The sequence below is a fragment of the Hypanus sabinus genome, chromosome 8, assembly GCF_030144855.1.
Source record: "Hypanus sabinus isolate sHypSab1 chromosome 8, sHypSab1.hap1, whole genome shotgun sequence".
Classification (NCBI taxonomy): domain Eukaryota; kingdom Metazoa; phylum Chordata; class Chondrichthyes; order Myliobatiformes; family Dasyatidae; genus Hypanus; species Hypanus sabinus.
The window spans coordinates 138,591,790-138,800,851 of NC_082713.1; the positions used below are offsets into that span (position 1 = coordinate 138,591,790).

Genomic DNA, 209,062 nt, shown 5'->3' on the forward strand with positions numbered 1-209,062 from the left:
ATTGATCCCATCAGGCTCTGAGGATTTATTCATCTTAATTTTTTTTAAAGTGTTCCTCCCTAATATTGATATACCCTAGAGCAGGGATGGCAAAGATGGTACTTGCAAAGATTTTGTTGGCAGATCCCTCAATTCTTTAAACTCCAGGCATAATTAAAAGATAATACAATGATTATCTTTACTGCCCAATGAAGCAGCAGATGGTTGAATCCAGACAATGAGACTCAAACTCTGGAATTTCATAGAAGCATAGAAAACCTACACCACAATACAGGCCCTTCGGTCCACAAAGCTGTGCCAAACATGTCCTTACCTGAGAAATTACCTAGGGCTGTAACCTCTGACAGCCCTCCACACTCCACAACACCTCCAACCTTTGTGTCATCAGCAAATTTACTAACCCATCCCTCCACTCTTTCATCCAGATCATTTATAAAAATCATGAGGAGTAAGGGTCCCAGAACAGATCCCTGAGGCACACCATTGCTGACTGACCTTCATGCAGAATATGACCTGTTTACAACCATTCTTTGCCTTCTGTGGGCAAGCCAGTTCTGGATCCACAAAACAATGTCCCCTTGGATTCCATAACTCCTTACTTTATTTTTTATTGAAGTTTATCATCAAATATTTCCATATGATGCATTTCAGATACTGTACATATATATCATATATTTGTCACAAATCTCCACTTCATAATTATCTGAGGTATACACTTATAGAAAGGAGAGGAGAGGGACTCCTTACTTTCTCAATAAGACTTGCACAGGGTACCTTGTCAAATGCCTTGCTGAAATCCATATACACTATGGATTTACCCTCATCAATGTGTTAAATCACATCCTCAAAAAATTCAATCAGGCTCGTAAGGCATAACCTGCCTTTCACAAAGCTGTGCTGACTATTCCTAATCATATTATGCCTCCAAATGTTCATAAATCCTGCCTCTCAGGATCTCCATCAACTTACCAACCACTGAAGTAAGACTCACTGGTCTTTACTATCTCTACTCCCTTTCTTGAATAATGGAACAACATCTGCAACCTTCCAATCCCCTGGTTCCTCTCCCGTCCCCATTGATGATGCAAAGCTCATCACCAGATGCTCAGAAATCTCCTCCCTCACCTCCAACAGTGGCCTGGGGTACATCTCATCCGGTCCCAGTGACTTACCAATTTGATGCTTTCCAAAAGCTCCTGCACATCCTCTTTCTTAATATCCTCTTAACATTCCTGAAACTTTTTTTCTAAAAAATCTTGCAATGGCATTATTAACAGTATTTTCATTGACATAATCATGTGAGTTATTTTCAGTGGTGAACTTGGTCAAGTCCAAGTATAGTAGACTTACGGATAAAGATAGTACTTTGTGCAAAGCTCTCAAAAAAAAACCCATGGAGGTGTAGTGGTTAGCATAATAGCATTACGGAGTTGGCGACCTGGGTTAAATCCCCCTTGTTGTTTGTAAGGAGTTTGTATGTCCTCCCCATCACCATATGGGTTTCCTCCTACAGTCCAAAGATGTACTAGTTGGTAGGTTAATTGGGGTTTGCTGGCCAGTGAGACTTGTTGGGCTGGAAGGGCCTATTTCATACTCTATTGCTAAATAAATAAACCAAATGCAAAACAACATCACAGAAACAGGCCCTTTGACCCATCTAGTCTGTGCAGAACTATTATTTCACTTAGTCCCATCCATCGGGCACACTGGCCATAGCCCTCCATATCCCTCCCATCTGAGTACTTATCCAAATTTCTCTTGAATGTAGGTTCAGTTTCAACAGTTGAAACTGGCAGCTCATTCCACACTCACAACACCCTCTGCATAAATAATTTCCCTTCATGTTCCCCTTAAATGTTTCACCCTTAATCCATGACCTCTAGTTCTAGACTCACCCAATCTTGGGTAAATGTAAGCAAGCTCTTTCCATAAAAACACAGAAAACCTACAGCACAATACAGACCCTTCAGCCCACAATGTTGTGCCGAACATGTACCTATTTTAGAAATTACCTAGCGTTACCCATAGCCCTCTATTTTTCTGAGCTCTATGTACCTGTCCAGGAGTCTCTTAAGAGACCCTATCATATCCGACTCCACCACCATTGTCAGCAGCCCATTCCATGCACTCACTACTCTCTGCATAAAAACAGCCTTGACATCTCTGTACCTACTTCCAAGCACCTTAAAACTATGCCCTCTTGTGTTAGTCATTTCAGCCCTGGGAAAAAAGCCTCTCACTATCCACACAATGAATGCCTCTCGCATTTTAAACACCTCTATCAGGTCATCTCTCCAAGGAAAAAAGGCTGAGTTCACGCAAACTATTCTCATAAGGAATGCTCCCCAATCCAGGCAACATCCCTGTAAATTTCCTCAGCATCCTTTCTATGGTTTCCACATCCTTCCTGTAGTGAGGTGAGCACAGTACCCCAAATGGGATCTGACTGGGGTCCTACATAGCTGCAGCATTACCTCTCGGAATTATCCCACAGTTGATGAAGGCCGATACACTGTATGCCTTCTTAACCAGAGTCAACCTGCACAGCAGCTTTGAGTGTCCTATGGACTCAGACCCCAAAATCCCTCTGATCCTCCACACAGCCAAGTATCTTACCATTAATACTATATTCTGCCATCATATTCGACCTATCAAAATGAATCGCTTCACACTTATCTGAGTTAAACTCCATCTGCCACTTCTCAGCCAGTTTTGTATCCTAACAATGTCCTGCTGTAACCTCTGACAGTACAATTATCCACAACACCCCCAAAATTTGTGCCATCAGCAAATCATCCTTCCACTTCCTCATCCGGGTCATTTACAAAAATCATGAGCAGAAGGGGTCCCAGAACAGATCCCTGAGGCACACCACTGGTCACCGAACTCCGTGCAGAAAATGACCCATCTACCGATTCTTTGCCTTTTGTAGGCAAGCCAATTCTGGATCCACAAACCAAGGTCCCCACGGATCTCATGCCTCCTTACTTTCTCAATAAGCCTTGCATGGGGTACCTTATCGAATGCCTTGCTGTAACCGCTGACAGCCCTCCACACTATCCACAACACATCCAACCATTCTGTCATCAGCAAACTTACCAACCCATCCCTCCACTTCCTCATCCAGGTCATTTATAAAAATCACAAAGAGTAAGGGTCCCCAGAACAGATCCCTGAGGCACCCCACTGGTGACAGACCTCCATGCAAAATATGACCCCTCGACAACTATGCTTTGCCTTCTGTGGGCAAGCCAGTTCTGGATCTACAAAGCAATGTCCCCTTGGATCCCATGCCTCCTTACTTTCTCAATAAGCCTTGCATGGGATGCTTATCAAATGCCTTGCTGAAATCCATATACACTACATCTACTGCTCTTCCTTTCTTTCTTTTTAAATCTATTTATTAATTTTAAACAAACATAAATGAAACATGAATACAGAGAGCTTGAGAGTATATAATTAATAGGTTAAGGTATAAATACAAATAGATGATAATCCATATATAATAACCTCCCAAACTCATAGTAATTACGAAAAATTGAGTAAATAAGAACCCCCCCCCCAAAAAAAAGACCTAACCAACATGGGCCATTGCATTATGTCAAATATACACAGTAGCGTCAATAACTCCGCACCTCCATCCAAATAATTAAGGATAATAAAAGAAAGATTTAGGAAAAGTCAGTTTAGCTCATGTGAAAATGTTGAATAAATGGTCTGTCTCCAAGTTTCTTCAAATCTACTGCTGTTCCTTCAACAATATGTTTAGTCATGTCCTCAAAAAATTCAATCAGGCTCGTAAGGCACAACCTGCCCTTGACAAAGCCATGCTGACTATTCCTCATCATATTGTACCTCTCCAGATGTTCATAAATCGTATCTCTCGGGCTCTCTTCCATCAACTTACCAACCACTGAAGTGAGACTCACTGGTCTATAATCTCCTGGGCTATCTGTACTCCCTTTCATGAATAAGAGAACAACATTTGCAATCCTCTGGAACCTCTCTCGTCCCCATTGATGATGTAAAGATTATTGCCAGAGGCTCAACAGTCTCCTCCCTCACCTCCCACAGTAGCCTGGGGTGCATCTCGTCTGGTCCCAGAGACTTATCCAACTTGATGCTTTTCAAAAGCTCCAGTAAATCCCCTTTCTTAATGTTTATATACTCAATTTTCAGTCCGCTGCAAGTCATCCCTACAAATACCAAGATCCTTTTCTGCAGTGAATACGGAAGCAAAGTAGTCATTAAGTATCTCTGCTATCTCCTCTGGTTCCACACACACTTTCCCACTGTCACACTTGATTGGTCCTATTCTCTCACGTCTTATCCTCTTGCTCATCACATACTTGTAGAATGACTTGGGGTTTTCCTTAATTCTGCCTGTTTCTCATGGCCCTTTCTGGCTCTCCTAATTTCATTCTTAAGCTCCTTCCTGCTAGCTTTATAATCTTCTAGATCTCTATCACTACCTAGTTTTTTGAACCTTTTCTTTTTGACTGGATTTTCAACAGCCTTTGTACATCTTGGTTCCTGTACCTTACCATCCTTTCCCTGTCTTACTGGAGGATACCTATGCAGGACGCCACGCAAATATCCTCTGAAAATTTGCCATTTCTCTGTGAACATCTGTTCCCAATTTATGCTTCCAAGTTCCTGCCTGATAGCTTCATATTTCTCCTTACTCCAATTAAACACTTTCCTAACTTGTCTGTTCCTATCCCTCTCCAATGCTATGGTAAAGGAAATAGAATTGTGATCACTATCTCCAAAATGCTGTCCCACTGAGAGACCTGACACCTGAACAGATGAAGTACAGCCTCTCCTTTTGTAGGCTTATCTACTTACTGTGTCAGGAAACCTTACTGAACACACCTAACAAACTCCATCCCATCTAAACCCCTCACTCTAGGAAGACGTCAATCAATATTTGGGAAATTAAAATCTCCCACCACAACAACCCTGTTATTATTAATCCTTTCCAGAATCCATCTCCCTGTCTGCTCCTCAATATCCCTGTTACTATTGGGTGGTCTATAAAAAACACCCAGTAGATTTATTGATCCCTTCCTGTTCCTAACTTTCACCCACACAGATTCCATAGATAACCCCTCTATGACTTCCTCCTTTTCTGCAGCCGTGACACTATCTCTGATCAGCAGTGCCACTCCCCCCCCCACCTCTTTTTGCCTCCCTCCCCGTACTTTCTGAAACATCTAAAGCCCAGCACAGAAACCATTCCTGCCCCTGAGCCATCCAAGTATCTGTAATGGTCACAGCATCATAGCTCTAAGTACTGATCCACACTCTAAGGTCATCTGCTTTGTTCATGATGCTTCTTGCATTAAAATAGACACATCTCAAACTGTCAGTCTGAGCGTACTCCTCTATCACCTGCCTATCCTCTCTCACAGTTTCCAAGCTTTCTCTATTTGTGAGCCAACAGCTCCTTCCTCTGTCTCTTCAGTTCAGTACCCCCCCCCCCCAGCAATTCTAGTTTAAACTCTCCCCTATAGCCTTAGCAAACCTCCTCCACCTCACTGTCTTCCTATATTCACTATCGCATGGCACAGGCAGTAATCCCAAGATTACTACCTGTGAGGTCCTGCTTCTCAACTTACTTCCTAACTCCCTGTAGTCTGTTTTCAGGACCTCCTCCCTTTTCCTACCTATGTAGTTTGTATCAATATGTACCACGACCTCTGGCTGTTCACCTTCCCACTTCAAGATATCGTGGATGCTATCAGAAACATCTCAGACCTTGGCGGCAACCCATCCAAATTTCTTTCCTGTATCCACAGAATTGCCTGTCTGATCCCCTAACTACAGAGTCCCCTAATATTGCTGCCTTCTTCCTTTCCCTACCCTTCTGAGCCACAGGGCCAGACTGTGCCAGAGCCATGGCCACTGTTGCTTCCCCCAGGTAGGCCTTCACCTCCCCCCCCCAACAGTACTTATTGTTAAGGGAGCAGTTACAGGGGTAACTCTCTAGTATCCTCTCCTGACTGTTACCCACTTATCTGTTCGTCAACACCCCGGTGTGAGTACTTGCCTTTAGCTCCTCTCTATCACCTCCTCACTTCCCCGGACCAGACGAAGGTCATTGAGCTGCAGCTCAAAGCACCTGGCACAGATGTAGCCTTCCAGGAGGCTAGGGGTCTCCCAGACTTCCCACATCTGACACCCAGTACAGCACACAGGCCTCACAGACATATTTCCTGTTTCTATTCTTCACAGTTAACCTACCTTGCTTTGACCCGTTATTGCCAAAGTCCAGTTGAGCCAAAACCCTCCTACTCCGTCTACCTCTACTCTGTCACCCGCTCTATAAAGCTGTCTTCTTTTTAAACTCTTCCTGCCGGTCTAACTTGTTGACATCCACGCACCTGCACAGTCATTCCTTTAATACCCTCAGTATACCCCTATACCACTCATCATTTTGCATAACTCTGTCATAACTCCTCTCATTCTCCTATGTTCTAGGGAATAAAGTCCTAACCTATTCAACCTCTCCCTATAATTTGGGTCCTCAAGTCCTAGCAAGCAGAATATAAAATGATTATCATTGAGACTTCTGTTGCTGCAGTAACAATGAGAATAAGATGTTTATTTTCCTTTCCTTGATCTTTTAAGTACACACCAAATCTTGCAATTTCATGTTCATGTTCTTTGTTGCATGAGGCACAATAACAATGCTAATTAGAAATGTTACTTTTCAGCTTTCTGAAAGATTAATAACTTTTGAACAGGTTTTGTAAAATGTTTCATTTACTTGTATTGTTTTCCTATTAATAAATGTAAGTAAATAATAGAACTCATCCCTTTTCCCTTAAGTCCATAATTGATGTTACTAATTCATTAATCAATGACAATCTCTGCTCAAAATTTCATGCTGCATGGGAATATTTTTTAAAGGTTATTGCCAATTTGGGCACACTCTCAAGAAGCAGATTTGCCCTACAACATCAATGGTCACCTCCGTGATCTCATGTTTACCTTGAATATTAATATGAAGAATTAAGGACCTTGCCCATTTTCTCTGGCTCCAGGCATAAATTTCCTTTCCTTATCTATCCCCTTGCTTTGCATATACATTTAAAATGTCTTGGGATTCTCCTTAATCCCATTTACCAAGTCTATTTAATGGGCCTTGTAATCCTCACTAATTCCTCATTTAAGATTCCTGCTTTCCTCGTATTTCTCAAATCTTGGCTATATTCAGCTTATTCAGTTTCCTTTTTCCTTGTGACTAAATGTACGAAACTGCTTGGCGATCAGGATTCCCAAACCTTAGCTTTACTCATCTTTAATTTTTGCAGGAATATGCTAGTCATAAACTTCAGTCATTTGGCTGAAGGATTCTGTATCATATGTGAATTTACTTCTAAGTAGCTGCTCCCTACACCAATTTAGCACCTGACAACCAGTCTGAACCTTATCCATACATATCTAAAACTGATGGAAATATGATCACTATTCTCAAAATACTCAGTGACTTAAACATTTTAGAATGTGAAAATACATTTTATTACTATGCCAGCTACCTCATTTGACCCAACTTACCCTTGGCCACTCTATGATCATGCAATTGTATTGGAAGTAAACCATTGGCTAGCAAAATCCAGCTCCTCCAAGTATGCTGAAACATAAAAAAGATAGCAAAATAACTGCAGAGGGCTGCTGCCAATCCAGAATTCAAAATATGTGGTCTAATACTTATAACCAATACACATGATCAAATGCCACTTGTTTTGCAATAGTGCAATTAGCATTCACTATTTTGCAGACATGGGTAATGAACTCTTAGAATCATCCCTGAGCTACAAGTCTGCTTGCTACTCCATCCAACATTAGGAGAAGAGTACTGTTCAACTAGCATTAGGATTTTAAAAGAGTAGTCCTCATCAAATCTGGATTTGATATCAGCAGATGTTGACTTTCACTGAACAATTGCTTAAATCTCTAAGTGTTTGTGCATTTACTTCCACAGTTGTTCCACAGAAAACTAGCCTAGTAGTCCAGTCATCATTAGAGTCCACAAGGAGTTTCTTTGCAAAAGTTAAATCATAACTTACAATGCACAACCCCATGCAGTAGGAATAATTTTAAACCTCATGTTTCATCAAGGAGTAAACCCTTGATTCAATGGTAGCAATTATGTCTCTCAGTCAAAAAGTGCAAGTTTGATTCACATTGCAGAAGTCCCATTAAGCAAAGATGGTATATTTGGTTCTGGTTGGGTGTAGAGCAGCCAATTAGGTATGACAAAACTTTCCATGCACTTGCTTAACCAAGCAACTGGTACAATATGGTAACAATTATAAGAGCATCCAACCTGCAAACAATTTCTGTTTCACAAGTCTCTCAGGAAAGAACATAAATATCATTAAGATATAAACTTAATTTACACACGATGGCACACTAGCATTACAGGTAGCCTAGCAATCTCAAAGCTCCAGCTACTGTGTTTAATTGTGACCTTCTACTACTGACTGAGTGGAAATTGTATATTCTCCGTGATTAGTTTCCTCCCACATCCCACAACCGTGCTGGTTGTCAGGTTACAAACAAGCAAAAATCTGCAGATACTGGAAATCCAAGCTACACACACAAAATGCTGGAGGAACTCAGCAAGCCAGGCAGCATCTATGGAAAAAAGTAGACAGCTGACATTTTGGGCCAAGACCCTTCATCAGAAATATTATGTGTCCTGACGAAGGGTCTTGGCCCATAACATCAACTCTTTTCCAAAGATGCTGCCTGGCCTGCTGAGTTCTTCCAGCATTTTGGGTTAATTGGCTACTCTCTGGGAGGGTGGGGGGGGGGTGTTGATAGAAGTAAAGGTTCGAAGGCACATGAGAGAATAGGTTACAGGAAACTAAATGGGGAGAATGGGATTGCTGAGAGCTGGCTTAGACTCAATGGGCTGAATATGCTATAATGTGTGGAAATATAAACAACAAAATTAACTTGGGCATCTTTACATAAGAGACAAAAACTACACATCAGACGGCTTTGAAATTAAATAATTTTATTAAAGTGAATGACATGCTAAGAAAGACAAAATTCAGACTTTAAGCTAAATTATAATAATGGGATATGGCAATTCTAGAATTCAAGCAATTAGTATTAACGATTCCCAATCAGAATACAAGTGAAATCCTGGGATTAGGTTGCTCTTTTCTAGACTTGAAATACCAAGCTTCCCCCCTGCATAAGGATGTTATAATCTAAACTTGTGTTCAAACATAGTCCTGGAGTGGCATTGCAATTTTAGAGGCATTTTCCTTCTGTTAACTTTCAGCCAAGGTATAGGATTATGTCCTCAAACATTATCAAAATACAATGATATCATTTTTTTCTGTGAGTATTGTGAGTGCAGAATGATTGTTGTATTTTCCTAACATCCATAACTGCACTTTGGTAATTTACGGACTTGACAAGTGTACGCAAATGCAGACTGCTCTTACTCTGTTATTTTTTGTTATCAGTTTTGAATGACGATCCAAGAAAGGAACTCTTGATTGGGAAAATGAGATTGCAGCATGTGCAAAATAAGTCCAGAAGGAAGTGTAGAAGTTGGTGATCGGGAATAGATCAAAATATCAAGCAAAATATCAGAGAATGAGCAATAGCAAACAAGTAATACATGGAGGAGAGAATATTGAGGCTGGGGAGAGACAGGGGGAAGTACTACCAACAGAGAAAAGAAAAACAATTAAAAAGGGGACAGTTTGAATTCTATTGTACAATGATGATCAGGATCTTGAGCTAACAAGTGTCCTACCTTGGTCATTTAACTTGAGAATGGCCCAGGAATACCTGTATAATAAACATGAAATTTTTGGTGATAGACCAGAAGAAATAATCATGGGGGGGGGGGGGGGGGGGAATGGGGAGAGAATCAGCACCAATGTCAACAAACAGCATATTATTCATTTGAATGATTTTTTCTATTACATGAAGCATTTATAAATACATGGATGTTGCAATAGGAAATGTAGTTTATTTACAAATCTGTCATCTGAACACTTTCTGCATCTGGCGGTAGGCTTTTTAAAAAATGTTTTTTTAAATGTTTTTTTTTATTGCTGCGGCACCATATCTTATAACAAAATGCTCACAAATCCATTTGACATATTTGTACTTTTACCTTCCACGTACCATGGGCAGAGCCACATAAATATCAAAGTAGCAGAACAGTATAATACTTATTAATTTTCTTACAAATATCTAACAGTGTATTAATTCGATAGTAATTACTGAAATCTATATTTTGAAAACTTTTTGCTTTAACTAAACCGCCCATCCAGTGATTAGTGTGCAACCATATTGTACTTTCTAAGAGAGGAAAAAGTAAAGCACAACAACCACCTAAATCTTCCATGCAAACAAGCAATAGGCATAATTTTCATAACTGGACTGCCTTTTTGGATTGAATTAGAACAGATCAAAACAAACAAAAATAGCAAACAAAACCACAATTTAAAAATTGCTTGGCTCAACCCGATTATTAGAGAGGGTGCCAGGAAGAGTTGTATTTTCCTTAATTGTATAATATAGAGGATTGAGAGGAGGCTGGTGTTAGAAATCAGCATAAAACTAAAATGGAATGGAATGCAGTATGTTGCCAGCTTAGTACTTCTAGTACCATGAACTACAAGAATAAAACTCATCCAACAAATGTTTTAAGAAACTCAAAGTGAAAATGGAAATAAATAAAAAGACTAATTGTACAATGATGCAACAGTGTTTAATTTTTTTTAAGTGTTTGAAACATCTTTTATACAAACAATTGTAACAATTCTCAATTCCACTTTAATCTGCTTAATTTCGTTCTGGCAAGTTAACGTTCTAAAATTAAGAGTAGTCATTCTACTCTATTTTGTGTCTAGATAAATTAACCCAATCACCCATTCCAGTGAAAAGCTATCAAAAATTCTACCATATATTTCTAAGTGTATTTACAATATACAATGATTTGATATCAAGTAAAAATCGAAAGATAGTAGAGGTGATTTGGCTGTGCTTTTTCCCCTTTTTTAAAATTCTGCCTTTAAAGGCACTCTGCATGATTGTTGGCTAAGGGATTGAAAAAGGCCCATGGAGAAGGGAAACAAAAATCAACAAATATATCTACAACACAAATGAAATACAGTTTATTATTTTGTATCTCTTAAAATAATTCTGTTGTCCATATATAATATCTGCATAAGTTGTGGATTACTTAATCAAGTAAATCACTTATCCATGAAGCAAAATCAAATTGTATATTATGAAATAGTTGTTTGTTATGGAAGGGTAAAACAGAATAATGAACGATGGATACAAATTAGTCCTTCCAGTGTATTTCTCTACAGTCTTTTTGTTTAGCAACATAATAGAAAGCATGAATTAAAATAATATTTCAATGATATTCTTGACCATTTTTCAGTATATATGAATATGTAATGAAATATTAAAGTAACTGCAAAATAAATTTGTTACTTAAGGCTCTTATATGTATGGCACCTAAGGATAGTTAGTGCAAGATTATTCCACTGCTGTGGTAACAGATCACGCATTCAATACACTACAACACATTTGGAATGCTGTCAAAATCTTTGCACTGAACGCAATGTGCTTTTTGAGAAGCCTGAGTGTTTTTTTTTGTGCATGCTTGCACCATGTTATAAAATTCATGCAACAGAATCCCTTTTTTTCTACTTTATATCTATATATCTGTAATTGATTTATCTTAGCAAATCTTCATTAAGGAACATTATACTAAAAATTAGAAGACTTCAGAAACCTTAACTACACTTAATCATTACAGTTATCCACTCAACCACACTCTTTGATAATTTAGAATCCAGTCATATTATTTATGCATCAGATTCCTGCACATATTTAAAAAAAAATCACAAATCTGTTTTTCCACCCAGTTCCTCCATAATAAACTTCTACTTAAAAATAAAAACTATGCAGCCAAACTAATAAAATTAAAGTGGCACTTGCTAGACAGCTACTGTCAAATCACAACTGTTTGGAATACAATTACATTTACTGTTCCTTTAAAGTTTTCCTTGAAATTATCATAAAAAGAAATAGTAAGTTTTTGTTTTAAAAAGTACAACTCCGCATTAGCATTGGGGCTGAAACCAACCATGCACTTTGATCATCTGTTTTGGCTAGCCTCTACCTGAGAAATGTTTCAGATTTCTAAAACAAGAGGGCATGGCCCTCCATGCAGAAGATATGCAGATTTTTAAGAAGTGAGCAAGTTGAATAATTTTTGGCATTTCCACTCGTGGTCAGATATCCCAAAAAGAGAGGATTTTTAAAAAACACTAACCTACAGACACTAATTTGTTTATATCGTTGCCGTTTCCATTTCACTGTGAAAATAATGAAGTTTTATTATTTATAGTTTAGTAAGATTTCTATCTACCTACTGAGATTAATCTAGATCTAGAGATTCTCAGACTAATGGAAAGAAATTCATGTGTGACTCCCGTTTAAAACATGCCAAAAAGAAATGCGTAATTTCCAAGTGTCAATTTAATTGGGCCAGAATAATTCTACATGGGGCTAATTTGTCCTACAACCACATGTTATTTTGCCTTCATTTGGGACAACATGAAGCTTTCCATAAGTAGAGATAGCACACCAAACATTTTATTTTCAAGTTCCATACAGAGCATTAAAGGAGTCAGCAGAGGAAGTTACTTGTAAAAGTTTCTTCCGTTATAGATACCTAACATTTGTACGTTTAAATGTGTACACCTTTTGTGCAATACTACAATAAATAGAAAGTGGATTCAGAAAAATCAGGATATGCAAAATAAATGTTGTGTGATTGATTAGATATGCTTTGAAGCCACATATTGTGAAAGTGAACACATCTCTTTTTCTTAAGTGTGGGATGTAGTTACCTAATAGAAAATGGTTTCATAAAGCATGTACAAGCAGATTTCACAATTCAGTTTTAATTTTGTTTTAAAAAAGAACTACATTGGCAGAATTAAGATTAATTCACTTTGATGCACACTATCCACTGGACAGTCTTTTTGAACTAAACTAGCAGGCCAAGACTTCTTCATCAACCACCACCCACCATCCCACCTTCAAAAAAATGATTCAACTGTTTAATATTTTATAACTGAACAATTTGTTTTTCTCTTTAGTCATCAAAAAACATTTAACCTGAAACATTTACATTGCAAGCCACATCAAAATGCTTATTGGCATTACACCAATAGCATTTTGTGGTTTTCTTTTTGTTTACCAGTAAAAGAATATAAAATCTTGTTCATTGAAGTGTTGACTGTAATAAAATAGATTTGCATTGTACTGCACAGTTTTTCCCGGAATTGTGAAAATGGTTGAAGGGACCATGCACTGCCAGAGCAGGCCTAAAGCTTCCCACGCCAAAATGCAGCGGCCTCCCAAGGTGCAGACCCCTATTTTTAAATATCAGGAAGACTAGCTAGCGAATCAAGCTGTCTAAATTAGTTAATGCTCTTGGAGTGTTACTTATTTATTAAAAGAACAAGAGGTCTACAAAATGTGGTAAACCTTTTTATAATTTATGATACTTGACTCCAGCATCAACATTTTCAGTGCCAATTATCTGTTGCAAGTCTGAGGCAGTTACATGTACCAAGAAGCAGATATTCACCCTCCTTCCCCAACACCCCTCAACTTTATCACTATCCCAGGGTTTCTTTAAATTGTCACTTTTCTGTGATACAAATACAGTACTGGAGGAGGAAAACATTTTTGGCATTATTTTTAAATATAAATCTGGCAAACAAATACAGTACTTAAACAAAAAAGCAAAGAAAGAAGACATAGCGTTCCTAAAATACCCACTATACTTTTTCCAAGATTAGTCTGCACAAAAGTGTCAATAGTAAGATAAGTTGCAAAATAAGTTTTGCAGTTGTACCCTTTAAATACTTGATAAAACATGTTTCATAGGCATCAGCAGGAAAATACTGTACTTATTGTCCCATTTTAAATACTAACCTCATACTTTATTTTATATGTTTCTTACCTATATTAATACTGAAAAAATTAAACTTTGTTTGAATGCTCTGAAGACCCATACATACACAATAAAACCGTTTTTTGCGCGTCACCTGAATAAATATGTCAGACATTGTCTTAACCGAGTATTTGCATGTTTGAACTTAGTTACAGTAATGTACAGTCCTAAAAAGATCCCCATTTCACTGGAAAATGCATTATATGTTACAGCTCTGTTGTGGTAATTGTCAGTCTACTGCAGTGCATTCCAATGCTTATGGATTTGTTTCCTTCCCTCTCCCATGAGGCAAACTAGTGTTCAAAACACCTGTTGTGGAGAAGTGAAAAAATGTTTCTTCTTTTTTTAAAATCAGCCATTTTCTGGTTTCAGAATCTAAGTTAAGGCCAACATAAAAAAATAAAAAAATTAAAATCTCTTTAGCTTTCAAAGTAGTGGCTTAAAGGATTGCAATCACAGTACAAACTACCTGCATGGTGCATTTTTGCTCCATCATTGTCTGCATAGTGTACTGCACTGATCAGTTATCATACCCCTCAGTTTCTGCACATAAAAATGTGTAAATATTCCCAAACAATAATTAAATCTGAATTTGCCCAGTTCTTTTAGTTCTTTCCTTGTGACTGCTGCTTCAAGGGGGCTGGAGGGGTCCCTGCTGCAGCTGAAGGCTTGATCCATGGGAGGGAAACCAGTGGGGATGCTCGAGAGGTGGCTGTGGTTGTCATCATTGTAACCTGGATCACTTGTTCACTCTGCATCAGTCTAATCAGAGTTTTCACGCGTTCCAAGGAGGCCCGAGTTCCTTTCTGTTTAGCTATGAGACTGGTTTTCAACTCCAGGCATTTCTGTTAAATAAAAATTAGACAACTTAAGTTCTTCAGCTGGCATGTCTGAGTCACTGATAGTGAACTGTATAGACCCTGAACAAATTTCTGCTTGAATCTGTATTCTCGCCTATATATTTTAATCTACAGAATTAGACTGTTCAATCCATTTTATCTAATGAAGTGACTTCTCAAAATACAGTCACAAACCCACATTCAGAACTGAGTTATTCTTCTGAAAACTCATCCAGTTTCATTTTAAGTCAAATTGTGGTCTTTGTCTGAATAGCTACCTCCTGGTAAAACATGCCCAGTCCTTCATTGTAAATAATATTATTTTAACACTACCCTTCATTTCTCCAGTGGTGTTCCTGAGTTTAGGCCTTCCCAACTTGCCAAATGGCAGAACCGATTTGTCAATACTTGACTCACTCACAACACTCAGAATTAAAACATTCCAAGTCTTTCCAAAATTATAAGGCATTTTGGGCATTGTTGATAACATATTTTCTATTTCCATTCTACAGCTTTAATATTTTTCTTATAACAAATAATTGCACCCACCATTGCAATTACAAACATCTTGCGTACATTACTTTGCTGATTTTGCATTTTGCCCAATACCCCCACCAAATTAAAACTCAAGTCCAATTTCATTTAGAATGCTAAACTTTTGCTGACAGTATAAAATAAATTTGTGACAGATAAGTATTTTTAAAAATCATTTTGCAGAATCAACAGATCTATGGACAGGAGTGTATGATGCCATGATATAATGTAAACTCCACACCATGTAATGTTTTATTATGCACTAATACTATTTAAACATACTTTCAATCAGTATTAAAACCCTCAAATCAATACTCATATTGTTACTTTCTATTACATATTACACATTTTGAAAACAGAAATAGGTTTACAAAATACAGTAAATGGGAATCTGAAATAAAAACAGAACTGTTGGAAATAGGGGGTTATTTCAAGGGAGATGTGAGGGGCAAGTTGGTTCTTGTTTTAAAACAGAGTGTGGTGAGTGCCTGGAGTGCACAGCTTGGGGTGGTGGAGGACGCAGAAACCGACCTTTAAGAGATGCTTAGATAGGCATATAAATATGAGAAAAATGGAAAGATATGGGCATTGTGGAGTCAGAAGAGATTAATTAGCCATTTGATTATTAATTTAATTGGTTCAGTACAATATTATGGGCTGAAGGGTCTGTGCTGTACTCTTCTATGTAAAACTTGGCAAGAGAGGCAGCATTACTATAGAACTCCACCTGAACTCTGTCACTTTCGCCACAGCTGCTGTCTAAAGTGCATTTTGTGTTTTTATTTCTGTATTTTACAAATATTGTTTCAATTTTATGAAACGTTAAGTTCATACTTAAAATTTTTGCCATATTTGGAATTATTTAGGCAGCACAGCCAACATTTTTTTTTAAGTTGTTACCTGTCACAGCAGCTCATTCCTTTGGAACACAAACTGGGCACAATATATTTGCAATGAGAATAGAATATTAAAAGAACACCATCGCTTTTTTAAAAGAACATTAATGTTATTTTACTCAGCATCTCATCTAGAACCATAGTTAAATGAAAATTCAGCTCATGCATGTGATTCAGCCCTGTTGTGTTAATTTTTCAAAGTTTGCCATCCATGAATTATAAAAACGTTTTAAGTTGATTACTGTTATAAAAAATCATATGCAATATCTCAAAGGTTAGCCTGAACTTCCAACCAGATTTAGTCAACTATAAGCATGATGCTAATGTCTTTCTAGTTATGTACAAAAACAAAGTGTGTATGGGGATGCCAGTTGTACTTTCTTTTTACTAGAAGTCAGTGAAGTAAAAAAATACAGCTGGCATGCCATAATAAAAATACACACTTACTTTAAGTAGTAACCATTAAGAGTTTTATGCACATAAATGGAAAGGGAATAAAGGTTCATACTGCACTTTAGTCATTTGACCACAACCAGTAAATTGTAAGCAATCTCACCGTGACAGCATTACTGAGCAATCTGTCCTTCTCCTCCAGCTGTTCATGTTCACACTTTAACTCAGTACCTCGCTTTAACAGTTTCCTTTTCTCTTCCTCTTTCACTGTTGAAATAACAATAATTTTTAAATAATATTAATTTCTCAACTAATCAGGTTAACACCCATGTATATTTTAGAGCAGGCACATGCAATTACTAAAGCATTTACTTTAGCGCAGTTTTATCTGTAGTTGCAGACAGAAATTCATAGAACAATCAGATGAAAGTCTTATAAAGTAGACTTATTCTTAATGATTTATATTTTCATCAGTAGAATTATTTTATCTTTGATCATGTCAAATTCAGACACTGAAGAATCAATAATATTTTATTTGCATCAAAAAGCAATGAACAAAAATTATTGAAGTATTATATAGTTATCCACATATTTCTATTAACATTTGCAAATGTTTGATTAAAAATGAATACTGAAAGATTTATCCAAGCTTCACCGTAAGATGAAGCCAACCTGAATAAAATCAGTAGAGTTAATTAAGCCAACATGTTATGATTTCAGTTATTTATATTAATTAAACTCCATTATACCTCCAAGTTCATAATCTTCTCTAGGCAGCTTCATATTGCATATTTTTAGAGATTTTAAAGCAGATTTGCCTTCTTTTTAAACGATCTTACCTTTTTGTAAATCAGCATCATGAGACATTGGATTTAGTAATCCAAGTAAAATGAAGTGTCATAGATATTTCCCAATATTAAATTACAATAACAGATTATGAAGCCTGACACAGCTTAGCTTGATTAGCTTATTTTTTGAAATGATAATGTTAAAAAGAAACAGTAGGAGATAAACAATGGCTGAAAATCCAGCCACTGATCAATTTTTTCTGCAAAGTGCTTCTGCAAGTTTGTGAAGCTCTATCCTCATAAATTTCTTTCACCCTCACCATTTCACCCATGATTCCTCTGATTACTATAATGTTCTCATTCATAATACAGCCAGGTTACTTAGATGTGAAACTTTGTAATTGTGAAAATATTCCTCATAGCTCTGCATATGCTACCAAGACCGTCCTTTGCAAGGCTTTAGAAAACTCATTACACATTTCAACATTCTGACAGAGGAATGACAGCATTAGGTTCCACATATATAGTAAGTTAATTCTGAACTTTCCGATCTCCCCAAATCGGCAAACTACAACATCCAGTTCTGACTGAACAGAAATTTTGTCTCATTAAATTTTTGTCCTTTCTACAAATTCATTTTTTTAGCTTCAACTTCATCCCTCTCTGAATCTCTTTCTGAATTTGACATCCTTGATGTCACATTGATTTTACCCACTTCTTATGTAATAGCACCCACCTTTAATCCTGTCTCAGACTATCTACCACTAAAAAAACTGTGTCCTTGTCACTTGTATGAAGATTCTCAAGAGCTGTCTTCTTTTAAAAACCATTGTAAATTTCTAGCCAACTGAAACTATCTGTCTTAAATCACAAGAGCCCTCTCTTTGCCAATCTAAGATAACACCTGGTTAAGCAAAACTGAGACATAAAAATTTTCATTGTCTCTTTCAATTCTCTTTAATCTTAAGTCAAATCCTGCAACCTTTTCACATTTAGGTGTTTGCATTCCTGTATCTCCAAACTTTTCCACATTCATGAAGATAATTATTTCAAGACTGGTAGCTGGGCAGTTCGTGGCTGTATTTGCCATTTTGACTCCATGCCACTGCGTGGTTCAACATTATGACGCAGTTTGGTTGAAAGGTGGAGTTTTATTTAATGCCTAAAGTTTAAAAGGTCACTGCCAGAAGTTTCTATATAATACTGCCAGTTAAAAATCAGTGGAGAGTGAAGATCGGAGTTCAGGAGCTAAAAGATTGAGGAAAGTCGATTTCAACGGTGTAACAGGTTCAACCGTGTTTGATCCTCATTTGGAAGGAATTAGTTGGCTGTGCCCATGTTAACCCCTGCAAATAATAGTAAAAAGCATTGGGTACAGTTTTGTAAAGGAAAGGTCAGTACCATTAAGCCGTTTCATTTTCATCTTCGTAAATTCTCCGGGGAAAGTATAGTTGACTGGGAACCGCAACAACACGAAGTGAAAGAGAATTTAAATCGTCTAAAAAGTCTCTCCTTTAATGGACTGTAAGCATTTTGAACTTTTGCAGTACTACTTGGAAGAACTGTTTTTGCAACATCGCTTTAAGAACTGTTTTCGCTTTATCCCTTTAAGAACTGTTTAAGCTGCCGCACAGCAGCTGATTTCTGGTTGCATTAGTCGTTTGTTTACTTTTTGGGGGGTTTGTTTTTCAGTGTTTAATAAATGTTTTATTTGTTATAAAAAATAAAATTAAAAAAACAAAGACTGGTAGCTGTGCCTTAAACCGGAAAGGCTCTTCTTTAACCAAGCTTTTGGCCTATGACCCCATGTCAGATTTGGATGAACAACACTCATGTTTTCCTAAACTAAAGGCTCTACGTTAACAGGAGTTGTTGCTGTTTTAAGCCTATTGTTATGGATTGGTATCTTAAAGAAATGCATGGAAGCTTTTCCAATTAAAAATGGCATAACCATAAGAGTTAACAATCAACAATTTGAGTTCAACTTCCACTTACAAACTGAATATGCTTCCTGTAAAGATGATGTAAATATCAGTAAGATCTTGAATTTGAACCTGCATTTGATCTTTCTACTTGCTAGAGTTAACCATTTTAGGTGTCAACATACCTGCTTTATGTGCAAGATAGGAATGGACAATAGCCAGAGTCCCAGGCCATGATACATTATCTTCTTTCTTTAATACCTGTATAGACCAAGAAGGTATTTACCAGTGAAAAGAATTCACATTTCACCAATCTCTCTTTAACAGTTGTCCTAGGATCACTGATTGAATGAATAAACTTATTCAGTTAGGCCTACACTGTAATAATTATATGTGTTTAGATAAAAGAAAAATGACTTAAAATGACATGGCACATTTTAAAAATCAGTCTAAAACATTACAGACACAGTTAAGCACTGATTCTATCATTTCCATTATGTTCAATGTCAGGACATACGAAGAAGAACCTTAGAGGACATTCACAAAATGAACCATTGTTATGAGGCCTTGATTCTTTCAATTTCTATTGTAGTACCGTTACAAAGAGCGAAAATCAACATCAGATTTATGAAGTTTTTTTTAATTGATTTGGAACACAGATTTCTTGGAATGGTTTTGTCCATATTAGCCAGTTTTAAACAAGATTTATTAATAAGAGAGATCTTTCACTTTCATCTTAAAGTTTAAGTATTAGTGGCAGATTATATTGTGTTTGCTTACCTGTAACGACTGCTGAGACCCAAAGTCAGGAGATAGAACAAAGTCAGAACACAAATTCCAAATCACAGCTATTTAAACAGTTTACCCAAGAACATTTAAGACATTAGGAACAATGACCAGTGAAAGTCAGTAAGGATTTTTACTCCTCATGTACGTGAAGGATGTAAGAAATAAAGTCAATTCAATTCAAGTCAGCCTGATATTGGTTGTCAGCCAACTAATAGGCATTGGTTATTTTGGCTCACCATAACATCTCCCTCGAAGCTGAATACCTGTAGGATTTGAGCAGAGGGGTGACTTAGATTCGACAGCTGGTGATCAGCCCTTCTTCATGGTCGTAAGCTGTCACAATCTTATCACAATGTTACTTGCAGCTGTGCTGGCATTCAGGTTGGTTTGGTTGGGGTAAATTGAACCCTTCCAAGTGGAAATGAAGGTCCAGCTCTGTGTTTGATAATCTGCCTAACAAACCTGTTGGGTATTCTGGAACATGTGTCCGCAACTGGTGGACGTGATGACACCAAGAATGTCTGTATACTACAACTTCATAGAGTATTTTCTCCATTTGTTTGACAATCTGACCTGGTATCCAGGGGATCTTTTCCATTGTAATACTGTCTGCATCGTCAGGTGCCTGAAGTCCGCAAATAAAAATCAGATATTTGAACTATGACTCAGTTGTTATCCAGTTTGAATTTTTCACACTTGTGACTGACAACACCAACATACGAGGAAGTTATTAGCCTCACGTTTAATGAATTTTAGGTAATGGTAGTGAACACTGAAAAGAGATAACTGATCTCCAAAAATGATTGTTAACTGTTGGACAGTTTTGTCAAACAATAGGTCATGCTGGTTCTTAGGCTGGAGGAAGTTGAAATAATGCTCACATTCAAGCAGTATTGAATACTTGGAGCAAAGTGCGTGTCTTCCACGAGTCATCTTTACTGACAAACTCGAACGAAGAAGATATCTTCGTAACATTTGAACCAAAGTTCAAACACAACTCCCAAAGCAGCATCAAACTGGAAGCTGGTAATGACTCACAGGTACTCTGTTCAGTGTTTGACAATGAGTTGTTGGACTCACTGATAACCTGCTCGTCAAGGTTTCGATTAACTTCAGCTGGACCACCTCAGATTGCGCTTGCTGCTGATAGAGAATTACGCACAAGTCTCTTGCTGAAATTGCCATGTTGATGTAATACAGTACCTGGTCACCAATTTGTTGTGTTCACTTGCCTGTTCTGCTGATGAGACCCAAAGCCAGAACTCAAAATAACCTTTATTCAAGTAAAACCACACAGCTGCAAAAACCTGAAAGTACCCCAAAGAACAACTATTTAAAGTTTACCCAAGAAAATTCAAGACGTTGTTAGGAATAACAACTAACCAATGAAAGTCAGCTTGGGGTTGGTTGTTAGCTGACCAATAGGTGTTGGTTGTTTTCGCTAACTGTAACAGACTGTACTTTAGAAGAAATCGAGCCATTACCTAAATGGACGTTTTGTGTCAGGTCAGATATGGCAGCTTGTTTAGTGATTTTGCAACAGTTCATACTTCAGCGGCTGGAACTGGAGCATAAATGCCGCTCATATAAATTTCTCTTTCCAAATGAGATTTGTCAGATGGCCTGCAATGTATGAAGTGATGAAAGAGTAGGCAAAGACACCTTTCCGTTAACCTCCTCTTTCCTCTCATACTTTATCATTATGCGAAAGCCAAAACACTTCTTTCAACAAGGTAATAATTCATCTGAACTATTCCACTTAACTTTCCATTCTAATGAGTACACTTGTCTGGATTTGTGGAACTGCAACAATTACAATAGACAATAGGTGCAGAAGTAGACCATTCGGCCCTTTGAGCCTGCACCACCATTTTGAGATCATGGCTGATCAACTACTATCAATACCCGGTTCCTGCCTTGTCCCCATATCCGTTGATTCCCCTATCCATAAGATACCTATCTAGCTCCTTCTTGAAAGCATCCAGAAAATTGGCCTCCACTACCTTCCGAGGCAGTGCATTCCAGACCCCCATAACTCTCTGGGAGAAGAAGTTTTTCCTTAAATCTGTCCTAAATGACCTACCCCTTATTCTCAAACCATGCCCTCTGGTACTGGACTCTCCCAGCATCTGGAACATATTTCCTGCCTCTATCTTGTCCAGTCCCTTAATAATCTTATATGTTTCAATCAGATCCCCTCTCAATTTCCTTAATTCCAGCGTGTACAAGCCCAGTCTCTCTAACCTCTCTGCATAAGACAGTCCAGACATCCCAGGAATTAACCACGTGAATCTACGCTGCACTTCCTCTACAGCCAGGATGTCCTTCCTTAACCCTGGAGACCAAAACTGTACACAATACTCCAGGTGTGGTCTCACCAGGGCTCTGTACAAATGCAAGAGGATTTCCTTGCTCTTGTACTCAATTCCCTTTGTAATAAAGGCCAGCATTCCATTAGCCTTCTTCACTGCCTGCTGCACTTGCTCATTCACCTTCAGTGACTGATAAACAAGGACTCCTAGATCTCTTTGTATTTCTCCCTTACCTAACTCTACACTGTTCAGATAATAACCTGCCTTCCTGTTCTTACTCCCAAAGTGGATAACCTCACACTTATTCACATTAAACGCCATCTGCCAAGTATCTGTCCACTCACCCAGCCTATCCAAGTCACCCTGAATTCTCCTAACATCCTCATCACGTCACCCTGCCACCCAGCTTAGTATCATCAGCAAATTTGCTGATGTTATTTTCAATGCCTTCATCCAAATCGTTGACGTAAGTTGCTAACAGCTGCGGTCCCAATACCAAGCCCTGTGGCACCCCACTAGTCACCACCTGCCATTCCTAGAAACACCCATTCACCGCTACCCTTTGCTTTCTATCTGCCAACCAGTTTTCTATCCGTCAATGTCTTCCCCCCGATGCCCTGAGCTTTGATTTTACCCACCAATCTCCTACGTGGGACCTTATCAAAAGCCTTCTGAAAATCGAGGTACACTACATCCACTGTATCTCCCCCGTCTAACTTCCTGGTTAGATTCTCGAAAAACTCCAACAGATTAGTCAAGCATGATTTACCCTTGGTAAATCCATGCTGGCTCGGCCCAATCCTATCACTGCTACCTAGATATGCCACTATTTCATCCTTAATAATGGACTCTAGCATCTTCCCCACCACCGATGTCAGGCTGACAGTTCTATAGTTCTCTGTTTTCTCCTTCCCTCCTTTCTTAAAAAGTGGGATAACATTAGCCATTCTCCAATCCTCAGGAACTGATCCTGAATCTAAGGAACATTGGAAAATGATTACCAATGCATCCGCAATTTCCAGGGCCACCTCCTTTAGTACCCTAGGATGCAGACCATCTGGACCTGGGGATTTGTCAGCCTTCAGTCCCATCAGTCTTCTTATCACCGTTTCCTTCCTAAAGTCAATTTGTTTCATTTCCTCTGTTACCCTGTCCTTGGCCCATCCATACATCTGGGAGATTGCTTGTGTCTTCCTTAGTGAAAACAGATCTAAAGTACTCATTAATTTCTTCTGCCATTTCTCTGTTTCCCATAACAATTTCACCCAATTCATTCTTCAAGGGCCCAACATTGTTCTTAACTATCTTCTTTCTCTTCACATACCTAAAAAAGCTTTTGCTATCTTCCTTTATATTCCTGGCTAGCTTGCGTTCGTACCTCATTTTTTCTCCCCGTATTGTCTTTTTAGTTAAGTTCTGTTGTTCCTTAAAAACTTCCCAATCATCCGTCCTCCCACTCACCTTAGCTCTGTCATACTTCCTTTTTTTTAAATGCTATGCAATCTCTGACTTCCTTTGTCAACCACTGTGGCCCCTTTCCCCCCTTTGAATCCTTCCTTCTCTGGGGGATGAACTGATTTTGCACTTTGTGCATTATTCCCAAGAAATCCTGCCATTGCTGTTCCACCGTCTTTTCTGCTAGGCTATCCATCCAGTCAACTTTGGCCAGCTCCTCCCTCATGGCTCCATAGTTTCCCCTGTTCAACTGCAACACTGACACCTCTGAGCTGCCCTTATCCTTCTCAAATTGCAGATAAAAACTTATCATATTATGATCACTACCTCCTAATGGCTCCTTTACTGCAAGATTGCTTATCAAAATCCTGTTCATTACATAACACTAAATCCAGAAAAGTCTTGTCCCTGGTCGGCTCTCGTACACGCTGTTCCAAGAATGCATCCTTTGATAAATCTTCCTACCATCCAAGTCAATGCACCCCACTTGATTAGAACTCTATTAACAACTATAAGCATTCCTTTCTTCCACCACTAATGCAGTGCCTATAGGGTGCACCATCTACAAAATGCACTGTAGTTACTTACCTAGGTTACTCTAACAGCACCTCCTAAACTAGACCTCTACTACCAAAGGGGACAAAGGGCTTTCAATTCAAGGGAAAGTTCCTCTCCAAGTCACGATTCATCCCGACTTCGAATTATCTCTCTGCTTCTTCATCACCTCTGCATTAAAATTCTGTAATGAACCATGAACCTTCTCCAGAGGTACAACAGTAGTAGTTGGCCAGCAACACCAAGATATCAAACAATGAGAAAAAATGTATTATGATTTTGCCTAAATGGAAAGTATTTATAACTGAGACAATATCCCTAAATCGGGAAAATAAGTCTTGTCAGTCATCACAAAAATAGGTCCAAGACAGATGATGACATTCCAGTTAAGATGTCAGTCACCATAAATTAATTCCTAGACTACGTACATCTGCTTTCCTGAGACTAATAGTGGCTTTATTTTGCTTACAAAGTGTTTCAAATATATTAATGCAATCAAATTTGCTGAATGATATAGTATCAGTACCTTTTCTTGACATCTGGGGCAGACCCATACTCCCTTGGGAATTGTCTTAAGGGGAGGTTCCAAGCATTCCAGATGATAAACACGAGAACAAGTGTCACACAAAAGAAGTTGACCACTACGTTTGCACACTGTACAATAATCTTCATGAATGTCATCCTGCAATATGAAGCCAAGGAAAATCCAGATTAGTTTAAGCAAACTGTAACAAATATCACAAGTGGTATTGACCAAAGTTGTTTTAAATACCTTGAAGAAAGACATGCAAAATTTAAATCCCTCCATATTGTTAAACAACTCTTACCCCTGTGATCCTACTTCAACTACCCTTAATTTCATCATATTGACTACATATCTACAGTGTATTCAACTTAAGTATCAATTTAAGAATTGTTTTCTGGTTAATACAATTGGTTGAACTTAATTTGAACTAAAATTGGTGCATTAGTAGCTTTGCAATTTAACTAAAGTGCACAGTATAAACAAAAACTGCAACCAATTAGATAATCTTCCCTTTTTTTTCCCCACTATACACAGACCAATGACTATTATCATTACTCCTTCCAGGTTCTGCCAGCCCAGCAGGACTACAGAATATTTTCATCAGATGGATTGCAGCTTAGCATTGCCACCGTCTCAAGTGTGATCAAGTTTGGATGAAAAGTGCTGGACTTGCCAGATATCCACATAGATCAAATGATTTAAAAAAAGACTACAGTTTTCCCTCATTCTTTACCAAGTTGCACAGCTGAGGAACACTGGATAGGGTTCCTGGTTTATTTATAATTGAGACAATATCCCATTTTATTATTATGGTTATTATTTGGATCTGCCAGTGGCCACATATTTCAATTCCACGTCCTATTCCCATCCTGATACGTCTATCCATGGCCCCCTCTATTGTTAAGATGAAGCCACACTCAGGTTGGAGGAACAACACCTTATATACCTCCAACCTGATGGCATGAACATTGAATTCTCTAACTTCCGTTAATGCGCTCCTCCCCTTCTTGCCCCACCCCTGACAATATTTAGTTCTTGTTTTTTTCTCTCTCTCTGCCTGTTCTCCATCTCCCTCTGGTGCTCCCCACTCCCCTTTTCTTTCTCCCATCCCATGATCCTTTCCCTTCTCCAGCTCTGTATCACTTTCGCCAATCACCTTTCCAGCTTTTAGCTTCATCTCACCCCCTCCGGTCTTCCATCATTTCGCATTTCCCCCTCCCCCCCACTACTTTCAAATCTCTTATTATCTTTCTTTTCAGTTAGTCCTGACGAAGGGTCTCGGCCCGAAACGTCAACAGTGCTTCTTCTTATAGATGCTGCCTGGCCTGGTGTGTTCCATCAGCATGTTGTGTGTGTTGTTTGAATATTCAGCATCTTCAGATTTCCTCGTGTTATTATTATGGTTCCTGTTTATTTTTGCTTGTGTCGTATATTCTGGTAGATGTCACTTTATAATAAATTGGCTATTATAGATCAAGGTCATAGCACAATGGAATAAATGAGGACATTCATCTCCTGCCAATGCCAATTCTCTGCCAAAACCACCCCAAACTAATTTGGCTTCTTTGGTCTCTCCAAAGTTGTATCTATCCCAATGTATGTTTTTTTTTAAAGGGGTAATTTCTCTCCTAATTTTTCTTTCCGTTCTCCCAGATTCTCTGACCCAACCACATACATTCTGGCAATTCCACCTTCCATTACTTGGATTTCTATTGATTTTTTTTCTTCAAGCAAGATTCCCCTTCACCAAGATTGATAAAAAAAAACATCAAACACAGCTCTGTTTCTGGTTTCAGCTCTTCTGCTCTACAACAATGGTTCCAGTGACTTGACAAAGTGAAATTCCTCAGTGCACAAAGACCTTGCAAGTTCAGTACCCTGAAAGCAGTGATACATTTGGGGAAGATAATGAAGTATGTGTTTAGTTTGCCCACCTTCATAGGCAGGTGGTATAGGGTAAATGAGTTGAGACATCACATTACAGCTGAACAAGGCATTGGTTACATCACATTTGGAATATTATGCACAGTTCTAGAAACTGTACCAGAGAAGGGATACGTGAGGCTAGAAAAAATGCAAAAGAGATACACCAGACTGTTGCCAAAAATAAAGGTTTTTAGTTACAAGGCTAAAAAATGAATAGCCTAGGGTTTGTTGGATCTGATTGTTTAATTCTTAGATTTTTTTTAAAGACTGTTTAAGAGTTATTTTCTTTGCAGCTTAACAATCAACTATCTGCTTGAACTTTTAAGTAGTTTTTGTTTGCATGCAGCAGTTTAATATGCTTCCTAGTGGCCACAGTATGCCTATGCAGTTGTTCTGTATGTTCCCTAGTGGTTACACTACTATGATTCTGGAAACTTTATCGGATGCTGCATTATTTGAATAAGGGCTTTCTAATTGGCTGACTCTTATCTATGAATTTGAATGGATTTTTTTTTAACCTAATGGAGTATAAAAATATCTGAACACAAGGCAGTACTATTTTAGACTCTTTATCTTATGGCCTTTGCTCTGCCTTCTGCTCCCACTGGATCTATCAGGCTGAGATATTCATCAGGAGTTATTAGCAGATTTTCTCTTGTTTGTGATTCAGCTATCACCGTGCATTTCAATTTTTCCTTTGTTCTATCAACACTGAATAAAATGACCGTGAAGCAACAAGTCTATGCCTCTTTTTTGACTTCTGAAAGAAACTTGTATTGAAACAACAGAAACCAGCAAATGGTGTAGTCGGCGAGCATGGTTGTGAAGTTTAAGGACTTGGAACAGTCACAGACAAAATGGAATTTGCAGTATGCAACAGAAGGAATAAGAACTTCCTCTGTTCCAATTTGTCTGAGTTCTCACTAACTTAGTTCTGGCTTCAATACAGTTGTGCTACTATTTTGAAAAAACAGATCAGTAAAAAAGAAACACAGCCCTTGTCTCCGAGATAGCAACATCATCTGAGCTTCAAAGAATTATAGTATGGACATCACATAAACTCTGCAACAGCCCCTAGAGACTCAAATGAGGATGACAGTGATGAAACAGTAAGATTGACAGCTATGCCACAGCTTGCTCTAATAAAAACGCAGAAAGACATGCGGGACTGAAGATGAAACCATTGCTGATCAATGTATTAACAAGCCAGTGACAGTCCCATCAACCATTGCTCAAGCATTCAACAATCTGCTGAAAGGCAGCAAGTACTCAAACAATCTCATGACTCTTAAGGAAGAACAACTAAGAGTGTTTCAAACTTTAAATGTGTATCGTGTACTGCACCTGCAGCCTGATACAGGTAGACCATTTATCCTATATTACCCACTCACTGCAATTTGCCTATCACAACAGGTCTATGGCAGATGCAATCACAAACACTCTTCACATGGCCCTAGATCACCTGGACAATAAAAACACCTATGTCAGGATGCTGTTCTTTGACTATAGCTCAGCATTTAACACCATCATTCTTATAGTCCTGATCAAAAAGCTACAGAACCTAGGTCTCTGCACCTCCCTCTGCAATTGGATCCTCTATTTCCTTACCAGGAGACCATAATATATGCAGATTGGTATTAATAACTCCTCCTTGCTGACCATCAACCCTGGCTCACCTCAGGGATGTGTACTTAGCCCACTGTTCTGCTCTACTCTATCCCCTTGACTGTGTGGCTTGGCATAGATCAAATGCCATCTATAAATTTGTTGACGATATAACCATTATTGGCAGAATCTCAGATGGAGACAAGAGAGTGAACAGGAGCAAGATATAACAGCTTGTTGAGTGGTATTGCAGTAACAACCATATACTCAATAACAGTGAGACCAAAGATTGTGGACTTCAGAAAGCATAGGATGAGGGAATCACAAACCAATCCTCATATAGGGATCAGAAGTGGAGAGAGAGGGCAATTTCAAGTCTCTGAGGATCGAACTTGGTCCGAACATTCGATGCAGCTATAAAGATGGCAGGGACAGAGGAGATTACGTTTGTCACCCAAGCCACTAAAAAACTTCTACAGATGTACCGTGGACAGCATTCTGACAGACTGCATCACCATCTTGTATGGGGGGGGGGGGGGGTGGTTTACTGCACAGGATCGAAAGAAGCGACAGAAAGTTGTAAAATTAGTCAGCACCATCTTGGGTACTAAGCCTCCACAGTATCAACAACATCATCTGCAAGTGTTGTCTCAAAAAGGCAGCGTTCATCATTAACAACCCCTATCACTCAGGACATGCTGTCTTCTCACTGTTACCATCAGGCTTCTGTACCTCCTTCTCGAAGGCACACACTCAGTGATTCTGGAACAGCTTCTTCCCTCCTGCCATTTAATTCCTAAATGGACAATGAACCCAATAAAACTGCCTCACTTTTATTATTTGTTTTTGCACTGTTTTTAATTTAATATGCATATATACTTACTGTAATTGATTTACTATTTATTTTTCCTATATTATCATGTATTTCATTATACTGCTGCTGTTAAGTTAAAAAATTTGATGACATATGCTGGAAACATTAAACCTGATTCTGGTATGTCAATGACAAACACACAATCCCAGTCTTAACTCAAGAACATGGAGACTGACAGCATCATCTGTGTTATTACTCTACCAAAGATTTGATTCTGTACACTGACGGCTCCTGAACTATTTGAGAGGAATTCAAATAGCTGGATGGACCATTGTTTCTGGTATGCAAAAGTGTGAAACCACTTTTCAAGCTCGCATCTTCTTCATCTGTTCTTCAGAGCCCAGACTCGAACAAATAGTTCCTTGTCCAGGTGGATGCCTCAGGAGAAGGTATTGGGGTAGTGCTGCCCCAAAGAGAACTTGGATAAGAATGACTTGCCCTTTACTTGAGCTGAAAACTCCTCCCAAGGGAAAACATCATTGAAAAGGAGCATCTGGCCATTAAGTGGGCCCTTGACAGCCTCTGGTACTACCTCCTTGGCAGGGAGTTTGACCTTTACACAGACCTCAGAGCACTAACATGGTTTCAGACAATGAAGTACTGTAATGCCAGAGTGACACGGTGGTACCTGGAGCTCCAAACCTTCAAATTCTATGTCCACCATAAAGCAGGTAAAGGAAATAGAAACACAGAAAACCTACAACACAATACAGGCCCTTCGGCACACAAATTGTGCCGAACATGTCCCTACCTTAGAAATTACTAGGCTTACCCATAGCCCTCTATTTTTCTAAGCTCCATGTACCTATCCAAAAGTCTCTTAAAAGACCCTATCGTATCCGCCTTCACCATTGTTGCTGGCAGCCCATTCCACTCACTCACCACTCTGAGTAAAAAAACTTACCCCTGACATCTCCTCTGTACCTACTCCCCAGCACCTTAAACCTGTGTCCTCTTGTGGCAACCATTTCAGCCCTGGGAAAAAGCTTCTGGCTATCCACACGATCAATGCCTCTCATCACCTTAAACACAAATGTTACTGGAGACTGCCAGTCTTGGCTGCTGAGTATCATTGCTGCAGGAGTGCAAGGTGGTAACGTGACGGACAACATTCGGTAAACATGTTCCTTACACACATCCAAACATGCCTAATCATTCTGCTGTTGTTGCACTGAGTGTACGCACTTCAATGTCTTCCCCCAAAGCATTCTCATAATGGGTCCTAAACTGAGCTGATGTGCTCCAGTTGGCTTTATGGCACTGTTCTCACCAAACACAGCAGAATATTTCATTTCTTTAGTAATGGGGATAGGTAAATGTGTATATGTTGTTTGTAAACTGTAGTTAAGGTAGATTCTTCTGTTTATTTTGTAACGTGATTGTGATTGTAAATTCTAATTCGTATGTAATCTAAGTTAACTTTGTGTTTAATTAAAGATAATATGGCCTGTTGCCTAATAAACAGAGCTCATCGCTCGAGGGGAGAAAGATCGGGCTGCAAGTAGTTCACAATGGGCAAAGCATGGAGCTGTTAATGTGCTTTCTGGTAGATATCTTTTTATAAATATGGCAATTTTCTTTTCACTATTTTCACTAATTTTTTGTAAGTCTGATTTTTGATGTACCTTATAAACACCCTTGCACTAAAGTGCTACGTGACTCCACCCATTTTTCCTTTAGTCATAACACACATATATAACTGACAGATTCTGCTATTGGTAGTGGAATTTAAAGTTCAGTGCACAAGATTTACAAACATTTAAAAGATTCATGACATGCCAGAAAACAAATAGTGGAGTAGTGGAAAAGCTACCACAATTAAGTGCTCTTGCCCTATCTGGTCCATTTTTACACTTACAATTGGACTACATTTCTTTGCCAAAGGGTCAAGGATACTCGTATGTACTGGTAATAGTGGAAAGGTTTTCAAGATGGGTGGAAACTATTCCTGTAAGGAAAGCCACTGCTACAAACACAGCAAAAACTGATCAAGAACTAAATTCCACTGGAAGCATTTGACAGAAATTTTGTTGACTGATGAACATTGAAAGGTATTTTCATTGTCTACATCACCCACAGTCATCAGGTTAAGTCAAATGAATGAATGGAATCAAACAATGACAAAGTATCATGGTGAAGGTGTACCATGGCCTACAGCTCTGCCAATGGTCTTGTGTGGCATCAGAGCAACCCCGAAGAAAACTACACCGAGTCCATTCGAGGTGGTGACAGGGCATCCTATGTCAATGCTGGAAGCCCTCAATCTCAGAGGCGCTGATATATACATTATGGCAGACAAGTTAGTTAATAATTGTGTGCAAATAACCCTTGCTGCCCAGTCTGCTTCCTGGGGGTTCTGCCACTAGGAGTGATCCAACAGAATGAGGACACACCCTGATTCCTGGCACATGGGTCCAGATTAAGAAACTGGATAAGGAACCACTGGGAGCTTATCAAGTGCTGTTTAGTATCAACTCAGCGGTGAAGGTAGAAGGTAAAAGCACTGCAAGTGAGCTAGAGTGGTGCCTGACGACAAGTGCTGTGGTTAACATTCTAGTAACCTCTTGACCCAATGCCTACACTACTGGACTACAGAGAGCAAATCACAAATCAGCCAAAAGACTTCAAGCAAGCTGACAACTACTAGACATTATGAAGTTCATTCTAATACCATTTATTGTTGTTATATTTTTGCCAACATTCCCTACTTACAATGTGCCAGTTGAGATGTCTCAATTTATATTTGTATCACATGAATTTGCTGATGCTGTTAATGTCTCCAGCTGTTGAGTATCTCAATATATACCACACATGTCAAAATAACCAGTCAGTCCTAGGCATTCCTGCAGATCCAGAACAAACATGCATCCTCTTCATTAAACATTCCAGCAACAGCAATGTTGACACTATGCCTGATTCACTATCCTCAAGTGAAAAATAAATCTACAATGATTATGCCCCCCACATAATGTCATAAGCTGGATCAAATATGTAAATATAATCAGCATAATTAAGGAAATCATATCATATCTGACTATTCCTATATTCATGACAAAGCTATTAAATATTTTCATGTGCTCACTATAAAAGCGATTTTTGCTTGCGTTCAAAAAGTACCGATCCAGTAGGGCATAGTTCAGTAGTTCATAAAATTATACTTTACATTGTCCGAAATGTAATGACTGGAATTTTCATTGATGATATCCATCAGAAAAATATTACAATTCAACAAACCCATTGTCAAGTAAGAAGAAATGGTCTAAGTTCATGGAACAATAAGCAGTTTATGTGCAGAAATGGAGCCTGGAGCCGACAACTCTCTTGCATATAATTGGTTAAGGTCTTGTAATTTATGGTATGTTTTCTCTGCCATGAGGTAGGCAGACAGACTGACAGACACATACACACACAGCCCTTAACTTTACCTCTCGAGCCAAGAAGTAAAACAAGGCATTTCAGAACGACATCATTTTGCATCAATTTTATTCCCATTTTATGGTGTTGCAAGGAGTATACGAGAGATTACAAATGTTACTGCAGCCTTAGAAAGGGTAAGCAATGACACTGCTGATACCTTGGGAAAAATAACAACAGAAATGGTTCCCATGTGTAAGATGGTTCTTCAGTATCATAAGGCATTAGATCCTCTCTGAGCAGTTAAGAGGAGAATATGTGCAGTTACAGGCAAGGAGTATTGTACTGACATACCTGATGAGTCTGAAGACATAACTAATTTGCCTGATCATTTCTGTAAATAAGCAGTTTAAATACATCAATCTGATGGAATTTCTTTGACCAGATCCACTTAAGTCTTGAAAGCCAGGATTACTCAATAGTGCGAGTAATGTTATTCATACTAATACCTCTCATTGTAATTTCTATTTTTTAATTGTTTAAGAGCGAACAATATTACAATAGTTTAAACGCCCATAAGTGTGCTTACTAATCTGCCTAAGAATGACATATTGCTATGAAAACTGAAGAATATATCCTTCGATATTTCCTAACTTAGGTAGTTTTTGATTATTTTATAGTTCCTTAGATACCACAAGATCTTCCTGCCTCTTAACTTTCAGAAGTTATGATTCTAAATGTGCAATTTTGAATCAAAGGGGTGATTATTACATACAACTGTTTAATTCTTAGATTATTTTTAGACTTTGTTTTTTGCAGCTCAACAATTAACTATCTGCTTGTATGTTTAGTTATTACATTGAAGTAACAGTTTAATGTTTCCTAGTGGCTACAGTATAATCATATAACCATATAACAATCACAGCACGGAAACAGGCCATCTCGGCCCTCCTAGTCCGTGCCGAACTCTTAATCTCACCTAGTCCTACCTACCCACACTCAGCCCATAACCCTCCACTCCTTTCCTGTCCATATACCTATCCAATTTTACCTTAAATGACACAACTGAACTGGCCTCTACTACTTCTACAGGAAGCTCATTCCACACAGCTATCACTCTCTGAGTAAAGAAATACCCCCACGTGTTTCCCTTAAACTTCTGCCCCCTAACTCAAATCATGTCCTCTCCTTTGAATCTCCCCTAATCTCAATGGAAACAGCCTATTCACGTCAACTCTATCTATCCCTCTCAAAATTTTAAATACCTCGATCAAATCCCCCCTCAACCTTCTACGCTCCAATGAATAGAGACCTAACTTGTTCAACCTTTCTCTGTAACTTGTGCTGAAACCCAGGTAACATCCTAGTAAATCGTCTCTGCACTCTCTCTAATTTATTGATATCTTTCCTATAATTCGGTGACCAGAACTGCACACAATATTCTAAATTTGGCCTTACCAATGCCTTGTACAATTTTAACATTACATTCCAACTTCTGTACTCAATGCTTTGACTATATAAAGGCCAGGGTTCCAAAAGCCTTCTTCACCACCCTATCTACATAAGACTCCACCTTCAGGGAACTATGTACTGTTATTCCTAGATCTCTCTGTTCCTCTGCATTCCTCAATGCCCTACCATTTACCCTGTATGTTCTATTTGGATTATTCCTGCCAAAATGTAGAACCTCACACTTCTCAGCATTAAACTCCATCTGCCAACATTCAGCCCATTCTTCTAACCAGCATAAATCTCCCTGCAAGCTTTGAAAACCCACCTCATTATCCACAACACCTCTTACCTTAGTATCATCGGCATCCTTACTAATCCAATTTACCACCCCATCATCCAGATCATTTATGTATATTACAAACATTGGGCCTAAAACAGATCCCTAAGGCACCCCACTAGTCACCGGCCTCCATCCCGATAAACAATTATCCACCACTACTCTCTGGCATCTCCCATCTAGCCACTGTTGAATCCATTTTATTACTCCAGCATTAATACCTAACAACTGAACCCTCTTAACTAACCTTCCATGTGGAACTTTGTCAAAGGCTTTGCTGAAGTCCATATAGACTACATCCACTGCCTTACCCTCGTCAACATTCCTCGTAACTTCTTCAAAAAATTCAATGAGGTTTGTCAAACATGACCTTCCACTCACAAATCCATGCTGGCTACTCCTAATCAGATCCCATCTATCCAGATAATTATTAATACTATCTCTAAGAATACTTTCCATTAATTTACCCACCACTGATGTCAAACTGACAGGTCTATAATTGCTAGGCTTACTTCTAGTACCCTTTTTAAACAATGGAACCAGATGAGCAATACGCCAATCCTCCGGCACAATCCCCGTTTCTAATGACATCTGAAAGATCTCCGTCAGAGCTCCTGCTATTTCTACACAAACTTCCCTCAAGGTCCTGGGGAATATCCTGTCAGGACCTGGAGATTTATCCACTTTTAAATTTCTTAAAAGCGCCAGTACTTCCACCTCTTTAATTGTCATAGGTTCCATAACTTCCTTACTTGTTTCCCACACCTTACACAATTCAATATCCTTCTCCTTAGTGAATACCAAAGAGAAGAAATCGTTCAAAATCTCTCCCATCTCCCTCGGCTCCACACATAGCTGACCACTCTGATTCTCTAAGGGGTCAATTTTATCCCTCACTATCCTCTTGCTTTTAATATAACTGTAGAAACCTTTCGGATTTACTTTCACCTTATTTGCCAAACCAACCTCGTATCTTCTTTTAGCTTTTCTAATCTCTTTCTTAAGATTCCTCTTAAATTCTTTATATTCCTCGAGCAATTCCTTTACTCCATATACTGCCTATATCTATTGTAGACATCCCTCTTTTTCCGAACCAAATTTCTAATATCCCTTGAAAACCATGGTGCTTTCAAACCTTTAACCTTTCCTTTCAACCTAACAGGAACATAAAGATTCTGTACCCTCATAATTTCACCCTTAAATGACCTCCATTTCTCTATTACATCCTTCCCATAAAACAACTTGACCCAATCCACTCTCTCTAAATCCCTTCGCATCTCCTCAAAGTTAACCTTTCTCTAATCAAAAATCTCAACTCTAGGTCCTGTCCTGTCCTTCTCCATAATTATATTGAAGCTAATGCTATTGTGATCACTGGACCCGAAGTGCTCCCCAACACATACATCTGTCAGCTGACCTATCGCACTCCCTAACAGGAGATCCAACACTGCCCCATCTCTAGTCGGTACTTCTATGTATTGTTGAAAAAAACTATCCTGCACACATTTCACAAACTCTAAACCATCCAGCCCTTTTACAGAATGAGCTTCCCAGTCTACGTGTGGAAAATTAAAATCTCCCACAATCATCACCTTGTATATACTACAAATATCTGCTATCTCCTTACACATTTGCTCTTCCAACTCACTCTCCCCATTAGGTGGCCTATAATACACTCCTATCAGTGTTACTACACCCTTCCCATTCCTCAATTCCACCCAAATAGCCTCCCTAGAGGAGCACTCTGATCTATCCTTCCAAAGCACTGCCATAAGATTTTCTCGGACAAGCAATGCAACACCTCCTCCTCTGGCCCCTCCTACTCTATCACACCTGAAGCAACTAAATCCAGGAATATTTAGTTGCCAGTCACACCCTTCCTGCAACCATGTTTCACTAATAGCTACAACATCATAATTCCAGGTATCAATCCACACTTTAAGCTCATCCACCTTTCTTACAATGCTCCTAGCATTAAAATAGATACATTTAAGATACTCTCCACCCCCTCCTCTCTTTTCATCCCTAACAATGCATTCAAATTTATTATCCTTTTCTTTCTTCTCCCCTACATCTTCGGGCTGAGCGCATCCCTCCTCCATCACCTGCCTTTCCTCCCTCACACACTGTCTATTTACTTGCTCTACTGGTGAACTAACCTCCTCTCCCATGGTTTCCTCAAATTGATTCCCGCCACCCCCCCCCCCCCCAATCTTACTAGTTTAAAGTCTGCCCTGTAGCCCTAGCAAACCTCCCTGCTAGGATATTGGTCCCCCCAGGATTCAAGTGTAACCCGTCCTTCTTGAACAGGTCACGCCTGCCCCAGAAGAGGTCCCAATGATCCAGAAACTTGAATCCCTGCCCCCTGCTCCAATCCCACAGCCACGCATTCATCCTCCACCTAATTCTATTCCTACTCTCACTGTCGCATGGCACAGGCAGTAATCCCAAGATTACTACCTTTGCGGACCTTCTTCTTAACTGCCTTCCTAACTCCCTATACTCTCGTTTCAGGACCTCTTCCCCTTTCCTACCTATGTTATTGGTATGTATATGCACTTGTTTGTTCAGAGTGTTCCCAAGTGGTTACACTGGTATGATTTTGGAAATCATACCAGTGCTGCATTACTTGAATAAAGGCTTTCTAATTGGCTGATTCTTATCTACAAACATGAATGGAATTTTTGGCAGTGCCATCTTAACCTCTGGTCTGCCTTCTGCTACTATCTTCCATTTCTGTTTCTACCAGTTTCAATGTTTTTTCAACTGTTCTATCAACTTAATAGAATGATTGTGAATCAACAAGCTTATTGCCTCTTTCCTGACAACTGAATAAACCTTGGATTAAAACTTCAGAATCCAACAGATTGTTCACACTGTAGTGCAGGAAGCCGAGGACTGCCTTGCAGAAATCTATAAAATGATGAGGAACATAAACAGGAGAGAAATTCACAGTATTTTTCTAATGGTAAAGAAGGTTGTTATAGCTTGGGGTGGTAGTGGGGATAAGCTCGCACTACCTATTAAATGCTCCCAGTGGCATGAGTCTCAAATATCCTCTGACAACCATGTGCAGCTCCTGGCCTTCATGTCCAGTGGAACTGTTTCTACTACAAGAAAGGGGGCAAAAAAAAGCTAATGGCTCCTTAAACCAGTTACTTCGGGCAAATAGAGCTCATCAGCTGTAGTTGGCAGCTCATCGAGAAGAAAATCTCAGATCTCAAACCTCTGCTGCCTTGCAGCTATACCCACTCATAGGAAGGCTTCACAAGTAAATCCTGAGGAAATATTTGGAGCTTAAGTCCCTAAAGGCAGCCCTACATTGAGTTCAACACTGACTGGCAACTCCTGCAAGCCCACTGGTGGGAAATTAAATTGGCCTCTTCCTTCCCCTTGGATTCATCAGCTGCATGGAGAGCTGTTACATGGGTAACAGCTTGTTCTCCATATTGCACTGCCCTGGCTTGTGTATCACATAGACAGCTGGGATGTAACATCCATGGTCGACTCCGACCAACAGAGGGCCTCAAATAAGACTAAAACTGGAGGACATGGGTTCAAAGTTGAAAGGGACATATTTAAGGGCAACTTTTTCCATACAGAGAGTGGTGGTTTTATGAAACAAGTGGCTTGAGGATAATGGTAGAAACATGTTACTGCAGCATTTAAAAAGCTACATGGACATGAAAGGAAAAGAATATGGGCCAAATGCATGAAAATAGGATTAGCATAATATTCATCTCAATCAGCATGGATAAACCAGGCTAACCAGCATTTTATGCTGTATGTCTCTACGATGCTATTTAGTGGATGATCCCAAGTCATCACTGACATTTCCCTGACAATGCCAGTATTTAATATGATTTCTCTCTGCAGCACCCTGATTAATTTTACATCACCGCCCAAGTTTATCTTATAGCAACCTCTCATGTCAGTGTAGGAGATGTAATACCTCCTCTTTAGCTTCTTTTCTACTGCCAAGAATCCCTTTCAGGTGAAATACTCATTTGCTCGTGTCTAATCTAATTTATGGTATATGCTACTCAACGTGCAATTTCCTGTAAACTAGGAAAACTGGATAATTTTGGATTATTGCTTAAAAGTAGTATTTACCACTTCTATTAAGTGAGCAAGCATGACCCTAAGATTGCCGTTTAGTGCCATTTTATTTTTCTTTCATAATTATTGCTTTCCTGTCATTAACTCCATACAATGTGAACGAACTATAGGTTGTCTTTCAATTAAACACTTTAACACCTTCCATCCTCCATGATTCTGACCACAATTTACATACCACCAAAAGCTGACGTTAAGCAGGTACTCAATATCTTGAGTGTATCGACTGGCAGATGAGAAACGACCTACCCCAATACTCTTCAAATCATTGCCAGGGACTTCAATTGAGCTTGCTTGAAGAAATCCCTGTCCAGTTATTATGAACATATCACCTGCAGCACAAGGTACTCTAATTAGGAATACTTACTGTTTCATCCTAGACCACACTTCGAGAAATCTGACCATCTGTGTGTCTTCTTTCTACCTGCATACAAGCAAAGACTAAAGAGCAAGACTCCAGGGATAAGAACGACAAAGAGGTGGTTGAGGGAAGCAGAGGAATGGTTACATTGGACTGGACTTTGTTCAAGGACTCAGAAGATGTGAATGGCTCCCACAAAATCATTCAGTCTTCCACAACCAAAAGCCCTGGATGAACCAAGAGATCTCCTGCAATTTGCTGCAGGCTGGATCAGTGGTATCGAAATCAGGCGATCAAGTAAAATACAAGAGGTCCAGGTACAACACCCAGAAATCCATTTCACATACAAAGTGGCAATTCCAGACCAAACTTGAATCACTGAAAGATACTGAATAGCTGGGGCAGGGCACCAAGCAACATAGGAGACAACAAGGTTTTGCTTCCAGAAACCTTTTAATGTCTTTTAAGCTCACTTTGCTCATTGAAATGTGAAGGCATCTTCTTGAATTCCCATAGCCAATGACACCCCTGTAATTTCAGTCTGTGTGAGCTGTGTGAGCATCCTTCAGGAGGGTGACCCCATGGAGAGCATCCAGCCCAGATAGAGTACCCAGCCGAGTACTAAAGACTTGTGCTGATCGACTGGCTGGAGTGTTCACTGATACCATTAAACTTTCGCTTTGCAGTCTGAAGTACCCAATTGCTTCAATCAGACTTCAATTTTACTGGTGCCTGAGAAGAGTGTGGCATCCTACCTCGATGGCTATCATTCACTGTGATGAGGAGCTTTGAGAAGTGGGTGATGAAACATATCAACTCATGCCTAAGGAGCGACTTGGATCCACTCCAATTTGCCTTTTGTCACAACAGGTCCACAGCCGATGTCATCTCATTGGCTCTTCACTCAACCCTGGAATATCTGGATAGTGAAGATGCTTACATCAGGATGCTCTTCATTGACTACAGCTCAGCATTCAGAACTATCAACCTCTCAAAACTAATCAATATGATCCAAGACTAAGGCTTCAATACTTTCTTATGCACTAGGTCCTTGATTTCCTCAATTGCACACCCCAGACATTTCAGATTGGCAACATCTCCACATTCACCATTAGCACAGGAGCACTGCAAGGCTGTGTGCCTAGCCCCCTGCTCTAGAAGCTTTATACTTACGATTGCAAGGCTAAGCACAGCTTAAATGCCATAATTAAGTTTACCGACAACACCACAGTCACTTGCCAAATCAAAGGTTGTGACGAATCAGCATATTGGAGACAGGTTGAAACTCTGGCAGAGTGAAGCCATTACAATCACCTCTCACTCAATGTCAGCAAGACCAAGGAGCTGATTATTGACTTCAGGAGGAGGAAACCAGAGGTCCATGAGCCAGTCCACATCGGGGGATCAGAGGTAGAGGTAATCCAGAACTAAACCTTGTTATCATTTCAGAGTATTATCCTGGGTCCAGCACAAAAGTGTCATTATGAAGAAAGCACGGCAGTGCCTTGACTTTCTCTGAAATTTGTGTAGACTTGGCATGTCATTTAAAACCTTGACAAACTTTGATAGATGTGTGGTGGCGAGTATACTGATTGGCTGCATCATGACATAGTATGGAAACACCAATGCCTTTGAATGAAAAAGCCTACAAAAAAAAGTAGTGGATACAGCCCAATCCATCATGGGTAAAGCAGTCCCCCACCACTGGGCACATTTACATGGACTGCAATCGTAGTAAAGCAGTACCCATTATCAGAGACTCCCACCATCCAGGCCATGCTCTCATCTCACTGCTGCTACCAGGAAGGAGGTACAGCAGCCTCTGGACCCACACCACCACGTTCAGGAACAGTTATTACCTCTCAGCCATCAGGCTCTTGAACCAGAGGGGATATTTCACTTGCCCAAATTACTAAACTGTTCCCACAACCTTTCAGAGACTCTTCATCTCACATTCTTGATATCTGTTGCTTATTTATTATTATTTTTCTTATTTTTCTTTGTTTCTTTGTATTTACTATGAATGCCTGCAAGAGAATGAATCTCAGCATTGTAAATGGTGACATATGCACTTTGATAATAAATTTACTTTGAACATTTGAATTTAACTTTGAGTTCCTCTGACAGAAACCATCTTTTGCAAGAGATGCTAAACTGAAACCCTATGTGCTTTCATAAGTGGACATAAAATATCCTGTAACACCTTTTTGAATAGAAAGGTAGTTATTGTCATCAGCCAGACTAGCCCAATAATTAGTCCTTAATCAACAAAAATAGAATGATCAGAATCATATCAATGTGCTGGAAGTTTGCTGCAGGTAAATTAACTTCTATGTTTTGTACATTATGACACTGACTAACTTTGGGAAAAGTACTTCTGTTTGACAATTATTTGATACAACCCGAAGCCATGAAAGACACTACATCATTCAAGTCTTTTCCCTTGTAAGTTTTGATTCCCAGTGTGTTTTCTATCATCACCCTTTTCATGATTCAGTCACACCTACCTTCAATGCTATCAGAGACTAACTCTTGTTTTTCCTTTGTATTGCAACTTTTGTATGTTTTGAAATGTTTGTAATATTTTACAGCTCTAAAACTGCTACATTGCCAGATGCATTTAAAAAGAAATCTGGGAATCAAAACCTGGTACTACGTAATATTCATGCATTTCACTGGAACTGGAAGCTCAATTGAATAATGCTCATTCGCTGGTATTATCTTGAAGATACTATAATAAATAAGTCTATATATGCATCCACTGAATTTTCCAGCTATAAAGTCTTTGCGAACTATACACCAAACCAGAATCTGGTCATGAACTGGTAACTAGCAACAAATTATTAATTTTAGATGCAAGTCAAATTAAACTGCATTAGTTTAATATTAACTCCATAAGAAAACAACGTATAAATAAATAAACATTTTCCAGTATCAGAACTAGATTGGATTCTCCACAATTATAAAATATGATGCATAATAGAAATTATTTAAAATATTCTAATGAATAACTTACTTTGTAGTAAACAGTTTTTTAGTGAACAGTTTGGACAAACTGAGTTTAGGGAGGGAAAAAAGCCCTTGATACTATTCAAAATATTCACTTCCAATCACGAAGTAGGTACAGGTTTTGGTTTAATCACAGCAATGCAGATACTTCTCATCTGTATTCACCTGCAAATTAAGTGGAACCTTTTGAGAGCATGTGCCCAAATTAGGGATAATCTTCTAATTTGCCATGGTAATTTTCAGCAGAGGTCATCACTTATTAATGCATTAATTGCAATATTTATGGACTTTTATTTAAGGGGAAAAAAGGATGAATCCTGTTGCTTATTAACAAGTATTTATTGTTTTACTATTACTAAAAGTATAGCAGAGACAGATTTAAATAAAGGAACCATTTTAGTAAACCGGTTCAAAATTAATATTTTTTTGATTCTATCATTTCTACATAGTACTGTTATTGTATCCATTTACTATCCAAATATTGATGTCACCAGGTCTGCAAGGATTTCAAAACATACCACCTAATGTCACATTCTTGCAACCATCCAGCTGGGACTTAGCTGATGTGCGAACTTTTTTGTGAAAATATCTCACTGCTCTCTAGTTGTAAAACATCATTTTCTGTTTTATTTAGCAGCAAGTTACTATGTGTACCTTTTATGGGTGGGGTTTAAAGAACTGAGTGGCAGCACTGCATGGTGCATACCAACAAATTTCTTTGTGTTTTAGATTGGGCATGTGTGCCATAGGTTCGCGATGCCTCACCTGGGAGAAGAACCTGGGAATAGAGTTGGGACTGGAAATTGCAACTTCACTAGACAGGAACAATAGTTGGTAGGTAATTTTTCTGGAAAATCCTCATTGTCAGAACAGATGAGGTAGATAAAGAGGAACTGGTTGAAGGGAGTAGCAATCTTTCAAGAGTCAAAAGTGTACTTAACAGTATTATGTGCAGTTTGGATTGCCACACTATAGAAAGGATGTAATTGTACTAGAGACAGTGCTGAGGAAATTTATTGCATTATTGTCTGGATTGGAGGTTACCTAACAATAAGAAGAGATTTGATCGGCTAGGCTTGTTTTCTCTAGAGTGAAGGCGGATTAGACATGACTAGATAGAGATTACTCAAGATTATAGGAGACTTAAATAGGATGAATAGTCAGAATCTTTTTTGAATGAGTAGAGGTATCAAAAACAAGAGAACATAGATATGAGGTGAGACAAAGGAGATTTTAAAGAGATTTGAGGGGCGAAGTTTTCTTTATAATAAAACAGAGTGATTGATATCCAAAATTAACTGGTAGAGGAGATAGGCTACAACCATTAAATTTAAGTAACTTTTAGAAAGGCACAGAATAATCTAATGCAGACAAGCCAGTTAGTTGGATAAGCAAAATGATCAGCATTGATGCAGTTGGATGAGGTTCCATGACAATTCCCAGATTAAAAAGCCTACACAGCTTCTTCAAAATTATTAAACTAAATATTGCTGGAACTCAATGCTGTCAATTATAATACACCACTGCAAGTTTTACATCTTCATACTCACACTTCAAAATATGCTCTTCAAAAATTATATGGTTCTCTAATAACTTACTGCTCCATTTATGTAGCTGCAATCTCACTAGGACATTGCCCCAAACAGATCGCATCACTGTCATAAGTGTTAAAAGCAACAATTTTTCTTAATAAAAATGCAGCCACCTTTAGATAAGTTGAAAGGATTAGTCCTGTACTTCATACATTGGACATAATAAATATCTCTTGGATTTGAACATCAAGAGATTCAAATAGAGAAAAACCACAGAATGGAGAGAACATACCTTCCAACAAAGTTCCTCATTGGCTTGCGTGTCAAGGAAAGAGGTAAAACATATTAGAAAGAGCTGGTTTAAAGAATATAAACCAGATCAGTAGTATGGAATTAGAGATCAGACTAAGTAACAGAAAAAAAGCATAAGAAATGGGATTACAACCGCACAATTGGGTCTTCTTTAAGCCTTTTTCACTATTCAACAGGAGCATCATTTCCTGTCCCTTGATTTATCTAGAACTAAAAATATTCCAATTTCAGTTATAGCTCCAATCAATGAAAATTCCAAAGATTCATCATTCACTGACTGAAGAAATTTCTTCTCATTTCAGTACCAAATGATCTATTCATTATTTTGAGAATATGTCTTCTAGCTCTATACTCTCAAGCCTGAGAAAACTTCATCTCCATTTCTTCCAGCTCAGACTTACAGAGCATATATTTTTTTGTGAGAGGGGAAAGATTTAAGAGGAATTTGATGGGCATTCTTTTTAAATACACACAAGGTAGTGTCCAAGTGGAATCAGCTGCCAGAGGAAGAGGTTGAGGCAGGTACAATAACAACATTTAAGATAGCTGGACAAGTATGTGGATTGGAAAGGCTTAGAACAGGGTCGGCAAACTTTTTGCCTCTGTGGGCCGGTTCACATATTAATGAAGGGACAGTGGGCCAGATAAATGCCATAAAAATCTTGAAATATGGGAGTTATCCATTTAAATGCATCTAATTTGCCTCAAATTAATGAATAACGCATGCTAGAAAATCATTTGTGTTTAAGGTTGCCCACCCCTGGCTTAGAAGATCATGGGCCAAATACTGGCAAATAATACTAGATTCGATGAGCATCTTGGTTGGAATGGAACATGTATAAATTCCACAATTAATTTTGTACATTTTTTAAACTCTTCTAGACTCTCGAAGAGTTTAACATCTAGAACATATAGGTCTAGTGTGTCTGTCGCAATACACAAAATGCTGGAGGTCAGGCAGCATCTAAAGAAGGAAAATGAACAGTTGATGTTTTTGGTTGAGGCCCTTCATTAGGTTTGGAAGGAAGGAGGCAGAAGCTGGAATAAAAAAGTATGGGGAGGGAGAGGAGGACAAGCTGGCAGAAATTAAGTGAGCTCAGGTGATGGGGGATGAAAGGAAATGATCTGAGAAGTTAGGAGATGATAGGTGGAAGTGGCCAAGGGAGACATCATCAGAGACAGATTATCTTCCAACATCTTTTACAAACCCTTTAACACCCACTATTATCTTGACGAGAACTTCCTTTCATAATGACATTTGCAAGAATGCTGTTCCCTCCTCTCAGTTCCTCTGACTGTATTACATCTATCCTCAGGAAGAGGCTTTCCATTTCAGGACATCTGAGATGTCAACGTTTTTAAGAGAACAAGGCTTTCCTTCCACTATTATCAATGTGCCATCACCCATATCACCCTATCCCCACCACCTGACATAATAGGGATAAGGTTCCCTTCATCCTCTCCTACCACCCCACAAGTCTCCACATCCAACACATTATTTTCTGCAACTTCCACCATCCCCAATAGGAGCTCACCAACAATCACATCTTCCACCCCACCCCCAGACTTTCCCACAAGGATCACTTTCTCCATAACCCCTTTGTTCATCCCCACTGATCTCCCTCCCTGAACTTATCCCTGTAACAACGCTATACCTGCCCCCACACCTCCTCCCTTACCACCATTCAGGGCTCTAAACAGTTCTTCCAAATGAGGCAGTATTTCATTTGAGAGTCCATCAGTGTTAATTATCGCAAGCAGTGCTTCCAGTGCAGGCTCCTCTACAATTGGTGAGACCTGACATAGATTGAGCAACCTGCTCCATCTGCCTCAACAGCCAGGAACTTCCAGTGGTCACCCATTTCAATTCCACTTCCCATTCCCACATTGACATGTTATCTATGGCCACTTCTACTGCCACCATCAAGCCAGATACAAGTTGGAGAAACATTTGTCTTGGTAATCTCCAAATTACAATTAGTCTCCAATTTCCAGTTACCACTCCCCTCTGTTTTCCCTTATTATGGTGACCCTTGTACCTCATCTTTTCCCCCTCTCACCTCTGATTACCCACTTCCTTCCCTTTATTCCATAGTCTACTGTCCTTCCTCATCAGATTCCTTCTTTAGGCCTTTGCCTCTTCCAAGCAACACATAGTTTCCTTTTAGCCCCCACCCCTAGCTACCTACCTATCCCATATAACCTGGGCTCAATTACTTCCTGCCTGCTTGTACTCCTCACTCTCACTTTTTACTCTGGTTACATTCCCCCTTCTTTTCCAGTCCTGATGAAAGGGCCTTAGCCCAAAACATCATCTTTTCCACTGTCTCATTTCCAATATCTCTCTCTTTTTCTGATACCACTTCCACCCTTGTGCATATACCTGATATTTTCACTATGACTGGGCAAATGTGGGAATGATGCTTCCTCTGGCTTAGAAATCCCGAACAGGAGGGGAGGGGGTTGGAGGGCTCACATTTTCAAAATATGGACTAATCCATTTAGAAGCAAAGTGCAAAATAGGGCCAAATTTCTTCTGGTGAATCTTTGCTGCAGTTCCTCTACCACAAATATACATTCTTTGTAAATTGGGTCCTGTCATATCCTTATAGAACTGTAGTAACTTTTCTTGTGCTCAGATCCTCCAGCAATAAAGGCCAACACTAAAGGCCATTTGCCTTCCTATTGTACCTGCATGTCGGCTTTCAGGGACACATCAGCTCGGTTTGAACATCAACACTTTGTAATCTCTCATCATTTTCAAAATACTCAACTGCCATTATTTTCTACGATCAGTGATTGAAGCCACCTTGAACAACCAAATCAAAAAAAATCAGATCTATGGTACAGGATACCACAGATTAAATCAAAACAAAATAAATAATAGAGATACAGTGCCGAACAGGCCCTTCTGGCCCAACATACCACACCACCCAGCAACCCACTTATTTAATACTAGCCTAATCACAGGACAATTTACAATGACCAATTAATCTACTAACCTATTAATGACTTCGTAGGCCAGGAAAGACAGAAGAAAGAAGTTGAAACTTGTTTACTTGATATTAGAAGATAACATGCAACTAGATTATTGCCTGGTGACACACCACTTTCAATCAATTAAATTTCCCTAACTCACTGATTTAAATGTTTATCAAAGTAGATGAAAAAAAATCAATATAGAAATGTGTCAAAAACTAGGTAAGTTTTCTCTTAAAAATTCTGCTTTGACTTTTATTAAATCAGCACATGTTGGTTACCTAACAACTTTTCACAGGTACTTTTTTGTTAATATTGCATCAAAATACCATACAAATAGGGCGGATAAACACAACTGATGCCAAATGTCAATATACAGTCTGAACATTCTCTGTTGTCATGAAAACATTGGATGGAATGTGCAACAAGTGAACACTGGAAGGACTAATCACCCATGTCATGCCAATATCTTACATACTACTATTATGCCGCTAGTGGGTAGGAACTGGAATTCATTATCAGGAAAAGTAAGATGGTGAAGGAAGATTCAATCAAATTCAAAGGAAAGTGAGCACCTGAAATTTAAAAACATTTTCAAGAAGTAGAAAGGATTGGATTTTTCATGGATAGAATACGTACTTGGCGTAAAAGGGCTCCTATCGTGATGTAGCCTGTGATTCTTTGTAAAATATACCACCCAAAATTCAAATGAATGGTTTAAGCCAGGACATTGAGAGTTGCCATTGAACTGGGGAAGAATCAATAGGCACATGGGAAAGTTCAAAAGTGACCCACAACTAAAATTTAAAAGACATCACCACATATGGGTAAAAATAAAAATTGGGAAATCCTCTGAAAATATGCATCAAATTATAAATATAAGAACAAATATAAAATAACACACAGGTTAACCTATAACGGCTTGTCTTTGCCCAAATTACAGAATTCAGAAAACACAAATGGGCATGCCTACCTTGTAACATATTTAAACTAACATGTATAACATGCTGGAGGAACTCGGGAGGTCAGGTAGCATCTGTGGAAATGAGAGGTCAACGTTTTGGCCCGACACCTTTCGTCAGGACTGAAGAGGGAGAGGGCAGGGGCCCTATAAAGAAGGTGGGGAGAGGGTGGGAAGGAGAAGGCCGATAGGTGCCAGTTGAGAGATCAATAAGAGGAAAGATCAAGGGGTGGGGGAGGGGATAAGCAGGAAAGATGAAGAAGGGATGTAAGGGGAAAGCACTATGTGTAGTAGAAGGCGGCAGAATCATGAGAGAGGTGATAGGGAGCTGGACGAGGAGGCAGAGTGAAACTGGGATGGAGGAAGGGAGAGGGAGGGAATTACCGGAAGTTGGAGAATTCAATATTCATGCCAAGGGGCTGGAGACTACCCAGACAGTATATGAGGTGTTGCTCCTCCAATCTGAGTTTGGCCTCATCACTGCAATAGAGGAGGCCATGTATGGTCATATCTGAATGGGAATGTGTTGAAGTGGGTTGTCTGTTGCGGCGGACGGAGCAGAGGTGCTCGACAAAGTGATCCCCCAATCTGCGCTGGGTCTCGACGATGTAGAGGAGGCCACATCGGGAGCACAGGATGCAATAGGTGACCCCAACAGATTCACAAGTCAAGTGTTGCCTCACCTGGAACGAATGCTTTGGGCCCTGAATGGTGGTAAGAGAGGAGGTGTAGGTGTAGGGAGGTTTAGCAACACCTCATATACTGTCTGGGTAGTCTTCCGCCCTTGTCATGAACTCTGAATTCTCCAACTTCTGATAATGCCCTCCCTCTCTCTTCCCTCATCCCAGTTTCACTCTGCTTCCTCCTCCAGCTGCCTATCACCTCTCTCATGATTCTGCCTTCTTCTACTACCCATAGTGCTTTCCCCTTACATTTCTTCTTCACCTTTCCTGCCTATCCCCTCCCCCACCTCTTGATCTTTCCTCTTACTGGTCTCTCAACTGGCACCTACCAGCCTTTTCCTTCCCACCCTCTCCCCACCTTCTTTACAGGGTCCCTTGCCCTCTCCCTCTTCAGTCCTGACAAAGGGTCTCGGCCCAAAATGTTGACTGCTCGTTTCCACGGATGCTGCCCGACCTGCTGCGTTCCTCCAACATGTTGTACTTGTTGCTTTGACCACAGCATCTGCAGTGTACTTTTGTGTTTAACATATTTAAACTGTTAGGATAAATTATCAATTAATAGCTATAGTACAGTAATGAAACTGAATGTTATCCCAGCTTTCTTTCTCCCCTTTTTCTCTTTCCTTTTCCTTACCACCAAAATGATCAGCAAGCTGGGGTTTGAAAGATTTTAGAATTCAAGAGAAAACTTAGAGATTGATACAGAAAAGGAAACAAAAGTTGCATGATAAAACAAAGAACAAATAAGAGAACAGGAAAATTTAATGTTGGCCCTTATAAATTGTATGGGACAAATTATATTGGGAATCATGGAAAGGATAGTGAAATTATACAAATATTCAAAGTCCATCATTATAGAAGGCACAAAGAGCTTCAAGGCGTTTGAAATGAGGAGCTGAAATAAACTAGCACTAATTTTAAAATAAGTACAGTCATAGAGTAATTAGTGCGACTGAAACCTGCTTAATCCTGAAGATCTAATGATCTATATACCAAGTTTTTGAAGGTGGTGGGTATGGACAAAATGGATATACAACTTGTCATCAGTCAAAATTCAAAAGTCCTAGTTACCAAAGAATGGAAGGTATATTAAAAACTAGAGACCTTACAACCTGCTATCAGTGGTTGAGAAAAGGCTAGAATTCATTCATTAGTAACAGGGCACTTGGTGATTAATGACAAGGTGCAAAGGTAACATGGATTTATGAAAAAAAATCTTAATTTACAAAGCTGTTATATTCTTTTGAATTGTCACAAATAGTAGATGTATATTTAGAATTCTAAAGGGCTTCAATTCTGCAGGTTAAGATATTATTAAAAATAATAAGAGCACAAGACTAGGAATAAAATAGTATCATGGACTGATGATTGGATAACGCAGAAAACAGTAGAAATAAATGGGTTATTATGGATTGACGGCTGTGATGAATGGGGTGCTTAAAGGTGTGGCAGTGTTCATGGTGTGTATGATGGGCTATGTAAATTATATTTAAGTTTACTGATGATACAAAGTTGGGTAGCATTATGGACTGACAGGAATAGAGACAGGCTAAAGTAGTGGACAAGGACATGTTATGATGTGACAGAGAATAATTTGTAGGGTTTCAGTGAAGTGAGAGGGGGAAATAGAACTGATAGGATTTCTCTGCAAGAAGCTCTTGCACAGACCTATTGGGTTGGTTATGATGTACAAAAGAAACATAATATGGGATGTCATTCACTTTATTAAAAATAAAATAACATGCTATTTTGTTTAAATAGTGAAAGGTGAAACTAGAATATGAATACAGGTGTCCCCCGCTTTACACCACTTCACTTTTACAAAAGACCTACATTAGTAACCCGTCTTCACATTACAAAGAGGATTTTCACTTTTATGAAGATTTTTCTCATGCAAATTAATGGTTCTTCATTACATCATTTCGGCTTAAGAAAGGTTTCATAGGAACGTTCTACCTTTGTAAAGGGGGGAACACCTGTATGCAAGTATACAAAAAAAAAATGTACGTAGATGAATTCAGAAGACAAACAAATACAAAACGGCCCCAGCAAGACTACATGTGGAATATTGTGAGCAGTTCTGGTCTCCCATATACTTTTATAAAGGGAATCTTACAAAGATTTTCCTGATTCATTTTGAAGTTGGTGAATTTGATCCCTTTGGAGTGATTGAGTATTCTGTGCCTATCTCCCAAGCTTCAAAGAGTAAGTGGTAATCTTATTAAAGTATGGCTTGGAGGGGATAGGTGCCCGTAACATCTAATATGTTTCTTAATACTAGAGTTGCCAGAATCAGGAGTTACAACCCAAAAAAAATTAGTCTGGCTGTCTGGGACTGAAATGAGAAGAAACCTCATCAACCAGAAAGTAGAGAATCTTCGGAAGGCTGTGGAAATTCAGTCACTCACTACATTCAAGACTGAGATTAATAGGTTTGTGGTTATTGAGGAAGCAAGAGTATATGGAATTACAGGTTGGAAATGATGTTGAGGTAAAATGTCCGCCATGATCTTAATGAATGGTAGAAAATTCACTAGGAATCACTAGGAGACTCTTGTTTATATTACATTTTTGTTGTTTTTTCCATAAACTAATCTAACCAAGAAAGTGTTATCAGAATGTCATAACAGCAACTCATAGTGAATAACCTCAAACTCAAAAAGAGATGAAATGTGGTGTAAGTTGGAAACCCTCAAAGCCTGCAACATGCCTTTCTGAATTTGTATAAATTTATCGTTAGGCTCATATTAATTTTCATCCTGGCCAAAATATTTAAACACGTCAATAAAGGGATGAGAAGCACAACATGCTCAGCTAAAAAAAAAGATATTTTGTGCCAAGAGCACTTTCCCAGTCACAACCCACTGCAAAGTATTGGACATACCAGCTAGCAATAGAAACAGGTCAGCTTGTTTTCCTGCTGCCCACTTACATTGTAGGAATTATATGGGATATCTGAACCAATGAAGAGGGAATATAGAGAGATGCTGCATGGAAATAAATTGTTTGCTTCACTGAAAATATCTCAATGAATGGGAAGTTAAAATTTAGGGGAAACTATCTGGTTAACAAATGGTAAATTTAATGGCATTAATTCAAACATAATGTATTTTGAAAATGCATTTTTAAAATCAGGTAATTACTGACAGACAAGCACCAGAAAAAGACCAGACGAGCTGCCAATCTTAAAAACTATTATAGCTTGGTGATATTCTTCAAAGATGGCAAACTGCCAATACAAGACAAACCTTAGTAAACTAACTAAAATTATTTCAAAAAGGTGACTGAAGTAGCAGACAGGTGTTTTAGTGACATGAACAGCTTAGGAGCTTTAAAAAAGTTAGGCAAACAAAAGGAAAGAAGAGACACAAAAATTAAACAAATCAGGATTAGTTGAAAAAAATAATGAAGGTGTTTATACAGCATAAATATTGGCATGGGTCAATGAATTGAATGAGCTTGCTTTATGCTAAATTACAAACCCCATTTCCAGAAAAGCTGGGATATTTTCCAAAATGCAATAAAAACAAAAATCTGTGATATGTTAATTCACGTGAAACTTTATTTAACTGACAAAAGTACAAAGAAAAGATTTTCAATAGTTTTACTGATCAACTTAATTGTATTTTGTAAATATACACAAATTTAGAATTTGATGGCTGCAACACACTCAACAAAAGTTGGGACAGAGGCATGCTTACCATTGTGTTACATCACCTTTCCTTTTAATAACACTTTTTAATCGTTTCGGAACTGAGGATACTAATTGTAGTAGATTTGCAATTGGAAATTTTGTCCATTCTTGCTTGATATAAGACTTCAGCTGCTCAACAGTCCGTGGTCTCCATTGTCTGATTCTCCTCTTCATGATGCACCATACATTTTCAATAGGAAATAGATCAGGACTGGCAGCAGGCCAGTCAAGCACATGCACTCTGTGTCTACAAAACCATGCTGTTGTAGCCCGTGCAGAATGTAGTCTAGCAATGTCCTGCTGAAATAAGCATGGACATCCCAGGAAGAGACTTCGCCTTGATGGCAACATATGTCTCTCTAAAATCTTAATATACGCCTCATAGTCAATAGTACCTTCACATACATGCAACTCACCCATGCCGTGGGCACTGATGCAACCCCATACCATCACAGATGCTGGCTTTTGTACCTTTCGCTGATAACAATCAGGATGGTCGTTTTCATCTTTGGCACAGAGACCTCGATGCCCGTTTTTTCCGAAAACTAGCTGAAATGTGGACTCATCTGACCACAGCACACGGTTCCAGTCTTTTGGTCCATCTGAGATAAGCTCGGACCCAGAGAACTCACCGGCTTTTCTGCATAGAGTTGACGTATGGCTTCCTCCTTGCGTAATACAGTTTCCAGTTGCATTTCTGGATGCAGCGACGGACTGTGTTAATTGACAATGGTTTTCCGAAGTACTCCCGAGCCCAGCTGGCTATAATTGTCACAGTAGCATGACAGTTTCTTAGGCAGTGCCGCCTGAGGGCTTGAAGATCACACGCATTCAACAGTGGTTTCCAACCTTGCACTTTACGCACTGAGATGTCTCTGAATTCTCTGAATCTTTCCACAATATTATGTACTGTAGATGTTGAAAGACCTAAATTCTCTGCAATCTTGTACTGGGAAATGTTCCTTTTGAACTGACTAACAATTCTCTCACGAATTTTGGCACAAAGCTGTGAGCCATGACCCATCCTTGCTTGCAAAGACTGAGCCTTTGATGGACGCTACTTTTATACCCAGTCATGATACCTCACCTGCTACCAATTAGCCTGCTTAATGTGGAGTCTTCCAAACCGGTGTTACTTGAATATTCTGTGCACTTTTCAATCTTACTTTAACTCTGTCCCAACTTTTGTTGAGTGTGTTGTAGCCATCAAATTCTAAATTTGTGTATATTTACAAAATACAATTAAGTTGGTCAGTAAAACTATTGAAAATCTTTTCTTTCTACTTTTGTCAGTGAAATAAAGGTTCATGTGAATTAACATACCACAGATTTTTGTTTTTATTGCACTTTGGAAAATATCCCAACTTTTCTGGAAATGCGGTTTGCAGTAAGGAGAGTCTAATCACAAACAAGAGAAAATCTGCAGATGCTAGAAATCTGAGCCACACGTACAAAATGTTGGAGGAACTCAGCAGGCCAGGCAGCATCTATGGGAAAAAGCACAGTTGACATTTCAGGTGGGGTGGGGGGGGAGAGCGGGGAAGATGGGAGACAGAAACACCGAGCAATAGCTGAAACTTGGGAGGGGGAAGAATGAAGCAAAGAGCTAGGAAGTTGATTGGTGAAAGAAACAAAAGGCCATGGAAGAAAGGAGGAAAATGGTGGTGGGGGGAGCACCAGGGGGAGATGATGGGTGGGTAAAGAGATAACATAAGAGGTGGAAAGGGGGATGGGAAATGGTGAAGGGATGGGGGGGTGGAGGCATTACTGGAAGTTTGAGAAATCAATGTTCATGTCATCAGGTTGGAGGCTACCCAAACACAATATAAGTATTGTTCCTCCAACCTATCTGTGCTTTATCACGACAGTGGAGGATGCCATGGATGGACATATCGGAATGGGATGGAAATGGAAAGTGGAATTAAAATGGGTGGCCACTGAGAAATCCCACTTGTTCTGGCAGATGAACCGTAGATTCTCGGCAAAGCGGTCTCCCAATCTACGTTGGGTCCCACCGATATACAGGAGGCGACACCGGGAGCACCAAACACAGTATATGACCACAACAGACTCACAGGTGAAGTATCACCTCATCTGGAAGGACTGTTTGGGGCCCTGAATCATAGTGAGGGAGATCAGTGGGGAGGGATAAATGGACAAGGGAGTCACGTAGGGAGTTATCCCTAAGGAGTGGGGGGGTGGGGGGGGGGAGAGAGAGATGTGTTTGTTGGTGGGATCCTGCTGGAGGTGGCTGAAGTTTTGCAGAATTATGTGCTGGTCGTGGAGGCTGGTGGGATGGTAGATATGGACAAAAGGAGCCCTATTCCTGGTAGGGTGGGGGGAGGATGGGATGAGAGCAGATGTGTGTGAAATGGAAGAGATACAGTTGAGGGCAGCATTGATGGTCAAGGAAGGGAAGCCCCTTTCTTTGAAAAAGGGGGTTATCTCCTTCATTCTAGAATGAAAAGCCTCATCCTGAGAGCAGATGCAGCAGAGATGGAGGAATTGACAGAAGGGGGTGGTGTTTTTACAAATAGCAGGGTGGGACAAGATATAGTCCAAGTAACTGTGAGAGTATATTGGTTTATAATAGACATTGGTGGATAAGCTATCTCCAGAAATAGAGACAGTGAGATCGAGAAATGGAAGTGTCAGAAATAGACCAGGTGAACTTGAGGGCAGGGTGAAAGTTGGATGAAATCGAGTTCATCACAGGTGCAGGAAGCAGACCAACACATTCAATGTAACGTAGGAAAAGTGCCGGATGGTCACTAGTGCAGGCTTAGAACACAGACTGTTCCACGTAGTCGACAAACAGTCAGGCATAGCTAGGACCCATGCAAGTGCCCATGGCTACCCTTTTTGTATGAAGGAAATGAGAGGAGCTAAAGGAGAAATTAATTAGAGTGAGGACAAGTTCCACTAGGCGGAGGAGAGTGGGAACTGGTTGGGTCTGGTGTCCAGAAAGAAACGGAGAGCTTTGAGGCCTTCCTGGTGGAGGATGGAGGTGTGCAGGGAATGGAAATCCACGGTAAAAATAAGATGGGGGCCAGAGAACCCGAAATCCTTGAAAAGATCAAGAGTTTGTGATGTATCACAGATGTAGGTAGGAAGGAATGGAACCATAGTAAAAATAAGATGATGGGGGCCAGAGAGATTCTAATTCCTTGTATCTTCATCATTATTTTTTAACTGCTTTTCCAAAATTAAAAACTGAAAGTGCCTGAGAAAATCAGGATTTCAGACAGCATTTGAAATATTACTGAAAGGTCATTGACCATAAAACAAGACATAAGAGCAGAATTAGGCCACTCAGCCCCACGAGTCTGCTCAGCCATTTGATTATGTCTGAGAGGGAAAACAAATCTCCTGCCTTTTCCCCGTAACCTTTGATGCCCATACTAATCAAGAATCTAGCAACCTCTGTTTTAAAGATACCTGTTAATTGAAAAATTAAAAAAAGACTTGGCCCGTACATTCATTTGTGACAATGAATTACAAAGATTCGCTACCCTCTGGCTAGAGAAATTTCTCATCAGCTTTTCTAATGGAACATCATTTTTCACCTGAAATGGTAACAACTTTTCTCTTCAGAGATATGCCTGACTTGCTCACTGTCTTTGTTATTTCAGATTTCCAAAACTTCAAGACTATTGTTTAATTTTTCAATGACAATAATACTTGCTGTTTACCAAGGAATGTTGTTGCTATAAATACTACCTCAGTATGAATGCGTAACATTGGATAGGTTAAACAAGAGGAAAACAAAGGTGAAACATTTTTTGAACTGGATAGATTGCCAAACCCAAAATTGTCATGAACAGATGCATCCCAAACAGGTAAACTGATTGGATGATGTTATGTGGGTTTATCCTTGATGTTGGCTTATCCACTACTTGCTGTAGATCCAGCTTGGCAGTGGTGTCCTTCAGGATTCCGCCAGCTTAGTCAACATTGCTGCTATGAAGCCACTCTCAATAAGGAATACTGAACTTCCTCACTTGAGAACTTTGTGCTCTTACTTCTTCCAGGTGACATTCAATATGAAAGAACACCCAATCTATATATTTAGTCCACAGCCATTTGGTAAGCTGGAGGAGGTTAGATCTAATGTCATGACCAAATGCGCAAGATTTCAAGAGCTAACTCCTTGCTGTCTATTTACCACTGTGCTGCCACTGCAGTAAAAGTGTTTCTTCAGAACTGAGACAGTAAGATTTTTTTTAAACTCAAACAACTCTAAATCTTTGAAATTATCTATCACAGAAGGCCATGGATGCACAGTTAGTTATTAAGGGCATTTAATACTGATACTGACTTCTGCCGAGGGGAGGGGGGGGGTGATGTTCTTGTTGTCGTTTGTGCCATTTTTTTTGCGCATGAGGGTTTGTTTTCTTTGAATGGGCTTCATGGTTTTCGTGGCTATCTGTAGAGAAGACAAATCTCAGAGTTGTATACTTCATACGTACTTTGATAATAAATGTACTTTGAACTTTGACTTCACTCAGGACTGTGGTTCGGCCGAGGGAAAGTGCAACATCAACATCTACTTCTTACACATAGATTCTCAAACTGTGAAGGCATGATACCATGCCACTCTATTAATCTACATGCTATTGATTATTTTAAGGCAGATCAATAAAGCTAGCATCATACAGTTAAAATATAATTCCCATCTCAACACTCTAATATTCTGCTATTACATCATAGATACAATGACACAGGAGGCATTCAGCTTTTTGGGTCCATAGTATATCCCAGGCTATTGACTCCCACCGATGCTCATCAACTCCCTATTTGATTCCTGTAGCTATTAACCTAAAATAAGAGCAATTCGCAATTGTCAATTAACATTAGAATATGCTTTTGTGATGTGGGAGGAAACCAGAACATTCAAAGGAGGCCCACATAGTTAAAAAGAGAACATGCAAACTCCACATAGACTGCACTGAATGCAAGGATTGAATCCTGGTCCTTGGAGCTCCGTGGCAGTAACTGCAGTGCCATATATGCAAACATGTTTTGACACAAGTTAATATCTTAAACTGAAAGTAGCAAGTCTTTATTAAATGCTTGCCTAAAAATGGAATCTCGGTTGAATTCCCTGCAGCTTTTATTCACACTTCCCATTATATTATCATCTGCATTACATGAAACTATAAAATGAAAGGATTGGATGAACTTAGAAATACATACCTCTTGTTGAAATATACAAAGAACCATTTAGATAGCTTGTTGCAATTCGTTTACGCTGGGGGGAATATTAACCAAGAAAGACCATTAAGTCAATACCTTTTTAAAAAATAGACATTAGCTTTTGTAATAAAAACATCTGTATTTGTGTGCTGCATTGTGACAAATATTTTAAAGTGCCTTTATGCTGGCAAAGGTAATGACCATTTAGTGTTAGATGCTTGTCTGTCACGGATAATTAAATACTTTTACAGTGATACATAAAAGCATTAATATATTAAAAGCTAATCCAATCATACATTTTTATGTAACAAAATCATGCCAATATTATAGCCTGCAATCCCATGAATTCCATGAGATTAGATGAGGTGCAAAACTTTGAGATCATTTCTGAAAAAACACTTTTTCAAAAAATCTAGAGGCCTTAAAAGGCAAAAGAATAAAAATCTGGACAGCATAACTGCAGCAGCTGTACATCAAACAGAAAATTGTGTCAATGAATTTGAAGACTATGTGGTAGGGACAAAGGATAATTGCTTAGTTTTTTCATTAACTTGAAAGAAAAATTAGTTACCTACTTGTCAACAGGGGTAGATTTATCTAAATATTGAAGTATCCATGTTGCATCTCCAAATAAATAAATAAATGCAAAAAGAATTCTGCATTTTGTTCATCTGAAAGGACTTAGTTAATCCAGAAACTCATATCTTATCATATATCTCATATTTATCATTTATCTCATACTTTAGTCCTTTACATTTAAATGTCTTTGATTTTCTGTTTGTCTTCCACTTTTTCAATCTTTCATTCTACTTTAATTCAGGTCAGTGGTGAAAGCCATTGTCTAACCTATATTCCTATCCAACCTTATCTAGCAATAAGTTTTCTTTTTTTCATTGTTGATAGGTTGAGAGTTATTGCTTACAGAGATTATCGTGGTATGTAATATTTACTACGGAAAGTGGCAAGATAGATTTTTTTTTAAAGGAAAAGTTGGAAAGATACTTGAAATATACTGAGATGCAATACAGTAAGAGAGCAAGGTGGCAACATAATTTTTGGATATTATAGCAAAAAATGCAGAGTGAAAGACTTCCTTCTGTGATTTAAACAGAGTAAATGAGGGGTCAGAATGGCATATAAAATACTGAAAATTATTATTCAGCACTATAAGCTCTTTTTATGTCTACTGGAATTATTTGTTTTTCCCTGCTACAAAGAACTGAGTGTCATTCAAATAGTTCATTATACATTAAGAATGACAAAAATGCTTAATATTCTCTGCCTACAGAGAACATGGATATAATTCCATTTCTCACTCTGCTTGTTGATTGTTCCCAGTCTGCCCTACTCTATAAACCACATCTTCCTGATATCAAAACATTACATATAGATTAACTGCAATCAAGCTCAATGCATAATACACTAATCATTGGGTGTATCATTCTGAATAATTAAATACAACTATTCCGTCCCTAACAGAACAACTGCTTACAGAAATGCGATGTTAAGATTAGAGCAGTAAATAGTAGTTTTATGATTTTTTTTGGGGAGGGAAATCAAATTAAATGACCCAAACAATCACAGGATAACTCAAAAAGTTGGTCCCAACCACTATTACAATAGCTACTCCATTTTTAAACTGAATCCTCAGGTTAACATGTAAAATAGTAATCATGGTAGCATTTTACAGGAAACAAGATTAACCTGCAACCTCTAATAATTGTACCTATTTTACATTTCAAGCTTTAGGATCGCAAAGAAGAATTAACTTCCAAGTACATCTTTACACAGGAGCACTGTGCCCACATTTGACCATCAACCCTCAACTGATTCAGAGATGTATCATACTACCCAAATATCCAAATAACATTTACCTCTGGTTCAAACAATCCGCTGTATGTTGGATTGGCTGTGCTTCTTCTCTTTCTTTCTTGGCGCCTGCTTTGGATTTCTGTAACCATGACAGCATTTCCATTATTAGCAAGTATTTTGCTTTAAAATAAAACTGAATGAAGTGGTTGCTCTAAATGCCACATTCACACTTTTAGACAGTATTTATTAAGGCTATCTACAGCACCAAAGTATTTTAATGTCACAATCAGTAATCAATTCACAATAACTATAATATACATTACAGTAACCATAAAATGATGCAGTGAATAATATGCTTCATGTCAAAAAGCACATTATGTGAACAGACTGGATCTCCAGAAGAAAGCATAATTCATTTTATTTATAGCTGTTATATATTTAAAAAAAAGAACATCTGTAATCAGGACAGCAGAATAACTTGGAGAAGAAAATATATTTGTAACTGGGAATAATGTAATAAAATAACTAATAGCCCCAATTATATCTGATGTACACCTACGCTACTATAAAGATTTGTTAGAAAAGCACTTGCACAATAAGCAAGATGTTTGGTTTAAATAATAAATTGAGAAGAGTATGCAGTTTACAGATAATTTTCAAGTTGAGCACTGAAAGCTCAACACAATTCCCAAAGGACAAATAAAAAGTTAATAGATTCGTATCCGCAATTTTTTTTCCTCAAAAGCCAGTGAAGAAATTATTTAGAGATATAAACATTTGACTTTACCCTGGTAGTGCCCAGTCACATGGGTAATTATCATCTGTTCTAATTAGTTCACGATTTAGGCCAAAGTGATTTGCAATCTGTCCAATTATAAAACTATAGAACCTGACAGCTCAGTGGTGAGCTATCCAGCATGGTATGTTGATGCGAACTCTTTGAAAGAGCTAAACAATTGATCTTACACATCCCTAGCCTTTTCTAAATAACTGTATATTAGTTGCTTTTTACAAATACAGTGGATTCCAGTTAATTGAGTCATCGGTTAATTGGGACAGCTAACGATTTTGAACAACTCTTAAAGAATAAAAACTGACCAAGAAAACAGCCAGGAATCTCTCTGTTTATTTGGGACACCATGTCCCTTAATTGGCAAAGGAAATGGTCAGTCATGTGTATGGCTGTTAGACATTACACCATGCTTCGAGTTGCATTAGTTACAAGTTTGTGTTACGTTATCCATTGGGCTGACAGGCAGATTCTAAAAGCAGTGATTTCTGATTAATTTTTTTTTATATTTTGAAAATTTGACTTTAAAAAAAAATTGAGACCATTGCCAAGATGCCAGAAAAATACTTGACATCAGCTATAAAATTACCCTACTGGACAAAATTAAAAGCAATCCACCCAAACACCATTGCCAGCTGGCAAAGGTAACTGGAGTGCAGAAATCTATAATTGCATGCTTGATACATCAGCAGGGTAAAAAGTAGGCATTCATTACTTGTTGCCAGACAGGAAATATCCCAAAAATCAAAAGTGTGAAGGTAAGGATCCAGATGTTGAAGAGACCTCAATCAATGATTTGCTATTGTATCTGTACAAGGTGTGCATATCAGCGGACCAACGTCAATAAACAAGTCACCACATGAAATACAAGAAAGCACATGGCAAGAAAGGTAGTGCTGATGCTGTAAGCGCAGAAACATGGAAATCTTAAAAACTTCCTAACTTCCTTCAAAATTCTTGTGCAGATGATATCAATGCCGATGAAACAGGCCTTTTATTAAAAAATCACACCCAGCTGAACAGTCTTACAAACACATAACACTGTCAAATACAAAGAAAGCAATGGATCACATAACTGTTGTGTTGTTCAAGTAAGTCAGAAACTACTGATAAAAATAAATTGTTGGTTTTTGGGAAACATGTTAAACCTTGATGCTTTAAGGGGCTAGGAATGGATAATTTATCAATCACATACTATGCTAATAAGAATGCACAGATGATTTCTTAAATTTTAAAATGGCTAATGAATTGGGACAGGGAGTTACAGCAGAAATCAAGCAAAGTTGTCATGCTTGGTGACAATTTTGCAGCACACCGTAATGTAGAATATTTGAGAAACTTGCAGTTGGAATTTCTGCCTGCCGTACATCTTATCGCCCTATATCATTATTAAATGTAGATTCTAAGATTCTTACAAAAATTTTAGCCACTAGATTAGAAAAGGTACTACCACAGATTATTTCAGAAGATCAAACTGGTTTCATTAAGAATCGGTATTCTTTTTTTAATGTTAGAAAATTGATTAATATAATTTATACTTCATCACCCACAGTCCCAGAATGTGTTATCTCATTAGATGCTGAAAAAGCCTTTGATAGAGTTGAATGGACATATTTATTTAATGCATTGAGAAATTTTAATTTTAGTCCTAATTTTATATCATGGATTAAACTAATATACTATAAACCTGTTGCTTCTGTTCTTACAAATAATTATAGATCCTCCTTTTTTCAATTATCTCGTGGTACGAGACAAGGTTGTCCTTTAAGTCCTTTATTATTTAATATTGCGTTAGAACCTTTAGCCATTGCTATTCGTGAATCTCCTAATATTTTTGGTATTACCCGTAATGAGAAATTATATAAATTATCACTTTATGCTGATGATTTGCTGTTACATATTTCTGATCTTGATAGATCTATTCCCACTATTTTATCCTTGTTGGCTCAATTTGGTAGTTTTTCTGGTTATAAATTAAACTTAGATAAGAGTGAATTATTCCCTTTAAACGCACAAACTTTATTGAATGACAGGATTCCATTTAAAGTTGTTACTGATAATTTTACCTATTTGGGTATAAAAATTACCAAGAAATATAAAGATTTATTTAGACTGAATTTTTTACCTATGCTTCTTCAAATACAACGTCTTACTACAAGATGGTCTCCCTTATTCTTATCATTAGTTGGTCGGATTAATGCTATTAAAATGATGATTTTACCGAAATTTTTATATTTATTTCAAGCCTTACCAATTTTTATTCCTAAATCCTTTTTTGACAACATTGATTCAAAAATTTCCTCATTTGTGTGGCAAAACAAAAACCCCAGGTTAAGTAAAAGGCAATTACAAAAATCTAAAAAAGATGGTGGTTTAGCTTTGCCTAACTTTAGATTTTATTATTGGGCGAATAATATTCGTAACCTAACGTATTGGAAATTAGATTTGGACTCATTATTGTGTCCGCAGTGGGTAAATTTGGAATGCAATGAAGTAAAGGGATATTCTTTATTTTCTGTTCTTGGTTCTTCTCTTCCTGCTCATTTAGTTAAATTTAATAAACTGATATCTAATCCTGTTATTAAACACACATTACGAATTTGGTTTCAATTTCGGAAATTTTTTACTTTGAAAAACTTTGTGCTTGATAGCCCTATTTTATTTAATTTTTTCTTTAAACCTTCCTTGACAGATCAAGCCTTTAGCATTTGGAAAAGGAAAGGTATAAAATGTTTTCGTGACCTTTTTTTTGAAGGTACTTTGATGTCTTTTGACCAACTTTCCAATAAATTTAAATTACCTAAATCTAATTTCTTCAGATATTTACAAATCAGAAATTTTTTACATAAAGTTTTACCATCTTTTCCCAACTCAACTTCAACAGATTTCTCAGATTTGATTTTTACCTTAAATCCTTGTCAGAAGGGATTAGTTGCTTTTATTTACAACATGATTATGAAGATACAACCAGAGATGTCTGATAGAATTAAACAACAATGGGAAAAAGAACTTCGATACAATATACCACCTGATAAATGGGAAAAAATTTTACAAATGGTTAATTCTTCTTCTATATGTGCTAAACATGCTTTAATACAATTTAAAATTGTACATAGAGCTTATATGTCTAAAGATAAACTTGCTCGATTTTATTCTCATATTAACCCTCAATGTGATAGATGTCATTCAGAAGTGGCTTCACTGACCCATATGTTTTGGTCATGTCCCACTTTACATAACTATTGGAAGGACATATTCGTTACTATTTCCTCAATTTGGAACATCGATTTACAACCTAACTTTATTACTGCAATCTTTGGTATACCAAATGAGGATGGTAATCAGTTTTCTCCTTCAATCAGACGAATGATTGCTTTTGTAACATTAATGGCCAGAAGGTCTATATTACAAAATTGGAAAGAAGTAAACCCTCCTACCACATCTCAGTGGCTTTTTCAAACTATTTCTTATCTGAGTTTGGAAAAAATTAGAAGCACTATTTTTGACTCGTCAATTAAATTTGAAGAAACTTGGGGACCGTTCATCCGACATTTTCATATGAATTAATTTGGCCTTTCCCAGACCTTCTCTCTGTTTATTCTTGTTCAGGTATGGAGTTCCGGAGTTCTTTGACACTATTATATACTTATAAACTGTTATTATTGCCCATGTTAGTTTTAGTTAAGTGTTTGTTTCATATATATATTTTCTTTCACACATTTCGAAATTTTTTCTTTTTCTTTTGATGATTAGTTTTGTTTTTTTTTCATATATAATTATATAGACTTGATTGATTAATGTACTTTTTTGTTGTTGATGTTTAATAGGATATCATTATCCTATTATTAATGTAATCTTAAGTCTATTGTATTCATAACCTAGTCATTATTATGTTATGTTTTTTTTTATATTTATATGAAACTCAATAAAAAGATTGAAAAAGAAAGAAAGGAATTTCTGCCTGCCAATACAAGATTCTTGGTGCAACCAATGGATATGGGAATCATAACAAACTTAAAAACATTGCATTGCAGAAAGTTGGAAGCAATTGAGGAAAGTCTACAGATACCTTTTTTAACAGCCAAGGAAGTGTGTGAAAGAGTTGCCTTTTACAGGCACTACAGTTTGTCAGTGATAGTTGGCGAGAATTAAGCTGCAAGACAATTCAGAACTGTTTTGCTCACTGCGGTTTCAAGCATTCAGGTTTTGAGATGCCAGAAATGAAAATAAAATGATTTCACTCCTTCAACAAGAACTATGAAAAATATTAAAGTATCGTCAAGTCTTCACCTTTTATTGTCATTTCGATTATAACTGCTGGTACAGTACACAGTAAAAATGAGATGTTTTTCAGAACTATGGTGCTACATGAAACAGTACAAAAACTACACTGAACTACGTAAAAACACAGAAAAAAAAAACAAACTACACTAGACTACAGACCTACCCAGGACTGCATAAAGTGCACAAAACAGTACAGGCATTACAATAAATAATAAACAAGACAATAGGCACAGTAGAGGGCAGTAAGTTGGTGTCAGTCCAGGCTCTGGGTACTGAGGAGTCTGCTGGCTTGGGGGAAGAAACTGTTACATAGTCTGGTCGTGACAGCCCGGATACTTCAGTGCCTTTTCCCAGATGGCAGGAGGGAGAAGAGTTTGTATGAGGGGTGCGTGGGGTCCTTCATAATGCTGTTTGCTTCGCAGATGCAGCATGTAGTGTAAGTGTCCGTAATAGCGGGAATTATATTAAATGTTGCAATGAAAATAAAAAGTTGGGGGATGCAATCATCGAAAGCAATGTGTCAAAACACCAAGGTGGGGAATACGATGGTGAGGAAAGTGATGAGAATGACAAAATTGAACCTAAGCTAGTGATTACACAAGATGCCAGGAAATTTATTGTTGGATTACAACACTACTTCATCCAGGAAGGCAATGAAGGCAGTCCATTATCTACATTAGGTATCTGCTCTTATTTTGTTCATTTACAGTCAATCAAATAAACAAGGCAAATGTATTTCTCCATCAATAACTATTAGAAATTAATACACAAGTTTATAGTACTATAGCAATATTGGTAGTGTTCTAATTGGTTCTGTATTTCATTTAAATACATAACTTGTTACTCAGTTCAATGGCAGTTTGTATGTTTTATACTTCTTACATTATTTCTATGAAACTTTAGCTAAACAGAGTAGCTACTTAATTGGGCCAAAACGTGCTGGTCCTAATGTGTCCAAATTAAGCTGAATCCACTGTACATGCTTCATTATTTTTTGAAAGCTCCTCTGAGATCTGATCTCAAGAAGCATACTCAGATCTTAACATCTTAAAATTTACTTCCACTTCATTTGTCACAAGAAACAACTTTCATCCTATGGATCTTACAAAACGTCATAATCTTAAATAACTTTGTTAAAAATTCATTGTCTCTACTTTAAGAGCAAGGTAAACTTCACTAAATTCTCTATATAATTTATGTCCTTCGACCTGACCATCACCCCAGTCAACCCACTCATAACTTTCATTCATTAAATTCTTCTTAAATAGTGTCAAGAATGATGCTTTACATTCTAGTTGAGACCAAATAACAGAACTGTAAAATTCAGCGCATTTTTTTTTGGTAGCCATTTTCACTATTATAAAACCAAATATTTCATACAATGTTTCCCAACTACCTAATCAACTGTAAAGATCAGTGAATACCCTTAGCCCTTATACCCCTGACTCTTGCATGCCCCTGCAAGCAGTAGCATTTGGATTACATTATCTCCCAATATTCTTTATTACTCCCTACATGAATTGAAATGAATTGAATTGACTTTATTACTTATATCCTTCATAGACATGGAGTAAAACTTTTTATGTTACACCTCTGCCTAAATGAGCAATTTATAGTAATTTATAATAAATATTATGTACAACAGGATAGTCAATATAACAAAGAAATACAGTTGCACTTGCATGAATTAAGCAGCCTGATGGCCTGGTGGAAGAAGCTGTCCCAAAGCCTGTTGGCCCTGGCTTTTATGCTGCGATACCATTTCCCAAATGGTAGCAGCCGGAACAGTTTGAGGTTGGGGTGACACAGGTCCCCAATGAATCTTCCAGCCCTTTTTACACACCTGTCTTTGTAAACGTCCTGAATAATGGGAAGTTCACACCTACAGATGAGCTGGGCTGTCCATACCACTCCCTGCAGAGACCTGCGATTGAGTGAAGTACAGCTCCCATACCAGGTGGTGATGCAGCCAGTCAGGATGCTCTCAATTGTGTCCCTGTAGAAAGTTCTTAGGATCTGGGGGCCTGTACCAAACTTCTTCAAATGTCTGAGGTGAAAGAGGCACTGTTGCGCCTTTTTCACTACACAGCTGGTATGTACATACCACGTGAGATCCTCGGTGGTGTTTACGACAAGGAACTCAAAGCTGTTCACCCTCTCAACCCCAGATCCATTGATGTCAATAGGGGCTAGCCTCTCATCATTCCTCCTGTAATCCACAACCAGCAACTTTGTTTTTGCTACATTGAGGGAGAGGTTGGGCCCCTTTTGCTTACAGTATAATCCACCAATTATTGCAACCACACAGATCTTTCTCATTGTGTAACAACCTTTTGTGTGGTGCCTTATCTATCAAAAATAGACATATTCAATTCTTGTTGGTATGTCCTTATCTGTTATTAGTTATTTAGCCTACTGTCCAAGAACTATTCTCAATGTCCTATGAATTGAAATTAATCCTCCTTCACAATTTGTCCAGTCATGCACTATCATCGTGTCTTTACTCTCTGTGGGCAGTAAAGCATCTGGGCAGACCCTGGCGAGATTATTTTCTTAAATACTTTTCCTGAAGCTCTGAAGAAACAGTTAATGTTTTCTAAACTATGCCATTGCATGAAGACTACATTTTCTGCCTGCCTCTTCAACCTTCTGATTCAGATATGTAGTATCTTTTATACTGACACCAGAGGGGGAAAAACTTCACTAATGACATATCAGCATTTGACTATAATTCTCTGTACTCTGTACACTTCTCTGAAGTGTACCGGGGTTCACAAATGACACAGACGACACAGGCAAACCCACATGCCCAGGCAATTCATTCTAAAAATTATTTTATTCGAGTTTCTCGACTATTCAGCAAACATTAATACCACCAGAAAAACTGACAACTTACAAAAACAATTTGTCGACTTAACTAGAAAAATAACAAAGCAATACATTAATAATTAATGGCGCGCCTGTTTCACTTAACATGAAAGCAAATATCAAAAAAAGATGGAATTTTGAAAAAAAGATCAAAATGATCACTTGAAAATTTAACTTATTCTGTCCTTTTTTTAAAAATGCCAGGAATTCTGCCTCCTCTAGTTTAAATGTGTTCATACTATGTTTTTTAATTCACTCTTAAAATGCCCTCTGACGTCCATTATTTGCCAATCTTTACTCAAAAAGAACACTGCTTCAAGAATTTCATATTCAACTTACCTTCCAAGTGCTCAGTAGTAACCAGGCCAAGGGATACCATAAAGGCAAGTTTCTGCAAATTTAAGAGTACATGTTACAGGCATTATGAAGCCAGTATTACTTAGTGAAATACAATTCTAAACAAACATAAGAACGTAAGAATCCTTCTTCTGCAAGAGAACTCAAACTTTCTCTGTTATTCTTAAAGCTCAAGGCTTATTAAATTTTAATTTTAATTCCAAATTACTCTGACTTTCATATCTTTTGTCTGCTATATCCTTCCGATGAAGCCCAAGACAAACTCAAGGAACAGCATCTCAGCTCCCACTTCAGCAGCTTCAAGACTGAATTCAGCAATGTCAGAACAACTGCATTTTCTGTCATGCCAGAATGCCCAATAGTGATGAAAATGATGGCCTTAAGTTTTGTTCTTGGTCCATAGATGCTGCTCATTTTGTGGTATTTCCAGCAGCTGCTATGTTGAGCCTTTCCATTTCTAATGCATTTCTCTAGCTTTGTTCATCTATTAACTATCAACTTCTGGAAGAACGGGTCATTCAGACAACAATAGCACCCACCCATCACAAACATTGCCTTTGTTCTCTCCACCTTGTTAAGTTTTGTAACTTCAAAACATTAAACTAATTTAAAGGAAGATATGGGAGTCCAAAATGCGAGTCGTACTTTGTGTTTTGCTTGAAGCGAGCCACACTCACTAATAGCGTGGTAGCGTGATGATTTATGCAATTCACATATTTCTACATATAACCCGTAATAAACAATTTAAATCAAGAATGCCTAATCAACCAATATATTTATGAAATTATTCAAGTACTATTAAAGTATTAAATACACTCCTCCCTGCTTAGCTACAAACTCCAACTCAATAGAGAATGCATCTCAACTGTTTCCACAATATACTATATAATACAATGACTATATATAGACACTCACAGCATAATAAATTTTAAATTGTTCCACTTAGCCCTAAAGATTTAATCACTGTAGAGGATTTCTTACTCTTGTGGGATATTGTCTTTCCTGACAAGGGGAAATCACTGTTTGGCAGATGAGATTTGTGGCTGTGAAACCATCTCAGGTTGGTTGGTTGTAGTTGACTTTGAGACTGTAGGAAGTAGTTCTCACAGCTCTGGACACCTTTCTTCACCTTTTCTCTGTGAATCTACTTTGATCCTTGCTTCTCTCCCAGTTCTGGATTCTTTCTTGCTTGTTCCCATTCTTCTTCTTCTTCTTTCTAGGATGTCTATCTTGATCTTGGGAAGGTGCATTTAGTTCACTGGAGTATTCCCTTATTAATCTTTCTATTGCTCCTTCTATGATCCGATCTCCCTTTTTTCTTCAAACTCGACTATTCCTAGCTGTACTTCAACAGGTCAATAGCCATCTCACGTTCATTTTTAAAACTGTCTTGCCGCCACTTTTATGTTTTGGAACTTCAAAACATTAAACTAATTCAAAGAAAGACAAGGGAGTCCAAAATACGAGTCTAACCATCATGTTTTTCTTAACACGCCTATCATGTAGTACCATCAGAATGTATGCAATTCACATATTTATACATATAACACATAATGAATTATTTAAATGATCAAGAATGCTTAATCAACCAATATTCAGCACGATTTTTCTATGTGTTCCCTCAACTCAACAGATCAAAAGTGTACCCAGCAAAACCTTGAGAATTTTCAATGACACAGTTTCCACTTATTTCTGCAATATAAAATTCAACAGAATCTTGACTTGTGAAGAAATAGCTCCTATGGATTTCAGCAAGGCATGTGATAAGGTTCCCTATGCAAGGCTCATTCAGAAAGTAATGATGTATGGAAACCAAGGGGACCTTGCTTTGTGGATCCAGAATTCCCCACGGATGACAAAATGTGGTTGTGGAAGATTCTTTTCTGCGTGGAGGACGGTGACAAGTGGTGTTCTGCAGGGATCTGTTCTGGGACCCCTCCTCTTTGTGATTTTTATAAATGACCTGGATGAAGAAGTACAAGGGTGGGTTAGTAAGTTTGCTGATGATACAAAAGTTAGGGGTGTTGTGGATAGTCAGGGCTGTCAGAGGTTACAGTGGGACATCGATAGGATGCAAAATTTTGGCTGAGAAGTGGCAGATGGAGTTCAACCCAGATAAGTGTGAGATGGTTAATTTTGATAGGTCAAATATGATGGCAGAATATAGTATTAATGGTAAGACTCTTGGCAGTGTGGAGCATCAGAGAGATCTTGGGGACCAAGGCCATAGGACACTCAAAGCTGCTGCGTAGGTTGACTGTGTGGTGAAGAAGGCATATGGTGTGTTAGCCTTCATCATCTGTGGAATTGAGTTCAAGAGCCACGAGGTAATGTTACAGGTATACAAGAACTTAGTTAGAGCCCACTTGGAGTACTATGTTTAGTTCTGGTTACCTCATGTGGAAGGATGTGGATACGATAGAGAGTGTTGTTTGGATTGGAGAGTATGCCTTATGAGAATAGGTTGAGTGAACGTGGCCTTTTCTCCTTGGAGTGAGGGAGGATGAGAGGTAACCTGATAGAGGTGTATAAGATGATGAGAGGCATAGTTGGTGTGGATTGCCAGAGGCTTTTTCCCAGGGCTGAAATGGCTAACATGAAGGGGCATAGTTTTAAAGTAATTGGAAATAGGTACAAGGGGGTTGACAGAGGTAAGTCTTTCACACAGAGAGTGGTGGGTGCATGGAATGCACTGCCAGCAAAGGTGGTAGAAGCGGATACAATAGGGTTTTTAAAGAAAGATAGGTACATGGAGCTTAGAAAAATAGAGCGCTATGCACTAGGGAAATTCTAGGCAGTTTCTAGAGTAGGTTACATGGTCAGAACAACATTATAGGCCGAAGGGCCTGTAATGTGCTGCAGATTTCTATGCTTCTATGTTTTCTACCTCCTTCAATCAGGCAACCTCTTATTCTTAAACTGTATATCTGAGTTCCAGATTTTCCCAAAAAAGGGCAAACATTCTCTCAGTATTTGCATTAAGCTTATTGAAGGTAATACAAATTTCAATTGTTTCTCATTGCTTCTTTGGTTTCTCATTGCTAATGTATATAGGCTCTACCTGTCCTCATAAGCCAACCTCGCTCTCTCAGGTATAAACCTAATTTTCATTAAGTTTTCCCAATGCCCCACACAGTAAATTCATTACCTTTTCCATTTTGTTTATAATAAAAGCAAACATTCCACTTGCCTTCTAAATTAACTGTGGTACTGTCATGGTAACTCCCTACATTTCATGTACAAAGCCACAGAAAGCTGAGACCAAGGTTTGTACTATGCCATCTTTAGTCTCCCTTTAAATAACACTGCTTTTTATTCCTCCTCCTTCTTCAAATTGATAAAATCACATTTCCACAATTTAGATTCTGTCAAATTTCTGTCTGATGACTTCGCTCATTTATTTGTTTTTGTTAAGTTCTGTGCATTCTCCCGCAGCTTGCATTCTCACCTACTTTAGTATGAACAACAAAAATGGTCACAGTACTGTCAGCCTTCATCTAACATAGACAGCAAATGACTAAGCACTTTTGGCACCCCACTAAATATAGGTTGTCAACTTAAAAGTAATCCACCTACACTGATTACATTCTGTTAGTTAGAAAATCCTCAATGCATGCCAATACTAACCACCATTACCACAAGGTCTTACTTCGTGAACATCCTGTTACACAACACCTAACCAAATACCTTCAGAAAAGTCAAATACAGTGGATTCCTGTTAATTTGGCCATTGGTTAATCAGGGCAGCCACTTTTTTGGGACAACTGTTAAAGAACAAAAACTAATCCAGAAAATAGCAAGAATTCCTTTTGTTTAATTGTGGCAGGAAACTGTTGCCAAACAGCTTCTAACTGGTGTCAATCATATGCACTTGAGTAGCCATTAAACACTACATGGTTCTTCAAGCAAAAAGTTTTTAAAATATGTCAGTTGCATGTGTTTGTATTCCAAAAAAGCAGTGATTTTTGACACTGATAGTTGACAAGAAATAAGCATTAAGACAATTCAGAGTTGTTTTGCTCAATGCTATTTCAAGCATTCGGGTTTCAAAATACCAAAAAATCACTGGGAGTGAAAATGAAACTATTTCACTACTTCAAGTTTGGAACCACGAAGAATTTGAAAGCATCAATCATCTTGAAAGTAACCATGAAAATGAAAATTTGGAAGATGCAATCATCAAAAACATTGTACGAAGGTAGTCTATTACCTGCACTTGGTGTCTGTGCTGATTTTGTTCATTTACAGTCAAAAATAAATGTGATCTAGATGAATTCCTTAGTTGATAGTATTAGGAACTAATATAGTTTTATTTATTGGACTAGTATTGGTAGTGTTCTCATTTATACAATATTTCATTTAAATACATACTCAGTTTGACTATTTTATACCTTTTTCCACAAAACCAATTAATTGGGGTAGCTGCATAATTGGGTCAAAGTGTACTGGTCCCAATGTGACCCAATTAACTGGAATCCACTATATAGAACTACTTCCATTTTCCCTTTTCATAATCTTTTCCTCTTGCATTTGACCTCGTAATTTAACAACTTATCTTTATCCAGATTAAAATCTATTCACCATTTCTCTTCACAAATTTTGAACTGATTTGTATCCTCCTGTACAATTTGAGGACCTTTCTCACTGTCCCCTATGTCTAATTTCACCTTTCCAATATGGTTACCATCTCCTATTTACCGATGACTCAGTTTTTGACATGCTGGTTTCTTCTACATCAAGTGCCAGCTTTGAGAAATTATTTTTTTCCCACATCATTTGTATGTACAGTAGGTTTCTGACGCAAAACCGCACAGCGCCAATAAAAATTATACTGAGCTAATTGTGTCTAAAAATCTCCTTTAAAAATTTTTGACCAAGAAACACATGGGTTACACTGTAAACACAGGATACCATTCACAAAATCTTAATAGATGCAGTTTTTTGTATATGGAGCTTCTTTCCAGGAAACTAGACAGTGCTCTTAGAATTAATAGCAAGCCTCTCACAGAAATGGCAAAATATTTGGAATGTTCCATTTTCATTTCCAAGAGCTTTAATTATCTTGTTTTGCATTTGATGCTCATGGTGTGGTCTGTTCTACATTGGGTAGAAAAAATGACGATTTTGTTGAACAACTTTGTTCAGTTCACAAAGGTAATCACCAAGGACTTCCGGTAAGATGGCGATTGCTTAGCTGCTCCAAACTTTTGTTCCGTTATTTTCGCTTTCTTTGCACTAAATGTCTCCATTTTTTAAACCTTAGTTAGGAACTTTATTTGGTCTCTTTCACTTGCCTGCGAACACATCTACCTTACAATGTCTAACAAGAGTTCTAAATCCGGGAGAAAGGAAGTTTCGGCTCTGCCGACTGAGACCCTTGCTGCACTGGAACAACACCGAGACGATATTTTAAAGGAATTTAGAACTGCTTTCAACCAGCTGGACGCCAAACTGGATTGGATCAACGCTAGAGTGGACGAACATGCCGAACACTTATCTCGCATCAATTCGACTTCTGAAGATTTAAAAAGTCGTGTCCGGTACTTGGAGACACTCCGTTCCAGCCCAGAAGAAAAGTATAACAAACTCTTTTCCAAAATAGTGGATCTTGAAAACCGGAGCAGGCGTTGCAATCTACGAATCCTTGGTTTGTCAGAGGCCACCGAACAGGGATCCCCCGTGAAGTTCTTCTCCGAGTTCCTTTGTGAGATATTCAGGAAAGATTTGCTTCCGAATCCGCCTGAGCTCGAAAGGGCACACAGGGTCTACGTCCCCCCCACAATTCTGGGCTCCTGCCCGCAACCGGTAATTTTGTGCTTTCATCAATACCAGGTAAAACACCATCTGATTATGGAGGCACACCGCAGAGGTACTTTTGCTTTTCAAAATACAGTCATTCGCTTTGTGGAGGATTTCGCCCCCCAGGTTTTAAAGATGCGTGCTGAGTTTAAAGGTGTAATGAAAGTGCTTTTTGATCGTGGTTTTAGACCCTCTCTTCGCAATTCTGCCGATTTATGAATCACGCTTAATACTGGAAAATATAAGTGGCTTAAGTCAGTGAAGGAGGCTGAGGAATTTGTTGGAAGTCTTCCGGCTATCCAGCCATCTTCGGAACCCGATCAGACCTCCTAAAATGGTGGATAAGTAGCTCTCGTAGTAAAATTACTTTTTCCGGACTCAGACCTTACTCGAATCACTCAGACATTATTTATTGAAACTCTAAGGGCTGTTGACAATCTTTCCCTGGATCTGGTGTGTCTTTTTTTTAAATAGACATTCTGTGCTTAATGTTTCCCTGTGGATGTTTAAATGGTACTTGTGTAATCTATTTTATTGTATAACTTTATCTATAGTGTTCTACAATTGACTCTAACTTGTTTTGGAGGTTTGAAGTCTTTATTGAAGGCCTCCCTGTTGGTTGATTCACAGTTTAACTGCTGATTATTTTTTATCTATTTATCTATCTATTTATTTATTTATTTTCACCTTTTTTTTATTTTTGATTTTTTTTTCTTCTCTGTAAAGGGTTGATAAGTACTCTCCTTGAATCTACAATTTTCTCCTTCCTTTTTTTTCCCTTTCTCTTCCTCTAACCTTCTATAATTTTTCACGGGTAGGTTAGTTTTGGTTTTCTTCTGATTTTCTCAATACTGTACTAAGTTTTATATTTCTGCAGAAGATGTTCCAATTTGTAGTTATGTTTTCTAGTGCATAAACTAGTTACCATTTGCTATAGTATTTATATGGAACTGTTGTTAATGACACAGATCTGGAAGTTATATTTGGGTTAATTTTTTTGGTAGAGCTAGCTGCTTTTTTTGGTAGCCATCTAGTTTTGGGTTGCGTGGGTGGGGTGGATTTTCCAGTTCTAACATCACTCACTGTATTTATTGTTTTCCTTTATTGCTCAGGACATGTTTATGTTTTGATTTTACGAATCTATGTTTACATTTCTGCTCCCAGACTGTTATTGTATTGCTTGACTTTTTATATGCCTGCTGCCTTTTATGCATTAGTAATTGATGATGGCTAGTGCACTTAAATTCGTGAGCTGGAATGTAAAGGGATTGAATCACCCTGTTAAAAGGAGGAAGGTATTCTCACATATTAAACAACTCAAAGCTGACATTGCTTTCCTTCAAGAAACTCATATTCATTGTTTTGATAACTCCCGGCTTTTGTCAAAGTGGGCGGGTCAGCATTTTCATTCATCCTTTGCCGCTAAAGCTAGGGGGGGGGTCTCCATCCTTATTAACTCAAATATTCCTTTTGAACTCCATAATAAAATATCTGATACAAATGGCCATTTTATTATTGTTTCTGGTAAACTATATAACACTAAAGTTGTACTAGCAAACCTGTATGCCCCCAACTTTGATTATGTTAACTTTTTTGAACGGTTTTTTTCCTCACTACCAGACTTAAACTCATACTCTCTTATACTGGGTGGTGACTTCAACTGTTGGTTAGATCCTAATTTGGATCGATCGTCCTCTGTTACCAGATCACCTACTAAATCTACCTTAGCTATCCAGTCGTTTCTCTCTAATTTTGGTATCTCTGATATATGGCGTTTCCTTCATCCTACTGAGAGAGATTATTCTTTTTTTTCACATGTTCACCATACCTTCACTAGAATTGACTATTTCTTACTTGATAACCAACTTATTCCATTTGCCTACTCTTGTGACTATCAGGGTATACTGATTTCTGACCATGCCCCAATTACTCTCTCTTTAAACTTTCCTGGTCTCCCTCAGAGGAATAAACACTGGCGGTTTGATTCGACTTTATTATCGGTTGATGATTTTCTAAAATTTATTAAGGATCAGATAACCTTTTATTTTAACACTAATACATCACCTGAAGTGTCATCCCAGATTGTCTGGGATGCCATGAAAGCATATCGGAGGGGTCAAATAATCTCTTACACAGCAAATCTCAACAGAAGGTCCTGTGAAGATCGATTAGACCTCATTAACCAGATTAAAGAATTGGATCAACTGTATGCTCAAACTAAGAACCCTGAACTATACAAGAAGCGTGTAGAACTCCAAACTAAATTTAATCTTCTGTCTACTCAACCTGTCGAATGCCAACTTCTCGAAAGCAAGAGTCGCTTTTACATTCATGGTGATAAGTCTGGTAAATTTCTAGCCAATCAGCTGAGGCGTTCCAAAGCCAAACAACATATTACAAAGATCTGGAAGGAGAACAGAGACTTTACATCAGATCATTTAGAAATTAATGACATATTTAAAAATTTTTATTCTCGGCTTTATTCCTCTGAATCTTTGAATGACAATATCTCTATTGATCAATTTTTAAATAATCTGAATATTCCTTCACTTTCATCTGATTTTAAAGCCAAACTTAATGTGCCTATATCATCAGAAGAAATATCTTTTGCAATTTCTGCACTGTCCTCAGGGAAATCTCCTGGACCTGATGGGTTCCCTGTAGAATTTTATAAATCATTCTCTTCACTTCTTTTTCCTCAGTTACTCTCAGTATTATCTGACTCATTTAATTATGGCAAATTGCTACCATCTTTTAATGAGGCATCTATTATATTTCTATTAAAAAAGGGTAAAGACCCAACAGAGTGTTCCTCGTATAGGCCAATTTCTTTGCTCAATGTTGGTGTAAAGATCTTGGCTAAAGTTTTGGCTTATAGATTAGAAACCATTATTCCCTCTATTATTTCTGATGACTAATCAGGTTTTATTAAAAACTGTCTCCCTTTTTTTAAACATTCAGCGTTTATTTAATATTTTATATTCACCTCCAACTGGGATTCCTGAATGTGTTATTTCCCTCGATGCGGAGAAAGCATTTGATCGTATAGAGTGGAACTACCTTTTTGCAGTCTTAGAAAAATCTGACCTCAGTCAAAGTTTCATCTCTTGGATCAAATTGCTGTACTTGTGTCCTACTGCCTCTGTTTTAACTAATTTTCAGAAATCCCAGGTATTTAATCTCAAATGTGGCACCCGTCAGGGATGCCCCTTAAGTCCCTTTCTCTTTGATTTGGCTATAGAATCTTTGGCAATAGCATTTCGAAATTGTCCTGAGTTGACTGGGATTTGGAGAGGGTGTGTTGAGCATAAAGTTTCTCTTTATGCTGATGACTTATTACTCTTTCTCTCAAATCCATCTACATCCTTACCTCCAATGTTTTCACTTCTTGACCAGTTTAGCCAGATCTCAGGCTATAAACTTAATTTACATAAGAGCGAACTTTTCCCAATTAATAAAGAAGCACAAGAATTAACGTTTCCTGATCTCCCTTTTAAAGCAGTCCATAATCAATTTACTTACCTTGGGATTACAGTCACAAGGAAGTTTAAAGATCTCTTTCGTGAAAACTTTGCCAATCTTTCATATACTATAAAACAGAGTCTGGTACAATGGTCACCTCTATCTATGTCTTTGGTAGGTCGTATTAATGTTGTTAAAATGTATGTTCTCCCTAAATTTTTATACTTATTTCAATCTATCCCAATTTTTATTCCTAAATCTTTTTTTGATTCCTTAGACTCTATTATTTTGTCATATCTGTGGAAGAATAAGCACTCTAGAATTAATAAAATCCATCTCCAAAAACCTAAAAAAGAGGGTGGCATGGCTTTACCTAACTTTCGTTTATATTATTGGGCAGCCAATATACGTTGTGCTACCTTTTGGTCTTTCTTCCATGGCCAACCCGAGTGCCCTAATTGGGTGGCAATGGAGTTGAGCTCCACTAAAGAATTATTTATCTCTGCACTTCTTGGCTCTGCACTCCCTAATAGTTTGTCCACATTAATAGCTAATCCTCTTGTTAGACACACTTTGCGTATCTGGGCTCAGTTTAGGAAATGCTATGGCTTCCATGGTTTTTCCGTTTCCAGCCCTGTCGTACATAATCACCTTTTTTTTTACCTACTACATATGATTCAGCATTCCATGTTTGGTATAGGAAGGGCATTAGACATTTTCAAGATTTTTTCATTGATAATCGCTTCGCTTCTTTTCAACAGCTCTCTGTTAAGTTCAATCTGCCCAATGCTCATTTTTTAGATATCTCCAAATTAGACACTTTATTGCTCCTTTAATTCCTAACTTTCCTGAAATGCCTGCGAAAAATGCTATGGACTTATTTCTTTCCATTAATCCACTAGGCAAAGGTTTAATATCAATTACTCGAGATAAATTAACAGCCTTACGATGGGCCCCTGTGGATAAAATTAAAATGGCATGGGAGCAGGATTTAAATACTTCCTTATCTGATGAGAGTTGGGACTCGCTTCTCAAATCGGTTAACTCAACCTCTCTTTGTGCTCGCCATTGCCATTTACAGTTTAAGATTGTTTATAGAGGCCATATATCTAAATATAAACTATCTCGATTCTACCCTAACATTAGTCCGCTTTGTGATAAATGCAAGAGGGACGAGGCTTCTCTCATTCATATGTACTGGTTCTGTCCTAGCTTGGAGAAATTTTGGAAAGATGTCTTCACTACAATATCGTATATTCTGAATCACCACCTAGAACCAAACCCTCTAATTGCTTTGTTCGGTTTCTGGGGCGAGACAGATTTACGTCTGAGTCCGACCAAATGCCGAATATTATCCTTTGCCTCTCTCCTAGCTAGACGCTTGATCCTCCTTAGATGGAGAGATGTTGCCCAGCCCACTCATGCTCAATGGCTTAACGACATTATGGCCTGCTTGGACCTCGAAAAAATTCATTATTCAGTTCTTAATTCGGATTTAAAGTTCCGTAAGGTCTGGGGACCTTTTATCGAGTACTTTCATAACCTTCCTCTTGACTAGGGTTCTCCCCCCTCCCCCCGCGGTCCCTTGCTTTCAGCTCCTTTTTTTTGGTAGTAGGCATTATTGCATTATTATCCTCTGTTGCTAAGTGTATTCACAGTCTGGGAGTTTGATTGTCCTGATTTATATTCTCTATATTGTGTTGTGGTTGGTCTGGAGTTTTTTTTTTGTGTTGTGGGGCTTGGGGAGGATACTAAGTTTACTTGTTTTCAATTTAGGTGCTTTTTTTAAATTATCTTTCTTTGTATCATATTGTCATTGTATGCTTAATTTTGCACTGCATTAATGTTCCTCATTTTGATCTGGGTTTTTTTTTAATTTGTAGTTATGGAGAAAATGTATTAAAAAAAAACTAATAAAAAGGGTAATCACCAAACTGTCAACAATTCTCCATGCCACTCTGACCTGTGTCTTTGGTTTCTTGTAATGTTCCAACAAAGCTCAATGTAAGCTTGAAGTGCAGAATATCACCTGCCCACTGGACACATTACCTGACTTCAGGAATCAAAATTTAATTCATTTTCAAGTATTTAGCTATTCCAAAGTTTCTCTTTTTATGATGCTCTCTGACTTAATGATTTTCATTTTCATTTTAAGTTTCGAGCAGTTGCACTACTTTGCTTTTCAGCTTTTAAGCAGGCTCCATAAGCATAGACTTCCACCAACACAAATACATTTGTGGCAAGTATATTTGAATAATCCATTAATATATACAAAAAAGACATAATTTGGACAAATTAGCCTTAGTTATTCTGAAACAATGTCTTGACTAGCACAGGAAGAGAGTTGGGCTGGTTTCTGGCTATAGTAGATATAGGTCATACAGAAATCTCAAATTATAACCAATATGGTCTGCCAATGGTTTGATAAGGGGTATGGAATTTTTTTAGGTTTCATAGTTTTCCCCACAAGACATCAGTGAAAAATACAGGCTAGGAAGTACTCACTTGGTCCATTTTAAGACAATACAATTAGTTTGATTTCCCTATCCTCTCTTCTCTTCTCAGCCTTGCAAGCTTTTCCACATAAGGACTTATCAAATTGCCTATTAAAACTCATTTGATCTGCTTCCATTATCTTTTCAAGCAGTCTATTCCACTTACTCATTACTTAAAATATTTTAGTTACCTTGCATCTGGTATTTCTGGAAAAAAATGAGGCCATCTCTTGGACACAGGAATGTCCTTGTTTAAGTTATCAAGGATCTTTTAAGATTCTGAATATCTATTTAACTTGACCACCATGATAACAACCCCTTTTTCTCTAGTCATTCCACGTAATCCAAGTATGGGAAATCTATTAGTAGACTCTAAGATACTAATATATTACTAAAATACCCTGACTGGAAACAATCCTCAAGCTCAAGCAAGTGTTTTCATTAAGTTTCACAATATGAGCTACTATAAACGAATGTCAGAGATTTTTTTTTTTGAGTTGCTTTAAAGTCTTCTTGCCAATCACCTGAAAAGCTTTTTCCTCCCCAAATCCACTCAGTGGTCACTTTATTAGGTACACCTATACACCTGTTCATTCATGCAAATATCTAATCAACCCATCCTGTAAGGGCAACTCAATGCCAAAACGCATGCAGATAATGTCAAGAAGTTCTGTTGTTCAGAATAACCATCAGAATGGGAAAGTGTGACCTAAGTGACTTTGACCGTAAAATGATTGTTGTTGCCAGAGGTTTGAATATCTCAGACACTGCTGACCTTCTTCGATTTTCATGCACAACTGTGTCTATAGAATATAGAGAATGGTGCAAAAATACCCAAAAAAAGTGAGCAGCAGTTCTGTGGATGAAAACGCCTTGCTAATGAGAGAAGTCAGAGGAGAGTGGCGGTACTGATTCATTATGACAGGAAGGTGACAGTAACTCAAATAACCACACCTTTCAACAGTGGTGTGCAGAAGAGCATCCGAATGCACAGCTGGTCAAACTTTGAAATAGATAGGCTACAACAGCAGAAGACCACATGAGGTTGCAATCCTGTGGAAACTAGTGTACATCCCAAGGTCCTTCTGTTCCTTCAAACTCCACGACTCACTCTTCAAAACTGTTATCATTTATCAACTTTATCTCCCCAAATCTCCCACAACCTGAATCAAAAAGTGCTAAATTTAATATAATCACAAACATACTTATTCACTTTTTTGATCATTGCTGTACAATGTCTGATCTTCTTGTGGCTGTTCCATTGTTTATTGTTTGTTTATCACATTTTGATTTCATATTAACTACAAGCTTTCAAATTATGCCCAAGGCCAGATTTTTTTATATATACATTAAGCCTAAAATCACCCTTTAGGAGAAACCAATGCATACTTGTCTCATACCTGAAAATCAACAGTTTACATTTAATCTGATGGTTATATGGAGGACAATTTTGTATTCGCAACCATGTTAATGGCATGGACAATTTTGGTAAGTTTTATTATGTGGCTCTGTGTCAAATGACTTTTCAAAGTCTAAATATCACATCTTTTGGCGTACCCTCAGCAATTCTCCACATTACATAATTTAATAACTTTACTAAGTTGGTAGAACACAATTTGCTTTTAATAAATCTGCAAAATACTGGTTTTCAGTTAATGATAATTAATTTTGCTCAGGACAATGCTACAAAAAGAATTCCAGTTAATGACATACAAATAACTGGTCTACAGTTACTATGTTTATCCTTCTCTCTTTTGAACAGGGGTTCTTTGAACCCCTCATTTGAATTGAATTAGCATTTTAATTCCTCCAGTCTTCTTGAAACACTTTCATATCTCATTACCAGAAGGTGGGTAGAGCTTGGGCCTTTAGATTGGTCCATGATCCTACTTTACAGTGATACTAATCTTTTATGTATGTCATTTCTTAAAAAAAAAACTCTGCTGTATCCTCCACGGTTGTTACATTACCTCGGGATTTTCTTCTCTCTTTGATTTTGCAGAAAGATGGCCCTGTGGTTGTTCTACTGAAGTTTTTCTTTTCTCTGTCAAGTGTTCTGTTTGTGTCTGGCTTTGAGGTTGAATGATTAATACCTAAAAAAAAAATGAATGACAATTTTTAAAAACTTACACAACACCATACTGTTAATAAGGAAGAAGTCACAAAAATGGCATCTGATGGTGGGGTGGGGGGGGGGGAGGGAGGAGTGGTGAAGGGAGAGTCACAGAATCACAGCATGAAAATAAGCCCTTCAGCAGAACTCATTCATGCCTATTGAAATACCCAACTTGCCCCTCAGACTTCCATCACATATATTTTCTCCCACCTGAAATTACACCCTTCAGAATCCCCAATTCATGGAAAAAGACAGATCAGATTAAATTCGCTTTATTTGATTATCTTTATTTGTCACATATAATCAATACAGTGAAATGCATGACTTGAGTCAGGGATGTAGTGGGGTAGTCCACAAGTGTTACCATGCTTCCAGCACCAACATCCTGTAACATGCCCACAACTTACTAATCCCAACTCATATGTCTTTGGCATGTGGGAGGAAACCAGAGAATCCGGAGAAAACCCACTGGTCATGGGGAGAACTTACAGAGCCCTTACAGACAGTAGTGGGAACTGAATCTGATCTTACAGCTGCCACTGTAAAGTGTTGCACTAACCACTACACTACAGTACTGCCAACACTATCTACCTACTATCTAACTTATCTATTGACTATCTAACCTATCTAATGTGTCTCACATAATTGTACAAATCTCTATGAGATTATCCCCTAGCTTTTTACGCTCCAATAAGAGCAATTCCAGTCTAACCAATCTCTCTGTAATCAATTCAAAATCCAACATCCAGGTGAATCACGTCTGCATTCTCTGCAGTGCTACCATGTCCTTCCTAAAGTGGAGTGACCAGAATTGAACACCATATTCCAAGTGTGGCTTAACCAATGTGTTGTATAGCTACAACATCATGATGAACTAACTTGTATATTCAATATCCCTGTCGCTGAAGGCAACTTAAAAGCCTTCTTCACAACCCTATTCAAGTGTGTCGTCATTCATAGTGAGCTATGAACTTCTACCTCAAGGTCTCTCTGTATATCACTGCTTCCAAAGTCCCTGTCATCTACTGTGAATGTCCAGCATTAATGAGACAACTCAAATTGCAATGCCTCACACCTGTCTCAAATAAATTCAATTTGTCACTGCTGTATCAGATTCCCATTTTCCACATTCTCTTTGAACTCTCCTGATTCACTAGAAAAAAGGTAAATTAAAATTGTGTGGTAGAATAACTGGAATATCATCCAAAAAAAAAACACCTGGACAACACAAACACCTACATCAGGATGCTGTTCCTCGACTATAGCTCAGCATTTAATACCATCATACCCACAATCCTGGTTGAGAAGTTGCAGAACCTGGGCCTCTGTACCTCCCTTTGCAATTGGATCCTCCACTTCCTATCTGGAAGACCACAATCTGTGCGGATTGGTGATAAGATATCATCCTCGCTGATGATCAAAACTGGCGCACTTCAGGGATGTGTGCTTAGCCCACTGCTCTACTCTCCATATACACATGACTGTGTGGCTAGGCATAGCTCAAATACCATCTTTAAATATACCGACGATACAACCATTGTTGGTAGAATCTCAGGTGGTGACGAGAGGGTGTACAGGAGTGAGATATGCCACCTAGTGGAGTCCTGCCACAGCAACAACCTGGCACTCAGTGTCAGAAGATGAAAGAACCGATTGTGGACTTCAGGAAGGGCAAGACCAAGGAAGACATACCAATTCTCATAGAGGAAGTGAGCAGCTTCAAGTTCCTGGGTGTCAAGATTTCTGAAGATCTAACCTGATCTCAACATATTGATGTAGTTATAAAGAAAGCAAGACAGTGGCTATAACTTTATTAGGAGTTTGAAGAGATTTGGCATGTCAACAAATACACTCAAAAACTTCTATAGTTGTACTGTGGAGAGCATTCTGTCAGGCTGCATCACTCTGGTATGGGGGGTGAGTGGAGCTACTGCACAGGACCAAAAGAAGCTGCAGAGGGTTGTAAATCTAGTCAACTCCATCTTGGGCACTAGCCTACAAAGTACCCAGGACATCTTTAGGGAGTGGTGACTCAGATAGGCAGCTTCCATTATTAAGGACATCCAGCACCCAGGGCAGGCCCTTTCCTCACTGTTACCATCAGGTAGGAGATACAGAAGTCTGAAGGAACACAATCAGTGATTCAGGAACAGTTTCTTCCCCTCTGCCATCCGATTCCTAAATGGACATTGAATCTTTGGACACTATCATGTTTTTTTAAAAAACTATACAGTATTTCTGTTTTTGTATGTTTTTAATCTACTCAATATAACACAATTGATTTACTTATTTATTATTTTTATTTTATTTATTATTTTGTTTTCTCTGCTAGATTATGTATTGCATTGAACTGCTGCTGTTAAGTTAACAAATTTCACATCACATGCTGGTGATAATAAACCTGATTCTGATAAGTCCAGGAATTCTGCAAGTTCAGCAATCTAGTGCAAAGATACCAAATTATCAGACTTTCACTATCAACAACACTATTTTGTTTTTATTTTCATTTATCAATTTGACTCCCAAAATATTTTCAGAGGGCTTTACCCAGGAGGCAAGCTTCCAGATTAACTTTGGAATTGAGACGGCATGGTAGTTTAGTGGTTAGTGGAACGCTATTATAGAGTCAAGTGATCCAGGTTCAGTTCCATCACTGTCTGTAAGGACGCTATACATTCTTCCATGACCACGTGGGTTTCCTCTGAGAGCATCAGTTTTCAACCACATTCCAAAGACGTACGGGTCATGTTAATTGGTCACATAAGTGTAAATGGGTGGTGCGAGCTTACTGGGCTGAAAGCACCTGTTACCATGCTGTACCTCTAAATGAAAAAATTCATTTTACCATTGAAAATATTGTCAACAATTAGTTATTACAGCCTTGATCGTAGCCATGATTCTAAATGAACACCATTACAAATTTTTAGAGAAAAGGGCATTAGAGAGGAAACAAGATGCACATCTTTTGAATCATCTTTAAATGCTTCCTCCACAGAAAATAATGGGAAAAGCAATCTTCAACCCCTGTCATTATTTCTACAGCTACTGATCATTGTTCTCCATGGATAATATATAAAGCTGAACCAGAACTAATCAAGTGTTTCAATCAGAAAAGTTAACAATTTCCTTCATCCCACAGATGCCCATTCTCCACCATTCCTGTCCTGACTTTGGCTTTTCTACTTCACATAAGCTGAAAGATGAAGTTTTGATGTCCTCATCTAGATCATGTCCTTTACATTTTGTTTACCAACCTAGACTGCACACTCTATAACTGCAATACTACATTGTTCGATCTGTTTTCTTTTAATTACCTTTATGTATAATCTGTCTGGATGGCATACAAAATAAGAGCTTTTTACTGTAACTTGGTACATGTGGCAATATATCAATATAAAACTGTTTTTGAAACTTGGCGCTTTTACTACTGTTAAACTTACACACTCATCTATTCATAAACTTGAGATGAACAAAACTCTCCTAATGTGCCTCAAACCTTTTATCTAACGTATGTGTACATTGATTATTATTCATTCCCAGACCAACAACAGCACAATTTAAAGCGTTTATTCTGATTTTCAAATCCTGTATGCCTCATTTCTGCAACACCCTACCACTTCTCAAATTTAGCCTAATCCCAAACTTTTCTGAAATTCCTACAACCTGGTCTTTTTCATGTTGTTATTTTTCAATGCTATAGCAATGGCCTACTTGTCACAGCTCTGGAATTCACACTTAGACCTTTTAGTCCATCTACCATCACTTACACTGCTTGTGAAATCAACAGTGCCAATTAAAAAGAATTCATCCCCTTGGAAGTTTTCATGTTTTATTGTTTTGCAACATTGAATCACTGTTGATTTAATCTGGCTTTTTTTGACACTGATCAACAGTAAAAGACTCTTGTCAAAGTGAAAACAAAGTGATCTAAATTAATCACAAGTATAAATCACAAAATAATCAATTGCATTAATATTCACCCCCTTCAAGTCAATACTTGGTAGATGCACCTCTGGCAGCAATTACAGCCTTGAGTCTGTATGGATAGGTCTCTATCAGCTTTGCACATCTGGACACTGAAATTTTCCCCATTCTTCTTTACAAAACTGCTCAAGCTCTGTCAGATTAGATGGGGATTGTGAGTTAAAAGCCCTTTTCAAGTCCAGCCACAAATTGTCCATTTGATTGAGGCTTGGACTCTGACTCGGCCACTCCAGGACGTTAACTTTGTTGTTTTTAAACTATTCCTGTGTAGTTTTGGCTTTATGCTTGGGGTCACTGTCTTGCTGGAAAACACATCTTTAACCAAGTCACAGTTCTCTCATGGACTGCATCAGGTTTTCCTTCAGGATTTCCCTGTATTTTGCTGCATTAATTTTATCCTCTACCTTCACAAGCCTTCTAAGGCCTGCTGCAGTGAAGCATTCCCACAACACCACCATGTTTCACAGTAGGGACGGTGTGTTTTTGATCACGTGCGGTGTTTGGCTTACGCCAAACGCAGCGTTCAGTCAGGTGGTCAAAAAGCTCCATTTTGGTTTCATCAGACCATAGAGCCTACTTCCAGCTGACTTCAGAATCTCCCACATGCCTTCTTGCAAACTCTAGCCGAGATTTCATGTGGGTTTTTATTTTCAACAATGGCTTTCTCTTTGCCACTCTCCTATAAAGCTGCAACTGGTGAAGGACCTGAACAACAGTTATTGTATGCACAGTCTTGCCCTTCTCAGCTATTGAGACTAGTAACTCTTCCAGAGTTGTCCTAGGTCTCTTGGTGACATGCCTCATTAGTACCCTTCTTGCACATTCACTCAGTTTTTGACAAGCTGTTCCAGGCAGATTTACAGCTGTGCCATATTCTTCTCATTTCTTGATGACTGACTTAACTATACGCCAAAGGCTAATCGTGGCTTGGAAATTTTCTTGTATCGATCTCCTGACTTGTGCTTTTCAAAACTTTTTTTGCGAAGTTGGTTGGATAGTTAGTCTGTCTTCATGGTGTACCTTTTGCCAGGATACTGACTCACCAGCAGTATGACCTTCCAAACACAACTGAATTTTTTTCTACAATCAATGGAAACAACTTAACTGCACACAGGTCTCCAAAAACATATCCATTTAACTAATTATGTGACTTCAAAACAAATTGGCTGTACCAATGATGATTTAGTGTGTCATATTAAAGGAGGGTGAATACTTACACAATCAAATATTGTGTTTTATATCTGTAATTAATTTAGATCACTTTACAGAGATCTGCTTCCACGTTGACACAAGGGTCTTTTTCTATTGACAAGCATCAAAAAAGCCAAATTAAATCCACTGTAAAACAGTAAAACATAAAAACTTCCAGGGGGGGGGGGGAGAACACTTTTTATAGGCACTATACATCTTTTTACAGCTTTTTTTTTATATCACATTGAAGCTTTAAAGTGACCAATACCATTTTCTTTTCTCCAAGAGAACCACAACCTTGTCATGGTTTAGAAGTGTGTGTGCCTCAATGACCCATTGAGCTATGTTGACTGGAGTCAGGGCTTCATGCTTTGGCTCTTGGTAGAGTCACTCATGCCAAACAGGTCAAAGGGTAGAGGCCAGACTCAGAGTAGTCCGCCAGTCCTCCAAATTGGGGGTTCAACTCAGGGCTAACAACCGTGAAGGGTAAAAAAAATTGTTACGGAAACAGCAACAAAGAACTCTTCTGCAACTGGGTGTGACGGTGTTCCTGGGTCTCCAGGACATGCATAACTGACAGTAGTGAAAACTGAAAGGAAGCTACTGACATGTTCGGGAGCTCGGAGCACTGCCAGAGATGGAGGACCTTCATTGCTGCCCTAATCACCAGCAGTAAAACAGGTAGCAAGTACTGTTTTTTTTTTCAGCAACACACACAAAATTCTGGAGGAACTCAGCAGGTCAGGTAGCATCTATGGAAAAAAGTACAGTCGACGTTTCAGGCCAAAAACCTTCAATTTTCTTCAATGTTTTGGTGAAGTTCTTTGGAAACTTCTATTGTATTTTAAGTAATATGCCAAAAATCATGGGAAGCTTCTAATAGGAGTACTTTTCAATGATATTACCATACTTTTTCACATGGAAATGTACCATCATGTAAATTTTTTCTGTTTGGCACTATGAAGCAATGTGGCTGATTAAAGTTAAAGGTAATGTAATGATACATAATACAAGAAATCTACTGCAGTGGTAAATTAAACTGTATTCTAATCATGTTTTGTTTAGTCTCATGACACGTTTTCTTTAGATTTTCCTTACCTTATCTGTGCTGAGCAGAAGAGGTTGAACACTGATGGTGTCACTGGTCAGGGAGACTGTACTGCTGCTCATGGAACTGCCATTGTTGGGGGAAGCAGAGATGATTGCAAAAGCCACGCCAGCACTGCTGATCGGTGTTGTAACCAATGACGACTCTGCAAAGTTTTGTGTTTGGCTAGTCGATGTCTGCACATGATTGACGGTATTATTGGCAGTGGGAAGAGTCGGACTTGGGTTCTTGATGCTGACAATGGTGCTTTTTTGAAGAGACTGAGGCTGACTGGAAGTCTGGTCACGACACAGAGTGACTGAGAGGCTGTCTGGAACTAGGGTCTTTGGCCTAACCTGAAGAAGCAAGTATATCATAAAATTTTACAAGAGATTTTAAACAAATATCCTTGATTAGATAATACAATTCATTGAGCTTTACTGAGGGATTATCTATTCTAAATGAGTACTTAACAGCATTAACGATGTTTCCTCTTAGTGCCAACATTTTTGTATATACAGCACCGAGGAAACAAATCCGAAGTTGCAGAATTCACCAAAGCTAAATTGAAGATTGCCCATTTTTTATTAGGTCATTTCCAGGCACAAGTGTAAAGGAGAATGAAATAATTGTTACTCCAGATCTGATGTAATAAATATAAACACACAAGATAGCTTATATACATAAATTGATTCTTTTGTCCAAAAAGTGACGCTGGGCAAAAAACAGCATGTACCATACATAAGGTGACTGATACGATATGCTAAACTGGTGGTGGTGGGGGGGGGGTGTGGACTGGTGGGTTAGTGGGTGAGGTGTTGATCAGCCTTACTGCTTGAGAAAAGCAGTTTTTGAGCCAGTTTTTGGCATGGATGCTATGTAACCTCCTCCTGATGGGAGTTAGAGAAATAGACCATAAGCAGGGTGGGTGGGATTCTTCATGCTGTTTCTGACCCTTTCCCAGTACCCTTCTATACCTACATCCTTGATGGCAGGTAGGCTAGTGTGGGTGATGAGTTGAGTTCCTGTCCACTGCAGTGCAGTTTCCATACCATGCAATGATGCAGCATGTTAGAATGCTCTCTATCACGCATCTGTAGAAGGATATGAGTATTGATGTGCATAGTCCAGCTCTCTTCAGCCACCTCAGAAAGTAGAGGCATTGGTGAGTTTTCCTGATCGTGTAGAATGAGTTCTGGGGCCATGAGAGTTTGTGCGTGACATGCACGCCCAATAATTTGAAACTGCTTGCAGTTTCCACTGCTAATTAGGTGATGTAAAACTGGGTATGAGTGGTATGAGTACTCCTGAAGTTGATAACCACTTCCTTTGGCTTGTTGACATTCAGGAAGAGGTTATTTACTTCACACCAGGCATGGAACTCTTCCACGTCCTCTCTGCAGGCCATTCATAGCGATTATTGCGGATAATCCCATTGCTGTCATACCACCGATGAACTTGAAGTGATTATTCGGGTATTCAGCCATGCATTTGTGTGTGAGCAGAGTGTACAGCAATTGGCTCAGCACGTAGTCCTGGAGGCACCTGTGTTAAGGATGGAGGGAGGAGATGCATATCCTGACCGTCTAAAGTCTGTTGGTTAGAAATTTCAATACCCAGTTGCACAATAGTGTCTTTAGATCAAGGAGCATGAATTTGTTCATCAAGGTCTGTGGAACAATAGTGCTGAATACCAAAATGAAAGCCAGAAATAGCATTCTGACATTAGTGTTTTTTTTTAAATAAGTGTGTAAAGGTCAGGTGCATGACATACAGCAGTTCTGCCGATAAGCATATTCGAGAGTGCCCAGTATGGTGGGAATGGAGTTTTTGATATGTGCCATTACCAGCCAGTCAAAGTACTTCATGATGACTGGCCTCTGTACCATTATTTAGTTTGGTTGTTCAGTTGTGATCACTGTCTCCTCAGGGTTCTTTTACCTTAAGCTCCCTAATCACCTCCAGTTCATTATGTGAAACCCACCCAGCATAGCTGCTCTCCCCAGTACTCAATGACAAAATTCCACAAGTGTTGATACTTGATGTGTTTAGAAGTTCATTACGAATATAACATATAGATATTTTATGTTCCAGTAATTTATATGGCTAATGATCAATAACGATTGTTTTAGTTCCCATTCACTCTATAGGGAATGTAAATATGTATTCTTTTCATTGTTAATTATCAATATCAAACAGTGTAATGGAGTGAATAAAGTCCCTTACAAACAACAGCACAGCCCAGTCCAGTTATCCATAAATGAAATTGATCAAATGCAAATATGGCTTGTCTTCCCATATTTTAAATGGAGAAAAAATTATGCTTCATGTACAGTTGGGTGCTGCCAAATTAAACGTGGAAACTGATTAATTGTGTGGCTGGGGTCACTAATGTATGAGGAAATGGAAGAACGCAAAAAGTCATTACAGATTCTCAATATTACTATATACAGGTAGGAGGCAGATGAATAGCTACAAATATGTATCTGATTTCAGATTAAGAAAGAATGGAATTAAGTGAGAAGAATGGCGCTGCTCTGGGAAGTGGAGTAGAAAAACAAGTTAAAGGATGGTACACTATACCATGTCAAACACTCAAGAAGCTGGAGAAGGATGACAAGATGCATAATACAATGCTGTTACAGAGGCTCATACATTGTTGCAAACAGCCACAGAAAGCTCATCATAAAGAGATTTAATTGAATCATAACAGAATTTCCTTGTCCCGTTAGGGGCAGGACAGTAGTGTAGTGGCTAGTACAACGCTTTACAGGGCCAGCGACACAGGTTCAATTCCCACAACCGCCTACAAGGAATTGGTACGTTGTCCCTGTGACTGCATAGGTTTCCTCCCACAATCAAAAGGCATATTGGTTGATAAGTTAATTGGTTATTGTAAATTTTCCAGTGATTAGACTAGGATTAAATCAGGGGTTGCTAGACAGTGTGACTAAAATGGCTGGAAGGCTCTATTCCATGCTGTATGTCAATAAATAAATATGGGTTAATTAGCAACCTTATCTTAAAGGATTTCCTTATTCTGTATACCACGTGCATTCAAACGTAACACCTTCAGTCCTGTATTCTTTACCGCTTTCCATTTTTTCTCCGTTAACACTTTAATTCATCCCACTGACTGCTATTTTTCACATTCATCTGCATGTCCTTTCTCACGGTCTCATTACAGACTGCATCAACTTGTTTACTAACTGCCCCGTCCTCAGCCCTATCCATAGCCCTGCCAAATTAGTTTAAACACTTCCCAACAGCTCTAGCAAACCTGTTTCCAAGATATTGGTGCCCCTTGGGTTCAGGTGTAACCTGTCCTTTTTGTACAGGTTATACCTTCCCCAGAGGAAACCCAATGATCCAAAAATCAAAAACCCTGCAGCCTGCACCAATTCCTCAGTCATGCATTCATCTGCGAGTTCATCCTACTCTTCCCCTTACTGACTTGCAGCAAAGGCAACAATCCAGGGGTTACTACTCTTGGTCCCATTTTTCAGCTGTCTTCCCAACTCCTGTATTCTCTCTTCAAGACCTCATCCCTTTTCCTACCCATGTTGTTGTACTTCCAGCTTTTCACCCTATCCCTTTAGAATGTTGTGGACCCAATCCAAGAAATATCTGCACTGGCACCTGGAAGGCAACACAAATTCTGGGTGTCTCTTTCACTTCCACAGAATCTCCTGTCTACTACTCTAAATATGGAATCCTCTATCAATACTGCATTTTCTTCTCCACCCCCTCCCTCTTCTTCTAAGTCAGAGCCAAGCTCAGTGCCAGGGAGCCAGTCACGACAGCTTCCTCTAGCAGATTTTCCCCCAACAGTATGCTAAGTGGTTTATGAGAGGAACGGCCACAGGGATACTCTGCACTGGATGCCTCTATCCTTTCCCTCTTCCTCCTGCACCTTAGTGGCAATTACTCCCTATAGCTCCTATCTATCCCTTCCTCATTTTCCCATATGAGTCGAAAGTCATTGATCTGCAAATCTAGATCCTTAACATGATCTCTAAGAAACTGTAGATCAATGAAACTTGTGTAGGTGCAGTTAAAAGGGAGAATGGAGGTCTCCCAGAATTCCAACATCTCACATGAAGAACATACCATGAAGGACGATGCTGAGGGTGTACTACGAGACTGTGGTGGCCAGTGCTATCATGTTTGCTGTTGTGTGCTGAGGCAGCAGGCTGAGGGTAGCAGACACCAACAGAATCAACAAACTCATTCGTAAGGCCAGTGATGTTGTGGAGGTGGAACTGGACTCTCTGACGGTGGTGTCTGAAAAGAGGATGCTGTCCAAGTTGCATGCCATCTTGGACAATGTCTCCCATCCACTCCATAATGCACTGGTTAGGCACAGGAGTACATTCAGCCAGAGACTCATTCCACCGAAATGTAACACTGAACATCATAGGAAGTCATTCCTACCTGTGGCCATCAAACTTTACAACTCCTCCCTAGGAGTGTCAGACACCCTGGGCCAATAGGCTGATCCTGGACTTATTTCCACTGGCAATGATTAACTTATTATTATTTAATTATTTATGGTTTTATATTGCTATATTTCTTTATTATTCTTGGTTGGTGCAGCTGTAACGAAACCCAATTTCCCTCCGAATCAATAACGTATGTATGTCTGTCTGTCTGATATCACTAACCGTGGACCCATTCTCAGCAGACTAGCCATATACTAACAGACTAGGAAAGATAAAAACATATCAGAAATGTATCTTGGCCTTCACCCTTGCATGCCAGAACCTGAACACTCTGACACTGTTTACTCCAACTAAAGTCGCTCCCACAACAGCTGCTCTACTCAAACCTCACTTGCTTTTATTGGTCTTTCCCAAGTGCCTAACAGATCATTATGATTGAAGCCCGCCAAGAAATCCTGAAAAGCCTCAAGCTCTTTTTTAAAACTGAGCCAAACAAGCGAGTCAAGATAATTTAAGTGATGATTAAACTATACTAATTTACTGCATTAATATATCATTCTTGTTGCATTCCAATATTAGTATACTTAGATTAGCTGTACTGAAGGCCCTTTGCTGGCTCTCCTTCCATGTTCTAACCAAGAACCAATTGACATTGGTCAATACATTATTTATTTTCAAAATTTTCACCTAGGGCAAATATTTTCAACTAGATAAGATGTGTAAGCAGTGGATGTATAAAACACAATTAAGTTTGCTGAGCAATTTTATAGAATCTGAGGAGATTAAGGATTATTTTTAACTAGCCAGCATGGGGAAGAGCTGGTGTTTTAGTCTGATGTTCAGAATTAGCAGAACTTTAGTGATAGCCTATTTATTGGAACCCTTAGGTTTTGGTTGCTTTTGGGGCAAAGATTTAAGACAAGATACCTTTTCTGCAATCAGATTTCACATGGAAATATCATTAGAAAAAATTACAAAATGTATATTGTGATTTCAACACAAAAACATAGACCTACATTTAATAAATTAGATAAAAGATAAGTTTATCTAATGGATAAAAGAATCAATAAAAGTCTTGCTTGCCATTGGATTTGTATAATTAAATTTTGCTTCTTCTGCCATCCTGTGATGTATGTAAGCAGCTACACATATGCAAGTTAAAAACCAAAGATTCCATTCAGGACAATCAACTTCAACACACGAGAATCAAGGAATGGTTCGCACACTGACTGATGTGTAACCAAGTTATTGCACTCATATAGCAGTTTATGATAAATGTCACAAAGCTGTATACTCATTCAAGCACTTTCTCAGTCTTTATTGTCATATTGTTGCAGCTCACTTCCAATAAACTTTCTGCATGAACAGTGCTGAGAAATCAGAACTTGTTCAACCCATTTTGCCTCCAATCCAGAACTTAGGTTAGTCCAACCTCTATCATCAAGCTGCATTAGCAAACAATGCTTTGGTACATGCACTTACAAAGACTATTATTTAAGTAATCACTGACTGTTTGCCCACAAGGGAAAAGCTTTATACTTAAATGGCTGATAAACCTTGACAATGAAAGCAATTATAGAAATGACCACTACACGGTCCCAGCAGATTTGAATTCCTAGCTTCACAAGGATGACATCCTCCACTCTGTTACATGTGTTAAATGGGATAAGCTCAAAGGATTTGGCAGTAGAAATGTGTCTTAGGTAACCTCATGAACTTGAATACTCTTTTCTCGCTCCTCCCATTTCTACTAAACCAGGAGTTGAACCCTGCTTCAATACATGTTGGAAGGCAATCGAAATATAAGACGACAGCTACAAGATAAGAAGCTACAAAATGACAGAAATGCTGAATAAATTTTCAATTTTATGTTCATTTTGAGATTGCATTACCACTGACATCAGTTTCCAGCCATCTTGAATCACAGTTAGCTCAAAAATGGCTGGACATAGTATATAAGCCCCAAGACCAAAAACAACACTTTAGCTTGGGGCTGAAGAACTGTGCTGCAGAACCAGCTGTAACTCTAACCAAGCTGTTTCTACATGATTACAACACTAGTACCTTCCCAACAATCTGAAAAATTTCACGTACATCATGCCCACAAACAAGGCAAAACTAAGTTAGCCACCCAATCAATCTACTCCCAGTCTGTAATAGTGACAAAAAGTGACATCAACAGTGCTACCAAATGGTGCTTGTTCATCAATAGCTTGCACACTAATGGATAGTTTAAATTTCATCAGGATCATTTGACTTTAGAACTCCTTACACCCCTCATCAAAATGCAGACAAGCTGAATTCCAGAATCAAGCTGAGTGACTGCTCAACATTAGACGGCATTGGTCTGCGTGTGGCATTAAAGAGCCCTGGCAGAAATTAAATCCATGCCCATCAAAGGGACAACGCTCCAGTGGCTGGAGTAATGCCATACCCAAAGATTTCTACTGTTGCTGAAGCTCAATCATCTCCAGTCCAGGAGGTCACTTCAAGAGTTCCTCAATGCAATCACGTAACCACAAAAATCTCCAACTACTATATCAATAACTTTTCTTTCATTGTAAAGTCAGCAGAAGAAATATTCAATGATGGCACAGTATTCAATTCTATTCAAATTCTCAATGAATGAAGCAGTTCAAAGCCGTGTGAAGATCTATCAAACACTGCAGTGTGCTTAATACCTGACAAGTAACATTTGCACAAGAGCGGCAGGTAATGCCAACCTCCAAAAACAGTGCGAGACCATCTGCCTTTCACTCAATATTACCAGTACTAAATCCAGCAACATCAGGGTGCTCAAAATCTCCACTAACTCGAAACAAAAAAATGTTCACTTATCCCCTGATCCTGAAGTCTCTGCCATATAAAATACACAAATCACAAGCATGAGTGAATATTCTTTAACATCCTGGATGAATATTGCTGCAACAACTCTCAAGAAGTTCAATGTCATCCAGGATTAAGCAGATAGTTGAATGGAGTTCATGCTAATTTGGAGATTATTCAACCCTCACCAGTTTCCAGCGCTGCCTTCTTAAGTGCCTTAGGGGTAGATAAATAATGCTGGCCTTGCCAATAACACCTAGATTCAAAAACATTGAATGAAACAAAAATTGAGTAAATTAACATCTACCTATCCTGTCAAGCATCTCCTTCCTCACCTGCTCAAAAGATACATAGAGCTTAAGTATAAGAAAGTTATCCTTGTTCCACAAGGAACACCTAAGAACGCTGTCCAACAGTGAAGGTATCAACCAAAAGGGATTATTATTTAGCATTCCAAATAATAGGTGGGTTACTGGGCAGTGTGGCTCATTGGGCTGGAGGGGCCTATTCCTCACTATAATTCAAAATAAAATAAACAAAATCTTTACCTGAGGTAGCACTGGGGGTCCTTGGCCTGCCAACCTCTGTAATGAGCTGACTTGGGGGACCTTGATGGGCACTGCAGTAATAGTTCCCACAGTCTGTAGAAGGGAAAAAAAATCATAATACAACTTCTCCTTAAGTTAGGCATTTGTTTACAATTGCCTTCCAAATATGGAAATCCAATTCTGACAGAAGCTGAAACAAAACACAATAAAATATTGATTTATCAACAATTTAAACAGTAATGATCATACATCTGGGACAATGAACATTATTCATGAGAAACAAGGGCAATATTACATTAAATAAACAAAACTTGAATATTTCATTTCAGAGGTATTTTCACTGCCAAAAGCCTTTTAAATATATATTCATTATTGGGCTTGTAAAACGTGCACATTAGTTACTTGTTAACATGGATTAAATATATAGTTAATGTAGTAATGGTTCATATCCTGCATTTCCAAGGCTCTTACTCATCTGTAAAATCTGCTAAAGTTAGCATGAGGTGTTAAAAAAATTGAGAATGGAGTGTCTGGCTGTTGGAATCAAACAACCAAATACCTTCTGAGTTAAACCAATTCATACTAGAATGGATTTTGAAATTTATTGTAAATTGTGATCAGGCCTCAAACCAATGATGCACAAGATTTCAGACGAGAGATGTTGTGAACATATTCAGGATGAAGCAGATTTTAATACAATATATAATTCACTAAGGATGCTTTAAACAATTGCAAAATTTTTAAATATTACTATTTTAAATAACATTCAATTCTACCTTTTCCAAGAAGGAAGATTTCAGTAAGACCAAATTATTTTGTTCTTTAAATCTGCTGAAGATGTGACACTATTTAACCCACTTCCATCATAAAATACCCAAAATGTGACATACCTTGAGGAAGCCATGTTGACTTTGGCCCACTTTATCATGTGCCTGCAAGTACTCTAAAACATCTTCCCAACCACTGAAGTCTAGTTAACTGGCCTTATCTCCTTCCTTTACCTCTCTCTCTTCTTAAAGAGTGGAGTGATATTTGCAATTTTCCAATCTTCCAGAATCTAGTGGCTTTTGATTACTAGTACCCCCACAATCTCTTCCGCTACTTTCAGTAACCTGGGGTGCATTTCATGTGACCCAAGAGACTTAACTGCCTTCAGGCCATTCAGCTTCCCAAGTGCATTCTCCTTAGTTATAGCAATTACACTCACTTCTGCCTCCTGACACTCTCAAATCTCTGGCATACTGCTAGTGTATTCCACAGTGAACACTGACGCTAAATACTTACTGTTTGTCTGTTATTACTTCAAACCCCATTGCTACCCCTTCCAGTGTCATTTTCCACTCTTTCCTCTCATATTACTGACTAACTTAACTTCATCTTTTCTCTCCTTAATGCTTTTTTAGTTACTTTCTGTTGATTTTTAAGTTTCCCAATCCTCCAACTTACCTTGTCAGCCATGGGTGCCTTATCCTAGCTTTAGAATACATCTTTGGGATGCATCTATCCTACACCTTCCAAATTGCCCCCAGAAATTCTAGCCATTGCTGCTCTGTCATCATCCTTGATATTGTTCCCTTCAAATCAACTTCGGCCAGCTCCTCTCTCATGCTTCTGAAATTCCTTTTTAATCACTATAATACTGATACATCTGAATTTAGCTTCTCCCTCTCAAACAGTAGGAGAAATTCTATCACTGTCTCCTAAAGGCACCTTTACCTTAAAGCTCCCTAATCAAATCAAAATCATTACACAACACCCAATCCAGAATTGTCTTTCCCCTCTTGGGCTCAACAACACTCCAAAAGGAAATTTCGTAGGCATTCTACAAATTCCATCTCTTGGGATCCAACATCAATGTGATTTTCCCAATCTACCAGCATATTGAAATACCCCAAGACCATCAAAACATTGCCCTTATTGCAAGCCTTTACTGTCTCGTTGTGATTTATAACCCACATCCTGGTCACTATTCAGAGGACTGTATATAACTCCCATCGGGGTCTCATACCTTCACAGTTTCTTCAGTCCACCCACAAGATTGTAAGTCTTCTGATCCTTTGTCACCACTTCCCAAGAATCTGATCTCATTTTTTTTAAACCAAAAGAGCCACCCCACCCCATCCGCCTACTTGTCAATCCTTTCAATAAAATGTTTCCTTAGCTGTTAATCTCCCAACTAGGAACATCTTTCAGCCATAACTCAGTGATGCTCACGTCATGCCTGTCAATCTCAAACTGTACAACAAGACCATCTACCTTATACCACATTAAGGATCATAAACTGAGTTGTCAGAAGGACAAAAGGAGCTGGACATTCAAAATGGAGGCCATATTTTGAAGAGTCTAAGGTGACATAGTTAAAACAATGAGCAAGAGTTAAGAATTCCTAAAACGGCCACAGACTTTCTTCACCAGAGGCAAGAAGCATTCATAGATTAGGAAACGGGAACACAGACTGTCATAGCTAACCAAATGAAGGAAAGAGACAATATATGTAAACTCAAAAGGGAACCTCAGAAATGTATTTTCACCGTGTTTCTTGTACTTTATTTGAATACAGTACAATGATAGCATGAGAAAAGATTAGGAGCTAACAAAAGGAAACAGAAACCTTTCATAAACAAGAGATGACAAAGAAATAGTAAGGCCCATTAGGATTCCTTTTTAATATAAGGAACATAGTAGTGTGATATTCTATTCAGAGTTATTTGGTGGGTCATGGGTAATTTATTTTTCTTTAAAAAGTGCAGGTGTCATTACAAGGAACTGAGTCATCTGTAAACTGCATGATCTGTGAAATGCAAGTAATTGCATTCTAATAATAAATTTTTCTTAAACTCAGCAATCAATTTTGCTTAAAGCTAGTAATCAGCAAGCAGTTACTCATGTTGCATCACTATGGTGAGATAGTCTCAGCAGCTTTTCCAGGACTCCTATCACCACTGCAGTTCTGCTCTAAAGCACTCTGCTGCTTGAGATGCACCAAAAACTAAGCTCCATTATGTTTTTGAAATTCTGTAGTGTCTGTAGATGTCATACAGATGTCCAGAATCTTCCACCAGTCTCATGTAAAACCGCCGTTGTTCATTGATATTACTTCAAAACAGAGTTTTAGAATGCCGTTGATGTACATTTGCATCAAGATCCTAAAGTTGCATCAACCTGTTCATTAGTGGCTTCCCAACTGCTCTCCAATTCTGTAATGCCCATATAAGGCAAGGGAATCCAATATTGTGCAATTCCTCCCACAACCTATGGTAGAAATTTATATAAATATACTGCAGCAGATGTGATTTATCCATTTTCCTGAAACAGACAAGGATAACAAAAGGGTTCTTTCTTCTATGAAAGAACCTTTCAAACCATAAAGGACAAATGCTGCATTAACTGCCCAGCTGTTACAAGGATCATTATCCCAACCAGAAGCTCTGAATCAAGGGACTCAATCAATTGAGGGGTAGATCTGTGGAGAGCAAGGGTAAAACAAGTCTTCCCCGTACAACCTCAGAAGGCCATAAGTTCAAGGAGGCAATTTCAGACTAAATTGTGACCACACAGCTCACACAATACAACTTCCTGAAAAGCAAGATTGGGTAGCATAAGTGGCAATAACCCATCATTCCCAGATGAGCTCACTGCCTTTTATGTGCTCTTTCATAGGGAGAACCATGACTTCCACACTAACCCCACATTTCCAGAGTTCCCTGTAATTTCAAAGGCCAATGTTTGGGCATTCCTTAGAAGACTGATCTACAAAATGAATCTGGTCTAGGTGGGGTAACTGGCTGAGTACTGACTAACTGGCTGCAGCATTTATAGACATATTCAATCTTTTACCTCTACGGTCTGATTTTCCCACCTGCTTTACAGGTTGCATTTATTGCGCCAGTATAGAGTGTGGTGACCTGGCTCAATGGCGACCATCAGGTAGCACTTACATCAACCTAAAGAAGTGCTTTGAGATGTTAGTTATGGTGTGAATCAACTCTTGCTCAGAGGTGATCCAGATCCATTGTTCAAAGGTGATCCGGATCCACTCCAATTTGTTTCTAAAGGTCCACTATGACAACAGGTCAACCGCTAGTGCAATATCTATGGTTCTTCTCTGCTCTGGACCATTGAACAGGAACAGGTATATGAGGCAACAGCTCATCAGATACAGCTCAATACTGCAACCATAAGAAAATAAGGGCCATGACGCACATTACTTATAAGGTTAAGAAGGCTCAGCTTGTCATCAAATCACTAACAAACTACTACAGTTGTACTGTTGATTGAATCGAGAATCATTGCATCATGGTCTGCTATGGCAATTCAAATGTGCAAAAATGCAAGAAACTGCATAGAAGTGGACTATACTTAATACATCCCTCCTTAACATTAGTATTATTAAAAGGCAATATCGAGCTTCAAAATTACCACCATCCGATCCATGCCCGTTTCTCATACCTGCCATCAGGCAGGAGATACAAAAGCCTAAACTGCCACATCACCAGTTCAAGAACAAGTACCCTAATCACCAGTTTAGAAACATTATGAACTTTACTTTGCACTAAAATGAATATTATTTTTGCTCTAATTGTGTTTTATGTGAAAATTCTGTATGATTTATATTAAAAATATGTTCTTTTTAGGAATGCTGCTTATTCAATGCTAAATGCAAGTAATGCTGCTGCAAACATGTTTTTCATTGCACCAGTGAATATATGTACTCATGCCTATGACAATGAACTCAACTTTGACTCTGATTAAAAATAACATGGGGAACTAAGGGAACTAAAAACCAGTACATTTCATGGTGCATTACACATTAGCAAAGTGTTTGAAAATTATGTCCTTTTCATGTAATTATGACAGCAAATGGCAGCAACTCTGTTATGATTGTAATCTAACACCTGGACAATCACTCTGGTTAACAAATATTTCCAAAATAACAACTCACAGCAATTACTGCTTGCTCTGAGTTTGCTGAAGCATTTACTAATCTTACTTCTTCAAAGTTTGCTCTAATATTCAGTTGGAGAATCCCTAACTTGTTGATGTAGAATAGATCAACTAGTTTCTTCTAAACTTCAACCAAATCAACTATTAATCCTTTAAAATCTAAGTAATGCCATCTTTGATTAAATTATCTTTTAGTGGAATTTATTACATGGAGTTTATGTATTTTTCTAATGATGTACAAGTAAACTATTGACAGCTCTGGAAATCCAAAGGTAAAATAGATATAAAATGGGGAAAGTCCTTAACTTCCAAAATTCTGTTGGTTCTTCAGTGATGCCCACAGATCTGATGTTAATACGATAAGACATAGCAGCAGAACTAGGCTATTCAGACTATCAAGTGTGCTCTGCCATTCCATCGTGGCTGATTTATTACCCCTCAACTCCATTCTCCTGCGTTTCCCCGTAACCTTTGATGCCCTTACTAATCAAGGATCTATTAACCTCTGCTTTAAATTTACCAATGACTTGGCCTCCACAGCCATCTATGTCAAACAACTATGCAGATTCACTACCATCTGGCTAAAGAAATTTTTCCTCATCTCTGTTTTAAATGAAAGGCTCCCTATTCTGAGTCTTCACAGAAATTTGTGTGATGCTGTGTTAGATCCAGACTTGTGCAATACTGACGGTCATTTAAAGATAAAATCGAGGGCTATCTGGAAGGGAAAGTTTAGACTGATCATATAAAGCTAAAATGTTGGTATAACATCATGGTTGTAAGTGTGCTATGTTCTATGCTCTAATTAATTTTGTGGTTAAGGTGCACTTATCAAAGAGTTAAGAAAGTGCACTCAGTGGCCATTTATTAGATACAGGGATGGAACCTGGTGTGTTCTTCTGCTGCTGTAGCGCATTCACTTTAAGGTTCAACATGTGTGTGTTCAATAATGCTCTTCTGCACACTGTTGTTAACACATGGTTCTTTGAGTTACTTTAGCCTTCCTGGCAGCTTGAACCAGCCTGGCTATTCTCCTCTGACCTGTCTCACCAACAGGGCATTTTCACCCACAGAACTACCGCTCATAAGACAGTATGATACAGGAGCAGAATTAAGACATTTAGCCCATCGTGTCTGTTTCGCCATTTTATCATAACTGATCCATTTCCCTCTCAGCCCCAATCTCCTGCCTTCTCACCATAACCCTTCATGCTCTAACTAATCAATAACCTATCAACTTCTGCGTTAAATACACCCAATGACTTGGCCTCCATAGTTGCCTATGGCAACAAATTTCACAGATTCACCACTCTCTGGCTAATGAAATTCCTCCTCATCTCTGTTCTAAATGAACCTTCCTCTATCCTGAGGCCGTGCCTTTGGTCCTAGGCTCCCCCACCATATGAAACATTCTCTCCCTATCCACTCTACTGAGGCTTTCAACATTTAAGCTCCAATGAGATACCCTTCATTCTTCTGAACTCCAGTGAGTACAGGCCTGGATCCATCAAATGCTCCTTATGTGGTAAGCCTTTCAATGGTGTAATTATTTTCGTGAACCTCCTTCGAACCCTCTCCAATGTCAGCACATCATTTCTTAGATAAGGGGCCTAAAACTACTCACAATGCTCCAAATGAGCCTTCACCAGTGCCTGAAAGAGCCTCAACATTACATCTTTGCTTTTATATTTAAGTCCTCTTGAAATGTTAACTAGCAGAATAGGTACAGAGGAACTAATGGATGTGATAAATTTCATTTCTGAGAAGGCCTTCAAAAAAAATGTGCCATACAAGAAATTAAACAAAATTAGAGCACATGAAATTGAGAATAAAGCATTGACATGGATTGAGGATAACAAACAATCTGAATACAAGAATAATTTTTTTTGGTTGAGAGGCTACAAAGATTAGAGCAGAAGCCCCAGCTATTCATGAACTATATCAAATGATTTGGATGAGGGAAACAAGACTAATATAACCAACTTTGCTGATGATACAAAGCTGGCTGGCATGGCAGTGCCAGATATGAGGATACAGCAAACAGTTTGCAGGAGTACACTGACAGGCCAAATGAATGGATGATAAAGGAATGCAACACAAAAAAAGTTTACTGGCAACCTTGATGGGTCAAAACAGAAAAACTGATATTTTTTTTAAATGAGAAACTGAGGGTTGTCCACATGCAGAGGATCAATATGGATCTGCATGCCCCGAGTCACGAGGAATGCCAGCTCACAGCATTTGTTAGGATTGCAAATAGTACACTGGACTTAATGACTGGAGGATTTTGAGCAGAAGAATATTTTAAAATATATTGGAAATATGAAGGGCCCTTAAATGATAACACTTAGAATTTTGTATACTTCACATGCTTGCAATAGAAGTGCAAATTAACCAGAATGGTTCCTAGGAGAGAAGCAAATTGCTCAATGAGACTAATTAACAGTGATTGAGTCCATGCTCTAGGCTTGAAAAGAATCAGAAATGATGTTATCAAAATGTACAAAATTCTTATGGCCTTGTAGAGGTAGGGTTGAAGTTTACCCTAAACAGGATGCCTGAAACCAAGGATTACAGTCTCAAAACTAAAGGAAGACCATTCAGGAGTGATCCACACCATCCCCCACTATTATAACAACCAACTATCCACTTCTGCATTAAGGCTGCTTTCATCACTCTTTGGAGGAAGAATGGTTCATAGGCAACTTCTCATCTTACTAGATACATACAAAAAAGCAAACCTTCTCTTCTCCAAGATCCACAAACCTGCCCAACCAGGAAGACCCACTGTTTCTGCTTGTTCCTACCCCACCAAACTTAAATCTGCAAACCTCGACTCTGTTTTATCTACCCCTCACCACCACCAACACCCCCCCCCCCCAATTCAGTCCCTTCGTACCTACACTTCACACAGTCTGGATCTATACAATGACTTCAAAAATCCTGGCCCTGATCGTCTCCTTTTAAAATTGATGTCCCATCCCTATACACCTCCATCTCCCATCAGGAAGACCTTAAACCCAACCTGTTCCACTCCACCACTACTCTCCTTCATCTGGCAGAACTGGACCTCACTCTCAATAATTTCTCCTTCGGTTGCTCCCATTTCTTTCAAACCAAAGGCGTAGCCATGGGCATTCACATGGGTCTCAGCTATGCCTGCTTTTTTTTGTTGGCTACGTGGAACAGTCAATGTTCACTCCCCAACATTCCCAAAACCACATCAACAACTGCATTGCTATTGCTTCCTACACCCATACTAAGCTTATTGACTTCAACTTTGCCACCAACTTCCACCCAGTCCCTCAAATTTGCCTGGTCCATTTCCAACCATTCTCTCCACTTTCTCAATCTTTCTGTCTCTACCTCTGGAGACAGTTTATCTACTGATGTCTGTTATAAACCAGCAGACCCTCACAGCTACCTGGATGATACCTCTTCCCACCCAAGCAGAGCATCTTCACCCACACTACCATTCAGGGCCCCAAACAATCCTTCCAGGTGAGGTGATACTTCATATGTCAACTGTTCGGGTCATCTACTGTATCCGGTGCTCCTGGTGTGGCCTCTTGTACATCAGCAAGACACAATGTAGATTGGAAGACCACTTCAACGAGCACCTACACTCCATCTGCCAGAAAAAGTGGGATCTCCCATTGGCCACTCATTTCATTTCTACTGCCCATTCCCATTCCGTGGTCTCCCCTACTGCTGCAATGAGGCAACACTCAGGTCGGACAAGCAACACCTGATTTTCCACCTTACATTCCAACCTAATGGCATGAACATTCATTTCTTGAACTTCCAGTAATTGTACTCCACTCTCCTTCACCATTCCCCATTTCCTTCTTTCACCCTATCTGCTTACCTGCCCATCAGCTCTCTCTGGTTCACCTCCCACTTCCCTTTCTTCCAAGGTCTTCTACCCTCTCCTAGCAAATACTACCTTCTCCAGCCATCTCTTTCACTAATTAACTTCCAAGCTCTTTGCTTCACCCTTCCCAGTTTCACCTATCACCTACCACCTTGAACTTCTTCCTCCCCTCTCCCCACCTACTTACCCTGACTTCTCATCCTTTTACCCCCGGTCCTGATGAATGGTCTCGGCCCAAAATGTTAACTCTATACTTTTTTCCTAGACATTGCTTGGCCTACTGCATTCCTCCAACATTTTGTGTATGTAACTTTCTCTTTACATCCACTCTGTGGATTCCCCTTGAAAGCTTAACCCTCAATTTTTCTTACACCCATGTGTACATCTAAGAATCTCATTGATGTTGCTACTATTATAGCAGCACAAACACCTGCAGTAGGTTCTGGACATTCATCACTCCGCTTAAAAAAATATCAACATCTGACATAAAAACATTAAGACATAGGAGCAGAATTAGACCAGCTGGCAATTCGAGTATGCTCCACCATTCAATCATGGCTGATCCTTTTTTTTTAACTCCTCTTCAACTCCAGTTCCCGGCATTCTCCCCATAACCTTTGATGCCATGTCCAATCAAAAACCTATCAATCTCTGCCTTAAATACAACTTGGCCTCCACAGCTGCACATGGCAACAAATTCCACAAATTCGCCACCCTTTGGCTCAAGAAATTTCTCCGCATCTGTTTTCAAAAGTGCGCCCTCTATCTTGAGGCTGTGCTCTCTTGTCCTAGACTCTCCCATCATGGGAAACATCCTTTGAACAACTGCTGACTAGGCCTTCCAACAACTTGAAAGATTTCAATGAGATCACCTCCTCATTCTTCTGAATTCTAGTGAGTTCAGACCCAGAGCCATCAAATGTTCACTCCTGGAATCATCCTTATGACCTCCTCTGGACCCTCTCCAATGCCAGCACAACCTTTTCTAAGATGAGGGGACCAAAACTGTTCAAAATACTCAAGGTGAAGCCCTCAGCATCCTTGTTCTTTTATTCTACACATCTTGAAATGAATGCTAAAATGGCTTTTGCCTTCCTCACCACCGACTCAACCTTCAAGTTAACCTTTGTGGTGTTTTTCTGCACAAGGACTCACAAGTCCTATTGCATCTCAGATTTTTGGATTTTCTCCGTGTAGAAAATAGTCCGTGCATTTATTCCTACTTGCAAAGTGCATGACTATGCATTTTCCAACATTGTATTTCATTTGCCACTTTCTTGCCCGTACTCCTATCTGTCCAAGCCCTTCTGCATCCTGCCTGTTTCCTCAACACTACCTGCCCCTCCACCAATCTTCGTATCATCTGCAAACTTGGCAACAAAGCCATCTATTCCATCATCTAAATCATTTATATACAGCATAAAAAGTGGTTCCCAACCCCTGCAGAACACCACTAGTCACTAGCAGCCAACCAGAAAAGGATCCTTTTATTCCCACTCGCTGCCTCCTACCAATCAGCCAAAGCTCTAACCATGTTAGTAACTCCCGTAATACCATGGGCTCTTAACTTGGTAAGGAGCCTCATGTGAGGCATCTTGTCAAAGGCCTTCTGAAATCCAAATATACAACATCCACTACATCCTCTATCTATTCTACTTGTAATCTGCTCAAAGAATTCCAACAGGTTCGTCAGGCAGGATTTTCTCTGAAGGAAACCATGCTGACTTTGTCCTATCTTATCCTATGTCACTAAGTACTCCATCACCTCATCCTAACAATTGACTTTAACATCTTCCCAATCACTGAGGTCAGGCTAACTGGTCTATAACTTCCTTTCTGTTGCCTTCCTCCTTTCTTAAAAGTGTGGAGTGACATTTGCAATTTTCCAGTATTCTGACACCATATCAGAGTCCAGTGATTTTTGATAGATCATTTCTAATGCCACCACAATCTCTAACGCTACCTCTGTCAGAACACTAGGGTGTAGTTCCTCTAGTCCAGGTGATTTATGTACCTTTAGGTCTTTCAGCTTTTTAAAGCACCTTCTCTCTTGTAATAGTAACTGCATCCACTTCTCTTCCTTCACACACTACATCATCAGGCATACTGCCATTGTCTTCTACAGTGAAGACTGATACAAAATACTCATTTAGTTCATCAGCCATCTCCCTGTCCCTCGTTAATATTTCTCCCGCCTCATTTTCTAGCGGTCCTATGTCCACCCTCATTTCTTTTTTTCTTCCCCATACTTGGAAAAACCTTCACTATCCACTTTGATATTATTTGCTAACTTGCTTTCATATTTCATCTTTTCTAATGATTTTTTTTTAGTTGCTCTCTGTAGATTTTTTAAAACTTCCCAATCCTCCATCTTCCCACTAATTTTTGCTTTCTTGTATGCCCTTTCTTTTGCTTTTACAATACCTTTGACTTCCCTTGTAAGCCATGATTGTACTATTTTACCATTTGAGCATTTCTTCATTTTTGGAATACACATGTCCTGCACCTTCCTCATCTTTTCCCAGAAATGCATGCCACTGCTGCTCTGCTGACATCCCTGCCATCAGCTCCTTGCGGTTTACTTGTAACACTGTAATTTCCTTTACTCCACTGATATACTGCTACATCAGTCTTTACTTCCCCGTCTCTCATATTTCAAGTTGAACTCAATCATATTGTGATTACTGGTTCCCAAGAGTTCTCTTACCTTAAGCTCCCTAATTGCCTCCAATTCATTACATAACACCCAATCCAGAATAGCTGATCCCCTTATAGGCTCAGTGACAAACTGCTCGAAAAAGCCATTTCTTAGGCATTCAACAAACTCACTCTCTTGAGATTCATTACCCACCTTATTTTCCTAATTGACCTGCACGTTAAAATCTCCCATAACTAAAGTAACATTGCCCTTTTGTCATGCCTTTTCTATTTCCTGTTGTAATCTGTGGTCCACCTCCCAGCCACTGTTGCGAGGCCTGTATATAACTGCCATCAGGGTCCTTTACCCTTGCAGTTTCTTAACTCAACCCATAAGGATTCAACATGTTCTGATCCTATATCACTTCTTTCTACTGATTTTATTGGCATTCTTTACCAGTAGGGCTACACCATCCCCTCTGCCTACCTTCATATCACTCCAACATAATGTGTAACCTTGGACATTTAGCTTCCAACTACAACCATCCTTCAGTCACAATTCAGTGATGGCCACAATATCATACCTGGCAATGTGTAATAGTGCAACAAGATCATCCACCTTATTTATTATACTATGCGCATTTAGATACAACACCTTGAGTACCATATGTTATCCTTTCTGATTCTGCATCCTTAATGTTTCAATACTTAGCCTGTTGGCTGCAACTAAGTCCCATCACCTGCCTGCCCCTCCTGACAGTCTGACTGTATGCTATCTTTACCTTTTTTTTAAAACCATCCATCCTTTCCCAGTGTCCCTTCACTCCAATTCCCATCCCCTTGCCAAATTAGTTTAAACCCTCCTCAACAGCTCTAACAAACCTGCCCAAAAGAATATTGGTACTCATCACTTTTGAACAGGTCATACTTCCCCCAGAAGAGATCCCAATGATCCAAGAACCTGAAACCCTGCCCCGAGCACCAGCTTCTCAGCCACGCATTTATCTGCCAAATCAACCTGTTTCTACCCTCACTGGCGCAAAGCACAGGCAGCAATCCAGAAATTACTATCCAGGAGGTCCTGCTTCTCAGCTTTCTACCTAGTTCTCTAATTCTCTTTTCAGGACCTCTTTGCTTGTCCTGCCTATGTCATTGGTACCAATAAGTACCAAGGCATCTGGCTACTCCCCCTCCCTCGCCAAAATGTTGTGGACGCGATCCGAGACATCCTTGACCCTGGCACCTGGGAGGCAACATACCATCCGGGTGTCCTGTTCACATCCACAGAGTCTCCTGTCTGTTCCCCTCACTACTGAGTGCCCTATCACTACCGCTCCCTTCTTCTCTCTCTTTCCCTTCTGCACTCCAGACCCATGCGCAGTAACTAACCCGGTCACCATGGCATTCTCCTGGGAGGTCACCCCCACAAAAGTGCTTTTGAGGGGAATGGTCACAGGGGTGTTCTGCTCTAACTGCCTATTTCCATTTCTCTCGACAGTCACCCAGCTACTTGCCTCCTGCAACTTTGGGGTGACGACTTCCCTGCAACTTTGATCAATTATCTTTTCACTCTCCCGTACAAGCCGAGCATCTCCCCCAAGCTTTGCATCATTAACCTTAAATGTATCTCTTCTGGTATTAGCCATTGCCGTCCTGGGAAAAAGGTAATGTCTCTCCACTCTATCTATACCTTTCATAATCTTATACACCTATCAATTTGCCTCTCCTTCCCCCGTCACTCCAAAGAGAAATGCCCTTAACTCATTCAATCTTTCCTCATAAGACTTTATACTGAAGCTTTTTGCAAATCCTTAAAAAGCATTATTTCATGTTTTGACAAAGGTACAAAGTGAATGGTCCAATCGACTGCCACTGTGACTACTTAGAAAGGGGTACTAATTTCACAGAATTTCAGTAGATTATGATATTTAAAGTCATATTATTCAGGAAGGAAGATGAGTCAGGGATGTGTTAAACAAAGGGCAACATTTTAGAATAATAGGAGTCAAAATGGCTTAATGAGGAGTTATCATAATATTAAGCTAGTCTGCTTGTATTAAGTTGTCAATGGTAAAATGATGGGAAATTTCCTGGCTGACTAGATTTATGCACGTAGGATTAAAAAAAAACAAAAAACAATGGAAATTTCTGGAAATGTGCAGCAAGTCAGACAGTATGTATGAAAAGATAAACAATTAATGTTTTGGACAAAGGACCCTTCATGACACTCAAGAGATTTCATTTATAGGTCATGCAACCATCACATTCATTGCATTTCTGAATCTCACAACTGCATTAATGAAAATGGGTGAAAGAAATCAAACTCCATAACAAGTGATCAGATGATTTAATTGAAGGACTGACCCCAAGATAGTGGGGGAAGTATCAAACATTTAAATGATTGCAAAACAAACAAAAAATGCTGGAAATACTTAGCAGATCAGGCAACACCTGTGGGAAGGGAAACAGAGTCAACATTTCAAGTCACAGAAAAATTTGCAGCCTAACCATATGAAAATTCATAGTATTTTGTTATTTTTAAAATTAGGTTTACAGCATCTGCAGTTGGTTTTTTGGATTTTCACTTAAATGATTGCATTCTTATTTTTCAGTCTGCACAGACCTCAAATGACAGGTCCATTCAGCTAGCTTTGTAATTTTGTTCTCCAACTTTCACAGTAATTCATACTATTCTTTAAACCAGCTTGAGCTTTCTGTGCTTACCCATCACTCATGCACTCACCCTTTCTTTCCACTACCAAATTACTGCCCTGCTTTGTTCTCTTTGAGTGGACCAATTTAGTCATGGCCCCCGAGTTGAGCTGGGTATCAACAAAACAGTTATCACTCCCTGAGCCCAATTTTCTTGTTAAGATCAAGTTAAATATTCTAAGTATCCATGGAAGAATTTCTGATTATTGAATGCAACGCTTTATATTTCCTAGAGCTTAGTAGCACGAGCGGTTGTTCTGTTCTGACATAGAATCTGAGAAAAATTTATAGTATACGTGCAGGACACTGTTTCTTCAGATTGGAAAGAACAAAATTAGGAAGCAGTACCAGAGTAAGAAATCAGACATTAAAATTGTTAAGAAAAGTCTCTTCACACAGAAAACCATGCATTTTGGGGATTTTATATCTTATGGTATGAGGATCTCAGTGATTAATATATACACTGCTGAAACTACTGGGTTTTCTTCACAAGTTAAAAGAATAAAACCATATGGTATCTGAAAGCTTGGACAAAGTACTGAATCAGCTAGAATAATAATGAAGAGCAGAGCAAGTCCCATACACAATGGATGACTCTTGTATTTCTTATTTTCTTATGAAAAAAATATCAGTGATGAAGCAAGTCATACCGCTGGTCAAAAGTTAAAGGGGATCTACTTATTTACGTATCCACGTCTGAACCAAGACTGTAATGAAATCAGGAGTGACAATATTCGTTCCACTGAGTAAAACTGTGAATGGGTTCTTTTATCAATTCATTGATGTTGAGAATCACCCAATGAAAAGAAGTTGCCCCACTTTCTGTGGCCACAACACAGTCCAGGAAATCCTCTGAATCCTCAGATGCCATAACCATAATAATGCTGAAGTAAGAATCTGCTGAAGGAACTTTGCGGATAGGGCACCACATTTGGGGTACGGATGGTGTTGGGTCATTTAGTGCAGCAAAGATCAGCTTGGTAGATGTCATATGAATCAGTGATGGTTGGAGCTTGGCTTCTGAGCTTGCATCAAGAGCAGAATAATAATTAACAAGGTCTTTGGAGTGTTCCTTCCAGTGAGCACTGCCTGCCTCTGTGTCCCTGATGCTTTTTCTCTTGTGCTCTTTCGATCCAAAAATCCAGCAACTGTTCTTTAACCCCTGATCTTCCAGTGGAACTCCACTGCAGGTGCCTCTAAAACTGTTTCTTTTCCCTTGAGAAAAGCAGGAGATTCCAATCCAAGAATGCCTTACGTTTGCGATTAATTATATCCTTGATCTGCTGGTCATTCTATTAAATCTGTCCTAGTTCTTCTTCACAAGTCTCTTACAGCTATCAATAAAGGTAAACTTCAAGGACATATCAATACCATAGCTAATACAGCAGATCATAGTCTAGGTATCCTGCGGCAAGTAACTTGCCTCCTGAAACACCAAAGCTGTTTCTTCATATACATAGCATACATCTGAAGTATGATGAAATACACCCCCCCACCTTGTTGAGACAAGTGCAACTCCCTCAATAAGCTTGACAACATCCAGGTCAATGCAGTCTATTTAACCAGAAACCTCACTGCCACTTTGCAGGTTAACCTCTAAATTATACCCCATTCTGATTCTTCAATATCATGCCACTCATAGATTGTCAAGAGTCTAAGTTTGGGAACTATCCCTGCAACAATACTGAGTATCTTCACCAAAGTAACAGATTCATCACCACCATCAACATCTTTTTCTTCACTTAAGAAGGTGGTAGGAGTGTCCAATGAGCTGCCAGCAGAAGTGGTGGATGTGGGTTCTATTTCAGCATTTAAGAGAAGCTTAAACAAATACATAGATGGAAGGGGTATGGAGGGCTATGATTCAGGTGCCGGTCGATGAGACTAGGCAAAATAATAGGTCAAAGTGGACTAGATGAGCCAAAGGGACTATTTCTGCGTTGTGGTGCTCTATGACTCATGAGAAAGTGGAGATGGGCTAGCTGCATCCATATTCAACAAAACTGATAGAAATATATTTTTTGTATCTGATCTTGGTGTTCTCACCCCTTTCATTTTGAAATGGTCAAAGGTGCTTTCAATATAATTAAAAAGTGCCTCTGAACACAAGCTACAACTGTCATTTCTTGGGAAATCACTTCCTAAGTTTTATTGAGAAAGGTAAAAACAAGTAATACATCAGGTTACTCGTCTCCCTTACTGCTTTGTTTTTATGCTTTACCTTTGGAGTATTGCAATATACTTCATTAAATATGCTAAAAGAAGTGACTTCTTTGTAGCAACATTTTCTCGTTGTTAATAGTCACTCTTTCAAATCCAAAACATTTGTCTGAACAGACAGAGAACAGAACAAAGGATCTGTGCTGACCATGAAGGCGATCTAAAGTAATCACATTTGCCTGCACATGCTCTGCATTCCTCCATTTCCTGATATACATGCATCAATTTAAATGCATCTTTAACATTACTGTTGTATCTGATTCTACCACCAGCCAGGTACCTAACCATTCTCCGTGTTTAAAAAAAACTTACCTCATTTTATTTATCATTGATACAAAGGCAAAATATAATCTAGAGATTTCATGTTTTAAAAGTAAATAGAGTACAGATAAGGTTTGAAAATGAAATAAAATAGCTGTTTCAGAAGTTTTTTTAAAAATACTTCCAATACCATGTCAAGAGTATTAAATGGAACATTATATACAGGCAGTCCCCGGGTTACAAACAAGTTCTGTTCCTGAGTTCGTCTTTAAGTCAGATTTGTAAGCAAGTTGGAACAAGTACATCTGGTATTATTCAGCGTCAGTTAGTCAAACGTTTGTCTTAGTATATAGTATATATTTTACCTTTCTATGCAAATAAAACACTTAAGAAACATATGTATTCCAATAATTAAACCACTGTGTTGCTTATTAATAACTGTAGCCTTCATCGGGGCAGGGCCTTTCACATGCTCCATTATTCTCACTTTTCCTTTAAAATTGTTCCGATCGTTGACCCACTGTCGCCTAATGGTTTTCTAATGACCGATGGTGTTTCACTTCTTTCCAAACACTTTATTATTTCCACTTGATTTTCAATTGCGATTGCTTCCCATCAACGGAACAGAAACACTGCGGGCAGCGGGTCCCAACCTCCGCCAGCTCCCAAGGTCCGCTGGGTCCTAAGGACCATCCTACTGAATTCCCCAGGTCCTAAAGTCCGCCGCACTAAGACAGGTTAAATGGGACAAGTGGGGTCTGTGCTGGGTTTGGGTGTTTGATCCTCCACAATATTCCATGTGGGAATTTAAACTGGAGGTGGCAGTGTTTTTTTACGAGGTCGAGTTGTGAGCTCGACATCAACCCGGCATGGAGGCTACGGGAGTCACTGGATTGACATCAACCCGGCACGGGAGCGGTCTGTCACTGGATGGAACTCGGGAGCCTCTGTTCTTGAGCCCGGCGCTGACGTCACTGCACCACCAGCTGACTGGAATGGGGGGGGGGGCAGGGTCAGGGCGAATCTTGCCAAGAAAATTTTAAATCAAATACAAAGTTACACACTCAACATAGTGTCAACGGCAATGACTTAAAATGGCGGACGGCGTTGTAATCCGACTTAAAATAGCAGACAGCGTTCTCCTTCCTCGTTTCATAAGTACAGGTTGTCCATAAGCCAGACGTTCGTAACCTGGGGACTACCTGTAGTACAACACACCATAGTTTCTCTTGCATGACATAATATTTAAGAAAAGTAACCCTTCTGAAAAATGTAATGCAGAAACTTTCACATGACAGAGCATAGGGAATTTAGGTTTTTAAACTAAGAATCTATTATCTGTTATCACAAACTATCTTTATAAGAATTATATTTTCTCAGTGAATGAACTTTGATACTTTAAATCATCACTCCACAACCAATCTAGATATTTTACACCATTTCTGCACAAGTATTTTAATTTTTTTTTGTTTAGTGTATTTAACAGCATCTACCTGTGAGTTTGATGTCTCTGGAACCCGCCTTCCAGTGGAATTCAAATTGCTCCCTGTCAGTTTACTTGTTGTCTGGAGGTTGATAGGGGCCATCTGTGGAGGATCTGTACTAGCCGTCTTCTGTCCATTAATGTGTGCAGTAACCATGGTGATGGGATTCTTGGATGGCACCACTGATATTGCGATGCTCTGGTTAGGTGCCTTGATGAGTGAAATAGGTTTGGTGCTCCCAACAGGACAACTTCTCACTGCAAGCTTCTGAAAGAGAATAAAGAAAGTTTCATTTTTTTTAAATGCTTAAATGTGTACATTCAGCTGATGAAAAATTAGTGAAAACATTTACATTAACTTGCATGAATTTTATCATGGCCAAATAAAAGGAACTTGTTACATACACCTGTTAGGGTGCATTCTCCAGATACCTTGAGGTAACCCGTAGCCTTCAGCCAGGAGCAGATGTCATCAGGTGGGTCCCAACCTTCACAGAGTGTTTTGACCCTTAACCACGACACTCTCCAGTTGGTGGGCAGGCAGTGGTGGCCAAACCACTGCTCATCTGCTCGTGGCTTCCAGCTAACCTCCTCTCGCCCACTCCAAATCCAAGAGGCTCGTTCTGCCTCTTTCCCCCATTCTACGAGCTGCTTGGAGTTTTTGTAAAGACTTATTGCATTAATTTGACCCAATATTAATTAAGACAGTACAGTTAACTTAATATTACAAAAATAAAAGGACACATTTCGAGTCCAGTCAGTCTTCACTCAGCTATTGGGATAAAAAAAAATGTTTTAAACAGACAGCGCTTGAAGTTAAGAGAGACCCAAATTATACTTGGGTAGCACAGTGACTAGTGCTTGATCTCAACCTTAAGTGATACTAGTGTAGAGTTTGTAAGTCTCCCCTGTGCTCAAAAGATTCATCTTGATACTCTGGCTTCTTTTCATAGTACCCCTAAAAATAAGCTGGTAAATTAAATGTCTAGTTAAATTGTTTGTAGTGGATGATCAAAATCAAGAGGTTTTGTGCAGTCTTAAGTTTTCAACTGAGACTGCCTTTCAGAAGAGAGCCCAAAACAAAAATGCCTTATCTTTTATGAGAGTAAATGCTGCAAGAGATCATTCCAACGTGGTTTCACTGTAACTTTACGACTGGGTCTCTTGACCAATAAGACTGAAAGAGTACAGGGAAAATTTACAAGGATGTTGTTGGGACTTGAAGACCCAACTTGATGATAGGGAAAAGTTAATAGGTTAGTACTTTTTCCTCCCAGAGCATAGGAGAATGAGGAGAGATTTGACAGAAATATACAAAATTTTGAGTGCTATAGACAGGGGAAATTCAAGCAGGCATTTTCCACAGAGGAAAATACACAAAATGCTGGACTCAGGACTCGAAAGGAAGGAGGAAGATGCCAGATTAAAAAGGTGGAGGAGAAGGAGGATAGTTCGAAGGTGATTCTAGTTATCATTCATAAGGCCAGTGATGTTGTGGGGGTGAACTGGACTCACTGACAGTGGTGTCTGAAAAGAGGATGCTGTCCAAGTTGCATGCTATCTTGGACAATATCTCCCATCCACTCCATAATGTACTGGTTAGGCACAGGAGTACATTCAGCCAGAGACTCATTCCACCGAGATGCAACACTGAGCATCACAGGAAGTCATTCCTGCCTGTGGCCATGAAACTTTACAACTCCTCCCTTGGAGTGTCAGACACCCTGAGCCAATAGGCTGGTCCTGGACTTATTTCCACTTGGCATTATTTACTTGTTATTATTTAATTATTTATGGTTTTATATTGCTACATTTCTACATTATTCTTGGTTGGTGCGACTGTAACGAAACCCAATTTCCCTCGGGATCAATAAAGTATGTCTGTCTGTCTGATAGGTCAAGCCAGGTGGATAGGAAAAGAGCTGGAGAGGAACTGGGAGAGGAAGGTGGACCACAGGAGAAAGGGAAGGAGGAGAACCAGAGGGAAGTGATAGGCAAGTGAGAAGAGGTAAGAGGCCAGGGTGGGAAACAGAAGGAAAGGGAAAGAGGATGGGATATCTTTTAACCAGAAGGAGAAATCTGTATTCATGCCATCAGGTGAGAGGCTACCCAGACAGAATTTAAGGTGTTGCTCATGCACCCTGAGTATGGCCTCATTGTGGCACAAGAGAAGGCCATGGGCCAACATGTCGAAATGGGAATTAAAATGTTTGGCCTCTGGGAAGTTCTGCTTTTGGTGGATGGAATGGAGGTGCTCGACGAATCTGTACCCCAATTTACGACAGGAGTCACCAACATAGAGGAGGCTGCATCAACAGTGCCAGGCACAATAGACAATTCAGCAGATTCACAGGTAAAGTGGTGCCTCACCTAGGAGGACTGTTTGGGGCCCTGAATGGAGGTGAATGGGCAGATGCAGCACTTGGGTCACTTGCATGGGCCTTTTTCTGTGATGCAGTTGCTATTACCAGAGGGAATGGCTTTGCTAAACATATACATTTTAAACTACCCCTCAGTTTTCTAAATAAAAAATATAAACTGTTAAGATAGCTTAGTTTCATAATTTTAAAATGGAAATGTAAGTATTACAATATAGCTTCAAATATGCTTTATCATTTAATATGCCTACTCCTTTGATTTGTGTGCTTTCCTGACTCTATTCCATTAGTACGTGGGGTTCTTCTATAAATAACGTGAGTTGCAACCCAAAGAAACCTCATATTATACAAAATCACATTACTAAGAACAATCATTTTAAGAGGGAAAAAAAACATAAAAGCAAGAGAGTTTCAGATTTGCAATCAATTCGCAAGGTGAAAGGTAAGGTCCAAGGGATTCTACCTGGGAGGAGGTGGGGTGAGAGTAGAAGTGCAGAAATGCAAAATATGCAAGTGAGAGATTAAACAACCACTGTCGAGGGAAAGCGAAGTTTCCTGCAAATGATTTCAGATGTCCTGGATGGCAATAACATCTTAATAACAGATGCAGCAGACAAGGAGAAACTGTGACACCAGATTGGTGTCCTTATAAGACAGAGGATGGAAGTGGTCTACCATAGTTAAGTTATTGGTAAACTGAGGGTTTATAGTAGATGTTATAAGATAGCCTGTGCCTTGAGAAGACAAAGAGATCAAGGAAGGGGAGAGAGGTGGCAGAAACAGCACAAGTGAACTTGACGGTGGGGTGGAAGGTACACAGAGATGCTGCTTGTCCCACTGAATCCCTCCAGCAGTCTTTTTTTTTTGCTCTGGGAATAAGAACTGCTTTTGGAAAAGAAGTCATATCCAACCATGGGGTGTCACAGTAGTGTAGCAGTTATTGCAATGCTATTGCAGCTCAGGACTTCGGCATTCGGAGTTCAATCACGGCGTCCTCTGGTTCTCTGTAAGGAGTCTCAGAATGTTCTCCCCGTGGAATGTGTGGGTATTTCCCAGGTGCTTCAGTTTCCTCCCAGTCCAAAGACATACCGGGTACATTATCTAGTCATTGTAAATTACCCTGTGATTAGGTTAGGGTTAAATCGGTGACATCAGGGGTTGCTGGATAGCATGGTTCAAAGGGCCTATTCTGCATTATATCTCTAAATCAAATTAATGAATTAAATAAAATCTGGTTGAAAAACTTAAGCTTACAGCTGATTTGCATTCAGCCACAATCATAAATATTCCATAAGACTAAGAAATAGGAGCAGAATTTGGCTATTCAGATAATTAAGTCTGCTCCATCAGTCAATAATGGCTGATTTACCTTCACTTCCAACCCCATTCACCTTCCTTCTCTCCATAACTTCTGATATAGTCACTAACCAAGAACCTATCAACCTCTGCTTTAAATATACTCGATGGTTTGTCCTCCACAGATAACCATGGCAATAAACTTCACAGATTCACCACCCTCCAGCTATAGTTGTAGAATACACCTACTGGAGTTCAAACAACACACACAAAATGTTGGTGGAACACAGCAGGCCAGGCAGCATCATTTGCAGGAAACTTCGCTTTCCCTCGTCAGTGGTTGTTGAATCTCTCACTTGCATATTTTGCATTTCTGCACTTCTACTCTCACCCCACCTCCTCCCAGGTAGAATCCCTTGGTTTCAGATCCCAGGAGAAGCATTGTCAACGTTTCAGGCCGAGACCCTTCATCAAGACTAACTGAAAGGAAAGATAGTAAGAGATCTGAAAGTAGTGGGGGGAGGGGGAAAGGCGAAATGATAGAAGACCAGAGGGGGTGGGATGAAGCTAAGAGCTGGAAAGGTGATTGGCGAAAGTGATACAGAGCTGGAGAAGGGAAAGGATCATGGGACGGGAGGCCTCAGGAGAAAGGGGGGGGGGGGGGAAGCACCAGAGGGAGATGGAGAACAGGCAAACAACAAAATATGTCAGGGATGGGGTAAGAAGGGGAGGAGGGGCATTAACAGAAGTTAGAGAAGTCAATGTTCATGCCATCAGGTTGGAGGCTGCCCAGCCTGTGTATAAGATGTTGGTCCTCCAACCTGAGTTTGGATTCATTTTGACAGTAAAGGAGGCCATGGATAGACATATCAGAATGGGAATGGGACATGGAATTAAAATGTGTGGCCACTGGGAGATCCTGCTTTCTCTGGCGGACCGAGCATAGGTGTTCAACGAAACGGTCTCCCAGTCTGCGTTGGGTCTCACCAATATATAAAAGGCCACACCGGGAGCACCGGACGCAGTATACCACACCAGCCGACTCACAGGTGAAGTGTCGCCTCACCTGGAAGGACTGTCTGGGGCCCTGAATGGTGGTGGGGGAGGAAGTGTAAGGGCAGGTGTAGCACTTGTTCCGCTTGCAAGGATAAGTGCCAGGAGGGAGATCGGTGGGAAAGGATGGGGGGACAGGTGGACAAGGGAGTCGCATAGGGAGCGATCCCTGTGGAAAGCAGAAAGAGGGGGGGGAGTGAAAGATGTGCTTGGTAGTAGGATCCCGTTGGAGGTGGCGGAAGTTACGGAAAATTATACGTTGGACCTGGAGGCCGGTGGGGTGGTAGGTGAAGACAAGGGGAACCCTATCCCGAGTGGGGTGGCGGGACTGGCACCTCCTCCCTTTCTTACCCCATCCCTGACAATATTTAGTTGTTTGCCTGTTCTTCATCTCCCTCTGGTGCTTCCCCCCCCCCCCCCCCTTCTCCCAAGGCCTCCCACCCCACGATACTTTCCCTTCTCTAGCTCTGTATCACTTTCGCCAATCACTTTCCAGCTCTTAGCTTCATCCCACCCCCTCTGTTCTTCTATCATTTTGCATTTCCCCCTCCCCCCAATACTTTCAAATCTCTTACTGTCTTTCCCTTCAGTAAGTCCCGACGAAGGGTCTCGGCCTGAAACGTCGACAGTGCTTCTCCTTATAAATGCTGCCTGGCCTGCTGTGTTCCACCAGCATTTTGTGTGTGTTGTTTGAATTTCCAGCATCTGCAGATTTCCTTGTGTTTGACCTACTGGTGTTACTTGGACACGTCTTCAGTGATGAACCCGGGGTCATAGGATGTTTTGGGTCTTTAGTCATCAGACACCCTTGCCCAGGTGACCCAGCAAGGAGTGATCAGCCCCTGACTTGTGTCCAAGTGGCGCACTAATTCATGGATCTTGCCTCCGGATCCACGGCCACCGCGAGGCCTTTTCAGAAGCCTCCAGAATGTTCTCAGTGACTCTTCTGCACTGCAGTCCTTTTACTCCAAGGAGTTTAAGAGTCCACTGTAATGAACAGCCAACTAAGCCCCAGCACCCAGCTTCGACTGGCCTCTCCAGCCATTGCTCCAGCATTCTGCACCAACATTTGTGTATTTAGCCCTCTTGTACTCGTTGGCCTCTTCAATCCGGTCTTCCAAGGGGACAGTGAGTTCCAGCAGGACCACTTGCTTTGTAGACTCCGATATTAACAATGTGTCCGGGCACAGCTGAGTAGCTGCGATGATCTCTGGGAACCCGAGCTGCCTTCCCTAGGTCGACTTTAAGCTACCAGTCCCGTGCAGTGGCAAGTAGTCCTCCTAGGCTGATGTTGAGCCTTCTCTCCTGCTCTAATAAAGGTGATGGACTGTTTGGGAGTGTGCTGATTTTTGCTGTCTTGAATCACTGTGCTGATTGCATTGCCATAGACCATAGACCTTGGACCTTGGGATCTCAGGACCTCATGGCGCTAGCAGTATCACCCTTCCCTCCAATGCCTTCGGGGCAGCAACTGAGGATGTACTCCAAAGTGCCCCTCTTCTGGCACAGTTGGCATGCTGGAGTGTTTGCCATGCCCCACCTGAGCAGGTTGGCCGGGTTTGGGACAACATCATAGACTGACTGGATGAGAAACTTGGTGCGCAACGGTTCGGCTCTCCAGAGCTCTGTCCAGGAGAACTTGCACAAGGTTCTGCATGCTCCCATCTAGTCCAGGCGCCCTGTTTGTACATGCCAACCATCTTGCTGTATCGTTCCTCCTCCACTTCTGCTCGTATCTCATCCTGAACCAGTTGACGCTTCTCCTTTCCGCAGGTTTTGTCATAGCGTGGTTTGGGAAAACAGCCCAGTCCTGCCTGCCCCACCACCACAGTGCCTACCAAAATGTTGTGCCGCAGCCGTGCCTTCGCTCTGTCGACAGCTTCCTGTGCCTGCCACTTCCTTCTCATCTCCATTCTGAGATGAGAGATTCTTCTACTGAGGCTATGCCCTCTGGTTCTGAATTCCTCCACTACTGAAAATAACCTCTCCACATGCACTCTATCTAGGTCTTTCAAAATTTAGACGATTTCAATGAAACCCAAACCCCACCCCCCACCCCCACCACTACCAATTCTTCTAAGCTCTAGCAAGTACAGGTGACGAGCCATCAAAAGCTCATGTTAACCCTTTCATTCCCAAGATCATTCTGGTGATCTTCTGGTGATTCCTCAGAAACCACTTTAATGCCAACACATCCTTTCTTGAAGCCCAAAACTGCTCATAATAGTATAAATGCAGCCTGACCAATGCCTTACAAAGCCTCAGCATTACATCCTTGTTTTTATATTCTTGTCCTCTGTAAATGAATGCTAACATTGCACACATTTTCCTTACTACTGAATGTTGTGTGAAATCAGTTCCATGGGTGACGAACACAAGGTTATGGGTTTGGCGAATGGAGAGGAGACATTCACTATTGGTAAGTAAGTTACCCATTTATTTACAGTCCAAGACAAACATTAAACATTTCATAAATTGTTCAAGTTCCATTCAGTTACAAATACATATCTAGAGTGTGCACCCAGGCCCTTTCTTATTGCAGCACACTACCATTGTTTCCATGGCATCATCTGCAAATTGGTCCACAATGACTCAGAGACCAAAAAGAGGCTGGATGCATTCAGCACACTCTACCTGCACCAAGACATCATCAACCAGCAGAGACGCTAAGCAGCAGCCAATGGGAAGGTTGTAATGCTCCTTAAATGGGCCAGTCCTTGGGTAGCATGGAGGAGTGGCTTTTCAGGAACAGTTAAGATGGATACTTTCTGCAACACCGATTCTGCATGCAAGTTAACCTATAGGGAAGTCTATATTAAGACTCCCAAGTCCTTTGGCATCTGCAAATTCTTAAATTTCTCTCCATTGGTTAGAGACCAATCTATGCCTTTATTCCTTCAACCAAAGTGCATGACCATACACTTCCCTACAAGATATTCCAACTGCTACTTCTTTGCCCATTCTAATCTGTCAAAATCCTTCTGCAAATTCCCTGCTTCAACATTACCTGCCCCTCCCACTCAAACCTGGTCACAATGCCATCACTTCCATCATCCAGATCATTAACATATAATGTGAAAGGAAGCAGGTCCCATCCCCAATCTCTACAGAACACCAATATTTACCAGCAGCCGATCAGAAAAAGCCCCTTTTATTGCCACTTTTGGACTTTTGTCAATCATCCAATCTTCCATCCATACTGGCATATTACAGGGAAAAAAATTGTAATATATAATCTGGTTCTGTGCCTAATATGACTTGCATTAGTTTTTAGAAATTTGTGCTCTACGATATTCTGATCCCATTGCTTATCTATCATTACTCTTTCCTCACCGATCAAAGCAATCATATGAAAAAATACTTCTGGCAAGTAAAGCACCTTTGTTATTAGGAGAGGCTGTTGTTTCCAATCTACACCAATCCACTATATGCAAAACTTTCCAATTGCTCCAGCAAAGGAAACTATAGTCGTCATATCAGTTTTACAAATGAAATCCACTGGAGTTGGAATTTACTATGAAACTCTGGTATTCTGGAGAAAACTAGCTGATGGAGGTCAACATGAGGAATGCAGCATTCAGGAAAAAAAGGTACTCCATTTTTGTATTGAGGTTTTGGTTAATTGGGAATTCTAGAAAAACTTGATCAGCTCGTGCCAGTAAGATGGCATTGTAGGTCATCTTTTTGAAATGAAAAGATTCTTAAATGGAAAAGATAAATGAAAAAATAAGAGTATTGGCTCAAGTTTTTAAATCTTACTTGAAATTAAAATATCAATACACAAAATAGATTCTGTGCAGGTGAAAACAGTATTCAATGTAGAAACATACACACGTTGGAATGGAAAATAGTTATGCTAAATGGTCATCTTCTCAAATTATTTTCATTCATTTCTGAACAGTATATCACTAATAAATTACTTTTGCTTCAACTGTTCTCACATGAAATTCACTGTGATGATGCCTGGGATAGGAATAAATCTCAACTCTCATATGATGCTGATTACTGTGTACTTAGCTTCATGTAAGAGTTTTATAGTTTTCTTCCTTTCTCATTAGACCATTCTGCAAATAGATTAGTTTTATAATTGCATTAAAATTTTGTATAACTCACTTTAATCTACTACTTTCGACATGCACTCTCTACCCAATTCTCAAACTCAAATCCTAAACAAACTGATCCTTGTTCTTTCAACAGATTTTCTCGAAGTCTCCCACCTCTCATTCCCAATTAATTCCTTTATTTATAAAATGCTCTTTCCTTTTAAGCTATTTTATACATTTCACTAGGAAGTATAGAGAATGCTGCATAAATTCAATTTGTTATTCCCTAAGTCCTTTACGTGAAAATTTAAACTACATTGAAGTGAAGCAGGAGACTGTGGAGATGGGCCAAGTTCAGAATAGCTCCTATTTTTAACGAGGACAGTCTGATTTAAAAGATCAAGACACTGCTCCCATACCCGATCAATCACAATTATATAGATTGTCCCATAATCAGAAACTACAATATAATTTTTTTTAAACTTTAGGAAAACAGACACAGATTGAAAATGCTGACTTCAATAAGATCACCAAAGGGGCCCCCAAGGATTCTCCCAAACTGAACTTTGAAACTTGGCTGTTCTAAAAACACCATGCAAGCTTTCAATATATGCATATGAAGATAAAATTATTTTCATCTATATAAACCCATGACACTAAATAAAATAGACAGCGGCAATTTTTCTTCACTCAAGTATGAATTCATTTAAAAGATGTATCTGGCAATGTACTGCTTTTTGGCAACAAAGTCATAATTCACTTCACAACGTTAAATTTCATTCTTCAATCATCTTAATTCAACCAACAGAATTATGGAAATACTGAAAAATAAAACAGAAGACAAATTTGAAAAAAAAAATGCAATTTTGCTGGGAAGTGCATATCCATCCTGGAAATGTCTTCATCATCTCAATGTTATGAGACAATTTCATCCTTTAAGTACTTCTGTCCTAAGGACATCCAGACTGCTATTCTCTTTCACCAAACCTTGGACAAGAAGCTTCCACAGCTGGATTACATCAGCACTGAATGCTCAAATTCTCCTCATTGCAGAAGTAGCAGCAATTCCTCCTTTCAATCTCAAATATTTGTCTCAAAAGGTCAGCAATATTTTTCATATCCCACTAAGAAGCTTTTCTTCTGCTCTGGAATCCAAGGGAATTTATAGTTACTGTGGTGACCCACTTTCCAGCGCACTCGAACCGGCTCACAAAATGGCACGCGCCGGCAGAGAGGCCGGCCCCAAAAAGGGCACCAGGCCTTCTTCACCAGCATGGGGAAAAGCCCGCATGCAGGAAGGGACTATGAATATGCACCCCCTTCAGCATTCCCGCCCAGGGAGGGCAGAAACCAGAAGGCTTAAAAGCGAGGCCGCGAAGTTTGAATAAATTTCTTTTACGCAACTACAACTCACCGTCTGCGTGTCGTTATTTCAACGCTGTGTGTAGCACACCGCTACAATTGGTGAACCCGACGGCCCAAACGATACTTGGACCGAAGATGAACGACGCCGCATCTGTTCATGCAGTTTCGTTGAAACTGCCAAGCTTCTAACCGCTGCGACCTCACCTATGGTTCCAACAAGCAGAAGCCCAATTCCACATTCGGCAGATAACCTTGGATTCCACAAGTTACTACTACGTGGTGAGCTCCCTCGACCAGGAGACAGCTGCCCAGGTTGAGGAGTTCATACAGTTGCCCCCAGAGGACAACAAATACACAGCATTCAAAGCCCTGCTCATAAGGACTTTTGGACTCCCACGGCGCAAGTGAGCTGCCCGCTTACTGCACCTGGATGGTTTGGGAGACAGACCGTCGTCAGTATTAATGAACGAGATGCTGGCCCTGGCTGAAGGACACAAGCCCTGCCTCATGTTTGAGCAGGCGTTCCTAGAGCAGCTGCCCGAGGACATACGCCTGCTGCTGTCCGAAGTGGATTTCAGCGACCCTCGGAAGGTGGCGGCCCAGGCAGATGTGCTGTGGAAAGCCAAGAAGGAGAGTGGGGCGTCCGTCACACATATCACCAAGCCACACGCCCAACAGCGGACCAGACCAGGCCCAGCAGCAGAGTCCACAAAACCCAGAGGCAGGAGTGCGGAAGCTAACAAACAATGGTGCTTCTACCACCAGCGGTGGGGCACAGAAGCCCGCCGCTGTAGCCCACCCTGCAAATTCCCAGGAAACGCTAGGGCCCAGCCACCACTGATGGCTACGGCAGCTGGCCATCAGGATAGCCTCCTGTATGTCTGGGACAAACAGTCGGGACGCCGTTTTTTGGTCGACACTGGAGCCGAGATCAGCAACTTACCTCTAACAAGTTATGAAACCCACAAAAAAGACTGGGAACCACCCTGAGGGCCACAAATGGCAGCACAATATGGACCTATGGCACCTGTACGGTGCGACTACAGTTCGGCTCCAGCCAGTTCACGTGGGACTTCACACTGGCTGCCATGGCCCAACCACTCCTGCAGGGCGGATTTTTTGCGAGCTCACAACCTGCTGGTCGACCTGCCGAGGCAGAGACTGGTCCACGCCGAGACCTTTCAGACGTTCTCCCTGGGTGTAGCCAAGTTGCCAGCCCCACACCTAGACTCCATCACGCTGTCCAACAATGAATTCACAAGAGTCCTGGCGGATTTCCCATCGGTTCTGGCACCGCAGTTCACAGCAACCATGCCCAGACACGGAGTACAGCACCACATCCAGACCCAGGGACCACTCCTCCACGCCCATGCTCAAAGGCTTCCCCCAGACAAGCTCCAACTGGCGAAGGAGTTGTTCAAGAGGATGGAGGAATTGGGGATCATACGGCGATCCAACAGCTGATGGGCCTCCCCCCTGAACATGGTGCCCAAAGCAACAGGGGGCTGGAGACCATGCGGTGACTACCGCAGGCTGAACGAGGCAACAACACCGGACCGCTGCCCTGTGCTGCACATTCAAGACTTTGCAGCAAACCTGCATGGCGCACGGATCTTCTCCGAGGTAGACCTCATCCGGAGATACCATCAAATCCCGATGCATCCAGACGACGTCCCCAAAACAGCTCTCATCACCCCGTTCCGCCTTTTCGAGTTCCTCCGCATGCCATTCGGCCTAAAGAATGCCGCACTGACGTTCCAGCAGCTCATGGACGCAGTGGGACGCGACCTGGATTTTGCATTCATTAATCTGGACAACATCCTCATAGCCAGCAGTAGTCATTAGGAGCATCTGTCCCACCTCCATCAACTCTACGCCCAACTGAGTGAATACTGCCTAACAATCAACCCAGTTCAGACTCGACACCATCGACTTCCTGGGCCACAGGATTACTAAAGACGGGGCAACCCCTCTGCCAGCCAAGGTAGATGCGGTCCACCACTTCCCCCGGTCCAACACACTCAAAGGTCTGCAGGAATTCGTGGGTATGGTGAATTTCTATCACCGCTTCCTCCCCTCAGCAGCCCAAATCATGCGCCCTGTTAACCCTGATGTCGGGTAAGGGCAAGGACATTACCTGGGACAAAGAGGCCACAGCCGCTTTCGTTAAAACCAAAGAAGCCTTGGCAAACGCCGCGATGCTAGTGCACCCAGAACAAACGTCCCTACCACCCTCACAGTGGATGCATCCAACACAGCAGTCCGTGGAGTGCTGGAACAACTTATCAAGGGTCGCTGGCGACCCCTGGCGTTCTTCAGCAAACACCTACTACCACCCAAACTCAAATACAGTGCTTTTGACCAGGAGCTGCTGGCACTATACCTGGCAATCCGGCACTTCAGGTACTTCAGGTACTTCTTAGAAGGTAGGACCTTCACTGCGTTCAGGGACCACAAACCGCTCACCTTTGGATTCACGAAGGCGTCCGATCCCTGGTCATCCTGCCAGCAGCGACATCTGTCCTACATCTCCAAATACACGACGGACGTCCGGCATGTCTTGGGAAAGGACAACGTCGTGGCAGACGCAATATCCAGACTTACCATCCAGGCCCTGTCCCAGGGGGTGGACTATGCTGCGCTGGTGGAGGCGCAGCAGGCAGACGATGAGATCCCTAGTTACAGAACTTCAGTCTCCGGTTTGCAGCTCCAAGACTTCCCCGTAGGCCCAGGTGAGAGGACCCTACTGTGTGACATAGCTACTGGCCAACCTTGCCCCATCATCCTGGCAGCATCGAGTATTCAACTCCATTCACAACTTAGCGCACACCTCCATCAGGACAACCGTTCGGATGGTCTCCAACAGGTTTGTTTGGCATGGACTCCGCAAGTAGGTCAGTGAATTGGCCAAAACGTGCATGCAGTACCAAACAGCCAAGGTGCAGCGGCACACCAAAGCCCTGCTGCAGCAGTTCCACCTCACCCGCCGGTGTTTCGACCACATTCATGTGGATATCGTGAGGCCTCTACCCGTGCCGCGAGGAGCACGGCACCTCCTAACTATCGTAGACTGGTTCACAAGATGGCCAGAGGCAGTCCCGCTCACTGACACCACCTCTGAATCCTGCGCCTGAGCAATGACTGCAACCTGGGTATCTCACTTTGGTGTACCGGCCCACATTACCTCTGATAGAGGCGCCCAGTTCACCTCCAGCCTGTGGTCAGCTATGGCCAGCCTTTTGGGAACACGGGTGCACCACACAACTACCTACCACCCACAATCGAACAGACTAGTGGAGCGTTTCCACCATCACCTGAAGTCAGCTCTCATGGCCCTCCTGAAAGGGCCTAACTGGGTGGACGAGCTTCCCTGGGTCCTGCTCGGAATCCGCACGGCGCCCAAAGAGGCTCTGCACACCTCGTTGGCCGAATTGGTGTACGGCACACCCCTGGTCGTCCCAGGAGAGTTCATACCAGCCCCAAGGGGCCAGGAGGAAGAACCCGCAGCAGTCCTGGACAGACTACGTGAGAGGCTCGGCAACCTGGTCCCCATACCCACTTCACAGCATGGACAGAGCCCGACCTGCGTACCCAAAGACCTGCAGAACTCTAAGTTTGTTTTTGCACGCTGGGGCAGACATCGGGCACCGCTACAGCGGGCCTACAAGGGGCTGTTTAAGGTGATCAGAAACAACGGGTCCACATTCGTATTGGACATTGGGGGGGAAAGAGGAGGTTTTCACAGTGGATCAACTCAAACCGGCCCATGTGAACTTGGCGCAGCCAGTTGGGGCTCAGGCGCCGCGGCACAGAGGCAGACCTCCCAAACAGAGACCGACTCAGACTGTGGACATTGAGGGGGTGTATCGCCGGTTCTGGGGGGGGGGGGGGGGGGGGGTTATGTGATGACCCACTTTCCAGTGCACTCGAACCGGCTCACAAAATGGCGCGCGCTGGCAGAGAGGTCAGCCCCAAAAAGGGCGCCAGGCCTTCTTCACCAGCAAGGGGAAAAGCCCACGGGCGGGAAGGGACTGTGAATATGCGCCCCCTTCAGCATTCCCGCCCGGGGAGGGCGGAAACGGAAGGCTTAAAAGCGAGGCCGCAAAGTTTGAATAAATTTTTTTACGCAACTGCAACTCACCATCTACGTGTCGTTATTCCAGCGCTGTGTGTAGCACACCGCTATATTACCACTAACAACAGAGCTGTACAGCGCAGTTAAACAAATCAATAAACATAAACAAGGAGAAGGAAGCCACCGTGCCCCTCAAAGCTATTTTGAAGCTTACTAAAATCATGGCTGTTCTAATTGCAATCTCAGTTCAGCATTGCTCTCTACTTTCACCTCCTTCCCCCGCCCCCCCCCCCCCCCCACATTCATCCAAATTTTATACAAATGATGAAAATCTGTGGTCCCAGCATCAATATTTATGGCATACCACTCGATCCATCTTGCCGAACAGTAAACAACATTTTTATGTATTGTTTCTAATATATCTGAATAAATACATACAGGTTTCCCCTGCTATCCGAAGGTAGAGCGTTCCTATGAAACTGTTTGTAAGCCAAAATGTCGTAAAGTGAAGAAGTAATTACCATTAATTTATATGGGAAAAATTTGAGCATTCCCAGACCCAAAAAATAACCTACCAAATCATACCAAATAGTACACAAAACCTAAAATAACACGAACATATAGTAAAAGGAGGAATGATATAATAAATATACAGCTATATAAAGTAGAAATATTGTATGTACGGTGTAGTTTCACTTTTCAACTGTACTTCAACTGTACTTCTTCCTATAGATGCTGCCTGGCCTGCTGTGTTCCCACTAACAACAGAGCTGTACAGCGCAGTTAAACAAATCAATAAACATAAACAAGGAGAAGAAAGAATTTTGTGTATGTTGCTTGAATTTTCAGCATCTGCAGATTTCCTTGTGACAGTGAGCCAAAATCGATTTGGAGAGGAAAAAATTTCAGCACATACATGCATGTGCACGTACATGCCTACGCATGTACATGCGTATGCACATACACGCATGCGCACACAACTGCCCGCACAAGGCTTCACGGTCATGGTAATCTTCTCAGGTACACACACGTATAAAGCAGGCGTCTTTTTTTCATAAAAACAAAAATCTTCCTTCCTTGGTTAGCGAAAACAGGTACTAGTGCAGGTTTTTCATTAGTACCTGTTTTCACTAACCAAGGAAGATTTTTCATAACAGCGAGCTGTTGTAAAGTCAACGTTTGAAAAACTGGAGCCACCTGTACCCAAATTTATTCCACAAACAACTATATAACTAGCAAAATGTGCCATGGTATTTGGCAGAAATATAATCAAAACTTGACAGATCAAAAAGATACGAAAGCAGACGACATATTAAGAGTGGTCTGAATGTATTTACTTATCTGTGAGTAGACATGCACCAACACATGCATGCACTCATTTGTTTTCGTACACATGTATATACGTGCATGTCAATATGCTTCACAGGTATATAACTTGGCTCGAATAACATTTTAAAACTGTTAGGCATATTCAATCGGTTAGCCAATAGCAACAGTCCAGAAACCAAATCAGAATTAATGTTTCAGGACAATGTCTTTTTATGAGCAATTGACCTGAAATGTTAACTAGTAATTCAAACTCAAAGGAATATCGTTGGGTCAAATTATTCCAAGTATGAATTAGAATTACAGTCAGGCAGTTAAGTATATAATTTCTGATTAGCAAGTGCCTCCATAACAAGTTGAATAGTACATTCAAAAGGCAAAATAAACATTTAAGTAGCATTGAAGGAAATAAATTTATCTAATACATGGCCAGCTCATACTGATATTTTAGGCCCTTCAGACAAGCCCTAAACAAAAGTTCAAAAAGGTCTATTTTCACTCCAAAGTTAACCAATCTCTTCTGCTACAGGTCATTTAAAGACTAGACACAAAGATGTGCAAGAATGATTTGTACTGATTCCATTTTATAAGCATATCCATATATCAGACAATATATCCTAAGGAAATTATTTAATGCTGTCATATCTTGTACACAGATGAGTACCAACAAATACAGCATCCTAAACACAAATACAGTTCAAAAGCTGATGTCACTGTATGTTATTTAACTTCAATGATAAACTTTGTTGTAAACTGATTTTGATGCAATGAAAAATAAACACTGTTTCCGAGATTAACTAAGCAGCAACTGTCACCAAGTAGGTCATAATAAATTAGTAATCAGCAGCCAGTGAACAACTGCCCAGAGGCAAAGAAAAGGACATTCATTCAGCATATCACGTTAACAACTGCTCAATGTATCAGTTACTTGCAACACAAAAATTCACAAAAATCAAACGAACAATTAAAATGTCATTTTCGTCAGAATGCTAGAAGAGCTCTCAGTTTAGGTTCAAAAATCCCTAGAAGTTTTGGAAGGTAAAAATCTGGCAGCAAGGCTATGACTTTATGGAATAATAAAGCATGAATGAGGAACTGAATGGCCTAATCCTACTTTATTTCTTATGTTTTCACTGTTGGTGGAAAAACGATCATGACTACATTAAGATAGCAGTTGCATCCAATCAAATTACACAAGAGAAAATGAGTTGGCAGGGTGGTCAAAAGGGAGGTTAAAAAAATTAAAAGAGAAATGAAGTTCAGGAGAGGTAAAGTTAAAAAGATAAAGCCAAAAGCTAGATGAGTCATTGATGGGGAGAGCAAGGAGGAGGGAACCAGAGAGTTGCAATGCCCAGGCTGCATCCAGACTGCAAGCAGCAAGCTCAAACCCACTGTTCAATGATGGCAAGCAAATAAATTCCACGCTTAGACCTTCACTGTATCAGGAATTAGAGATTCTGCAGCACCAGATGGTGGCAAATAGCTTCTAAAAAAAGTTGCATCTTCAAATACATCCATGAGAATAACATAAGCTACCTTGGCATCAAGAATCCAAAAGTATGAGCCTGGACAAACTGGGAGGCATTTCCAGTATGTTCAACATCCAAGACTGTGTGAGTCTCTCAAAGTACTGACAGAAAAAAAAGCCTCCAATCCAAAACACTGATCTGTTTTCTCTTCCTATAAATGCAGCCTGACCTGCTGAGTATGTCCAGCATTTTCGGTTTTTATTTTAGATTTCTGACATCTATATCTTTTAAAATATTTTCACTTAGATCTTATCAATACCCATTAATTGACACATCAATTAGAAATATATTGCCAGCCCTTAAGGTTGCAGGCCAAAATCTAGTTGTGGCACTAGGATTGGAAAGGACTTGAATTTGATTCAGGACAGCATGTACCAGCTTCTCCAGGGACTATACAAGCCAAACAATTAGGGATGGCTTTGCCAGTGATAGCAACGTGCCATAAATTGGGGAAAAATAATGGAAGTCAATATTATTAAGATTATCCTTTACAACTTGCTATAAAAGGATATTCTCCAAGAATAAAAGAAAAGAAGTGGTATTGTAAACAAATTATTTAGACAGAATGTGGTTAAAGTAGCAAAGACAAATCAAAGTTGAGGGTATTGTCATATCTGTGCACTAGTACATGATGCACAGGTGTAATGAAGAACTTACAGCACATAGCATCAGATAGGCAGTTTTTACAACAAAAATAAATTAAATACACTATACATAATATTTTAACAGGAAAGAACACAATTAGAACAAAAAAATCCACCATAAAACAAGGTATTGCTCTGCTGTTGTGATTAGAGTTGTGCAAATTGGTTCAAGAACAAAATGGTTGAAAGGAAGTGGATATTCTTGAACCTGATGGTGTGGAGATTCAGACTTTTGTACTTTCTGCCCGATGGTAGCTGCAAGAACTGGCATGGCCCAAACGGTAGGAGATTTTTTTGTTAAATTTGAGTCTTTCATAGAGAGTCATAGAAAAGTACAGCACAGATACAGGCATTATAGTCCAACAAGTTCACACCTACCCAGCTAGACTCAATTTGCCGCATTCGATATACTTTAAAGCCACATCCTGAATTGACCTACCCAAAGTGTTTCTTAAAGTATGTCATTTTACCAGCCTTAACCACTTCCTCTGGTGACTCTTTCCATATATTCACCACCATTCAATGTGAAGCTGACTCTCCGCTCTCCTCAAAGTCTTTCCCCTCACCCTAAATCTATGCCCCTGGCTTTGATCTCCTCTAACCTAGAGAAATGTTTTTATCTATGTCTCTCAGAATTTTAAACTTTTTTTTGAAGTCACCTCTCATTCTCCTACATCAAGGAATAAAGACCTGACCTGGCCAACCACTCCCTGGAACTAAGGCCCTCTACTTCCGGAAACATCCTCACAAAGCTTTCCTACACTGCTTCCAATTTAACTGCCATCTTTCCTATAACAGGGTGACTAAAACTATACATAGTACTCTAAGTGTGGCCTCACCAACAACTGCAACGGAACATACTCAGTGCCCTGACTGATGAAACACAGTGTACTGAACGCCAAACTATTTGGGCATCATTACATTGACAAGCAGAAAAATTCTATTCTGGCAGGATTCCTAAACCACAGAATAAAATTTCATTAACTCCCTCCACCTAGAATTCCAACTCTGAGATAAATCCTGATTCAAATAAAAATATTTCCTATCATTACATGATTTATATTTACCAGTAAATCTCAAACTAATGCAGTAAAATGATAGGCATCCTTCATTGGTATGTAAAAACAATCGTAACAATAAAATACCAACTTGATAACAGTCCCATTACATTTTCAGGGAAAGGGAAGATAAACTGATAAATGCCCATAATTCCTCAAGGCATAGTGAAACAATCTTTCAATAGTTTTTGTTTATATAAAGGAAGCATGGAACACAAAAAGCACAGCAATGCTTGAAGATTATTGTTTTCCTACAAATCCCTTGAAGTTAATTCTCATGAATTATCTCTCCTCTCACAAATGTTTTGATGGCTTCAAAATCTGCTTTGATCAGTAAATAAAAAAAAATAACATTTCCAGAGCTGCACAAGGGCTGCGAGGTGACACACAGCTCCATGGACCTAAGATAGATCTTGACCTCTGATGCTTTTGAGAGGAGTTTGCATCTTCCCATGGATTTTGATCTCATGCACCAGTTTCCTCTGTTGGATCTATGTTTATTTTCTGATCCATAGGATTCTTCTGGGTGTCAGAATTGACAAGCAGTCTGAATTTCAAAATTTCAGTTTATTTTAGAGTACATATAAATGCTAAGCAAACTAAATAAAGAACTGAGAAATGACACTAAGAGGTGTATGGATACAAAGATAAAGGAATAAAGAAGCCAAAACGGTTCCTCTGAAAAATCCATCACTCTTATAGATAAGGGGAATTTCTTAGATAGCAAATAAACTAGTTAACAGACTACATAATTTAAAACAATTACATCATGTGGGTAATGTGCTGATACTTAGCCAATGAAAAAGCTGCTAAACCATCAGTTTAATTGCTATACTACTTTCCGCCAGTGAGTGGGAATGACCCACCACATAGTGAAAAAAAAAGTGGTTTCCAACACCTCCCATGTTCCAAAAACATTTTGGAAAGCTAACTGCTGTAAATGCCCTGGATAAGATTTCTATCTCTGTGCTGTGAGGTAGCTTATTTTAGCAATTCTCTGTAAAAGCAGTGTGTCCTGCTGGTAAGAGTGATAGGATAAAGATAAGGATTCACACTGTCCAACATAAGAATGTTGTGTCAAGAGTGAGATGGCATGGAACATTGAGAGTTGGGTGGGAAGATTTTTCTGAAGGACAGTAGTCTGGTTTGGGTTTTCTTTTGGGGAGAGGTGCAGAGAAAAGGGCAGAGGAGGTTCCAAAGGTTGATTCCAGAGGTGAGAAGATTTGGCCTATGAGGAGAGATTGAGTCACCTGGGGCTATGCTTGCTGGAACTCAGAAGAGTTATTAGAGAGCTTACAGAAACATAAAATTATCAAAGGGATGGATAAGATAGAGGCAGGAAAGCGGTTTCCACACTGTAAGGGAGACTAGATTTAGACGACACAGCCTGAAAATTTTAGGGCAAGAAATATAGCACAGAGATGAGGAGAAACTTCTTTTCCCAAAGATTAGTGGAATTCTCTGCCCTGTGAAATAAATTAATATATTTAATTCATTGATAAAGATCCAGTGCGGAATAGGCCTTCCAGCCCTTCAAGCCACGCCGCCCAGCAATCCCGATTTAACCCTAACCTTGTCACAGGACAATTTACAATCAGCAAATAATCTACTAACCAATACGTTCCTGAACTACAAAAGGAAATGCAGCACCTGGAGCATCCCATGTGGTCCACGGGAAGGATGTCCTTACAGATAATATCAGAAATGAGCCCTGATACATCGAGCTGTAATAGCATTGTGCTAACAGCTATGCTACTGTTGCGCAAAAAATGGAGGCTACTCATTAAATATATTTATTAAGACAACAGTTACATAGATTTTTGGGTAGTAAGGGAATCAAGGGTTATGGGGAAAAGGCAGGTAGGTGGAGCAGTGTTCTTGGCCAGAACTCCACGATCTTATTGAATGATCAAGCATGCATACCAGTTCTATGCAGGAAGCAACAAATTCTTCCCACCCTTCAGCCCTTTCACCACAGTAGCCAAATTTTCTTTTAAATAGGGCACTCAGCAAAAAGGTATCAACTTTTGTTATTAACAAACAGGATTACTCCTCTCCTTTATAATCCTTTGTAACAGATATTGAATAGAATTATAAGGAACGCTGGCACCAGAGTAAAAAGCAAACTAACACTCTTGCCTCAACAAGAAAAATTATGTATCTAAATGGATGTTCTTCAAGTTCCATGAAATTAAATCAAAGCAATTTTGCACACATTCAGGTTAAGAGATCACGAAGTTTAATTAGATGAAAAGATGAACTACATTGGCTCTATGACAGTTTATGCTTTCCAAAGTTAATTGCAAAAGACAGCGAGTAATACGTCAACACACCAGTATCAAAGACTTACAAAAATATTCTAAAATTCATGTGAAGTACAAGAGATTGCAGACATAGTTGATATGTAATGATAAAAGAGTACAAGGACAGAAAGTTTACACCAAGGTGAAAAGCTTCAATTAATCCCCCACAGAGGAAAAAAAAATCTGGGATTGATTCCAAGATCACTTCTATCCTTTTGTTAAGGTGCCCTGTGGTAGTGAGATACCCTACAGTGATATATAATCCAAAGTCCTCTTAATTATTTAGTCATATTACAGTTTTGTAGTTTATATTTGAAGCCAGCCAGAAATTAAAATTAAACTTGTATTTATAATACATTCTCATTTCTAAATTGATTCAAATTGAACACCCGGACTCATGGTGGCAACTTATTTTTAAAAAGTGCATGATTTTTCTTCACTGGTCAAATTTAAGTACTCATAATGCAAATTAGTTTATGTAAAGCTAACCTTCTAGTCCACATGGCTCAGCATTTTAACATCTTAACCTGCTAAGCATCAAATAGATTCACAAAATAGGCTCTGTTTAACCTCAAATGGCAACCAGTAGCTCAAGTACTTTTTAAAAAAGAGACAATTAAGCAGATTAATATTCAATATTGACAAATTAATTGTCATGTACAAGAAAATCTACAAACTGTTCAGCAAAGTGGCAATCACATTAACCCTGCTTCCTTGAAGGAAAAGATCCATGATTTGAAAAGATAGCATGAACTGACTAGAAGGAAAGCAAATAAAGTTTTACCTTCTCTGTACATTTGAGAATAAAAGAATACTAATTTTCCTCATGAACATTTGTTAAAAGCAAAGAATGGTGGCTGCTGTTGATTAAAATATACAAATACTTGTCAAGTTAACGATTTTGGATGAAGTCCAATGTTAAATTTCATGAAAGTCTTCAAGTAACATTACAAACAGAAAAATACTGTCAGAACAACACACTACTTTTAAAATTGTATTTTAATCCACATTAATCTATTTAGCCTACAATACTTAAATGCGTTAATTACAGCAGTAAAACATCTATTATGGATACCAATACTCAAGGAATAAAAATATTTCTGGCAATATTTATGACCTTATTAAACAGCATCACCAAACTGCTAATTAATCAAGATACACAATTTGGTTGTACATAAGTTAAGCTACCTTCAGAATCTCTGCAGTATATTAACAGGAAAACAATGTAATATCATGTTTTGGCATGCAACAGTACAAGTCAGAATGCTTATGCAGTAAGCAATATTCACAAAGTAACTCATCATTAAACATTTTATTATGTGGTCAAAAGCAACAAGAAGCTATTTTCCATTCCACTGCAATTCAACTATAATAATGGAAGCTGTCTCACAACAATGTCAGATGCCACCCAAGGTCTTTATAAATTTAATTTCCCTACACATCTCCACGATACAAAGTTATCAATGCAAGTTTTTTTTTCATTTATACTAAATACAAGCCATTATTACTTTTAATTGGAAAGCCATTTCAAAGCAGTTAAATCTCATGTACAGAGTTAGACTCGACATACTTAGTCTAAACATGTCCAACTAATGCCATCTACTGGTGTTTCACTGTCAGAGTATTACAACTGCTCCATTTATATTTTTACAATAATTTAAAGGGCTTATTGTCTACCCTTTTGACAAGTGAATATACTTACCTTCAAAACTGATAGGAATAAACAAGGATCTCATTATACCCATACTTGTCAATTAATCAAGAATTGATTGGAATACTCTCAAAAATTGTCACCACTAAAGACACTAAACATGAACAGGAACAGCTTGCAGTTACTAGGCATCTCAAACATTTCAGCTTATCCATTGGAACGCTGATAAAGTTTGGATTCAGCACAGAAAACATTCTTGATGTGATGCAATAAGTTGTACAGGAATGGTTGTCCTAGTTGTAACAGGAATGGTGCTCCAAAGGCCATGCAGAACAGTTGGTCACACACCAGCTTCATTAAGTCTGAAAAAACTTGTAGCAAGTCATCTAAAATAATGCATCCCTTAATATTTATTTTAATAGAATTATTTCAAAAAACATTTCAAGTTAATATCCTGTCCATAATACAATTATCTCAGCTTTAAACATTTTAAATTCATGCCAACTTATTACTGTGGGGCAGCACAGCTACATGAGCAGCGGCCTCACAGTGCTAATGACAGGGGTCAATTATTATCTCTTATGCTATCTCAGTGGAGTTTGTATGTTCTCTCCCTAATAACTCCATTTTCCACCAGGTACTCTGGATTCCTCACACATGCCAAAGAACTGCAAGACTACAGGTTAGCTGGCCAGTTTAAATTGCCTCCAGAGCATAGGTGAGTAGCAGAACCGGGGGGGAGAGGAACGGACATCAATGGTAAAATGGGTTGATAGGTGAATAGGTTAGTGTATTAGTGAGGGAACAGGAACCTACATAGACTTCAGACTTAGGTCATCATCATAATTTAAAGCATTACCAACCATTAAATGTATTGAGTTTACAATGTAATGCAGGGAATTAGTGCTGAGAAAGCAATGCAATTGCAGAAAACTTGGGACAATTTGGAAGAATAGGCAAAAAAGTGGCAGATGGAATCAAATTATCAAAATGGGGAGAAGGTTCAAACATCAGAGTTGCAGAGGGACTTAAGAGTCCTCATACAAGACTCCCAGAAGGTTAATTTATGGGTTGAGTCTGGGGTAAAGAAGGCAAATGCAATGTCAGCATTCATTTCAAGGGGAATACAATATAAAAGCAAAGAAATAATGCTGAGCCTTTATAAGACACTAGGCAGGCCGCACTTGAGTACTGTCAACAGTTCTCAGTCTGATATCTCAGCAAGGATGTTTTGACATTGGAGAGTCCAGAGGAGGTTCACAAGGATGATTCTGGGAATGGAGATTAATGTATGAGGAGCATTTGGCAGCTTTGGGCCTGTACTCACTGGAATTTAGAAGAATGCATAGAGATCTCTTTGAAACCTGCCAAATGTTGAAAGGACTAGATAGGGTGTATGTGGAGAGGATGTTTCCTGTGGTGGGGGTTATCCAGAACTAGACAGCACAGCCTCAAAATTGAGGGGTGATCCTTTAGAACAGAGTTAAGGAGGAATTTTTTTTAACCAGAGAGTCATGAATCTGTGGAATGCTTTGCCACAGACGGGATTGGAGGCCAAGTCTATGAATATATTTAAGGCGGAAGCTGATCTTTCCTGATCAATCAGGGCATCAAAGGATATGGTGAGAAGACAGATATATGGGTTGAGTGGGTTCTGGGATCAGCCATGATAAAATGACAGAACAGTCTCGATGGGTTGAATGGCCAACTTCTGCTCCCATGTCTTATTGTCTTCTCTGTAGTGTGCATATGGTTATCCTGTTCTCATAAGTGTCAAGTAGCAATTATCAAATTAGTTGATAATTAGTTATCAAATAGTTGAAGGAAAATCAATGCAAATCCTACTTAAGGTAGCATGGGACATGGAGTTAAAGAAAATTCACACAATGATCAGTTTTGCTTCTTAGTGATGCACAATGGAAAGAGGTGCTCTCAACACATCCTTTTTATTTTTGAGCAACACTTGGAATTAACATTGAGGTACAATTCCCAAATGAAACTTTTGATCCATTATGTATACCCAAAATAACCACAAAAATAAACTAGCTAGCACCTTAACAATTATGTGCTTGGGAAAACAGGAACATAATACAATTGAACTTCAACATAACAAAGATTCAGCTTTTAAGCAAAAGAACTAGTGCAACAATTTCATATAAGTGCAGTGATCCTCAGAAACTTCATTGTGTAAATTTTTCTCTGTAAAGAGCAACTAGCTTGCAAGCTATTCTTTGTATCATAGGATATTGATGATACTGTATTATACATCATGTATGTCTTCTGACAGACTCGCATAATCTTTGCTTCTGCTGTTCAGTGATTTTATACCTCTGAAGTGGACAAGGAAATCAAAGAGGCACAAGAGAAAGTTAATTCTTTATTAAAATAAGATGCAGAAATAGATGGGCTAACTGACCAGTGCGGCATGAAGAATTCCAGGTAAACGAAAAGCCAATGGCATCAAACAAAAAACCTTACACAAAGGTTTTCAAATTGGCCTGCGAGGCTGGGAAGGTCAAATCAGACCATTTAGCCAGGGATATTCATATCAAGCTATTGGGCCAGGGGATTTGAGTCGGCCTACAGATCCACAGAAGCTGGATTGGTTTCGGAAGAGCTGAGCTGGATGGAGACTATGCTGCCGCGTGCTACTTGGAGGTGCCAGAGTTGGTGCCTTTGAATTGGCGTGAAGGTGGCATGCAGTGAAACAGTGAGTGTCAGTCTTGGACATTACTTTTGCAATCGCAAGACCCTGTTGGACATTGATTGCCACAGATCTGCTTCTCTTGTTTAGCAGAGGTCAGGCGGTGAGGAGGTAGTGCCAACAGGGTTGTAACTACATCTAGGCCTCACTCCTCAGGCTTGCGTTGTAGAGTGACATCCAGGCTCAGTTGGGGTGGCCTCACCTGTTGGTGCTGCCCTCCAGTGGCAGGAGGATGGAATTATATGCTGGACTGACAGGAACCATTAATTTGCAGGACTTGGAATTTGGAACATGGAAATCAGGAATTTGGTCTAAAATGTGTTTGCTTATGTAACTATATTTTTGCTTCCTTTCTCGTTATTTTGAATGTGTGGGTATGTTTTTGCACCTTGGACCAAGGAATGCAGTCTAATTTGTCTGTATCCATGTATGTTTGACAATTAAACTTGATTTGATTTGAAAAAGAAGTAAGATTGTTTTGGCTGTTGAGGTCAATCATCCCAAGGATGTCACTGCAAGAGTTCTTCAGCACAGTGTCCCAAGCCTAACTATTTTCAGCTGCTTCACAGGTGTTTCCATCCTTTATAATTAGAAGTGTTATTACTTATTCAATCCCCTTCACAACTCCTCAGAAAGTTGAGCAATCCATGCCTGTAACCAGCAAAACTCGGTCAATATTCATTCATGTGCCAATAAGTAATATTGTCAACATGACACTTTTACCATCTAAGCTTAAAATAAAATGCCCTCACCACTTTCAAGGCCTATAGCATCTACAATAAAGGAATCATATCTGACCTATTACCTAAATATCATGGTTTTAAAGCAACAGAGGGTGTTTATCCAAGAGTGACTCACTACAGACACTCCAAAACCTTGCCATCACCTACAGAGCACAAATCTGGGCAACAATGAAAGTATCTTCATTTGACTGACACCTCATCAACCATTCAAAATACTAGTTTCTTCCACCAGCATTCAGTGGCTCCATTATGTACCATTCATAAAATGAAGTTATTTGCCTTGGCTATTTCAAAAATACCTCCCAAATCCATTATCACTGATAACAAGAGTAGAAGACAAAAGGGAACACAACTACTTTCAGGTTTGCCTCCAAGGCTTACACCATTGTGATAAGAATTACTGTCCCTTCATTATAGCTGCATCAAAATCTTAGAGCTCTTTACTGAACAGCACTGTGGGAGTACCTTCTCCAGAAGAACTGCAGCATTCAAAGCAATTGCTCATGACTACTCTAAAGAGCAATAAATGCTGTCCTTGCCAGGAACATCCAAACCTGATAATGAGTTAAGCAAATGTTAAGCACCCTAAATCTATGCTGCAATTAAAGTGGTATTTTTGGCATTACAATAAACATGCTTAACATTTCAGAAATTTTTCCTGTAACTGTTTGCTACCTGGAGAAGCTGAGACATAAAACTAGCCAACTTAAATAATCTAAACATGAGGAAATCTGCGGATGCTGGGAATTCAAGCAACACACTCAAAATGCTGGTGGAACACAGCAGGCCAGACAGCATCTATAGGAAGAAGTACAGTCCATGTTTTGTGCCAAGACCCTTCGTCCTGAAACGTTGACTGTACTTCTTCCTACAGATGTTGCCTGGCCTGCTGTGTTCCACCAGCATTTTGCATGCACAACTCAAATAATTCTCATTTTCCAGAATATTCGGCATTTTAGAACAGGAAATTGGTAAAAAAAAAGTCAGAGTCAGAATGAAAATTCGCACACAATCTGGAACATAAATTCAAAGGGCTTCAACAACAATAGGTTTAATAAAAGGGTTGCTCACACAATAAAAAGATTGAAATTCTGAAAAATAATTACTGAATATTTAGAAAGACATTATCTGCTTCCCTGCAACTTTTAATAAATGTTATTGCTTGGCAAAAGTACTTTAAAGAAAATAAATGGATAAAGCAAATGGATTAAATAATGTGCACACAGACTTATGTTCAAAAGCTGTTTCACAAAGTTCTTGCTAGAAAGCTACAGGTGCAAGAGGACATTTTACGGATCAGGAATAATGTGCATTATTCAGAACGTAATGAGATCCAATCCAATCTACAGTAAACAAATTATTTGGATTTGGCTTTCTAAAACACAGTCCGAGCAACATGGATCATAAAACTAGGAGTTTTAGGAAACTGCAAAACAGATCACAGAAGTCAAAACTGGTAAATAAGTAATATTTAGTGCTGAAAAATGTTATGTTTTGGGTTAAGTTATTTTGTGAAGCACCTCTATGGAAAATGGTGGATTGGGTTTATAGACTGAATGTACATATAGTTATTTATTTTAAGTGCTTAATTGCAAACCATGAAGTAGTAATACAAGAAACTGATTATGTCACAGTTCAGAGCAGTATGTAAAATATTAGTCATCATGGAAGGATAAGGTTATCAAGAATGTACAATTTGATTCGCTGGTACAAATATTGTTTCCCTTTTTTACCATTATAAGATCATTACTACAAAAATCCAAATATAAGCTTTATAAAGTTATTTCAAAAATGTTGCTACAAGATCAGTTATGAAAAATATTTACAGTGGACTATGGAGCGCAAATTATTTGCTTTTACTCAATTTTTAATTAAACCAGTCATCACAGCATCAAAAACAAAATGGCTAAGAATTTAGAGATGAAAATACAGAGCTGAGGAGCCACAGCAAGAAAACCAGATTAGTTCAATCTTTCTTAAAATTGAGTGAGTGCAGATGTAATTTTAAACACCCCTCAAAGAGCCAGATCTCTCTGGCAAATACTACAGTTTGAAATTAAAGTGTCAAACATTCAGCCCTTTTAAATGGCAGCCAGTCCAGGATTTTTATGCCATATAATTACTGAACAACAGATGGCGCCACATCAATATACTCTCACCAGCCAATACAAAGTGCCCAACTGAGCTCTGTTCTTGATGAGATTGTCCATCATCAATACTAATAATTTGCCAAAACCAAATTAACATCAATGACTATTATAAGGTTGCAGTTCAGAAATCCTATGGCAGTATTTCAAAAACTAGGGGAATCCTTCCTCATATCTGGCCCATCTTACTCGCTCAAATCACTTAAATCAAAGGGTAGGCAAGTACAGTTTTCTCTCCAGTATTTTTTAATTTTTCAATCATTTTCTAAAAATTCTGCAATATAAATAAATGTTAACTCATTTTCAATAGTTTTTCAATATCTGAATTTTGACACATTTCTGGAACCATTCTCCTGCTTTGACCACTTGTAACCCAAGGGAAAGGATGTGCCAACTGTCAAAGCTTTTGTGGTAGCAGATGAAGCCCCTGAAACTGCTGAGGCCATGCACTAAATTCAAGAATGACACGATCAGCCCTCTGTAGAAGGGCCAGTAACATGGAGACTGTAAGCAGGAAGGTTCAACGTGAGTTCGGGTCAGTAATATTCAGCCCAAACATCAACAAGACATTGAGGCCCAAAGTAAGATCTTATACTTTTACGATGCACTCAGGATATTGTAAGAGCCAAGTAACATCTTACGGGGAAAACGTCTACAAACCCATTATCTCTTCAGAATCTTTTATTGAACAAACAGCCTGGAATCGAACATGCACATCTATAAAGGAACAGATGACCAGTTTCATCAACAGTTTTCATTATACAGCACTCATCTTTTCCCCACTACAGGGACACTTGGCCTTGCAAAGTAACTGCTTCTTGTAGTTATTTTTCTATCAAATCTGTAACTCCTGAATTATACACAAAAGGCTGGAGGAACTCAGCAGGTCATGGAAATGAATAAATAGTTGACATTTCGAGACCCTTCAACAGGACTGGAAAGCAAGGGGGAAACTGCCAGAATAAGAAAGTGGGAGGTGGGGGGAGAGAAGGGGAAGTAGTACACTCAAGGTGATAGGTGAAGCTAGATAGGTGAGGGACAGGGATGAAGTAAGAAGCTGCGAGGTGAGAGGTGAAAAAGGATGTAGTAGCAATCTGATAAAACAGGAGAGAGGACCATGGAAGAAAAGAAAGGTTGGAACAACACCTGGAGAGGTGATAAGGCAGGTGAGAAAAGAAAGGGTGAGCAGGCAGGGGGCAGACTGGGGAATTGAAAAAGAGGGAAGGGGTAAAATTACTGGAAGTTGGAGAAATCAATGGACATTCCCTCAGGTTGAAGACAAAGCAGACAGAATATGAGGTGTTGCTCCTCCAACCTGAGACTGGCCTTATTGTGCCAGTAGCGAAGGCCACGGACCAATGTGTCAGAATATGAATGGAGATTGGAATTAAAATGATTGACCACCGGAAAATCCTGCTTTCTGCGAATGCAGTGAAGGTGCTCAATTAAGTAGTCCCATAATCTAAGTCAGGTCTCACCAATGTAGAGGAGGCAGCATCAGGGCATCAGGTGCACCAGATACATTAGACGACCCCAGAAGATTCGCAGGTCAAATGTTGCTTCACCTTGAAGGACTGTTTAGGACCATGAATGGAGGTGAGAGAGGTGGTGAATGAGCAGGTGTAGCACTTCTTCCATTTGCAGGGATAAATGCTAGTAGATAAATTAGTGTGGAAGGACAAATAGACAAGAGATTCACAGAGGGAGCAATCACTGTAGAAAGCAGAGAGTTGGGGGGTAAAAGAGTTGGTAAAAGATGTGTTTGATGGGAGGGTCCCATTTAAAATTGCAGAAGTTATGACCATAAGATACTGAAGCAGATTTAGGCCATTTGGCCCATTGAGTCTGCTGTCATTTTATCATGGCTGATCCACATTTCCTCTCAACCCCAATCTCCTGCCTTCTCCCCATATCTCTTCATGCACTAACTAATCAAGAATCTATCAATTGCTGCCTTAAATATACCCAATGACATGGACTTCACAGCCACCTGCGGCAACGAATTCCACAGATTCACTACTCTCTGGCTAAAGAAATTGCTCATCGCCATTCTAAAAGGACACCCCTCCATTCTGAGGCTGCGTCCTGTGGTCTTAAGACTTCCTCCCACCATAGGGAACACGGTCTCCAGATCCACTTTTTTTGGGGCCCTTCAACATGAGGGTTGACCTCATTGAAACCTGAGTTCCAGTGAGTAGAGGTCCACAGCTATCGAACACTTCATATGATAAGCCTTTCAATCCCAAAATCATTCATGAATCTCCTTTGAACCTGCTCCAAAGTCAACACATCCTTTCCAAGATATGAGGCCCAAAGCTGCTCACAATACTCAATAATGAGACCTCACCAGTACTTTATAAAAACTCAACATTACATCCTTGCTTTTATATTCTAGTCCTCTTGGAATGAATGCTAATATCACATTTGCCTTCCTCAAAACTGACTCAACTTGCAAATTAACCTTTTGGAAATTCTGCCTGAAGGACTCCCAAGTCCCTTTGCACCTCTGACTTTTGAATTTTGCCTCCATTTAGAAAACAGTCTACACTTTTATTTCTTCTACCACAGTGCATAACCATACACTTCCCAACACTGTAACTCAATCTGCCACTTCTTTGCCCAATTCTCTTAAGTTGTCCAAGTCCTTCTTTAGCCTCTCAACTTCCTCAAATCTACCTGCCCCTGCACCTATCTTCGTACGGTCTGCAAACTTCGCCACAAAGCCATAAATTCCATCTTCCAAGTCAGAGGAACAGAAACAAGATTCTGTGGGCACAATAAGAGACACCCATATGGCATGTTGCCTCCCAGATGCCAGGGTCAGATTGAGCATTTTAAAAGAGAAGGGTGAGCATCCAGAAGTCTACATACTTTGGGCACCAATGACATAGGTAGCAAAGATGAGGAGGTCCTGAAGAGAGATTTTAGGGAACTAGGTAGAAAGTTGAAAAGCAGGACCTCTAGTATTACAATCTCTGGGTTGTTGCCTATGCCACGCACCAGTGAAGGTAAGAATAGATGATTTGGCATTATCCAAATCAGCTACCAGATTATCATGTTCCAGCTTGTCCTCCTTCCCCTCTTCCCCCACCACCTTCCTATTCTGGCATCTTCCTCCTTCCTCTCCAGTTGCAGAAACTGATGAGTTGGATGCAGAGGCTCATGAGGTGGTTGGTGAGAACAAGAGGAACTCTATATCTATTAATACATCAGGAAGATAAAGTGTCTGGAAAATGAAGGAGATGCAGGTGAAGGCAACATCAATGCTAAAGGAAGGGAAACCCCATTCTTTGAAGGAGGGGGATGATATCTCTAATGTCCTGGAAAGGAAAGCCTTATCCTGGGAACAGATATAGCAGAGATGGAGGAATTGAGAAAAAGGAATGGCATTTTTACAGGAGACAGGTTAGGAAGTATCAGGTGGTTTATAAAAAACATCAGTAGACAGTTTGTCTCCAGAGATGGAGACAAAGAGAACAAGAAAGGGGGGAGGTGTCTGATTCTCTGTAACTTCTGGCATCTTCAATGGGTTACTAGCATTAAACATGTCTTTACCACACTCCACCATCTGCAAGACTCACTCCCTCTGTTATTCCCTTGTCCATTCATCTCTCCCCACTAATCTCTCTCCTGGCACTTATCCCTACAAGCAAAAGAAGTGCTACACCTGCCCATTCACCTCTTTCCTCACCTCCATTCAGGGCCCCAATCGTTCCAGATGAGAACGTTTCCTCTGCGAATCTGTTGGGATCATCTACTGTAACCAGTGCACCTGATGCACCCTCCTCTACATGGGTGACAACCTGATATAGAATGGGGAACTGCTTTGTCAAGCACCTTTGCTCCATACACAAAAATCAGAATTTCCCAGTGGCCAACCATTTTAATTCCAATCCCCATTCCAACATGCTAGTCCATGGCCTCTACTACTGCCATAGTGAGGCAAATCCATAATGGAATGGTAGAGTAGACTCAATAGACTGAATAACCTAATTTTGCTCCAATGTCTTGTGGTCTTACGAAGCCACTCTCAGGTTGGAGGAGCAACAGCTCATATTCCTTCTGGGTAGCCTCCAACCTGATAGAATGAACATCGATTTCTCCAACCTCCAGTAATTTTACCCTGCACCCCCCCCCCCCCCCCCCAGTTACTACTTCTTCCTCGTCAATTTCCTACTCTGGTCCTATTCTCACCTCTCTTCTTCTCACCTGCCTATCACCACCCAAGGTGCACCTCCTCCTTCCCTTTCTCCCATGGTTCACTCTCCGAAACAGATTCCTTCTTCCCTAGCCCTTTACCACCTATCACCTCCCAGCTTCTTACTTCATCCCTTCCCTCTCCCACCTGCTTTACTTATCACCTTCCAGCTTGCCCTCCTTCCCCTCTCTCCAACTTCTTATTCTGGCATCTTTCCCCGTCCTTTCTGGTCCTGATGAAGGGTGTTGACTGTTATTTCATTTCAATAGATGCTGCTTGACCTGTTGAGTTCTTCCTACAGTTTGTGTGTGCACGTTGCTCTGAATTTCCAGCATCTCCAGCATCTGCAGAATCTCTTGTTTTTAAAGCTCCTGCATTACTTTTGTTTACTGTTTTTCCCTGGATGACCTATTATCCCACATAAGATTACAAAACATTGAATCAGTAATTGAGCCAGTTGCACCCTATTACAACAAGCAGACAGTCCATGGTAAAAACTTCTTTAATTTGAGAGGAACATATAAAAGGTTAATAATACCAATACAAATTACTCTAAGTAATTAAAATGCTTTTCATGGTTTTCACTTTTTATCCAATTATATGATTTGAATTAAATAATTCAATATCTGTCCCCATTTCAATGATTTGTATTTTCCTTTAAGTTTAAGCTGCTCGTGCCAGATACCTTTCTAGTTGACAGGATAGGTATGGATTACAGCATATATCTCATTGCTACTATACCTCAACTGGCAGCAGTATGAAGGGAGAGAGGGTGGGGTGAGGGTAGAAATCTACCAGAATTCATTCCTTCAACCATTCAACAAGGCATATACCACTGCGCCAAGATTCTAAATATTGTACCCAAATTATCTCCATTAGAATACACACTACAAAAAAAAAAGCAAATTGCAAAACATTGCAAGATTAATTTCCATCTTGCTAATTCTAATAAGATTTTCCACATTACCTCCCAAGTGTTCAGGTGACAAGCATTTTTTGTGAATCTTTTATGCTTTATATATATTTACCACAGGACAAGATAAATGCCCTTTCTCAACGGCCTTTCTCCTAGCATCACTTTCAAAGCCAGATTTTCCAAACAAGACAACTAATTTTTATGCAAAATCAGAAAGCAAATTGGATTTTTCCCTAAAGACAATCTACGTACTCATCATTTAGACTTACAAATTCCTGCTATATTCTAAAATATGGAAAAAAAATATCAAGGAAGTTTGATGTCTTAGTACAATTTCATAATTCAAGCCAAGAGTTTTAACTTTACATTGTATTTTTATATCAATGATGTCCACCTTAAATGAGGATTTATTAGTAAAATGTGAAGAGACTTAGAGTTGAATTGCTAAAACATGCAATTATAGGATGAAAATAGAAGGAAAATAATACTTTGTAGGCTTCTCTGTAACTTCTCTTAACTGTTCCTGCTACAAAAGCATTAACAAATTGTGTTACTTATAAAAGGTGCTAAAGTAGTTCATTAACAGGGATTTAACAAAACTGCTGGGGTTCTCCAAAATTGCCTAGCTTTATTTCTATTCACATTTCAAATCTATTAAATTATTTAAATTTGTATCAACTCTAATGGCAAGCAACTGAGCAAAAGCATCTTCAAGGACAAACTTTTTCCAAAGCAAATAGCAAACTACAAATTTAATTGACTTTATTTCTTACATCCTTCACATACATGAGTAAAAATATTTATGTTACGTCTCCGTCTAAATGTGTAATGTGCAATCATATTATTTTATAATAAATAGAACAGTCAATGTAATATAGAGTACACTCAAATCAGCACGAGTTCATCGGTCTGATGGCCTGGTGGAAGCAGCAGCTGGAATAGATTATGCTTGGGATGGCCTGGGTCCCCAATAATCCTATGGGCCCTTTTTACACAATGTCCTGAATCATGGGAAGTTCACAACTACAGATGCACTGAGCAGTCTGCACTGCTCTCTGCAGAGTCCTGCGATTAAGGAAGGTAACAGTTCCCATACCAGGCAGTGATACAGCCAGTCAGGATGCTCTCAATTGTGCCCCTGTAGAAAGTTCTTAGGATTTGGGGTTTTTGAATTTTGATGGCAAAATAAAAGAGTTAGTTGCCACCACCCCACCCCCACCCCCAACCGTCACATGCACAAAACACTAACTACAGAAGAAAATTCAATTGGTTCCTTTTAATTAGGACACATCAGGACACACACAGTACTTAAATGAAATACAAATTAGAATACTACAGTACTATAGAACTGTGTATTAGTTTGTAATAGTTACCAGCAGAGGAATTTATCGAGTGTACGCTGACATAATATTCAATTGGTAAACTTTTCATTCTTAACCCCTCAAAGTATCTAGGTTTAACGCTTTTGTCAATAACCAACAATTTCTTTTTGATCCGTTCTTGACAGGTTTGAACAACATCATTATGTAATCCATTGCTTTCTTTGAACCTGATAGTGTGTGCTTGTAGCCAAGGGAACTGTCCAGTATGGCATAAAAAAAAGGCCTGTTCATCAGCATTGTAGATATCATATGTACAAAATTTCTGAAGCAAATCAGAGATTTTTGTAGATTTCCATGTTTTTGCACTTGCAGAAGCAGCACTACCTTTCCCATTGTGAGCTTTCTTGAATTTAATGTGCCTACATTTCCACCGAGACCAACCATCTGTTGCTTTAAAATCTTCATGCCTCAGCTTCTTGGTTAGCTTCTCTGACCTGTTTTTAAACACTGGTCCACTGACACGCACACCTCATACAGTTACAATTTAAAATCATTGATCAAAGTCCTCTTCAACACCTGGATCCTTAACATTTAACACTTTCGTTTTTGGGATGTTCCCATTTTCTTGCATAATACCCTTTCTTCTTGCAGCTCATCTTGTTGACATATCAAGCATGCAATTATAGATTTTGGCACTCCAGTTATCCATGTTAGCTGATGATGAGTAGTGTTAGGCAGATGGCTTTTAATTTGGTCCAGGAGAGTACTTTTGTCAGCTGGTGTTAAATCTTATTGTGGCAAGGGCCTAAAAAAATGTTTTTAAGTTGAAACTTAAAAAGCAAAATCAAAAAATCACTCCTTTTTAAAATCAGTGTCTGTCAGCCCAAATGGATAACATAACACAAACACATACAACTGACACAATTATTCACTTTAATCACAGTGTAATGTTAATGGCCAATAAGTGAACATGACTGATCATCTCCTGTCCCAATTCAGCAGCATAATGTCCCAATTAAACAAAAGGAATGCCAGCTTTTATCTCAATTTGTTTTTGCTCTTTAAGAGTTATTCCAAATAAGCAGCTGCTCCAATTAACCAGTGGCCCAATTAACAAGAATCCACTGTACTCCCAAAATTCAATTCCATTTGCTTTAAGTATAAACACATTTCCAAAGTGCTGAAGTACTAAACTCTACTACTGTGCATTTAGCAATATTGATCTAATATGATTTTCTATCGAAATGCTTTATATCATCCTTACAATAACTGTAATAGAGTTAAAACTGAACTTCAAACAAAATCACTTTGAAATGAGGTAACTCATTTAAGATTCTACATTGTCTCTGTCAATGTGGACATGTTTTTTCTGAACCTTTACTCAGATAATCAGTAGATCATCATCCATGATGGCTCCACAACACTGATCTTACAACCCTTCACTTTCAGTGAAAGAATTGCAACAAGGGAACTGTTGCAGAACTGGTCAGTTTATTTTACACAGTCCCAAATTACAAATGTAAGAGTTGCAAAGTTAAACCTGGGTTTCATGGCCTGTCTGCCTTCATAGCTAGACAAGCAGCATGTGCAAAGATCTAAAAGTGAAATTAAAACTACAACAAATTACAATTCCCTACCAACTGTTAATAAACAAATTTAATAAACGCCATCATGGTTACAATAGGTCACTGGCAAGGTCAACATTTGTTACCCTTCTATAATTACTTAGGAAGATCTTGAATCACTGCCATCTTTGTGGATACAGAATTCCCACAACAAACTGTGATAAGATACTCAGCTTAGCAGGGGCAAGCAAGCTAATGAGAACAAACAGAAAGTATACAAAATGTGTGTAGATATATGAGCAAGTTGAAAAAGTAATACATGAGAAAATCTGTGACTTAGAATTCAAATGAAGGACTAAAAGAAATAGAAAATTTTATATTATTAGAAACCCATGCAGCATAGATTAGATCACTACATTGTTGATTCTGTGAATGTATGGATTGTCCAATACAAAGACTGGAGTACAGAAGACCAAGAGAATATATCTTTGAACCATGCAAGACCTTGAGAGAACTGAGTACGGCAGGTGCCAAGAGGGCATCTCCTCTAACTAGTGAGAATAAAACTTTTGGGAATAGTCAATGCCAAAGGAATTCAACCTTTTAAAAATAAGTAACATCTTGATTTAGAGGATTGTAAAGCTTTGGAAATTTCTACCTCAGAAGGTGCTGGTTGCTCATCAAGTATATTCAAGGCCATCATTGTTCTTGGCAAATTTTTCAACAGAAATGGTTTTGCCATTATCTTCTTCTGGGCAGCATCTTTACAAGACCGGTGACCCCAGCCAATATCAATACTCTTCAGTGTTTCAGCCTGATGTCAGTGGTCACATACCAGGACTTATGAGCAGTTGGTGCATTTCACAAGACAATCCACCACCTACTCATGGCTTCAGAAGACCCTGATCAGAGGGTTCTACATAGATGCTACAACTTGCCCAATGGAGACCTGCAGGCTAACAAAAGGAAGAAGCACCTTACATTTCCTTTGGTAAAGGTGCAACTCCACCCCACCACTCCTGGTATTTTTTTTTTTAAACATTATGGGAACTTGAGGATAAGAGAACTTGAAAGGTATGAATACTACCGAATGATGCAGCAGGTTCAAGATTCATATGGTCTCCTGCTGCTTCTATTGATTAGTTTGGAGCAGGGGAAAAAAAATGATTACATGATAAGATCCTCAAGAAAAGAGCTAGAAGGGGTTTGAAGAGTTCAGGTTTGTATGAAAAGCAGCACAGCAAGTGGACATAACCATAAATTTGATGAACATAGGGTTTTGTAAAAGAGTAAAAGTCAAAATATAAACACAAGTGATTCTGCAGGTGTTGGAAATCCAACACAAAACAAATGTTGGAGGAACTCAGCATGTCAGGCAGCGTCTATGAAAATGAATAAACAGTCAACTTTCGAGCCTGAACCTCCTTCAGGACTGGAAAGGGGGAAGATGCCAGAATAAAAAGCTAGGGGAGGAGGAGGATGAGCTAGATGATAGGTGAAGCCAGGTGGGTGGAAAAGGTGAAAGGGGTGGAGAATAAGGAATCTGATAGGAGAGAAGAGACCATGGGAGAAAGGCAAGGAGGAGGGGCACCAAGGGAAGGTGATAGGCAGGTGAGGAGATGAGGCAAGAGACCACAGTGGGAATAGAAGAGGAAACATGGAGGGATAAAGAAAATAAAAATACCAGAAAGAGAAATCAATGTTCATCAGATTGGAGACCACCTCGATAGAATATGAGGTGCTGCTCCGCCAATGGTCTCATCATGATAAAAGAGAAGGCCATAGACCGACAGGTTGGAATGGTAATTAAGATAGGAGTTAAAATGGTTGGCCATCAGAAAATTCTGCTTTTGACGGGGGGGGGGGGGGGAGAACATAGGCAAAAGAGGAGGCCATGGATCAACATGTTGGAGTGCAGAAGTGCAGGCCATGGGCCAACATATCGGGGGGGGGGGGGGGGGGAGAGACAAAATCCTTTAATGGAACCTCAGAAGATTGCAAATGCAAGATTGTTTTTACACACATCTTTTAATTAAAACATTAATAAAATGCTGGTTGAATGGGAAGCTAGCTGTATGAAGTGACAATATTTGAAATGGAAAACTGGACACCTTCATTGATGTTTTTAAAATAATAAGGGTTGGATATAGCAAGAACAAGAGCAAGACTGATCATATTCAACCAAGTTTAGAAGGACAGGTGCAGTCCAAATGTTGAAGATTTAGAAGGGAGTAAATCTATATTAAAAAATGGTTCTGCCATCATATGTTAAAACACCAGAGTGAGGTTATCATCGTGTTTGATCTTTTGTTAGCTTTGACATACATTTCATATCCAATGCCCATAATCAAGGATTTTCAATAGTCAAATAAATCTTCGGTTGTTTTGAATACCAGTGTCTTTTGGGATACCCAATTTCAAACATTTTCATTCTCTACAGAATCATCTCAATGTTAAATGGGCAAACCACTATCCTTGGACTAAGATCTTAATTCTGTGTTATTCCTGCCCCACTACCACCACCATCCCAACTTAAAGGGAGTGTTTACCCTGTTAATTTGCCTCAAAATCTTTAATGTTTCAAATTTTTAAAAATCTCATCCTCCAAGCTCAAATCTTTCTTAATAAGACAACTCAGCATACAAACAATCCAGCAAACTTTCTCTGTAGTCCAAGTATATCCATCTGCAAGTTTCAAAGAAATCAAAACTGTGTACATTACTCCAGGTGTTGTCTCGAAGTACTGTACTGTTAAAGGAAGACATTACTACTTTCATACCCCATCCCACTTCCAAAAGGTAAGCATTCCATTCATCTTCCTAATTATTCGACATACCTGCACAGTAACTTTCTTCTGAGCTCAAAGATCCCGTAACATCAGCATTCAATTCACCCCATTTATTCTTCTTTGCTTCCAAAAAAGTCTCATTAACTTCAATGTGGCACCTTTCTTCAATATACCTACCGTATATACTTACAGACTTCTCTTCACTGCCCAATTTAGATATCCACCATTGATTTGTCAGCAAACACAAGTAATTATACTTGAGCCTTTTCATCAAAATCATTAATGCAGAAAGCAAATGGAATGCACCCTAGCATTACTCCTTGTGGCAATCAACTAATAACAGTATGCCAAAACTTGAATAGAACCTATATATTGCAACTCTCTTCTATTAGTCATCCAATCTTCTAAAATATTACCCTCAATAACATCCTCATTTTGTGGATAAAATTTACGGACACCTTATTAAACATATTTTGGAAATTGAATAAACTAAAATCGACAGGTTGCCCTTAATCTACCTGCTGATTACATCTTAAAGAACTCTACTATGTTTGTTAAACACTATATAGCCTTTCATAAAACCATTTTGAGTCAGCACTACTGGTGATTTTTAAAAAAAAATTTCTTTGCAACACACTAGCATTTTGCCAATAAAATATTAAATTTTAATAGGAAAAAACAGGACAGTACAAAAACAAACCCTTCAGCCCAAGGTGTTGTGCTGGACTAAGTAAACTAGTAACTAAAAGATTAACTAAACTAGTCCCTCTGCCTAGACAAGCCCACTTCCCTCTAATCTCTGCACATTAAATACAGTCGGCCCTCCTCATCCGCAAGTTCCGCATGCGCGAATTCAACCAACCGCAAATCGAGAAAACCTGGAAGTGCTCTTCTAGCACTTGTTGTTCGAGCATGTAGACTTTTTTTTCTTGTCATTATTTCCTAAACAATGCAGTATAACAACTATTTTACATAGCATTTACATTATATTAGGTATTAGAAGTAGTCTAGAGATGATTTAAAGCATATAGGTGGATGTGTGTAGGTTACCGTGGATTGGGAGCGAAAAAAAATTGTAAGTTCTCTTACTAAGTAAGTCGGAACAGGTACATCCGGTATTATTTAGCGGCAGTTAGTAAAACGTTTGTCTTAGAATATAGTATATTTTTTACTTTTCTATGCATATAAAACACTTAAGAATGTATGTTTCAGCGCCGGGCTCAGGAACAGAAGTTCCTGAGATCAATCCATGAGAGATCGCTCCCAGACGCGCTATCCTTCTGTGCCAGGTTGATGTGGAGAATCAAAAACCCAAAACCCAATAATTAAACCACTGCGTTGCTTAGTAATAATTGTAGCTTTCAACAGGGCAGGGCCTTTCTCACTTTATCCTTTAAAATTGTTCCAATCTTTGACCGACTGTAGCCTAACGCTTTTCCAATGACCGATGGCTTTATTTCTTCCACTTTATTTTTAATCGTGATCGTTTTCATGAACAGAAACACTGCGGGTTCTGAGCTCCACCGTCAGGTCCTAATGTTTATCACACTGAGACAGGTTAAATAAGGTCTGGGGTTCTGCTGGGTCCTAAGGTCCACTGCATTGAGACAGGTTGAATAAGGGACTTGAGCATCCGTGTTTTTTGGTATCCGTGAGGGGATCCTGGAACCAATCTCTTGCAGATAAGGAGGGCCAACTGTACCATTTTTGCCTCCACTGTCACCCATGATAGGACTTGCCAGACACCCACCACTCTATAAAAAAAACAAAACTTACCTTACACATTTCCTTTGAATTTATCCTCTCACACCGTAAGTGCATGGCCTCAAGTATAAAAATTTCAACTGTGGGAAAAAGATACTGAACATCTATCTATGCCCCTCCGTTTTATAAACTTCTACCCAGTCTCCACTCAGCCTCAACTGCTCCAAACAAAACGATATAAGTTTACCAACCTGTCCTCATAGCGCATGGCTTCTGTGCCCTCTCCAAAGCGCCAGATCCCTCCTATATTGGGGCAACCGGAATTGGATACAATACTACAGATGCGGTTTAACCAGTGTTTTATAATAAACCTTCCTGATTCTTGTACTCAGTCCCCCAACTAAAAAAGGCACACATGCCGTATGCCTTATTTACCATTCCATCAACCCGTGCAGCAACTTCAAGAGTTATAAAATTACAGTCGGCACTCCTTATCCACAGGGAATTGGTTCCGGGACCCCCCGCGGATACCAAAAAGCGCGGATGCTGAAGTCCTTTATTTAACCTGCCTCAGTGAGGTCTTTAGGACCCAGCGGAACCCCGGACTTTATTTAACCTGAATCGGTGCAGTGATCTTTAGGACCCGGCACAGCTCTGAATCCATGGTGCTTCTGTTCATGAAAATAATCAGGATCACAATTGAAAATAAAGTGGAAGTAATAAAGCGATCAGAAAGAGGTGAAATGCCATCAGTCATTGGAAAAGTGTTAGGCTACAGTTGGTCACCGATTGGAACAATTTTAATGGAGCATGTGAAAAGCCCTGCCCTGATGAAAGCTACAATTATTACGAAGCAGTGGTTTAATTATTGAAATACATACGTTTCTTAAGTGTTTTATATGCATAGAAAGGTTAAATATATACTATATACTAAAACAAACGTTTGACTAATTGACGCTAAATAATACTGGATATACCTGTTCCGACTTAAGGACGGACTCAGGAATGGAACTCATTCATAACCCGGGAACTGCCTGTACTTTTAAATCATCTCTAGATTACTTATAATACCTAATGCAATGTAAATGCTATGTAAATAGTTGTTATACTGTATTGTTTAGGGAATAATGACAAGAAAAATTAGTCTGTACATGCTCAAACAACGAGTGCTGAAGAGAAAACTTCTGGGTTTTCCCAATCCGCAGTTGGTTGAATCCGCGTATGCGGAACCTGCAGATAAGGAGGGCCGACTGTATACCCAAAGATTCCTCTCTATATTAAAAACATTAAGGGTTTTGGTCTTTATGAACCATGACTTTATATTAGATCTCTCAAAGTATACTACCTTATACTTGGCTGGATTATACATAATATACAAATAACATACAGTGAATTCTAGTTAATTGGGACTCATCGGGATCAATCCATTTTGGTCCAATTAAATGGCTGCCTCAATTATCCAAATGTTCATTGAAATAATTAAAACAGTATTAAAAAAAAGACAAACTACCGATTAACTGAGTAACAAATTACATATTTAAATGAAATACAAACTAGAACACTGCTACAATACTATAAACTAGAACACTGCTACAGTACTATAAAACTGTGTATTAGTTCCTAATAGTTATTGACAGAGGAATTCACCCAGTGTACGCTGCTGTGCTCTTTTGAATGACTAAATTACCAAAATCAGTAGACACCTGATGCACATAACTGACTACCTATATACAATGCTTTTGACAACTGCACCCTCTACATCTTCAGTTTCATTTTAACTTTTGAGATAACCATCAGTATCTTTAAATTCTATGTAGTTCCTAACTTGCTGAAGTAGTGAAATCATTTTGTTTTCACTCCCAGTCCTTTCTGGTATCTCCAATCCTGAATACTTGAAATCACAGTGAACAAAGCAGTTCTGAATTGTCTTCCTGTTTATTTCTCAGCAACTATCAGTGACACAAATCACTGGTTTTTGTTCATTCTATGCATCATGTAGCGTCTACTGGCCATACAAATACATGCAACTAGTTAGAAACTATTCAGTAACAGTTTTCTGTATCAATTAAGCTGTATACTGTCCCAAATAAAAGAAGAGAATCCCTGCTATTTTCTTGATTAATTTTTGTTCTTTAAGAGCTGCCCAATTAACCGGAATCTGCTATTTTTCAATTCCTAGTATGAATCACTACAAAAAAAAACTGGCCATGGATCACCAACCAGAATGAGTTCTATCAACCACTACTCTATCTTTTATGGGCAAGCCAATTCTGAACCCAACTGATCAAGTCACCATCAATCCCTTTTATCTCAATTTTCTAGTTGAACCTATTTGTTAAACACCTTACAAAAATCCATGTAGACAACATCCATTGGTCTATCATTATCAATTACCTTCATCAGCTCCTCAAAAACCTCAAAAATATTCTAGTAATGGGTTTAAGAAAATAGTTGTTTACTCATTTCTGAATGTTTTCTTCTCTTTAAAATGATTATATTACATTTGCCGTTTCCTAAATCTGCCAGGACCTTTCTTAAACAGAAGAATCTTCAAATATCAGCGTCAACGTTGATACCCCTGCCCCCTCCCTTATCCCATCCCTATCTATAATTTTAGTCCGGTTCTCTTTCTCTCTCTTTTTTCCCCCCTCACTACAATCTCCCCCCAGCCCTACCTTTCTTTCTCTTTTATTTCCCATAGTTCTCCACCTTCCCCCTAGCCCATTTCCCTCCATCCTATCACTTCCCAGCTCTCTACTTCATCCCTCCCCCCACTTCTTATCCCCCCCCTCGACCATCCCATGTTACTTCACTCCTGATGAAGGGTTTCGGCCCGAAACGTCATCACTACCTCCTCCCACAGATGCTGTCTGGCCTGCTGAGTTCTGCCAGCATTTTGTGTTTTTATCAATGCATCCACTTTTTTGCAGCAACACTCTTTCAGAACCATGATTCAAGCCATAAAGATCTACTGGATTTGCCAGTTTTCACTTCCATATCTGCCCAGTATTTTATCCAGCAAACAGTGGATTTTAAGATTCTCCCTCTTCCCCCCGCCCATCATTTTCTCTTTACAATGGCTTCCTTTGTGTAGATACAAAATATTTGTTTAACTACTCACTTCTTATTCCCATCATTAATTCTTTCAATTCAGCTGAGTAACTAGCTTTTACTATGGCTCCATGTTACATATTTGTAGCTCAAGAAATACATTTTTGTATTTCTTGCTACTTTATGTTCGTAAGTTTCTTCCCACAAGCCATCAGACTCCTCAATACCCGAAGCCTGGACTGACACCTTGCCCTACTGTCCTGTTTATTATTTATTGTAATGCCTGCACTGTTTTGCGCACTTTATGCAGTCCTGTGTAGGTCTGTAGTCTCGTGTAGCTTTCTCTGTGGTTTTTTTTTAAATTACATAGTTCAGTCTAGTTTTTTTTATGTACTGTGTCATGTAAACCATGGTCCTGAAAAATGTTGTCTCATTTTTACTATGCACTGTCCCAGCAGTTATGGTCGAAATGACAATAAAAGTTGACTTGACTTGAAATATACACTTCAAGATGTCACCTAACTGCAATGTCCATTGATGTCACTGCTCAGATTTTAGCATTTTTTAAAGGTATTTTATTTTCTGGGTTCATGGGGATGGGGATGGGGGGGAGGGGAGTCACAGAGACAGAGAAGATAGGGGTCAGGTTGTGGCTTTAGGGACAAGGATGTGAGGGAATTAGACAACAGGCTGGAATCTTAAGGACAACAATATGGATGTGGGGTGTCTGCAGATCAGGTTGGGATATCCAGCCAGATGTTGGGCTAACAAGCAGTACAGAAAAGGGCAGGTGACCCCACCCCCACCCCCCCTCCAGGGTCATTGAGTGATCAGCAGGTTCAAGATCAGAGCTGCATGCAGGCAGGAAAAATGAGATCTGATGACCACATGGGTTTGCAAATCGGAGAGACTGAAGTGTGACGTCTGCTGTCCAATGAGTGGCAAGTGCAGGTCATGGGTTAAGGATGAAGGGGGAACATTGGGGGGGGGGGCTTCTTCACACAGAGAGTGGTGGGAGTGTGGAATGAGCTGCCAGATGAAGTGGTGAATGTGGGCTCACTTTTGACATTTAAGAAAAACTTGGACAGGTATATGGATGAGAGAGGTTTGGAGGGATATGGCCCAGGTGCAGGTCAATGGAACTAGGCAGAAAAATGGTTCGGCACAGCCAAGAAGGGCCAAAAGGCCTGTTTCTGTGCTAAGTGCTGGTGGCAATGCAGAGGATCGAGGCCCAGTGGTCAAATTGGAAGTTCAGAAGTTGAGGCCAATTGACTGGAGCCCCGAGTCTGGGAATCTCTGCGAGTCACCTAGAGTAGCCTAAGGCCCAATGACTGTATGCCAGAGGCTGAATCCAAGGTTAGAAACTGAAGGAAGATAGATTGTCTATGGGTTAGAAGACTGTGTATATGTGTGAATGGAGGGAGGAATAGGGCTTGCTTGTCTTTGTTAGAGCGTTGCTTGTTGTGTTCTGTAGTGTTTTGCCAAGCATTGTGGGCATGCTATGTTGCAGGCCACCCCCAGCAAACCCTCAGGTGTGTTGGTTGTTAACACAAACAATGCATTTCACTGTAAGCGTTGATGCACACATGATAAATAAACTTGAATCATACTCAATTATTTTAGTCATCTTTTATTTCTATAAATCTCCTAACCTTCAGGTCTACTTTTCTTCACAACCTTGCAAGCCTTTTCTTTGTGCCTAATAGCAGTCTTTTGTTCTACATCTTTAGTTGCAAATCGATAACCCCAACCATGGATCCTTTATATCATGACAGTAGAATCTCAGTTCTGAATAATGAAATAATTCTTCCAATAGCTGACTCTATTTACTGTCGTTACTTTTAATCCAATTTTCTAATCTACCTTCAGACTACATAACTGTCTTTAAGTGCAAGGCCCCAGCTTTATACCTGATTTGTAAGGTTGAAAGAGTGCAGAGAAGGTTTACAAGGATGTTGCCGAGATTTGACAAACTGAGTTACCGAGAAAGGTTGAATAGGTTAGGACTTTATTCCCTGGAGTGTAGAAGAATGAGGGGAGACTTGATAGAGGTATATAAAATTATGATGGGTATAGATAGAGTGAATGCAAGCAGGCTTTTTCCACTGAGGCTAGGGGAGAAAAAAAAATCAGAGGACATTGGTTAAGGGTGAAGGGGGGAACGTTTAAAGGGAACATTTGAGGGGGTTTCTTCACACAGAGTGGTGGGAGTGTGGAATGAACTGCCAGATGAAGTGGTAAATGCAGGCTCACTTTTAACATTTAAGAAAAACTTGGACAGGTACATGGATGAGAGGTGTATGGAGGGATATGGCCCAGGTGCAGATCAGTGGGACTAGCAGAAAAATGGTTCGGCACAGCCAAGAAGGGCCAGAAGGCCTGTTTCTGTGCTGTAATGTTCTATGGTTACTCTCAAATCTAAATGCTATGAACCCTGAGGCACTTACAAAGGACCCCAATGATTTCCTTGCACCATTATTTCTAATCTCCATTTAAAATGTTTCATTTTCTATCCTTCCAAACCACCAAGTTACCCTGAAATATGCAATTACCAGTCTTGGTCATCAGCAGCACACCTCTATGACAGCTATTTAAACCAAAGACATTTACGTTGCTCATTACAAAAGCATCTTCACCTGACCACCACACTCCCACTCCCTCTTTACTTGTTTTTACAAATGCAATATTTACCCTCTCTACTAAAAAAAACTAGTCCTCAACCTGGTCAAGTCAACTATCCCAGTGGTACAGCTTCTTCAAGATCATGTTTCACACCAAATTGAGGTATATATTTCCACATTATTGCTATAAACACAAATACCTTGTGTCACCATATACCTGGGGTATATTACAATCTTATAATCTTCTGTAGTTTGGTTCCAAACACAACCTATTACCCATTTTAGCAGCCTCAAATCTCTCTCTCTCTCTCTCTCTAAATTCTACCTGCAGTCCCCTTTCACATCCCCTCAAACTTCTTGCTCTCAAGATATTCTCAGTTTCAATTGGAATTTCCAGGATTTTGAAAAGTGGTTCCAAACTATTTTATTCCATAGAACCCTACCATTAAGCAAGGGTTGCCAAGTTGGGAACCCCTGATTTAGACCAAATACAATGAAGAAATGGCAATACATTTCCAACTCAGGATGGCATACTACAAAGGGAAACTGCAAATGGTAATACTTATAAGCACCAGCTGCCCTCGTCTTTCTTAGTGATAGATACTGTATATTTAAAAATGCTGTAAAAACTTGGTTACTTATTGCAATGTGAATGGAAGTATGATTCACATTATATACATGACTTATATTTACTGGAAGTAATGAAATATGGCCTTCAAATCAATTACAAATTTAACTGTAAAATATTAACCTTTGAAACACATATCTACACTGGCAGTCCAAAATTTAAAAAATACACTTAACTGGCTGTTGTGAGCACTCATGCATTTGCTAGAGGTGGGGTGGGGTGTCTGAAGGGAGAGACAGCTACAAGGATATAGCACAAACATACATTGCAAAAATACTTACTAAAAGAAAGAAATTCTTCACCACCCTTCTTAATCTTCAGCCCAGTATTCTTAACCAAAATGTAATGGTCACATGATCACAATTATCTCACAAGTACATGTGCTCTTAAAGTTATGTAATCATGAATGTTGTTTATCACCTTAATTACACAAGTTCTATAGTTCAGAATACATGTTGGAAATGAATAACATTCAAGATTGGTGGACTGAGATGCATTTATTTTCCCCCACAATAGGTAGAAAATAAACTAACCATATAAAATGTTTAAATTTTATCTGTTTCCATTAATTTGGAGAAAAATGTGGGGAAATCAATTGGTATTTATCATTAGTCATACATATATTTCCGTAATTTACTAATTGAATTTTTTTTTTACTGTAATTACCAAATATTTTAGTTGGAACCCAATTCAGCTTCTTAATACAATGTTTTTATATAACCTAAACAGATTTTGCACTACACACATTACTGCTATCAAAGATTAAAAAATCAGATTAGACTACATCAGCAGTATACAACATACTAGAAATTCATATTTTACAAAAAGTAAGCAGCTGATACAGATGTTAGATAAGGATGGTCAGATTTCATCACCTGTAAAGTTTTTCATATTCTTTTAACCTCTGAATAATAATCTCTGCTCCTGCCATTTGATTAAAAGACATGCTCAAAACGAAATAAAATGCTGACAGCATTCACAATCCACTATGATCGTCCCTACTCCTGCATTGAGCAGAAAAGTAATGTAGCTTGATAATGCTGATCTATGCAAAACTGGATGATCATTACAAAACAGTATTAACCATATTAAAATTAACCACAACACATGAGCAAATAAAACAAAAAACTTCTGCTGGTTGCTATTCTAATTGCTTTCCAGTGACCCCTGCTGGAAAGCGAACGAACACATGGACATCAATTTTTTTTAACTTTCAGACTTGACCATTGTGTATCCTCCTTACAATTCCCAGAGCTACAAGAATGAAGTTATATGTGAAAGATGGTCACAGTCACAAGAGAGATATCCAATTAAGAAATGGTACTTAGAAAAAGACACCTAGGAAAAGCAATCATGTCACTTTTGGTTTTAGCCCCACTTTTGGTGGGAATATTTTATGACAAAAGATAAATCATTCGATTTTGGAAGGCAATTTCAAGTCAACTAAAATTAATTATTCCCAACACTTGTTGGCTTAAGCAATAAAAATACTCATACTACTGAAATGAACATTTGTTAAAAAGCATTTAGGATGTTTTGTTTACTAAAATCCATAGAAGTTAGAAATCAAAAGGAGTAGACGAGCCAACAGAATATTCAGCTTGAAAAGTTGTAACAACCTTGTGGCTTAAATGCAAAAATGAAAAACTGGTACCATTTGCAGCATTTCATTGCAGATGAAATCTAATATTTATAAAAGTTGAAATATCACTTCATTAAATTTATGTCCCAAAAACTAGTGCAATACAAGTCATATTACTTTATATACACACACAACACCCCCCCCACCCAAGCAATGCAAAAAAATTCCAGTGACACCAAGTTGCATTACTGTATTACGTACAGGCTCAGCGTTTCCGATCAACACCTGGGTCACTGAAATCACATAGCAAATTACCTTAAACCATCAGTGACTGCATTATCACTAATTTTCTGGCAAGAGCAGTGTGTGAGAAGGGAGACAGTTTTGCAAAAAAAGACTTCAACAGTACCATTATATTATGTTTAGGTATTAGTACCAAAGAGACCATTGTTTAAATTTCAGCGGAAGTAGTGAATTATAACTATTATAACCTAGCTAACTGCACTGTTATTGCTTCAAACCTCATTTTATAGCCCCTCAATTTAAATTTGTTTGTTGCAAATTATTTATTTTCTGGCTTAGGTCATTCGTACATGCAGCAGCATCAGAGTCAAAGAACACTACAGCACAGAAACAGGCGTTTCAGTCCATGCCGAATTGTTTCTGCCTCATCCCATCGACCTGCATCCAGACCAGAGCCCTCCATATCCCTTCCATCCATGCCAATTTCCCTTAAACATTGAATTTGAGCTCACATCCACAACTTGTGCTGGCAACTCATTCCACACACTCATCACCCTCCAAATGAAGAAGTTCCCCATCATGTTCCCCTTAAACATTTCACCAATCATCGTTAACCCATGACTTCTGGCTCTGGCCACACCCAAACTGAGTAGAAAAAGCCTACTTGCATTTATTCTATCTATACCCCTCATAATTTTGCATACCTCTATCAAATCTCCCCCTTAATTTCCTACTTTCTAGGGAATGAAGTCCAAACTTATTCAACCTTTCCCTCTAACTCAGGTCCTAAAGTCCTGACAATATCCTTGTAAATTTTGTCTGCACTCTTTCAGTCCTAAAATGGCTGAGGTGTAGTGGCATCCACACTGGACCCAGGTTTGAATCCAGCCGTCTCCTAGCACACTTTCCATACATGCTGGGTTGAGCGACCAGCTAGCTAAAAACAAACAAAATGCTAAAGGAACGGCAAGGTTGCCACCTGATGCACCACAAAACATGGAAAGGAACAACAATAATTTTTTCAATCTTACTTACATCTTTCCTGTAGGTAAGCGACCAAAACTGCACACAACACTCCAAACTAGGCCTCACAAATTTTATACAATTTCAGCATAACATCCCAACTCCTGTACACAATCAAATGATATTTTGGCCAATGTGCCAGAAGTTTTCTTTACGACCCTATCTAACTGTGATGCCACTTTCAAGATCTATATTTCCAGATTCCTCTGTCCTACCACACTCCTCTGCGTCCTACTGCTCACTGTGTAAGACCTACCCTGGTTGGTCCTCTCAAAAAGCAACACCTCACATTTATCTGCATTAAGCTTCAGCCACCATTCTCAGCTCATTTTTCCAGCTGGTCAACATCCCGCTGCAAGCTTTGATAGCCTTCCTCACTGTCCACTACAGCCCCCAATCTTGATATCATCCACAGATTTCCTGATCCCGTTTATAAGCTAGATTGTTGATATAGATAAACAACAACAGGCCCAGCACTAATCCCTGTGACACATCACCAATCACAGGCCTCCAGTCAGAGAGGCAACCATCTACTACCGCTCTCTGGTTTCTCCTGTAAACCCAATGTCTAATCCAATTTACTCCCTCATCTTGAATGCCAAGTGATTGAACTTTCTTGACCAAACTCCCATACGAGTAGTTGTCAAAGGCCTTGCTAAATGGACAACATCCACTGACTTGGCTTCATCAACTTGCCTGGCAAATTCTTCCAAACACTCTAGAAAATTGGTTAGATATGACTTGCCACACAAAGAACACGATGACAATCCCTAATCAGTCCCCGTCTAATCAAATACTTGTATATCCGATCTCTTAGAATACTTTCCAATAACTTTCCCACCAGCCTATAAATGCCTGGTTTATTTTTAGAGCTCTTCTTAAACAATAGAACATTAGTTATCCTCCAGTCCCCCAGCACCTCATCCTTGGCTAAGGAGCTTTTAAATATCTGCTCGAGTCCCCTGCAATTTGTGCACTAGCCTCTCAAGGAGTCCGAGAGAACATCCTGTCAGGCGCTGGGGAGTTGGCCACCCTACTTTACCTCAAGATAGCATACACCTCCTCCTCTACAGTCTGTATGGTGTCTATGAACTAACTGCTGCACTGCCTAACTATTTTGTCTATGTCCACATCCCAAGCAAACACAGAAAGCCCATTTAAAGTTTTCCCGAATCTTTCAGCTCCACGCATAGACTACCACTCTGATCTTCAGCGGACAAATTTTGTCCCTTGCTATCGCTTTGCTCGTAATATATCAGTAGAAGCCCCTAGTATTTCCCTACACCTTGTCTGCCAGAGCAACCTCATGCCTTCTTTCAGTAGTCCTGATTTCCTTAAATGATCTCCTGCATTTCTTATACTCAAGAATCTCAATTGTACCTTTGTGCCTATAGCCACTATGCACCTCCTTAACGAGGGCCTCGGTACCTTTTGAAAACCAATGTTCCCCAAATGTGTTATTCTTACCTTTTATTCTGACAGGCAGATACAAATTTGATTTTTGAAGGCTTCATACTTACCAAACACACCATTGCCAAAAAGCAAACTATCCCAATCCACACTTGCTGGATCCTTTCTGATACCATCAAAATTGACCTTTCTCCAATTTAGAATCTCAACCCGAGGACCAGATCGATCCTTCTCCATAATTACCTTGAAACTAAAAACAGTATGATCACTAGTTGCAAGGTGTTCCCCTACAAAATCCTCAATCACCTGCTCTGGCTCATTCCCCAATAGATCTAGTATCACACTCTCTCTAGTTGGGACTTCTATGTAGAGTGTATCAAATATTTCAAAGTTACTTTTTAACCTAACATTCTACCTACTGTAGTACTCACTGTTAACACAATCTTGACACTAGACCTTTGTATATTCAGAAGTTAATTCTATTCAATACAACAGACTATATTTACCTTTACATTTGTATTGTGTTATAATACTGGACTGCTGGGCAAGAGGTCAAATAATAGAATTTCTCTCAGTTGTATTCATATGCAAAAACTGATCAGTTATTTATCTTGTGTACCTGAAAATCAAAATCTATTTTCTCATTAGCCTATACCTTCATACAAGTCAAAAATTTTGCATTATTTTCCAAGATTACAATAAGCCATCACGACAAATTAAAATTAAATAAATCATTCGTATTCAAATCAAAATAGCTTATATGCCCTCTAAAAAAGGAAAATAAAAAAGCTATATGCTTTTTCATAACAACATAACCAATTTATTGTAGCTATCCAATTAAAATAAATCAAACTGGAAATTCAAGTAATAAGAAATGTTAAGTTAGTTTCTAGAATCTATAATATATAAAATTAAGCAAAAATCTCTGGCACAGGTGCATGAAAATGTGTATGTAATAAATCTTAAGTAGCGTCAAAATAACATTGAATATGCAGTGTAACACCATAAGTTCAATGAATCATAATCAGAAGTTTTGCTGGAACTTGTTTTCAACCTTCCATATATCGGGATCATTATGAATACCCTCACAAAGTACTGGAAGATTATTAGCACTTCCATCAAAAGCAATTTAAGTGTCAAAAATGCTTTAACAATTAGCTATAATTTTACTGAGACTTTTTAAATTCAAATAGTTAACTCCAATTACTTCTAAGTATATGATCACATCAGTCAACAATTTCTACCAAGACAAAAAAAGTTAATTATGTGATCAATAAAGGAAAAACAACAGAGCTTTCCATACCTTATTTTAACTACTGTGTGAAAAATGCTGAGTGATCAAAAACAAAAATACCTTCCTCCACCATTGGGGGGGGGAGGGAAGAGGGTATCATTTTTGGCAAATTCAAACGACTGATTTGACACACGAGGCGATTATAACTAAAAGTCTAAACGCTCCCTCCTCCCTAGCCCTTAATTCAACAAAATACAAAAGCGATCAAAACCGTAATGTTCAGCATGAATGAGTCCCCCTTCCCCCTCCTATTACAGATTGCGATTTCTTCTTTGCATAGTTTTCTCCATGTTAGGAAACACACACAACACCCCTTACTTACAAAATGGAAGCTTCCACTAAGAAATTGAATGTACCGGCAAAATAAATAAATAAATAAATAAATAAATAGGGTTATACATACCAGCTTCATCTCTCCCCACTGACCGACCCCCTCCCTCCGCACAAAAGATTCGTAACTGATATCAGCAATTAATAATCTAACAGGACTACCAATGTTCCGTATACAGTATGCCTTGATCTTTAGTAAAATTAAAGATGCAGTGTTAACTTGATGCTGCATACTGCATTCCAAAAGAAACAAAATCAATGGAGTTTACAAAAACTCAGTAAGAGTCTACATTTTAAAGATTCTAAAATACTTCATGACAATTAAAGTTTGTTTTTAAAGCAATAACAGAGAATTTAAAATCTTCTTGCATAAATACAGGAAACAGCAGAGAAGTTCAGCGCTGACAAAACCACAGCAAGCTGTGCATTCAATGGCATCTGTTCGTGGTGCTGAAATTTTTTTCTCTATTGTAATTATCAAGGTTCTCCGCTAGAAGCCAAGTATAGTCCAAGTATACAAAGTCGGCCTTCGCGAATCCAATATTCATACACTACGGTATTTTTAAATCCCCGTCAAAATCATAAGCCCGACCAAAACCTCCCTCATTAAATTCACAGATTAGAAAAATGAAAGTGAAGCTGGACCCGAATTCACCGTTTACACGTCAATCAGAACAAGGAGATAACACATAGCAGCATAGCAATTGGAATATAAAATTATTTTAGCATTCCAACAAAAAAACTGAATAAGCAACTTGACGTAAAAAATCAGCGCTTTAAATAATTTTCAATATAGTTGCCAGATTTCCCTTCTCTTTCTAGACTTGGAAAATATGTCGACCTATCCAAAATGGACGCCTCAGAATTTGCCAACTTAAATGCACGCCACAACTTAACTTCATTTGGAAGCAAACTCATCTCAGCATACAAAACATTTTAACTTTAGTAGTTGTTCTTTATACGTACGCTTTCGGCATTCAATCGTTTTACCTTTAAAAGATTACATATTCATTGTTAACACCCCCGCCCCATCTATCCTCCCTTCCCCCACAATTACTTTAAGTGAAAGTCATTGCAAATGTTAAATCACCACTATACACATTAGTAAGCGGACAAGAATTGAACCAATTTCTTACTTGCTTCTCACTAAGAGATGTTATTCGGGATTGTCGTTCGTGCAGTTGTTTCTTAAGTTCTCCGTTCTGGAAAAACGTAATTCACTTTAAATACTGGCATATATTATTGGTAAATATGTGCTAAAATAATTAATACATTGCTCATTTAAGTACGATAACGTCTTAGTTACAGAACAACGTAAAACACAGTAGTTACCCCGACTACCAAATGAGATCTGCACTGATAAAGTTTCTGATCATCTTCCCGAACACATCGTACAAGAATTATTGAAGATTTTGATATTTTACCTGTGGATCTTGCTTCATCTGTGCAACTAGTTTCTGATAAAAAGAAATAGAATGTTTACAATGTTTTTTTAACCAAATATAAAAAGGTCAAAGAGCAATACAAGTTGTCATGATTGGGAGGAACAAAGAGGCACGCAAACACTGAGTCAGTTCGAGCATCTCATAAATATTCAAGTCTCGTACTAATCTCACAAACCCAACCGCAATATTACTCCAAATCCTTGTTGCTCTGAACTCGACTACCACCAAAAACTCGCCCCAAAGTTAAAGATCTTGGACGTAAACAATATCGGAAGGCAGTTATTGCCACAGCTTGACCCTCAGATCCAAAGCACCGTTAAGAAATGCACAGCTTTCAACGGGTTTGATTCGCTCTCCCTCCCCCCCCCCCAACACCATAAAGGGTAAAAAGATTTTTTGTTACCTGGTGACACTGGATTTCTACTTTCAGTGCCTCTTGAAGGCTTTGCATCTCCATGGCTGTACTTCAAAAGCACTTTTTCAGACACTTTGAATCCAAACGAAATGAAGTTAGTTGTTCGTGTGCGTGTGTGTCGGCGTGAAAGGGAAGGAGCGCGTCTGCAATATTTAAAAAAACTCAAACAGATTTTCATACATATAAAAATAAATAATCGAGCAGTAAACAATCGAAAGAACAAGTGTACACAGTCTGCAAAGCAAGTTCTCGCCTCTCTTGCTAGTACGGACACAGGACTCATCACTCACTTTACGCCATTTTTTACAAAACTCTCCCGGAGAAGGGGGAAAGTGGCCAACAGCTCGACCCGAAGCGCGCCCGCCGCGCCGTGCGCCAGGCTGCCCGGCCTCCGACAAGCGAGCCCCGTCCGCCGCCGCCGCCGCCGTTCCGTTAGCGGCTGGGCAGCGAGATCCGGGGACTATATTCAGCGGGTGCGAGCGCGCGCCTGGATTTCACTTTGCCTCGAGGAAAAGTTGTGCCTCGGCTGCCAATGCTAATATCGAGTACCCGGATGGAACAATGGAACCCTGCCAGGGAACAGCGCCGCGCATGCGCGCTGCCAGCACCCTACACCAGCTGCACAAAATTAGAACTAACTTTAGATATTGCTTCTGGCTCGACCTTCCCTGCGCTTAAAAGTCTATGTGTATACTTTGTCTTAGAAGGTTGCAAAAGTTTTATTTTTAATTGGAATTATCCTTACAATTAGTTAAAAGGTAAATGCTCCTTGCTTCATTCGCGGTGGGTTGTAATTTGTGCCAAAAGTGTATTTTAGAGGCTTAATCCAATAAATCCTTTGTGGTGTAATTTTGCTTCAATTAATATTTTCAAAGTTTTAACCAGTAGATAAAGTAAACAGGCAGCTTAACTAGCTCAGATAGGAGGTGTTTCTCTGTTGTACTTTTCATTCTTGTGAATTGACCTACAGAATGTTGTACAATGGTGAATTTTCAACAGACTAGCGAGGAGGGAGTGAATAGTCTATATTTTAGGGAGTAAACTGGAAGAAACGAAATGAGTTTTCCCCGGATTTATTACGTAATCTATTTTACTCATTTAAATTTATAGAGCAGAACTAGAAAATTTGCATATAGACAACTTAATTAACACTTCTGTATTTTAATCTCGTCCTACGCTTGATAGACAGCTGGCCTGTTCAATCAGAATCCGCCAGCGTCTTCAGAAGGCGGGTGACTGTTCTTTCGACTGATTGAATCGCTGGTGTGCGCAAGCGCGTGCCTTTTAATTACATTGTTACGCACCCATTTTTTTCAAATAAGAAAAATAAAGAGTTGCAGTGTTTCAACGTTTAGTTTGCAGACATGATTTATTGTGATTATATTCCGAACGCTTTGGTATTTCCAGCCTGTCTTTCAAGTTTGATTCATTAGTTGCGGTTTAACGAAGAGGTAGGTTGCAGTTAAGGAACAAAAAAATAATTAGAATGACAGAGAGTGAGTGAACGCTGTGCAAGGGCACCGCTCTCAACCAATCACAAGTTTCGCCGCAGCTAGGGAACGTTCTGAAATGGTGTTGCGTGACGTCACTGCACCAATCAACGCGGAGCGAAGGCGGGATTTGGCGTTAAGTAAAGTACAGAGTTGCGAGAAAGAGAAATTATGTACGAAAGCAATTGCTTTTTCAGCTCTCCGCTTATTCGATGGAAATGAGGCAAACCATAAAAATGGTTACACGGGCAAAAAGAAACTTCCATTCCCCAATTGCTATTGCAAGACTGAACATTTCTGATGAGGGCGAAAAGAAGATCTTTCACTTTTCAGCACAAATGAATCTTACTCTACAACATCTTTACAATTTGATGAAAGTGCTGGCGCGTTAGCAACCCAACTAAAAGGTGCAACAGCTCGATTTAGAAAGCCACGTAGTCTCATACAAGTAAACTGTTCCTGAAAATTCGCAAGAAGGATCATTCCCATAGTTAAACGAGCGATATTGACGTAACTGCCGTTATAGAAGCTGTCTGCATTTTTTTTGGTAGTTATTGGATCTCTAAATCTAAAGCATATTGATGTTGATAGGGCGTGGAAAATACAACACAAATATAGATTTAGAATTTACGTATAGTCTGTTAAACGACGTGTTGATTTCCTTAAGGTAACGTGGCGAGGATCCTTTGTTAAAATGCTAAAACATTTTGATTCAATTTTAAAGGTTTATGGAATTATTCATGGAACATAGAAATGCATATGATTTCATCTCCCATCCCCCACCTAACCTTGGATCGACTGCTTCTGTTCTTGTTCAGTTACTCTTACTTTTCATTATATGGTTAGATGGTGAAACTCCGGAGCTCCTCGCCTTAACGTCCATTTTACATTTACCTTTGAATCCCATCGACTTTCAGCACACTTGAACGGAAAAGTCAATATAGCAGGCTTTTTTTATTGTCTTTCTGGTTGCGTAAGTAAACGCCATTACATGCACATAAAGGGTAGTATCAAACCTAACTTGAAGAGAACGCCATCCCCTCCCCCTCTCCAAAAGGGCTTTGTGGTAAACCCAAGAACTAAATACTAATATCTCAGTTTGGACTCAAAATAGAATTTCTAACTCAAAAGGACGCTGCATATTATTTTAATATCCTGCATCACTTGAGTACTACAAAAGGCTTATTTAGATTTTTAATACTTAGTTTGCACCTAATCAGCTGATTCTGATTGATCACCAGAAGGATGTTCAAGATGTGAATGCATTTATATGGCAATTTTTTCGACCCTTGCGAAACTTAAAAATGAGCAAAATATAACTTTTTTGCATTTTTTCTGATTTCTTTGTAAATTCTGATACTTTCTGCTACGGTGTTGAAACTCACGAGTGGGGAAGATATCTGCACATGCAAAATAAATTAGGACCACATTTAAAATTAGTTTTCAAAGCAGTGGCTAAAATGTTTCACAGAAAATATGGAATTGTTCTGACAATACATTGCAGTTTAAAAGTTCATATGTGAGCATCCTACTTTGTTATAATGGTGGGGAGGGGAACCTTGCAAAGCACTTCAGCTGTAACCCAAAGTTGTAATAAAAATGAAGTGAATTTATGTCATGCCTTGTTGCACTTTCAGGATGTCTCAGTGCCTCAAAACCAATAAATTATGTTTGTGAATGCAGTCACATATTGTGATTTATTTTCTGTTTGTTTAATAAATGGAATCTTATGTCATTTTCTGTGTACAGAGAGGACACAGTTGTACTTCAACATTGTGCATCATGAAAGCCTTCCTTTAATAGCATCTCCAATGAAATATCTTCATGGCTCCCATGTTGTGCTCCCCGAGTCTCAAAATGAGTTATTTTATATGTTGTATTTCATTTCAGTGTACTTGTTTCTTTTACAGTTTTTTGTGTTGTTTATGGTTTATTTCACTGCTTGGGTGTTTTATTTTTCCTAATTTTTTTAAAACTTTTTTTTTGTTGTACTGATTTCTATTTTGTCAGGAATAGGTGCAGCTTGGTTGGTTTGCTAAAGATACAGTGGTTCTAACATGGAGATGGGAAACGTAGGGTGGGAAGGTCGCATTATCAGCTCGTGCTGCATTCAAACTTTTTGCTAGATGCTTCGTTAAACGATTGCTCTCCATCATTTATAAAGTCTTTCCTCCTCCTTCCTATTTCCTGCTGAAAACCGAACACAGCGCTCAAAATGGCCCATAAAATTTGTCTACCCGAGTCATACAACTCCACCCAACCAAAACAAAAACTGCATTTTTAAAAGTATGAATTCGCTTTTAGGGTTCTGAAGAATTGAATGCTTACTCTTGCAAAAATTATAAAAATATTAGAATTATTTTTCGTGGATCTGAAGTTCACACACCGAACAATCCTATTCTTAAATTGTTATCTCCTATCATTAAAGTAGTTCAGTCAGGTGTAGAAAACTCAGACAAGATGTGGGCTTCTGATACGGACCACAGTTTGAACTTGAGTAAAGCAGCCTATTCTTTCTTTCAATTGAAATGGAGAGGGGACGAGTGGTCAATGAACATTTTAAAAATTGGCACTATCCCAAGTTCATCGACAGTTCAAATATGACATTATTTTATGCCTTTCTGATTATCTTTAGCTGTTTCAACCACTTTAGCATCTGTTGATTTTTTATTTTGGCTTTGTTCCAGCCATATCAATAATGCTAGGTTTGGATTACTGGTTTTTCATATATGTATTGTCATATCTATAAATTGTTTTACAAGTAACAGCAAGGTTAAAAAAATAAATCAAATTCCAAATATGTGTGCAGTATTCCCAATTGCCAATCTTTACTAGTTACTGATAACATTAAGAAATATTTTTCATAGAGAAAGCTGTTCTGGAGGTTGAAGATAGTAGCCAGTAATTAGAATTCATCATTACTCAAAATGCTTTATGTTACAATTAACAATCGCGAAGTTGACCTGGTCAGAATAAAAGGAAAGGAATATCTTTCCTTTCTACAGCTCTTTTCACAACCTCCTTATGTCCCTAAGATCTTCACATCAACTTAAATATGAGCTCTACTTTAGGAAATTTGGCTGACAGTCTGTGTACTCTGGAGTGCCACAACAAAGTGTTACTTGCCTTTGGTCGTAACAAAAACAATTCAGCTGGTCAGTCAGTAACGATAAGGAGAAACTGATTAAATATTACAGGTCAATGGCCTTCCATCAGAAAGTGCATTTATTTATGTTGATTGCAGTATACATATCAACTGGATCACCGAGAAGAATTTCTCTGTTCAAGTTCAATTTTAATTATCATTCAGCCATACGTGAATATAGCCAAATAAAACTGCATTCCTCTGGGTCAAGGTGCATAACATATTACCAACAGTACATAGAACATATGGTTGAATTGAATTGACTTTAATTTTTGCATCCTTCACATACATGAGGAGTAAAAATCTTTACGTTAGGTCTCCGTCTAAATGTGCAATATGCAATTTATTGTGTATTGTAATAAACATTACAACAGGGTAATCAATTTAGCATAGAAATACAAATCTATCAGCATGAATTAATCAGTCTGATGGCCTGCTGGAAGAAGCTGTCCTGGAGCTTGTTGGTCCTGGCTTTCATTCTGTGGTACCATTTCCCAGAAGGCAGACATCCCACCCTGCAAAAACTCATTTCAGGGAAGTAGCACCCCTGCCCCCTGCAACCCCATATCTACCCCCACCAGTGGACCTCAAGGGTATATGTAATACTTTGTTTAGTGATTTTGTCTAATCTATAAACCAAGTTGGGTATATGCAGAAAATGTGACATTAAAATATGTACTTATATTATCATAGAGTTGTTTTTTTTATTTATTACAACTTTAAGCAACTCTACAGGGAGTTTGGGCTCATCGTAGGACATCAATTGAGTACTGTAGCTCCTTAGCAACTAGCCAGCTAGTTTAAATAACGTTAGCTATGCTAATGAACAAATGACACCTGTTAAACTCATCTCAACATGTCTTTTACAGGCATTTAACCCACCACAGGCAATAGAAAAGTCACCATTGCAAACAGTGCAGCGAGCAACACTGTCATTATTTTTTACCCCTATTAGGCAGGGGTACACTTTAGTGTAGTCAGGGGTGAAGTACATTTTATATTTACAGTCCTGACGAAGGGTGTCAGCCCAAAACGTCGACAGTGCTTCTCCTTATAGATGCTGCCTGGCCTGCTGTGTTCCACCAGCATCTTGTGTGTATTGCTTGAATTTCCAGCATCTGCAGATTTCCTCGTGTTTACGTTTTATATTTTCTTTTTTTGGAACACTCTGCCAAGGCGCAGCAGGACACTAAACTGAACTGATAGACAATGAGAGAGAGAGGTCAACTGGAAAGCCTGCCCACAGAGAAAACTCATAGGTCTACTTAGCACAAAGAGGGACCAATCAGGATGCCCACTCTCCACTCTCCAAAAAAATCAATTTCTGGGATATTGTATATAATTTGCTGGCATCAGGGAGCTGCTATCAATATGCAGGAGTGATGCACCATCAATAACTCTTGGAGACGTGAGGCGAGATATAGGCTTTTATTGGCTGGAAGAAAGAACAAGTAGCAATTGACCACCACACTGCATCCTGGAGACTGAGGCCGGGGCGGTGTCTCCAATCGCCTTTATACCGGGGTCCGTGGGAGGAGCCACAGTCAGTGGGAGGAGCCACAGTCAGTGGGAGGAGCCACAGGAGCAGTCAGCGGGGGGCGTGTCCAAACAGGTAAATATAGTTCACCACAGAGAGACTCCCAGAACTTCTGGGAGAGGTGGGATGTCTGCAGATGGTAGCATCTGGAACAGTTTGTTGTTGGGTGACTCGGGTCTCCAATGATCCATTGGGCCCTTTTCACAATTTCAGAAAAACATACATCACAAAGAAAAATAATAATATAGCTCAAGTCCCTGAGTAGCATGACAGATTTATGGGATGTTGTCCAGGTCCAGCTTGTTCTTCTACTGAGTGAACACCAGAGGGCAGCACCAATGGAAGAGGCAAGACTCAACCTAATACAGATTACAACATACCCCACTGAGTCTCTCCCATACTACCACAGTGTCTCCAGTCCTGGGCAGGGCAGCTGTGACAGGGAACCCTGCGGTATAGGCCTGGTTCTCACCACAACCAAAGCAATGCAGCTCACTCACCTGCCGTAGACTCGCCAATGAACTGGAATTACAGTATTCTATGTTGCTAATGTCCAACAGTGTCTAGTGATTCCAATAAAAACACCCAAAACAATTATGCAGCTCAAATTCTTGGTATGCTATGCAACAAATCCGGGCAACAACAACAACACCTTCATTGCTATCGATCAACTCGCTGATAGGATAGTCCTGCAGTTCTTGATGTTCTTGGTACCCACCAGTGATATGTGATCATAAAAAAGACATAAAGAACAAACAAATGCACCTTTCATTGGATGCCGTGTGGCCATGAGATCTTTTGCAGAATATACATTGTCTTCGTTTTATGATTCATCTGAAAAGCAATGACTATGATAGTGTGCTTCAGCATTATTGCAATGGTAAATCTGTCTGGAAGAATAACCATTTGACATATGGGCAACCATGGCATCACAAATCCAAAATCACAAAGAGTAGGGGTCCCAAAACAGATCCCTGAGGCACACCACTGGTGATCGACCTCCAAACAGAATATGACCAATCCACATCCACTCTTTGCCTTCTGTGGGCAAGCCAATTCTGAATCCACAAAGCAAGGTCCCTTTGGATCCAAACAACACACACAAAATGCTGGTGGAACACAGCAGGCCAGGCAGCATCTATAAGGAGAAGCACTGTCGATGTTTCGGGCCGAGATCTTTCGTCAGGACTTACTGAAGGGAAAGATAGTAAGAGATTTGAAAGTAGTGGGGGGAGAGGGAAATGCAAAATGATAGAAGACCAGAGGGGGTAGAATGAGGCTAAGTACGGAAAAGTGATTGGCAAAAGTGATACAGAGCTGAAGAAGAGAAAGGATCATGGGATGGGAGGCCTCGGGAGAAAGAAAGGGGGTGGGGGGGGGAGCACCAGAGGGAGATGGGGAACAGGCAGAGTAATGGGCAGAGAGAAAGAAAAAAACAAACAAATATGTCAGGGATGGAGTAAGAAGGGGAGGAGGGGCATTAACAGAAGTTAGAGAAGTCAATGTTCATGCCATCAGGTTGGAGGCTACCCAGCTGGTATATAAGGTGTTGTTCCGCCAACCTGAGTGTAGCTTCATCTTGATAGTAGAGGAGGCCTTGGATCCCATGCCTCCTTACTTTCTCAATAAGCCTTGCATGGGGTACCTTATCAAACGCCTTGCTGAAATCCATATACATTACATCTACTGCTCTTCCTTCATCAATGTGTTTAGTCACATCCTCAAAAAATACAATCAGGCTTGTAAGGCATAACCTGCCTTTGACAAAGCCATACTGACTATTCCTAATCATATTATGCCTCTGCAAATGTTCATAAATCCTGCCTCTCAGGATCTTCTCCATTAACTTACCAACCACTGAAGTAAGACTCACTGGTCTATAATTTCCTGGTCTATCTCTACTCCCTTTCTTGAATAAGGGAACAACACCTGCAACCCTCCAATCCTCAGGAACCATTCCCATCCCCATGGATGATGCAAAGATCATTGCCAGAGGATTAGCAATCTCCTCTCTCACCTCCCACAGTAGCCTGGGGAACATCTCGTCTGGTCCCGGTGACTTATCCAACTTGATGCTTTCCAAAACTCCAGCACATCCTCTTTCTTAATGTCTATATGATCAAGCTTTTCAGTCCGCTGTAAGTCATCCCTACAATTACTAGGGTCGTCTTCCGTTGTGAATACTGAAGAAAGGTATTCATTAAGTACCTCCGCTATCTCCCCCTGTTCCATACACACACTAGTAATGCAAACACAGTTTCTAGGCATTGCAGTAAGTGTTTGTAGATCAAGGACTTTTGTTTCTTATAAATATACTTTCTCCCATAATATATACAGTAAATACAATGATGTCTTTCACTGTGTTTTTATAGCAGCAATTCAATATCCTTAAACAATCTATCTGTGAAGTTTTTAAGAGGCTGTTACACAGAGCCCTTCCTCTGTGTCGAGTGGCAGCAGGTCCCCAGACTCTGATCCTCCACACAGAGCCATTGTGATGATTGCACCATGTATCTCTCAGCACATTCTGAAGGGGAAAATTAACAGGATCCACTTGTGGATATTTCCTTACATCCAAAAAGCAGCATTTTTTGGGCTGACCAGTGTATGTTTTTAACTGAGATGATCTGGCAACAGTCAATGTTGGTCTCAGAATGCACTTCTGGGAATGAACTGTAGAACGTTGAATCATATGTTACACGGCTGCTTGGGGAAAACCTCAAAAAAATCACTTCAGACCTTCTTGGTAAATGCAAGACATTGTGTGGTGGGATTGAGACTCTGACTATATAAGAAGGGCCCCTATCACCATTTGCTATTTGTTTATGATTTCTGGTAATGCAATATTATGCCAAATAACAGTCTTCTCAGGGAACTATCCATAAATCTACCCTCTCCTTTCCCTGCAAGGCTTCCCAGAACACTCCATGATGACAACTTCTTGATGGATTTGTGGTCAAAGATGTTTTCAGCATAAACTTATCTGCAAAAAACAGGTCCAAGATCCCACTAAAGGATGTGGCCATGTGGACACGTGGGACAGATAGACTGACTTGTACTGACATTTGATGTTTGTGTACTCAATCTCATGCAGCTTGACGTAGCCACATGTAATAGCAGCCATTTCCATTTTTCAGTTATTAATTTGAGTTGTACAACTGGTGTTTATGTAGAGCATTTACTGTATATCTACCTTCTGATTCCCTTCCCAAAGCCCAGTTTGGAGAGAACAACATTATGTAAGTGAGATATTCTGTCAAAAACCTTTCCTCTCCATGCTAACAAGTAAGTCTGATGTCTTCCATCTGCTTTGTCGATAAGGGTGAATATGCATTTCTTTGTATATTTTGATACGCTATCAGCGAGATGCATAATGTTGTATACTTCAGGTAGATATGGGCCCATTTCACAAACCTAAGTATAATTTTATCTGTAAGCTGCCTTTTCAGTTACTTTGGGGGCTAGTGGCCGGTCCAACCTTTGTTTGCTCTTGTTTGAACCTGTGAGACAGAGGACAGAGTGTTCAAGAAAGCTATGCTGTCTGTGGCCTTTCCATTAAGATGCTTCTGGATTCAGAACCAGCTTGCCCATATAAGAAGGAGGATAGAAGTCAACAGGACTGATCCTGGCTGTGACTAGTGGTGTTACAAAGTAATCTGGACTGGAACTCTGCTGATTGTGACGTATATAAATGATCCGGATGAAATTCTGGATGGGTGGATTAGTAAATTTGTAGACAATATGAAGATTGGTAGTGTTGGGGTTCATGTAGAAGATTGTCAAGTGATACAAATGTTTCTGAGATACTCAAACCACCCTGTCTGGTACTTCTCAAACTTATTAAAGTGGCACTGAATGTAAGTTTATGTTCTTCAGCTGCTGTAGTCCATCCACTTCAAGGTTTCATGTGTTGTACATTCAAAGATGTTTTTCAGCACACCATTGTTGTAACACGTGGTTATTTGAGTTGCTGCCCCCTTCCTGTCAGCTTGAACCATCTGACCATTCTCCTCTGAACTCTCTCTATCATTAACAAGGTGTTTTTGCCCACAGAACTGCCACTCAGTGGATGATTTTTGTTTTTCACACCATTCTCTGTAACCTCTGGCGACTGTTTCATGTGAAAATCCCTAGAGATAAGATGTTTCTAAGATACTCGCACCACCCTATCAAGCACCAACAATCATTACGCAGTCAAAATCACTTGGATCACATTTCTTCCCCATTCTGATTTTTGGCCTGAACAACAACTGAAACTCTCTACCATGTCTGCGTGCTTTTATGCATCGAGTTACTGCCACATTATTGGTTGATTAGATGTTTGCATTAGCAAGCAGTTGTACCTAATAAAGTGGCCTTTGAGTGTAGATCAGTTGCCAGTATTGGCAGAGAAATGACAGATGAGGCACAATCTGGCCAATATGAAACGTTGCATTTTGGGAGACCAAATGCAAATGGGATTTGAATGTAAAGGTAGGACTCTTAACACAGCTGATGTACAGTGAGATCCTGAAGTCCAAGTCTGCAGCTCCCTGAAAGTGGCTGCACAGATTTATAGGGGGGTAAAGAAGGTGTATGGCATGCTTGCCTTTATTAGTCAAGGCATTGAGTTCAAGAGTCAAGAAGTTATAGTGTGCTGTAGCTTTATCAAACTCTGGTTAGGCTGCGTCAGGAGTATTACATTCTATTCTGTTCACCCAATTATGGGAAAAATATGGAGGCCTTGGAGTGGTTGCAGAATGGAAGAGAACACATGTGCTAGGAGGAGAGGTTAAGCAAACTTGGGTTGTATTCTCAAGAGCTACGGAGGCTGTCAGGAGACCATATTCAGAATGGAAATACCCCTCCAGCCCCACTAATCCATATCAAACATTGCATCCTCACTGCTAGTCCCGGTGGTCTATGTTTGACCCGTAATTCTCCAAGTCTTTCCCCTTCAGGGGAAATGCCTCCTCCCATACTAACCACTTCCTCTAGCAGGTCATTCCAGGTATGCATTACCTTTTAGGAAAAGAAGTTACCTCTGAGGTCTTTTTAAAATTTCTCACCATTTATATCTGTGTCCTCCAGTTTTGGACTTCTCAACCCTGAGGAAAAGACTATGACTGTCCACTTTATCCATAGCCCTCATGATCTTATAAACTTCTATAAGGTCATCTCTCCTACATTCCAAGGAATAAAGGACCAGTGTGGCCAATCTCTCCCTATAACTTGAGCCCTCGAGTCCAAGCAGCATCCTCATAAATTTTTCTGCATCCTCTCCCAGCTTAACAATGTCTTTCCTACAACAGGGTTATCAAAAATAAAACAAATACTTCAAGTGCTGTCTTAACAATGATGCAACATCATGTCCCTACTCCTAAACTACTCCTTCTTCACCACTCTGTCTACTTGCACAACTGTTTTCAGGGAAATGTGTACCAGTACTCCCAGGTCCCTCAGTTTCACAACTCTCATCAGTTCCCTGCCCTGGTCTGAGTGGCCAAAACACAATACATCACGCTTATCTAAGTTGAAATCCATTTGCTATTCCAATTTGATCAAGATCTCCTAGTAATTTATTGTAACCTGCTTTACTACCAATAAGACCTCCAAATTCAATATCTTCAGTAAACTTGTTAATTATGCCATGTAATTCACATCCAAACCAGTTACATAAAAAAATGAACAATGCAAGTCCCAACACTGACCCTGGAATGCCTCACTAGTCACAGACATCCAGTTGAAGAATCGACCTTCAACCATCACCCTACTTCCTATCATCAAGCCAATTCCGAATCCACATGTGACCTGATAGAAATTCATAAGATTATGAGAGGCATAGATAGAATAGATGGTTAGTATCTTCATCCTAGGGTTGAAATGTCTAACACTGTACATTAAGGTGAGAGAGGTAAGTTAAAAGATGTACAGCAATTTTTTTTACACAAGGAGAGATGGCTGCCTGGAATAAGCTACCAGGGATGAAGGTGGAGGTATTTGTCAGAGGCTTTTAAGAGGCTCTTAGATAGGCACATGAATGTGCAGAGAATGAAGGGACACGGACATTGTGCAGGCAAAATGGATTAGTTTAGTTAGGCATTTAATTACTAGCTTAATTAAATGGCCACCAACACCACAGTCAAGAAAGCTTACCAGTGGCGTTATTTCCTCAGGAGACTGAAAAAACATTTGGCATGTACCTTTCGACCCTTACCAATTTTTAATGTCACACCATATAAAACATCCTATCTGGATACAGCACAGCTTGGAATGGCAACTGCTCTGCCCGTGACGTCGAGAAACAGCAGAGAGTTGTGCACACAACTCAGCACAGCATGGAAACCAGCCTCCCCTATACAATGTCTGCCTACACTTCTTGCTGCCTCAGTAAAGTAATCAATATAATCATTGACCCCACCCACCCTGGACGTGTAGTGTGCAAGACCAGCTTTTCATTGTATTTCGGTCTGTGTGACAATAATAAACCAATTTCAACTCTGATTAATTAGTTGGCCCCATATTGTGGACCAAAGTGTCTGTTATGTATTCTACAGTCATACAGTATGATTCTCAATATTTCCAGCTGAGAAGATATGACAGACAGATCTTCCTCTTTAAAAATGAGTCACAGAGTTCATTCAAAACCTTTTGGAAGAAGTAATCTAAGCATGTCTGAATGATTAGATGGAGTGATATGTTCTGTACCTTACGTCTGCCTTGAAAAGACAGCCAGCAACCATCACTCTGACTTCAGTGACAGTGAAGTTGCCTTCCTGCAGCAGAACCCATAGGCCAGAGGAACAACAACTGTTGATCTAGCAAGCATATTGATGGCATATTGCAGTAACTGCCAATAGCCGTAAAGTGCAATAGGCCACACTTCTGCAAAAACAGCACAGCAGCCTTGACTGCCTCAAGGTATCCATTTCCTACTGCATATATTGACTGATGCAATTTTACACCCATAGTATTGCAGAGTCAAGATCCAAATTCATATTACCAAAGTCAATTGCTCTGACCCAGCAAGCCTAAGGCCTGTGAAAAATTTTGCACTTGCTCCAGCCTGAGATTTTGGTTCTGATCTCCTTCAGCTGTAGGTTCAACTATGATGAAGGTGGTAATGTTGCTGGGGAAGGTCAGACTGACTCCACTACAGCTGTTGCCTCCATCTTTGTCAGCCCTAGAGTGCACTGTAGCTATCCTTTGTCTGCTGTATATGGGGTGCATTGAACAATATTGTTCTCCCAGTCTCCCAGAGATGGAGAGATTCAAAATGGTTATTTCCCTCACAGGTTCCTGGCAAGGTCCTCTTCCTCTGTTCTGCACTTTCTATTTGAACACTTTTTCTGCCTATGGCATCAACTTGTTGATGGTGCTTCATTCTTAGATGAGGAGAAGCTACGAACATTCCTCTCAAAGATCTGTTACCTTTTTCCTCTCTTCTTGCCATTGTCAGAGGTTAGTTGGCATTTTGATGCACTTTCTGAACTTTCTTCCACTTTATTGCCTTATTTGCTTTTTAAATAAAATTTATTCATCATAGTTTCAATCAGTTTAGCTGCAATAAATTAAATATGCAAGTGATTTTGTTTCTTTTCTGCTCTACTTGTAACATGAGTACGATGACAAAGCCCCTACTTCACTTCCTTCCAAAATAAGTCCCCTTCTTAAAATACTGCAGTCCAGATTATGGAGATATTTGATGACAAGTACCTGTAGTGAGTGACAGTGAAGGATCAGTAACATTAGAATCAGATTTATTGTCACTGACTTAAGTCATGAAGTTGGTTGTTTTATGGCAGCAGTGCAGTGTGGGCATAACAAATTACTATAAGTTACGATATAAATAAATAAATAGATAGACAGATAAATAAATAAATGCATAGATAGATAGATAAATAAGCGGGCAAACAAACAAATAAATAAGTAACTGGTGGGAAAGAGTAATAGTGAGGTCATAACCATGAGTTCATAAACGGTTCAGAACTCCGATAGCTGAGGTGAAGAAACTGTACCTAAAATGTTGAGTGTCTATCTTCAGGCTTCTGTACATCCTTCCTGACGGTAGTAATGAGAAGAGGACATGTCCTGGGTAATGATGGATGTCACTTTCTTGAGGCAACACCTTTCAAAGATGTCCTTGATGGTGGGGAGGCCTGGAGCTGGCTCGGTTACAACCATCTGAAGTTGCTTATGATTTTGGGTATTGGTGCGTCCATACCAGACAGTAATGCAACCAGTCAGAATGCTCTCTACAGTGTAATTGTAGAAGTTTGTAAGAGTGTTTGGTAACATTCCAAATCTCCTCAAAATCCTAATGAAGAGGAGGCACTGGCACACCTTCTTCATGACTGCATCAATATGCTGGAACAAGGATCGTTCCTCTGAGACGTTGATGCCCAGTAACTCGAACCTGCTCGAGGAGATGAAGAGGAATTTCCTGACCGAGAGAGCAGTGAATCTATAGAATTTGTTGCCACAGGCTGCTGTGGAGGCCAAGTCTTTATGTATATTTAAGACAGAGTTTGATAGATTCTTGATTAGTCAGGGTATGAAGGGATAGATATGGGGATTGAGGCTAAGAAGGAAAATGAATCGGCCATGACAAAATAGCAGAGCAGACTCGAAGGGCCAAATGACCAAATTTCTGCTCCTATATCTTTTGGACTTATATTATCATCAATCTGTACTTGCTGTGGTCTCTTAATAAGCAAGTTTAGAATCCAGTTGCAGGGAAAGGTACAGAGGCCCTGGTTTCAAACTTAAGTCTTTCACTGTACTGCTGCTGCAAAACAACATATTTCATGACCTACTGTATGTCAGTAATAACGTGATTCTGATTATTCCTAGGAAAAACTGAGATAAGGTGATCAGGTTACACACTGCCTCTTTTCAATGCATAAGCATGAGCTCGAGCATTCACATACAGTGGTAACATTTTGACTAGTATGAAGGCTCCAAATCAAATGGGTGCAGAGGGTTATAGGCTCAACCAACTCCATCATGGGCACAACCCTCCCTACATTTGAGAACGTCTTCAAGAGGTGGTATTCAAGAAGGCAGCATTCATCACTAAGAACCCTCACCATTTTGGAGAGGCCTGAAGATCCACACTTACCAATTCAGAAACAGCTTCTTCCTATCTGTCATCAGATTTCTGAACACTACGTAAGTATAACTTCTTTGCACCAGGTATTTCTTTCTTGCAATTTATATTAGTTTTATGCCTTTGCACTCACTGCCGCCACAAAATATCACATTCCACATAATCTAAGTCAAAGATAATAAATCTGACTGATGGCTTAGTCCATCAGTCATTTCCCACCTTGATTTTGTCCTCTCCTTCTCAAGCAATGCCACTTCAGTTTTAGGCAAGATTTCACATATGCCAACAGCTCTCAGTACCTAATTTTTATTGATTGCACTGAGTCCTATTCTCAGTGGGCTTTTTTTTTAACAAAAGTGTTAATTTTCAACTAAAGGGAATGTAGTAAATTAATAACTGTTCATCAAAATTATGCTAAAGCTAGTTTAACTGAAAAATTTGAAGTCTTTTTCTTCAGATGTGGCATGTGAAGGGAAGTTATGAATAAATGGAAATTAATGTACAGATAAATCAGGATGCTGAATGTGGAAACATGCTTTCAATGTTAAATGGCTTTCTCACATTCTCAAGTTCCTTACATGCAGAGATTCCAGCAAAGTCACTGTAAGCCATTTGCAATGAGTACCACTGCACCAGATCCCATCCCAGCTGAAACCAAATTCCTTGGGAGTTCAGCTGCTGGGCTGTATTAGTGTGTACTTAGACATAGGGATGGACTGGCTTCGGATTATTCCACATTTTAATTAATAAATCAATAAAGTTCTCATTACATGCACATGCAGTTCAATTCTTTGAGTGAAAGTGCAGAATGTCTGAAGTTAATAACTCATCTCCTACCTTAGGACATGAACTTATCAATCACCCTTCATATGTGTATATTTGAGAATGATATTCACTATGCTACCTTAGAGTAAGGTGTTGCCCAGTAGGATTTTTAAAAGAGAGTACCAATGTGGATAGGAAGGACGGAAAACATAATTTAATGGTTGTTGTTCAAAATTAGTTACCTCCACTTTCAATGTATTTTGTTATTGGCTTGGATCCACAGGTCAGAATATCAATACAGCGGATTACGGTTAATTGGGCAAATGGTTAATTGGGACAGCTACTTATTTGGGATAACTCTTAAAGAACAAAAACTACTTGGGAAAATAGCCAGGATTCCCTTCATTTATTTGGGATACAATATCATCTAAATGAGACAGTATTTTGCTGATCAGTTTCTAACTCATGTCAGTCCTGTGCACTTTTGTGGCCATTCGACACTACACTGTACAGAGAGCAAACTGTTTAAATAGCGTCAGTTGGATTCAAAAATCAGTGATTTTTGTCACTTATAGTTGGTGAGAAATAAGCAGTGAGACAATTCAAAACTGTTTTGTTCACCTAAGTTTCAAAAATTCAGGCTTGGAAGTGCCAGAAAGGGCCAGGAGTGACAATGAAATGATTTCACTACTTCAGCCAGTTAGTAACTATGAAGAATTTGAGGGATCAACAATTATCTTGAATGTTACAATGAAAATGAAGATTTGTAGGATGCATTCATCAAAAGTATTGTATGAAGCCAGTCCATTAGCTGCACTGGGTGTCTGCACTGATTTTGTTTATTTACAGTCAATCAAAAGAATGCCACAGCATACGCTGCATGAATTCCTCCATCAATAACTATTAGGAACTGATATACAGTTTGTAGTAAAGTAAACACACTCAGACTTTGGTTCTTTGCAGTGTTGGGACCTGATCCTGGGAGCTCACAGATGGCTGCTTTTCAATATCCCAAGGATGCACCCCCGGGGTTCTGAGGTTTTGCGGCCCTGTGGATGGGCTGATTCTCAGCTAGTGCCGCCAGTTGAAGCATCATGGGAACAGAACATCAGAAACAGCAGCAGATCAGCTGTCAGAAGCTGTGTACTCGGCAAGTTGTGCTCTCTCTCTCTCTAGCTGGTGGGTGAGAGATTGTTGCTGAATCTTGGATCACAGAACTTGGAAAAAAAATGGCATGTCAAACTATTAACACTAAATCAACGAAATGTTTCGTTATATCTCTCTTCTCTGTGAAAGGGGACACCTCTTTTTCCCTTTATTAGGGAGCGAGAGAACCTGTGGCATGTTGAATTGTCAGGTGAACGATTAGTTTTTGTTGTACTGCAAATCATGGTTTTTATTGGGGGCCTTGCTATTGCTTGCTTGATAGGTGGAGGGTGCTGATGCTGTTCTGTGGAAATGGGTGCAGGCCATTGCTTTGCTGCTGTGTGGGGTAAGTTGGGGGGGCCTTGTGGTTCTAACATTCTAACAGTCAGTCATTCTTTGGGACACTTCTGTTTTCGTGGATGTCTGTGAAGAAAAAGAATTTCAGGATGTATATTGCATTCATTTCTCTGATATTAAATGGAACTATTGAACTGTAGTAGTATTGGTAATGTTCAAATTTGTTCTGCATTTCATTTAAATGTTGTAGCCTGGGGAAAAGTACACACTCAGGACAACAACCGCTTTTTCAGGTTTTAATTCCTTTATCTGTTTTAGATGTTTAAGTGCCAGAAGAGGGTCTTAAAACAAAACGAACGACTTTACAATCAGGTTCTGCCGTTACAATCTCCGTTTAACCTTTGATCCACAAACTTATGTATTGACAGATTGCGTATGCAGCATAAAATTACAAAGAAAATCACACAAATCTAAAACAGTACTAATATGGTAGTGGCAATTATACTTGGCCGGCGAGGAATTTTGCAAGCCACGCTATCCAGCGTCAAGTTCTTTACTCGTGAATATCTTTCCTCACCATGACTGGCTTCTCTGGGAGGAACTCAATTCCAAAGCCCCACCAGCTCCTGCAGCAGAAAGCAAAATGGTCTCCCCACTATCCCGCACATGCGTAATGACGTCACCATCTCCATTTAAAGGCACATACAACTATTCTAGCATTACCCAGATGAATACCTAAGTACACTTTTAACAATACTGAGTAAGATTCGATGGTCACCCGGTTACATAAATACATATTTGTTATTTAGTTAAAATTAGTTTGTCTTTTTTATTCCTTTTTAGCTATTTCCATGAAACTTTGGGTAACTGGGGCAACCACTTAATTGAGCCAAAATGTCCCAATGTGTCCCAATGTATTGAATCCACTGTATCTACCCAAACCTGGGAAGTTTTGCTAACTGTGAAAAACGTAAGTGGTTGCAGGAGAACAGGAGTTGACTTGTAAATATAAGTCTGATAAGAAAAGTGAGGTGAGATGAAACATTTTAAGAACAGTGAGGAGAAAACAGAAACGTGACTTGAAAGTGCAAACAGAACAGACATAAATCTTTTAAAGTGGCACAAATGAGAAAAAGTTGTTTTATTTTAAAAGGAAAGCTTAAAAATCTGAAATTCTACAGTATAAAAACAAATAATGTTAAACTACAGAAATAATTTGTTGGTTTACAGAATATTTACAATCATGAGCAGTTACAGAAGAAATTCACTGAGATGATACCAAAGTTGACAAGCTTTTGTTATGAGGTGGAAGTAGAAAAATATTTTATTAAAAACAAAAAAAAACATAAACATACATTTAAATTTAAAGTGGGAGCTTGAATAAACACTTAAATTTTGCTCTGCTAGTCAATAAAGTCATGGCTGGTCTGTTTGTAATTCAACACACATTCTCAGCTATCCTGGGTAATTATTTATCCCCTTATTGACAGCAAGTCTATTAGAACTATGACTTTTTGATATTAAGTGGGTAAAAGCTCTCTCCATTGCTTGTGCGTGATAGAAACAAAAAGTGGTGTTTTCTTGGTCCATTGTACTCTTCCTTGGAGAACACACTTGATGAAAAACTTTGAGGTGAATTTAAAAACAGAAAATGCTGGGATCACTTCCTAGGTTAGGCAAGTTATATGGAAAGAGAAAAAGTATTAACATTTTGGTCAAAGACTTGACAAAGGCAACGTTAATGTTTTTCTTTCCACTGATGCTACCTGATCAGAATCAGAATCAGAATCAGGTTTATTACCACTGGCATGTGATGTGAAATTTGTTAACTTAGCAGCAGCAGTTCAATGCAATACTTAATCTAGTAGAGAGAAAAAAATAATAATAAATAAACAAGTAAATCAATTACGTATATTGAATAGACTTTTTAAAAAACATACAAAAACAGAAATACTGTATATTAAAAATAAAGTGAGGTGGTGCCCAAAGATTCGATGCCCATTTAGTAATCAGATGGCGAAGGGGAAGAAGCTGTTCCTGAATCGTTGAAGGTGTGCCTTCAGACTTCTGTACCTCCTACCTGATGGTAGTAGTGAGAAAAAGGTGCTGGAGGTCCTTAATAATGGACACTGCCTTTCTGAAACACCGCTCCCTAAAGACATCCTGGGTTCTTTGTAGGCTAGTACCCAAGATGGAGCTGACTAGATTTACAACCTTTTGCATCTTCTTTTGACCCCGTGCAGTAGCCCCTCCATACCAGTCAGTGATGCAGCCTGTCAGAATGCTCTCCACAGTACAACTATAGAAGTTTTTGACTGTATTTGCTGACCTGTCAAATCTCTTCAAACTCCTAATAAAGTATAGCCACTGTCTTGTCTTCCTCATAACTACATCGATATTGTTGGGATCGGGTTAGATTCTCAGAGATCTTCACACCGAGGAAGCTGTTCATTCTCTCCACTTCTGATCCCTCTATGAGGATTGATATGTGTTCCTTCGTCTTACCCTTCCTGAAGTCAGCTGAGTGTTTTCAGCAATTTCTGACTTAATTTCAGATTTCTAACATCTACAGTTGTATGCATTTCTAAGCTTGAGACTGATAAGCAGATTGACAGACCATATTATGAAGCTTTCCTTCTCCCTTCTGTTGCCATAATTATCTTTACACCAGCCAGAAGGATATTTTATAGGTTTCATGATAATTAGCAGTGGTAAAGAGTGCACTCATGGCCTCCATCAGATGCTTATATCTCAATGGATATTAAGCCAGAAGTAAACAAATAACACACAGAACATTAACCACAGGCAACCCGAAAGGGAGTCCATAGCCACAGAGCCAGTTCAGCATTGACGCAAGTGAGGCCAATTGCTGCAGGACAACAACTGTTCCCGAATCTGGCAGCTTGGGACCCAAAGCTCCTACACCTCCCACCTGACAATAAAAGCAAAAAGTGAGGAAACACAGGTGGACAGTGCTGAACACATGTTCGTTTTCTGTTCTCGCCCCCAATGATTTTAATTTTGCTCGATGCTTTAATCAGTGTGGAGTAATGAAGCCGATCCTTGGTTTGTCTTCTGAAATGAGGTCTTAATGCAGTGTCCACTCCCAGCGACAATCACCTTAACTGTACCTGCATTCTCGAGGAGCTAGTTCACCAAATACCCCAGTGGAATGCAAAAAACCAGATAATTTAGTCAGTTCAAAACAACATTCTTAAAAGAGAAATTACAGGCTGTAGACTGTAGCGATTGCAGTTCAGGAAAAGTACTGTATATCTATTAGAGTAGGGGCTTCCAACCCAGGGTTCACAGACACCATGCTTAATAGTTTTGGTCCATGGCATAAAAAAAGTTGAGAACCCTTATATTATAGTATCTAGAAGTTTTGTGAGCTGTCTGTAATGTCATGTACCCCGTGAATGGGTTACCAAACCAGCAGAAATGGAATGATACATTGGAGTCTGGTGGTACTGTAACTAAAGGTGTTTATTAGTAAACTAAGTAATACAGTATCAAAAATGCAAATATACATATAAAACAGGTTAGCAATGATAAATACAGAAGTGTGCATGGACATACACATGCAGCATGGCGCCTCTCCCCCTCTTTATCTCGCTCTCTCATTAGCAGCGTAGTTCATGGGGGGTCAACTCTGGACCCCATCTCCCCATAGTTTTCTCATCACCCATAACAGTAAAACATCGCTGCTGGTCACTGGCATCATCTTGCTTTGGAAAAACTGGAAATATGCACCATATATTTGAAAAGAATCTTAACATTAGAAAGTGCTCTAATTTAAACTTGAGAGAATATTTTGTCCAAATGGGGAGCATGGTATTCAGGCGTTAGGCAAGAGATCAAAGTGCAATATGTTGATTAGCTGGGGGCAGAGCCTGAATTGGCAGAATATACTTATTTCATACAATATCTATCCATTAAAGTAAAAATAAACTATCTAATAAAAAAAAGTGTGACAGCTTAGATGCTTCAAACATAGGTAATGTTAGGTTCTGAGATCTGCTATGGAGACTTAGCAGGGTAATGTAACAGCACCACATTTCCAGAGCCTATCAGCGTTTTGTGAAAGGCAACTGCTAATATTAAGGTATTTCAGCTGTGTTAATGTTGGTATGAAAGTATAATTCACAAATCATCACATATGAACAATGATGGACAAAGGAAGTGAGTGGAGTAAATATGAAGTGTATTATAGTATTTAGTATTGTACACAAGCAATCCAGATGAAATAGGGAAGGGTTAATGGAGCATGGGCTGCAGAGTTAATGAGATAAATAATAGATTAATTAAAATATTTCATTTATCTAAACTTCCTACTTGCATGAGCTTACGTATGGTTACCATTTTAATCATAATGCTTAACTTAAACCATTATCAATTTATTTGTTTGTGTTATTAATGGGCAACACTTGGGTATGCTCATTTTATAATATCACTATGTGATCATGAGGTTTAGCTGTTATTAGTATGCTTGTGTCCATAAATTAACTTAAAAATAGCTATCAACAAATGCCAAAATCTCTTTAATGATTTGTATGCTTTTTGTGCATTATAGTTTTTACTCATGAAATATTGGATTTGAACTTATTATTGTTATCCAGGTTTATGATATTTTCAAGAATGTAGCACCAATGTTCAGTCACTTGGATTGGTTAAGTTATTTACATTATTTTGTAGTATTTTTTAGTCATTCCTTCTGCCTCCTCAACTCCCTTATTACCAAGAACAAACTTAAAGGTGTACATTTTAAAGAGACAAAAATGTTACAACTCAAAGACATTTATTAGCTGAGTTATCTTTCCAAATTATTTGAATAACTGCTGAACAAGTTTTTAAAGCTTTTGCAAGTAAAGTTTCCATGTTCCTATGAAGATAAATGACAGTATACTCAATATATACCTATTTGGGTCTCATTTATGCTCTATATATTCTGAGAAGCACGTTGAAAAGAGAGTATACTTAATTCTAGGGGTATTCTGTCTGGTGAACACAGTTCAGATCAGATGTACCAGATTAACATAATTCTGATCATTTTGTCTCCTTTGGTATTCTGACACTAGAAGCATTGGGCAAGATCACAGTCAAATAAGGAAAGAAAATTAAATATAAAAAAAATTGTTGCATTTGTATTCCCACTATCTGCTGTCCACTTGGCAATGCTTTAAAAGATTTTAAAGATTTAAAAAAAAAGGAAAATAAACTTTAAGTCTTTTGTTACATATGCCGTACTGTTTGAAAAGCCTTCTTTGCCACATTGCATTTGTTACTAGCTTTCTTCTCACCGGGAATCACATAGGAAAGACTGCTGCATTACTTAAAATGGCCATCTGGGCTATCTATATAGATTATAAGTGAAAGTAAAATTTCAACACATTTGTTAATTGCATTTCTCCAACTGGGGTGATAGCATTTGTGCAGCAAGTGCATTATTTGGACCTATCTGTAATAGTTAATGGGCCAATAACAATCTGTATTGTCATTCAGTGAAGCAAATGGTAACCAATGATAGTATACTAGTTGCTTACTAAATTTCTCAGAGGCCTATCTTAATTGCCTGTATGTATTAATTTTAAATAAAGAATATACAAAAACGTGTTGTTGCTAAAATATATTCATAATACAGATTTTGTCACATGGAACCATTTTATTTACAAAGCAATATTATTCAACTGTGATTTTTTTAAAGATGAACCGGGGTGACACATCTCTAAGTAGCTCCTATGCATTGCACAATAATGCTCCAGATTACAATTCCCTTCTAAAATTTTCTTAACCTTGACTTGTCTGGGTCCATACGCAGGGCTTTGACTTCAAACAGTGACAATTCCTTCCCCCCAACAGATGATGCTCAACCCAGCTTGCCGAGGTACTTTAAATGCCCTCATATTTGCCCTCCTAACTTTTCCAGTCTTCTGTTACCTCGCCAGTGTTTAATGAAGATTCAAAAATTTTCATTAGACCCTAGCCATCTCATCCATTGTTCCCTTAGCATTGTGGAATAGCTACTATCAACCTTCTTTCTTATATGCCAATATCTCTAAATATGTTCTCCTTTCTGATTCAGACATAGAACACAGAACAAGACAGCACAAGAATATGTCTATGCTATCCACGATGCCAATGAAAACTAATCCCACTTGTCTGACATGGTCCCTATCCTTCCATTCACTGCCTGTACATAAACCTAAAGAAACGTCTCTTAAATGATGCAACAGTATAATATCTGCTTCTACAACTTCCCCTGGCAGCACATTCCAGGCACCTGGCACTCTCTGTAGAATAAGCTTGCCTTGTAAATCCTCTTCACCTTAAGGTTATGCCCTCTAGTATTTGGCACTGGGAAGGAGCCTATCTATTCCACTCATAATTTTATATTTTGACTATGTCACCCCCTCAGCCTCTGATGCTGCAGAAATAAACAATCCAAGTTTGTCCAAAATTCAAAGTTCAAGTTCAATGTAAATGTACTGTATTTTCAAGGTACGTATATGATACTATACACTACTTTCAGATGCTATATACCAACAGTGCCGATATCTGAAATATGCTTTCTTCTTAGTTCTGATAAAACTATAAGTTTCATTTAAAAATCAAGGTCATTGTACCACTTTTGCTTCTTATCTTTACAGGAATATAGAGTCATAGGAAAGTACAGTACAGAAACAGGCTCTTTGGCTCATCTAGTCCATGCTGAACCATTTAAACTGCCTAGTCCCATCGACCTGCACTGGGATCATAGCCCATCATATCCCTACCATCCATGTTCAAAGGTTCATTTATATCAAAGTATACAACTCTGAAATTCTGCTTCTCCAGGTAGCCATGAAACCAAGAAAAAAAAGAAAGGCAGTACGAGCATCAACCCCCAAATCCCCAGACCCCATACAAAAAAAAACAAAAATGTAACAGGCACACCAACCCCCAAATCTCTCCTCCCTGTACAAAGTGAACAAAATGGAACAGGCATATCGACACCACCCCAAGTCCCCCTCCCCACACAAAAAAAACAAGAAAGACTAGGCGAAAAACACAGAATATAAAAATCTATAAGCTTATCCCACAGAGCCAACATCTAATCCAATTTACTACCTCACCTTGAATGTCAAGCAACTGAACCTTCTTGACAAACCTCCCTTGTGGGACCTTGGCAAATGCCTTGCTGAAGTCCATGTAGACAACATCCACTGCCTTGTCTTCATCAAGTTTCCTGGTAACTTCCTCGAAAAACATGTATATGATTGGTTAGATACAACCTATCATGCACAAAGCCAAGCTGACTATCACTAATCAGTCCATGTCTATAGAAATACTAATATGAACGGTACCTTAGAACACCTTCCAATAACTTCTCCACTACTGATGTCAGGCTCACCAGCCTATAATTTCCTGGTTTATTTTTAGAGCCTTTCTGAAACAATGGAACAACATTAGCTATCCTCCAATTCTCTGGTACCTCACCTGTCACTAAGGATGTTTTAAGTATTTCTGCTAGGACCCTTCAATTTATACATTTGCCTTCCACAGGGTCCAAGGGAACACCTTGTCATGTCTTGGGGATTTACCTACCCTAATTGGACTAAGACAGCAAACACCTTCTCCTATGACCTGCATAGGTAATAATTTGATGAAGTCATGGCATGGACTTTAGCAAAACATTTGACAAGGTCCCACATGGGAGGTTGGTTAGTCTGTAAAGTTATTCTTTATAGGGTCCCTGAAGTCGATGCTGCTTTGCCTCACTTCTATAGATTCCGTGTCTATCTCTTGAGTAAACAGAGATGAAAAAATAATCCATTTTTAGTCCTCGCCCAACTCTTTTGCCTTCACTCATGAGCTACCATTCTGATCTTCCAGAGGACCAATTTTGCCCCTTGCAATCCTTTTGCTTTTAACATATCTGTGGATTCTCCTTCATCTTGTCTGCTGAGGCAACCTCATGCCTTCTTTTTAGCCCCTTTGATATCTTTCTTAAATGTTCTCTTGCATTTCTTATACAGTACTCCATAAGTACATTTACTTCTATCTCCCTACGCTTGCTAGGCAGCTCCTTATTTTCTTAGCCAGGGCCTCAATATCTCTTGAAAACCATGGCTCCTTAATCCTGTTATCTTTACCTTTTATTCTGACAGATACATATAAGCTTTGTACTCTCAAAATTTCACCTCTGAAGGTCTCCTACTACTCAGTACACCTTTGCTAGAAAACAGCCTACCCCAATCCACACTTCCCAGATTCTTCCTGCTATCATCAAATTTGGCCTTTCTCCATTCTGGAATCTCAACCCGCAGACCTGAGCTATGTTTTTCCACGTGTACTTTGAAACTAATGGCATTAAGACCAATAGATGCAAAGTGTTCCCTTACACAAACTTCTGTCACATGCTCTGTCTCGTTCCCAGATAGCAGATCAAATATTGTACACTCTCTCATTGGGACTTCTATGTACTAATTAAGAAAACTTCCTTACATACCTTTGACAAACTCAATTCCAACTCATCCTTTTATAGTATGGGAGTCCTAGTTAATATGCGGAAAATTAAAATCACCGACTAATACCTTATGTTTCTTGCAGGAGTCTGCAATCTCTCTACGGACTGCTGGGTGGTCTGTAATGTGGGCATACCTTTCTTATTCCTCAGTTCCACCCATAATGCCTCACTAGATGAGTTCACCAGTCTGTCCTGACTGAGCACTGCTGTGACATTTTCCCTAACCAGAAACACCACCTCTCATCCTTTCATCTCTGTCACATCTAAAACAATGGAACCACAGAATAATAGGCTGCCAATCTTGCCCATTCTGCAATCAGGTCTCACTAATGGCTACAATATCATAAATCCATGTGCTGGTCCATGACTTTCCTATGATAATTCTTGCACTCAAATATACACAGCTCAGGAGATTAGTCACATCATGTTCAATCTTTTGATTCCTGACTTTGTCTGAGGTCTTAACATCATTTGTCTCCACAAACTCTCCACTAACTGTTCTGGCATTCTGGTTCCCATCCCCTCCAACTCCAGTTTAAACTCCCCCGTGCAGCACTAGCAAATTGTCCGTTAGGATGTTAGATCCTTCCACTTCAGGTGCAAACCATCTCTTCTCTATAGGTCTCACTTTCCCTGAAAGACAGCCCAATGATCCAAAAATCTGATGCACTGACTCCTACGTTAACTTATTAGCCACATGTTAAACCACATACTTCCCATTTCTAACTTCATTAGCATGCGGCATGGGTAGCTGTCCTGAGACCACATCCCTGGAGGTTCTGCTCTTTAACTTAGCGCCTAACTCCCTGAACTCACTTTGCAGAACTTCATCCCTCTTCCTATCTAGTTCACTGGTACCTACATAGGCCATGACCTCTGGGTGTTCACCCTCCCACTTAAGAATGCTGAAGGCTTCAACTGGCATGCCCTGGACCCTGGCACCCAGGAGGCAACATAGCATCCAGGAATCTTGTTCTTGTCCACACAGCTTCCTTTCTGTTTCCCTAACTAAAGAATCCCCTACCACCACTGCGTGTTTGTTCTCCCTCCTTCCCTCTGAGCCACAGTGTCAGACTCAATGCTAGAGACCTGACACTGTGACTTTCCTCTGCTAGGGCATCCATCCCAACAGTATCTAAAGTGATAAACCTGTTGTTGAGGGGGATGGCCACAAGGGGTACTCTGCACTGGCCGTTTAACCCCTTTCCCCTTCTAGTTTTCTGTGTCCTGCAACCTGAGTGCAACTACCTCACTATACGTCTATCTATCACTCCCTCAGCCTCCTGAGTGAACTGGAGTTCATTCAGTTCCAACTCCAACTCCTTATCACAGAGTGTTAGAAACTGCAACAGGATGTACTTCTCACAGGTGTAGTCATCAAGGACACTGGAGGCCTCTCTGCCTTCCCACATCCTGCAAATGGAGCAATCAATTATCCTGCCTGGCATTTCTACAGTTTTAATTGAGTAAATATAAAGGAAGAAAAACAATAAATAAACTGTGGGGCAACAGTCTACCTACAGCTTTTCACTTTCTCTGACTGAAGCCTCACCTTACTGAAGCCTTGAAGAACTAAAGCTTCAAAATCCCCGCTCTAACACTGTCCATTCCAATGATGGCTGCTCCAACAATGGCCGCTCTGCTTGCCCCAGCCATATTTTAATTTGTTCTGGCCAACCAATCCCAATCACTGATTGGCCGCTGCTCAAAATACCAAAATGCCTCAAGTTGATGCTTCAATCAATGAACCTGAGTGAACTATGTCTTCTCATGCTTCAGATCTCTGATTGGCCACTGCTCAAACATGGCGACTTGGTGCTCTAACTATCTTGCCTTTAAATATCTTCTGTTTCCATGTTCTGTAATTGTGTGACTTAATGACTTTAAGATGAAGTACAGCCCCTTCCCTAATTAGGTTCTCTACAAACTGCTTTAAAACCCTTATGAATGCATTTTATGAATTTGGTCCTTTAGAGCAATCCCAGTCAATATCAGGAAAGCTAAAATTCCATGTCACTACATTCCTATTGCTTTTATATAATTGAGTTTAAGAGCTGAGAGATAACGTTGCAGCTATATAGGACCCTGGTAATTCACTCAATTCTGGTCGCCTTACTACAGGAAGGACGTAGAAACCATAGAAAGGGTACAGAGGAGATTTATAAAGATGTTGCCTGGATTGGGGAGCATGCCTTTTGAGAATGGTTGAGTGAACTTGGCCTTTTCTTCTTAGACCGATGAAGGATGAGAGGTGACCTGATAGAGGTGTACAAGATAATGAGAGGGATTGATCGTGTGGATAGTCAGAGGCTTTTTCATAGTACTGAAATGGCTAGCATGAGAGGGCATAGTTTTAAGGTGCTTGGAAGTAGGTACAGAGGAGATGTCAGGGGTAAGTTTTTTACGCAGAAAGTGGTGAGTATGTGGAATGGGCTGCCGGTGGCAGTGGTGGAAGCAGAGTCTCTTAAAAGACTTTTAAGAGACTCCTGGATGGCTACATGGAGCTTAGAAAAATAGAGGGCTATGGGTAACTCTAGTTAATTTCTAAAATAAGTATATGTTCAGCACAGCATCACGGGATGAAGTGCCTGCATTGTTCTGTAGGTTTCCTAAGTTTCTAATACAGTTATTTGCCAGTACATCTGATCTTGATTTCAATTAGAATGCATACAGGAGAGAAATAATCAGGTGGTTGAGTGGTGTTGCAATGACAATCTCACACTCATCATCGAAGTATTGATTGTCGACTTCAGGAAGGTGAAGTTGAAAGAAACTGTGCTATACTGTTGTATGTTCCAACACATATCAGCCCTCTTTGAGGGGTCAGAGGTGGAAAAGATGAGCAGCTTCAAGTTCCTTGGCATCAACATTTCAGAACATCTATCTTGGGCCAACACATTGATACTGTCCTGAAGAAAACACACCAGTGACTCTACTTCATTAGGAGTTTGAGAAGATTAGACATGTCACCAAAACTACCGATATATGGAAGAGAGCATTATGATTGGTTGCATCACCAGCTGGTGTGGAGAGTCAAATGTGCAGAGTCAAAAGGGGTTGTGGTGTGTTGCAGATTCAGCCAGCTTCATCATGGGTATAACATTCCTTACTAATGAAGATGTCTTCAAGAGTCAATGCCTCAAGAAGATGGCATCCATCCTTCAGGACCCTCACCATCTGGGATATGTCTCTTCCGCTTACTACCATCAGCGGAGGTTCAAGAGCTTGGAGACCACACACATTTTAGAAAAAGCGTCTCCCACTCCACCATTAGATTTCTGAATGGTCCATGAACACTACCTTGTTATTCCTCTTTAGCACTATTTATGTATTTTGTAACATAGTAATTTTTTATGTCTTTGCTCTGCACTGCTGAAGGAAAACTGCAAATTTCATTACATATATTAGTGATAATAAACCTGGTTCTGATTCTAATTCTTGCTGGTTGGAGACTTTTTGTACAACCCCGTCGAAGTAGTTGCCCCTTTCTTATATCTATGCTTTACAATGAGCATTAACAGACTTCCATAATTGACTTACTGTATGTTATTATGGCAGGAAACCTAGGCAGCATTTGGGCTTTAAGTTTTTTTTCTAATTTTATTATCTGTACAATAATGATCCCTCAAACTGCAAAACAGCTAGAAAAGTAAAAGCAAGAAGCCTATTATTAGTTATAAAATAGAAAGTAAAGTAATGATCTTTCAAGAATAATATTCGTGTTCTGCTGCATGAATCGGAGCTGTCTGAGATCACTGACTGTTGCAATTGTGCATAACGGGTTCCCAACAACCAGAATGGTTTTAACACCAAGTAAAAATTAACTGCAGTCATTTTCAATGGAGTCAGAAAGGACAATCTGGAGGGAGATGTGAAACAGAGGCAGGTTGACAAGCAATAGGGACTGATTAAAGCTCCCATTCTTTGCCAATTAAAGCGATAGGGAAGATTGAAATATCGAGCTGAATACGGAGGGTGAGCCCTGGCTGCCAGCTTTTTGATCGCTGCTGGGATCGCTCTGCTGCTGGAGAGGGGAGAATGCCTTTAGATTGCTGGTGGGATCGCTCTGCTGCAAGAGAGGACAGAGGTTGCCGCTGTGCCCGGAGAAGGTTAGTTAGGAAGGTTTAATCTTTAGGTGTTAATATTGAAGTAGTAAAATGGATTCAACAGTGGCTGGATGGGAGATGCCAGAAAGTAGTGGTGGATAACTGTTTGTCGGGTTGGAGGCCGGTGACTAGTGGTTTGCCTCAGGGATCTGTACTGGGTCCAATGTTGTTTGTCATATACATTAATGATCTGGATAATGGGGTGGTAAATTGGATTAGTAAGTATGCAGATGATACTAACGTAGGTGGCATTGTGGATAATGAAGCAGGTTTACAAAGCTTGCAGAGAAATTTAGGCCAGTTAGAAGAGTGGGCTGAAGTTCCCTGAAGGTGGAATCTCATGTGGATAGAGTGGTGAAGAAAGCTTTTGGTACGCTGGCCTTTATAAATCAGACATTGAGTATAGGAGTTGGGACATAATGTTAAAATTGTTCAAGGCATTGGTAAGGCTGAATTTGGAGTATTGTGTATAGTTCTGGTCACTGAATTATAGGAAAGATGTCAACAAAATAGAGAGAGTACAGAGAAGATTTACTAGAATGTTACCTGGGCTTCAGCGCCTAAGTTACAGAGAAAGGTTGAACAAGTTAGGTCTTTATTCTTTGGAGTGTAGAAGGTTGAGGGAGGACATGATAGAGGTATTTAAAATTATGAGGGGGGAATAGACAGAGTTGATGTGGATAGGTTTTTTTCCATTGAGAGTAGGGGAGGTTCAAACAAGAGGACATGAGTTGAGAGTTAGGAGGCAAAAGTTTAGGGGTAACACAAGAAGGAATTTCTTTACTCAGAGAGTGGTAGCTGTGTGGAATGAGCTTCCAGTAGAAGTGGTAGAGGCAGGTTTGATATTGTTATTTAAAATAAAATTAGATAGGTATATGGACAGGAAAGGAATGGAGGGTTATGAGCTGAGTGCAGGTTGGTGGCACTAGGTGAGAGTAAGCATTAGGCACGGACTAGAAGGGCCGAGATGGCCTGTTTCCATGCTGTAATTGTTATATGGTTATATGCCAAGGTAGTAAGTGATTGGGGCAGGAATTTGTAATTGCACAATGGATGGATGTATGACAAGACCTGTTTGACAGAAATTATGAAACATTTGAAGGAAAATGTATTATTTTTAAATGAAAGAAAATTTTAACCATGTATTTCAATTTAAGCCATGTCAAGAAACCATCTTCTTGTGAATTAATGCTGAAAGGCCTTGGAATCTTAAACTAGTACTCTAAACTGTTTTCTTGGAACAGATGCAAACCAATACAAACTTTTAAAAGAGATAATCTGTGACATAACATAGCAGGCACTTTATATTAAGTCTTCATCACTCAACAACTTACTCCATGAAATACAGAAAACTAAGTGATTGAATGCCACTTCTGATAGACAGGAGTGTAATAAGTGCAAGGCAATAAATCAGCTTTATACGTTCAGTTCTTAATAGTTTAATAAAAAATTTAAATGAAGTGGAAAACATAACATTAAAAAAATTGAAGTGGAGCAGCAAATATTATAGAAAAAATTAAGGTAAGTGCCACAGGAATTTTTCTTCAATATAGTCACTAGAAGAAGAAAACAGTAAAGAAATCTACAACCTGAACAAGATAATAAAAATAGATTTTGATCTAGTAAGCTGTTAGTAAATGATAAACACAAATATTACATGCAATGTCAATAAAGATCAAGAAAGAAACATGTATCTGATTTTTATAGGGAATTTTATCTTGAGGCTGTGGCTGTGCTGGGATTTACACTTAACAAAATAGTCCATAATTCAATCCCTAATTACTTATGGGTGTGTTTGCTGAAAATAACTGATGATTCAGTAATAAATTGGGCAAGGAGAGCTAAGAGAGATTAAATTGGTAATATTGTCTTTAAAAAGTAGAAGTGTCTGGAAAAAGCAGTATTTGGAGCTTTAGTTAACTGAGAGGTGGCAGTGGTGGAAGGCTTGAATGCAATTATGCGCTACTTCCAAAAGATACCAGATCCTTTCGAAGAGTTACAAAGAGGCAGTAACGAAGGGTACATTATTTCAGTGAGATCAATGTCAGGTTTATCTGGCTGTCCTTCTCATTGGTCATAAACATAGAAACAAAGGAAGTGGCAGACCATTCAGATCCTTATGGCTGCTCTGCCATCCAGTGCATTTTCTGTATTCAATTTCATCTATCTCAGCATCACAATCCCAATAATATAGGATCAGAAGATGTAGACTCTTTGTAGAAAAAATAAAAAACACAAAATGCTGGCAGAACTCAGCAGGCCAGACAGCATCTATGGGAGGAGGTAATAACGACGTTTCAGACCAAAACCCTTCATCAGGAGTGAAGTAACATGGGATGGTTGAGGGGGGGATAAGAAGTGGGGGGAGGGATGAAGTAGAGAGCTGGGAAGTGATAGGATGGAGGGAAATGGGCTAGGGGGAAGGTGGAGAATTATGGGAAATAAAAGAGAAAGAAAGGTAGGGCTTGGGGGAGAGATTATAGTGAGGGGGAAAAGAGAAAGAAAGAGAACCAGACTAAAATAATAGATAGGAATGGGGGTAAGAGTGGGGGGCAGGGGTATCAACGGAGGTCAGTGAGTTGGATGTTCATGCCAGCAGGAAGGAGGCTACCTAGGCGGGAGATAAGGTATTGCTCCATCGACCTACGTGTGGCCTCATCTTGACGGTAGAGGAGGCCATGGACAGCCATGTCAGAGTGGGAGGGTCTGTGGAATTGAAGTGTGTGGCCACAGGGAGATACCGCCACTGCTGGAGGACCAAGCGCCGGTGTTCTGCGAAACGATCTCCCAGTCTGCGGCGGGTCTCCCCAATGTATAAATGCCCACATCGGGAGCATATCCACATCAACTCTGTCTATTCCCCCTTCATAATTTTAAATACCTCTATTTTGAGAGTACAAAGCTTATATGTATCTGTCAGAATATCTGTCAGAATAAAGATAACTGAAACCCCAGTTCTTAAACATACTTTGAGAATCTGGTCGCAATTTAGGAAGTTTTTGGTTTGTCTCATTTTTCCCTTTCTCGTCCCATTCTTTGTAACTATTTTTTTCTACCCTCTGCTACTGATAAAGTTTAAATAGAATGGAATAGATTGGGTATACGACAATTTTTGGATTTATTTGTTGATGGGAACTTAGCATCATTTGAGCCGTTGTCCATCAAATTTAGTTCACCCCAAACTCATTTTTATGGTTACCTTCAAATTAGAGATTTTCTGTGTTCTCAATTGGCTACCTTTCCTTCAAGTTCAGATAAGAATCTCTGAGATGATATTTTAAAGTTGAAACTTTTTTTGATGGATCAAATATGTAATAAACTGCTTATGTTTAAGCAGCTTTCTTTACATAATATTAGGCAAGCTTGGGAGCATGATCTGAATATGCAAATCTCTGATGAAGATTGGAATGCCATTTTCAAATTTGAGAATAAGTCATCTTTCTGCGCTTGCCATTCTTTGGTACAATTTAAAGTGGTACATACAGCCTATTTGTCTAAAGAGAAATTATCCTGTTTTTATTCTGATATTTCTCCAACTTGTGACAAATGTTATTCAGCCAATGCTTCATTAATTCATATATTTTGGTTATGTCTCAGCTTAGAAACATTTTGGAAAGATGTATTTTCTACTTTTTCTCAACTTTTTAACACTAACTTTGAACCTAATCCTCTTACTGCTCTCTTCGGCATTCTCGGAACTCAAGATATAACTTTAACTCCCTCAGACTTGTATCTCACTTATGGCAAGAAGACGGATTTTGCTTAAATGGAAAGAAGCAGTCTCTCCTACTCATATGCAGTGGTTAGAAGACATTATGACTCATCTTAGTTTGGAGAAGATTCGGTGTTCTATTTCTAATTCAGTACAGTATTTTTATACGACATGGGGTCCTTTTATGAACTACTACTCTAACTTGTGAAAGTTTTTTTTCTACGTAGATGTTATTAATTATGTTATTCTTTGTTAACAACTTAGCGACACTTTTTAAAAAAATAGTTTTTCCTTGTTCTTACCCATTAGCTTTCTTGGTAGGGGCTAGATTTTTTATATATATATATAAAATTCCTAATGTATACTCTTTATAAATTTGCAGTATTAGTAATCATCACCGGATTACTATAGACATGTATGTTACTCAGTCCTATACAGTTCAATTTTTCTATTGTCTGTATTCTGTTAGCAATTTTTTAAATATATATACTCTGTTATATATTCTTGTATACATTAATAAAATATTGAAAGAGAAGAGTCAGTAGTAAGGAATGCAAATGCAAAGTTAGAAGTTATTTCAAGACAACTAAAAAATAAAAGCAGGGATGTAATGCGGCAGCTTGATAAGGCTTTGGCAAACCACATTTGAGATTGTCAGCAGTTTTGGGCCTCATATCTAAGAAATGATGAGCTGGCATTGGAGAGCATCAAAGGAGTAAAAGGGTTAATGTACAAGGAGAGTTTGATGGCTCTGTGCCTGTACTCACTGGAGTTTAGAAGAATGAAAGGGGATCTGACTGAAACCTACCCAATATTGGAAAGCGTAGACAGAGTGGACATGCAGAAGATGCTTCCAATGGTGAGAGAGTCTCAGACCAGAGGGAACAGCATCAGAGTGCAAGGATATCCCTTTAAAAAGAGATGAGGAGGAATTTATTTGCCCAGATGTGGTAAATCTGTACAACTCATTGCCACAGATAGCTGTGAGACCAAGTCATTGGGTACATTTAAAGCAGAGGTTGATCAGTCCAGTTATGGGGATTTGAGAAGGAAAATAAATCAACCACGACTGAATGGCAGAGTAGACTCAATGGGATGACTGGCCTAATTCAAGTCCAATGGCTTAAGCTATTATAATCTAAAAATCCCAAGTCATCACTTTTACTGGTGCTTCTTTAACTGTCTACCAGTTAGATACTCAAAACTACAGTGTATGTCAAACATGATTTCCCTTTCAGAAATCCAGATGGACTTTATTAAAGCCTTTGCTTTTTACTGAAGTTTTTCTTCAATGTTCACAACATTCCTTTTTTTAGCTAAGGAGACCAAAACTGCACATATCACTACTAGTGTGATCCCACCATGCGCCTGTATCACTGCTCCTTTATTCAAGTCCTCTGGCTATGAAGGCTAAGATATCATTTCCCATGTTAACTACTCTGTATTCTTCATAATAAATTGTTGTCAATCCCCACATTATATTAAACTAACCAATATGTATTTTTGTGTTTTTCCTCCTCTTTTTTTTAGTAATGAGATCACAGTTACCACCTCAAATCTGCAGTAACTATTCCATAATCTACTGGAAAAAGATAACCAGTGCATATAATAGGCCAACAAACTCTATTTAGCTAGTTGTATCCTGGAGGAAAGGGTAGTATTTATCCATGGAATATATTTATATAATCATTATCTTTGTATGTTGGGATAATTTAATATTTTAATGCATTTATGTGGAATAGTACATTTATACTTCAATAACATTTATGATAGTTTATGATACAAAATAATTTACCATTTGTTGCTGGTTTTTGTATTTATCACCTTCAGCACCTCAAGACTACACTAGATCTTACAGCTTGATGTGCTACCCACAAGATCCAAAGTGAACGTATTTTCCAATATTTACCCTATTAAAGACATAATTACATTTACATTATACAATGCTTCTTTTTTATCAATCTTAATACTGGAAAAAAGAAGTAATCTAATGCTGCTAGGTCAGGGGTCGGCAACCCGCGGCTCCTGAGTCGTGAGCGACTCTTTCATCTCTGTGCTGCAGCTCCCTATGGCTTTGGAAAATAAATGATGAGTATTTAATTAAAATGTATTTTATGTTAGTTTTTTAGTTTTTGAAATGTAATTCTAAATTTGAAGATTATGGTGATCTTGTACAATCTAAATAAAATGTGTTTTTTGTCGCTATTAATATACGTCAGCACGGCCAATGCCTGACACCCACCAGTGCGCGATTTCTTTAATTTTTCGATCGAAGGTAGGCTAACTATGGAGAATTCTAAAAAAAAGAAAAGTGACTGAAAAAAACAAAACGTTTAATGATACGTGGGAAGATTCATTTGCTTTCACTGCTGACGAGGCTGGTTTACCGGTATGGTTAATATGCAATGAGAAACTAGCAAACAACAAAAAGTCAAATGTCACAAGACATTTCCAGAATAAACACGCAGCCTTTGCTCAAAAATATCCGGATGGAGATGAAAGAAAAAAGAGCCGTTTCGGAACTGATGCGGAAGGTTGATCCAAGCAAAAATCATTTCAAGAAGTGGATGATGTCTGGAAAATCAACGACATATGCTAGTTTTGCTGCCGCTCAGGAAATAGTCAGGCACGGGAAGCAGTTTACTGATGGTGAATATATAAAAGAATCTTTCATTAAGATTTCAGAACATCTATTCACGAACTTTAAAAACAAGAGTGAAATTGTGCAGAAAATCAGGGATATGCCCCTCTCTGCAAAGACTGTCAAAGACAGAACCATAAAAATGGCAGAAGACATCACAAGACAGTAAATTAAAGACATCAATTCAGCTGTGGCTTACTCGATTGCCTGTAACGAGTCTAAAGACAAAGGTGATATTGAACAAATAGCGCTGTTCTGCCGGTATGTAAACTCTGCCGGGCCACAGGAAGAAATGATTGAGTTGATACCTCTAAAAGGCCAAACACAGGGGGAGGACATCTGTGAGGCTGTCTTGAATTGTTTAAGAGCCAAAGTAATAAAGACCACACACCTGGTGTCAGTAGCTACTGATGGGGCACCAAGTATGACAGGAACGCAGAAGGGATTTGTGGCTTTACTGCATAAGTCGCTGGACAGAAAGCTGCTGACTTTTCACTGCATCTTGCGCCAAGAGGCACTGTGCGCTCAAACATTTCCTCTGGAATGCACAGAAGTAATGGATGTTGTCATTCAGATTGTCAATAAAATAATGGCAAAAAGTTTAAATCACCGTCAATTCCGTTTGTTACTGGACGAGCTGGAAAGCGCATATTCTGATCTCCTGCTGCACAACAAAGTCCGGTGGCTGTCCAGAGGGGAGGTGCTGAAACGCTTTGTCGCGTGTCTGGAAGAAGTGAAAACTTTCCTGGGCCGCAAAGATCTCACCTTTCCTGAGCTGGAACAGCCAGAGTGCCTGTAAAAGCTACACTTCTTGGTAGACATGACAGCGCACCTGAATATGCTGAACACAGCTCTTCAGGGGAAAGGACGCACAGCCCTGCACATGTTGGAGGATGTTTTGGCATTCGAGCGCAAGTTGACAGTGCTTGCCAGAGATTTACAGAAAGGGAAATTGTCTCACTTCCCCAATTTGAGAGAGTTCAAACAAGCTCACGACATGATAAATTCGGAGTATTGACATTTTGCAATCATCGCAATGCAAACATCATTTGGGAAACGCTTCGGTGAGTTCAGAGAGGAAAAAAAAACACATTATCCTTCCCGGTCACTCCCCTAAGCATCGATCCATCCCTACTGAATACGACTGCATTGGCAGGTGTGAGTCAACCTGATCTTGAGATTGAACTGGCCGACATAGCCGACAAAAGACATATGGGTGTCCAAGTTTAGACGCTTGACAGCAGACCTTGAAGATGTTGCCCGTCAGAAGGCCGTTCTTGCACAGAATCACAAATGGAGTGATATTGAAAACCTCCCCAACTAGACAAACTTGTGTTCGTAACATGGAATGCTATCTCCGACATTTATGTAAACATTAAAAAGTATGCGCTTGGAGTCCTGTCGATCTTTGGATCCACATATGTATGTGAGCAGGTGTTCTCCAACATGAACTTTATTAAAAACAAACATCGCGCACGCCTCACAGATGACAGCTTGCGATCCTGTGTAAAGAAGAAGGTGACGTCATACAGCCCTGATGTGCAGACGCTGTGCGCTGAGGTCCAGGAGCAGAAATCCCATTAACCAACTATGATAAATATTTTAATTGCCTATTATTTTACATATATTCATATTTTTCCATTGTTCAGTGAAATAGTCCTTTTATTTTCAGGTTGACAGCTGGCTGACGTTATTTCTGGTTTGCTGCTGGTGGAAAATTTAAGTTCGGCGTTTTTCATAAATACAAGAAGAACTCAAATAGACATTGAGTATTTTACTTAAAAGTAATCTTCAACCCAACGTCTTTTTTTCGGAGTTCAAAATGTTTTTGCTGCATGCAGAAATGTAATTTTGTTTTCTCTGCAGGAGTTCATCGATTTCATAAATGCAACACATTATAGTTTGTTTATACATAGCAGCAAGGCAAAAAAAAACATTGAATGCAGTGTTATTTCATTTTAAATGTCAAATGGGCTTTGTGGCTCCCAGTGTTTTCTTTTCTGTGTGAAACAGGTCCAAATGGCCCTTTCAGTGGTAAAGGTTGCCGACCCCTGTGCTAGGTAGTGTGAGAACTGAAGATAGGGGAAAAGGCCTGTATTCACTATTACACACAAAGTGCCAAAGTCTTGCATAGGCAAGGAAGGGGAGAAGTATGAGAAAAGACAAGATTCGGATTTGTTAAAGTTATGTTTATAATGGATTATAAATTGGGAAGTCAATTTGAAGTTAATCATTTGGATGGGAAATGATGAGCTAAGGGAAGCTTTGTGCAACATACATTTGCACTTAAAATTGTCAAGCTGAGGCTCAATGGATTGGATTAATATAACATTGTTGAGTATTCCAAAGATTATAAAGATAAATAATATATGTACAGAATATTGCTGAACAATAATAAATGCCAAAAATCATTTTGGTGGATAAAGTATACCAATTGTTATTTTTAGATGTTCTAGTGGGTTATTAGTGTCAAATAATCAGTTTTATTATATGTATGTGTAAATCTACCTTTCAGAAATAAGTGTAACTGACATTGCCATTTATTATGAGCTTAAGGAATATTCTTTTGAATACCATACATCTGCTACTTGCCTTTGGAAGCAAAGGTACTTCACAAACAACAGATACTACATAGGCACAAAGATTAGGATATTGTGCTTGAGGAAGTAGCAGAACAGTTTGAAGAAAATAGAAAATTAGTATTTTTAAAGTAGGACAGTGATGCTGGCACATAATGAACATAGTAATACACTTATCAAATATAAACTGATTTACAAGTTGTCCAATATCTGGAAAAACTGGGCATGTTTCCAAATGTGAACAATATCACTGAGGTCTATGGAGAAGCATAATGATACATGAGAATTGGAAGGTAATGTTGTCGTTAGTTGTGGGATCAGAGCCATATCAGTGAGCCTGATGGCATCATGAAGTAAAGACTGAGTTTATTATATGGTAAAAGTCTTAAAAGCACATTTTAAACTGGCATAATTGCTGGAGCTAAGTTTTTGGGCTATATAGTCAGAAGCCAGAGGAAATAATTGATAAGTATGTGGACAATCTAATGAAGTGGCATTTTCAGACTTTTTATATCAGGTATTGTGAGTACAGACCAGTAATTGAATATACTGGACCAGTGAATTGAGGAATATAAGAGGAAGCATTGTGTTCAGATTTAAGACCTAGAAGCAGAATTAGGCCATTCAGCCTTTTAAGTCTGCTGCGCCATTCCATCATGGCTGAATTATTATACCTCTCAACCCCATTCTCTGCCTTCTCTCCTTAATGTTTGATGACCTGATTAAGTAAGAACCTATCAACCTCCACTTTATATGTAATCAATGACTTGGCATCCACAGCCATCCATCTGAATGGCTGAACAATGGGTTTCTAAAAGCTGTGAATCTCAGACCAGTCAATGCTGATTAAAATTCACTTCGATGTCTATGCTGTGGATGCAAATCAGAAGGTGTAGAGGTTATATATGGATTCAAAGAAAGCATTGCTCATACATAGTAGATATGGAGTTATCCTTTGGCACATAAAATATCAAGTCCCACATCGGGCCAGCATACCTTTCCACTGAAACTGTCTACATATGATGCTTGCTGTACTTTGCTTTGTTGAATAAAGAAGCTATTTTGTATCTAGCGGCAATTTTCTCTGGTGACTTCATACACACAACAACAGAGTAGTCAAACTTCTAAGCAAACTGTATGCTCTTCTACCAACTGCACTCAGTAAAACTCGCACTCATTTCTCATTGGCTATTTCAATTGCTTTAAAATACTGCTTAATTCACTCAGTAAAGAACAGCCAGTTATCCCTTGTGCAAGTGAACACATCTATCTTTTCAATGTAGCCAGTTCACTTCTACTTTTTAAAAATTTATGATTATTATCACCTGGTACTCACTGTTTATGAACCTATGAATTTTGTCCATTTTTTGCCTTTTTTAACTCAACCAACTTTCTCCTTTTCTGAAGGAAAAAAAATCATGCTGTACTTTATTTTAAAACATATTCATTGCCACTGATATATTTTGTAACTCCAAAACTAAGTAATTGAAAGAAAAACACAGATTTAGAATAATGTGTACACTTCTTAGTTTTTACTTTAGTGATGACTCAATAATCTATGCCATTCATGTACTTTAAC

General features: G+C 39.3%; 1 protein-coding gene and 1 long non-coding RNA gene across 4 annotated transcripts; one reads left to right on the plus strand and one right to left on the minus strand.

Moving 5' to 3' along the window:
- Positions 1 to 12,952: 12,952 nt before the first annotated feature.
- phf21b (PHD finger protein 21B) lies at positions 12,953 to 171,617 on the minus strand. Of its 3 annotated transcripts, none has more exons than XM_059977981.1 (16): positions 170,790 to 171,617; positions 168,460 to 168,614; positions 168,036 to 168,068; positions 167,748 to 167,813; positions 113,632 to 113,889; positions 95,491 to 95,583; positions 87,686 to 88,030; positions 81,267 to 81,389; positions 67,523 to 67,574; positions 59,304 to 59,380; positions 57,430 to 57,484; positions 38,952 to 39,034; positions 25,039 to 25,194; positions 19,587 to 19,662; positions 16,855 to 16,958; positions 12,953 to 14,874 (listed from the first exon to the last, which is right to left on the minus strand). In XM_059977981.1, the coding sequence occupies exons 2-16, from the start codon at positions 168,511 to 168,513 to the stop codon at positions 14,635 to 14,637; spliced, it is 1,815 nt and encodes a 604-aa protein (XP_059833964.1). In that variant the 5' UTR covers positions 168,514 to 168,614; positions 170,790 to 171,617; the 3' UTR covers positions 12,953 to 14,634. The 3 variants fall into 3 exon arrangements, with proteins under 3 accessions (XP_059833964.1, XP_059833963.1, XP_059833965.1); XM_059977980.1 differs by lacking the exon at positions 170,790 to 171,617 and adding an exon at positions 168,762 to 168,903; XM_059977982.1 differs by lacking the exons at positions 38,952 to 39,034; positions 57,430 to 57,484; positions 170,790 to 171,617 and adding an exon at positions 168,762 to 168,903.
- A 6,145-nt stretch (positions 171,618 to 177,762) lies between these two features.
- LOC132397812 (uncharacterized) lies at positions 177,763 to 185,634 on the plus strand. Its single transcript, XR_009513456.1, has 3 exons — positions 177,763 to 177,882; positions 183,476 to 183,793; positions 185,460 to 185,634. It is a non-coding gene; the product is annotated as an uncharacterized LOC132397812 (long non-coding RNA).
- The last annotated feature ends 23,428 nt before the right edge of the window (positions 185,635 to 209,062 follow it).

Bases quoted from the DNA above. Each gene is read 5' to 3' on its own strand.
- phf21b (XM_059977981.1), bottom strand. From the start codon at position 168,513: ATGGAGATGCAAAGCCTTCAAGAGGCACTGAAAGTAGAAATCCAGTGT. The intron at 168,069-168,459 runs GTAACAAAAAAT...TCTTTTTATCAG, and splicing joins TAGAAATCCAGTGTCACCAG to AAACTAGTTGCACAGATGAA. The intron at 57,485-59,303 runs GTAAATGTTATT...TATTCCCCCCAG, and splicing joins GCGGATTGTTTGAACCAGAG to CGTAAACGAATTGCAACAAG.